This window comes from Scleropages formosus, chromosome 13 (genome assembly GCF_900964775.1).
Source record: "Scleropages formosus chromosome 13, fSclFor1.1, whole genome shotgun sequence".
Taxonomy (NCBI): Eukaryota; Metazoa; Chordata; class Actinopteri; order Osteoglossiformes; family Osteoglossidae; genus Scleropages; species Scleropages formosus.
In genome coordinates, this window is record NC_041818.1 from 26,757,971 (window position 1) to 27,045,367 (window position 287,397).

General features: G+C 49.4%; 6 protein-coding genes across 18 annotated transcripts in view; 4 read left to right on the forward strand and 2 right to left on the reverse strand.

The window, feature by feature from the left end:
• The first annotated feature begins 22,497 nt into the window (after positions 1-22,497).
• il1rapl2 (interleukin 1 receptor accessory protein-like 2) lies at positions 22,498-192,528 on the forward strand. Its single transcript, XM_029257167.1, has 11 exons — positions 22,498-22,607; positions 41,049-41,150; positions 123,901-124,174; positions 131,669-131,855; positions 132,261-132,414; positions 165,289-165,363; positions 183,513-183,642; positions 185,799-185,944; positions 188,414-188,554; positions 189,191-189,361; positions 191,221-192,528. The coding sequence occupies exons 2-11, from the start codon at positions 41,069-41,071 to the stop codon at positions 191,913-191,915; spliced, it is 2,055 nt and encodes a 684-aa protein (XP_029113000.1). The 5' UTR covers positions 22,498-22,607; positions 41,049-41,068; the 3' UTR covers positions 191,916-192,528.
• A 4,481-nt stretch (positions 192,529-197,009) lies between these two features.
• LOC108923100 (mitogen-activated protein kinase kinase kinase kinase 4) lies at positions 197,010-234,975 on the forward strand. Of its 11 annotated transcripts, XM_018733609.2 has the most exons (33): positions 197,010-197,105; positions 197,528-197,735; positions 198,266-198,331; positions 209,347-209,403; positions 210,882-211,007; positions 211,275-211,385; positions 212,367-212,457; positions 212,562-212,692; positions 212,817-212,871; positions 213,010-213,088; positions 213,862-214,037; positions 215,060-215,132; positions 215,381-215,588; positions 215,834-215,989; positions 217,907-217,975; positions 219,574-219,741; positions 219,918-220,097; positions 221,003-221,134; positions 221,588-221,655; positions 222,061-222,134; positions 222,443-222,537; positions 223,465-223,571; positions 224,043-224,124; positions 224,538-224,687; positions 225,621-225,747; positions 226,536-226,691; positions 226,799-226,942; positions 227,230-227,364; positions 227,790-227,890; positions 228,369-228,518; positions 231,048-231,207; positions 232,604-232,743; positions 233,214-234,975. In XM_018733609.2, exons 2-33 carry the CDS (start codon positions 197,679-197,681, stop codon positions 233,295-233,297), a joined length of 3,708 nt encoding a protein of 1,235 aa, XP_018589125.1. In that variant the 5' UTR covers positions 197,010-197,105; positions 197,528-197,678; the 3' UTR covers positions 233,298-234,975. The 11 variants fall into 11 exon arrangements, with proteins under 11 accessions (XP_018589125.1, XP_018589128.1, XP_018589129.1 ...); XM_018733612.2 differs by lacking the exon at positions 197,010-197,105 and having other exon boundaries at positions 197,513-197,735; positions 224,553-224,687; XM_018733613.2 differs by lacking the exon at positions 197,010-197,105 and having other exon boundaries at positions 197,513-197,735; positions 219,948-220,097.
• A 2,559-nt stretch (positions 234,976-237,534) lies between these two features.
• Positions 237,535-254,070, forward strand: myot (myotilin). Its single transcript, XM_029257692.1, is given in 18 exon segments — positions 237,535-237,662; positions 241,861-241,916; positions 242,227-242,353; positions 243,578-243,643; positions 243,884-244,025; positions 244,570-244,593; positions 244,698-244,817; positions 244,901-245,054; positions 247,739-248,195; positions 248,197-248,357; positions 248,436-248,580; positions 248,728-248,829; positions 249,816-249,853; positions 250,885-251,017; positions 251,092-251,299; positions 251,788-251,953; positions 252,239-252,372; positions 253,587-254,070. Coding segments are annotated over 17 exon segments (2,316 nt in total). The 5' UTR covers positions 237,535-237,662; positions 241,861-241,908; the 3' UTR covers positions 253,718-254,070.
• Positions 254,071-254,342: 272 nt separating this feature from the next.
• Positions 254,343-261,728, reverse strand: hdac3 (histone deacetylase 3). Its single transcript, XM_018733751.2, has 15 exons — positions 261,538-261,728; positions 260,609-260,691; positions 259,919-260,061; positions 259,503-259,584; positions 258,682-258,738; positions 258,471-258,526; positions 257,462-257,595; positions 257,192-257,272; positions 256,381-256,454; positions 256,237-256,301; positions 255,748-255,837; positions 255,436-255,494; positions 255,167-255,246; positions 254,897-255,054; positions 254,343-254,817 (listed from the first exon to the last, which is right to left on the reverse strand). The coding sequence occupies exons 1-15, from the start codon at positions 261,590-261,592 to the stop codon at positions 254,748-254,750; spliced, it is 1,287 nt and encodes a 428-aa protein (XP_018589267.1). The 5' UTR covers positions 261,593-261,728; the 3' UTR covers positions 254,343-254,747.
• An 827-nt stretch (positions 261,729-262,555) lies between these two features.
• rell2 (RELT like 2) lies at positions 262,556-272,146 on the forward strand. Its single transcript, XM_018733484.1, has 6 exons — positions 262,556-262,616; positions 267,743-267,987; positions 268,368-268,433; positions 268,858-268,921; positions 270,241-270,420; positions 270,831-272,146. The coding sequence occupies exons 2-6, from the start codon at positions 267,789-267,791 to the stop codon at positions 271,444-271,446; spliced, it is 1,125 nt and encodes a 374-aa protein (XP_018589000.1). The 5' UTR covers positions 262,556-262,616; positions 267,743-267,788; the 3' UTR covers positions 271,447-272,146.
• A 1,069-nt stretch (positions 272,147-273,215) lies between these two features.
• The window catches only part of LOC108922923 (F-BAR and double SH3 domains protein 1-like), a 25,303-nt gene continuing 11,121 nt past the window's right edge, over positions 273,216-287,397 (reverse strand). For all 3 annotated transcript variants that reach the window (XM_029257566.1, XM_029257567.1, XM_029257568.1), the window contains 13 exons: positions 284,204-284,332; positions 281,374-281,496; positions 279,654-279,749; positions 278,944-279,063; positions 278,655-278,762; positions 278,399-278,560; positions 277,263-277,388; positions 277,090-277,173; positions 276,608-276,782; positions 275,741-275,949; positions 275,177-275,363; positions 275,010-275,062; positions 273,216-274,898 (listed from right to left, as the gene is read on the reverse strand). In XM_029257566.1, the coding sequence (XP_029113399.1) occupies positions 274,848-274,898; positions 275,010-275,062; positions 275,177-275,363; positions 275,741-275,949; positions 276,608-276,782; positions 277,090-277,173; positions 277,263-277,388; positions 278,399-278,560; positions 278,655-278,762; positions 278,944-279,063; positions 279,654-279,749; positions 281,374-281,496; positions 284,204-284,332 (1,623 nt within the window). In that variant the 3' untranslated portion in view covers positions 273,216-274,847. The remainder of the gene's footprint in view (positions 274,899-275,009; positions 275,063-275,176; positions 275,364-275,740; positions 275,950-276,607; positions 276,783-277,089; positions 277,174-277,262; positions 277,389-278,398; positions 278,561-278,654; positions 278,763-278,943; positions 279,064-279,653; positions 279,750-281,373; positions 281,497-284,203; positions 284,333-287,397) is intronic.

Here is a 287,397-nt window from a genome sequence, read left to right on the forward strand (position 1 = left end):
TACACCCTATATGAGTAGTTTCAGGTACCTTATTATACAATTTGTGTTGTATCTCAAACAACACTATCACTTTAACTACTACAGATCGTAATGGAAATAAAATAATGGATTGCTATTACAGTGAAGTTGCAGTGTTGTGGAAGTGCCAATATATGTATGCATCATTTACAGACTTAGACCAGTGATTCAGTTGTGCATATAGTATCACGTGACAATTCTTTCCAAATTTCTTGGAATAATGGTGCTCTGCGGTGTTGCTCTGTAGGCTGGTCTTTCCCCATAACTTTTGAACAGCTACACTTCCTTCTCTGACTCCACTCCAGCCCACCTTTTCACCATCTTTATATATGAGCTAGAGTACAGAAAATCACTAGAGGATAGCATGGACAGCCCATTGAGTGATCCATCCACCACCATCTGCAATGTTTAAGAGAAATGTCTCTCATTTCTCCTATGGCAGTGTGTACTGTTGGGGTGCATAGCAGGTTTACAGAAGATGGAACCCCCAAGGTACTAACAGCTGAAACTTTGCTGTATTCAGGTTATAAAAAAAACACAACATTCTTGGTATCTCACATAAAATTACATTCTTAGTGAAGGTTTTTTAGAACTAATTAGCAGAACAAGGCTAACCAGATATTTTGAAATTATGGACTTGAGTAATGCTGCAGGGGTTGCTAATATAATTGACTTCTCATCATTGATATATACAGTTAAGGTTTTATTCAAGAATAAGTGTTTGTATCAGTAATGTAAATGATGTGTGAAAGCATAATTCTTTTATTCTTTCAAAGAAAACTTGTGCTTGCCGGTCTTGCCCAGTACATGTTTCTCCTTTTTCAAATTTCACTCAGGAATGCTGCCCACTGAGTCTTCATGGGCGCTCCTGCTGAAGCAGTTTTTACAATTGCTCCATTGTCATATATCATTATAGTCAGGTCGCCCATAAATTGTATTAAACATTCAGAGAAGCGTCTACACTTGAATTAGATTGGATCAGATCTGAATCTTGTATTTGTCATTTGTGAAGGGTAGGGGGGCTTGTCTGGAGGGGGGGCAGGGCAATGGCCTACGTTTTAATCCTATCAGGCAACCCAACTCCTTGCGTGGCCAGAGCTTTTATTGGGTTTGGGGCGGTGTAAGTGGGATTTAAGTGGAGCCAGCGGACTGAAGTCATGGCTATTGATGCTGAGAGATTCCTGTCCACTGATAACAGAACCAGGTTTGCGGGAGAAATTGCCATTGAGCGGGTTGAACAGACCTGAGTTCTTGAAGGCGGTTCTCTTTCATTACCCACAGTGCTGTCATCAAGAACAGCCCCCCTTTCCGCTACCTCTGTTCCGGCATTTTGCTCCTTAGGCAATCAAATGCAGACACGTAGGACACTTACTACTCTGCAAAAGAAATGCAGAGCTGGACAGGCAAAGCTGAGATGATGTCGCTGGCTGCTGTGAGGTAGGGCTTGGTTGGGGTGGGTTTGATGTGATTGTGGAGAGTCACTGTGATGATTGGGAAGCAAAGACATTCTATAAAACTCAATACAGCCCTTTTATCCTCATGCTTGTGGTCAATATTGATGGACTGCACACTTGAGTGCATAAATCAGCACAAAGCCCCCCCAGTCTCTCTTTGACAGTCCTGCTGTGTCACTTAGCTGACCTTTACACCACACACATAGGAGCTGTACAAAACCTCCAAGGAACAGTAAGTGGGGTGGCACAGCAAGTAGCGCTGCTGTCTCACAGCACCTGGGTGGTGTGAGAGGACATTGGTTTGATCCTCGCTCAGTCTGTGTGGAGTTTGCATGTTCTCCCCGTGTCTCTGGGTCTCCACCCACACACAGTCCAAAGACATGCTCTTCAGATTCACCCATAGTGTGTGAGTGACAGAGAGAGAGAGTGTGTGTTCCACTCATGTATGGATGAGCAACCCATTGTAGTGTATCTAGCAGTGTAAGTCACCTTTGTGAATAAGGTGTGTGGGTGGAAAACACTACATAGTTAATTAGAAGTCACTTTGGAGCAAAATGTCTGCTAAATAAATAAATGTAATTGGTCCAGTAATGATAGAACTGGATTTCTGACCTACTTGCTGTACTCTTGGGCAATTAAGTAACTATGTAAATTGGTTAAGTGTCACACTGAATGTTAATCTTCTAAGCAACCAAACAACTCAGTTTGCAAGTGAAAGCCCTCCAAACAAAAGATTAGGAGCAAGGTCTCTTTCAGATGGATGTGGGGGACCCTTCACCATGGTTATCGGTGAGATCACTTTGTGTTCGGGTATAAAGACAGAGCACCTCAGGTTTGACACCACTCTCCATACAAGCAAACTGAGTTCAACAGTTTCAATGCCAAGCGAAGGACATATTTCTCATGTCATACAACAGTGCCTTTGCTCTAGGAAAACCTTTTAAAAGGCTGGTCTGTTTAAGTCTCATCACTGTTAAAATAAATCTCTGTTATCTGCATTCACCTTTTATATGACAGGATCATGGACAAAATGTGAATTTAGATTAACATGTTTAATTTTTCATGTTGAGATTTTCTTCATTTTTTTCCTCTCCATTCTGGCTCCATACACAGTTTAAAAAGTAAGATGTGCTACAAACATGTTAATTTTAGTCTTTACTGACAAATGCTAATTTAGTATACTTGCATGTACCTCTGTCATGAATTGTTAAATGCAGCATGCAGCTGGCGTTCCTTGTGCTTTTTACAATGTGAAACACGTAACAAATTGGCTGTTTCAAAAAGCTTTCAGTGCCTGAAAACACTCTTGGCTTGGAACAGTTTTAATCTTGTAAATAATCAATAGCAGATTGAGACTATATGTAGTGTTTTTTCCACCCTTCCCTTAAAAGCTAAGTCACTCGTACTTTGAAAATGTTGGCTGAGCAAAGATATGAACTTTTTAAACTTTGCAAAATGTGAACTATTAATGTAAAGCAACCGAGTCTATGTACTTAACCTTTTGTAAACTAATATCCCTTTATCAGGGAGTGCTGGGCATCACAGTCCGAGAATTGTTAAAGAAATTATCTATTCAGAACCGCCGATGCAAAAACTCATTTTGAAAAAATGTGACCAAATAATGAAGATCTCCCAGAAATCCAGAATGCACGAGTATATTTAGTTTGGATAGCTGGCATGAATTAGCTTTCATTAACTCTGAAGCTAACATGCCTATGGTTGCTCATTGCATGTACATTTACATTTATTCATTTGCTCATGCCTGTAAATCCTCTGAATGTTGTCCCCACCTCCCTGTATCTTTCTGTGGGTTCGCTGAGCCATTCCTGTGGGACTCTTGGCAATGCATGATGGACTTGATTGTTCAGTGCCTGCACCGTGAATGGTCTCTCCTTCAGATACATTCTGTGTCCTGATCTGACCAGCTGTGAAATTTATTCTCTCGCTTTCCACTGCTTGACATTGTTAGTCTCTATAGGCGTTGGCCTTGTGCGAGCACACTTTGATACGGGTGCTGAATTTCACTTCACGGCTCGGGCACTGGCATTACCAATGAATAAAGGTTAGCAAATGGTGGGTGATGCAGATGAAGGAGTCTGTAAAATGCCATTTGTCAGGGACGTTCTTTCACTGACCGGTGAAGAGACCCTTTCTTTGGCTAGCGTTGCTTGGGGTTTGCCTGTTAAAGCGAAAAGGACAGAGGAGCGAGGTTCACAGCACCACAGGAACCTGTGCAGGTCCTTTTAACAGCATAGCATTCAGGACCATGACTGTTGACTGGCACTAGAACCTGCAATCCATGGAGTGAGGCTGATGGGGCTTCAATCATACTGGTCAGTGGCGTTTGCCCACAGGATCCTACTGTGTGCTTGGTAGAACTGTTGCAGATACTCTTTTACTGAGAAATTAGCATTTAAATGACCAGGCACAAACATGTCGACACATTCATCCACCACAGGCTGTTGTAAGCTGCAGTTCTTTCTCAGAGGTGTTAATACACCATTCAGGCAATGTTCCCCCATTCTCATTTAAGGGGTATTTGTGTGGTAAAGCCCGAGGATATACATGGAAGAATTAATAGACTTTTGTAAAAAAAAAAAAAAAAAAAAAATTGCTTGCAGTAAGCAGAATATTTCCACAAAATAATGAAACACATATATGCTATAGTCCAGTCAGAAATACCTAAATCTTTGGTAATTAGGGGAGCATGAATATTTAATTTTAATTTGTTTGTTCAAGCATGAACTGCCAGCAATGAAGTGTTAAATGTGCTGAGTGTTTTGGTTAAAATGTTTTAATCTTACTATATTAGCAAATAAAATATATAAAATGCGGAAAAAGAAAAAACACAAAATATTCTCCCTTAATCCTAAAATTATGTCATAATGGAATATGTATGGCATATGAGGCTGCTGTATGACTGGATAAGCAATAGTTAATTTTTCTGAATGGAAAATACAAATGTAAAAGCCATCCTTACAAAAGGTAAACAAAACCAGGAAAGAAACAGTCATACCAAACTTTTCAAATTACTCTGTTTAACCATTCATCAGAAGGAAGCAGATGATTTCAAGATCTTTTTCCTTCTGGCAGTGTTAGAAACATGGGATAAAGCCTAAAGAAATCTTTAGCACACCAGCTAAACTTTCATTTCAGAGCTTTCTACTGAAAATGTGCTTTATGTCACATAAAGTGTAAAATTCATTTACCTTGTGCTGTACCCTGTCTTGTAGTTGCGGCTCCCCCTGCCCCTCATCTGTTCTGTTGATTCTCTAATCTCTGCCACCTCCAGATTAACCACTTGCTTATCGGAATGGTTCGTACGGACCCCTTATCCAGTCCTGTTCTCACATGAGGCAGAGGGGAAGGCAGAATAATAATAATGGTGGTGATTGGTGGTGACTGTAATTGTGACAATGACAGTGGTGAGCAACTGCCGCCATCCAGAAATCCATACTTTTACTTCTATACTTCTTTCTTCCTTCTGATGAGCATCGTTCATCAGTCATTACAGCTTAAGGCTTCCCTTGTGTCCTGATAAAAAAAATGAAATTGCATGATGAGAACATAATTGACATGGTACTGGCAGGCAGCTTCTTGGCAGTACTGCCTGCCAGTGACTGGCAGAATGAAGAAAAAATGCTTCCGTTTTCTGTTGGTTTTATGTTGGTTCATGTTGTGAACATTAAGGGCAGGCCTGGGGCCAATGCCACATGTGCTTAACGCTGCACAGAGGAAGTCACATTACCCAAAAGCCCTCAAATAAATTTGGTGTAATGAGTGGGCTCTAGGCCAAGCCATCTGAGCCATCAGACCGGCAGATGTCCAAGGGCTTTCTTTGATCACTTGTTCCTGGGGATGAAGGCTTTAGTGTAACACTGGTAGAGGACACTGTTGTTGCCCCCAGTGGTAAAAATGATAGGTGGTCCATAATGTTTACACTGGAGATGATTTTCCACACTGCTGTGTGACTCTCCCATGTTTTACCTTCTCCACCTCTGTTCTCTCTTCATGCTTCACTCTCTATGCAGATATCCTCTTCAGGTACGTTCACCACATTGTCCCCACAATGCATCTTATATATTGCCATTTGAAGGTTTCATACTTTCTGATGAAAATTTCAGAATCGGCATGTGCTCCATTATTTTTACAGAGTATATGAAACTAATTAGTCTGATGTTTTAGGCAATGGCGATATCAGTGCCTTCTCATCTCTCTTCATTGGCTTTCTGTAGCTGCCGATATCAAGTTCAGGACTTTGGCTGCAGTCTGCAAGACAGCCAAAGGAACTGCATCCCTATACCTACAAGATCTGATCATTCCCTCCACCCCAGCTGGAGCGCTGCACTCCACCACCTCTGGTGGCTTGTTGGTCCAAACGCCATCGTTTCTTGGTTTTGGCTGCTATGTGGTGGAACGGGCTTCCTCTGTCCCTCAGAATTACTGAATTTCTTCCACCCTTCATGAAGGGTCTCAAAATGCATCTCTTTCAGACCCATTTCTCTCCGGATGTCTTAACTGCACCTTAAATTTGCATCACACCATCTGTCATAATCACCTTTGTATTTCCCATCAAACTCAGTTGTACAGGCAGCTACTTATGTTTTGGAAATTGTGCGTCTGCATCTCACTTTCTTCACTTGTACTGAAATGCATTTCTGTTTATTCCGAGCTGTATGTTACTTTGGAGAAAAGTGTCTGTTAAATGAACAAATGTAAATGTAATGTTCAAATGTTCAAAATGGGGACATGTCAGTTTATTTCATTTCATTACTTGCAAGTAGCTTTGACAGAGCATTCTGTCTGTACAGATATTCAGTTCTCCAAGGTAGATGTAATAGTGATTTAATTTTCCTAACTTGCCTTCACCCCTAACCTCCCCCTTGCTTGAAAGTGCTGTTTTAAATAGAATCCTTCATCTAATATTTAGTATGAAATGTAAAAAGGAAATGCACTAGTGGAGTAATAACACATTGTCAGCATTGCTGCTCCACATCCTGCGGTCAGCAGTGCTGCTAAAGTGAGGTAACGCCTTTGTTGGCACTGAGTTGTGAAATAAAACTGGACCCAGCACTGGACCTGCAAGTCAGTCTTATCTTATCTTATTCCTTCTTTTTCTTCTTCTTCTTCTTCTTCTTCTTAAGTTCCAGGATTACGTTTCACTTGATCTTTTCCAATGCCTCTGTCCTGTTCCCAGGCACAGTTCCCAAAACTAGTCCATTACTTGCTACTTTTTCCTTCCGCTTTTCATCAGCACCCTCTCTTCTTTTGCGTTTTTTCTCCTTCTGGTTTTTCCTTCTTCTTTGGACCCCAGTAAATATGACCTTTATTCCAGTTTAATTTGAGATATCTGATGGCTACAAGTCCAGAGTAGCTACTGCGGACTTGAGTTATAAAGCTGCCCTGTTTGGTTTGGAGGGAGTGGAAGCTGTGGGGTAGTTTGAAGGTTAAGGAACTGAACCTAGGATCAAAGTGTTGCGTATTCACCTCTTCATTGCACCTATGAACATATTCACGGATGTTAGCAAAGGAGCAGTAGGTTGGTATAGGGGTCAGAGCCATCAGGTTGCCCTTGAAGGACCCAGACTTGAATCGTTGTTCCTATTGTAGCACCCTTGATAAATGTATTTACTCTGAATTGATACAGTAAAAATTGCCCAGCCAATTAAATGGGTAAATCTTGTAGCAGTAGTGTACAAACTTAACATTGTCAGTTTCCTTAGACAAAGGCATCAACTAAATTATGGTTAATAATAACCTCCAGGCTTCTTTTACCTTAAATTAGACTGTCCTTCTGTTACTGGACGACTCAGTACATGAGACACATAATTATGAATAACTGAGTTTAATTTTAAAGTAATTATTTTCACTGCAGACTTTTTATATTGCACATTTGGTATTCTCAGTGAGCGGCGCCATGTGTTTAAATGCTTAACAAATCGGTGCTTTCAGAACGTGAAGTTCATGTAGAGACCATAAAACGAATTCCCAAAGGGAAGATAAGTGGCACTCTTACAAGCTCTTTATTATCTCTTAATTCTGTGGATTTATTAGCGATGTTACCGCAATATTCTTCTCAATATCCTATTTTCCAATTCAGCCCAGGACATTTTAGTAGGCTTAAATAAATCTTCCAGCTAAATTAGCGACCTGGTAAAGAATTTACAACTTATCGACGGCAATTTCCATAATGCTAATCTTTGATTTGAAACCTTGCCGTTGGGGCCACGGGTCCTGTTAATGGCTCTCATGGATGGGGCTGATTTGCAGAATTCTTTCGAAACCCTCCAATCTGGAATGGGGGCTGTTGAAAGGGTTATTTAATTAGCCATTCAAAGAGGCCCTCCCTGCCTTCTTGGACATGCGCCTAATTTGTACTCCCTGATGCAGTTTTCAAACTCTTCTGCATATCCACTTGTTAGTGTCCTGCGCAAACGCAGATGATGGCTGCAGCCCACACATCTCAAACACACACTCACACACACATCCAGCAGACCACCTGTAACCCCGGTAGTGGCGTGGGATGGAGAGGGCCGGGGGTGGGGGATTCGCAAGGCACCCGCTGGGCAAAAAGCTCTGCCAGAAAAGGGGGCTGTCGGCTTCCCAGGTGCCAGTTTCTCACCAGAGAGGCTCTTTGTCCTCCTCCATTACATTCGAGATGACAGCCAACTCCAGAAGAACCTTCTGAAGATCTGCCTCCCTTTCTTAAGAGTGACTGCAAGTGCCTCAGGAACAGAGCTCATTATCTGCTGTACCCACTGTTCTTCACCGGCAAAAAAAATACTTTCATATGTCTAAACAAGCTCTTTACGGTTAAATTAAATGTTTTTGCTTCTTTGGGAGGGTTTTTAATCGTTTTGGTGGTTATGCTCAAACTGTTTCCCTGACAACAGGCTTTGCAGAACCCTACCCACCAGGAACATCAACTTGAACCCCCCACACACACGTATTTTGGGGATTTGGGCAGCTGTGCAAGTGTGGCATCTTTAAGATCATTTGTTCCACGGGGCACTGTTTCAAAGAACAGGGGATGATTTTTCTGTAGGAAAAAAATCAAACATTCACAAGAGATTCGTAGACCTGAGCTTGTGGATGGCCTTTGGCCTTGAGCTTTGTGATGTAATAAACAAAAGTTTCCACATCCAAATGTGATACCCACAGCTTACCCCCTCCCCACCTCACCCAACGCCTCCATTGAGCAGCGCCCCCACAGACACTCACGGCGGGCGCCCACCCACGGCCTGGCAGTACGCCTGACGGGAGCATCCCGCCGGCCGCTTGCCTTTCGTCGGGAGACACATCTCTGCAGCCCACATGCTGCAGAGGAGGTCTGAGAGGCGCGAAGAAGGCAGAAACTTCCTGCTGAAGCTCACTGCCATCACTGTTCTGTTCCACGGCGGAGAAACGTTGTCCGTCTGCCGCTTTGTGGTTGGACGTCCTGACTGCCCTGGATTACTGTCCTCCAGCAGGGGGCGTGCAGGTCAAGAATGTGCACTTTTATCCAAAAGACCATTTTTAAACCTGAGGAGCCCTCCTGACACACCAATGACACACCCGGTGTTAACATAGCTGTCCATATCTTCTCTATTTCATTAACAAGTTGTTTTTCAGTTTTAAAGTCTCAGTGCTGATACCAGGATGCGACTTGAAACTTTGTGTCTAGCTTGAGAGAGGAACTGCGAGAAACACAGTGTAAAGTACTCCCAGCTTTGAATGATTTATTCTGCACAAACACTAACACTGGAGGCTCACCTGTCTGTGGCTGGTGTTCAGTCAGCGAGTAGCTCATATGCCCCGGTTAATTGTTCATTACCCTCCCCCAACCCTGAGACAGACAGAGCAGTGCCAGTACAACCTCCACCACAGTGGAACTTCCTCAGCTTTCGACACGTGACACAGCTGAGACTAGAACCCACTGTCTAAAATGGAGCACTAAGTCTACGCTCAGAAAGGGCGCTTTTATTGGATGGGCCACTCGGGAGCTGTGGATCAGCACCGCTTATGTTCAGTGAAATGCGTTTACTTATTGTAATTACTTATTCATTATGGGTTATTGTATTGCTTTTAAGCCGGGCTCAGGCGGTGGAAGTAAAGCTGCTCTCTTGCTGGTGTTATTGGCCAGCACTCTGTGGGTTGGTTGCTTCTAGTCCTTATCATTCTTGTATCAAGGGTTGGTTTTCAAACTGCTGCCAGGCAGCATCAGAGGTTCCCAGGCAATGCGCCGTACAGAACGGCTGAAGATGGACGGTAACGGGTATTGGCCGTTATTGTCTTTTGGGCGCAGAGCATCCCCCTGGCAAAAGAGGCACAGCAACCAGTCCGCACTGTTTCATGTAATTTTAACAACCCTAGGGTCCTTGGACAATGCTGTGACACCTCCTGGCATCACTCCTCCTTGTGTTTGTAGCAGGTCTGCCTTGAAGTGCGGGACAAAAAAAAGCAAACATTTTCTGAAGTGGTTTGAAGGCTGCGCAATCTCCTCTGAATACCAACTACACGTTAAATGCGGGTAAAAGGTCGGAGGAGGGAGCCGCCGGCGATGTTCTGAGGGATGAGTGATGCTCACAGGGCTGACAGTAAATTTGTGTATACATACCAAGGCAGTTACTGTAGCTATGGTCTGCTGGGTAAAATCAGACTGACTTTTTTTTTTTTTTAATTAGCTGCCAGATTGATGGGGAACTGTGTTAAAAGTGAAACGGTATCGATCGTGTCATGTTCTCACGGCGGTTTTCTATGATGGGGGGGACTGTGGGGTATACTACACTGCAACAGCAGGGCTGGTGGGGGATGGGTGGAGAGGGCTACTTTAATGTGGTGAGCCATTTTGCACCACTGAAACATTGCTCTAAATCACCAAGGCCTGCAGCTCCTCGGTAGTCCCCTTCTCCCCTCCACATCCCACGGTAAAGGATCGACGTTGGCTGGTGCACGCTGCATCTCACAAGCATTTTCAGGCAGAGAACCGGCAGAGCTGATGAAGTCATGACACTTTCTCCCAACTTGGAAAAGCAAGGTGCTAAAAGGAACATGTAATGGCATATTTTCAGTGCAATTTAAGCAGAATGATTCATGAGTTGCTCGTCTCAAAGAGCTTTCATATACAGTGCTGATGGGGAATTATATAAACATGTTCATATGTTATTCATTGAATTTTATATCTAATCACAAATTTTTTTCAATTTAATATAATTAATCACCATAGATCGAGGTGTATATATTCACGAGTTTGTATTTACACACGTGAGAATAAATGCCGTATTTAAGGGCAAAGGTAGACAGTGGTTAAAAATGTTTAAAAAATGATAATTGACAGGATGGTGTCTAGTTGTGGTATAAAGTTGCAGAACTAATTCAATAAGTAAAGCCATAAGTTGAGTAGGAATTGAGATTGGAACAGAAGTCATACGACCCAGTGCTAGGAAGTTGTGCAGAGACATGCGATTGGGTACATCACTGATGCCATTTCAACATCCAGCACACACACACACACACACACACACACACACATACACACACACACACACACACACACACACACACACACACACACACACACACCAAGTATCGCTGTTCATGAAAACGTAATGTTAGGGTTTGAATGGCACTATAAAGGTCCGAATGTCCAGATGAAAAGCCACCAGTGCTCTCCAGGCCAAATGTAACAGTTCTCACCTGTACAGTGCTCTTATCTTTGTTAGCATTTTGTGTGAAGTTATATCTACTGAAATGGGGCTGTGGGCAAGGAGTGATATTTCCTTCGCACAAGTGTTATATGCTAGATAGGTGCTGTGTAACGTGCTTAGAAATCTGATGTAAAGTACGATACAAACAGAATTTTTGTGCATTAACTACAGCAGTGAGGAAGAAACAAGATATCTCCTTTAATGGAAAACCTCTTGAGTAACTTCTTGTTTTTTTGGGTGAATCTGTCCCATTTATTCTAACTCCCATGTTTATTCGGTTTGGCTGGAAGTCGCCGTAGAAACGGCAGTCTAGGGAAAGAACATTTCGGAGATCTGAGGCATTAAAATGAGAAACATCCATCAAGCTGTGGGAAGACTCATAGGTTAGGGGAACTTTTCCATTTTCATTTTCTTCTATCAAACTATTTTGTTTGTGCTGCGAGTTCCCGTATTCATCATGTGTCATGGCATGATGATGTGGGAAGCATCTTTCTGCTTTTCTTCGGCACGAGGGGGAATCTTTGCCGCACACCAATGTTGCAGATGAACACTATTTACATCCCTGTCAAGGGGGGGGAAGTATCTCCACTGGTGGGGGGTGGGGGTGGGGTTTGTTGCTTTTCTCCGCAATCTAGAACTACAAAATGTGTTTTTTGGTTAGACTGCTTTGCCTTGCACACTCAATCATTTTTGGATGCTCTCTATCTGAGAAATGGCTCAGCACCTCGCTGCGGACTGCCGTCTCACAAAACATCACTTTATCGACAAAGTGACTACTCATCTCGCTGACATCTCCCCAAAGCAACCTGCTAGTCATCCACCTTCAAACCTTAACCGATAACTAAAACGCAGAGCTGGAGGCCCGTAGGAACATCGCACTTGAGTTCGCCTAATTGTTGTCTTGATTTGCAGTTTAACTGCCCTCACAGCCGGAGCTGATAAACATGTTGGGTTGTAGCCACTAGGACAAGCGTTCAATAGCCCTGCGCTGAACTGCCACCGGCGAGTGGCTTATTCCTGCATAAAGATAAATGTAGAATAATGAAGGAGAGCCATTGGGCAAATAGTGAAGTGATGTGGTCTGTGGTTATGGTAAAAATTAAGTGTAATTTGTCTATGTGACCTGAAACTGACCCAGGCAAGAGCAAAAATAGCTCAGGTATGTGCCCTAGGGTGACGGTAATCTCAGTCAGTGTCAATCAATGAAATCCTTTTAAGGCAATTATGACCGGAAACATAATAGTGGAGTAACAAGAATAGTAGGTGAGAAAATAGAAGTCCGAAGTAAAGGATCTGTGCCATCAATAAGAATTAGGCAGACCATAGTAGGTGCTACCATGACTGAAGGACTAATAACCAAAACAACTGAAAAAATAATAGTGGCACAGATCCAAGACGGATCTGAATTACGTAAAAAAGGGAGTGTCTGGTCAATCCGAAATTGTATAAAAAGGAACTGTCTGAGAGTTGTCTGGCAGTTGCTCTGAAGACCAACTCGGCTTTTTTACTCTGTAATAAAGTCTACTTGGATTTACAAGCGACCCGAAGAGTCTGGTGCATCTTCTCTGGAAACCACGACATGGTCTGCTTTGAAGTAGTGTGTTGAAACAACAAGGTCTGTAATTTCTTCACAATGTTGTCAGCGCAGTTTAAACAGCACTGTGTCGGGTCTACCCTGGGAGCACAGGGTGTGAGTAGGGTACATTTTGGATGGGACACACAGCAGTCACACGCACACATTCATTCATTCACAAATGCACACTCTAGGCAATTTAGGGTCTTCAATCCATCTGAAATACATGTGCCAAGAATACAAAATAGATTTAACAGGCTGCTCTTCTTTCGGGAGAGAGCAGCATGTGGTTTTGTCCACCCACACCTAGGGACCTTGCTCATCACTTAGGCACACCCCCACTTTCCTCACTCCAACCTTTCTTTTTAACCCCAATATTCCTGTCCCAGGAGATAACAAGTATGTGGGTGGGAGGGGGGAGAGAATTTACAAGCCCTGAGCCTCCTGATAATTTTGATTCTTACTCAAGATTTCTCCCACAGAGGTATTTCTGACATCAGCCCAGTCCCAGCCTTTAGCTTTTTCTTTTTAAGTGCTGTCAGGCAGACCAGCTGGGCTCAAGCATGTTGGAAGCTGAAAAAATACAGTAACTTAGCTCAGAACTTCATATTTTTGCACCATCTCAATTACAGAATTTAAATCAGAAATGAAATACGAAACTTTGAGCAGACCTTCAACTGTGTGTATCTTGAGTTAAATCTCACTGTGTATGACAATAAAACACGTCTACTATTATATTCTGGGGATGTTTGCCGATTGTGTTGGGGGGCAGAAGGGAGGGGGCTTGTGGTTGTGGACGGGGTAGTTCTCCCGGTACGCGTCAAAGCATGAGGATTAAAAACGAGAGCGTTTAAAAGCCATTTAAAAGGATTGGCTCCTAAGTGTGCCACACACCCTCCTCTGTGTATCACTGTGACATAAAAGCCCCTTTTTTCTACAGCCAAGTGTTCAGAGTGAGGCCGCTTTTCCTGGAAAATAATCCTTTTAGCACACGGCGGATGAGCCCTTCTAAGGGAGCGTTCTCGCGGTGGCTCAGGCCGGAGGGGCAGGGGGCCAGCTCCGGTGCCCTGCGATCGGCGAGATTTCCCCAGACGAAGCAAAACTGCGCACACGGCCCTGTAGCCATGCCATTTACACACCGGTGAGAGAGATGGTTACAGTGACGTGTGTCTCAGTCACGTATGGCCACCGCACGCACCTCTGGCTGTAGGCAGAGGGTTCAAACGTCACCAGAACCAGGGGAATCTGAAATGAGACCAGGGGTGCGGGCGGATTCAGAACCCTGTGTTTGCTTAATTGGTGACAGACAGAATGGCCAAAGAAGCTCAACAGTCACGCCAATTGGACGTCTCATACATATTAAAGAATGTGCCTCGATCAATATGACTATATGGAGGCCATGCAATTTTAAAGAGAGAAACTTTAAAATGTCTATAAGACTTTGGCACTCATTTAACTCAGCTGAAGTGTGACTCATAGTTGTAAAAATAGCTCAGAACGTATGTGATGCAACAGAGGAAGTGTCACATGTGATTATGGACTCGTTCTGGAATATCTCATAGACCGTCTTGGACCCTGCCTTTCCCAGGGTGAGCCGGACAGAAATATACGTAACTGAGTTTACCAAACCAGCTTCATCTCATTGCAGATTTTCATCCAGTGTTCTTCAAAAGCTCCGTGAAAAATGTGTGTGGAGTTTGCCAGAAAAATGCAATGTTACGCACACTCTATAACATTTCAATATTTATATAGTATTAAATATTACATACATTTATATTCACATTGGTTCAACTGGCATAGCATAAATATATCAGTATATTGTGTTTACTAAAGCAATTTAGATTAAAGGGTGGCATGGAGACGCAATGCCTGGCCTGTGGGTTTGGGTCTGGGTTCGTATGCAGGTCTGTCTGTGTAGGGTTTGTGTGTTCTCCAGGTGGGTTTCTTCCAGGTGCTCTGGTTTCCTCCCACAGTTGAGAGATATGCATTTCAGGTGAATTAGTGGCTCTAAACTGACTTCAGTGTATGTATATATGAGTGAATGAATGTGTGTGACTTTGGACTCTGCATCAAACAAGGAGTTATTCATAATGAATGAATGAATGAATGAATGAATTCAGATTTAATGCCTCTCTCAAGAGTTTTACAGAAATAACTCTTTCTCATCTGCACCTTTGTGCCTGCCTATTAATTCCTGCAAGACCTGTTCTTTCATTCCCACTTTTTATGTTGCTCAGAAGAAAAAATAAAATAGTTCCCTGCAATTTTATGGAGAAGAAATGGTACCTGCAGGACCTGACATCCTGCTTGTTTTCTGTCCAGGGCCAGGAGGTTAGGGCAGGGACGACTGGTGCCGCCAGGAAGAGGAATGGCGCAGGTGGCCCTTGAGCGGAGACAGTGGATGGAAGGAGACATGCGAATTGGGAGGGCTCCAGGTGAAGAGGGGCACACTGACATCATTCAGCGTTTGTGTCAAGGTGAGAGAAGCTTTTTTTTTCGGGAAAAGAAAAGCTGCCAAAAGACTAGCGAAAGGAGACTGTTTTCTTTACGCCTGCATTTCCGGCATTGTTTTACTTGTGTGTGATTGTCTCCTATCTGAGTCTGAATGACATAGCATTTTATTAACATTGCTATACTATGTTCATTGAGTACACTATTTTATCTCAGATTACGTGTGTCATAGGCGCTGCTGCTCGTATTACAGGAGTCCTTGGAGCAGTGTTAGCATCAGCTCTCGTGCGTTTCAGCTGCAGCAAGATGTGGGCATGTGCAGTATCTTGAAGGGAGGCCTGTTTATTCCTTTTCCTTTGTGCATCTCTAATTTGAGAGTGCCTGTGAAACCCGGGAAAGCCGTTAGATTTGAAACAGATGTCTGCTCTAATTAGGCAGCACCTACAAGGCTTTGCTGGGCATCCTCCGTTTTCTCTATCTTAGTCTTTCCTCATGCGCTGATGCTTCACGGGGCTTGAAAAGCCTTGAGTCTCCTTATGCCCTCTGCTCTGTGCCCTAGTATGGTGGCCTGGCATGTGCTGGGACCAGTGTGTCCCAGACAGCATTTGGTGCAGTTGTTGAAGTGCTGCGGTTTACCAGATGCCTATGGACTTGATCATACCCCTGATGAACGTTTACACATTTGCTGTTGCAAAAACACAGTAACAAATCAAAAGTGGTGTAAAGGAAATCTCTTTGTGGATAAGCACAGTTAATGCTGACTAGGTGACAGCCCAAATACAATGCCCAGAGCAATGACAGTATTTACTTTAATTACAACATGTCATACATAATGTCACAGGACCCAGTTGTTTAGACCCTTTTAATTTTGCAATGTTTAACATTACATTTTTAATTTCTGATTTTCAGCTTGTTTCTCTTGAATTCTGTGTCACCCAATGATTCACTTGTCAAAGGGTTGCTATCTAAACATCAAGTGCAGTAAGAATACCTGTGTAACCAAGTAACCCCTCTAGCACATTGCAGTGGAGATATTTGCAAAGATACAAGCGAAGGATCTGCGTTTCCTTCCTTCCTCTCACTGTGTTTGTAATTTGTATCCCGTTTGAATTATTTTTATTCCTCAGCCAAAATAATTTTTTTTGTCATTATTAATGATCAGACTGCTTTTTCAGTTTCGATTTTATTCAGACATTTACTTAGTTTTCCGACACTTTCCTGAGTTCACTGTTAGTTATTACTCCTACAATCTTGTTGAGTAAAAGACTTGCATTTTCCAGCTATATCAAATACTCCTCTAGCTCACTTGGCATTCAAAAAAAAACAGGACGCTTTATACACAGACATGTCACCGTATGCAAATACAGTAATTCAATTAAGCAAGAAGAGCATTATCAGTTTTGGAATCTGTGTGCCTTCAATGTTGGGCTGTCGAGGAGCTGGATTCGGTTCTGCTGAATAGGAAGTATGAAGACTGCCAGCAATCGTCAGCATATCTAATGGGTTTCTTTCTTTGTCTTTACACTGGGATGTTGTGCCTCATCTCACGTTTCTCCGTGGCTGGAATATCACAAGGTGATCAAAAACCGTGCTGGACACATAAAAGGAGGGATCCTTCGCAGAAATTTGCATTCGGTTCCCTCAATCAGGACTTTCCTTGGGACTTTGGTCTCCCCCATCCCCACTGTGGAGTCGAACTTTTTTCTCCCGGGGTTTTGGTGAATGCCCGTTTCATGTCTGTCTGAGGAACGGTCCTTTCGTAGACAAGCTGCTCTTCTGACAACTGGAAGGTGAAATACAGGTAAGGTCTCCGCGGACAGTGAGCGCCCGTGGGCCATACGAGAAGGTCACCTTTCTGTGTGTTTTGTAGTAAACACAAAAAATTTGCACCGTACATGTGACATGGCTGAAAGTATGATTCTTACTTGAGCTGCTCACGGTGATATCCCCTACGCTCAAGTGAACACCGACTTGCGGTACGTTTAACTATTAAATTAATGCATTAGCGAACGCTTTTATCCACAGGAACTTGTAACATTGATAGTTTATTTTTACAGCTGCATTTACTCTGCTCACATGTGCAGAAGTGAAAAGTTCAGCTCCCTAACCTCTACACCACCCCTGAATCTGGTGCAGGTAATGTGTACCTCTGGGAGAAGATGCTCATTTTTGACAAGGTACACCTGCGAATGGAGCCGACCCTCACACTTTTCCACGCCTGCATGGTGACGATGTCAACCGTGTTTTACAATCAGCAGTTTTCAATATCACATGGCAGTGTGTATCTTTCAGGTTTTGTGCAACACCGGGGTTCCAGGAAAGCCCACTGTCGCACATCCCCCAGTGAACCATGTGTATTTATGCCATTGAAACTGCAAACACTACAAACTGCTCTGTCACTGTGCACTCCCTCCCCCCCGGGTTTCTCCATCTGTTACTGGCCAGCCAGCCAGCAGAATGTCATGAATACACAGGAGCAACAGGTTACTGAGCAGTACTGACTGTCACTTCTTTTTCCTATATGACCTGATGACCTGTGAAAGTGAATTCCTTGTCCAGCCACACATTTCCCCGTGAGCCACTCACGCAGGCGTCCCCACACCCCTTTTCTTCCACCACACACACAAGCGATCTTTATCCCAATACGGATTGCTCATATGCAAATCGCGAACCATCTCAGTTTAATTCAGACAGCAAAGTTATTTTGGAACTTTTTCGACAAACAACAACAAAAGTCAAATGATAAGAGATAAACACCGGCGGCTAGCATTCATTCGTGTTATCACTACAAAATATGAGGAGCATGCTTGCCAGCAATAGGCCGCAGAGGAGATATTTAAAGCACATTGTTAAACCGGGAATGTTCGCCGGCAGCGCATTAAGTAAACAAATATATCTATCTAACGTAGCAGCAGCAGAAGTTTCATGCTGCTCCAGTCGGGATTTAACATAGGGGGTGGGAGGGAGTATGATGCTGAACTGAACTGCCTTTTCCCTTGTTTCTCAAAAATCGTGCTTTTCCTGCAGATGATGTCAGGGCGGTTTGCTGCCACAAAGGCGGTCGTGACACACATTTCAGCTTGTTCTCCCCTCACTATTCTTTGCAGAGCCCATATGTTTTTAAAGGCTTGGGGTGGGAGCGGCAGTTCTTTTTCCATGTAAATTTACTTGGGAAGTGTCGTTCTTCCGCTGGCTTCTCCATTAGTCTTATTGTATGGGACGAAGATTCGATCAGATGGGATCAAGTGGGATCAGAGATAATGTAATACCCATAAGCACAGCTCAGGGAAAATAAAGTTCTTTTTTGGATGGCAACAGCTCCTTCACAGCCATGGTTCCCGCTGCCCAGTGAAAAAGTTCCATCAGAGTTTTATCGTGCGGTTGTTGTGACAGCACATATGGGCGGTGAGGGCGATGGGGAGCTTGCAGTGCAAAATTCACAAAGTGAAGCCTAGTGATTGGTTGTGTTCACAAAGCTCCGCCCCCTTGTCATGCTGTGTCAGCGTACAAAGTGAGCGGGTGCTCACGAGTGCTGAGGGCGCCTCTCAATCACTGCCTTTTCCTTTTTCCTTTGTAGGGCTACCTCTGTGCCTTTCCGCTAGCCCTGCTTTCGCTCCTAACGGCGTTTCCCCCACAATAACGCCTGGAACACATTCTCCATGCCAGCTGCAAGGTTTTTTGGGAACACATCAAGTGGCCCTTAAATCTTGTTAGGTGCCACAGCGCCTTGTTTGGCTTCAATTGTTCTGGAATTGTGCAGCTGTGAAGTGGCGAAAAAAGCACCGGTGCATTTTCTGAGGACAGCGAAAGTCTCCGTAATGAACAATATGCTCTTAATTAGCTCCAAATAAAGGGACGTTAGGGTGCTCATTATGGGTAATAAATTAGGTGGACAGTTTTATCTAGAGGTTTTGTGACTTCTGCACATCCTTGGCTCCTTAGAGTAAAGACTAATTTGAAAAGAGTGTTTTCAGCTGACGAACTTCACCCTGGGTATTTCCTCTCTAAGAGTCCAGGGGACTTGGGCATTTAAGCCATTTTTCTATCGCAGTCACAGTGAGTCAACGACCTGCAATCCTGCTGCTTGTGTCTCGATCGAGTGAGCAGTATGCCAACACACAGCCTGTGTCAGTGTGCCCGCACACACACACCACTTTCACACGCTGTGCATCTGTTTAGCAATCGTTGTTCTATCTTCTAACCAGAGAGCCTGAAGTTCCGTTTGTCTGCGTTCCGTTTTTCTTTTTACGACCCATTTAAACAGCTGGAATTTCACAATTTGGGTTAAGAGCCGTGCTCAAGTGTACTGAAGGAGGACCTGACTTGAATCAGCAACCTTCAGGGTTTGGGTCAGAACCTGCTTTGCAGTGTTACTGAGGGTTTCGTTGCTGACAGCTACTGAACAGTAGTCAAGCATCCAAAAAAATTCCACTTGTGAATGCAGGAGAAAAAAAATGCTGTAACTAGTGTGCTTGCCAGGGACAGACGATGAGTACCAATGTACTTTTTGTATCAAACGCCCCCAACTCCCACATACTCATTTATGTGATGGAAATCTACTTTAAAGCACAAATGTTCTGTAAACTTCATTTTTATAGAGCAATGTTTATGGAAAGCATCCATTTGCAGTTTGACTTAAAATGAGACAATGGCAAAACAGTGAAATGTAGACATTTAGGTTTTTTAAAATATATTTTCCAAACTAGCAGTTCTGTCACTCACTCCGTCACTCTCTTACACTCTCTCTCTCTCTCTCTCTCTCACACACACACACACACACACACACACACACACACACACACACACACACACACACACACACACACACACACAGACAGACAGAGAGAGAGACAGAGACCAAAGATCAAAGTCACAGTGGTTTCTTTGCAGTTTCATCTCGTCTCGAGCAGATCAGCGACAAGGTTACATTATCAGGTTTCTCCGTAGCCAGCGGCTCGTCCAGTTGACTCATCCCTCTCCTATGTGGGATGACTGTTCTAGCAGCCACATGTGGAACTTCTGTCCCACGATGCAGTGTTCCCACCGTCCAAGATGAACCGTCTCTAATGCCACTCCAGAAGGCCAGTCTCTCTGGTTTGGTTTGTCCCTCTTATGTGTCATTAGATGGATCATGTTCGCCTTCTCCGTCTACGCAGCGAACGCCCAAGATCCACTTTTTTTTAGCTGTTCTGTTTTCTGCAGTCAGTAGCCTGGTAATTAATGTGGTGATGTGGTGCTTTGAGCATTTACTTGATTTGATCAATTTTTTTTAGTGATTAGTGCTGCTGCCTTACGCTGCACAGATCTACGTTTGAATCCAGCCTCCTGCTGTAGTACCACTGAGTAAGGTACTTATCCTCAGTCGCTCCAGTTTAAAAATACTCTGCTGTATAAATGTGTAAATCACTGTAAGTAGCTTAATGTTGTAAATTACTGTGGAGAAAAGGGTCTGGTAAACAAGTGAAATTTTGCCGGAAGTTTACAAGAACTCTCATCGAGCTTACCTAAGGTGTGTGTGCGTGTGTGTCAGTGTGTGTAATTTAAGCATTGCATCTCAGTGGAATTTATTTTCACTTTTCAGATTAATAGTTTAATTAAAAGGTTAACTACCAGACCACTGCTCAGAAAATGGGCTAATGGAGTTACAGAAAATGTGTACGAAGGCAAGGAGGGTAACTCTTTATAAGGTCATGTTTAAAACAAATGTGACTTATTAAGGAAAGGACACAGAGGTGATGACTGTTTGTAGGTTGTTGCATGTTTGACAGCCACATATAAAAAAGAGTTCATTTTCAATGTAAATGACTAGGATTACAGAGATTCGCAGATGTTAAAAAGGTGTTTGTAATATAAATGATTTAAAACAAATCAGGAGTGCTGTTTGAGGCTTCTTGTCAATTTCAGGTGTTTTTTGTTTGAGATGTAAAATACTACGAGAACAATGAAATGGAAATGAAGGAGGTTCGTCATTGTAGTGAAGAGAAGTTGTGCTCCTCCTCTGCTTCGCTTCTGTTCCTCTGCAGGAGGCTCCTTTGGAGCTCTTCCCTCCTACTCTGCAAACAAATTGGATCTTTACAAGAGTTGTAATCAAGTTTTAATGCTCCTTCCTCCGACTTACAGGTGAATTCTGTGCTTCGACCTCTTCTCTTGTGTTCATTTTTCACCTGCTCCACATTAGCATCGCTTCACATTTCATTATTTTTGTATTCCTCTGGGTTCATGTGAATATGGAAATACTGCACTGGTGGTGGTGGAAGAGAAAAGAAGGGCGAAATGAAAATTATTTAAAGTCTGTGAAACATATTTAAGCGCATTAAGCACTTTCCAATTACTTTAAATTATGATCGATATATATTGAATATTAACATGTGAGGACTAATGTGTGTTCAGGCATTTAGTTTCGCTAGTCCTGCTGGAATTATTATGGGATTGAACAAGGACTGATTCCGCATGTTGACGAGTAGTTTCCTGCACATTCCTTCCACAAGGAGGCGACACGTGTCACACAGTTTTCACCGATGGCCCTCAAGTCGCTCCGTTTCTTCGGCTTTGCCCGGCAAGATGCGCGTTGAGCTTTCCACACTTTTCGGCGCGCAGTGAGTGTGTGTGCGTGTTTGTCCGTGCAGTGTGTGTGTGTGTGTGTGTGTGTGTCGGCGCAGCGAGCCTGGCTGGTGCTGAAGAACAGCGCCCTTTGCTCACCTCCGGACCGCGCGCTCCCGTCCCCTCCTCCTCCTCCTCCTCCTCCTCGTCGTCGTTGGTCGACCCAACACCCCCCACCACCCCCCTCCACACCGGGAGCTCGCGGTGGCACGCGCCGCAGCGCCGCAAACCCGGTGTCAGGCAGCTTCTCTCCGTCTCGCGGCTCCGTCTGCGGGGCGAGGAAGTGCACTCAGAAAACGGGGGGGAAAGAGAACGAAAGAGTGTGTGTCCGTGCGTGTGTGTGTGTGTGTGAGAGAGAGAGAGAGAGAGAGAGAGAGAGAGAGAGAGAGAGAAGGAGGGAGAGAGTGCCATGGCATGTCCCCGCAGCGCTGGACAGTCCAGGGATCCGGGGAATGGAAGTGATCTGTGTGTAAAGTAAGAGCCCGAAACCCGGCGGGGGGAGCAGGAGACGGAAAGACCGCACAAGTTACAGAGCAAGGAGTTCATCTGCCGAGGAGCGTCTTTCACACTCAGTCATCTTCCGGGGGACTGGAGCTGAGCGCCTGGACCAGCGTGTGCGCGTGTGTGTGTGTGTGTGTGTGTGTGTGTGTGTGTGTGTGTGTGTGTGTCTGTGCGCGCGCGCGCGGTGCTGGAGAATAAGGGAACGATGAGTGGAGATGAAGACGAGTGACACGCCGGCGATGCTCATCTGAGAGACACTTGAACAAGTGGAAATAGCTGCAGGAGAAGAAGAGGAGCGGAGCGGCTCTCGTGTCGGCGAGGCAGGTGAGCGGCTCTCTGTTACATTGTATCCTTTTCCTCCGCTAAGAAGAGCAGGCCGTCCGCGATTCGCCTTCCTTCTGCCTCTGAACGCGGCCGACTAGTCGCTGCACGGGAAAAGCCGCGTGTCGCGTGTCCCCCGCTTTATAATCATCGCTTTCTCTCTACTCACTTTTATTACTTGCACTTAATGCTTCGGCAGGGGTGATACTCGAGCGCGTGGCGCTTATTAATGTCTTTCACACCCGCCTTTGAGCGCTCTTTCTTCAACATGAGTTTAAACGCTGAAACTGTGCGCGTAAAGTTTCCCAGTAGAGTCTCTCCGACATGATGGAGACAATACAGTACCGTGGTAACGTCTTCGCTCCGGGGCAGCAGCTCCCTCATGCAGTAAAGTAACTCCGCACTTGAGGTTCACATCAACTGGAGATCAACTCCAGCCACACATCTGTCACCTCCAGCGCTGTAACAGCCAGGGCTGCGGGGAGGAGGAGGGAGGCAAAAAGGGAGAAGGATAAAGCAGAAAGGAGAAGGAGGAAGGATGGAGACAAAAGAAGGAATGAAAAGGAAGCAGGATATCATAAGGAAGAAGAAAGGAAGGGAAGGTAAACAGAAGAAAGAAGGAGAAGAAATGAGAAAGAAGAAGAGAATAATGAGAAAAAAGGAAGAAAGGACAAGAAGGAAGGAGGAGATTGCAGTGAGTGGTTCACAGCAGAGGAGGTCCCACCTGGAGAGTGAGGCTTACACTCCTTACACCACCACCCCCTCCACACACCCCACTGGTCGCCCCTACAACAGAACTGTAGTTTGCTTTTATAGAGACGAGTTGAAAAAACTGCTAAATGTGTCACAGCATAGTGGAAAAGCCTGAAGTGACTTTTCATGAAATGTAAATGAGTGTGACCACCTCTTACGACTCGCTTGTTGTGCTGCTTTAGCCGATGCCTTTATTTACGGAGACGGATTTAAGAGGAACCTGAAGCCCTGGCTCATTCTGAAGCGCGCAACGATTAATTGAAATTAAGTAAAGCAACAAGGACAAGAACTGCTAAAAACATCCTTTGCTTATGAAATGAACATTACAAATTCTCCCTTAAGTCCCTATTTATGATGCACATACGTATGTGATGAAGCAACAAAAAAGTGAGTGTCTGCTGAGTGTTGACGCTTAACTGTAATATCTCCGAACCATTTTGATGTGCAACACGGCAGCAGTAAATCAGCTGCAGTTCAGGGACAAAACGCCTTGTAGGTTCATGGGGGAGTGCATTAATGCTCTCTCGAGTGTAAGAGTCCAATTTTCCCTGTAATTATTGTACTTCACAATAGCTGCAACACACTGTCTTTCTGCGATGTTAAGTGGCCAGAGCAGGTATTCTCAAAGAGATAATGTGCTGTGAGGACACTGTTTTGTGGTTTTCGTTCAATGTCCCATCAAGTAGAACGCAATGTGCTTCAGGATAGCTCCTTCCTCACGACACACTCCATTTACTGTTTTAACTTTATAGCTGCTTGTGAGAATGCTGGGCTTCGTTCCCTAGTCATCCAGCAACACTGCATCAGAATGTATATTTTTTACGTTTCCTTGTGAGCATTTGATTTGCATTCTTTAACATCTTTTTTCCAAAAACCTTAGGAGAAAACGGCATATCTGCATAAATAAAACCTATATACCTCTGCTAAATTTGATAACATAGAGCAAAACATTTTGTTACGACATTAGGCCGGACCTTGAGAGATCAAAGGACCACATTAGTGTTGTCTGGAGTACCAAGGAGTGCAGTGTCCAGTACGTACGTGAGTGCGGTCACTCAGTGTTCTGGCTGCAAGGGTATGGTATCATTAAGAAAAGGTTGTAGTCGTTTTGGCGCTAACCAAGTGTGTCGCCTTGCAGCTGACTCACTGCGAAGGTCAGGTCTGTGTGCGTGTGGGTGTGTGTGTGTTTCAGTTTTTTATGTGGTCGGGGGAAAAAAACTGCATCAAGCATATCCACACTGTAGGTTTGTGTTAAAGCAGTAGTGCTGGTGCGGTGTGGTGCCCTTGACTGAGGCGTTAACTTCCACTAGCCGCTTTCGTAAATATCACTCTGCACTTCCGTTTTGGGAGTGAACTGATGTAAAAAGGGAAAAAAAAGATCTTCAAAGATACAGATATGTTCATTACACATATACAGAGCTGCTTGAAAGTATGTGGACCCCTTGTGTCCATTAGTTTTACCATGAAATGGGTATTTAATGAGAATCAGTGTTTCTCATGTGACATAATAGGTGTGTAATGAACAATTCCATATGTTACTTTAGAGGAAATCATGTGTGTAGTAAAAACACGCAAGTAGTGTAGGTGCAAAAATAAGTGAACCCCAAGTGGCACTGGTTAAACTAAGTACGTAAGTAGAATCAGGTGTGTAAATCATAATCGTTTATTAATTTTTATGAGTTTATTTTAAGTTTTTTTTCTCTTCAAATATTTTATACAGCAATATAACTATCCCTATTTGGTTCATATACTTTTAAGCAGCACTGTATCTGATGTAATAATGAATAATGTATGACTATTCAGATGGAGTATGGTGGGACCTCAAAGAAGACACAATATATATAGTGTATTAAGGAAACAGTGTATATTCACACCCGGAACTCTTGTGCTGTGCAAGATGTGCACCGTTTTCCAACCTTTCCTGGAAATCCCACAGAAATCAATTTGGAGCCGCTGCACACAAATTAGCTGAATAGTTTATTCTTAATGTGTTTAATTTCCATCCCGTTTTCCATGCTAGATCTGCAGCACCGACTCATACGTTCAGAATCACGTGCGAAGAGCAGTAGATGGTGAACGGCATGAAGAAGTGTTCTGACCGGAAGAGGTGATAGGTTCAAATCCCAGGATGTACTCTGTTTTTGTCACCGCCACATAACAGTTTCAGCAAAGAGGTATCCACATGTGTCAAATTTCTAAGTCGCTTTGGATAAAAGAAGCTGTCAAGCAGTTGAAATAATAACTTCCACTGTACGTTCCTCTCCTGACATGTTCCAAAATACATGTTTCATCATTACTGCGCTTCTTCTCTCATCACGACGCTTCCTCCCCTGTAAATGCACTCAGCAATCTTTTGATGTCAGTCGGCAGCTATTAGAACATTCAAAATGTCCCCGTAGCCTGGTGGGAGAGGGCGGGGGTGCACCGCGGAGGTGGGGGTGCCAAGGCTGGTGGGGCAAGGGTGGGGGTGGGGGTGAGGGTCGGGAGTTGTTGCTGGAAGAAAGCTCTGTCGCCTACTTTCCCTTCGCTTCCCTGGAAACTTAGCAGGCACTCGAACGTCAGCCGCGTTGTAAACCCACAATAGTTATTTGTTCTTAGCACATGGGGGGGGGGGGGGGGGGGGGGGCAAGACCGTGTGTGTGTGTGTGTGTGTGTGTGTGTGTGTGTGTGTGTGGCTGAGGAGTCTTGAATACGGGGAGCTGATTAAATACAGTGACACGGATATTAAAAAGTGTCAGGGTGTTTGGAGGTTGAACTGCTGAAAGTCATTATTCCCTCTCCGAAAAAATGGGATTGAGAGGAAACGCAAATCTCAACCGAAACATCATGGCATGCGATGAAAATGAAAGTGGTGGTGGCTATTATTCACTAAATTACATAGCACAAAGGGAAAGTTTTACTGTAACAATAATGTGAAAATATTCAGCTTTTTTAAAATGCAGTGCAATAATGCAGATAACAATAACAATAATAATATGACCCGAATGGTGTTATGCCGTGGTCAGCCGTGACCATGTGCCCCTGAGGACTTCACTCGTGCCCATCGCGGAAGGTCTTCGCACATCATGCCGCCAGTACCAAATCCCAGCTGACCTGTTTGTAGAAGGGAGCTGATCTAATATACAGGGCCCATTGGGCCAGATCGCTCTGCGCTCATCTCACACTCTCTCCAATTAGTCTCCTCTGCAGCTAGATGGATCAGGTGCTGGCCAGTTAAAACACGCTTCTTCTTCCTCATTGAACCATGGGAAAAAAAGATAAGTAATTACAGTGTCTCTTCCTCAGCCTCAACTCGGACTTTCTGCCGATTGCTGGGTGGGGCTCTCGTGGTTACGTATCGTGGAGCCGAGCTGAAACGACAGAACATTTGTTACTCGAGGAGGGGTTTCTGGAGCGCTCTTAAGGACCACATCGAAAAAGAAATGGTGGAAGTTTACCTTGCTGGTCCCCCAGCGGAGGGGGCGGGGGTGGGGATTACCGAAGCCTAGGCCTCCGCGGGAGCTCCCTCAATACCGGCCCAAGCGGCCGCTAAATGAAAATAGATGGAGGCCCGAACGGCGCACTGGGAGCAGCCTCGCTCCCTCCGCAACCATTTATCACCGTCAACCTGTTCCCCATAAAGTCTTTACTTTTAAAGCAGGGGTCCAGAGCGGGATCCCAGCTGAAATTCCAATTTATGATGCTGAAAGGAGCTCTTTGGGTTTTATTGTTGCCATCCGAACGCCGGCTTAAATTAGTTTCCGCCCAACGCCTTTTATTGTGTGTCTCAATGGGTAACGCGGCCTGCTGCATTGGCACAGCTACCTGCCCACCTGCAGCATGTTTATATGCGTAATCATTGAAATGTAGTTGTCATTAGGAATAAGCCTTTCAGCACGAGGAAAGGACTGCAGGCTCAAGCAAGTTGGGAAGAAGTTGTTTATGTAAACATAAATCACTGGCAAAGTGCTGAGATTCTTATTTAGTTTTATTTATTTTTTTTATACCAAACGTGGTAATAGCTTTGACCACTGGCTCAATCGGTTTATTCGCATGGATATTGTAAGGAGGCATATATAATTAAGTTTTACATGTGCAAATCCAGGTTGGAAGTGTGCTCCTACGATCCCGGTGCGGAAGAATCGAAATCCACCGGGGAGCGGTTACTTAGCATTTAAATGGCTTGTGCACTGGGGGAGTCTGGGAACAGAGGAGACGTATTTCAAGGGGGCGTCACGTTATTCAGGGCCTACAGTTCCCCCCCACCCGCTTGCTCCCACGTGAGCCAAGCACAACTCTGGCTTAAATTAGAGGCATCCGGACTGCGTGTTGAGGTCGTCGAGCAAATCAGAGTTTCAGGAAGACAAAAACGAGTCAGTAGATTTCCTTAATCTAGTCTCCTGTGGCATTAGAGTGAATTAAATTTTGGTGAAGTCATCTCGTCTCAAACAAGCTCTGAAATCTGGTGCAGATTAAAGAATAAAATTCCTCTATGAACTCTGATGGACTTTGATGGAACACATTCCTAAATCCTGACCCAGAGACCCCGAGAAGCTTTTTATCCTTTTTTTTTTTTAACACCTCGCTGCCATGGAGTGTAAAACATGCTGGACTGGGTGTAAAAAAACGTTCACTAATGAAGAGCGGAATGGACTTGCTGAGGCTCAGTACGAAGATGGCGACTCTCCCCTTGTGTATTGGACGCAGTATCTGGACCGAGTTTTCTCACCTTGGTGGTTTTACAACGCTCTGACCAAAGGACCACGATGACATTCATCCACCTGGTCATCTGCAGGTTTCCAGAGCCGTTGGCAGCCGATAGTGTGGGCTGTGAGTTTGCAGCTGATTTGTGAGCTGCGTTTCTTCGGTCTTTCTGTCCACCCTGTGATTTTAAGGACATTTAATTTCTGTCAATTTCCCTTCCATCCCACAGGCCTGTAACAGAAGCAAAACATGTCCTAATGCAACTGAAATCGAACAGTAATCAGACCAATCATATCTGGGAATGTGAGCCTGATTAGTAGCCCCTAGTAATGGCCCTGGTCCTATACATTATAGATAATTATGATATATTAATATGACATATGGCTCTTCCATATGGACAACTCAGGGGTAAAAAAATTCAATGAATTCCAGGGAATATGTTGTATAGTGCATGATTTGATTGTTTTTTCTTGGCTTTCTTGAGTCCTCGTTGAGTCCAGTGCACTTTCATTGTTTGCTGTGTGCCGTTTCTTCATCACCTGGTGTCACCGAGACGTCACCTGTGTAATGGATCGAAGGGGTGGTAAACAGCGTTTTATCCACTTAAGAAATAGTTTTTCCCTGTGTCTGAAAGCATCTGTGTTTTCCACCTGTGCCAGCATCCTATTGGTTACTGCAAAGGTCACTGAGGAACTGGACCAATCAGCAACTGTTAATTTGCTTTACCTTGGTCCAGCTGGGAGGTGGACCACAGCTGGAGATCTGGTCACGAGTAATTCCATCATACATTTTTTTTAATCTGTTTACTCAGCCCTCATGTTAGTAGCAGCTTGTAAATACTTTACTATTTTGTTGACTTAAAGTTTGTTCTAATCAGTTCTAGTCACTTTTCCCCACATTAGCTATGTTCTAGGTAATTTATAGGCGTGCAATTTACACTGATTACACTGTTGCTCTTTGTGGACATGTAGTTCACCATGGCTTCCAAAAGGATTAGTTAAGGACACTGGCTTATGATGGAGCTAAACTAGTGCTGTCCAACCACCGTGCACCAGGAAGAGTCCAGTGGCAGGCCATCCTTTGTTATGCTTTGAATGCACTGCGTACAACAAGAGGTGCTCCAAATTTCCACCACAAAAGGACAAGTGAGAACAGAACGAGAGCAACGAGGTCGGCGATTGCCCTGTTTAACGCTCTGTAACAATGGTTTGGAATCAAAGCACAAAATACCAGCGTAACACGGTGTGCGTAGGAGGAACTGCACACACTTTGATACACAGCAAGCGCAAAACAATAGATAACTGCTCTCTGATCCACTCAAACATTTTGCCACACACATTGCCTGCTTTCTTCTCATTGATGTTTCCTAGCATCTTCGTTTTGCTCGCTTCCCTTCAATATGACCTTTGTCTGGGGGAGATAAATAGCCTGTTTTTTAAAGTTAGCCACACAATACTGCTTCAGTACTGGCTCAGGAGGACAAAAGCAATACCTGGAATGTGAACCTGCAACCTTGCGGCCTGAACCGAAGGTCCTCCTGTCGAAGTACGTGTTTGGCTGGATGCGATCGGATTTAGCGTAATGGAACCGGTGCCATTGTGTTGCGATGCCGTTCGTTCCTCTGTACCTCGGTCGCATCTTTTCTTTTCCTACCGCGACCTGTCCTGCGGACCTTTTCTGAAATGTCTTAAATTTCCATGTGGGTTTGCTTTTAATTTTCTAAATGTCTGTGGCAATGAAGAAGAATTTCTTTTTTAATGACTGCCAGGATTAAAAAAGCCATTGGCGTTGCAAAGTGACGAACTCTGAGAAAGGAAGCAGAAATGAATGAAGTCGTGCAGTTGGTCTCGGCCTCGGCACAGCTTGCGTTTCTTGCTCTCGCTTGGCACTTCTCGAACAAATTTCCGTTTCTGAACAATATGCCACCACGAGCGAGTCACTCCTTCCTGTGATTCTGCTGTGGCACGGCACCAAAGTCGGCCGCCGCCAGCCAGCCAGTAATCGGAGGAAGGATGACGAACGGCGAAGGCCTGCGACCCACCTGTCACATGTGCGCGGCCTGTGCTTGGGCCCAGGGAAATAGATCTCAGGAAGTACAGCGCAGTTGTCCTCACTTTCGCATCAGTACATACATACATACCTTTATGTTCATGTTCGTCTCCTAGTAGGGAATCGTCCAAGCAATATGAAAACATTGTCTTCATTTGAGCAGCACGCTTCTCCAGCTCTTGTGTGGTAGCTTGCAGCTATAGCGTTCAGCCACGGGGACCCCCGGTGTGGTCCGTCAAGTGCTCTGAACTCACCCTGACAAAATGTCTCTCTCCAGTTTGTGAAATATGTTTCAAAATTATTTTCGTAATAGGGCTTGCCAGGATGGTATTTGTTGTGAAAACTGGGAACACTTAAATAAATAAAAATAGGAACAAAGTGGATAGACTAATGTATTAACTGAGGACAATGAATTTAAGATTAAGTTAAAGAAATGAACATAATACTAAAACTGAGGTGCCTGTAATAAGTATAGAGGTACAAAAACTCATCTTAAAGTGGTTTGTTTACAGCTCTGATTCGCACAGAGCCGTGTGCCCACGGAACTGCTGAACAGAACGGGGAGGATATATGAAACGATGAAATGCAAACCCCGAAAAAGTTCATTCGAACTCAAATGTGCTGATACAGAAGAACCGAGGTGCCCATTGCTGACATTATTTGTGGGATAACTGCCAAAGATCTGACTTGGTGAAGAAGCTCACATGTGGACTGAGTGCAAAGCAGTGTAAACTGGGCGTACAGGTCAAAGGTCACACTTTCCCCATCAGTCCTGAAGAAATGTTATCATCACTTGTGGCTGATAGTGAAGTTATTAGTGGCAGGGATTCATCCATCCATTATCGATGACAACATTTCAAGTGCAGGGTTTCAGTGGTCCAGAAAATATCCTGGAAGAACGGGGTGTGCGGCAGGGTACACCAGGTCAGGTATACACACTCCCTTAGTCACGCACATTGTGGGCAGTTGAGAGTCACCAGCTCACCTGAAACACGTGTCTTTGGACTCTGGGAGGAAACGGGAGGAAACTGGAGAAACCAGAAGAAACCCACTTGAACACGGGAAGAACATGCAAACTCCAGTAGGCGGAGCCACATTTGAACCCACATCCAGAAGCACAGCTCAGGAGCTGTGAGGCACCAGCCGTCCTTCAGTTTCAGTGTCTTTTCATCCATCTCCGACCTTGAGTGTGTGAACCGCTTGTGTGCAGAAGGAGTTCCTAACGGGTCTCGGACACACAGATAGCCCGTGTCGTTGCACGCACCGATGCCCCAGGCTCTGCATGCCACTCATGTTCTGCTTGTTGTCTGCTCGTTGGCGCCCGTTCGGAACAGCGCACCAGTTGCCAACGGCGATAGCACTTCCTGTCATCCGCCATCCAGCCCTGCATTACGGATGTCGCGGGGGCGGAGGTGGCGGAGTAGGCGGAGCCCTGCCTTGGCAGTCGAGCGCTCCGATCCACACCTCCTCCCGAGCTCGCTCCGCGGGGGTCCGCTCCAGCACCCTCGGAGCAGTTGGATGTGGTGGCGGAAGGTCTGGAGAGGAGGACACGCTGTCCCGGCGAGCCGATGAAGGCTGCAGCATATGTTCGCGCTCCTCCGGCTTAGTCATCTTGTTCGGGTGGCGACTTCACCCTCTGCAGCGAGGCCTCTGTCTACGTGTCGTTTTCAAGTCCTTATCTGTGTATTCGCTCATGGTTTTCAAGACTTCAGGAGGTGTGCAGTGTAACAGGGATATGCTTTTTGAAAATTTACCGTTTATGAATCTTTGAATTGTTAGGGTTTGGGTTATGGTTAGTGCTCCTAACAAAATTGTTTTGTATTTGAGTCGTGTAAGCTTTGGAGGTCAAAGTGGGTCAGACAGCTGCAAGGCGTTGAACCGAGTACCTTTGTTTTGTTAATAGTGTCAACTAAGCAACACATTAATAACAGTCAGTATAACAAGAGTGATGGGACCAGTAATTCGTCACGTATAGATCTATGATTACTTATTACTGACGTCGGGGTTGTTTTTCGGGCCAGCAGTGCGTCATTTCTGGAAATTATGTTTCTGTCTTCCCAGTAACGCAGAATTACATGGAACGCACCAGGGGAGAAAATAAAAAACTATTTATTACCGTGAATTCTCTGCAGTTTCTCAGGATGTACGAGTAGATCAATAGGCCTGCTCCTGTGTTTCGAAGCCTCATGAATTGTTGTTAAAATGTCATCAGCTACCTGCAGCATGACCCAAAATATTGTTCGCATGGCACGAATGACTCAGCTGGCAGGCAGCGTGTTGTAGGTCAGTGCCTAGACTCACCCCCATCACCCTCAGGTGTTCGAGCAGCATATGAGGACGCCACACCGAGAGACGGTTCCTTTGCGTAGCGGGATGTTCCATGTTCCGTGAACACGTGTTTCCCTCCATTTGTGAATATGTCTCTTTTTCTGGGGGCTCCGCTAGAATGTCTCGGCCCCTCTGTCCTCACCACCGAGCTCAGTCCCATCAGGTTCAGTCTCATAGGCTCTCGCACCCCCTCACCCACACCAGAGAACTGGACATCTGCTGTCTCACCAGGTGTGGATGTCTTCCAGGCATGGTCCACAGCGGGGAGGCGATTGGAAGGCCATGAGGAGGTGATGAGTAGGCGATGGGGAAGCCTTGAACCCAACAATCAGCCCAAAGTTTACGCTCTTTGGAGGGGTGGGTGGTCCTCGCGATGCTCCGCCAGCCCTTATTTCACCAAGACAAAGGAAGGAAGACCCTGTCTGGAGATACTTTGTCCGCCGCCAGCTGAGATACATGAAAGAGCCGGGAGCCGACATTCGATTGATTGGGAATGCATTAGTGAGAGCAAGAGGTCGGGCCTTAGTATCAGCGACAAATCAGTAAACAAAAACTGTGCTGTGACCAGAATGTAAGAGGCACAATTAGCAGAACAAACAACAGGAAATGTTCTCTTACTGCTGCCACACGGCAATTTAAAGAATGTAGGAACTTGCCCACAAGTTGTCCAGTCCACCTAAATGGGGTCAAATCCCATTACAGACACCTGACTGATGCAATGGTAAGCGATTCTGTGGCTGGTACTATAATCTTCAACAGGGTAATGTATATCTGTAAACTTTATAGGTCACATGACCACCAGTACACGATATGTTCTGTGATCCCCGTGAAGTTAAGAGATTTGCTCGTCCACCAGGAAAAAGAGATGTGCTTTGCTGAAAACGCATTAGGTTCTAAACCCATCTACTGTGCCATATGGACACTTTTATTTGCACCGCGGTATTACGTGTGAAGCCTCTTATTTACAGTCTTGCTTGGAGATCGCAATCAGGATGCGTTCACTTCAGGACCATGCTGGAGAAGCTGTGCTCAGGCAGAATTTTTTCAGCAGGTCAATATTAAAGCCATCAGTCTGGACATTTTCTGTGTTACTAATTCAAAATATTTCTGAACATTTTAAGAAAACTGTGTGTAAATATTTGATGAGCCACATCAGCAGAAGTTGGAGCAAATATAAACTCTGAAGGCTCTGGTCTTGGAATTCTACCAGGACAGCAAGGAAACGAGGCTGTTAAACCTGACTTGTCAGACTGACAGTGTGGTGGGAAACTTTCTCCTTTTACCGCGATTCGCAGGTAATACACAGCCCACCTGCGTCCCAAGCTAGACCTCCTAAATGTGACAGCTGAAAAATACAGCAGGCTGCTGGAGAGGGGCCACTTTCGAAAAATATCTCATTCTATGTCTCCGTGCTTTAATTTGACTGCATTTCCTTCCCCTGGTTCTATCGGTCACTTGGTCGGCACCTTTACTGACACCTGAAGCCTGCAGGGGAATCATACAAAATAACCTCTTGACTCCATCTGATTTTCCCATAAATTTGTCTGATTTACCCGTAAAGTACATCTCGGATGACGCGCAGGGGTCTTTAGCACAACTAAGAGCATTTCCTCCTCGCTCCGCATTATTGACTTGTGCGGCTTGTTAGTGTCTCTTCGGGTTCGCGCCTCGGCATCAGAGCGCGGCGTGTGTTTCTCGGTGTGTGGCCGATGTGTTTAGAGAGCAGCTCGGCAGTGAGAAGAAGGAGGGGGCCTTTGACTCCATTAAACAGTTAATATTTATCTGTGTATGATCATAGTGGGGGGGGGGGGGGGGGGGGCGGTGGCGCAGTGACGCAGTGGGTTGCATTGGGTCCTGGTCTCCGGTGGGTCTGGGGTTCGAGTCCTGCTTGGGGTGCATCGCGACGGACCGGCGTCCCGTCCTGGGTGTGTCCCCTCCCCCTCCGGCCTTACGCCCTCCGTTGCCAGGTTGGGCTCCGGCTCCTCGCGACCCTGACTGGGACAAGCGGTTCAGACAGTGTGTGTGTGTGTGTGTGTGTGTGTGTGTGTGTGTGTGTGTGTGTGTGTGTGTGTGTGTGTGTGAGATCATAATGTACAGTGCACATTATAAGATATAATACATGTTGTGTGTGAATCTGTGTTTGTCTGTGTGTATGTTGTCAGCAGCAGCCATAGTTTACTACATGATTCCAGTTTACAAGGGATGCAGTTCTGATCTCACGTGGCTGCATGTTGTCATCCTTTGGCCCTTGAAGGGAACTGCTCTGTCTGTGTGTGTGTGTGTGTGTGTGTATGTTTCTGGTGCTGCACAATGCGTTACTCAGGCAGGCACTTCCACAGCGTAAATGTACATTCTCCCCCTCTCGGTCCGTTTTGAGTGGATCGGGATCGGTGTGTAACCTGGCAGGCCTTGAGAAATGCACCGGGATCGATCCAGCAGACCTGGAGAAGGAGCTCCGCCTCCCCGCCATTCTCACCCGGGTGTTTTACGGCTCTTTAATGGGTACCGTAATGGTGATGTGTGGCATGCAATTAGTCTCCTTGCTTCTGCCAGGTGCTGCAGAATCCATTACGATTCAGCTAACTGGAGCATCTCCCTGCTTTCTTTTGTGGGGCTGTGGGGCCATTACACACACACACACACACACACACACACACACACACACACACACACACACACACCGGGATCTTTAACCACTCACTTTTACCATGCAGCATATGCAGGCCTACGGACACCAGTTAACAGGAATGAAGAGAGCGATGGAGTCCAAACATGTCGGTGAACCGAGTCATGATCACAAAAGGTGCAGCACTTGCTAAGTGCCAGTGGCACCACGATAATGTCCTTCAACACTGTCCTGTCGCTGTGCTCAGTGCACCTTGAACCCGTGCCTCGCACGATTTTCTCTGTCTTCTTCCGGCAGCCTCCAGCTTTGCAGCTGTATTACCCACAGTTGTGGAAGGTTCGAAATGCCCTCTTTGCCTCAGTGTTGTTTAATGAAATAAGCACATGTGAAGCACACGTCCTTCTGCACACTATACTCTGTGTTCAACCTCTGCTTCAGGTGGTTGCCTGTTCTAATCCCCTCATTAGTGTGGACACACTGCCGTCTTCCAGTGCTGTCCAGCTGTCTCAGAGGAGCAGGATTCACTGCAGCGAAGAAATAATCTAACCTCGATTACCGGGGCCATGAATCACTGCGCACCCTTTGCTCAGCATCGTATAAGAGCTGCTTTGTGCAACGTGGACCACGCCACTTGCGACAGTCAGCATCCCCCGCAGTGAGTCTGCAGCAACAGGAGGACGGCCAGAGGCTCATGACGTATGAAGTCATCTCTCGCCAGATGTTACTGGTTCCAGGATGCAGTGGCCCCTCCAGAGGCCAGATGGCGAGCCGTGCAGAACATCGGTGCGTTCATCGGTGCGTTCATCGGCGCCGCGTGGCGGAGGCGCTGCCAAGCGGGCCGGCGGCTTCCCCTCGCGTGCTCACCCGTGCTCCCCGCTCTTCTCCGGGGCCTACGTGGACCATCGCGCAGGTAATGTGTCAGAATGGCCCGTGGACCCTACGCATGCCGCTTCATCTGCCTGTGCCGTTTCATTTTACGTCCACTCAGAGACGCCACGGTCAAGGACCCGGAACAGTGCTGCTCCATAAACATCCACTCCCCCATTTTCGAGGGTGTAGCATCACGGGAGTTCCGGGGCCACGGACTCTAATGCTCCGGGTGTCTCGTTTGAGAAGTGCTGCTGCTGCGTGTGGCCTTGCTTCTTGCCCATGGAACTTTGTGGACACACCACTGGACATTCTCTTCTGTCCAGGAGAAGATGCACTGGACTTTGCTGGCCCTCTAATGGCCTGTCTTTCCGAGAGAAGAGCAAAGCAGGTAAATATTTCATGCAGAGATACCTGGAAAGACTGGCCTAATGGCCACCAACTGCTCGCCGTGCGTGCGGAGCCGAATGTAAATAGCAGGTCTTTTTTCATTTACCCTAGTAAGCCTTTTAGAGAGGGTCCAGAATGGGGTTTACCAAGGAACCGACTGTGTCTGCTGAGTTCAGGTTTGATGTCTGCTCGTGCTGAACCCTGATCCTGTTTGCAAACCCTTCTTTGCGTGTGTGCGCACACACACACACACACACACACACACACACACACACACACACACACACACACACACACACACATGCACACATACACGCACGCACACTCTAACTACAGGACTTGCTGCATGTCTTGCAGTGAGATGGATCCAGGAGTCACTTTAAAGGGGATGTGCCCCCCCCCCCGCCCCTGATTTACGGTGGTCCCCTCCTGGAACATAATGTACATTTATTGATACTTACATTTATTCATTTAGCAGACACTTTTGTCCAAAGCGATGTACATCTTAGAGAAATACAATTTGTGCATTACATTAAGAGAAAGAAACATGGCTGCAGACATATGACGCAAATAAACCTAGTTTGTTACCTACCACTTGCTGTACCGAGGTTCGTCATTCAAGTAGGTGCATAAAACACAGGATAGACAAATCCTAATATCATCCCACCAATTTTTTAAAACTAATATTAAGATACACAAGCAAGCAAATACAGTGCCGGAGTAGTGGTTGATAAAAGGCTTTATCTGGTGTTGCTCATGAAGTTACAGTGCATGAATTTTTACACCATACATGAGCTGGATAGATCTTGGACGAAATGAGTCCGGAAAAGGTGGGTTTCTAGACCCTTCTTGAATCTAGACAGAGTTTCTGCAGTTCTGAGTGAGAGGGGAAGGTCATTCCACCACAACAAAGCCAGAACCGAGAACCTCCATGCTTTTCCTTTTGTGCGCGGGACCACCAAGCGAGCAGAAGTAGACAACTGAAGGGGTCTGGCTGGGGTGTAGCGGTTGATCAAGTCCTGTAAATGAGGTAGTTTTACATGCTTGTTCTGGTCAGTAACACCATGGCAGAGATTCTATAATTATGTAATATTATATAATGCTATAATTACACTGGAACTTTTTCCCATGTCTCTCCTGACGGCAGGAGCGGTCAGCTGAAAACAGCAGTGCATTTAGGGGAGTGGCTTCGGTCAAACTAGCTAATGGAAGAGCAGCGTGTGCCACCCCTAACTATTGGTGTGCTTTGCGGAGAACATATAGATCGTATACTTAAAACATTGCAGTTTTACCTGTAGGTTCTAACAGACTTTCTTGGCACTCATCAGGGCAGAGGTAACGATTTCGAAGGTCCACCAAAAATTATATAATTTTACCTTTATATAATCTTAATGTAACCTAGACACACACATTTATTTTAGCATATGGCATAGGACACATTGATGTAATATGGAAAAATCACAGATTTAAAATGCTAATAAAAATGAATCACATGTTATTTCTAATAAGTGTGAGCACATTTCCTTCACTGGGATGACTGATATAAGGGAATTGGGGATTTGAACCCCCTTCAGTCTTACAGTCACTCTTTCCTTGCTTAACTATTTAAGTTTTATTATGTTGATTTTGTTTTAACTTTTTTTTTTTTAATACGTTTTCCACTCAGGTTTGTTGGTAAATATACTTTTGACATTAGCTTGTACTATATGTCAGTTTTTAGAGAAATATTCCACACTCTTGAAAATAACTAATTTTGGCACCAGGTTCCAAGCACTGAATATTCCAGCACCTTTTAGGATTTGATGTTTTCTAGAATGTTCTGGTACGTTCTAAAATGTTGTGGTGCCTCTAGAATCTTCCAATGGCTACGTGATCATTTGTGTACATACTAGTGAGGAGACATGGTTTCGACAGTTTGAAATTTGTAATCAGTGAAGGGATCCGAAACATGACATTTTAAAAAAATCGCATTTTCGGATTACTGGACAGTAACTGTTGGTGTTGTCTACATAAGGAATATTTAATTGATGGACATGGAAAGCAGTGTTCTAAGTACACATTCCCAGCTGGACGTGATGTCCAAGGTTTCTCTAAAGGCACTTCAATAATTCACCACAGACCATAGTGACCACGCTGTTCACACCAAGAGGGGGTTTTAACTAATCCTTTGGGTACGATGAGAGGGGACCCCCTTGGCTGCACTTCAGACCACAGCGTGATGACGCAAGACGGTTTCACTGAAATGAAACGAAGAGAAAGATCTCTTACTCCGAGAGTTGTTCAGCGTATGACTGTCTCCAGGGCACCGCAGTGGGTTTTTGAACAGACCAGCAGCCGATAAGATGTCATAGGTCCACATCCGTGACCCATATTCCACCTGCTACGCGGAACTATATTCAAACGCTGCCCGTCTCACTGAAAGGGCAGTAGGGTGGGACAGCAGGTAGGTTTGAATCCGGCTTAGTGTGTGTGGCCATTGCATGTTCTCGCTGTGTTCGAGTGGGTTTCCTCCCACAGTCTAAACATGTGTTTCGGGTGGACTGGCGACCCTAAATTGTACCCTTTGTCAGTGCGTGTAAACAAATGAGGTTACGATTGCTCTGACTGCGCAAAGGCCTTTGGTCCCATCCAGGTTGCGCTCAGCGCCATGCTGTGTGTTTGTTGACCACAGCAAACATGAGCTGGGCAGGCAGTGTGTGGACGGATGGATTCAGGTTGATTTTGTTCAACGCATCGGGCTCCTCGCTCCGCCACTGGGAGAACAGGACAAGACGGATGACTCGGTCCATCAAGCACACTGGCTGATTGTGCCTCTTCTGTGCACACTCCGTCCACATCATTTCAACAAGCAAACAGCCTCGCTTCCTCTGAGGACCCTGCTGTGTTTTCCCCTTTGACAGGAAATTTGCCATGTTTTGGTGTTTCGGAGGGAAGGTGCCTCAAATTTGGCACATGTGCTTTGTGTGCGCCCCTCATTTACTTCTTTGAGGTATTCCGCTAAATATATAGCTGTTCTTTGTTACAAACTTTCGCCGATTTCTGGGAAAAAGTAACCAATGGAGTCGATAATAAAACCCAAACGTGAACAGAGGCTTGTTTATCGGCACTGCTGTCTTGTGCGCGGTGCGCCGCACATTCGCAGCTCGGAACAATGTGCCATTTGAAGAAAGTGCAGACAGTAGTAATCTTTTAACATGGCGCTGGCTTCGTGAAAGGGAACATAAGCATGGAAACGCAACATTTGAACAGATGGAAAATATTTGTAAATGCAGTAGCCGGGAAATGATGTTTATTACCCCTCGTGGCACTAGTCAATACCTTCTTTGAGCCTCCAGCCCCATGATGTGTGAGAAGAGGTGAGAACAGTGCGAGGCACAGACCGGGGAAGGCGGGGCAGGGCAGTGAGCGGGAGCGTGGTGCCATTGCTGAGCGCTGCCAGGAGGAAGCGCTAATGGAGCGGGTCCGAGCGCCATGAAGAGCTGCACGCAATTATGCACGGAAGCTAATAATCGCTAATAGTCCAAACGTCCCCCGTGTGTTTCATCGGCTGAAGGAGCGACGGAGGCATCTTGAGAGTTTGGGTTTTCTCACGCAGTACAGTTATTGGTTCATTGCCTAAGGAAAGGTGTTGTAGCCACAGGGACAGTAGCGGCTGACAGTACAGGACAGGGTAAATGCCAGGGTTTTGCTGTAGCACCTCCAACTCAGAGTCTTTCCCTACGGTACAACAGCAGTTCCAGCCCTAGGCAATTTATAGTGATTTCTTAAGTGTACAGCTGCTCGACCAGCGTTGTCATCAAAAGCCTCTTGTGACTCTGAGACAGTTTTTTTTACTCATTTTTACAGGGATCAGTGTTTTCGTGCAGCAGTTCAGCTTAAATGCCCTCCTGAAGTGTACGGCACACACACGCCTCCTGCCCAGCCCTGTTTTTAGTTGTGTGTCTTCTGCCGATTGCCTTCCAGCGTCCTGCAAAGGAGTTTACACACACTTGTGCGATCACTTAGAAACACACACACAGACCCTCACACTCATGATCACAGAAACACGGACAGACACTCAGAGTCGATGAGTCACCGGAAGACACGCAGAAACAAGCTGACACACACCGATTCTGTTGATATGTACATGGGCACTTGGGATCGTAGCGGTTAGCACTACTGCCTTCTGACCCGAAGGTCACGGGTTTGAATTCTGGCTGTAGCACCCACGAGCAAGGCACTTACCCTAAGTGGCTCCAGTAAAATTACCCAGCTGTGTAAATGAGTACATCACTGCAGGTAGACTAACACCGTAAGTCGCTTTGGATGAAGCATCAGTGAAATAAGTAAATGTATTTCTCTTACTCTCTTTCCCAACAGCAGAATTAGTTTTCGTGAAATGATTTTTTAATCATCGGTGGAGGGTGAATAACTGTATTTTTGTAAACGTAACACCAGACTTTGGACTGGTGGCACACAAATGCAGCCGCAGCTGCGCTTCTGTACCTGTCTTGTGAAGTGAGGCTACAACAACATGGCTTTGTGTTGTGCAATTTCACATCAATTTATTTTTTCAGCAAAGAAGAGAAAGACAACAAGCAGCGTGTCTTCGGAAACAAAAATAGGCCCGCCTGGGCTCCTTATTGCGCAGCATGCTGGATCCAGGTAGTTGAGATTTTCTGCAGGAGCCCAGGGTATTTATTCGCTTTTGAAAAAATCGGTCCGTGTCGAATCGCTCATAGTCATGATGCTTCTGCTTGCGTCCTCAGCCGCGGCGCACGTCTGAAACATGAAGCCTTCTGCCGTCATCTTCCTCCTCATCGGCTCAGCGGCCTGCATCAATCTCAAGTACATCTCCAAGAGGAACTCCGGTAAGTGCTTCTGTTTCTTTTCCATCTGCGAGCGCTGCAGGGTTCGATCGGCGCAGATCTTGCCCTGCGGCCGAAGACCTCCGATCCCTGCTGTCGGGATGGGTCTTGCGGGATGTGTGCCATGCACGGGCAGGGGAGGTGCCATCCATCAGTGCTGTTGTCCCTGGGTGGAGACTGTCAGGCCTGTCAACTCCAAGGGATGAGTGCCTTCTGGGGTGTTTATTTATTTCATCCAGGGTGAGGGGACTGGAGACGCCCCTGTGCCCCTGCCTTCCTGTTGCACTTGAGCCCTTTAGCTGCTTCTCTTGCTTCTGCTTTATTTTTCAGGGCTCTTCCAGGCAAATATAATCAAGTGTAGTGTCATCTGTGGGAACTCATCTCTGAACCCCCCTCCCCACCTTTTCCCTTCCACCCTTGGTATTGTGTAGCTGTTTGCGTGTGGGCGGGGGTGTGTGGTGAGCAATTATGTTATCAGCGCCAAACGGGGTTTTGCGTAGGCGGCAGAAACACGAAGGCAATCTTGTCCGTCCCCCTTTCTCGCCGAGTGGGAGATTTGAAGTGTTTGGCAGATCCTTCCCCTGCCGTACCAAATGCTCTGGCGAAACAGTGGACACTTTACAGCTCTTCACAGTTGGGTCCTCACTAATATTGTCGGTAACACTTCCTTCCATGTGGAGTCTTGTGCACAGGGAGGGTGATAATTATCTGTGGAGACAGCTTTCTCTGGAGCTATTTGTTGCTTTCTCCTCGTAGTTTCTCTTTTTTTTTGTTGGGGGGATAGTTGAATATCAAGCGGCTGCGGCTCTGAGACGTCATTCCTTACAATAAGGCTCTACGCAGAATGACAGCAGAAGCTCCTGAAAATCCATGTGCTTAACGTATTGTTTCAGTAATCCACAATTAAATATGCAATAAAAGGCTGGAAAGGTCTGCAAAGGTAACCCTTCACAATTACTGCAGTAAAATTCTGTCATCACTCTCTGTTAACATCCTTTGTCATTATGATCCAAGCAATGTTTCGGTCAAGTTAAGGTGAGTCCACTTATAAAAAGCTACGACTGCCCTTTGTTAAACTAATCAGAGGTAAAAGCTTTAAATTGCATTCTGCTCCTAGCATTTTGATGGAACCTTGAAATGATGGAGCCAGGCAGCACAGCACTGTGCTGCTGAATGGTCGTAGGAGGTCGGGGGTGTGCACACTGCGATGTACTGGCCGGCTCTTGAGCGTTTTCTTCCTGACGGAGATGATGTGTTTTTTGTTGACAGGAAGGGAAGGACCTTGAAGCTTTTGCAAGTAGCAGTATATGATGTATGTATGATATGATATACATATGATGTAGAAAGTACGGTCCTAATGGTATAACTGTCATTGTGTGTGGGCAGGGCCAGGACCTACTGTGGGTCCATGGTGACTCTTCCTTCAGAGTTGGTATGTCTCAGTGATACAGCGCCTAGGCTGCGGGTTTGAATCCAGATCAGTTTGAGACACAGGTTTCTTCCAGCAGTTCACAGGCGTGCAGGAGATGCAAAGGGTAAACATCTTCCCTTACTGTGCAAACCATGCAAGCAGTTGCCATGAGTCAACGTACCTCAACTGCACTTACTTTGCTACATTTATTCATTTAGCTGATGCTTTTCTCCAAAGCAATTCATGATGTTAAGGCACTTCCTATTATTTACACATTTATACAGGTGGGAATTTTTTGTTTTACCTTGCTCAAGGGTATTAAAGCTGGAGGTGGGAATCAAACCTGCAACCTTTGTGTCCAAATGCAGCTGTTCTCACCACTACAGTACCAGCTGCCACATACTATTCATACTACCTGCCGAGAGAACAGAAACAGCTTCTGTGTAGCCTTTGCTGACCCCCCCGAAGATGTAAGGAGCCGTTTCTGAGGGCCTTGTTTTGGGCTCTCCTGACCGTAGAGAGAAGGGTACAAACAAACAACGGTACATTCTCTACTAAATTGTGCTGGATTACGAGCGGCAGCTGTCCATGGCTGTTCATCCAGGAGGCAAAGGGTGGCCTTGCCCCAGTTTACCTTGCTCCCCCCCGCTTGTGAGCAGCACTGTGCATTGGAAGGCCTTTGTAAAACAAAGTTTACTTTCCATACCGCATGGATTAGGAGCCTGTGAAGAAAAGTCCATATTTACACAAAATTCAAAGGACCTAGAAAAACCTGGAATACATTAAATAGAAGTGCGCCACGAGCGTTATAATTTTCCAGTTTTGGTGGTGCAGATGAGAAAAATCAGACCATGGCTTATCAGACGGAAAACCTGATCTGCCACGTCCTGATAAAAGCGTTCTTATCAAAAATCCCGAGCGAAAATAATCTGATTGTTTTGTCTGGCTCTTTGAGTTAAGATCTAACCTCCCGCCGCTGACAGGGTTTGACTTTCACCTCTAGGGGGAAGGTTAACATGAGAGGCTCCTGTCCTAGGATCTCCCAGGTCCGAGGTGCTTGAACCACTGGCTGTCGCTACTCAGGAGCGCTGTCGTTCTGATTGGGAAGAGAACATTGGGAGAGCAAAGGAACAAGGAAGTGCATTTCTGCTTGTTTTCTTTAACAGAACTTCAGCACCTCCGCTGACACCCTGTGAAATGGTATAAGACGCTGCCACCGACAGTGCATCTCTATTGTTTACAAAGAAACACAGTAACAGAAAAAACAGAGTGCACTTTGGTCTTACACACCTCCAGAATCTCATTGCTTGCATTTAATTTCCTGTTTCCGCTTGTGCAAAATGCTCTTGTTGCTGCATTTTCGTGTCTCTGGTAGCCTTGAGAGTGACGGTCCGTTCCAGAAGGTGCAAGGTACCTGCCGCTGTGTGTCCCTGTGCTGGGAGGAGGGTGCGAGAACCCGTGAGCTTACGGTGTGGTGGTGGGACATCCGGTCGACTGCTTGGTTCGTTAACCATCCTGATGGGGTGTTTCCAATGATTCTGAAGTGCCCATTGGCTACATGTTGAGGAATTCAGGTTGAACGTACAAAAAAGACCGATCGAGGGTTCATATGTGAGAGGAGCGAATGTTATAACCGTAATACTGAATCAGCTCACAATTCAGATTGCAACACTACGTGATTGATAGCAATAGAAGCAAATCATGGAAAGTAAAAGTTTTTTTTCGGAACAGTACAGCAAAGACGCAGAGTTGCGTTGTTAAAGCAGTGCTCCTGTGGATGGTCGCCTTCACCGTTGAGTTCCTCTGCCTCCAGCTTCCAATCATCCGTTGGTATTGGGCAAAACTAGACGCGAGAGCGGCACCGATTGTCAGTTTCCTAATTTGGAACATACGGCTCAGTGCATGCGGCCCTGGCTGGACCGTATGTCGGCCACTCGTTCCCACGTGCGAACTGGCCATCTTCGGCGCGTGGCCCACTCGAGCGCGGCAAGCTGACGCAGCAACGCCAGCTGAAACCTGAGCAAAACGCCTTGCAGCCTGCGCTTGGAACCCCACAAGAGTCCTCGGCGCTCCGCTTCAGACGGCATGTGCCAGCCAATATGCGACTCCGCCGAGAAACAGATGGGAAATTAGGGAGAAATTCAATGGACTTAATTTTGTTGACTTTGTCCCAGGAATTCTTGCATTTTGGACCGACCTTTCTCTCTTGTTTGTGCCCATGAATGACTGGAAGAGAGAGACAGAGAGAGTTAGAGGGCGCTCGAGGGATGTGCTCTTGTTCCAAATAGATATTCAATACACATGCTAATATTTGCCCATAAAGGCTCTCCTCAATACGCTAAGTACAGAGAAGCTGCAGTTCTAATTTCTGAAAAATGAGGACGAGGCAATAACGCAATACTGGGATTGATGTTTAGATGTGAACAACAGCAATATATCACATGGACAAGGAATAACAGCAGCAGTATATAATAAGAAGGACGTGTTCAGTATGAACTCACACCCCGAGATGGACCCATCCAAGTGATGAGAATTTGACTTTACACAGAGTTTCTTTTCAATACCTCAGTTCCGCTTTACGAGACCTTTCTTTGCATTTGCGAGCAGCGAATTTCGATTTCACACACCTCCCATCAAGCTGAGCAGCGCGGGACCAGCGCCACCGTGCACTTTCTCTCACGCTTGTAGTTTGGCTCCCGCTGCATTAGGTTCTCGACCTCCATTAGCCCATGTTTGCTGCTTCTAATCTCAGCAGTGACGGCCCCATATGGACGTTCTAAACCATCTCAACTCGTTCACTGAGTGTCTGCTCATCTGCATTGTTTTCACTTCATTTCTTTTACCTTTACTCTTCTTCTTTACCTTTACACTTGAATTAATACACATACATTGAGTGTGATGTGTACATGTGCTTTGTTTTTGAGCATTTTAGCGTTCGGTACGTAACAAGCTCAAAGTGCTCAGGTAGATAGATGTACGGTATAATAGAGTACTTAATGAAGGGAAAGTGCCTTGTTATGTTCTGTGATGGCAACTAATGTCAACTACTGAAGAACATGTATCCATTTTAATGGAATTTGGTAATATTCTGCTGCAGGGGCCTCGTGTCCCACACAAGGTGTACCCTACCCTGCTAACCCTGGTGCCCAGTGATTGTGGGAGATGCTCTGGAGCGCTGCTGTAGCCCTCATAAAGACAAGCGGTTAATAAGAGTGAGCGAGTGGTGGTACTGTAAAAGCGTGTCGATTTTAGCTTCCTGATTTACCGATGGTTAAAATTAATCGTACTTATGATGCATGAGAATTCACCTTACAAAGGGTTCTTCAGGAAAAATAGGTTAGAGGAAGACCGTTGTACCGTACTTATTGTATTGTACATACCATTGTATACATACTTATTAGTAAGATTTATGACACATAATCACATAATTACTGTAACAATGTTTATTTTATGGAAATTCATGTAAATCAATACAAAAAAAATTTCAGAATGAATTTAAAATCAAGTTATCAGGCTAGAGCGAGGATTTCTTTTTCATTTTTCCCTAAATATCCATAAATAAATATTTGCAATGCCAGTTTCTTTAGTCTGTGTGAATGTTGAAGGGTTCTAGCAGTAGGTTACTGCACATTTTTTACATTTTACATTGACATTTCTAGTGCATTTACTGCCTGCCTTTATATGAAAAGCAACATCAAAATAATATATCAGTATGAGATAAATATAAAGTGCCATTTGCAGACAGTTTTTTCCCTAAACATTTGCCCGGTAAGTCTAAACATTGGTGAAATTGGCAGGCTGATCAGTTCCGTCTGAACCCAGCCTGACTATTCTCTGCAAAACAAGGCGACTCAGGAACTGCAAAGCTAATTTTACTGCACTGATGTCAGATTTTTTTAGGACTGGAGGAGTTATTTTGGCTGACAGCACAAGTTACTCAGTGCACAGTAGTCTAGTAGCTGTCACACTTTGGTTTCTTCCTCTCAGTGTTTGCCTACGGCTTTGTAGGACTTCTGAAACATATGTAACACATATACTTTGTACATATATATGTGTGTATCCTTGAGCTCTGTGCTTCGACCAGCCAGTGATATTCTGGTAAAGTCGGGGTGTCATAAGTGATCATGTATCATTTACAGCACGGTGTCATTACGTTACAGAGAAAGTTATCTCTTCAAAGTTATATCGTTTTTCTTTGTCCCGGTAATCACAGAGGGGCTTTAATTTCAATGCAAAAAATTCACAAATAAGTCTAGTCCACATTTATTGTGAATTTAGCGGGCAACACGTGCGAAAGACTCCCCTCGGCCAACTTGAGTGGCTCTTTTCCCTTCGCATGTCAAAGTGATGAGCAGGAAACCGAATTCAAGTTGTCCTCCAGCATCCTGCAGTGGTGCTGACCTCTGGACCTCATTGTATCATTGCAAAGAGTGGTCTCGGCGCATTGGGTCATTGGCCCCGCGCAAATGACACCGTGACGGAGTCCGCTGCAGCCCGAGAGTCACATGTCACCATGTAAAGACAGATCATCAGGAGTACAAAGTGCTGAGTAATTGCTCTCCCAAACTAATCAGAGAGGTGCTATCCACACCCTGCCCTCCCAGTCTCTTTCAGAACCCCACATCCACAGCAATAACAAAATAATCCCAAAAAAGTGGCCCGACTTGAGCTCCTTTCAAGGTGGCATTAATGATTTGTACCTTTTCCAGTGACACCGGAACTGACACGTTGACATGGATTTTTGACGCGGTTTCGGTTAATAGGGCCGTCCCTTCTCTGTCGTACCAGCTGTCACGATGACGGGGGGGGTAAAGACCGGAGGCTGGTGAATGGGTGCATCGCTCTCACCTCTCAAACAGCGAGTGCTCCAGGTTCAACAGGGAACTGGCACACATTCACACACGTGCCACCGGCTCGAAGGTGCTACTACAGCGACTCAAACAAAGAGGCATTGATGTGTTTTGACAATCATTCTCCAAGGGACGTCTCTGTACGTGGCTGTGCATTAATCGCCTTTTTAACACTCTTCCTCAAGAAGCAGACTTTGCTCAGTCATGTGACATTCCAGGGACGTGTCCCTCGGCCTTTGACGTTGTTTCCTTAATAATGTAATTAATCAAGAATAAAGGCATCGTCGTGTCAGCCAGCCTTCCGAGATACTTGTCACATTACCGCTGTAACTGTCTGCAATGCTGGGGAATCCAAGCCTAACAAGGCCATTTCGAGCCCTCATCACATGTACGCGTGTGTTTCTGCGTGGAGATCGGCGCGCAGAAGGCTGCAGCGGGCGATTATGGAGCTTGTGAGCAGCGTTTGGGCTTCCTTTTGTTCTCCACCACTTGTCTCTCCATTACATTTTAATAGCGTGAAATACAGCAGAGGCTGCAGTCCTCTCAGCTGAGATTTGCATTTGCAGCGGGCAGATCTATAAATGTGACGCCTTTCCCTCCCTGCCAAAACAAACGCAGCTCAGCTTATGAGTTACTGTAATGAGAAAGAAATACACACCTTTTTCCCTTTAAAGCCATCTCCATAGCAACTTTCCATCGAAGGCAAATGCCAATACAACTTTGAGTCACCGACCCCCCACCCTACATGGCTGGAATCCGCTCCTAAGCTACCTGTCACTGCCGAAGCAAATAATATCACTGAACACACACCGCTAACATTAATCTTTTTTTCATTTACTATTCTGTGTGGGCCAGGAATGAAATATAATCGAGGTAGAATTAATTACGAGAACAATTGAGTCGCGTGTGAACAGGAGGGGGGTTGTGGTTCGCTAGCTGTGCAGGACACTCATTCCAGCGGAGACGGAGCTAATAAATAACCTGATTAGGGCTCGCGCTTTGTAAATAAGCGCGGAAACAAATTAACAAAGAGCCCCTCGGCTGTATGAAGGGGAAAACACGGCCCGTGTGATTTATTCCCAGCTGCTGGCTCTAGCCTGCGGTAAATAGCAGGGGGTGGGGGCGGGGCATAATGGACACCCTTTGTAAAAGATTTTTCGGTCTGACATGGTGTTTGGGATTGCCCCGTTTCAAACACCTACACATGAAATAATTCCCGTGGAATGGGCTTCTGGACAACTCCTCCGGGAATGAACGGGAACGTGAACCCATATGCATGTGGTTCTGCAGCGAAGGTGGGGGTCCGACTGACACATCAAGATCCTTTTGAATCCGGCAATGATAACAGGAGTCGAGCCTCAGGCGATGGGAATAAAGCATTTGATCCCGGCTAATACGTATATATTTTTTTTAAAGTAAACCTTCTTTTTTTTTACTATGAGGGTCAAGCCCTATAGAAAGACTTGTTTGTAGCCTGTGTGGCGTTCGCCGCGGTCCGACTCCCGTTTGAAAACGAAAGGACTTTCAGGAAAACTGAGAGGTACAGTATTTGTCACACGGGACTGTAAGGAAATAAGACCAGAACACTCTAGTTCTAGAATAGTCTGTGCTGCTGCTCTGGTTCCCGTCGGCTCCTCGGCCACCAGCTCCTGCCTCATTCCATGGCAGATGGTTTTCCTGGTGCCTCGGGGATGTCAGAGTCATCCCCGCTTTGGCGACCGCGGCACTGCCGCGGTGCTGCTCTGCGCAGGCTGTTGCCTCCTGCCTTTACGCATGCCACAGATCGGCCCCCTGGACCCCAGAGTCCCGACCGCAACCGCGGGCCCTCGTTCTCTTACCAGCTTTGCGCAGCATGACCACACGCATTCGGTCTCATCCACGCTCCCCTTCAGTCAGTGTTTCAAACGCTTGTCTTCTAAATTGACCGGCGGTCAACAGGACCGTCCTCACGATCCCCTCACAGCCTTTCTTCTGTGTTGACAGCAAATCACGAAAAACACAAAGTGACGTCACGTCACCTTCGATTCCATCGCAAACCCATTGTGTTTATAGACAACCTTGTCGAATGGGGAGCTACAAATAATGCACTAACCCTTTGCAGCGAAGGCATTAAGTGCGTATAGCTGTACCTTTGAAGAACGGTGTGTTTTAAGAGCCCGAGGGCAGAGACATGTCTAGGGTTCACCAGCAGAGTAAAACCATCCTCCTCCTGTTCGCACCACCAGAGAATGGCAAAGGTAACATTTTCCTGTGTTTTCGCCTCCCGGAATAATGTAGTGCCACAGCTTCGTGGAGGGGCTCTCCGCGGTAAGCCCTCGTACCTTTGCCGAGGACGGGTAGGCGCGTCGCTGGTTACGCTTACAGAAGGTTTGCGATCCATGTGGCTGCACTTTCTGCTTGTACCATCAGGTCCTGGGACATGCGTACACACCGTGGCTCCTCCGAGGGTTGCGCCGAGGCGGGTGGTGAGTCACAGTCCACACACAGGTACATGTCATAGGACACACAAGTATGAGAGCCCCTGCCCCCAGAGCACATTCACCTATACACTCAAAGTTCAGAAAGCGTTTACAAGGGGGACGATCTTCAGAACGGCATCCACCTGACAGATGCGGAGACGCAGAACTTGGGACAGGTCGGTCGGTCACGCCCTTCTTCTCGCACCCACGAGGGGAAGCCATGGGCTTCCAGTGCGATCGGCCTGAATTTTACACTTGTGACCACAGCTTTCTACATAGTTCCTCGCTGATCTCCTCGCTCCCTCTTTTCCTCTTGCCCTGCTTCATCGATGTGACACGGCACTTTCGAACCGACTCCGCAGGCCTTGTGGAGCAGTAAGAGTGGATGAGCCCGAAACACAAACGATCAAGCATCGCAGAGACAATGAGCCTTCTGGAAGTCTCCCTGTGTCTTCCCTGGGATGTTAAAGAAAGCAGGAGGCATTCTGTTGATGGAAATATTCCACTAGGATGGAGAAATTACCTAAATTACATAAAAAGTATCATTTTCTGAAAGCAGAGTCAGTTGAAAACTGTTTTATTGATATTTTCCTGCAATTGTTGCTTGCCATGGTTATTCATATGTTTGGAAAGCACTCGTTCCTTCTCTTTTTAAACACAGATAAATGGAAGTTATTCATTGCAAAAATTGGTTTCTCACAATAACGGTCGTTTTTTCATGGGGACAGCAGGCACAACAGTCGCTCTGGCTCGCTGAGAAAGGAAGAACGTCAATGTTTTGCTGCCCCGAGAGCTCGTCCATTGCATCGTTTCGAGATAATTATGTACTGCAGACACATGAGTATTTTTTCATCACTTGCATGAAAATAAAGCGACCTTTTGCAAGACAGACTGAATTATTCACAATTGCCTCTTGCTAATTAGTTATACTTCCTGCAAGCTTCAACCGCCATGTTTCAATACCGTTTCGACGTCGAGCCAGTCCAGCGGAAGCACTTCGGTAGCGGCACGGTAATTACTATTTAAGGGTCGACAGGCATTTGTATGGAGATCGTAATTTTGGCCCCGATGCGCTAATCGATCTGCGATTTGCATGCCGGCACTGCCGGCCACGTGCGCGCACCGGGGTTCGGCCCCGGTGTCCAAGACAACGGGAAGCGCTGCCGCTATCGGTCCGTCTGCCAGGGCCGGAGGCGACAGTTCAGAACCTAAACAGCGTCGCTTTCCAGACAGGGAGTCATTGAGACAGATCAGGAACGGCAGCTTTTGATTCAGGTGGTCAGGTCCTTCATTGCACGTCAGCGATTTTACAAGCAGTGTGGGACCCCTCCCCCACCCTACTCTCACAGTCCTGCCCCTGGGCCATAGAGGATGTTCTGCTGAAGAACAGCAGGAGGAAGGCAGGTGCGTTTAGAGCAGGGCCGGCTGCTGACCAAGGTTAACGCACCACCCCCCCGCCTCCCGGTTCCGCACAAAACTCCAGAAGGACTTGACGGCTCAGCGCTGCTCCTCAGCTGCCAGCGGTGAACACTCAGCCCGATTCTTCCACATTGCTTGTTTCTCAAAATGCACACCTTCTGCATGACATTATTTAGATGTTCTGCTTTATTCTTTCCCCCAGATGTTCACTGAAGCGATTCTGGCTCGTGGGAACCTTCTGGAGCGTTACGGTCCACTTTTGCCGCCCCAGTCCATTTTTGCCATCAGCAGGGAGGACTCGGAGACGCTGAGATCAGGCTCCTGCTTGTCCACCAGTCATGTCTCCATACCTACCCAAGGCTCACGGCCTTCCTGCGGACCGCCCTGCTGAATTACTCGCCCTGCGTTCGCATTGCAACTTATTTTCACCCCAAACACCTACGATCCCTCCCCATTCATTTTATGGTATAAGATGGCCTTGATATAATTTACATGGCTTTATAGTTCCCATAGAAACCAAGCAGTGCCTGCAACAACTGATTACATTGTTTCAGTGAGTCATTCGCTCCAGGCGCAGGTTTGCAGGAAAGGAAGGAGAGACGCTTTAATGGCTTAAAAGAGAAATATCTGGGATCAACTGTGCACTCGCTGTCACTGTAGAAGTGGCATTGGATCTGTGCGTCGGACACGCTGCTGCAGCACCGCATCCACGGAAGGCCTAAATATAGCTCCGCGGTTAGTTAAGGAAGCGTTGCGGGCAGATGTGCTTCTGTCGGATTCTTCAGAAAGTGCTTAACCAGAAGGAAATAATCTGTCTTCCAGCTGAACTAACCGCAAGATAATTCAGGTTTTGAATTTTTTTTTAACTCTTGTTTTTTTGCAACCCAAGTCTTTGTGCAGTTTAAGGGAACAGAGAGACAGAGACAGAAAACTCCTCTTCTAGACAAGATGCTGAAAGATCCCTCCTTAACACTACCTCTCACACACAGGAACTTTGGCCCCGGATCTAAAAATCCCCCTACGTGCTACTATGAATAAACGTACGGCACGTTTAAGAAAGTACAGCCATGTGAATACACTAGAACACGTTTAAAAGTATATTAGTATCAGCATCATGTTGCAGAGGACCAGTGGAGATAGACGCAAAGATGGAAGCCCGGTGTCGTGTCTTCATCGCTAATAAATGTTTTGGGTGCCACCGTGGCCACTGAAAGCCGTCCGGCCCGAGGTGGAGCAGCACTTCGCGCAGGGACAAGGGGGTGGGGGGCTTCTCTCTCCTCCCTCACTGAGAAAGCAGGAAAATGGACATGGCGGGGAAACGGCGACATGGTCACCCTTCCGTCAGCACAAAGGAGGCCTCCGGGGCTCACGGGGCGCGGCTCTACGCGAGAACCCAGGAGGCGTGCTAGTCCTGGAACCCCAGGCAATCCGAGCGGCGCGGAGGATTTAGCCCCGTCTAAATAAAGGTGCCACATTAGACCAATAAAGTCGTTTCCATTTCAGCAGAATCTCTCTTCTGCGAAAACGGCGGCGCGTTCCATATTGGCTGTGGGCAGCTTAAGGGATTTTCAACAAGGCGTCGTGTCTCAGAGGTGGTGTGATGGAAAATTGCATTTTTTGTGCAGCTCAAAGTCTGGTATTTTCTCCGCCGGCTTATGTAGTGCTTTAAAACACGACATGATAACGGAGGGTGAGGGAAAAGAGAGAGTCTCGTGTAGTTTTAGCAAACAGCATCGGCCAGTAGGTAGCGATGCTTAAGCCGATATCAGGAGGCGTAGCAGCGTTCCTTCGCGCTTTTCTTTCTGGGGCCGCAAACACACAAATGTGCTCCTCTTCCTTCTCCAACACAACTTACACTTATTTACCCATTTATACAGCTAGGTAACTTTACAGGAGCAATTCAGGGTAAGTCCCTTGCTCAAAGGTACTACAGCTGGAGGTGGGATTCAAACCCATGACCTTTGGGTCAAAACGCAGCACCTCTAACCACTTCAGTACCAGCTGCTGTCAAACAGCATGTTCTTTTGTTGCTGGAAAACTCTACCAAACACTTGAGCGGCTTCTGAGGGGCCTTCCTAGGTGCGCGGGTCCACAGTACGCAGTTCGGCGAGTTTATCATTATATTGCGGTGCTTCGCTCGCCCACAGCGCTTTACACGGAGAGCGAGAGCCGCACAACAAAGAGGCTGCAAAACAAATTACCATCAGCAGCAGCATTTCACACAGACCGATAAGCAGTTAGCGCTGCCGATTCGGTTGCAATTAGTGTTATACGGTTTAAATGGTGCAGCCAACAAACAGAGAGCACCAGAGGAGCAGCATTTCGGAGACCTGCGCTGCGTCCGGGAGGGAAGGAAACCCTCCAAAGGCAACAGATAGCCTGAGCATGCAAGCCTTATGTGGTTTGGGGCTGTGCAGGCTTTTGAATTAAGAGTAAAAAATGCACGATGCAGTGTGTTTGTCTTGCTGAAACATTGCCACCATCCTAATGCTGGGGGGAGTCGTACCTCGCATGCCTTTTATATTCAGTTCTTCGCTCGCTTTAAGTAACCAGTGATTCCTCTGCTAATGCCGGCGCCTCGCGCAGCCCGGGCTCTGGGCTTCGAATCGCCTACATCTGTTCTCTCTCGCATTCGCGTGGGTTTCCCCAGGTGCTCTGGTTTCCTCCCACAGTCCAGAAACATGTGTTTCAGGTGAATCAGCAGCTCCGAACTGCCCCCAGTGTATGAATGTGTGTGTGAATGAGTGTGTGTGACTGGTGTGCTGTCCAGTGTGTGCCCTGCCTCCCACCACATGCTTCCAGGATAGGCTCCAGACCACTGTGACCCTGCACTGGACAAGCAGCTACAGATAAGGGACGGATGGATGATTTGATGTCTCATTGGCCCTTACCAGTACCATAGTGCAGTACAGTAGCAGCATCGTGTTGTGGTCTGCTGTAGGACCAATGTTCACTGAAAAAGCTGACAGAGAGCGACACGCCGCAGCACTGAGGGCAAATTCCATAGCAGGATTGTGTCTGGGCCACTTCATTAAATTCCTAATCTTTATCATTAAAGGTGCCTAAATAAGTAATCTTTCTTAGGTGTCATTTTGAGTGAAAGGATCAATAAGACCTTGGAGCTGGAGCCAGTTTCTCAGACTGCTAAAAAGGAAAATAAACCCGCAGCAGGGGGAGGAACTGGGTTTGGGTTGGGGTGGGGTGGGGGGTTAGTGTTTATTGCCACATTTGTACTGTGCGTTTCGTACCACGTCATTTTTTTTCCCTATGTGACAAATTAATTTAGCTGCAAGCGTGCGTGTTATTTCATGCAAATCCCAGAGACGCAGTTATTACAGAAGAGCCGCAGCTTTTGTGGACATGTGACAAGGCGGATGTGGCTTCAGATTGCGTCTCCCTGCAAGTTACGCTGAGCTCATTGACATGCCGTGTGAAACTTACTCTATCTCTTAATCCTTATTTTTCCTCAGTACGGTCAGTGTTAGAGTGCTCTAGTAAAGGCACCGTTTCCTCCCTTTCGACAAAAGTAGGTCTCTGACAGGAGAGCAGGGTTTTCAGAATCATCGGTTGTGTGCTGACATACCACGGATGCTCAATTTGTACTGGTGTAATAATAATAATAATAATAATAATAATAAGAAGAAGAAGGAATTAGTATTAAGTGCAGATTGCACCGATGGAACGAGTTTCTTTGGTCTCTAGATGAGTTCCAAATTTATCAATAACCAGTTGAAATATTTGCTGATCGGTTTGAATGTATATAATATAGCAGTAATATTCACTTCAGTGTCCTTTCCCTTGCTAATAAAGGGCGTCAGGTCATGCCACAGCAGTACTTATGACCAACATTATTGTTTTGTTAATGTTATGTGCGTGTTCATCGTAGCGCTGTGTGTGTTTCTCTCTCACACCGGTACATCCACGGCTGCCCCCTTTCCGCCAATGTTCCTCTCGTCTCTCCGTGTTCCGCACCGCTCCGCCTGCCTTGTGTCCCCAGCAGGAGGGGCTGTTCTGGTGATGGACTGTGCCACTCACACGACTGGGGGAGCTGCGGGAGTGGGGGGCGCATCCTCGGGACGCTCCTTTAATGATGCCCCTTTAATCGCATTTTAATGTACCTGAGCAGAGCAGCTGCCGCTGTGCTCTCCCACGTCGCGGATCGATTGGTGGCGGCCGGCGGGGCCAGCGCTGCGCTCCGCGGGCTGCATCCGAGCCCCCCCGGTGCTTCGTGTGTTGCATTCTGGGAAAAGGGCAGCTCATTAACGCCGTCGGCAGTGATTACGAGACTATGCAAATAGGCACGGGGCGTGGGTCAGCTTTCAAATGGACCGAGTGAGACGGCTGTCATTTACACTTTGAAGGATACATTAAATTGCAGATGAACATCACTATTTCGCCCGGAGAACACTTTTCAGCACAGGCCAAACTTACATTATATTATTATGCCACTAGATGTGGGCTTGAGAGTCGGCTGGGTTTCGCCCGGGATTTGGACTCGCCCACTTCATGCAAGTGCTTCAGCCCCGCGTCCACAGAGCCGCCTCCCGCCCGATGACGAAAAGAGGAATTTTGTTGGCCTTTCAACAAAAAGTGGTACATGAACAGCAGGCCACTGCTTTCACACGCTGCTGTTTCAAACGCAGCTCTCGGGAGGAGCGTGTCGTCCCCCCACGTCCTGCTTGGGACACATTTCCGTAGTGAAACCGGCCGCTTTCATCCAAGGGGCCATCAGCCACGTGTGGGGGAGTAGGGGGTTACAGTCGTCTCCTGCCGCTCGAGGCAGATTTACAGATTCCATTACGCCTCTATTGAACAGCCGGGCCGGGAGAGCGTGCCACATCCAGTGGGGAAAAAAGAAAATCCCGCCATCTCTTGCCTTGAGCAGCAGCACCTCCTCTGGCATAGATGGACGCCGTCACGCTCACCGATGCCGACCGAGAACAAGCCACAGCTTATTTCTACTCAATTTAGGGTCCGCTGTGTTGGCGGGTGCTCGCAGGACATTCTCGGTCTTACCGTCCTCTCATCTCCACCCTATGTAATGGGATCCGCCGGCGCTGCCGGAGGAGGATGCGGCGCTGGCTGCACGCAGTCCCAGGACAGGCCCGAGACATCAGTGTCTGAATTATCGCTTTAATTCAGCTCCGTATCCGAACCCTTCCTTCATGAGACACTCTTCTTCCAAGACACTCAAATTAATGCACAATGTAGAACATTTATAAATCCGCAAGCCGTACTTTCCTTAGGCTCATCCCCTAAACGGCGCGGGAAACGTGTACGAAGCACTTTAAAAACGATGCCACCCCTGTGTGACAGTGTGTGCGTGTGTGTATGTGTGTGAGACTGACTTCACTGGGGGAACCAGCCTCTGTCTCCAAGACATCAGGTTTCCATCCCTCTCCTCAAGACTCGGAGAGACAGCTTGCTGCATCCTGACCTCCTTCTGTTGAGATGAATAATTGATCACTTCCGTCTGTATTACACAAGTTTACGTTCCGTCCTCTTGTTGTGTGGACGCCGCTGCGCTTTTACGTGTCTCATTAACTGACCTATAACTGCAAATGTCCTTTGGCAGCACAACTCGTCCAGCGAGCTCACTCTTCATTTATTTATTTGGGTTTCGCTCCTTGCCGTAATTACATCTGCGCCAGCTCCTTTTTGTTATCCCAGAAGGTAGAGCGTCCCCCCGCCGGTGGTAGCAGCGTATAATCCGCTCTCTCGGCAGACCCCCCCCAGGTCAGGAGCTCCTTGCAGTGAGTATCCGCCGATGCCCGACACCAAATAGCTTGCCGGTCCCAGTGACTGTGGGAAAGGGTCATATTTCCCGGTCCACTTACGATCAGAGGGCTTTCTCAAAGGGTGTGTTACCACACACCTGCTTTTCAGCCCCTGCTCCCCCGCAGCAATTCTGCTGCATTACCCCAAACCAGAGCTGCGTGCTTCTGTCACGTTGGAGACCTGCCTTCTCATACTCTCCATCAACAGGACTCGACGGCGCCCGCCACAAACGGACAAACCAAGAGGGAACAGCGACTCGATGCACCACGTTCAAACTCCTGTAGGGGACATTTCAGTTCACGCTGACAGTGAACATCTGAAGGAAGTTGGCTTTGACCTTTGACCTCACACTTTCCTGACCGCGGTGATTTCGAGACGTGGTTGACTTCACTTGTGCCATTGTTTTATACATGTAGAAAAAGCCGCAGTGTGTCGAAAATTTGTTTGTAAAATCGAACGTACAAGCAAAAATGCAAAAGGGACAGTTTTTAGCCTGTTTTAATTGCAACGTAAAGACTCAGCGCCCCTGAGTGGCAGAGTACCTGGTGGCAGCAGTGTGGTGCGGTAACTGCCAGAGTTTAGGGCAGAAAGGACAAGATGCTCACTTTGAAGGGTCGTGTCACGGCTCAGCTGGCAGCGAGGAGACGTGCGCCGCACGCGAGCGCTTCAGGAATGTTTCCCGAGGGCAGTGGCTGCTCCGTTCGGCCACCCACTGGCACCGGGAGAGGGGTGACATCTTTAATTAAGAGGTATCCCACATGGAACACAGTCAACTGTCACGAGCAGCGCTCCAATTAGGGAACATTGATCGCCAGCAGAGGAGACGCAGCACCTTCTGCTACAAGAAGGAAGCGGGGGGAGCAAGCCTGCGAGGGAGGGGGGGGGGGACTAATTGAATTCATTAAAGCAGAGGTGGGAGAGGGCTTTTCCTCCCCCATTAGGGCGTCTGTTTCTAGTGCCACGGAGCCCCAGTGTGTCGCTGGAGCAGCCGGGCCACGCTGTCCCGGGCCCCGTGACGTATCGATTCCATTTTGCAGAGAGCATTCGGCTACGGGGTAATTATTCCGCACAGAACCGATGCAATTTGCGCAGTGACACATCCCCATTTGTTTGTCGCACAATTAGGCGGCGCCGCGCGGGCCATGGACGCAGCGTCGGAAATGCGACCCCGTCGTCCGCCATTACTTAGCGCTTTGCGTGCTCGCCTCCCTCCCGCGGAGGGCGCGCTCCTTTTAACCCATGCTTAACATTTGTGTTTGTCTCTTTACATGAGCAAGCAAAGGCATAAATTGTAATTAAGTCGCCCGCCGATACGTTTCGTAACAATGTGCATCTATTAAAATAATTCCGCAGCGATGTTCACACACGTCTGGCCCAATGTTCAGAACACACTTCAGAATGGTTGCCGAGTTCTTTATCTTTTGCCTCGTGGCTAGATTGCGCTTCTTATTCACGCTATTTGCAGCGGTGAACTAAAGATAATACTCATGCTGTGTGTGTTTAATTATGCCTCCTTTTCTTACAAGTTGCCTGTTTTATTTTGGTTTTGCGTAGCTCATACTTTCATCCACAGCAACTAGCGGTTTTTCCGTTGATGGGATCTAATATTTCGCTGGAATCTGTGGTTAGGAGCCACGCTCAAGGGCAGTACAGCCGGCCTCCCCAGGGACATTAACTGTCACACTTCGACTTCCCAGTCCATGTCCTTAACCGCCCTGCTCTAGCTGCCCTTGTTCGTCTCCTGACCCTCCGTGTGCAATGTACATAGCTTGTTTTGCCTCTCGTTACCGTTTAGCCAAAATTCCGAACCGTGACCTGGTTTAGCTAAGGTATAGACGAGCACGGTCGACCGGAGAGAAGGCTTATTTCGGGACGGGCCGAGCCAATCGAGAGCCGCGAAGCCAGCACACACCGGAATGCCCTTGTCTGGGACATTGTCAGCTCGAACCATCCGGGATGCAGTTCAAACACTTCCAGGGCCCCGGCCAAATTGAGTCCTGTTTGTTTACCGCGGGCTTAGGCTGCCTATCTCTTAAGCCCTGTAACACCCAGTCTCAAAGCAATCAGGTCCGAGTTGTGGGATTTCGTGTTCCGGCGCCAGCTGACCTTTCCGGATTCACTCACCAAAACGTTTGTTTAAGCTGGCAGAACGAGCCTGTTGAGGAACGTCGAGTGTGGGTCAATAGTGCTCCACTTCGAGGGAATTCAGCTGTGGTGCTATGCAGATACAGGCAAACACTGCAGAAGGCTCTGTAAAAGGAACGCGTGGAGAATTTTCCAGCAGTGATACCTGCCAGTGTAGGTACGTTCTCCTATTACTATAACTTACTTATCCCTTACCGTGCTCAGTGTTTTTCCCACAAACTGGGCTCCTTCAAGGTCTTTCTTAGCAGGACAACAAGTAAATGAAAGGCTCCAAGGCTTGGGAGTTCCAGCATGTTCCATGTGTAGCGGGGGCACCATCCCAAGGTCATCTACCCGTCAGGTAATTGAAATGGCCCTATTTAGATCCTGGAGCTGGGGATTAATGCTTTAAAAGGGTGAACTAGTAATCCGCGCACCGTCCTCCACAACAGGGAAGAGACCCGAAGTGGCTGGTCACTGTGCCCGGCCCCTATCAAGTTCCCGCACCTGGAGCCGGAGCTGGACTCGGAGATAAAGGACAGTCCTCAACTTGAGTGGGATGGCCTGCCCTTGGTCCCACACATCCCCCGCCCCCCCCAAGGTGTATGGCACCTCATGCCTGTCAGTCATCCACTTGTCAGTTCTATTACACTGTTCATATGGCCCAAAACCCATTGCCTTTAACTCCAATGTATGAAGCCCAGTTTACGTTCAAGACATTGAGTGTTTATTAAATAAAACAGTTTTTCAGTGTTTTACCAACAGGTATATCAGTCATCCTTTTTCTAAACATCTGCTCTGCAGGGGTTTTTACTGTAAGTGGGTAAAAGTCCAGAGAAGGAAAAGGCTTTTGCTCAGTCCATAAATGGTTAGGCAACATTTTTATGTTATCGACGTTGCGTCGAAAGGCCTGCAGAGACGTGCAACACACAGAGCTCTGATCCACTTGCTTTTCAAGAGCAAACTCGATGGAGACTGATGGACAGCAAACCTAACAATGCACAAGAGTAAAGTGGACAATTTCACTGGGGAACAAATAGGTGGAGTGAGAGAATTTGCTGTAGATTTCCATGCTGTGTTGTAGGGTTTGGTCCTGTGTTCAGTGGCAGTGAAAGAGATTTATATCCAGGGGCTGAAGGTCAGCAGAGACTCTAGTTATAAACCCACTCTTATAGGTATCTATGGACTCACTCCTCTCTAGAAACCCATTCTAACCTCTGTAAAGTGGGTCCTAGGCTTACGTTAACTCTGTGGTTCAATTTTTTACCTGTAATACCACTCTCCTACCTATATTCCCACTGTTACAGGTATCGACTTGCTCTTCTACCTGTGAACCCAGTCTTGCAGATAGATTCACTGTGCTTGAAAACCCATAGTGCAGTTTATATGCCTGCACTTGTACTTACACATATACTTACTTTTTTTACCTGTGTTCATTTAGCTGACACTTTTCTCCAAAGTGAAGTACAATACAAGCTACTTAGAACTATTTACCTATGTATACAGCTGGGAGATTTTTACTGAAGCAATTGAGGATAAGTACCTTGTAAGGACCTTGCTCAAGGCACTGTAATAGTAGGTAGGATTCAAACTTGGAACCTTTGGATCTGAAAACAGCAGCTCTGACCACAGTATGGCCATCCTGTCATAGTAGCTGTCGATCTATTTCTATAGCTGCAGACCTGCTGATAAAAACCTCGCAGGTCGATACAACAGCATGGCCGGAATCATCATTCTTTGATCAAGCCTGCAGGTCTTTAACTACTCTGTCTCCCGATGCCTCATAATGAGCCCTGCGGTTGTCCACCAAATTAGTGAATTCTCACAATAGTGGATTTCAATAATGATTGGTGCTTCAAAAGCCAAAAATCATTACTGTGAGAACTCATCCAATCCTAAATGATGCCAGCTGATTTATCATTGTTATGCAGCAGTGAGATGATTCAGTGAGATCAAATTTCATTAATTTATTCACCATTTCCCCTACTGAAGTGAGAAAGAAAACCTCTTGGACTGTGAATGGCAAGAAAGACCGTTCGGCTGTCTCATCTCACTGATCGCATGGGTCTTTTTTTTTGGGTTCTAATATCTAAACACGCCACTTCTTAAATACACAAATCATCTTACGCTCAGGTGAGTCAACAGGAAGTGAGTGTGGGTGTGGTCTTACCGAGTTCCTGCCAAGGTGTGTCGTGTGCGCAGTGTCAATTTGTTCATTTCCCTCATAATATTTCCCAGAGGAATTGCCACTGAAACGTTTTGCCCCGTTTTATTTTATTCCCCCGTCCTCTTCGTTTTTCACATTGCATCTGTATTTCCCCAGGGCTGGATTCTGTTTAAAGCAACTTTCTGTATTCGGGAATTACGTTTAAATGTCACCTCCATGAAACAAAACAGGTTCCTTTTATGGGTTCCATATGAAACCTTGTGAACACCGAGGATCAGGCCCCACCTTCCAGGCAGTGACGTATGGTCAGATGTGGGTATATGGGGTCCGGGGCGAGGGGTGCAGGGTGTCTTCAGCTGCAACTGTTCCACTGGGAGAAATCATGGCCAACTGAAAGCACATGACTGTTACATGTCTCGGAGTCAATGCTGTTTCATGTACCACGGTAAGGGCTAAGATTATGTAATGTACACTCCAGCGCCAGCCGAGGGCTTCTTGAAAGCTCGGTTGGAGCCGGCTGTCACGTCACAAGTTCGGGAGCGGCGGTGCAGCCCCCTACTTGTGCCACTTCTTCAAGCCATGGTGTGTACAAGGCCCGCCCTCTGCACATCTGTCGAGATGTGTGTGATCTTCTGCAGCTTTTTCCAGCCGGGAGTCAGATCGCTGGGTTGTGCTGGGTAGCCTCTCCCTAATTTGAGACCAAATGTGCAGCGTTGGCGTCCAGATCTGGCAGAGACCTTGGGAGGCAGCGAGGGACCTCGGTGTGCCTTGGATTGCAGAGGGCACTCAGGTGTGGCAAGCTGTTCTTCTTGCCACCTCTGCAGCGAGCCCTGCCTCACGACCTCACCAGTCCGAGCATCTTTAGCGGTATGAGCAAGGGCAAAGAGGCACCCGAGCTCTAGTACCAGTCCTCTCCCACGCAGAGCCCTCAAAGTCACTACAAGAAAAAAGAGAAGAAAAAGAACAGAAAGTGGATGCCAAAAAATAGCGGGAAGCCTTTTATTTATCCTAATTTCCTCTAGAGCCCCATTCTGAGTCTGTGAAGAAGGCGGCTTGGAAATTTGCAATTAAGATGATGTAGCGGTGTTTCCCTCTGCCCGATAGACATTCGTTCCCCCATCTCAAAGATTCATGCGCGCGGTGCGAGAAATCAAGATAAAAATTTGCAGTTGCGGTTCATCAGCGCTGACCTGACCAGAGGCTCCTGTTGGAAAAGCGTTGATCTGAAAGGTCAAACAGTCGCTATCGCTCTGTGCCGTTGCACCGTTGCACCGGTGCGATGAGGATGCCATTCATGGGACACCTGGTATCATAGTGGTTAGAGCTACTGCCTCTGGATCCAAAGGTCACAGATTTGAGCCTCACCTCCGGCTGTAGTACCTTTGAACAACGTACTTACCCTAAATTGCTCCAGTAAAAAATTACCCAGCTGTATAAATGGGTAAATAATTGTTAGCTTGTAATAACTGCAACCTTGACATTGTAACTCGCTTTGGAGAAAAGCGTCAGCTAAATGGGTAAATGTACATGTAACATAACCACCCCACAGTTATCGACCTGGAGTGAGAAGGTCACATTGTCACTGGCCTCAGCTTCGTCTGCACGCTTGTCCATGTACGGTGGAGGAGCTCTCGACGAGCACCCCTACTGACTGACTTCCCGTTCCAGCCCTTGAGTTACACAGGATACAGGTTTGACCTCCAGCCCCTGTACCAGCGTGCAGTTGAGACCTGTTCGAGATGAAATGCCACTTTCCACTGGACTTATGGATGCGCTAGTGGGGTCTCTCTCCCGCATTGTGGGCAAAAATCAAGCACCAGAGACACATGAGCAACACTGCTATTAACCACGATTTATACAACACTTACATAGGAAGGTTTACTTTATTTCCTTCTGTCGGAAGGCGGTGGCACTATCCACTATATTCCATGTTGCCTCACACTGCAGTTTGCACTAGACACCAGTACACATCACTCAGGGCCAATGGGTTCTGCTCCGGTGAGACCCATTTCAGCACTTTCGGTCTAAAGACTACATCCAGCACGTTCCTGCCACAGTTCTGCCGCACTGAGCCTCTCCCAAACTGCCGGGCATCCCCAGACATCTTCCGAATCGGTGCCTGTGCTCATTTCTCCACAGAGACTAGTTCGAGAAGGTGCTCTAGGGGATAAAGTGCCGTCTCCTAAAAAGTCTCACCAGCGCTTCATCGAGGTATGGAGAGCAGTGTGGACCGTCTCAGATCAGAACGCTGCCAGACACAAGTACGTTGTGTGATCTCAGGCAGAGGGCCTCCAGCTTGGCTGCCAGGCAAGTAAACTCTTTCATCCAAAGAAACTTACAGTGTTTGTCAGAGCAACATGCAGTTTTATACGGCTAGAGAGAGATCCAAATAAATTTCCAGCTCAGCATCATCCTGAAATGCAGAATGCGACACCCCGCCCTTCTCCTTAGGCTCCAAACCTGCATCCTGCTCATCACATGTTGAGGTCACCAACCACTGACCACCTGCTGCCTAGTTACTGTACCATACAAGCCCACCAGTCCTCCGTGTTTTTCTTTTACATACACTACCTTGTTTAAAGTGTCTTCCTTATTCATGTGCTTAGAAATCTCATAAGTTACTCGGGGTTCTTTATAAGTGTAATATTGCCTGAAATAAGAGACAGTAGGAAACAGAGGGTTTGCAATATTCCCTTTGTCTTATAAGCATCCTGCTGAAAGCGTCTCCTCGATGTATTCAGAATCCAATAGGAAACCATTATGTAGGCCAATTCATAAGCAGAGCCGCACATTATCGTTTATTGAATCAAAGTCATTTTTAATCTTCAACGTTTTTACAGGAGGCAATATTTCAGCTGGACGTGATGTCACCTGCTATCAAAATTCCAGTTTCTCAAAAAGCATTTAGTCACAGATTTTCCGCTCATAACTCAAGATGATGAAAAACACATTTAACAGCCTCACTCGTTCGCTATAGATCAGATCGATCAATTAAACAGATTAATTAGGTTGCTCTGGAGAGCCCAAGGACTTCCGTGAACTACATGGGTAAGAATGGCTATTTATCAACTCGGAAAAAAATCCATCTGAACAATCATTCTTCAGCGCATAATTTTCTGCTGAATATTAATGTGCTTCTGCAGAGCACGTCGCCCAGACAGTCCGCTGCTGTGCGGATGGGAGGCAGGAGGACCTTTGGGAGGGGGGGTGTACGCTGTGTGCGCGTATGTGGGGTCACGGAACACGAAGTCTCGTAGAAACACGGTACGCTCTTCGTTTCGGTTAATCGCCAACCACTGTTGACCGGTTTCTGCTGTCAGGAGGTATATGAGGAGGGAGTTAAAGGCGATTCTGGCTCTGTGCTGCAAAGTGGTAGGGGCAGGAATCGAGGGCCTGCACCACATCCCACGGTATCCGCGTGGTGCAGCGTGTCCACTGGAGGAGCAAATCTGTTTGCTTTTTATTTTTTCAGCTTTTCTTTTCCCAGATACCATGTGGAGATTAAAAAGAAGCCTCTCTTTTCTGATGCTCCCTAAATCCTGTTTAGCAGGAGAAAGAGTGAGCAGAGAGTGGGTGCGAGTTGAGCATCTGGGGTGGAATTCGTCATGGGTGAGTCTGCAGATTCCCCCTTCGGCGGTGCAGACATTGAGACACAAACACATCGGATGTGGCAAAACTAGCTGAGGATCTGCGTCGCACGGCCTCGCAACCATTTCCACCCCAGTGGGAAGTGTGGAAAAAAATAACATGCAAAACATGGCACAATATGCGCTCGCAATATGGAGGTATTACAAGTTCGAAGGGATACTTTTTTCCGCCGTACAATCTGTAACATGCCAGAGCGGAGATTTAACCATCCTCATTTAACAGGCAGAATTATACCATTATGTAATAATTTCCCCAAACACAGATATACAGCAGCTTAAGTGTGTAAAGCTTGTTTAAAAATAATAATCAGACACATGAGAGAACCACAGCAAGAAAAACAAACAGCGTGTGAAATGGTGCAAAAAACAAGCATGTCCAATAGGAAAATTGCTTTTAATATCAGTTCTGTGATGTCATGCATTGCTGTTGGATGTTTATACTTTTTAATTTACTGGTTTTCCTCCAGAACTTTATTGAACTTGATTGCGTTACTGACAATCTGTTGACTTAGTTTGCGTGTGATGACCAAGATTTTTATTGGGCCTATCTGTAAAAAATATGCCCTTTTTACTGTATGTCAGTGGCTCTTCAGTTCAGTTGTCCGTTTGGTCATTCATCACTCCAGAGCGACCAGCATGTTCAGCGTTCCTGCTACTGACCGGTTCCATCTGGACGTTTCAACCAAAGTCTCGTTTCCTAAAACCAGGCGTCACTTTGAGCCGCTTTGAGAAGCAGAGCATCCTGAACCACAGAGTTCCATCTGGAGGGCAAGGGAGGTGTCGTTTAAGCTCCTCCCACCGCGCACTTCAAGGGAGGGACCTGTGTGTCTCCCACCACCCAAATTTAAGTTTCTCCCACCGTCCACCCGGTGGAGAACGGGGTAAAAACTGTTTGTGAGCATCATCAGTGTGCATCTGCCTGAGCTCATGGGTCCTTGTACCACAATCCAAAGGCCTAAATTGGAGGGAACACCCGTTGGAAAAAAAGCTTTGAGGTTATAAAGTCTTCTATAGAGCACAGCATCAAAATGCATTGGGGACATGTTAGCGTCTCTCGCTAGAGTCCAGAGTGTAAATCGCATACTCGTATAAATGAAGGAGGCCATAATGGGCCAGCTGATGAGAGATTAGTCCCTTTCAGCACAAATCACTGTTTTCGCTCTGATAAATCACACTCACGTCGATTCACACGTCTGCCTCTTCCCCTCCAAGTTTGCCATCCTGCTCTTCAAATAGTGTCAAGGCGAAGGAAAACTCTGTACATATTTGACTTGAATCCACAGGAGAGAGTTGCCTCCTTCGCGAGGTTTCTGAACCAAACCCCGCTGCCTCTGTTCGCTTATGTGTGCTTTTGAAAGCCCAGATTGGATAAAAAGAGGAGGCGGATGAAGCGGGGAGGTGTTCTCTCTTCTCAGGGCAGCAACGGCCTCGGGTTGTTGCTGTTCCCGGCTCCTCGGCTCCCCGGCGTCCCAGCGCACGCGGCTGCAAAGGTGTTTTCGTAACCTGAGGTCGAGGTAAAGATGCTGTGGAGGAACGGGGAAGGATGAAGCAGCGGGGTTCGAGGACCCTCTGTCTCCCCGCCCACGCCTTTCACTCGCATGGGCACGCCCACGCCCACCCCCAGACCGAGGAGGTGGAATTATGGCAGAGAGCATCCCAAATTTGCCGATCTGTGTCCCTGGCACCGTGCGGCAGCTGACGCCGACAGCCCCATTTTCCCAAACTCTGTTGGAAACCAGAGCACCCGTTCTCCCCTTCCTTTCATAGCAGTAATGGCGAGTTTGAAGCCCCTTTTCTGAGATTGATTTAAAAAAAATGATTTATTGAAGGGAAGCCTGCCTCACGTTAATGTGCAATATTCATCAAAAGGCACCATTTCCAGTGTTAGTTTGATCTCACCGTCCAGGAGTGCCGTCACTAATTTTAATTGTTAATGACTGTGCAGTTTTGTTTTTGCCAACAGAAATTTTATTGGAAAGATATGAAAAAAGCTGGCGGTGCCTAAAATCTGGATTGTCAAATCAAATGAAGGACCAGCAAGTGCTCTACTGACGTGCTCTTTTGCCACTGTTGTTCTTTTCTGCAAAACACACCTTTTTACCCCATTTTTGTCCGTGCCTTCTTCCAGGGCCGTAAGTGTAATATTCTATAATATTGTGATTAACCCCATGTTGTAACATAAATAGTATCCAGCGGTAGTCATTAAGCATTTCCATAATTTCATAAACATCTCTGTGTGGTTGCAATTCATCTTTCCAACTTTGGGTTTTCCAGCACGAGATGCCCAGAGACATGCTAATCACGTGTGTAGAGCCACTTTCCTCTTTGGACATTCAGCCTTCTTTCTTCTGTGAGGTACAGTTTTATGCTGTAGTTCCTCATTCTCTGGGGAAGTGCTGAAAGAAAATATCCTATTTTCAGAGGCTCAGTGTGTTGTACCGTCTAGCTTTCATTTCAGAAATCTTGCAGTGGGTCTAGTTGACCTCCACATGTGACAGCTGACGCCCTTTCGTTGGGATGCTCCCTTCTGCACACACGCGACACACAGAGTCTGACTGCCACACGTCTCTTTGCCGGTGACTCGCTGTGCTAATGACCTCCCGGCATTCCGCACAAGGCTTATCCCACGGCTCGTCCCAGAGCGCCGCTCGCATTCTCTAATCATGTGCACTTTCCAGTAGGCGGAAGGAAAGCGGAAGGAGGAAAACAGAATCATTCCCGCTAATCAATCAGTCTGACATCATGGATGGAGAAACCCGTGTCTGGACAAAAACGCCGGCTAATGGGCACACAGCGCCGGACCTGTGTAAACTGTAAACAGCAGCAGTGAAAAGCAATTTTTAAAGCCTTTTTGTTGTTGTTGCTCTGTAAAGTCTTTTGTTATTGAACAGCAGCAACAAAGCGCTATCTTTTCTAATAGCCTCTTTTTATTCATGGCAAAATGAGCCTTCTGGTATGAATTGCATTTTTTTGCCCTCTCCTTGTTTGTCTGACACTGAGATGGCCTGATGGGGCGTCACGCTGCGTGGATCAATGGCTGAGCATTCCAGCGGATCGCACCTCCAGCTCAGCGGCAACTCTCTCCTCACACTGTCTCCAGAATATCACTGTGATGGTGCACTTCACTTTTGGGCTCCTCTCACCACCCTGTGGACAGAAGTTCTAGACCCTTACTGAGACTGTCACTGCCAGCCAAATTCTGCTGGTAAACTATCTATATTTATTCATTTAACTGATACTTTTCTCCAAAACAACATAAAGTGGCAAGGTACTTACAGATTATTTACACATATGGGTAATTTTGCTGAAGGAATTTCTAGGGTAATGACAACAAAGGGTATTACAGCCAGAGGTGGGGATCAAACCTGCAACCCTTGTGTTCAAAGGTAGTAATTCCAACCACTATGCTACCAGCTGTCCTGATCCAGGCTCTTAAGCTTTACTCCCCCCGTCATCGTCTCTCGGACAGCATCAGCCTTCGGGTCGCGGTACAGTTTCTTAACCACTGTGCCACCTGGTTGGGTTAAACGCCCAGGTAATCCATAAGAGCCACAGGCGGTAGTGTAGTCTGTGGTGTAAAATGTTTTTTATAAAGATCAAAGAAGCAGGGCAGGTCAAGAGCAGTGCTTTTTGGGGTAATGGGTTTGGATTTCAATGCAAACTCTCATAATTATAGATAATATGGAGCCACACATTAGAGGCAGGGCCGTCCTAAAATTGCAAAGTGATAATGACACAGTCCTCAGGATTCATTTGGAAGCAGATAAGGTATCGGCTCATTTTAAATTACAAGATCCACCATGTAATTACCAGGATGTCCTTGAAAATAAGATGAAAATCTTGCTGACCTTTCCTGCATTAAAAGAGGGAAAAATTGAATCACTTGGTCAGAACCTGATGTCCATGTGTCCAATACATGAAATACATTGCGGTGTGCTGTGGCTGTGAGATAAATGCTGCGAGGTCCAAAGCGTAGGTGCGAAGTACACTGGCGAACACATTTCCACACTCAGATTTGCTTGTCTGTGTTTTTGTGAGAAATACAACTGCGCGTGGAGTCAATCACAGCATACAAATTCAGGGGTAAATAATAACAGCGTGAATTAATTACACACAATGTAATCGGCCCTCCGATATGGCATCCTTTGTGGAAGTCTTGCTTCCTTGTCAATAAGATTATCTCAAATATTAGGTCTGCAAAACTGCTTTGTTGTGCTCATTGATGCCATTGTCCTCAATTGCTATTATCTCAGTAGTTTGTGGTTTCTTGCGATCCAAGTTTAACTGACAGACAACGCCTTCTCCTTGGAGAAAGGGGCATTTATTGTTTTAGGAAAATATTGCTCTTTTTTGTGGTTATTATCTTCATAATCAGAGAGGAAAAACATAAAGCAACAGAGAGCACTTGTTTTACAAAAATGTCCCACTGGTGCTCCAATTGGGCTACAAACGATCCATATCCCAGTGGCCTAGTTCACAGGCTCCTGCCACATCTAAGATAAACATATAAAGTCCTTGTTTTGTCAGCACTACAGTCCCAAAGCAGCTGCTTCTTGCTATTTTGAGACTAACAGCTCAAAACTGTTGCGTACGGTGCTGTACCGCAGATGACAACTTAAGTGAAAGGTTAATTTTTTACACCGGAGCGGCCATGTGGGGGAAGTGGAGATGCTGCCCTGTGCTGTTTTGTCTCGCGCTTCTGTAGCACATCTATGGGAAACACCTGTGAGACACGCCTGTAGGATATACCCATAGGGCACACCTGTGGGACAGACCTGTGGGGCACACCCACAGGACACACCCACAGGACACACCCACAGGACTCTCCAACTGAGCACTCAGTTTGGGACCTCAGGATGTCCTTGCCCTGTTCGGTTGCCCTTCGCCCCGCACAATGGAGGTAAACTGCCGAAAGGCTGTTGACGTGCTGGAATGAAGGTTCTACCTTCATCGCAAACAAGACATTAGCGGGGACAAGATGAGGAAAACACAGCTATACCTACTTCTCCCTAACACACTCCACAGCGATAAGAAGTGGCGCCATGTGTGATGAATTAGCTTAGCAAGACAGTTCTGGGGAGACAATATTTCTCTGTTTCTACGGTTAGTCATTAGGATAACAATATATATCACTGCTCTTCCAACTATTTATCTTTGGGTGGGTTTTCAACAGTATTAATTCCGCACAGGAATGCCATCATTTCTCACACTAATCTTGGAATGTACAGAATCAGGTTGTACTCGCATTAAGTGCTAATGATTTATATGAATTCATAGCAAAACAGTAGCCTTAATAAATGTAAACAATGTGAATTTGGTCATAATAATATGTTTGGCCACTGCTCTGCCCGTGTGTGTGTGTGTGTGTGCTCTTTAGCCGCAGGACATTGAGGTACTTGTTGAATTTACACGGGCTCCATGTAGCTGTGTTCACCTAGTGCTCACAAACATCTGTGATCTCGAGAAAAAAAGCAAATCAACACAATACTGTTATTGGTTCAGAGATGCGTTAAATGAGAAAGTGAAATTAAAAAAAAAAAGAAGGGATCTAATAGGGACTAAAATGAGTTTTTCCATAAATTTGTTGGACAGAAAAGGCACATGATGGCCATTGACTCTACATTACGAGACCAAACAAGAAAAGGTTTGTGCGAGCATTTCTACGGATCCTTGGAAGTCGTCCAAATCCCACCCCGAAATGTGGTATCACTTAAAAACATAGTATAGTCGCGTGTCCAGTTTGGGAGATTCGTTTAATATGTATCGTTACATTTGAATATGTTACGTTAAAATACATTTAAATAAATGGCTGGATTTTGTGAAGGTGTTCAGTGAGTATTGTTGTGTGTTACAGTGTCGCACTTTCTGCATTTGTCATTGGCCCAAAATGATTACGTTGAACATATTTTGTTATTTTCTTGCTCCTGTGTGTTTGAGGCTCTGCTTCTTCTTGTGCTAAAGCTTGTTAATGAAAAAGGGTTCTGCAAAATTCTGAGAACAAATATACGTAATAGAACCCCCCTCCCCGCAGCCCCACCGTGATGAGGAGCCCCTTCACAGACCTTGGAGTTTGAAGTTAATTGAGGTGTTCCCAGGATGTTGACGGGATTTGTCGCTTTCTGGGGCCGCCAGCCCTGCGAGGTCTTTGTGTCGCCTCATTATCCAGCGCTGCAGATGTGGGGTCTTAGCTCGACGCTTCCGTTAGCACCATGTTCTCCGAGTGACTTCGCAGAGCTGGAATAACAGCAGTGCTCGGAGCAGACGTGACGTGGTAATAGCGGTGCACGATAACAGCGCTTGCCCCGCAAGCGAAGAGCACATAGGGCCCGTATGACAGAGCACTCGCGCATTAGCTGCATGCTAAGATTACTTTGTGTCCTCCTGCGGGGAGCAGGCTTCGGTGCTTAATGTTTCCAAAATGTCACTGCTTTCAAGGCTATCGAGGCAATAAAACACACAAAGGGTTGCCTCAGCCTCCTCGCTTCGCCCAGGTCAACGATAATCAATCTTCTTATTTAAAGTTGTGTTGCTATCAAGCCCATTGAGCTTTAAGTTTGGAGCAGCTTGTTGCCACGACACCAGTGATTTGCTAGTTGGGCAAAGCAACGTTCTCCTCTTATTTTCATTTTGCAATTTGAAAAAAAAAGCATGCATGCATAAAAATGAATAATGCACCCACACAACGACACGGATTGTAATGGTGTTGCATGTTATTAAACTGTGATGACGAGGCCAAGTCCAGCGACAGTGGAGTGCGTTGGATGCTTGGCTACAATTGGAAACACAGGAATCATTTGTCCTTTCCTCCTGTGTCCCTACAATATTGAAGAACATTATAATATGGCACAGTGGAAATTCATGAATTGACAAATATAGATATGCATTAAAAAAACTGTCAGTGTGATGAATTATATGTCACATTTGGAGGACAGTGCACTCAATGGGACCATTACTGCTAATTGACTGTCGAGGTTCGTGGAGAACATGGTGTGTGTGGCACAATTCTGGGTAAAGTGCTCTTTCAAGTAGTGAACAGCGAAGTGACTTTCATTACTTTGGTTCCAGCCATAACTTGCTTGGCACTTTACCTTACATTGCAGCAGGGTAACCGAGATGGTTTTATGAGTTATGCAATGCTTCGCAAAAACGCATCCTGGGAGCCATGTCATTAGTATCATTTATGTGCAACATTTTTGAAGTCATTTGACCTGTAAAAATGTATGGCCGGTGTTACTGAGAAGGGTTAAAACTCGAGGAGAAGGAAGAGATCCATCCCTGCCCCCATCCCCCAGGATTCCATTGTCTGAGGTGCTCAAGGCATGAAGATTACAGGCTCTAAGTGTGAAGAGCATTTGAAACACAATGCATGGCCAGCAGCCCAGCTTCACAAAGGGGGGTCTAGAGCGGCACGGCTCATGGGCACCGACTCACGAGCACCGGCTCACGGGCGTTACTGCCATGCCGTGGCTGGAAGCCCAGGTGGATACGGCAGGAGGGCGGCGTATTCCATCAGCCCCAGCATCCCACGGTCACACCTCTCCCATGCCAGAAGTCAAGGGTCACCATCGAGCTTGAGCAGCACCGAGCAACACCTCAAGCACCATCCTGACATTTATGCTGGAGAACAAGATCAACCTTGGGAGAAAAAGAGCTTATGAGCATTTTTTGAAAGTAAACTATGTGTACCTCTCAGGCATTGAAGCGAATGTTTTATTGTGTATTAAAACACAAGAACAGCAAAATATTACAGAAGAGAGGGGGCCATTTGGATCCATGTTGTTTGTTTTGAATGTTTAATTACTTTATTTGTAGACTTTGGTACTATAAAATGTATCACTCAGCCACACTGCTGATAAGGTTTGCCCAGACCTGCACCACATCTCATGGAGAGAAACGAGTTCTGACTTCTGCTTTAATTGGCTTTTCGGCCAGGTTCCGCTTGAGGCTTGTGTTCTGGAAGTAGTGCCAACAGTAGCAGACCTTGAAGATATTGGTAGATGATGTTTGTGTTAGTCTGTGCCGTGTGGTATAAAGCCTGACCGAGGTCGCGGTCAGCATCTGCTCCATGCCGTGAACACTCCCGAGTCGTGCGCCCCAGTCTCATAGTCAGCAATCCATGTATCCCAGGATCATGGAGAACACTAGCCTTGGGGCAGAATGGAAGGCTTTCCCCAGCCGTCCACTCACATCGTGGTGCCAGATCCCTCTCGCCTCCTCATGGAATGCAGCCTTGGAGTCACTTCACTGCTACAGATGGTCTGGAAGATGAGGGCGCTTCCATTAAGAGTGAGCGTACTATGCTCTGGAGGGCCGTTGTGCTCTGGATCACAGCCTGTGTGTTTAAGGAGATGCTGAGCATGACGAGGAGAAGCTCTAAAAAGGACTATCATAACAAGCTCCATCCCGAGGTGGCCACACACCAGGGATAATGTATCCATTATCACTTTATCTTCATTTACAGATTCTCTCCTTAATGATATGGATTTATTGACTGGCCCCTTTGGGGACCTCGCATAAATTGAGGTTCTCCCCTGCACAGTGCACAGGCCCCAGGCTGCTGAGCACCTGCACGTCTCTGAGCATCGAGCGGCGCGTCCCAGAGGGGAGGCACAGGTGTGCCAGCTAACTAAGCTGTCGCCTACGCGACTCCGACGGTGGAATAATCATGTCCAGTTGTGAGGCTTTCGCTGCAGTATTGAACCAGCTCCTCTTTGACATGTAAGGGATGCTCGGGGTGGGGGTGGGGGGTTCATCCTCAGGGTAACATTCAGCCTTGTTACACACCGACATTCTGCCACATCCTTGGGGAAGGAGGCAAACGCTCTTTGCCTTTTGATTCCACTGTCTTTCTCCTGCTCTTCTTTTTTTCACACTTCTGTAACCTTTGGTCTTCAGAGGCAGGTGCTGCCAGGGGCGTGATTTTGAATGGCATCGATGCCGCGGTATCTTCATGCTCCCTGACGGCGACTGTCTCGGGCTTGAGGACACAGTGCACGCAAATTCCCACATTTGTCGAATTGCCTGCTAATGATGGCGATTTACAGGCGGACGCGTTCCTGCTCCTTCTCGTTTACTCTGCATTCCTTATCGTTTTGAGAGGAATGAAAAATAAAAATAAAAAAGGTCAGGGCACACTCAATAAAAACAGCCTTCCAAGAGTAGGGTAATGTTTAAAAATTAAATATAATAGCAGCTGGCTTGAAAGAATGTGGAGCTAAAGACTGCTGAAAAATTAAACAAGTCTGAACTTCATGTCACAGGACCAAAAGTGATGTTAAAAATTAAACGCTGTCGGTGTTTGTGGGGGTTACCGGAGCAGAGAGACCCGGCCCTATCGAACCGCCCTGCTGCTCATACCCTGGTGCACCCAGGCTCAGTGTCCTTCCCAGCATGTGCCACCAGGACCATCACCGGCAGGTCCAGGAAGAGCGGTCTGAATGCCAGCAGAAAATTCGTCCAAGCAGACGAACACAGAAAGTGCACTTGAGCACCGTGGTGGCGCCGTCCTGCACCTTCCCCGGGGTCCTCCACACCACATTGTCACGTGATCCACCTCATTAATTCCTGCCTCTTCCTTCTCCCTTGGAAAGGTCACAAAGAAATCAGCAGGGATGGAAACAAACTGGGTTTGATTTCAGCTGTGTTTATCGTAATTGCAGCTTTGGGTATCGCTTTCACCCAACAGAGAAGCTACAAGATGTCAGAATGATGCCTGTGCGAAAGGCAGCGATGCTGGATGGCGCTGCTTTGTCTTTCAATTATTCATGCAGTTACGAAATACCAAATGACACAGCCGTCGACGACGAGCGCTTGGGCGCGCATTCAGAATCTGGGCCTTAATACGTAGGCTGGCACAGGTTGACATGACATATAACATCTCTTCCAGCAGATTGCCATTTCAGACAGCCAAGAATAAGGCGATTTCGTCAGATGTTCGCTTAAAATCCGGAGCCGGAGACGAGGTGTTCCGCAGCGCACCGCAGCGGCGCAGATAAGAGGGATGGATGCCCGCCTCTGCCCTGTGCCAGGGGTTGACGTTCCACCGGCTGGCGAATCAGAAACCCCGCGCTGCTCCTGTTACAAAAAAGCATGGCTTTTTGGGAGGAGAAGACAGGCAGGCAGGCGCGGCGGGGGTCGATGAGGCGTCTCCGTGGCAGTCGCCCGCAGAGCGAGTACCGTGGGCGGAATCTCGTGCCCTGTTCGGGGCCGCTCCTCCTCATCTCGCTGCTGTTCGCTGCTCCGGTCCTAACTCACCTTCCCCCGGCCTGGACATGGGACGATGTAATCATATTCCAATTGGAAGTCACTCGCCTGGAACGACTGAGCCCCACACCAGGAATGGATTTTACATACACGCCATTACCGCCAAGGCCTATTTACTCTCAACCGTCTGGAAATGGCCGGCATTATATAGTGCGGTCAACGGCAAACGCGGTCCCCCCAGGTCTTCGCCACCGGTCTTATCTTTGTTTTTCCGAACCCCCCCTCAGCCATCCACTGGGAACGCTTAAAAGTTTCACACTCCTGGGTCAGTGAGGTCACCAGGGGGATGGATTCAGGAAAGCTCTTCCACAGCGGCTCTCCTCTCCTCTCCTATCGCATCGCTCGGGCACCGCGCCGACTCTTTTGCCCAAAATAAAAAGGATTTGGAACCGTATCGTAACCCAGTATTTTCCATCTGTTCTCGTTCTTGATCACACCTTTGAGGAGTGTGAAATCTGCAATTAGGCCCTCCATCTGTAATTTCTTTGGCAAAAAAAAGCAAAGCCACACTTCATAGTCACCCTTTGAAGGATCAATACAGTAAATAATTGACAAACTCACGGACGAAATTAAGGCAATATTACTGCGCAGTTGTATTGTGTTTGAGGTTCTGCAAAAGTCATATCGGCAAGGCTGCCTGACATTATTTGGAGATCTTTTGTTTATTGTTTACAAGGCAAAAATCAAAATAACATAGTGTAACCTTAAGAAACAGTTCAAAGAAATCAAGTGATTATTGTCGCTCACAGCATCTAAGGTGAGTTTTCTCAGGGTCCATTTAACACGGTGTGTTTTGTTGTGCGCAGAACGTCACGTTTACCATACAAGGTTGTGTTTCCCTCCATCCCAAATCACTGCACGGCATTCGAACCCATATGAAGGCCACCCTGTTTCCAATGACTCGGCCACATTTCATTACATCTTTCAGCCCTGTCCCTATGGTCTGTCTGCGGATTGTGTGCGGGCTGGATGGTGTTTTCGCTTTTGGCAAAATGTAGAGTCTTCCGTGGGAACACGGTGAGTGCAGCCTGATCCAGTTTCAGCCCAGCAACATCTCGGTCTGATCTGTTCCCTTTCCTGCGTTGCATCTTTGTTGTGCTGGAAGTGTAAGAATAACTGTAGGACAATGAGAAATAATGTTGTCGTGAAAGTGAAATATGTTCAGGATATGCATATGACTTATAAATGTGTATTTTGCACTTCCTGACTCACGACTTGTCTGAGTCAGTCCTGGAAGCTCTTGTGTCGAACACATATTCTTGAATTAATTTGCATTGTCAAATGTCGTGCAAACAAGGTGGAAACTTCACATTGCTAGTTTAGTTGCAAATTAATTAAAAGGGAACCATTTACATAATCCTAGATATTATATAACATGTTGGAAATGTGTCTGTGACCAGACATAGAAGCCTTGCAGATCTCGTTCTGCATTCGTGGATGCAAAAGCAAGATCGATTTCCTTGTGAAAGTGAAAGGGATTGTTGGTATGATGCATTAGTCTGACCTTCGCCGGGTGTGTTTGCTGAACGACGGCCTAATTCGCTATAATGCACACGCCATGGATGCAGGACTGCGTAGCGAGAGTCCTGCTACTCTAATAAAGGAGGAAGAGAAGTTAAACATGTGCAATGAACTCCGACAGGTTCCCTGCGGTCCTCTTCATCCTGCGGCAAAGTGTCACGCGCACAGTTGTAGGGCAGGGGTCAGAGGTCATGCTGGATGGCTTTCCAAGCCGACGTCACAGACTCATGCTGTGATGTTTGGAACTCCTCAAGGAGGTTTGCGCTCATGTTTCCTCCTAATTAGCTCGCATTACGTCCTTATCGATCATTTAATTAAGGGTTTATTATGCTGTGTGTAATGTGCAGCCTAATTCAGAGGGCAACATGTCCCATTTGCACAACTAATGGTAAAAAATAGCAATCGCGGTACTATTTACACAACGGATGGAGCTGGAAATCACTTTCTGTGTAGTAGGAATGTTTATCTGAAATCGTTGTGTATAGTACCTCGATGGTAGTACTTGTTTCCCTTTTTAGAAGTTTACAAATAAGCGCAAGACACTGAATAATTTAAATGTATCAGATCAAACACACACACACACACACACACACATTTTCAGAACCGCTTGTCCCATACAGGGTCGCGGGGAACCGGAGCCTACCTGGTAACACAGGGCGTAAGGCCGGAGGGGGAGGGGACACACCCAGGACGGGACGCCAGTCCATCGCAAGGCACCCCCAGCGGGACTCAAACCCCAGACCCACCGGAGAGCAGGACTGTGGTCCAACCCACTGCGCCACCGCACCCCCATCTCAGATCAAACACTGAATGAAATTTTCTGATTAGTGTCTAGTCCAAGGATGACAAGCTGAACATGGATCAATCAATAAAAAGGGAGAAGCTGAAGGTGTGGAAAAGGAAGTTGAGGAAGAGAGACATATGGCCTGGGGGAAGTAACATATGGGTGATGTGAGAGATTGAGCAATCGCGTAAATTGAGGCCGCACAGAGCAGCGGCGCGATAAGCTTCATGTGTGCTGGGGTGCCTCATTTCGCCCTGTATATCTAAATGTCACCGCAGGAGACGTGTCTCGATGAGAATCAGGCGCTGTGGATTCCGGAGAAGCTCCTAGGCTGTCTCCTCCTGCTATGACTCAACTTCTTCACCTTCTCCGGTCAGACTGAGAAACACACAGAATTGCAGCCTGTGGAGCTGGGTGCTGCGGAACTTCGGAGAGCGTGTCTATTATGGTTCGGACAAGGACTCTCCGTTCCCAACTGCTTAGTGCATTTTGCAGCTCCGATAGAGGAAAACGAGGGGGAAAAAACAGCAGACACTCAAGGGAAGAAAATTCCAGTTTTTTTGACTTAGGAGAGACTTTTTGCGGTTTTATAGACCTGCAGTGCAGCCAGTGGAGTCACTAGTGAGAAGCAGGGACAGGAATAGAAAGGATGGCTTGCGAAAGAGAATTAGAGAAATCACAGTAAAATATTAATTGAGCTTGGACAAGAGGGCATATGCAGTACAAAGAAAGCAGTGCATTCTGGGAGCTGTTATACGGAAAGAATAAGCCAGGGCTCAAGAAGACAGCAGACGTTACGATGGCAGGAAGTACCAGAGAAAAAGGGAGTCCTGTGAAAAAACAGATGTGTGTTCTGTCTCCTTTAAACCCGCTGCATATTTTTGTGCTCGAGAAGACAAAAAATGATTTTGTGAGATTGATGGTCATCTTGGGTCGACGCATCGGGTGTTTTCGGTCGTCAGACCTCAGCAGCAATAAACTGTCGAGACGACCCATTGACAGAATAATCAGATCTGTCAAAACAACGATTAACGGAGGTTTAAACGGTGACACAGTCCAATAAATCCCAGTTGCATCGGTCATTGGATATTTGAACAAGGCGACTTGCTGACAGAGTGAGCAGCTTATAAGCGCTGGTGTACGCAGAACGCAGTGGAACCGCCTCCACGTTCGTGACGCCAAACACGCGGGTCGGGGTGGGTAGCAGCCGATACAATGCATCCACATCCTCTCTGTATTGAAATGCATCCTAGTATATTTCAGGATCAAGATCTTGGCATCATGAGGCTGCGCACCTGAGGAGGTGTTTTTCTGAAAGCAATTCCAGCAGAGCTGTTAAACCCTGCTGACGTCTCCTCCATAATTCAGAGTCCCGCGGCTGAGCGCTGCAGAAGCCCCGGCTCCGTCCTGAATGTCCCCGTCGCAGCGCTCCGTCCTTTTGTCCTCCTTCGGCTGTGGCGTCACCCGCATGGTGTTCCGTTCAGCGACGCTCCCCTTTGTCGGCGTCGGCTGTTACATAACCTGCGTTCTGCTGTCAGCCTCAAATACGCCCATATTCTCAAATGTATGTCAGGGTTTGTTCAGAATGTCTCTGAACTGTTGTGACCCTGAATTTGGAAAATGGTCACGAATGAATGAATGAATGAATGAATGAATGAATGAATGAATGAATGAAAGGACCAGTCTGAGTTCTACGAGCTGTGCTATATTGGGAACTGCCATGATGATCCTGGACAGGGTCATTTATCCATGACTTGAGGCAACCGCCGCCTTGGGGAAGTGGCACAACACATTTCTCCTATCAATGTGTTGCCTGCTGTGTATTTATGCGTTGTAGGGGCAGCAAGGAAGGGACACTGTTTTTTTAGTCCAGGTTTGTCGGCTATTGGCACCATCGTGGTTCATTCAAACCAATTGAGCATAAGTCTAAAAACTGTACTTCCAGAGTATCAGTTGAGGTCCTCTTTCAAAGTGAAATCCAGCATGAAAGGAGCTGTAACTTTGGAGCGAACTGGTCTGCAGGGACTTGGTCCGGGTGCTCTTTCTGTCACTGGCCACACCGCTGTTTCTTTTCTGCTCTCACGGTCCATCCTTTTTCCTTTTCCCGTTGTCTCGACCTCCTGTGCTACTTCCTCTCAGTCTTTCGGAGCCCCCAGCTCCCCGCTGATGTCAGCGAATCGTTAGTTGCCCCTTAGTCTTCTAGCTGAGAAGGACCAGTCAGCTGATCATAGCGGGCTGGAGTCGGGGGACCAGACGGCCCAGCTTGACCCCCCCCCCGGAAGCTACATGCAGGCTTTAGGATCCTTATCTTTCTAACAGTGTCCATCCTCTGAACATTTGTCTCTGCTGCACCCCCCCCCGCCAGTGTTCTATCAGAAATGGAATCTCTTATGAATTTGTTTTGTTGAGCTGTTAACAAAAAGCAGCACCAAAGTTTCCTTTTCACGGTCCCCTCAGATCTGGAGGTGGGGGGTAAACAGAGTGCTTTCAACGGCAGAGAGAGCGATGTGCGGTGTATGTAGCGCGTGACGCTGTGCTCTTTGTTTGGCAGCCGCTGAATAGAAATGTAAGGATTCACACTTATTCTCCCGTGTATCTGGAAAACCTTCCTTTGAAATGTTTAAGTGGTAGACAAGACCTCCCCCAAGGCAAAGCTTAGTGAGATATGAATTCCCTGTCACCTACGCTTTGAATTCCACCGTTTGGTTCGCTGGGGCAAAAGGGGACAGCCAATCGGATCCTTTCTTCATCGCTCCATGACTGCCTTTCATGACTCACCACCATCATCAAGTGAGAAACATGAGCACGCAGCATCCTTTGGGTATCCATTTACATAATAATGCCACTTGAAAACAGACATTTTTTTATTTCTGGTATCTGTAGATTAAATCGCAGCCTCTTCCTTCCTCTTGCTTACATGGGTGGAAGTTATTTCTGTCTCTCCGAAACTTTTCTTTTTTTTTCTTTTTTTGAAAAGTTTTTTGTTGCATCACAGTGTCCGTCAGAGCGGTGGATCTGCAGGGGCTCTGAAAGCTGAGGACGAGGCCCTGACCTCTGCTCCCGGGGGCACATATCACAACATGGAACATGCAATTTGCAGATACACTGCTCCTGAGCTGCTCTTTACAGCATGGAGGCTTCACGTTTGTAATTTTATTTGAGCAAAATCAAATGTTAATTTAAATTTAAAAAAAAAACATATTTCCAGTCTGTAGCTGACTTACTTGTGACTGCTTGCGATACACCCTGACAACTCGGGTCAGATGCTCTACTCTTTTGAATAACAAAAGTAAGTACAGTAAATATAGGCTGTTTTATTCAAACTGTTAAACTGCCGTAGAAGTTTTTTTTACAAATAACTATAAATGGCACATCTCAACGGCTGTGTCTCTCCTGTGATGAACTGAAGTCATGACTTGGAGCAGAATTGTTTTCTTTAATGGCGCAGGTACTCGGTCACATGACCTTCGCTGTGTTTTTGGTGTGATCGTGGCACTACGTCTAGTGTCCTTGTGGCAGGGAAGTGCATTGTGGACCAGGTGAGCTGTGGGTTAGATCACGTGGCCATGTGGGCAGGATCCCATTGGTCCACAGGACAGTTGTATCACCTTCTACTTGGGCACCAGAGGACGGGAAGTGGCGACTGATCTGTGGAAGAGTCCCCGTCACGGGGGCACTTGGGTTTGTCCTGCCGTGACCCCAGACTCGCATCCGCCCCTGGTAAACCACTACCCCAGGGCAACCCAGGAACGCTCCCTGGAGCCTGGCGCTGTTTATGCGCGAGGTGGGAGCCAGCGGCCGGCGTTCTCAGGGCCTGTGCCACAGAGCCACATGGGCCCATTTGCAAAAATAAATGTTGCACATGAGCTGCACTCAACAGGAGGCTGGAATCTAATTAAGTGTCATTGGGGATTAGAGCCTTGGAGCGGCGCGCGGTTTATTGCCATCCTTTAATAAGAGTACAGCTGCTGCCTCGTGGCGCCCTCCGTGCGCTCTCTCGCCGCTCGCGCTCCATCTGACGTTCATGCGCGTGGTTTCAGGTGCAATTTGTGCCGCGGAGTTGCGATCTGTTTGGGGAGAGAAGTCCCCTCAATGTCGGTACAGGCCTGCAGCATAGCAGGAGGTGGGTGGACCAGCGAAGGGGCTGGCGGGGTTTGTACACGGGGGGACGGGACATTGCGCTTGGGCAGGAGCAAGTGCCTCTCCCCACCTTTCACTGTTACCCGTTAAACTGTGTGTGTGTGTGTGTGTGTGTGTGTGTGTGTGTGTGTGTGTGTGTGTGCGTGCGTATGTGTGTGTGTTTGTCCCTGTTTGCTCTTGGACTTTGGGTTCTGTAAAGCCGTTCTCATTAAGTGGTGGGATGTAGCAGAGGGAGACGTAGATAGGTGGGAGGATGGGCACGTCATCCCGCAGCAGCCCCCCCTCAAAAAAAACCACCGACCCGCCATGAAAGAGCAGGGCTCTCAGAGTTTGTGTCCAGGCTGTCGTGGCCACTCAGCGCCTCCCGCATCAAGACTCGGCTCCCATCAGGGCGGGGGAATTGATGGCTGTCAGCACTCCGCTGAGGCGGCAGTTCCCTCCGCCGCCCCCACCCCCCAGCGCCAAGGTTAGGCCGCTGACGTCGGCCCAGCTCCTTCTCGCGTCGCCCGCTTGTTTTTTTGTAATACAGCATTGTTGCTCAATTGCTTGGTTTCTCAAGGTCCAGCTGAAGGAAGATGTTTCTCCTTTGACCAAAGCTGAATCTCCCACTTTTCTCTCTCTCTCTCTGGTTTGTCTGGGCTCGTCGGCTTCAGACACACTCCTCCCGTTAGGTCAGCGAGGTCCCCTATGAATACACACTAAAGTGCCATCGGTCAACCTGTCAGTCATCCTCAGCGCCGTATCAGAGCGCTGTGGGCCCCCCTGCAGCCCTATCCCTGAGGATGGCGAGGAGCGCCCCCGCACGGCTGCGGCCATCGTGGTTGGTGGCGGCTGTTCACTCGTTCCCTCCCTCCCTTTTCAGAGGAAGTCCCCGACTGGAGGGGCCCGACGACTCGGCCCCCAGCACCGCTCGCTCCAGCGCTCCTTCGGCCCCTCGCGTGTGTGAGTGCGTGAGTAGAGGGGCCTCTGGGGCCCTGTGTGTCTCAGCTGCAGAGGGCAGGCCATCCTGACAGGGCTCCCCAGAGGCACCAGGGCTGGGTGGGGGGGCATGTGCGTGTACAGGCGATGCCAGCCAGCAGTGGGAGGAGGGACTCTGCTGACCCCCCAGGGACTGGACAGACTGCTGTGATTATGCACCGTTTGAGCTGAAGAGGCTCTGCTGAGCCCTGATGTTATGGGATGGAGAGAAAAAAAACACACACACACCCACACGAAAAATAAAACAATTCAGGCCATGCTGGGTCTGGGACTTTCCTTTCAGAGAGATGCAGATTCTGAGGTCGACTCTGCGATCGCCGCTTTTCAGAAGAAAGGGCTTGGAAAGAAGGTCCCACTGCGTCGTGGCTCCACACCGGGACACACACCTCTTTTCCGGGCATCGTGGTGACAGTGTGACTGTGTGACTGTGTGGCAGCCCTGCAGTCTCGCAACCCCGCAATGCCTCAGTCCCGCAGTGGATGTCGACAGGGTCCAGGCTGGGGAAGATGACCTCATCCTCGGTGACAGCAAACACTGTCTTCCCCACGGGGCTCCAAGCTCACTGTGACTTCAGACAGGTCCTGGAGGAAAAACCGTCTCCCTCCTGCGCTTTGGGAAGGGCTGCTGTGGTCGAGAAGAATTTCCGAAGGAGCCGTGTTTGCTTAAAAACCACCTCTCAGGAGGAGCGTTGCCTTTGCTCGCGCGGAAACGTGGCCTGGATAGGGAAGTGCTAAATGGGGAATCAGACGGGGGGTCCGAGAGAACGGATACCCAAGGTTCCTCCTTAAACATCGGCCTCTGCTGAAGTGTGAGACACACGTTTACGTACTGACAATAAAGGGAGATGCAATGTTCTTTATGTCGCTCGTGTTCATCAGAAAGCCGTCTACCAGTGCTAATAAAAATTCTGATCTATATTAAAGGCACTTGTCTGCCCCCCAGCACTGGAAAAGGGGAGCACAAAAGCTCGCTGCTGCTCTAGCTGCTTTAAAGCGCTCATCGGGGACCGGGTCTTCAGCAGGCACATTTCACAGCGGTCCCAGGGAGTCTTGGATGGCTGCTGCTAAAAATATTCCCGAAAACGTGTCCTTTGTTTGATGCTAACGTGCTTTAAATAGCGTCTGCCGCACTGGACCGGCGAGGAGCCTCGTCTCTCGCAGGCGGCCTTTGTTTACCTTGTCCTGCGGTGTTTGGGAATAACACTGGGTCCGCCCTCGACACCGTCCTCTCCCAAAGTGTTTGCGGCGGTCGCGCACTGGCCCTGGACATCACAAAGTGGACGTATGATAAACATCGTGTTCCCACAGTGCCGTTATCCGCCACTTCCCTGCTAATGTGAGCGATTATAACAGCGCTTCCTGCTCCAAGGCTCATTATCCCGCCCGTGCGCCTGTCAAGGCACGTCCTGAGGACGGTTGGCTCTCACACCGGCGTGGGAGTCCCTTTCGTTTGGCACAAACAACTTTGCACTAAAAGCATCTTTCTTGGCCGTTTCCAGCTCTTACGTAAGCGGTGGACGCACGTGGACGCACGAGCTGGTTGCCACTGCCCTGTGAACTAGGACGCATTCTGTTGACACACACACACACGGACACGGACACACACACAAGCATGCACGGTCAGGCATCGCACTCGGTTCCACGCATGCGCTCACTGGGTACCAGGAAGAAAGTCCCAGTCGCTATACAGCCACCCCACCCCTGACGGGTTCACGCTGTACGAGGTTTCATCTCATTTCCGCACGCTGTCAATATTTGCTTAATTGGGAGCTGTGAGGGACCAGCGCTACCCGCTGTGCCGCCACGCCGCCCAACACAAAACAAACACCTTTTATTTTGGCCCATGACTGGTTAGCTATGATTTCAATAGAGAGGGGAAAAAAATCTGAATTTCAGATTTGAAAACAGAGATTTCTGTTGATATTTTTTCTCTTGTTACCCAGGCGACCTGACTGGATTATTGCACAGGTTCCAGAACCTGAAGCTCAATGATGTGCTTCTGCTGTTCCTTGTACGTGCCACAGGTTTTATATTTAATTTAAAAAAACCCCCGTCTCACCGTGGCATGTGCCGGTTATGCAAACTCATTTCCTATCCATTCTAGGGCTGGTTCTGTTCCAAGCAAAGTCACCTTAATATTTTAACTTTCCAAAAAAACACTTTCCTTTTGAGTGAACCCCATGAAAATTGCATCTTGCTCTGTGCTTTTATGACGTTAAACCACCAAACCATTAAGCCCATTCACCTTTTTTGTGTGTTTTCTGAACGGAGGCAGCCTTTGAGGCGTTAACAAGATCCAGTAAAAGCAGCACTTTGTGTCATCAACATGTGTGAACCCCTGTGAGTTTGTGCCGATGCAGCATGTCGTGTGTTTTGTGTCTCTTTATCTGTTCTTTTCACGGATCTAAAGCCTTTATCCTGGGTACAGCTGCGCTGATGGCCCTCAGGTCCTGGACGAGTGGGAGTGGTGGCTGGTTGGATGTAAGATGAGCCGGTTGTTCACGCCTCACCGTGGTCCTGTTGAGTTACCGGTGTTGGACCCTGGGGTCCCTTCGTGGTTAAGAACCGCACAGGGACTTTGGGACATGTGGACCAAGTGCTTTATGTAGTATGGAGGAACACTGCCTTGCAGTTCTGCTCGGCACGGTTCGTGCTCCGACAAAGCTCCTTATGTCTCCTTCTCATGTGTGACGGAGGATTTGCTCCGGAATTTGTCAAAGAATAGGCCGCTGTCCACTGGGGGCTTTGATGTGGACGCCGTCGAACAACAGGCATCCTCAGAGGCGTTCTTACCTGAGTTCCGAGCTCCTGACTTCTTTAGGGACAGGGAGCTGCTGAGTCGTGAGCCACCACGAGAGCCACCTTTGAGCCGTTCCGATGGCGGCGCCGTAGCGGGGGGCAGCTCACGCCTCAGTGCTGTCCGGTGGGTCCAAGCGGTTGCATTCAGCAGACCTCAAGGAAGGCAGCTAGCCTCCGTGCGGTCGTCTTGTGTGTCCCCTGTGGAGCATCGCTCCATTACGTGCTCCTCGCACGCCGGACTCTGGAGCCGTTCGTCTCATGGGGAAAAGGGAGTTGTACCCTCAACCCAGATACTTGCCCGGAGTTCAGATGCAGAGAATTCACGATGCAGACCTCACTCCCCATCGAGCACACTTTCCACCCTTCCCTCTTGTCTGCCCTCTCTCCTTCAATATATAAGGTATTTGTGATGAAGGTGCCTGAAAGTCTCTTATGCTTAGTGTTTCGTGAGGCCGAAAATGAACAAAGGTGTCGGACGGCCTTGAGATTGCCGGGAGGTACATCCCTCCACCTTCGCCATGCGTGCAAGGTGGCATTTTGGTTCAAGACTCTGCAGGATCATTCGTTCCGCGCAGTTTTGCCTGTTTTTGAAGTGCGTCAGTTTCATGGGGAGGAGGATTCTATTTGTGGTCTGTCTCTGTTTAGGTGGGAAGATCAGGAGCCTTTTGCTCGGTGTAATTAAACTTTAAAAGCAATAAAGCAGGAAACTATGCAATTACAATCAAACGACTATCACTGTGACCTATCTACCTAAATGGGAGCCGCCATCATCAGTGTTTGTTTTTTGGTTATAGTGTAAATGTCACCTCTAATACTGGGTGCATAAATAAGGAATCATGGCCGCAGGAAATCTAGACAGCAGTCAGGTTTCAAGCACACTGTTGTGTCTTGTGACACAAAAGGAAGTAGGATGTCTGGGCTTGTAATGTTACGTTCGGTTTATCCTCCTCCACAGGCATCCAGAGCGCTGAAAGTTGAGCTTTGTAAAGTTATATCGCTACACAGTGTTGCATTTCACTTCTCGCTTTCCATTTTGGAAAAAAATATCTGCTAGATGAATAAATGGCAGTTCATAGTCACCCCTCAGTCTGAAACATGTCTTTGGACTGTGAGAGGAAACCAGAGCACTTGGAGAGGAGGAGGACGAGTCCTGAGGTACCGACGTCACCGAGGCATCGTGCCGCTCATGTTGTCGCTATTTGCATCATGAGCTTCCTGAAAGTTACTGGACCTCACAGGCAGCTGTATAAATGAGTAAAACATGTAAATGACTCTGAATTGAAGTGTAAAGTAGTAAAAAAGAGATTACCAACAACACTGCTAACTTTTGCCGTGGTAAAGAATATAGCGTTTAATCCGTAGTTCCGGTAATTTCTTTGGTTCATAGGGTTGTGGTGATGTTGTCAGCAATGAGGTCAGTTTTCAGGAGGACAGCGCTAAGAACTCAGCAGATGGGTCTGACGTCTGTACACGTACTCTCCCTGGTCCTTGTGCTTTGCTGTTTGTTGTTAACCGTCCTCGAGGGCCCCGGTCATCATCACCAGACTGCTCTTCCCCCCGGGGCACTGACGAAGACCACCTCTGACCGGGCTCGACCCCCGTTTCCCTCGTTCGCCACGTCGGCGACGAATTGCTATGGAAACGGGCAAGCGGTGGCACTTCTTCACGCGAGAGGAAAGCACAGCGCTCGTTCTCCGGCTCCATTCCCGCCCGCGGCCATAGCCCCGATGCTTAACCGCGTTTGGATTCGGAGCTGTGAGTTCAGACCTGGCTGAACCCGTTTCTTTCGTGAGCTGTTGCAATAACAGACTGTGAAGGACAAGCTACCGCACCCAGACAAAAGTAATTACACCAGGGGCTCGAGCAAATTGAATATTACCCACTTATTAAATATCTACTGATTACTGCAGGATATTTGGTTGCTAGTAATGGCGCCGCTGAAGCGTAGAGGTTCCCCGTAGAATACACAACAAGTTAAAGCCATTCGACATCTCCGAGGGCCTCCTTCGTACCCGAGACACCCTCTCCCGTCAGACAAAGGGTGCGGAATCCGAACGGGTCGCCGACCAATCTGATTACCGCGATTACCGTGTCGAATATCCGGCGAAATCTCATCAGGCGCAGCAGCTGGCGCGCAACTTCCGGCAACGTTTCGAGTGGCACTTTTTGGGAACGCCAGAGATGCTTGGCGGCAGAGATCATTCTAGAATAAACCTCTCTGCTGTTTGTCCTTGCGCTTAATATTCCAGTGTCCGTTTTGTTCCCTTTTCATTTTGTTAAACACATTGATGCGGCTCTCGTGGCTCCGCGACACAAAAGCAATAATGAGGAGCGAAAATGACTCACATTAAGAGTGTGTCTGAAGGAAAGCGACATGGGGCGAGGCTGTCGCGCCATCATTTCCTCTCCCGGCCGCTCTGTCCGATACGCCTTGGAAGTCTACTTCAGAGCTGGCCGCACTCATCTGTGTGTCCTCCAGCACACTCTCCCCCATCACTTTGACACGCGGAGCGTGTCGGAACTTGCCGAAAGTTTGGGCTCGGTAAGCCGAACGTCATTATGAGTACGGTTGTTGTGTCGCGCGGAACGACTTCTGTGGGCCTTTCGGCGCCAATGTATTCTACTGTACTCTGTTTTGGAGTAAATGCAAATGTATTTCTTGTTAACAAACGCGCTTACGGATTCCACTGATCTGCAGCCTCTGACACCAGCGAAAAGGGCCTCTTTCGTCTGAGTGACTAGACAAAGCTTTCATCCAAAGTGACTTTTGAAGAGCAGTTTTCGAGTATGAATTTTTCTTATCCTGCCGCAGTAGTTCTGCACCGTGTAATTCTGGGGCTGCTTCTCGAATTTTTGCACACAGCTTTTAGGTAACGGTTTCAGTGCCTTAACCACGTTTCCATCTTCCCTTGCTCTGCCATGTGATGTTGCTTTGCTCTTTCCAGAGTAAACGTTTCTGGTTTTGTATTTAAGGAAGCTCAGTAAACACAGCCTTTTTTTTGCAAAATTGTTGAGTGATGTCACTGTACCATGAAGTCCTTTCTGAACTTGCGAGTGTGAAGTGTAGCGAAATCCCAGAATGCTGAGTCGTGTCATCATCGCCACTTACTGGAGCATCGGTCTCACCGGCAGCTTGTCAAAGAGCAGCACATGAGGGGAAAGTTCTCGAGCCAGGGTTTCACAGCATTGCCTCTCTGAAGGAAAGCGCTTCACCTTACTCTGATTTTACCTTATTTGGTGCTTGTGTTGACGTACCTGTTTGCGTTGGCGAAAGCAAATATGAAGTACAGTGTGAAAGAGAATCTCAAAGTACTTAATTTATATATAAAGCACTAAATCCGTATTTCTTTCAATCAGTTTTTCATATCAGCAGTTTAATAACAGGAATAAAGTTTACAGTAAAAGCAGGTGATGTAGTGAGTGCACTCTGAGGTCATCTGCTTTATTCATAAGAAATGCTAAGAAAACAAAGATGCCTTTTGTTTGAAATAGATATGTTTGTAATTCATCACCATCACCATTATTATTATTATTATTATTGTTGTTGTTGTCACACTGTTGTCTAAACCAAATATTTGCTCTGTCAAATATTTGCCAAATATTTGCTCTGTCTGTTGTTCTGATTCTGATTCATATTTTCTGTGATGGACTGGTGTCCCCTCCAGGCTCTACTGTGCCTTATATTGTGTTCTTCTGGAATAGGCTACAGACCACCGCAGCTCAACACTGGACGTAAGGTTTCTGACAATGAATGAATGAATGAATATCGATACCTTTCTCCAGGATACTCATGACAGGATCTTTCCTGAGATTTGAACTCAGTTTTACTCTACCTGTCTATATCCTTTAACCATGTGCGCGACCACTGTCTCCTTCTTTCACTCAAGATGAAGATACCTAAGAAAACTCAACAAGTTGCAGCCTTCGGAGAACCTCTGCACACGTAATGTTCCATAAATTTATACCTTCCCGCAATTGTACCTGGGAGACCCGAGGTGTTGCCCAATTTCAGCGCTCGACATTCAGTGCTTCCCTTCCCAAGATGCTCTCACGCTCCTCATGGATGGTAATTTCCTCATTTCCAATCTTTTGTTCTCCAACATTACAGTTTCACTGGATCTGGAATAACAGGATCAAATCCAAGATGTAGGCTGCTGATACTAAAAATATATCCGAGTGGGTGGGACAGTTATTGACAGAAGAAAACAAGATTTCCTTCGGATTTGAAGAATTTCTAATTAGCAACAAAATTGCTGGTGGCTCTTACAGAAGCAGCGGCACTGCCGATGTGCCACGTTTGCGGGAGAAAAACGGAAAATCTGCCTTTTACATACGGGGCGGGGCGGGGTGAGGGGGACAGAAAACAAAAGCCAATGATGAGAACAACTATCAAAAGCAATATGACTAAGCCCGTGAAATGACGTTGGAGAAAGCACGGAGAAACATCAGAACCTTCATCGCTGGCATTTGAGGCCTTAAAAGCAGCGCTTTGTGCAGAAATTCAAACCATCATAATTATGTCACTAGTGCTCCATTAAACCTTAAGAGACATTTGGGCACCACTGGCTTTGATGTTTCTAAACGGTGGGATGCACAGCAAGGGCTTCGAGTTAATTCCCGCGCAAAGGCAGATTGTTCTTCCACTTGACTTCTACCAGCAATGCATAACGTCTTTCTTAATGGGCTTCTCCACCGACACCGGGAGGCACCGGAGCAGGGGTGCTCCCGTCGCAGCCGTCACTCCAGAATCCGGGTTGCTCCTCGCCTTTCCCACGGATGAAAGGAGCCTCGAAAGCGGAGGATTAGGGTCGACGTAATTGAAAAAGGATCAGAGTGGAACTGCTCTCTGCTGCAGCCGTGCGCCTGGTGCGGATACGAGCGGCTCAGCACAGCACGTCTCGGCACAGCTAATAGAAGGGGCAAAGGTGGGGATCGTTGGAACGCCGGTGTCCTGCCATCACTCTGTCCTGTAACCCAGAGAAATGCGAGGTCTGTTTTTTTGAGACATATTTTTCGTGGAAATTGCAGGCCTTCCGATTGCTGTTGGTTGCAAAAATAGGAGAAAACTCGGGATAATAAAAAGAGTATAAGGTGTCTTTTTTATTTGTCTCAAAATAACGTCTGGTGTTAAACTATAGTCATTTACCCATTTATACAGCTGTATCAATTCAGGGTAAGTACCATGTTCAAGGGCACTACAGCAGTACGGATCTTGCAGTCCAAGGGCAGTGGCTCAAACCACTACGCCCCCTGCTGTTCGTTTTCTTGGCTGCCAGGGCCCTCTGTTGTCTTGTGCTCTTCGGTCAGATCAGCCTGCGAAGGCTCAGCAACAGCAATTCAGCGTTTTCTCAAGTCTTCATGTAGACAAGAAGTTGGCGGCTATGTTAAAGTCCCCCCCTTCCCCTTCCCATTCATCTCCACACATTATTGATGCAGGAGATAAAACTGATGTGCACGGTCCACGAAGGCAGCATTCCAAGATATATAATAAGCCATAAATGCCGTTTCATCCCACGCCGTTTGGTCACTCATCGGAGAGGCCGCTTTATACCCATTCTGAACTTGCAGCCATTGTTCTCCTGGCTTTGACGTTCAGTGTGTGATTGTACAGTACATCATGGCAATGACTTGACCCATTATTCCCTTTACCTTCTTCCCTTAAGTTTTATTTACCATCTGCTCATGTAAAACAGTAAAATGCTGTGCTGCCGTGAGAGCTCATGAGCTGCACTCTTGCTCCTCCGTCAAAGTTGGTGAGACTAGAGTGATGCACCAACCGCCAAAGCACACACACAGACACATGTTTTCGGCCCCGTCCAGGGCAAGGAAGTGACTGAATTCATCATTTCTGGACCTGTGATGTGGAGACCCAAGCGAAACACTCAGTCCCATCCCAAAGGTGCGCTGGGTATCCGAAAGTGGCGTAGACCCAAGGCGTAGGCCTTCGCGGCCTGTGGGCTGGGGTTCTGGGAGCCCCTGCCCCACTTTGCTGTCCCCCCGCGGGATGACGACGGCTCGCACCCAAATCCAGGAGGACGAATGACGCTCTTCGCTTTGAATGCGGTTTTGTCGATGACAGCAGGTGTCTTGAAAGCGCAGCCAGTGGGAACACGATGGCGCCGCACTTGCAGACGGCTTGCTGAGAGAGCGCTTTCGTACCTTTTAATTGCCTAAAGTGACTGTCTGATCTGCGGCTCTTCAAAGACACATCTTAGCGAGAGAGGAAGGTACAATAACTGCTACTACATTTTCATTTATTCATCCAGCAGATGCTCTTCTCAGAAAGGACATAAAATGATTACTATGCTGTATGTAGCTGACAGCTTTATGGAGGGTGACTTACAAACGCTGGACACACTGCGCTCAAATCCATCCCTTCACTGACCTGTTTGTCCGCAGGAACGCTGGGACTCACCACAGCTTTCAGAGCGACCGCTTTACCTGAAACATGCCTTTGGACCCAAAGGTGGTAGGTTCGATTCCCGCCTTCAGCTGTAGTACCCTTGAGCTCCAGTAAATTTACCCAGATGTGTACATGGGTAAATAATAGTAATACTCTCAACATTGTATGTCACTTTGTAGAAATGTCTCATGTAAATGTAAATGGGAGGAAAGAGATGCAGACTGAGCATGGACTGAACCTGCATCCAGCTGGGACCTTAGTTCTGACAGTTGCAACACAGTGTTGCCCTACTAAAAGAGAACATTTTTCCCAAAATGGAAAGGAACTTTGAAAGCTGACTCGTTGTAAATTTTGTAAGAAAAATACAGTATTGTGGAAACCTTTCCGGAAAGGAACACACCCAGTACCCTGCTCACAATTCCGTGTTGCGCTCCTCGTGGATGTGGGTCACGACCCATTTGTTTGGGTACATCGCAGAGGATGAGAACATTGCTTGACTATGTTTCATGGCAGATCTTTCAGGTCACCACCCAGTGGTAGGAGGAAGGAAGCGGTTAAAGAAATAATAAAAAAACAGCGAAGTTGGAAGTGGACTGATGGAAAAACAAGCACTAATTGCGCGTTGCACATGGCTTGATCTTCATCTTGAGCAGCGTATAACATGTCACTGTTCTGGATTGAACAAGTCTTCCTACCCCCACCGTCACGTTGAAGGAAAATGTCCTCTTTCTGGTCCTCTTATCAAACTCTCCACGATGATGGCTCCTCCTGAACGCACTGTCACACACCGCAGACCGGGCCTGTAATTTTGTTGTCCAACGATCCATCATTTCCCCCGTAACGAAGAACGCGACCCGAAGTCACAAACAGTCATAATGAGGAGGTGACATTTTAAACGCACAGCCTTTGTGCATGTAGCCGCAAATATCTAAATTGGCGCCCTTCCATGTTAATGAGGGCGGCGTTCATTATTCCTTCGCTCCCTCCGCTTGCCCTTCGTCTGTCTGACGCCTTGGTACAAACAACTGTCTTGCCGCTGATGGCGTGGGGACAAACATTTAATGCACAGCAGGTGTAGCTATGTTATAATTACGTGTCTTTGTTAACGCTGTAGGTGCACACGTTGAGCAGCGAGCGACAGGGAGGGATGGCAGAAAATCGCCGTGTTCCGTCCTCTAAACACATCATCCGTGAACATGCCCTCGTACAGTGTACGTATACTGTATACGTAAGCTTCGATACATGGCATCAAGGCGTGTTTATGGATGCGCACACACAAATTCAGTGCATTCATAAAGTATTCAGACTCTTTCACGTTTTTTTTTTTTGCAAAAATTTCTAAAATCTTGTTTTCACTTTCTCATTATGGGGTGTTGAGTGTAGCATGATGAGGGAAAAAAGAATTTTAAACGATTTTAGCTTATGGCCGAAACGGAAAAATGTGCAAAAAGTGAAGGGGTCTGAATACTTTCTGAATCCACTGTATGTAAGCATGTCTGCACAGACATATTGCACTAGGAAATAATTATGGTTTAATTGCAAATGTGCCTTCGGTGACTTCTGGCCGATAGTAAAGTTGGGATAAATAGTATAATGGCTTTTGTGGGTGTAAAAAAAAAAAAAAATCACAAATAATGTTCTGAATTTTTCATTGCTAAGCCTTTTTTGACAGAATAGACCATTTAAATTTTTGTTTGCGCAATTAACTTCACGCACCTTCAGATTCTGCTTCTTGCATAACATCTAGTGAATGGTAAAAACGTTCACAGTATTTGCAGTAAATAGCGAGACGTGACTTTGGAACCCAGTCCGTTTCACTGCCTTCACTTGTGTTCTTTGTTTTGGTCGCAGGGAGAAAGATGTGCTATTGTTTGTTGGCAGTTTTCTGGGTTATTGTGATCTTAGATATCTGGCTTCCCTGAGGTGGAAGGCACACTTTATTAAATCTTCATGCCTCTGCACACTCCGAATTAGCAGGAACAAAAATAATTTCCTACAAGATGTCACCTTGTCCACCGACTGCCTGGGAGGAAGATGTCCGTGTTTTGGGGCCGCTTTTCCGTGATGCCACCTTTTTAACACACATTGTTTGAGACGATTATGCAGGGAGCTCATTACGCGGGATTATTACGCGTCCCGGAGAACAGAGCGCTGATTGACGGGGGAAGAAAAGGTTTTAGTGTCATTGCTCAGACGTCTTTCAGGAACATCACCGTTTATATGCTGGTGATTGACAGCGCAGAAAGGTTGACGGTGCACATTTACTCTGGAGGCTACAAATCTGTTAGGCGACATGGTAAGCAGTGATCTTGTTTCAACTCTGTATAAACATGAACTGCTTCCCTCCAATGGCAACATTAATATTAATTAAGTGAAATAAATACTGTCTGAGAAGAAGTGCTTTCGTTCGGCGCGTACCTGTTATCTGCCATCTCAGTGATTCCGAGAGAGATTTAAAAATGTCATATAAAATGCCAAGGACTTACAGAGTGACATTTTTGAAAATCACATCCCGAAAGTTATTCCACCTCTATGCATTCCATCGCTATGCTCAGATTTCATTTGCTTGTTCCGTTTGACCCGAAGCAAACAGGTCGGCAGGCAAAGCTAAGAACAACACGTTTGTTTCCTGGTCAGGCTTTAAAAATCTCAGAAACAGCTGTAATAGAGAAAACACACGGCATGACTACAGTTTAATAATTTTACCCTCTAACAAATGTAACTTGACTACAAACAAAAACAAAGCGTCTCGACAAACTCCTGTTCGGTATCAGTTGGTGACTGACTCATCCCATAAAGATGTGCAGCGTTCCTCATCTTACTGTCAGTCATGAGCACTCAGGACACGAGCTATAGACACTGTGGAAGCCTGTTGACTTAAGGCGGTGCCAGACCCCTCGTTTGGTTGCTCTGCACTGCCCTCGGTCGCCTTGGAGGGTAAACACAGGTCACGTTTGCTCAGAAAGAAAGAAGTCACGGAATGCATCTGTGAAGGAAATGCAATGAATAAGACCGTAAATGAACAAACTGGGAAAGCGTTCGTGTGTTTGGAAATTGGTAACTCGAAGGAGAGGGCGTACGTCGGAAAAACATGGCTGAGGTGCTCTACATGCACATCCTCAAAACTCTTTGAATGTTGACGGCAAAAATATTGCTGACTTTGCCCGAACGCGTCGTTCCTGTCCTGTCTTACAGCTGAAAGGAGTGCAGGGGAGCTGGGTTCGAGAGCTAGCGAGCCCTGGTCCTACCCACCCATTGACTGCTCCCTCAGACAGTTGCTCTCTGTTTGTGCCACACTTTTCATTCCCATCAGCACTTTGTGTGAATGGAATGTGTTTCATAAGCCATCGGAGTGAATAAGAGAAATCAATAAGCAATCTGGGTGATAATTAATTAGGGGGCCAGGAATGAATGAGTGTTCCCTCGTCCCCAGATGCGGGTCGGCGTGGCGCTCGGCTCCCTTTCGCCCCGACAGCGCGCTCACTGTTTCTCGTGTGAGCGGAATGAGCGATGTGCCAGCAGAAGAATCGCGGTATTGTTGGGGGGCCACGGCAGCGACGTGATCAATGTTTGAGGCTTGCGCGCATGCGTGTGTGTGTGTGTGTGTGTGTGTGTGTGTGTGTGTGTGTGTGTGTGTGTGGGGGGGGAGGAGGCTGTCAACAGGGCTCCCCCATTTCCTTTGGTCAGCCCGCCGGCAGGGTGGCCACACGTCCCCGTCTGACACGCCTGCGTTCCCTTCCTACAGTCCTCTGATGGCAGCACAGCCCGTGGCTCAAGTTCATCATCGTCGACATCTCATCTCTTCCACAGGCCAAATCTATCAGTGCTGCGGCTCCATAACATCTGCTGACAGACGACAGCACCAGAAATGACAAATAATTGATTTGTTTGCTTTTTTCTTCGACTGTGCGTTTGCACAAGCCTTCATCTGCGTCGTCATGAGCCGCGGAGAGAAAGACGTGCTCATTTCCCCCTTAAAGGGCTGTTATGTGATTTAAAGAAGAGGCGCCTGCGCTCTCGCTACTGACAATTGATACAGTTTGCTATCATCGAGCGGCCGCGTCGCCTCGTCGATATGGATTTTCGGCATCTTACCTGATGTCAGCGGACAACTTCTCGCTTCGGAGGCAATTACGCACGTAGATGGAATCTCTCGGCCGCGAGCGATGCGCTTGGCTTTGCGCACTAATCAATGTTTCCATCATCAGCCGGCCTATTAAGCCCCGTTTATTATTTCTGAAATGCGCTTTGTAAGGAGGACGCCGTTGCCCGGTGTAAAAAATGTGCGCTTTGCTTCGCCAACACTTGGATGTTTTTTGCTGTGAGCGGATTTCGCCGAGTTCACGCTGGGATGCGATGCTCTTTAACGGGAGCCGAATAAACACAGTTTAAGTGCCTGCATTTCCTCACGATTCTCCGGAGACGACAGCGGCCATAAAAAAGCTCGTTTGTCCTCATTAAGACACCAACTTCAAATATTGGGAACGTTTCGGTTCTTAGATCCAAGGAGATGGATTTGCGGCGTGTCGGAACACATTCGGCGCAGGCGACAGTTTTCGATGCTGCATGAAGTGTAACGGGTCGCCACTGCTGGAGGAGGACGAAAAGCTTCCAGGACGGCCTTCAGCGGCTGTGCCAAAGCGCCGCGGAAAAGTGCCGTGGATGAATGGCGGTGCGGTTCTGCAACGCCAGTTCGATGCCATTCCTTCGGGGTTCTCGTTCTGATTCTGGGAGGAAATCCATTAAAAACATGACTTTGGACCTAGGGAATACGGCAAATACGGCAAGAGACACTACGGGGTAAGCTCGCCATGCGCACAAAGCGGACAGCACCGCGTGCGCCGTGCGGAAGGGAGGAGGCCAACGGACAGCGGGTGGACCCGAGCGCATCGCCTCATCCGCCGCAATGCTGTCACTTGCCATACGCAGTTCCGTAGCCAGTGTGCCATTCTTATAGCAGAGAGCTCTTATGAAGATGTATGCGGGCAGCAGCTTCCGAGTTTATCATTTAATTGAACGCACATATTTAGGTTCGCAAGAGCCCCAGTCGTGCGGGATTACAAAACTGCGTGGCGGTACAAAGGGCCTCAGTTGAGACGCATAGAAACAGCTCGGCACCTTTGGCTCAGGGAGGAGCACCGCCCTTCGCTGGAAGTGCCCTGGTGACCGCGACCGCGGGGTCACCGCAGACTGTTTGTTTGAGCTCCGCAACAGATACACTCCCTCTGTCACTCATTCCGGGAACGGGACACGTGGGGCCTGCTAAATATTCATAACATCACATTTGTGTTCAAACTAAAGAACCTTCCAGTCGCTGAATATTTAATTTCTTTGGATTGCTGGGATTTTGAAATTCGCTCATTCGTCAATAATGAATTTGTTTGACCTCAGTGGGTCAGCGGTAAACAAAGTATCACCAACCCCTTTCCCTTTCCGCCGCAGGGGCCACGCGCCCCGCTGAAGCGTCCTGTTCGCTTATCAGCCATATAAAGCGTGTTAATTCCGTTCAAGTGTTTAATACGAGTGTTTCCATCGCAGGTAGCAGTGAAATGGGCCGATTGAGCAGCCGGAGAACTACTTTCTACCGTCCCTTTGGGAAATGACGTGTTCCACAGCCTGGCTGAGGTCATGAACGGGAATGCTGTGCAAATGATTTTTTTTCATATAACTAGTTCTTCAAACTTGTGTCACACATAGGAAATGACAATCGCTGCGATCATTTGTGAACCAAAATAGAAGGGACTGCGGAAGTTAATCTCTGATAAAGTAATTACTGCATATGGTAGTTTATATGGACGTCTGTGCACTTTTTATAAAGTTGAACCATAATTAAACCTTAATTTAAAAAACGTGCTTTTTTATTGTTCGCGCCTCGCTGTCGAGTTAATGCTCCCGTTGGGAAGCCGTTACGAGGAGAAAGGACTGAACGCAATTAAATTCTCTTCCTCCTGTTGATATTTAAGGCCGACTGAAACATATGCGATGAAGCACGCGCCTTCTGCAGTATTTTGTACAATAATACAAAATCTATATTTTATACATTTATTAATGTGGCATCTTGGACATTTTCGTCCGACCGGCAGTTACATGCAACGGAGTTCTCTCAGTCTAAATGTGTATTTACAGAAGAAAGGAAAACAAAACATAGTATTTCGGAACTCTATAAAGTGGCAGGTCAATATTTGTCTCATAGCAGTTCTCAGTGTCCGAGTGTGTCAATTACCCATGAATCCGTGCACTTCCTGCTGCATGTCGTCCACACAGCGCTGTGCCGAGGTCCAAATGAGCTCTCTGACAGTGACGGGAGAGGATAGGAGATACCCTCACTGCTCCACTTACATCATCCTGCTCTCTTAGACTTTCCCCGACATGACACTGGACGAGGCCCCAGGCCTTGAGAGGGGGAGTTTGGCCACTTGCAGGACATTAGTCAAGTTCCGGCCTCCCAGGCAGCCAGACTAATTGGCCGGGGGGCTGATGGCTGACGTGGGGCAGAGGAGCTCTGCTCGGTCATTGATCGGATGCCTAGTTAAGGCTGTGGTGCGGCCTGTCGATCCCCTTTCCCTCCGGGCCACATGGACCTTCAGGTGCCGCGACTCTTCCCTCCCGGTACACCTTCCACCGAGGCCACTCCCTCGCTTTCCTACATGTCCAACATCGGCCTCGGCGCTGTTCCTCTCCTTGCCTTCTTCTTCTCGGGACTGATGCTTTGTGTGCCGCAACTCTCTGTGTGTGAGGAGCAGTCCAGCCGAAGCCTCAAATCACCTATCGACGTTGAAGTTTTTACCGAAAACAGAAAAGCACGCTTTTGGAGGATCGCTAACTACCGCAGCCTTTTGCGTGGCTCGTTACTGTTTGGTGCAAGAGGTTTTTTGCTCTCTCTCAGCACCAGGCTGCGAGACCTTGTAACTCGTGTATCCAGGCTCACCGCTGGGGCTCATCCCTCTTTGTGCTCCGGAACAATCGCTGCTCCGGTAAAACCGGCGCGGGCGAAGTCACGTGCGGCCTCGTTCGCAAGCATGAAATTCTGCCCGCAGCCCCGTATCCATCGCACACAATTACGAGCCTTCGGAGGGAACGCGGAGCACGGTTCTGATTGGTCCACCCCCGGGATCCCTGCACACGGCTGCACAACACCGGCTTGTCTCCCAGAATTAGGGACAGCTGAGTGTAAGAGATTGAAGGCTGACGCACGTCTCAGTACAAACATGTTTCTGAGCTGCGCTGCCGTGGTTGCCGTGGGCGGTGGGGGGGGAGAAACGGCTATTTTATGTTTTTAAACCCAGTAGTAAACAGCAAGAGATTCGGTTCAAAGGTACGGGGGGGGGGCTTCTCAGGAATTTGTTTCCCTTCAGGCACTTTATCTCCAGCTTATTCCTCCCGTCTCTGGTTTGGGCTCGAGGAGGAGGCGTTGCGGTTTAGATTCCTGTGTCGCGCTGCAGTGCGGGGACCGCGATTCCTACGGCACCCTTTGTAAGTCCACCGGAGAAATCTCCAGCCGGACTCCTTTTCACATAAAAAGTGGTCAATAACAAATCGGTGCCCATTAGTCAATAGATCAACGAAGCACAACCAAACAGAGATGGATCGCTGCTGCCCCACAACCTCACCATGTGGGGGAAGACGGTCGAGCCGTCTGGGGTCCGCAGAACCGCACATCGCACCAGAGCGGCTTTGAGGATTGACCGCAATAATCACCCGTCTAGCTGTCAGTCCCAGCCGCCACGTCTTGGGTTAATGAAGGCTTCTGGAGTTTTCTCACACCGCTTGGAGAGGGAGGAAGGACCGCGATTAGACTCCGTATGCGATAGAACCCGGGGCCAAAGCAAAATGGCCTCCAGCTTTTACTGTGAAGTGTGTTTCTCAGCGTGTTAAATGAGGCTTCGTTCTGTGTTCCTTGTGCTTGATGCCGACACGCACCGCCGGAGCGCCTTTTTCACCACCGCTCTTCACTATACCGCGTCGAGCAGCATCTGACAACGGTGCTTGGAACGCAGTGCCTGATCTGTACTTTCTGTTGCTTAGCAGTGGCGGAGAATCTGGTGTCACGCGTGGATGCACACGCGGAGCACACGGATACCGCAGAAGTGCCAATAGAACTATTATCGGATGTGTCACCATCAAATTAATAATATCAGGGTTCGTGCGAGCATGTGTTCGCGCCGCCGTGCGACATTCCGCAGTAAATATTTTAAGTCGCGTCAGAGCGTTGCAGCCAGTTATGAGACGAGAGCGCCTTTGCAATCGTGTTTTTCCCTCGCACTGTGAAATTGGACGTGAGAATGAATTCTGTGCGTGAAGCTGCTGCATCTCCGACGCCGTGCCACGTCCACTCGAGATGACCGACGTCCTCGGAACTCGTCCTTTCTTGAACAGACCTAGTGTGCATCACCGCTCTCTGGTGGACCAGAACCCGAGCCAGAGCCCGTGACCCAAGCGGAGCAAGAGAGCGCCCCGATGTGTTCGGCACGGCTCGGGCAAGCTCTCGCTCCTGGACGTCGTCCCCGTAGAGCACCGGTGCCACCGGAATTGGCCTCTTCCGCAAACCCGTACTTTTTTGGTCACTTCTAATCATAGGACTGTCTGGACCTAATTTGCCATAATGTGCTGAAGGAGGACCACCTCCAGGGCTCACTTTGCAGGAGACAGGCAATTTACCCTGGAAATCATGCAGTTAGGCAAATAAATGAGCTGATTTGTGTCACAATGGAGCGGAGCGGGACGAGGGCGCCTTGCTTTTCCTCTTTCGCGAGGTGAGCGCCACAGAGGGCCACGTGGCGCTACAAGCTGTGCGCAAATCAGCCAAAACGCAGCCCAGCCCGAGTCGCCGCCAAAGCAAAAGTGGGTCAGATGATCCTCCGCATCGCGAGACAGCTCGGCCAAACGCGATCCACCGTACCATCCCTGTCCAAAGGAGCCGCGCGCCTCAAAGGGAAGAGGAACCACGAGATCTCTCCAGAATGCCAGCCTCATTCCTCTGGACTAATTCGGGATCGTTCCAAGCGCGCATTCAAGCCCAGCAGTTCTCCAGAACTCTAATTCTGGGCCCGTTCAGAGTGTGCATCTACAACGAGATTATTTTAGCATGTTAATTGTCTCTTCTTTAATTGGAATACAAATGAGCGCAGGCAGCTCCACAAGATGCACATGCCAGATTTGTAATAATTACCGTTTCCTTGTGTTTTCCAGCAGAACATCTGCCGGGCTCACACTCGGATATCTTAACAATTAAACCATGAAGGAGCGCCGTGTGCCGAACACTCTTTAGGCTGTGCACGGCACCTAAATATTTAAGGAGAAATTGATTTTTCTTTTTAAAGGCGTGCTCAGAAAGCTGCAACCGAGACGGCTTAGCGGAGCCGCATTTATTAAGCAGATGTCGAGTCACGCCGTCAGGTTTGCAGCGTGGCAGATGATGGGCAGTCCGTGTCGAACCGTGGGATCGGCGGGGGGGGGCGCGATAGGGGTCCGAGTGAGGGGACACAGCAGGGTCACCTGGCAGGGCAACTGAAGACAGCAGCGTGTCTCTCAACTTTCACCCTGCTTGGTAATACCCTTGTGACACCTTTTACCTCTATTTACACCAGTAATTGAGGAATTATGCTTTACATTTGTTTTAAAATGTGAAATGAAAAGGTGCTAAAGCCACTTTCATATGTGTCCTCTTGCGGGGAGAAGATTCCACTCCACCGAGGGTACCTTTGTGGATCCAGAACATTCCTGCGTTCTTTCAGGGGACACGATCAGTCACTGTGCCGTAAAAGTGGATGAGCTAGTCCTCTGGATAAGAACTCATGGATCTAATCCTGCTCTTTAGCCTCAGCCTTATTATGATCGTTTATTCTTCAATCTGACACTTTTCTCCAAAGTCACTAGTAATGTAAGCTTCATGCACTAAGCTACTTACAGCGGTTTACCCAATTATACACCTGGGTGCTTTTTACTGTATCAGTTCAGGCTTAGTACCTTGATCAAGGGTGCTACAGGTGGAAGTGGGGCTCAAATCCTTGTCCTTTGTGCAAACTGCTGGCTATAACCACTCCGCCACCTGCTGGGTAACCTCAGCTTCAGACCACTGCTGCATATGTGGAGGTGGAAGCCTGTGGGTCCAGCATCACATGACCACGGAGATCCTCGCACACAGAGACACATCACCTTTATCAATCAGTGCAACAAGGTCACTAAACTAGACAGTAGATTACATACATTTATTTGTTTAGCAGATGCTTTTTTCCAAAGCAACTTCTAATGGACTCTATGTAGTGTTATGAGCCCACACACCTTATTCACCAAGGTGATTTACACTGCTAGATACACTACTTACAATGGGTCACTCATCCATACATCAATGGAACACACACACACTCTATCTGTCACTCATATACACACACACACACACACACACACACACACACACACACACACACACACACACACACATTTTCAGAACCGCTTGTCCCATACGGGGTCACGGGGAACCGGAGCCTACCCGGCAACACAGGGCGTAAGGCCGGAGGGGGAGGGGACACACCCAGGACAGGACGCCAGTCCGTCGCAAGGCACCCCAAGTGGGACTCGAACCCCAGACCCACCAGACAGCAGGACTGCGGCCCAACCCACTGCGCCACCGCACCCCCATCCTGAAGCCGGGTGGCCCAGCCCCCCCCGCCTCGCGGTTGATTCCGCCACCGGGCGCTAGCCGGAGACTTTCCGGAAAGCGTCACTCATACACTATGGGGGAATCTGAACAGCATGTCTTTGGACTGTGGGAGGAAACCAGAGCACCCAGCGCAAACCCATGCAGACACAGGGAAAACATGCAAACTCCACACAGACTGAGCAGGGGTTGAACCCACATCCTATCACACCATCCAGGTGCTGTGAGACAGCAGCGCTACTCGCTGTGCCACCATGCCGCAGTAAAACATGGGCCTCTCCCCATGGTGGGGTCCAGTTCGACCCCAGATTCGTTACCAGTACAGTGGGGACACATGAGTCTTTAAATTGTCATGGGAGGGCAGAGCCTCGATGCCCAAGTAAGTGTATCGAGGTACCGTGGTATTCATTGTCGCAGTAGATCTGCAATTCGATCGTCCTGCACAAGGGCCTGCTGGTATCGTAGTGCTTACAGCCACTGCCTTTAGAACCAAAGGTCACAAGTTTGCATCCCACCTCCATCTGTAGTACCCTTGAGAAAGGTACTTACCCGAAGTTGCTCCAGTGAAATTACCCAGCTGTATAAATGGGTAAACAGTTGTAAGTAGCTTTGGAGAAAAGCCTCAGCTAAATGAGTAAATGTATGTCGAAAGGCCTTCGATGCGCATGATTAGGAGATGTAACGTTGCTGTTTATTTGGTACTATGGTATGTACTGTAAGCCAGGACTGATCCCAACAGCATAATTCAACAAGGGCTTTACATGGAAAACTCCGTCGTGGCCATAATATTTGCTCTGTTAATGTTTGGGAATGTTTGTTTCGGGGGCTAAGCTACTCTTAATCTGCAGCAAATCCTGCTCTTATCTGCTTGCCTCGTCATGTTTGCCGTGGGCTAATTATCGAATGTAATTACGAGCTGCTTCGAACGGCGCCGGTGGGGGGGTCGACCGCGTACGAACAGCCCGGATGGAGGGCCGGAGCGTTCGCTGCGTTGCGCTGCGTCGCGTCGCTCTACCTTTGCCGCCCTCGACCTCGGTAACCTGGGCTACCGTTGGCGATGGAAATAAGGAGCCTTGAAGGAAAGGGCTGCTGGTCTCTCCCCACCTGAGGGGTGTGACGTCCCCCCAGGAGCCCCGGTTCCACACTCCGGCGCTTCGCTGGAAATGACTGATCAACAGATCACTCCATCTTTCTCATTGAAACCCATTGTAGTTGTTTTTTTCTTCTCAGACGGTTTTGTGTTTGCTCAGTGATTCAGGTGCTCTGCGCGCTCGTCTGTGTGTGTGTGTGTGTGTGTGTGTGTGTGTGTTTTTCTCTCTCCTGTGCAGCTTTGGTTTGCTCCGTTGGCTAAATACATATATATTTATGAGTCAAAGAAATTACTTTTCATCTTGCGTTCAGGTTGCGACGCATTTGCATCCATCGCCCTCAGTCACACTCGAGCGAGCGACGTGTAATTGGAGAACAGTCTGCTGCTGTAATCTCAGCCTTCTGAGGGGCGGCCGGATCAACACAAACAACGCGATAATGAAAAGAATTACGCACACGAAACCGGGCCTCCTGGGTCAATGCTCTCGGCACGCGAGCCATCTGTCTGAGGAGAAGCTCTCCGATCCTCCGCGCCTCTCGACCTGGCTGCACGTTGAACTCGGGTTCCAAACGGGTCGAGGCGCTTCGGAGAGGGTCTTGTCTCACCGTGGCCCCCCTTCCTCGTTCGAACAAAGTGATTATCCTCACAAAGTGACGCCACCCGTCTCCAAAGCACGTGCTTCCATACCGCACCGGCACCTGTTTCACAGCACCTGCACCTGAACACGCAACACAATCATACAGATCATACAACACACGTCACACTGGTATCTTCATGTGGCTTCACTGCCAAAAACTACAATACCACCTGCAGCTCTGTGTCTACATACTGTACAGCGTGTTTATGAATCCACATCGCTGCACGTGTATTTTCTTCTAATGGATTCTGAATCTCTGCAATTATAGTATTATCATTATTATTATTATTATCGTCATCATCCATTTTAATGTAACCGCTCGGCTCGTAAGGCTTTATGAACTGACGTTCATGGAAAATATTACCCTTTATTATCTCTTGAGCAGACCTGAAATAAATCAAAGACAGTCCCAATGCCTTTTATTACCGCACCAGTGATAACCCTGTAAAAGATACGGTGTGCTGTGCCGTCCTCGGGGTCCTCACACGACCCCCCGTGATGCTGGAAAGCACTTCACACTGAAAGCCCTTGAACCAGGCTGGTGTGTATGTATGTGTGTGTGTGTGTGTGTGTGTGTGTGTGTGTGTGTGTGTGTGTGTGTGTGTGTGTGTGTCTGTGAGACAAGGAGGAGGTCAAAGTGAACCGTGAATCTTCCTCCTACTTGGAGACATTCAGTGTCTCTCGTGGATGTGGACCTGGGTGCGAAAGACAGACCCGAGCAGTGAAAGGCATTCTAAATCACGGTGCTAGCGCTCATGCCAGTGCTCACACTAGGGCCGTGTGTGTGCAGGAGAAAAGCTCCAACCAAGGGGCCGGTGGAAGGGTTCGGAGAGCTCGGCTGCGTCTAGTCCCCCCTTTGACGTCGACGGGGATGAGACAAAATGGTCTGCAGTTTGAACGGTGAATTCAAGCTCTTTTATTCCAGAAGGTTCCTCACTGCTAGAGAGTGTAAATGTACCATGTTTTCTCAGCAGACCTCCGGGCCCTACAGTAAACCCCACAGTCAAGGAAGGCACAGTGCAAGTAAGATGATCCTTCTAGAAGCACTGAGCCAGGGGCCGGGACTCATTTGACCTCCCCTCCCCCCTCCTACTTGTCCCGAGACCCACGGAAGCAGAGCAGTTGAACCTCTGGCATCCTGTCAGCAGGCAAAGCCTACAACTCATGTGGAAACGGACACATCAGTGCCTGGAGCTTTGTGGCGTCCAGTTGGCATCCTGCTGCCGTAAACAAACATGGCTACATGACTCCCCTTGCCAAGCCCCCTAACCACGATGCGGCGTGCGCTGCGAGAAACCTTACAAATCACCGTAATGGCTCTCCACGTCCGCACTCCGCAAGTTTCCCAGGACCTTGCTTTCCTGACTGCCGTTTGCCTCCGTGGGGGCATTTAAATCTCATCGGCTTCACGACTCCTAACGACGGATCCCCATACGTTTCGGTCCCCGGGCCTCGTCTCCGTTGCCGTGGCGCCGCCTCGTTGCGCATTTATCCCAACGTGTCATCGCAGGAATGTCATCAGCTGTCTTCCCCTCATTCCCTGCAGGCACAGCCAAGTTGCATGTTTCAGGGAATCAAAGGTTGAACCGAGCCAAGGCCATAAGTAGTAAGAAGGATTTCTCGCCCTTCCTTTACCACATTGTCTTTGTGAATAAACAGCTGAGCACAGTAATTTACTACAAATTAGTTCATGTTCACTTTCAGGGAACACGCTATGGTTGAGTGTCACTCGCTACACAACTGCGCTGCTGTGCTGCTGAGATTCTGCTTCATGTGGTTCAAGTCTGTATTGTGAGCTCATGTGGGAGTGTTTGTGAAAACACACACAATACAGAAAAACACACAGCAGTGCACTGCTCTTCCATCGCTTCTTGGCTCTATATAATATTCATGCTCCAGTATGGAACTTTTTAAGATTAAATGTCTTACATTTTAATGCAAACCCACATTATAAACCCAAAGGGCCTTTGCCATCTGTCACCCAAAATCAGAACCAGTGACATTTTAATACAAAAAGTCCATCTGAAAACGGTCAAAGAAGGTTGTTTATTCTAATGGCTGACATGCTGCTCATTTACAGAGGGATATGTAATACAAGTGTGATCTTTCGCAGAATGAAACGCACCAGGACATCTATTAGTTAAAAATAAATTGCTTCATTTTACTTATTGGTGTGTTTACTTTCTCAGTCATAGGATACACTTTGTATTGCTGGAGCACACACCCACGTATATGTACACATATACTTAGACACAGGTGTTTGAATGAGTTTAAAAAGACTGCAGTGTCTCTCTACTGTAGTGTGTGTGTGTGTGTGTGTGTGTGTGTGTGTGTGTGTGTGTGTGTGTACCCTACATAACAGTGTGCTGCAACAATCCAAAGTGTTTAAAAGTAAAATTAAGGAAATGAAGTGTCTAGCATAAAAAAAATTAAAGTTACCGCCCACATCTGTTCACAATGAGCTCTGTGAATGCGGCAGACGGCTCTGATGGCTGTGGCTGGCTGAGAGACGAACCCGAGCTCATTAGGTCACCCCAGGACGTCCGATGTGCTCCTGCACACCCCTCCTGCGGACCGCCGTCGCGGCCTGCACCTCCCGTCACGCAGACCCAGACTCGGGACAGCAGAGAGACGGCGCTCACGGTCAGAGCAGCTTTCGCTCCTCAGATCGCCCCCCGACGTGCTTCGGGTCTGCAGTAACACACTGAACACACATCACATTATAGCTCCTGGTTTTTACTGTAAATATGTTCTTCCCTTTTTAGCAGCTCAGGAGTTTTACAGCACTATTCAGGAGTTTGACACCCGTGCTGTGTCCTTTTTGAATCTTTCCATCACGGTCAGGGGCCTGCCGTAGCCCCTCTGCTGGGGAATCCACGTCCCGAGGGTCTTGACCTTCCAGCTGGATGTTAGTGTGTCGCACGGGCTGTCAGTGAGTCTGTGGGCTGGGAGACAGGAGTACCCTCTCTGAAAGTGACACAGTGACACTCCCTGTAGACCCTTTGACTGTCTGGGGCATCATTAGGTACCGGCGGTGCAGAGCACTGCTCTCACACTGCTTCGCACAAGTGTGAGCTGTGCACGAGCGTAACGCGGCCGGGGGGTCCCGCGGGAGCGGCAGCCATTGTTCCCATCACACGCTGCCATTGTGTTGCGGCGGACCGAGTCCCGCTGCAGCCTGCGAGAGTGGCTCTTCTGACATTCAAGCAGGTCTGGCGCTCAAAGGGACGACAAAAGGAAAAGGTTGACTTGCGCACGGCTCGCACTCTCGGCAATGTGCCCCACATCTGCACCCCCGCGTGCTTTTATATAACCCTCTCTTTTATAGGCCTTCCAGGGGATGAAATACTGAATTAGATCAGGCACCCCAAAGGCTTTCCGGCACACTTTCTGGGGTCCGGCGGATTTGCAGCGGCACCGTGCCCATGGGAGGGGCGGGGCGGCCCTCGGCGTCCTCTCTCCTTTGTTTTCGGGCAGCAGCGTTTCAGAGAAGAGCTCAGCGTGGCGCCTTGCATTCATATAACAGGTGTTGAGCAGAAGCCGGACGCACGCTGCGCTCACCCCCGGCATGACACCTATCCATCAACAGGCCGAGCGGGCAGCCGAGGGGTCCGCCGAAAGGCCCTTGCGCCAGAGACCATGGCGTTGCTAGGAGTAACCAGCCTCAGCGGGGCTGACACCATCCAGCTCTTTATGATCAGCTTTTCCCCTTTAAGAGACCAAATAAAGGGAAATAAATAAACTAGTATGTGTTTACTGCAGGTGAGCTATTTGCTTAATTAATAGAGGTGTCAGACTGAGGATCTGAGTGAGGTGAGCTGTTCAGTCCCGGAGATGGTAGGGAGGACTTGGGCTCAGGCTCTTTGGGCAGTTGTGATGCTATTATTATTACATTTTTCAGAACCGCTTATCCCATACGGGGTCGCGGGGAACCGGAGCCTACCCGGCAACACAGGGCGTAAGGCCGGAGGGGGAGGGGACACACCCAGGACGGGACGCCAGTCCGTCGCAAGACACCCCAAGCGGGACTCGAACCCCAGACCCACTGGAGAGCAGGACCCGGTCCAACCCACTGCACCACCGCGCCCCCCCTATTATTATTATTATTATTATTATTATTATTATTATTATTATTATTATTATTATTATCATTACCTAAAATAACTTAGGTTCGGTTTCTGCTCTTGCGTCACATTGCAGTAGTTTAATGTACAGCTGGTCTTTTACTGGTACTGTGTCTCTGATCCTTTGTTCAGCTCTGTCTGTCTCTGTGTGTGCGAAGAGCTCTCTATGAAAATAAATTCAAGTGAATAAGGTACTTACACCGATTTACACATTTATACACCTGGGTGATTTTTGCAGTACCAGTTAACGGTAAGTACCATGATCAAGCAGGACATGGGATTGGAGCCCCGGTCCTTCGAGTGCATGGTGACGGCGCTAACCAGTACAGCACTTGCTGCCCCAGGCTGTGCTTAAATGGACTCGTAGGCAGAGAGGGTTACCCGGTCAAGTCCACGAAGCGAACATGGTGCCGTGCCCTTGAGAAAGCAGCGTCCTTGTTCCTGGAGAGCTTCTGCATGAACACCTGTGGATGATTTGGAGAAGCGTAACCTACATAGAGCCCTTACATAAGATAACATCTTCCGCTAAGCACCTGTAATAATCATCATTGTTGTTGCTTAGCGGAAGATAGCGACTTATGTAGGTTACAATTGACTGATCTCTCAGCTTCGCCGGGCAAAAAAAGTCATTAGGAATTGTGTTGTGCGTGCCGTCACGTTCGAGAGCAAAGACAGAACGCGGCGGGATTAATGTGAGGTTTCCGACGTGCCGAGATTCCGTAGATGGCGCTGCAGACTGGTGCCTGCTGCATTATTGATGCCACTTTGTCGTTACTTGGCTCTCAGCGTTCGTATGACAAGCAACGGCGGAAGATTCGCCGGCGGCTCCGCTGGCTCTGAGCTGTGCCACAAAATGCCAACGCTGACCCAGTTTACGCTGGAGGAAGCTCTGTTTTCATCCCCAAATGGAGACCGATCCGATCGCACGGCGCCACCGGTGATGATAGCGTCACTCGTTCTGGAAGGCGCTGTTGCGTAACCCGTGTTCCGTAGGGCGGCTCGCCCGCTCCAGTTGTGCCGTAACGTGTTCGGAACCCCCACGCTTAATTATTCACACTTTAATGTGCGCCGATGCTCTGTTGCTGGGATTTTTACCCACAGAGCGCCGCGTTTCCCTCCATTTCCACTGAGCCGCCATTTGGTTTCCGGTGTGGCACTCTGGTGGACAGGTGCACCTCGCAGCGTGACTCCCTGTCCTCGGCCGCTTCTCGAGTCGACCCCCCCGCCCCGGAAGCAGCAAGGGAGAAAAAGTCATTTAACATTCTTTAACCCCCCCCCCCCACTGCAACCCCCTGGGAGGATTAAATTGCAGCAGAAGGAGACTATCAGCACATGGAAACTCTCCTGTCTCAGGTCCGTCTTAGTCCATCTTTCTTCCAGCTGTCTTCATCTTCCAAATCTGATGTGTGCTTTCGGTGTTCTTTTGAGACAAATCATTGCAGTTAGTAGCCCTCCCCCCACCCCCACCCCGGAGATGTAATATGGAGGCTGTTTGGTCATTTCATTGAATGAGAATGACACCCCAACCAAAGCTGAAGCTAAAAGAATCAAGACAAATGCTGAATGTTCATCAAACGTCCTTCTCTCTCCTTGGAGATCTTGCCTCCACTCATTGGTACAATGTCCTCGTAAATGCTGAATGAGGGTGTCACTACAAGCCAACTCAGGTCCCGGCTACCCAGAGGCTCCCTGGGTCCCTGTCCGAGCTCCCCTAGCTGAGGTGCCCCGTCTGGCTGTGGTGGGTGCTATTTGCAGAAAGGAAACATGCTGGGTCCTCATGGTGCCGACATCCATCTATCCATCCATTGTCAACAGCCGCAAGGCCGAAGGGGGAGGGGACACACCCAGGACGGGATGCCGGTCCGTCACAAGGCACCCCAGGCAACATCCAGGTTATCAATTTTTCAAGATACAAACATTTTAAATTTTATTTCAGTGGAATTTTCTTGTCTATTTTCCACACCCAGACAGCAACCAACTTGCATAGGAATGTGGGTGCACAATAGCTGAACTCTTTCTGCGGTGTTTACAGCTCCTGTGTGGAGTTCCTGAGTTCCCACGATCAGTAATAAGGTGAGCAGAGCTGAATATTTCTATGGAGCGAATCAGTCAAGAGTCGAGGTTGTGGACATCCTGTATTTTTTATTTCCAGTCATTTTAAAGTAGACTTTAATATTTGGGTAGTTGCTCTTAAGCAGATCAAACCTTCTTAAGGCTACAGTGCGAGGTTCTCTTCTTGGACTTGAACCAACAGCCTCCCGTTCACAGATGCTGTACCGATGGCATCGGTGACAAAAGGATGTGAGAAACAATCCCGACTGCCTGTCTCTTTCACAAGCTTCTCGCCATTTTGTTTGTGGAACGCCAGTGTTTTCATATCTGTGTTTAATTGCACTGCTTTAACGTGTCTGGGTCAGTGGACGGGCGCCGAACACACTCCGAGCTGGGGCCACATGTGAACCGTTAGACACAAACAGCGGCGCGTTTGTGCCACTTCAGCTGCAGCACAATAAGCGAGAAGGAGACGCACGGCGGTGGTTCGGCGCTTCCACGCACCACTGTTAATGAACAGCAGCGTCCCGCTGCCCCAATAAAAGGCCGTTTCCTCCGTTTCTGTTCACGGAAGCGAACAAAACCTTTCTGCCCCTCAGCTCCGAAAGCTGTTAGCGGAGGTGAGCTGGGAGGTGCGCTTCCAGCAGGCCGCCGCTGCTCTCCGTTAGCGTCCGGTTAGCATCTCGCTCAGTGCGGAGTGACATTTGCGTTATCTGAGCTTTCCCGATGCGTTGTGCTCGAGGGGCGACCTGGTCTTTCGCCGTAATAATGGTCAGAAGCTGGACTGAGTGTAATTTCAGCGCAAAGTGACCTTACGCAGCATGTTTCCAATTTTAATCACCGTTTGATTTACCGCAGGAAGAGCAGCGCTCAAACACGGGAGCTGAGTGTGTGGGAGCGGCAGCAGTTAAGTTGCCCTGTGTTATGTTGTGTGTGCAGCGTACGTGTGTGTTATATTTATGTGACGCGCAACACCGGGTTTATGGGTTTGCCGTTAGGACACCAGAGTGGATCTGCTTCCTTTCTACAGCAGTCTTCAGAGTTCTTCGTTGTTTTTTATCACTTCTCACTTGTTTTGTGTGATGTTGAGTGATGTTGAGTTTGCGTGACGTTCTAACCGTGTTTGTGTGGGTTTCCTCCCACAGCCCAACAGCTGTGTTTCCGGTGGCTATTGGCGACTCCAAATTTCCCACTGTGTATGTGTATGTGTGTGTGTGTGTGTGTGTGTGTGTGTGTGTGTGTGTGTGTGTGTGTGTGTGTGTGCAGTTGCCCTGTGGTGGTGTTCCTCATACCCTGTGCTCTCAGGATAGGTTCCAGACCATCACAACCTTGCATTAGACCAGTCGTCATTTAAAGTAGCAACTTATGGAGCAAGGAGTGGTTCCTGAGAACAAGCGTCCACTGTGCACCAGAGGTCCGGTGGAACAATGGTCGACTGGAAAGCTTCTCCAGCAGGAACTGCCTCCAATATCTCTTCTTTTCCAACTTCTCCAGAAGATCCAGGTTCCCCTTTCTCCAACTAGACATGGAGGAGGAAGGTTTGGAAGAACGAACATCTAGGGACAGTTCCAAAATTCTGCTTTCCAGGCTGTTTCCGCACTTGGACTGTGGTTATGCTAAGTAAGCAGTGTCCCAGGCGCCTGTAAAAGGCATTAGACTCCCTATGTGTATGAATACTTTATAAACTCGGTATTACTGGTTATAAAGTATTAGCCACCAAAGCAGAGAGACCCTAAGAACTTTGACTCTTTTGTGGCTGGATTCCAGAATGTGGCTTCCCAGATCCCTGAGGTCTGCCTGTTGAGCCCTCTCACTTGTCCCAAATGGCCTTTACCACATAATTTACCCGCTGCCTCTCAAACACAGCCCTATCAAGGTGGAACAGCTTCCATCCTTCCTTCCATCACAGTTTGCAGAATAAAGACATGGGAGACGATTTCCATACGGGTTTGAAATTAATTCAAATAATTAAACGAGTTCAAAGTAGATACCTTGCTGTTATAGTACTCGCTACTGTACCGTACTCCTGTACTTGCTGTCACACCAGTGCCGACTTCCTCTCTGTCCATTTGTTTCTTCGCTTAACGGCACACTTTCCTGTGTTGCTGCACTGGTGTTGTATACCGGTCTTCCACCTTGTGGCCACCTTTCCGGGAGTCCGGCGCACCCCTTCAGGCCAGACATGGACTGGCCATAATTGAAAAGTGGCATTCAGCAGCAGCGAGATGAACATCTCTTATCTTTTCCGATGTTTTCTGGGACCCTCGGACCACTGCGGACCGGCGGGGGGCGGAGCAAAGAGAGGGGAGAGGTGTAATTGCACCATGCAGCTTGGCTAAGGCAGGCGTCTCCCCAGATCCCCAGGCTGATTCCATAGCTGCTCGGAGCTCACAGACCGTCACTGGCCGGGCTCTGCTGTCTGCGCATCGGGCTCCCTGGGACTCGGTGCCAGTCGAGATGGATGGTCTGGTTTGGTTTGGGTCCCAAGTGTCCCACCCCTCACCCCCTCCCACTGCGCGCTGTGCCGTCCGGCCGGGTGGAGCGGCGGAGCGAAGCGGTGCCCACAGGCTGTTGTTACTGCTGCGACGCCCTAGAAATCTCTGCGGTGCGGATGCGGTAGAGCATGCCCCCCTCCCTCGCTCCGGACCCCCAACATGGCGTCCGTCAGCTTGTATGGCTTTGTTGTTGCTTTTAGGCCCTTTGGGTTTCGATGGCATGGATGCGGTGGATCACAGCACCACACTTTGGTGTCCGCAGGAATGGAGAGGAGGACAGTTTTGGTGTTTGGGACGTGGCACCATTGAGCCATCTGCAGCATGTGTAAGCGAGAGTCACTGGGTGTATGTCGGAGTCGGCACCCTGCGGGAGCGTCTGGACTCCTCCTCAATGTGCCCGAGTGTGTGCAGCATCCCATGTGGGAGAAGCGAAGTCCGGTGTCGTGCCGCACGTTGCCCATCTCACCGCGCCTCCCCGAAGGCAGGACAGTGGCGGGATTTTGTTTACAGCGAGAGTGCAGCGGGAGCGGCCTTATCTGACACCAGGGAATGTTCTAGCAGACAAAACCTTAATGGATGAGGACTCCCGGGGGATGGCAGCAAACAGTGTGATGTCTGGTGCATTCCACCTGAAATTAAGACCACGCTATTTTTAGAGCTTGTATCTGTGTGTGCGTGGATGCGTGTGTGGATGCGCGTGTGTGTTTGCGCACCACATTTCTTCTCCTGTCTATCCAAACGTGCTGTCCTTCAAAAAGGGGGCAAGATCTCTTCATATTTACACTGTTGACCCCCGTCTCAAAATATTACTGCTGACCGTGTGACGCACACACACATACACACACACACAGACGTACACAAAGACTAGCAGAAGTGCCACAGGGGCCTTTTTCCTTGTCCAGGCAAAGAGGACGGCCAACGCAGCTTGTGTCTGGTGTCTGTTGTTACGGCGATAGCAGCGGTCATTGCTGGCACATCGGGGCAAGGCAGGGAGCAGAGGACGAACGTGTCCATCCCTTTACCCTCAACAAAACCTGGTGAGACCGGTATCTCTGTGTGTCTGCGTCCTTCCCGTCTCCGGCTGCTCGGCTGCGCAGTGGGCCGTGTGAGGCGCACGCCACCGACCGGCTCCGTGGCCTTTCATTCATAAAGGTGCCCTGCTCTCCTCTTTATTGATTTCCTCATGTTTCCGTTAACTGTCCACCTCAAGTGTCCTCAGGGATCGTGCCATTCTCTTCCAGCTTGCACCATTAGCAGTGGACCAATATAAGCAGTGTAAACACTGTGGTCCCTGTAGACTTACCACGGTGTTCTGTTACAACAGCTGTTATAGGTCACCTTCATCATAAGTAGAAAACCCCCTTATATAAACCACAAGGATATATTAACACACACAACTGATATGTTGTATAATATTGTATTTTGACTGAGACCCAAACGGTCAGAAATATGGTCCCTTATGGCAGCACAACCTGGATGTTACTGCACAGCAGAAGGGGGTGGTTGGCGTTAGAGGTTGCGACCGGCCTTGAGGGCGATCGTTGTAAGTCCGGGCGGTTTTAAGTTTGGAAGCCACGGTAGAAAGAAAGTGTTTCCACGCAAATGGACCAGGGGCTTCGGAGGTGCGTGAGCGGGATCGCCTCGTCTGAGCCGTGTCTAAACGTGCCGGTCGACTGCTGCACCCCTTCTCAGTGTTGTCGGTAAACGGTTCAAATGCGTCGATGTGTGCAGTGTGAACTGCCTGCAAAGTGTTTCCCACCAAGAGTGCGAGGTGTTGAAATAATCCCCAAATTGCCTTTTCACCTTTGTCAACTCGTACGCACTTTCTTAGCGCGCCATGTAATTTGCCCGCCTCGTTTGCATACCGTCTCAGTGGCAGGGAAACAGGTGCACGGATTTGTGAACGGCGGTCCCCCACCGAACAGGACCGTACGATCGCTGCACCGGGGCAGAGCCGAGTGCCGTTCGGCAGCCGCCATGAACAGCTCTCTATTCCCATCAGCTTCGTCGGCTACAGATGGTAGTTAAGCCTTTACTGGGACTAGTTAACCAAACCGTTTCGTCACAGTCACTCCAAAGCCTTTTTGGGCCTGGTAAGGAAGCAGATGATGAGCTGTCACTCTCGCACGGTGCATCTCTCTCCGCCTAGAATGTCTTGGTATGCCGGACTCAGAGTTTGACCCGTGCTAGCGGTTCTGTTTGCCGGTCTGTGGCTGGTCAAGGTGAGTTGGTTCGCGCTTTGGCAGAGAGCTGCAGCGGGACGGCGGTTCGATCCTGCCGGAGCCGAGTTAAATCGTCCTTGAATCGGGAGGGCTGGCCGCGAATGAAAGGGTCCTCGGCGAGGGGTCCCTGGCACCGGCGCTGGCGATGCTTCCAACAGAAAAAATCAAACGGACTTCGGGAGCGACAGAACTGCTAATGAGGATGTCGGGTTAGTGGGGCCAGCGGAGCTGCTCCTGCCATTGTCTTCCCAAGAAACACACACCGTCTGCCGCCTGTGCGGCAGGTGCTGCGTGCTTTTTACCGTACTGCGCTGAGAGTGTGTACACTTGGGCCTTCAATCATTTACATTCACTATAGGATAAATATTTTTAACTTAATGGAGCAGCACTGCAGCGTACGAGCAAAAATAAACAGGTCCACATATATGTGTATACATTATGTATTATTTATTTATTGTATTTATTTATTTATTTATTTATTTATTTTCTATGTTTATATGTGTATATAATTTTTTGAAAATTTACTGGCAGTTCTTAATACAGAGAACAGAATATGATAATAAATGGAAGGTCCACCTGCACTAAAGATGCAGGAAGGCCTACAGGACACAGACCGGAGCCCCGCTGTGTCCACAACGACCTGTCTTCCGTGACCTCGGACGGCCGGCTGCGGCTCGACGAGCCCGTCGGTGGGTGAGGGAGCGGAGCAGCAGCTACCGAGGTGACCCGCCCCCCGCGCTCCGCTCCCCCGAGACGCCGGGACTCGGACCGCACGCCGAGCGCTAATTCCGACACGCGTCGGCGAAGCGAGGGGCTGAAACCGCAGCCGACTTCAGGCCGCCTCCATCTCCAAATGAGCCGCGTGCGAGCCGAGCACCTGGGACAGCTTCGCTGCCGCAATCTATTATTCCAAGTGTCAAATTCTTAAAGGATTTATGACATTAATCTGTTTTATTAGAGCGCGGTGGCCCTTAAATAGAGCTTACTTTATGAAGGCTCCAGGCGTGCCCGACACCCTGCCACCTTCGCTCGTGCCGTCATTAGGTGACGCCTCCGTCTGCGGGACCAGCGGCTCCACCGGGCCGCCTCTAAACACTCCTCATAAATAATCGCACTATTGATTGCATGTTGGCGCCTTGTCATTTATCATAAGCAAATAGCAAGAGCGGCAGCTAACGTGACGCGTTCTCCTCTCCTCGCTAAGCGACACCTTTGAGGGCCGCGTGCTCCAGGTGACGTCAGCGCGGGTCGCAGCGAGCGCATCGAGCGGCAACAAACGTTAATCCCTGGTTATCTTTCAAACGGCAACTTTATCGACATAGTGTCAGAAGGATTTCGGATAGATTAAGATATTTGCGTAGCCATCATGTCCGATATTGATTCCGGTTACCTTTTTTGCTTGTGTTAAGCATTTTTAAAGTAAGGTTACAGTTCTCCTCAGGTCTCGCGCTTTACACCAGAGTGAACCGTGCTGTTTGTGTTGCTCACACACCTGTGGTTCCCCCGTCGTTTTCCCTGCATGTTCGAGAAAGAAGTGAGAACTACTCCAGTACCTGACTGTACCTGGGATGTACGAGTGTGGGCTAACAGAGTGCTGGAACGGGTCCCCCAGTTCAGCAGTGCACTGTCGATGTTTGCACTTGGACCCAGGTTCGAATCCCTTCTCCTGCCGAAGGTCCCTTGAGGCTTTCATCTGAACTGTAGGAATGACCCATTTGAATATCTTTGTAAATCATTTCGAACTTGATTATATAACAGTGAATCGAGGATAATTGGGAAGCATAGTGTTTGGGAACATTCGTTTGTAATTATAGGACCCGGGTTCGGATCCCACCTTCTGCTGGCTGCAGCACTCCCTGAACTGATACAGTGAAAGTTACCCTGCTGTATAAATGGATAAATCAGTGTATGTAGCTTAGAGCACAAACGTCACTTTAGGGTAAAGTGTTAGACAAATGAATAAATAATAATACTAATAATAAGAGTGGTGTAGTGGAACGGGTCACAGAGCAGAGTGGTGTAAAAGGGTCCCTTTACACGCTGGCGAGAGCGGGTGTCATTAGGGGAGGTGCTCCGCTGGCGCCGTCTGTCAGGAGCGAACGCTCCCGAAGCCGAGGACACGTCAGCGGCCGACAGGAAGCAGCAGCGCGGTGCACAGCGCCCTGACAGTCCGGCCAGAGACAGTTCATTAAGGGCAGCGCATCTCCACCGGGCCGTCTGGGCTGCTGCCTATGGGTGGGGGGATGGGGGGAGGGCTGTCACAGGTACGGCCACCTCTCTGTGTTAATGACAGTCTGGGCGAAGCGGAGCTGGAACAGGGCCGCCAGGAGGGACGGGGTCCGGGGTGGCAGGGGGTGTTGGGGGGGCGTTGGGGGGGCACTGCCGACAGACTGCACTGTTAAAACCACAGGGGTAAGAAGGAACCCCAGTGGACACCCAGCCCACAGACAGCAGCAAGGCTGGTTACTCGCACTCCTGCCCCAGAGCACGGCCTTCTGGGAAAGCACGTCTCACTGTCCACCGGCTGCGGGGTTGAGTGCTATGTGTTTGCGCCAGCACCAGCTCCTTCCACACCCGGTGACCCGGGACCTCCTCGCGTCGTCCCACAGGCCGAGTCAGTTCCGTGAGCACGTTGAGTGCGGTACAGACCAGCCGCAGCACCGGGTGGGGGACAGCAGGGCGTTGTCTCCTGCTTCTCAGCAGCGTGAGTCGAGCTGGACCGCTGTGCATTAGTATCTCCAGAAATTATGGTAATACTTTTTTATTAACTCATATATTTGCCAAAGTCTATGAAAAACACACACACTCTCTGAAACCGTTTGTCCCGAGTGGGGTCACAGCGAACCGGAGCCTAACCCGGCAACACAGGGCGCAAGGCCGGAGGGGGGACCCACCCAGCACGAGACGCCAGTCCATCGCAAGGCACCCCAAGCGGGACTCAAACCCCAGATCCACCACACAGCAGGATCCGGCCAAACGGACTGCGCCACCGCATCCCCTCTGTATGAAACACACAGACCTTATTTATCATTATATTAATGATTGTATTATTATTTAATGTCCCTTAACCGCTACTGCTAGACCAGTGCGTCCCTCATCTTGTCTAGGAGAGAGTGAATGAGACCTGAGTGCCACCGTGAAGCCCCCCCCATGAACTGCCGAGGAGGTCTATGGCAGGGACGACTCATCACAACACAGCACGTTAAACCAGCAGCCTCCTCCTGTCTGTCTCCTCAAAAAAGCGACGAGTTACAGACTGAAATGAAACAACAACATGTTGTGGAACACAATGCGCATCTATTCCTGCGAGCAGAGATCGACTTCAGGCAATTACTGTCCTTTGTGAGGACTTGATTGCAGCAGCACTTTGGATCGGCCTCGGCTTCAGCTGCCGGTTACACACGCGTTCATCGGTTGTCTCGCGCTCATTTAAATTCCCGTCTCTTTACCTCCGTGGAGCGAGCGAACGTTCAAAGACGCGAACGGACGAGCGGATCTTTTGCCGACCACCTGAGGCAGGGCTCGCGCCATCCCGTCGTGCCGTCCTCTCGCTTCAAATGACACCTCGTGCTAAGGCAGCTTCAGCATCATTAACGATTGTGCCGTTGGCTTTTGACAGTGGGAAGGTGATCTGCTCCGGGCGCTGTTCATTTGTTCGCTCGTTTGTTTGTTCATTCGTTCTCAATAACAGCTTAGCCAGTGCGAGGTCACACTGGTCCAGAGCCTATCCCAGAAGCACCACACACGTATCGCATGCACATACACACCGTACTGGTGGTTTTGACTGTGTGAGGAAACCAGAGCGCCTGGAGGAGGCCCGCGTGAACACGGGTGAGCAGGCAAATTCCTGAGAGTGTTAAGCAGGCTGGGAAGGCTGGCTGTAGGTGTAGGTCCTAGAGGAAGCAGGGACCTCGGACCAAGAGCGTTATTTCCCTGGTGCTGGTGTTCTAATGAATCATTCATAATGAACGCTGCTTCTACGTCCCTCTTTGCCCCATCCAACCCCACGGCACTGCGTGCCGCGATACTTTTATTAACGTTGAACTGTGTAAAAGTGACAATAATTTAAAATTACCAGAAATAAAAATTAATGGTTTCTATAAACTCCTGTTGAGCGATGACCAGTTCATGTCAAAAGCATGTGCAGCCTGCACACATTGTCCAGTGTCGCTCTTACCTCCCCTTTTGTCTCTCTTACTGGAGCTGTTGGAATCTCTGACTGCAGGGACATGAAACACAGGCTGTAAACACTGTGGAAGCGAGTTGAACGAGGGAGGTCCTCACTGCTACTCTCTTCAGGTGTGCTTTACTGACACTTGCCAGTTTGCTGCCTGCAGTAATTCAAAGGACAGTGAACCTGCGCAGTGACCCTTTTTTCGGAGCCTCGTCTCAAGGTCCATACTTCTCTCTTAGATCAGAGTCCCCCAGTGTGGACGGGACGAGTCCAGGACAGAGTAAAGAGTGTAAAAACACTGCCGGATCTCACATCTTGAACATCTCCCGATGGACCCCGGAGATCCAATCAGCTCAGGATCACTGGCCGCCGCTGCCTTAAGTGCACGTCATGTCTGTGGAATCACCTTTAGATGGACCCCCGGGGGGTAGGAGTGGGGGATGGGGGGATGGCTTTCCATCATTTCATCCCACACCTTGTTGCTTTTAAAAGTTCATAACAGAGCTCTGCAGTGGAGAGACTCCTTCCCAGAGCTGAGCTCCATAAACTCCAGGCCTGTGTCAAAGCATATACACACGCGTACACACACGCAAGTGCATGTGCACGGTCAAGTCAAACTGTGATCGTGGAAATGTCGAGACTGTGTGTATTTGCTGTCATCTCACCTGACGGACACACGGCGAATGTGCTGCTCCTCTGTCAGGACACATCAGTCCTCCCACATGTGCGCTTCGTCCTGGCTGCACTTCCAAAAGTCCAAGTGCCGTCAAGGTGTAATCGTTAAGGGGTCATCGTCAAAGGGTCGTCAACTGGGACTCATGATTTGATCTCGGAAGGTGGAAGCAGGGGCAGCTGGTACTGCAGTGGTTGGAGCTGCTGCCTTTGGGCCAGAACGTTGCAGGTTTCAATCTCATCTATTCCTGTAATACCCTTGAGCAAGGTAATTGACCTGCTGTAGAGCAGTGATTTATAATCTCATCCTGGAGTATTTTAATAACTTGCAAATGACATTTCTGTTGGCAGTGAGCACTGATACATATCTTTGTTGCAGTTAAACTGTTCAATTTACTGTGTTCTTAATATTTTGTCTATTACTCTGACACTTTTCTCTATGACTTGCAGTGCTGATTGACCTACAGTTATTTACCCGTTTGTACAGCAGGGTGATTTTTACTGGAGCAATTTGCACTGCTACAGTTAAAGGTGGGATTCAAACCTGCACTATTTGGGTCTAAAGGCAGCAGCTGTAACCGATACACTATCAACTGTATCGACTGACGAATCATCTAGAGTTGCACAGATGACCTTTCTTCACTTTGCTGGAACTCACATTTATTGAATTACCATGTTCTTCTAGAGTAAAGCAGGAGCCTTCAGAGGTTCTTTCACAAGTCCAGTTTCTTTAAGAATGTCTCACATGATGGGAAGTAGGACACAGTAAAAATGGCTGTTCTATAAAAAGAGGGTGAGAGGAAGCTCCCCCCGACATACACACACAGGTACAAAAACATTCAAACACACTTTTTACACCTGGACCATTGGACAGGGTTCACTGCTTTGCCTGCTGCTTTACCGCACTCTGGGTGCTCTTCAGCTCACATCGGTGCACCGTTGCCTGTGGCCAAAAAGTTCTGAGCTGTTGACTCTGAAGCGATGCTGAGATGATGCTGAGATGATTCTGAGGCTGTGGGGACTCTGGTACCAGAGCGCATCGTGGGCTTCGTTCGCTTGGCTTGGACCTTGGGCCACGGCGCAGGAGGGACTCAAGGATTCCCAGTTGGGCCACAGCTCAGGCATGTCGCCGAGAGCTGGTTTACCTCGTTCGCCGTGTCCATATTCAAATTGTGGGGGGGGTGGGAACGAACGCCCCATCAAATATTTACTATATTAACGATGCGCCACAGAAATACACATCCCTTCTACGGTCAGGAAGGGTTCCGGTAGTCCAGCCCGTTCGTTGAGAGTCCCTCCCCCCAGCACCCCCCCACAATGGAACACTGATAAAGTGGCTCTTTCTCTGCAGCTCAGAGTGGGGGTGGGCAGTTCTCCATTTTTACTCCCCTGTGGTTTACATTTACATTTACATTTATTCACTTAGCAGACACTTTTCTCCAAAGCGACTTCCAATGAACTCTATGTAGTGTTATCCGCCCACACACCTTATTCACCGCAGTGACTTACACTGCTAGATGCACTACTTACAATGGGTCACTCGTCCATCCCTCAGTGGAACACACATACTTTATGTGTCACTCACATACTAAGGGGTTCCGGTCGCACCTGAGACCACGGGGCCCTTTTGCACCTGCGGAGGGACGTAGCCACAGAAAGGCCCCCCTCCCCGTCTCCCATTAAATAGTCAACAGCCTGTTGAGTGCAAGTGGCCACTGAAATTGTGTTTTGAGAGGGGCAGCTCTGACACTGCCTCCTTTTTCCTGCCCCACCCCCCCATGGCACGCTGCCACGACTAAAAGTGCTGCGCTGCTTCTTTATGGCACCCATGTAGTGTGGGCCTGCGCTTTAGAGCTGGGTCAGTTACCATGGTATTACTGCAGTGAGGGTCCAGTCCCACACTGGCCTCTACAGGGCTTTGTCCTTTTCACTGTGTGTGTGTGGACAGGCACTGCTGGCAGCCACAATGGCTTCATTGCACGTCATTATGAATGACAATGGCAGGAGACGCACAGACCCGCCCCCCCCCCCCCCCCCCCCCCCCCCCCCCCCCCCCGTCTGCACCATGGGAACAGTGACCCCCTTGGAGTGACTTGTTGGCTTGGTGATGGGGCTGCAGGGGGGAGATTTGCCAAAACCATGGATGACACCGCACCGAAGAGGGCAATGAATGAATGAATGAATCATGCTGAGAAAACTGCGTGTCTGTGATCCCCCCCCACTGGGCCGTGCTGCTCCACGTGCCTGTTTACGTAACTGCTAACCAGCACTCCAGCCACGAGCCTGGCTCGCCTTGCTAATGCCGCCAACGGGGGTTTGTGTGTGTCCGCGCACAGTGGCTCCAGGCCCATGGTCACATGCCAGCGGTGCTTCGCGTTGCCCCTCCCCCAGATTTGGCCAAAATTAATGCACAATTAGTGTGACACCAGGTCACGGGAACTGAGTATAGCACAAGTACAGTGTAAATTTGTTTCAGCGACAGTCTGTAGCACAAATCCCAGCGGACAGATTGAGGATGTAAAATTTATTTATGTGACAGCGAGCAGAGAGATGAATTACCTCTTGCTCACAATCCTGTAATTGCTCATAAATTATTATGGTTCATGGTGATATGCACTTGGATTTCTTAAGGCCAGCGAGCTCCCTGGAAGAGGAAAAAAAATGAGCCGCGCATTTTGCAAAGTGAACCGTTGGATGAGAGCCAAAAATTGGCAAAGTGGCGACTAGCAGCGCGGCTCCTGGGACCAGGAGCCCAGTCTGACTGCTCCTCACGAGACACCAGAGGAATGTGCTAGAACTTGTGTGTGCTTCCTTACGCTTTCAGAACTGGTAGAGTAGCAGTCAGGGAAACGCGCTCAGAAAGTCCGCTCTTAATGGGCTCTGCTTCCGCAAACTGCTTTAGGTGAGAGAGTCGTTATTATTATTGTTGTTGTTGTTGTTGCGTACGCATACATGCTGTACATACCTCTGTGGCTTACAACCTACTATAAAAATTGTGCAGTTAATCTACCGGAAGGTTATGGAAGGAATACGAGGTATCACTGGTGTCTCACAGCTTCTGGGCTGCGGGTCTGAATCAGGGCTCAGTCCGTGTGGCATTTGTATGTTCCTCATGTGTTTGCATGTTTCCTCTGGGTGCTCTTGTTTCCTCACACGGTCTAAAGACCTGTTTCAGGTGAATCGGTGGCTCTGAATTGCTCTTAGAATGTGTGTGTGTGTGTGTGTGTGTGTGTTCCCTCTCCCACAGCCTGTGTTTCCAGGATAGGCTCCGGACCACAGTAACCCCGAACATGACAAGCTGTTCTATATAATGTGAGGGGTGAAGAGCGCATGTGTTTTGTGCCTCCATCCAGCCAATTTTTGGCTCTGGGGAAACAGATGTTTCCAGAACTGAACTTTGGTGTCTCTGGGCCTCCGTGTCCTTCCTTCTTCAGTCAATTCCCCGTCCGTCTGGACGACTAGAGCTGCGCCGCCAATCTGTCTCTGCTTGGTCCCGTACGCTGCTGTCTCACCACGTGTTTTGTTTGCGAAGTCGCACTTTAATTATGCGTTCATTAGGAGCGAGAGCTTTTCGAGGGGTGGGGGTTCTTCTAGAGAGGGTAAATGCGGTCGGGCGGGCCTGGCAGCGAGATGGCACCTCTAGACTCCAGCGAACACACATGAGACAAGCGAATTGCTGAGCAGAATTCAGTATGCCTTTGAAGCTCTGAAAACACCTATCTGAGGATGCAAATATAGCCGTAACAGAGGGGGGCTGGGGGGTGCATTAATGCGACGTAGTAGCGTAACGCTCCACTTACCCGTAACCCCTGCACCAGCTGACCGGCCTCGTACCCACACGCACTGTGAAACACACTCGAGTAACGCTCTCTTCCTCCTTCCCCGCAGTGGACGGCTGCATCGACTGGTCCGTGGACCTGAAGAAATACCGCGTGCTGGCGGGCGAACCGGTCAGGGTCAAGTGCGCCCTCTTCTACAGCTACATCCGCACCAACTACAGCATGGCCCAGAACGCCAAGCTGAGGCTCATCTGGTACAAGAACAAGGGCGACTCGGAGGAGCCCATCATCTTCTCGGGCCACCGGCTCAGCAAGGAGGAGGACTCCATCTGGTTTCGCTCGGCCGAGCTGGAGGACAACGGCTTCTACACCTGCGTCCTCAGGTGAGTCCCTCACGCCCCCCCCCCCCCCCCCCCCCCCCCGACTCACCAACCCCATCTGGTCTCAGCAAGGAGTCCCGGTTTCCATCCCCGGGAAAGGAGTCACGAGTGGCGATGCTGCCGGAACTCCAGAGGAGGACCGTGCGCCATGTTTCGCCCCGAGAGAGAGCCACCGCACGGAAGAATTAGCCTCATTACAGAAGCGCGTTGGCACCGCGGCCCGGTGTTTCGGTTGTTTCCTGTTCCTCTGTCAGGTGCCGCTCTCCCATCCCGCTGATGGCACGGCGAGGGAACAGTTGCATCACTCGACTGACCCCCTTTTCCAGATTTACCGCTGGAGCCCGTGTCAGCGGCGCCGAGGCGCTCGCCTCCTCTCCGCCTCGTCCTCGGCTCTCGCAGGGCAGGAGCGCCGCGTTCCGCTGACAGTCCTGACGCTTTTCCTGGCCTGTAATAAGGCTCCTTAATAAGCAGCGCTCCGCATTGCCCTCACGCTACGCTGACAGTCTAATTAGGAGCAAGTTCCTGTCAGTTTCTGCGCTGCTCTTATTATACTTACTTTCCCACTCGGTTGGACACGGGTACACGCGCACACACACGCGCGCACACACACACACACACACACACACACACACACACACACACACACACACACACACACACACACACACACACACACACATATGCGCTCGGCCGGTGCATTCAGCGCGGTCCTGGATGGCCATCAAGCTGATTTTTTTTTTTTCTTTCCCCAACCGAACGAGTGCAGAGACAGATAGCGCTATGTGGGAGGATACAAGGCTCCGATGGCTGTCTGCGCTCCGTTCACCTCGTTTTTTTCTCCCCACTCGTGTTTTTATTGCTGGCGCTCAGCCGTACACATGTACCGGAGAGAAGAGCCTCAGCACGTGGTGAGCGACGCACGGCAACGAGGCCACGTGCCCACGGCGGTACCAAAGGGCTGCCCTTGCGTCCTGGCTTCTTGTCTGGCTCTGTAGTGACCCTACGGTGGAGATCAATGACTGTGATACATGAGATCGAATCCCCAAGGAGCAAGTAGCTGAATGAAGCCAGCTTGCAGATGTCCTTCCCCGAAGAGCCACTGGCTGGTTGGTGAAGGCTGCTGCTCACTCTAGACACAGGGTCGCTGCCCAAAGAGCAGCACCGAAGGCTGTCGAGCCTGTAGTGACAATAATGGGGGTAGGAAGGGTTGTTTTTCCCTTGTGTGTAACACAGCCTTCTGTCGGTCTCTTGTTAGAAGCTAAGCAGCATCAGGCCTGAGTTGTCCTTGGATGGGGGACCAGTGGAGATACAGCTACTGTGGTACTCAGAGTTGTTGCAGGTTCAGATAGTCATTCCTGCTGCGGTATCTGCGAGCAAGATACTTACCTTGAATTCCTCCAGTAAAAGTGATTCAGCTTCATACTGGAGAAAAGCAGCAGCTCAGTGAGTAAACATAAGACCTCTTATTTCTTCCTTCCTGTGTGAGATGAGGCTTCCAGATGCTGTTTCTTAGGAGAAGCTCCACCGTTTTGGTCGCGTGCCGTGTCGCCTCGAGGCCGCGCCCGTCGGCCCCCTTTACGACGGTCCACTCCTCTCGGGCCGTGGCGGCGAACAGCATCACCAGGCCCCTTTCCGTGGTTGCCTGCGAGAGCCGCTCCTTCTCAGAAGTCAATTTCATGGTGCTCGGCTAACGTGGCACCACTGTGACAGAGTCGCTCTGCAGCACGAATCGATTTGGATGGGGGGGGTGGCGAGAGGAGGGGAGGGGAGCGGAGCGGGATGCGCCCTGCAGGCCCCCACGTTCAGACATGCTAATCCCCTGCGCTCCCGAGGGGGCTAAACAAGTAGCGCGCGATGAGGCGGTGAGACGCTGGGCTTCGCGGCGAACGCGTTGCCAGGATTCCCGCACGTTGGCCTTTAATGGAGGCGAAGGGTCGCGCTGCTGCTGATGCTGAGCTCAAGTCGTGCTTTTGAGATGAAAGGCAAATGTCAAAAATGCAGAAGATGGGTGATTCCACGCATTGCACTTTTCCGCGTTCTGCGACCTCTGTGACCGTCAGCTGTCGGAGGAAAGAAAATAGCCGTGCTTGTAATATTAAAGATCATTTACTCCATCTCATAATTAACGTGCTGTCTTCTCCAGAATTTAACTGATTTATATTTATCTGGTGCTTTTCTTCAAAGACACTTACAGTATTTAGTTACCTACAATCATTTACCTGTTTATACAGCTGGGTAACTTTTTACTGGGGCAATTTAGGGTTCGTACGTTGCTTAAGGGTACAGCAGCTGGAGGTGGGATTCAAATCTGTGACATTTGGGTCCAGTGCAGCAGCACCAAATACTATGCTACCAACTGTCCCAGCAATTTAAAGCTTTAGACTGAGAAACTGACAAGGCTGTTGTTTAAAAAAACCATCATCAACAACAAGAAGAAAAACAACAACAACAACAACAACAACAATAATAATAATGATAATAATAATAAAAGGGGGCATGGTGGCGCAGCAGGTTTGGCCAGGGCCTACTCTCTGGTGGGTCTGGGGTTCGAGTCCTGCTTGGGGTACCTTCCAAAAGATTGGCGTCCCGTCCCGTCCTGGGTGTGTCCCCTCCCCCTTCAGTCTTTCGCCCTGTGTTGCCGGATTAGGCTCTGGGTCACTGTGACCCTGCTTGGGACAAGCGGTTTCAAACAATATGTGTGGGTCTGTGTGTGTGTGAATGTGATAATAATGAATGTGAACAAGTGGCTACTGATAGCAAATACCTTTGAGCCCTGGAATACCTTTTCATACAAAAGCGCTTCTAAATTGAGAATTCAGGCTGAACGCACAGCATTTCACCTTTTATTTCACATGAAATCTGTTTCACGTGTCTGTGAAAAACAAGCAAATATCAGTACAGAGTCAGGGCTTCGTTTGCAAGAATTGCACTGTGTTACATTATTTACTGGGTTTGCTGATGCCTTTATCCGTGGCGGCTAACATCCATTATTATGTATGTGGATTTTTGTAATACACATAAGCTCCCGGTTTCATTTCGCCCTTTAACACGGCTGGACATCGACTCGAGCGATTGACCTTTTCGAGGACAGCTCACGTATCTGCATGATGGCCTTGCAGGGACTGCAGGTGGTGCAGTGGAGAAAGTTACGGCCTCATCACCTCAAACCTCACAGTTCCGCTCCCGTGAGGACGTTGGGTTGGAGCGGTATAATCATTATTTTTATTAAAATGAAGAGGTGCTTGTCATACCTAGTGCTTAAAATTGATGGAAATTCAAATTTCTCTCATTCATCTTCCGCACATGGATATTAAAATGACTCTTGGCTGTGTTTGGCCAGATGGGTAATCGCACTTTTTAAAAGCCGACCGACGCGACGTGAAGGTTTGCTTTGAAACTTGAACGGTCCAGATCGGACGCAGGGAGGGACTTGAGGCTCACCTGGCAAAAAGGTGTGTATTCCTGTGCATGTGACTACGCACTTCAACACGGAATACCGTCCTCTCCTTCCATGAAGTGGTCAGTCGGGAGGAGGACTCAGGCAGGGGGAACGGTCAGCTTGGTGGTGCGAGGAGGAGGGTGCGGGTGGGTCATCGTTGGTGCTGAAAGGTCTGCTGGGAGCGCAAACACCTGTTCCATCAGGCCCCCTGGTATCTCCTTCTTTGGTATCTCCACAGCGTGAAGCCCCAAAAATGCAGGACTCAATCTGCCCCCCCCCGCCACACACACACACACACACACACACACACACGATTCCATTTAACGGCTAGCCAAACAGTGTAAAAGAACCTGCAGAGTAAGCAGCTTCGAGCCTTGATAGCCCGGCCTCTTTCATTTGCTCTCCTCATTGTCGGGCTGAAGGAACCGCGGGGCCCATTAACCTGCACACCTCTCCGACCTTGGACATCGCAAGTAGCCGCTGATCTACAGGGAGCACCCGAAGCCTTTCTCTTCTGGACGACTTTTCGGCACGACGTGAACATTTGGCCCGGCGGCGTGTCGACACGTACCGCGACGACCGACTCGCCCTTTCTCCATTTACACACCGATGTGTGCCGGTGGCCAAGCGAAGCCCGTGTCAATATTTAAAGGACGGCTGGGGTGGGGGGAGGGGCTGTCTCGCGCCGAAAGAGCCGTATCCTCGCCGAGATCTCAGGATAAGCTATTAAAATTTATGTAATGTCCTCATCAGTATGGCTAGCTGCTTGCCGCTGCAGAAGTGCACGTTTCTCATGTGTCGCCCTTTCCAGCGCCCGGAGCCTCGGCCCGACTCGTGCCTGGAGGCCGCGCGTCCTACGGATCCTCGAGGAAAGAGCCGCGCACCTCATTACCGAGGGCTGCACTTGAAATTAAAGGTGCAAGAGAGCAAAGAGTGTACTGGAGCGCATTTCCTCGCTGCTGAGATAGAGTAAGTGACAAGCTGCCTAAGCGAAAGAGCGCGGGACCATCCGTCCCGAGAGACGCTCTTCATTCAGCTTTAATGTGTTTCGCCCGCTCTGCCCACTTAACATCTCTGCGAGTGCATGAGAGATACTAGAGGAACCTTACCGCCTCGGACACTTTTTGCCCCTTTTCCTGACCCCGCTCCCCCACCCCCACCGAGGTGCCCGTGCGAGACTTTGGGTAATAAAGGAGGAATAAAGTTTCGCAGGAATGCGGTAAGTGCTGACGCTTCCTCGGCGACTCGGAGATGAGGCTTTGTTGACGCTCCCCAGCGAGCCGGAGATCACATTTGGTGAAGCCCCCCCAGGGAGCGGGGGCTCACATGAGCACGGCTGCGCGCTCGCAGGATTTCAGAGCCACATCTGAAATGGCGTTCTCCCGTGAAAAGCTGCTTTTTGTGATGCCCAAATGGATAAATACAGCAGCACGTTGACGATAATTGGACTTTGGGTGTTGCATGTGATCATCTGGGATTTTCTTTTAATTATTAGTACATTTCTTCAGAGACGTGTGTCTCCGAGTCGCTGAGCGTCAGACGCACTCCCCTTGAAAGGCATAAGGTAGTAAACGTTCAACTGCATCTTTTTTTATTGCTTTTAAACTTCCGAAGGAATGCATTTGACCAAACAATAAATCACAGGGAAAAAGTGTGGAAATAATATTTTTCTTTCTATTTTGATCAGTGAAATTGGCCTAGATTTTGGTTCAAATCGCTGAATGTTAAAACTTCCTCTTCGGAAATCCATCTTTATTAAGCTCCTTTATTAAGTTCAAGGAGCATACGACGTCATTTTTCAAACTCGTGAGCAGTCGGGTCGGAAAGATTGCCTCGGATTGGATTCCCTGCAGAAAGTTTGGCTTTAAAGTTCACTTTGGAAGCCGGGCCTTGGGCGCAAGGAGCCTCCGAGCACCCGCTCGTCCTCGTCAGCATCCCCCCGGGAGCGTTGCGCCCGCTATCAGGAACGGACTGTGCGTCGATGTAAACGTGCGTTCAGCATCCATTTGTAGCCCAGCAGCGGAAATTGGCCTCATTGAACACGACGTGTGATGTACCAGCGCTCTCGTTTCATGGCGCCTTCATCATTTTGCACCCAGCAAAATTACCTTCCTCCACATATCGTCATAGCATATGATGTAAACCACTGACATGCCTTCCAGCACTTACTGGGAGCAGACGCTGGCAACGTCACGGCACCATCGGCTTGTGACCCTTGAATGACCTTCGCTGAAGTTTGACTTTAGCCCACAGTCAAGTGTTCAGATTTTGGATACATATACTGTAGTTCCAGTGGGGGTGTTGGCAAACAGAAAGAGTTTGGCTCAGAAATGGGTTTTTTCTCCAGACTTTTCCCCAGACGGGCTTTTCCCTGGTGCTGGAGCCTCACCCGGGAAGCTGATCCACTTGGCGAACTCCGCAAATTCTACGGCGCTCTCTAATAGCGATGAAACAGTGAAAAACTTGAGTTGGATCACAATTTGTGGTGTAAGCTCATCCTCTCGGAATCCTCTCCAGCTCCTTTGCCCGCACTAGAGAGCACGCGAAATGCAGCAGAAGAGACTCTTCAGGATCCTCTTTTATGCATTTTAGAAACACGCCAGTGAAATAAATGGCAAATGAGCATTGCTTTGAGGGAAATATGTAGCTAAAGGCATCTGGCTGAGAGCGTGCGGGTTGTGGAGAGTTACGCCAAGGGTTCTCACAAAGCCAGGAGAACGCCATTAAGATTCATAGGGATACCGCAGTAAACATGGCTTGCTTTTGTACATCGCCATTTAAGGCTTTGTTAAACTAGTGTGAAAATGAACTGGAGCACATGGAAATCTCCTTTTATTAAGCATATAATTTAATCATAGAGGTGTTGCTCGGGTTTGTCATTTGAGGATAATTGCACAGGAGAATCAATGAATCATTAATGAGGTGAACATAAATCACAATTGCACAACACTCAAACGCTGCGCTTACTGCTCCTATTTGTCTCCACAGGTCATTGAAAATATCCTGCTCATTCATCCTAAATGACTGCAACATCTGTCCACTCTGTGTTGTTTTTGTAACAAAACAAAAAAAAAGAAACGCGAATGCTGAACAAAACAAAGGCGTAGTTCTATGCTGTTCATCAGGATCCTTAAACCTCCCCTCCTGGCCGCTTGGTGGTCCCACTCAAAAGGGGTCAGAAACTTAAAGTCTGTTTTTTCTCAGTTTTGTCCCCATTGTGGTGGAATGAGCTCCTTCGAATCTAAGTTCCATAAGTAGACTTGGGAGAGCTCCCTCTGCCCCTCAGGGCTGCTGAATCCCTCCCATCAACACCATCTACTATGATTATCTTTGTATTTTCCATATGAATGTCACTTCTATTAGGAGAAACCTGGAGGGTGTGAACCAGCAACATGGTGGTGTTACCTTGATAGTGGAACCAATCCACCAAAGGAAGGCGAAACAGCACAGTGCATCTCTTTCAGCGTAAGCGATGCAAGCCATGGCGACTGAACCATCTGAACTTGTTAGCCGAGGTTCATCGCTTAGAGGGTGAGGGATGGTGTAAGCAGTCAGGAGAGCGAGAGGGTCACTTGCTTCTTGCCATTGCTGACCTGGAAGGATAGTGATGCAGTCAGTACAGCAGACATGCAGAGATGCTCATAGAAGGTGATTTGGAAAATCAGGCCAACCTCTATCAGCCTCCCTCTGTATCACATGAGGGTCCCACATGTCCATTACTTCTCCTATTATTTGAATGAAATGCTCAGATCAGCACTGGCCTGGATCTCCGTTCCACAGCTTTGTTTAAAGAGGAAAGGAAAAACGCGCAGAAGAAACATCTGCAGGCTCTCTGTTTAAGTAAATGCTGTGTTCGTTTGGAGATGACTCCTGTGGAGCACAAAAAAAAGTGGAGAAAAGAGTGAAAGTGAGAGAGGGAGAGCGTGCAGGAGGGAAGGAGGGAGGGCATGCGGGAGGGTGGGAGGGAGCGAGAGAAAATCAATATTTGCTTTGTGCGCAATGCTGGCAGGCAGAGGTGAGCTTCGAGCCACGGGTCCTTCCTCTTCCCGCGTTTCCAGGAACTCCACTTACTGCATGAAGGTGTCTATGTCCTTGACCGTCGAGGAGAGCGAGGAGGGCCTGTGCTTCAACAGCAGAATCCGCCACGTGGAGAAGGCCGAGATCACCAAGAGCAAGATGATCACCTGCCCGGATATTGAGGATTACCTGGCGCCGTACAAGCAACCCAAAATGTCCTGGTACAAGGTAATCCACTTTGGGACACCATGCGAGATTTCGAAGGGGCCTTACAGTAGACAGAGAAGGACCATGTTGATCCCTCGGGCTTCATCTCTTTACTCTTCAAATACTGTGGCTACAAATGCATTAATCCAAAAATTCAAATCCAAAAATATGGCCCGACTTTATTGGATCCATTGAAGGACATTCGGCACCCCCCCCCCAGTGCCCTCCTCCCACTTTATATGTTGAAGGCATATTTAAGAATTTCACACCTTTACACATGTTTACACTGGAGTATAAAGCAGATAGTACATCATTTTCTGAATCATTCCCAAGGGTACAGCTGCTGAGCCCCTCCTGGGTCTAGAACCTGCAACCCTTTGGCCACTTTGCTTGCCCTCATTTGATACGTTGGCTCTCTGGTCACAGGAGTGTCAGAAGACAACATGGAGGAGCTCTATTGTGGTGAACGCCACCCATGTGTGGATTCCTGAGGTGGAGGAGGAAGACGGCGGGAACTATACCTGTGAGCTGCAATACGGCAGCAGGGTGGTGAGGAGGACCACGGAGCTCAAAGTCACAGGTAGGGCACTGTGTGTGTGTGTGTGTGTGTGTGTGTGTGTGTGTGTGTGTGTGTGTGTGTGTGCGCGTGTGTGTGCTTGTCATCCTGCTCACCTGGGGTTAGTCAGATGGAAATGACAGGTGAGCAGGACCTGGGGCTGCAGCTCACCTTCTGGAGAACATCCCTTATCGACTGGCACGCCGGAGACTCCAGGAGACATTTCTCCATAGATTAGATCATTATATCTGCTGTGTAGCTGTTGGCAGCACTGTGTCCCAGATCCTGGGCTGTGGGTTTGTACGCGGGTTCGAATCTGATGAGGTCAGCTCGGAGTGTGCATGTTCTCCCTCAGTCCAAAGATGTGTTTCACGTGAACTGGTGACTCAGAATTTCCTTTAGTATGTGTGTGTGTGTGTGTGTGTGTGTGTGTCAGTGAGCGAAGGAGTGTGCGTCTGCGACCGAACCATGGTGAACCCACATCCTGCCCAGGGTGTATTACGCCTCACACCCTGTGCTTCCAGGGCAGACTCTGGAGCTCCGCAGGCCCGCCCTGGACAAGCTTTTATTAATTAAGGGTGGGTGAATGAATACGCAGCAGATTTGGAAGCAACACTTAAAAGTGTGACGTTTGGAGTAAGATTCCAGAGGTGTGACTGCGACAGTACGAACTCCCGAGTGGCGTAAAGAGCCGACATACAGGCGCACCTTCCTCCCAGCATCACCGGCACACACACGTCACCGCAGCCTCACCGAGAGCCGATTCACAGCAGTCCTCCTGCACCGCGCTCCTCTCCCCGCCTTCTTTTCAGCGTCCTGAAGGCGTGGGGGGACCGGGGCCAGCGACGGGGGGGTTAGGGTCAGCCATTATGCGGGGGGACAGGCCTTCCAGCACACTCTGAGCCAGAGATGATTTACATTCTTCAAGAAACACATTAGCATTATCCGGAAATTTCTGCCCGCTGATTATATTTTTGGATGCCTGGCAATGATGACAAGTGAGTAAGATGTTGCCGAGCGCAGCGCCGTCCTGCTGTGACATGTGAGTGCAGCAGGATGTCAGTGTGTGTCGGCGCAGGGTACAGTGCCAGCGCTGCCGTCCACTGACATGCCAGGGGGATTTTTTTCACTCGCGCTCTACGCTGTTTTTTTGGGCTCGAGCTTCATCAGCGGACCCCCTGCCTCCCCCACCCGTGCAGCACGGTAGGAATCGAGGCCAACGTGACTGACCCTGGGGGTGCGCGCCGAGCTCCAACTGCAGGGGGAGCAGCTGCCAAGTGCAGTGCGAAACGCATTCCTCGGCTCGCGGAGGCCAACCCGGTCAACAGCGAGAGAGGCGCGGATAGCGGCGCTGATGCCACGCGAGGCCGTTCCACAGCGCACAGCACCGCACACGCGCCGCGCTGTCGAACAAACACAGGCACCGAACGAATCGCATCGCTGACACCATCGAGGTTTGGCCGGAGTTGAATATCAGTTCAGCTCTGTTACGAGTTTAAAACGAGTTCGAGATGTGTCCCCCCCCCCCCGACCCTGCAGCAGCCGATGCAGAGGCATTTCCTGCAGAAAGGAACGTCACCGTCGGGCGTTAAATTCAGACCCGCTGAGAAAACAAGTTGCACCGCGACCGCTTCTTGCTCTTCCTCATGTCGCCTCACCTCCCCAACCCCCCCCCCCCCCCCGCCGCTACTCATATGTCACACCCTGATGAGAGGCTGTTACGGGCCACCCGTAGCCCCAGAGGAACATGCAGAAACTCGGGCGACTGGTGCCAAAATGGCTACAAGCGGAGAAAACGAGCCGAGGCCTTCTCTCCCGGCGAGAGCAGGCCGATAAATATTTCACATGTGTTCCGCGGCAAAATGTCCCTTGTGAAAAAAACATTGCGTTGCGGCTAAATTTACCGGCAATTCCAGACGCGGCGAGAGGTGAGGTGCCGGATCATCAGCTCTGCCGGAATGCTGTGACACCTCTCTGCTTTCCAATCAGCCGGCATCGCAGCGGGCGAGAGATGCGTTTACCCCCCGCTTAGCAGGGCCATCGGTGCGATCCTCCCCGGGAGCCCCTCGAAGGCTGCCCCCTCCGCGGCCCATAATGCATCACTGTGCACAAGGCCTTTGAGGGCCCCGGGGCTGCTTCGGGAGCGCGCCGAAGCTCGAGGATCTCGGAGACAAGGCGCCATGATAAAACAGCTGGCCTCGCATCGGGTGCTTAACCTTAATTGTCTCAATAAATATTTAGCCCAACAAATGGACAAAGGTGTATAAAGTTGTCAGCCATGTAATGCGCTTTATACGACCGTGTGCTCAGCAGGCGCTGAGATGCAACGTGATATTTAAAAGTGCTTTTTCAAGTCTTATCCCAGCCGTTAAATAGGGAAGCCTGTAAACGTGTCGATTTGCTGTGTTTGTCTGAATCCCGTAATCCAGGGCACAGGAAGTCGTGGCTTAATTATTTGATCGGTGTCCCACCGCTAGACCTGATGTCTGCAAATGGCCTGTAGATAAAGCAAGATAAATAGCCCCGGATGCACCATCTGTAAACCCCGTGGACCGTTCCATCTGGACAATCCGTGAGGTAGGCCAAGGTGTACAGACATTATCTGTGAATATCTACCCACTCGAGCAAGACAGCTGAGAACCACCTGCCTCACCTTAGCCATCTTTTAAGTTTGCGAAAATGGGCGAGTCTAACAGCCCCTCCCTCCCCCTGTTGTTTTGATTTTTTCATATCTGCGTTTGTTGGCTTTTCTTCCGGGCTCATCGGTCTTGCGACATGGATTATTTCCCCGGTTCGAAAATCAATGGAAACCCGATCCCGTGGACTTGGAGACGGATACGGTGTTATTGCCGAGGGAAATTCCATTAGGTAAAACCCGCTAAGAGCAAGAATGGCCTTAGACTTAGATGCAGCGAATGTGCAGATTGGGGACCGTGGTTATTGCATCCTCTCCGCTTTGCTCGCTGAATCCGGGCGACGTCTCAATTTGCGAGGCCTCGACTGCGGGCCCCTAAGCCTCGGGACGAACCACGCTTCCTGTCATGCGGCTGCGCTGAGCCCCGTGAGCAGCCGCCACGTCCGGACATCTGTTCATCCGCAACAAGCCTGGCACACGGCCCGTGTCTCTGTGAAGGATTTCAGTCCAAATGCAGGTGGAGCGTTTAGGGCTCAGACCGAGGCTCAGGCTGGGGGTATGAATTTTGGTGTTTTGGGAGCCAAGGTGGCCAAACTCCTCTTTGGAGGAGCTCAGTTAGTCAGGGGTCACTTGACCGCCTCTATCAGACGAGGGTATCTTGACCAGCAGCGGCACAGCTGTCTCTCCGGCAAGCGTCTGCAGTCGGGCGGTCGCGGCACGAGAAGCACCGTGCTGTAGGAAACCGTGCAGCTCATCATATAACGTGGTGCCACTGGCTGACGGGAGTGTGTTAGCAGTGTGAGAGTGGTGTTTGATGCTTCCTGGCACAGACAGAGGGGTGCTGTTGAAGACCGGCGAGTAAAGGATGATTTAAGACAACTAAAGTGGTGTGAAAAGCACAGGTCACGCGGAATCAAGTCACGCACACATTCGACACATTTGCCTCTTCTAATGCACAGTGACGTCACGACACGGGCGATCGCAGGGGACCACGGGCCCCTCAGCGACTTGCATGCGCCACGTCCAGCAGGAGGAAGGCAAGCGCACGGTGCCAGGCTGGAAGGAGACGGGAGGATGCGTGCTCTGTCGGCAGTGCTCAGCGTGTCCGGTTTCTGACCAACCGCAACACCGTGACAAAAACATCAACTTCGCAGATGAGCACTATGGAAGCATACCTCCGTGGGGGGCTGCCTCTCCTGCAGACTCACAGTGCGGAGAGCAAGACCCTAGGAAACGGGCTGAGGGAGGGAACCCCTTTCACATCATTCGCCTGCTTTTCGTCTGCTCGTTGCGCCCTGGCAGGAAGCAGTACTGTGTCTGTAGGAACGTGTGCCGCAGCTCATCACCTGAGCAGCAGAATGGCACAGCCTCACTCCTCTTCGCTGTTGCCCCTTTCCTAACATGGTCAGCTTCCTTTTCCTGCTCTGTTTCGTTTTCTGGCACCTCCCGCTCAGGCATCTCTTCAGTTTTTCCACCAGAGTGTACAAATTAAGACGTTGGATTTTTTGGTGCCGCCTGTCATTTCCGCCACTGCGTTACTGTGACATCCGTGGAATGAGCAAATGCGGTAAAACTTGGACATCATGCAAAGCGTGTAACACTTGTCGACGACAAGAGGAGTTTTTGGCAGGGTGGAGAGACCTGGCTTGCTCTTGTTTTTCCTTATCTCTGCTTTTCTTGTCGTTATAATTCACAGCATGCAGAGATAAGCCAGGACCAATTCCGTGTGCCGTTGCCACTGTGGGCACAGTTAATAAAAAGGAGAACCCCAGAAACCTATTGATGAATAGTCTAATGATGAAATAAGCAATAGAAGATCACTACCATTATTCATTGCGGTCTCCTCGTAAGTAATTGGTTGATCAATGCATCCTAATTATGGAGCGGGCGGCGTCGGGCTCGCAGTGCCATCAACCTGGGCTGTCTAAACTGCTCAGACAGTCTTGGAATTGATTTTAAGTCTTTGTGGCTTACAGTGACGGGGCGGAGAATTACTACGGTGTCATCATCCTTGCTCTTCTTGCTGTTGTCATGGTACCGAGGAAACTCCCCGGGCCATTTGATATCCACGACCTGCATCGCAATCCGGCGTGTGACCTGGGTCAGGCGTTGGCTCCTTACCTCCGGTACTGGTCTTCCTACAATTCCCCGTGCTCATGGCCTCTTTGACATAAACACCTATCCCAAGAACAGGGGTGGAGGTGGGTCACAGCCCACTTTGGCTTTAAACCGTTGCTTTGTGAATGGTTTTCATGGCAGCAGGTTACCCCCCCCCCCCGGAGTCCATTCTAGTGCCACAGGGCTATTTTTCACAATGCCTTCAGAGAGGTACTTTATCTTAGTTTCTTCCAGGAGTATGAGAATGTGCAGAAGTGAAGATCATTCTCAAAATTACGTTTGAAGATATAAATGTGCTCCGCGTCCTGAAATCGATGGCTTATTGGCTGTAAGCTCATCATATTCATATTCATATTCGTGCAGACATGGAGATCTCCTGCAGCACCTTGTCAGGGAACAAGCGAAAGAGGACGACTCAAGCAGCCATGCAAGAGCTCTGCGCGCACAAATCGGGGTGGAGCGTGGTGTAAATTTCACCATATCCCACTAGCGTTGGAGCTGTGCAGTGAGTCACTGGAATCTACATAGGATGGGGAATGGAAAGAGCTCTATGCCAAGCGGGGAGACAAATACCGACCACGACACACTGACACGTTGGTGCGTTCATTATCCCCGCAGTGTGTTGACTCACCAGGTCTCCGGACAGTGGCACACGCACGCTTACATGGCAGAACCCAGACTGTACCATTACCTCGGCGTTGCGGTAACCTGTCCTGCTGTAGGTACCACACACAGTTTGCTCTTTACGGTCTGTTTATTTCCTGTCTCCTTCATGGTTTTTAGGGGAGGGGCTACCACTGGTTCAAGGTGCTAATATGAATAAATTTGTTTGCCTTGTAACCCTGTGATGCCAACACGTTGATCTAAATAATGATGAAACACCAGGGGCCACACGGAGTGTGTGACTTACTGATCATTTAAATCTGAAGAAGAAAACGGGTTTTCAGGTTATGATTTCGGGAGGGTTTCTTGGAATTGCTGCTGAAGTGCAGAAAAAACTTATTGGTAACCATTTATCACAATATTTCCCATTGCTCATGAAAAATCAGGCCACTTTGCTTTTGCAAAACAGAGTTTGGATGTTTATTAAGAACCTGAAAATGAATAACACATTCTAGTACGTTAATTTAAAAATGTTCTTTTCACTATCACTGCTTTCATCTCATAATTATTATCCCCTTTAATAGTTACAATTAAGACATCGCAAAATAAATGTATTCTCCCTTTCTTGCTCCGTGACATTTTGAAAAAATGTCTTATGATAGAACTTTTTCAAATTGACTTGCCTGCATAATTACAGTTGTGAACACAGAAAACATTAATGAACGCAAAGGACTGGCAAATATTTTATAGTTAACTGATAGCAGTTGAAGTACAGTGAGACTGTACTCGTGAGCAAAGCACGAGTTCATTAGCACGCTACTTCCTCAGCACAAATAATACTGAAATAACGAGTATTTACAATAATTTTGTTAATTTTGAGAATTATTTGAGAAGTATCACGTCTCCGAATTTCCCATTTTTTCTACTGTTGCTTCAACTCTTGTAGTCAGACTTCAGTAGTTCTCTTGACTTTATAAGAAATATAACTAGTGTGGCCTGGGGGTGTTTTCTGAAATACATTAACAGATTCCAAAATAAAGTTTTTTTTTTCTCTCTCTCTTATTCATTCTTGCTGCATTTCACATAAACTGTTCTGAAAAAGATAGTTAACTCACTGGCGGGAAAACTCTTAAGTCGGGCAAAGAGCGGAGAGGGGCCAGAAGAGAGCAACTGTGATTTAAGTTTTTGAGAAGCTGGAATGAGCCTGCACTGCATTTTTTTCACTCTTGAAGCGATGATGTGGCAGTCTGGGCTTTGTAGTTTATTCACATATTGTGAGTAATGAGTACCAAATGGTCATTGCTTCTCCCATTCTTCTTTGCTGCAAAGTCTTTTATTCAGTCCTTATCTCAAGTCAAATAAATTGTTAAGGCCATGTTTTCAAAAATTCCATAAAACTTGCTACTAATTTGATATGTATTGGCTTGTATTAGCAATAACTCAATAATACATATGAGCTGGTTCATTAGTTCTGCTGAAATTGGCATCTGATTATACAGGCTGTTTATATTGATCAGTAACAAATGGTCACATTACATCTTAAATCAAGAGCAGACCGGAGAGGCAGGGGCCAGTCGTGTTCCACCATGTTTTTGTGCAAACAAAAGCACCAGGGTATCTTGCTCCTTTTTGTTTTTTTTTGTCTCCTGGAGTTTGTTGACCAAGCGCTTCCTTTGGTTCGCTGACATGACTTCACACATGTCTTTCAGGCAGCAGTTCCCTCGCCGTGACAGCTGTCAGCCCCTCATCGCCGCTTTTCCTTCGTTCATTTCACATTATTAGCGAATGCCTTCCTCCGAGGCAACTGAGCGTATACAGCTCAGCAGTTGATCCGTGTTGAGGCGGGTGGACGTGGACACAAGAGCAGATCAAATAAGCACAATAAATCACAATAAAGTGAGAGGTTTTTTTAACAATAGCCAGAACAAAATAGGGACACAGCCTTTTTAAAGCGTAACAGAAATTGCAAACAAACAAAATGGGTAGAACACATAACATGACATAAAACGATCATCTCAAGACCACACCTTGGCCGATTACTGGAAGCCCTCCTGCTGCTCCGTTGCTCTCCACAGGTGTTTCTCGATCCTTAGGCCAGCTGCCCAGAACAGTCCCCTTGATTGTCCTTTAGCTGTCAGCAGCTGTCCTCCGTCACCCAAAGCTGGCGTTGGTGGGCAGGAGGCAATTGTGTGTAGAGGCCATCCCCACCCCGTGCCACAGCCCCAGATCTCTCCACCTCACACCGGCCATGTGCTCCAGAGATGTGTGAGACAGACATGATCTAGCAGACCCGGCACTAACTCCATCTGTAGAACCACCTTTATAATTGGCATTTTTTATAAGAAATGTTATTTATTCTTAAATTTCACAGCAGTAAATCCATTGCAGGGAAAGAGTGAGCCATTAGTCTGTGCAGAAGCCACGGGGGGCGGAGGTGGTTGGCTTTCCAAGGAGCCGTTCAGGCACAGTGTTGAGCGGCGCTCGTTTGTCACGGTAATGGATGCAGCAAGGCCGTCCCTGCTGCGGAGGGGAAGCGGCGCCGCGTGGGAGTTGGTGCGGACACCACCTTCTTACAGACACCCCAGTAACTGCTTCGCCCCTCCTGATGCCTCTCCTCATTCTTCCCCAAGAAGGACAATAACTGCAGAGGGGTTTCGAAATCCAGAAAGATGCCATTTGGGTTTGAAGGTGCACCTCGCCCGAAGCACAGAGTTTTTATCAAATTTTAACATTACCACCATATTATCTACAGTTAAAGTTATATTTTAACAACCCACAGCTGGAACAGTAGATATAATGCAATATTTGCATTATCATTTTTTGAGAACAAGAGTTGATGAGATGAAAATACGACTTTTATGTTGTATTTTAATGTCTAGTATTTTGACGCAGAAATTACGTTGTTCACGTTAGACATGTTGCCTCAGTCCCTCCATTGGAGTGTTTTCCTGGTGGGGTCGCAAACTGGGGGCCAAAATTGTGGTGTTACCAGATATGTACCTTTCGTTTCGTTGTACCTTTTTAGTTCCGCTGGGGGTGAAGTGGACACTCTTGTCTACTGGCCTGTGACTTCTCCTAAATATCTGTGCAGTTTATTAGCTTATCTCAATGTTTTCCAGGCCAATAACCAACCACATATTATTGTTTTAACTGGGTGTCTCCCAGTCCTCAGCTCAGACAGTTCTCAGTCTAGTCATCTGACTCTAACCCATTTCTGAGCTTCTTTATACAGTGACCTCATAGTGCATTTAGTACTGGATGGTGGAGTCACTGTGGCAGTGTACAATGATGATCATGGGATCAAAACATAACCTTTTTGAAAAGACACTAAAATTGCTGAAATCTGTCTTTTTCTGCATTCAAAAATATACCATCAGAATGAGTTTTGTGAACTGAGAAGCTGAGTCTGGAGTATTACATGTCACAAGTGAGAATATCACAGTAATTTTTTTATACAGAAAAATACATTTTCTCAGGACAATGAGCAGACAAATACTTATTGGTAAAGGATATAACAAGGAAATACATCTGGCACAAGAGTTTTACATTTTGCCAGAAAAAACAAGAATTTGCCCAGACGGAACAGGCTGGTGCAGACAGAGCCAAAACATTAGGTAATGGAAATGAAACTGAACAATTAAAAAAATGATCACTAATGTCTTTTAATGTCCTTCTATACATTCCTGTTTTAATGATTATGTAGGTACCAGGGATATTATTGTTGTTTATTATTGTTTACCCTGCAGTGGACAGGCATCCCGTCCAGGGTGTACCCCCCAGCCTTCTGCCCAGTGATTCTGGGATAGGCTCTGAACCACCATAACCCTGAGCAGGAGTAAGTGGTTAGCGCAAGTGAGTGAGAGTGATGATGATGATTATTACTGTTATTAGTGTTAATATTATTTATTTTTTGTTATGTAAATAGTAATGATGATAAAGAAATAAAATGCAGTTTCTTATAAATACACACACACACACACACACACACACACACACACACACACACACACACCTCCAGAACCGCTTGTCCTATACGGGGTCACAGGGAACCGGAGCCTACCCGGTAACACAGGGCGTAAGGCCGGAGGGGGAGGGGACACACCTAGGACGGGACGCCAGTCCGTCGCAAGACACCCCAAGCGGGACTCGAACCCCAGACCCACTGGAGAGCAGGACCTGGTCCAACCCACTGTGCCACTGCACCCCCTTCTTATAAATATAAAAAATAAAACAAAAAACACATTATAAAACATTTTTTTAAACCAAAGCTCATCTGGGGGAATAGCAAAGTAGCACAAGGATATAAAAGCACAAAACAGAGCTTCCTAAAAATACCAAGAGAACATTAATTCCTTCAAATGAATGACTAACCCTTTAAACAAAAGTAATATTTATAAATAGTAATACAGAAGGGCCCGTCTTTAATACGCTTTATTGTTGCTCTGGACCAAATATAAATTTTAAACCTAAATGTTCTGGAAGGGGTATCTACAGCTGAGAAAAATTCGGAATAAAACATTTCTGTCAAGGTGATATTGTTAGCAGCTACTGAGATTATTGAAGTTAATCTTAAACTCTGAAGCTTTGCGGGATTAATGTGTGGAAACGCTTAATCTACCCAGAGACGGGCAAATCCAGAAAGTGCGAGAGAGCTCAGGTTCTGCAAGGACACGATGGCCCGCTGTCCCTCTGTGATTCAGCCGCTCATCCAGGGGGTCTGTATCTCCACATGCAGACAATGTCCTATTAGGCACCCCCATCGGCACCGCGGGAGGATGCCGCATCTCATTTTGGCGGTTAGATGTTAGATGATGGAGTTAGTTGAGAAAAGTTCAGCCATTTTAGCCAGACGCGGTTGGACCGCTGCGGTTAGATAAGTGCTGAACGTGGAGAACGTGGAAAACCTGGAGAACGTGGAGAACGTTCACATCTCTCGCACTTGGTATCAAACAAGCCCTAAGTGGCCCGAGGGAAGAGGGAGGAGGGCTCACCGACAGCACTTTGGCTGGCCTGGGAAGCTAATAAGTCGCTCCCGATATGAGTTTCCAGCACCGCTGCTTTTGGCTTAAACATTTCATTAAAACCTCAGCCCCCCTCCAGGACGGCGCCAGTGCAGGGATGACAGTTTTAGAGGAAGTGTAATTACTCAGGGGACGCTCCGCCGGGGCGTTATCTTCCATACAAACCGGCGCACACGGTGCCTGCGGAGCCCAGGCAGCCGGCACAAGACTGGCTTCCTTCCAGGAGCCTTGGGGGGGGGCACAGGGTGTTGTGGGGGGGCCGGCTGTTTGGCGACGGCGAGGGCCAGATGCACTCCGCTGGCGGGTCGTGGATCCGGGCGGAGCAGAGCGGGGCGGGGCGAATGGAGCAAGCAGAGAATGAGGCCATTATGCTGCAGTGTCATTGCCAATGTCACTGCGGTAACACTTCAGCAGTTCTCTAAATGGGGGCCAGTCGCCGGCGCGCTGATTGATACACACTGATGTGCGGCGACAGCGTGATTTATCGCCGGAACCCTCCGTCCTCCGACCCCCCCCACCGATCGCCGGCCGCGCACATGTGGGATCACCCCAGATGAGTCAGCGATTCCTGCCCCTCCTCTCCGCACACACATGCATGCACACGCACACACACACACACACACACACACACACAGTGGCACTGACTGTGCTCACTCTACAACACACACAAACTACACAAATACTTGAACCACTTAATGCAGGTCGTTCTTTTTTACCAGTGTTTCTTCCTCTTATTAATGTTCATCTTCTTACGTCTTTAACATTTCCATCTCAACGCTGCCTTACCCTGTAAAAATATCGTTATTTTTTAGCAAAGTAAATTAAATTTGGTGTTTCTCCAGGATGATATTGAGGCTTGTAAACCCAACTCCACATCTGCTTCTGGAAGAAATATTGCATGCAAGGATTTACATAAATTTTCCTTTCTTACATATACCCACTGGAAATTGATTGGTTTTATTTTACTAGGCCGGAATAGTTTCAAAATATCGAATTTGTATGTTTACCGCATCTGCGGTAAATATGAACTGGAAGCCACGACTTTCTGCAGCGCCGGGCCTGTTTAATGGGACGTTTACCACATGTGCGCTTGATTAACTATTTGTTTGACACTGTTTTTGTGTAAACCGCATGTTCGGAGAATGTGCACAAATTATGATGAAATTTCTTTGAAAATGTGTTTCTATTCAATTCAAATTTAATTCAAAATTCAAAATAAAAGTGAAGTCTGGGGGACCAATTATAACAGATACATTTTATACGGTACAGATTAAGTTACCGTAACATGAAAGGGCGAGCGAGGATTTTCACACTAAGTCAACACAAATACGATCAGCCAGAAATGTCAGAACCTGCAGCTTTGGAGCTTCGCGATCCAGCAGCCGGGAGCGAGTGTGTCCGATTGGTGCTCGCCTTCCCACTGGCAGCGGTCCGCAAGTTCCGAACACATTTCTTGCGTAAAACATGATTGAATTAAGACACCGGCCCAGCGAGTGACAATGACAAAGTCAAACATCCTGCCCCCGCAATTGCCACATCCTCTCTGCACGCACGTCTCCATGCGCCGCAGTCTGGTGGTCCTGCGACGCCCGTAGCGATGCCTCCCGGCCGCCTTCGTTTAAACTTTCACTCACCTCCTCCCTTGTCAACCCTCGTGTTCGTCTCCCTTCTTCAGACCGCTCAAAAACGCCGATACATCAAACGCTCGGTCTACGAGCGCATGCAGCTCATCCTTGGCCCGTTCTGTCAAGGACATGTCTGCCACTAGCTTTTACTGTGTCTGTTCTCACGTGTTGACCATGTTAATTTGCTCCTTTTATGAACATATCATGTTTGGCGCCAAGACGCGCAAAGTATCTGCTTCTGCCAGGGCTTTTTATCAACAACGAAACAGGTGGGTTGACAGCGTTAGCTCTGTGTGTGTGTGTGTGTGTGTGTGAGACAGCCGATCCCTGACCTTCTGCAGCACTGTAATGGTGTGTGAGGGCATCACCAACCGCTGCTCCACCACCAAGCATCACCATCTCTGTCACCATCCCCTGGTCCACAGGCCCCAGCTGCTCCCCCCACATCAACCCCAATTCCAAATACTCCACCAGGCCAACCATACCGCCTCCTTCGACTCCTACACCAGCACCTCTGCAGATTCCTACTCCAGTCATTCCGTCAAACGCTGTTCCACCCGCCGCACCCCTTCCCCCCATCCACGGCGTATTTCGGCCGGAACATTATCCTTGAAAAGTTCAAGAGCTGGACAAAGCCGAGAAGCATTAAAGATTCCCTTTCGCCTTCTTAGTGGGATATGGAGATGATACCAGGAGCATGAAAGCGCCCGTCTTCGTGCGGGAGCCTGGAGGAGGGCCCCGCTTCCCTGCCGGAGCTCCTAAAAGCTGTTTGTGTCGGGAGAGTTCACGCTCCCTTTTTCTGATGCCGGGTTCTCTCCGAACAGTCTGTAGGTGAAAGTGCCGCTCTCCACCCCTTTCCAGCTCTCTTTGAAAGCGAGCGTGTGGACCAGGCTGCTTGTTTTTATTTGCGCCCTAACACGGGGTGTGTAAGAGCACACGCAAATGGATGACCATAGCCGGGGTGGGGTGGCAGAATTGATACGGAGATGGAGGGTGATACCCCCACAGTACGGCACAGAGGGAGGTGTGTGCTGAAGGCTTCGCCTCCTACCGTCTCCATCCCCCTACGCAGATGGGGCTACCTGCAGTCCCTTCAGAGGTGCTGCATTTGTTCTCATTTTCCGTCGATAGCGGGACCTCGGGGACTCAAGAAGAGCAGGGAAGATTTTGGGAGCCCGAGGAAATGGTGCAGTTTTCTCTCGCTGTACTTCCCAGACCTGTATCATCCGCCTGTTGAGGGCAGAGAATCGAGATGAAGCGGCCCCCCCCAAAAAAGCAAAAAAGAAAGAAAAACATTGACATAAGTGTTTATAGGTCTTCTCCACTTTCGTGGCAACGCGCACCCCTCACCTTAAAGAAGATGCTCAGAAAATTGCTTTGCAGGACGAGGTCGAGGGGCATTACAGTTTGAGTTCAGAGAGAGAGCGAGACATGGGGGGGTGGTTGAATGGCAGAGAGATACATGTGGAGCGTGAGGGGGGAGGGGGGGCGCAGCCGGCCCCGTCTCCGCTGGCGAGGACCTGGAAGACGCAAAGCGACTCGGCCTCCCTTCTCAAATAATGGGATAGTAAATTGGAGCTGAGGCTTAATCACTGCACTGAGGACTTTATAAATAAGTGGATTATTAAAGCAGCAATCACCTGCTAATTCTGATATAAAATGACTTTCATCATAAAAGAGTTGTTTTTTTCTTTTTTCAAATTCACTCTGAGCCACGGATTACCGAGGTAATAGCATTACTCACAGTGGGGGTGGCGGGGGGGCTGTTAGCATGATGCTATGGGCAGATCTCAGCGTACAAATTGACAATCAGAACTTGCTGCAATGCAATGCAGTGACAGGCTGTCTAATGAAATCAGGGGCCCCAGGAGCCCTTGCTGGCCTATCGTATCTGCTGTGATGGTCTCAGGATAAAAACAGATTTATTCTTTGCTGGTAATGAACTAGATAATTAATAATGCTGACATCCATCATGCTTCCAACAAGCCCATTGTCTTGGAAATTGCTCCACGAATTTGTTCCCACCATTGAAGCAGGTAGAAAATGTGAATTGACGACAGAAGTAATGAAGTGTGGGATTGTTCAAGCATGGTGCATTAACAGGAGCAAACAGTTCCTCTCTTTTTAATTTGGCGCACAATAAAATTAACAGTACGCCCGCTCTCCAACTGTCGAGATACAGCTCCTGTGAACCTGGCACCCAGGAGCCAGGAGCTCTGAACAGTCGATTCAGAGAATCGGCACACATGCGGTTATATTTCGTGCCCGGACAAGGCTTGTGCTCCATGCGGAAAGGCGCTCAGCAACCAGCCCACTTGTCTTCCAGCTTGACAGCCCAGAAAGATGATGATGGTTGGCTGTAGCGACATCTCACCAATGCACAGATCTACCGAGACAACTGTGTGTCCCAGTGACTCGCAGCGGCGTCAAGTCCGTTAGCTCTCGGTCCCTCAGCCTGCCTGCCGTTGACCTTGACCCCTTTGAGAATTATGTATGTGTAGCTCACAACATGCAAACTCCACTGATTGGCCCATTTGAGAACATATTCCAACATATTCCAAGTGCTGAGAAGAATGTAGATCAGTTGAATATTTTGATGTTGAGTTGGTTGTTGTGTTGAGATCACTCTGCTGAAGCAGAGTCGACTTTTACCATTGACATGACTCATGGTATTGAGTTGACTGCTACTGGTCAGCTGACTGACTGTGTTGAGTTTACCGCTGAGTTGAGTCTTTCTGGTGAGTTCAATAGTGGTGGTGATGTGGCTCTTGGTGTTCAACAGGTGGTTCGTGGTAAGCTGACTCAAACTTGAGTTGAATTTGTGGCGAGTTGACACGTCTGGTGATGTGTTGACCTTACTGATTGTGATTTCACTCTGTTGGTGCTACTTTCACAAGGTCAGTGGTCGACAGACAGGTAAATTGCCAGGTGTCCTTTATTGAGGCACCCGTGTGAGTAAAGGACTGTGAGTGGCCATGTTATACCCTGCTTAAGGTCTGGTTGATGATGAATTACTGTTATCACTCTTACTGGATAAATTCGCACTGAAGATGACTTCATCGGCTGATCTCTGCATGAATGAGTGAATGGGTTCCTCTTCTTTGTAGTCATACCCAGTTTTCCCATATTCAAGGCTCAGCTACTCCATATGGACTTGAACCTGTTAGTTTGGTCACGACCTGAGAAACACACAGCTTGGATCTGAACCGCAGTCAGGGCTACACGAGGTATGCAGTTCTCTGACAAGCTGTGTCCGACCAAGTCTCCCAAAATGGGCCTTTAGAGCAACAATCTGATACCCGTTCGATACAAAAAGCTCTATTGATCCCAAAGGAAATTGAACAAAAATATGGAATGCCTCATGAATTTGTGTGTCCTAACACACTGTTCATGTTACTGGGAGTCTGGCCTAGGTGCTGAACATCTGCCGTCCAAACACCTGTCATTTTCACTTTTCATTTAGGTAAACCAAAAGAAAAATCTGAAAGCTACTTTAAACTGATTCACTTTAGAAATAATCTTAATTATATGACTTAATGCACAAAACATGTCCAAATGTAAAAAAAAATCAACCTTAGACTTTCCAACTGTCTTCACAGCGCACACAAAACTGTAAGATTTAGATATACTTCTGTGATCCCACAACCTTTTATTTCGGAGGTTGTCTCAAAGCAGGCATTGTGTTGTCTTTGGTTTAAGTATAAAGGCTTAAGTACAACCAGCGCTGTCCACTATGATCTCTTGCTGGGATAAAAATGTGAACAAAGTCCACAAGCTGTGTTTTTCAGCTGTTGGGCAGTCGTTGTTGGTTCCTGTTCATCAGTCTGATCAGTTGCAGAATGAGTCTATGGATGGAGTTCTCCTTTCAGCTCTTTCTGTTTCAGTGCTAATCCGTGAGGGGAAGGTCTCCGGTGACTGAGCCGTGACCTGTGCACACAGCTTGAGGATCATAGCCTGAAAACAGGAATTAAAGGCAGGAATTGAAAATGATGCAACATCAGAAAGTGAGAGCGGCAGAGCTTGAATGTTTTTCTCAATATGAAGAGACGCATATGTATCACGTGTACATATGTGTAATATTGACAGTAATTCATGAATCAAGAATAAAATTGTCCCGAAGTGACCCGTAATTCAATGTCCTTTTGTATACGTGTGAAATAAACATGAAGTGTCTCAGCTGGCGTCACTGACAGAAGCTCGCTGTCCCTGTCTTTTAGGAAATAAACAGTGAATAAATACATCTGTTATCTCTGCCATGGCGCATTAACTACAATATACATTGCAATTATGATAAGAATCTTCTCCCGCCCACAAGTCCCACCACTCTGGGTCTTATTTATTTATTTATTTTTTCAAACGGCGACTCTCCACTCCAGTGATGCTGATCACATCCCTGCAATGCAGAGCCAGCGATTTAGTAAAAAATCAAGTGGGGGACAAATGGAGAGATGCTGAAAATGGACAAAGAGTGTCCCGAGAGCGCTCGTGTCACGTCTCCGCGCGGCAAAGAGTGTCTTCGCAAAGCTTTGTGTGTGGCTGCGGCGGATGGTGCGCAGTGTCTCACTTCAGAGGCCTCGCTCCGTGAAGACTGCTCTTTCACAATGAGTAAAACACGGTGAAGAAAGACAAAGACCAGGCTCTGTAGACCGGACTGAGCGGCGGCCGTGTGCAGTGGGACTCTAATGAAGGACTCGGAACCACTAAAGCCTTTGATTTGTACTCCCACAATGGACTTGTTGCGGAGGAAGAGAAGGTAATAATAAAAACCTTTCATTTACGCAAATTGATTTTTTTTATGTCGACGCTTTTGTAAGAGGCTCCATTCACTTTCTCTGGTGGGTCATTTAAGAATTGTACATTCATTAGGCCACATTGCCATTTTCACATTAGACTTTAATGAGGTAAAAGATTACTCTGTTAACCACCGAACCGCAGCTCGTGCTCGGATTCCGTCCCGTCGCTCCCCAGGGCCGAGAGTCGAAAGACAGAAAAGAGTCACTTTTTTACTGAAAAATATCGAGGAAAGGGCCATTTGAAAAGCGCTCCGTTGCCATGGTCACACAGTGTGGCGGGAACAAGCACCGTGTTCAGCGGAGGAGAGCTCAACATCCCCGGTCACTTCCGGTGAAGGAGCGAGTCGCTGCGCGGGGGTGAGGAGTCCGCCCCCCCACAGCCTCCTCCGGCATCCGCAAACAGCAGGAGCAGCACGTCTCCTGCAGGAGGAGAAAGCCCCCCTCCCCCCTCAGGCATGCTGGCACCGCCTATGAACTACATTTCTCCGAAAAATACACGGCAGCACGCGTCCTTTCAGCGTCCGCACGTGAGCCGCTCTTTCTGTCCAGGCTTTGACATCACGTTGTGCACTAAGTGTTTATTCCAGGCATAAAATTATCAAGAGCCTCTGGACTTTGGTCGCACTCTGCGTAGTAAAACCTGCTGACTGAAAAATTATTTGAAATTAAGAAATAAATTAATGAAGAGGTGCCCATTTCTGTCGTAAGGCACTCATGCTTATTCTTCTGCTTCAAAGAGGGAACGTGCGGCACCTTTGATTTCGATGTCATCCTTGCCCTCGGTAAATATCGAGGCCCTTTTAGTTTAATTTGTGCGAATATTCGGTCAGAGATCGCGGACTGGATCGGTACCTTGTTCGCCGATGCAAACTGGGGGTGAGGGGCAGGGGGCGGCCCACCGTTCCTCGGTTAATGAGAGGTATCCTGAAGCGAAGCCCTCCTCGTGGCCGAGCCACCGACTCACTCGCTCCCCGCTCTTAGCGCCCAGCTCTGGTTAAAAATGCTGGCATCTGCTCTGGGCCGTGCGTTCGGGGACAGAGGCGTGTGGTCGCCGTCCAGTTCCTCGTACCCGCCACCCAAAACGGATTACGGAGACGGGCGCAGATGGGCCTCTTTCTGATGGGCCGCTCGCAGGGAGGGATCGCAGTCAATTAGACACCTTTCACAAGCAATTACTGCCTTTATACATAATCGGACGGAACTCATTAGACATGACAGTGCGTGAAGCCAGCAGCCTCTGCCAGAAATTACACTTTTGCCACTTGGTTCATTTGAGCATCTGAAGGAACGGGAGAGACGGTTCCGGAAGCGTCCGCAGGTTCCGCACTTTGCTGGCGTCACGTGTTCGTCTGCGGCCCGCAGACCAGCTGTCCGTCAGGGGCAAACGTGCGAGGGGTCGGTGTCCGTCAGCTGCCAGCCCCGGCAGTGTGTGAGCGGGGCCTTTCTCACACACGCTGGCGCCGTAGGAAGCGGTGTTAGTTAGCGCCACCCTTAGCGTGTTCCCGCAGAGTGACGCCGGAATCCGCTTTCCTGCCCAAGTCGCAGCGCTCTTTGGCCCTTTTTATCTCTTCATTTACACAATTATTGGAATTATTATTACTTAATTACTGCTTTTAACCTCAGCTCGGTATCGCCAGGAAAGGAATTATCCACACAAGTAAAGTAAAGTGACCTCCATTAAAGAGTTCTAATGGCTTCTGTAATGTGCAGCAGGAGTCCTTCCGTCTCCGGAGACGGTTGCAGGAGCTACATTGGAGCGTATGCTTGTGTGTGTGTGCGCGTGTGTGTGTGCGTGGGTGCGCGTGCGTGTGTGCGTGTGTCCGAGAGAGAGAACGAGAGAGAGAGCACAGCTGTCTGCTATGTGTTCGCGAAAACAAATTTCTGGTCTCGGTGATGAAAGTTGTCCTCTCCATCTCCCGCTTCATCTCAAGCGCACACTTAATGTCGGACCTCCCAGGTCTTCTTGCGCTTTTTCCAGCATCTGGATTTTTCTTCTCTTTCCTCTCTGTTCTTCTGGCTCTTCCTGGACGTCATTTTTGCTCGTTCTGATGCTGTCTGTCCATTTTTTTTTTTTATGTAGCGCGCTTTATTAGAAGGATATGTTGTATATGTGTACATTACCAAACACACACACACACACACACATTTTCAGATCCGCTCGTCCCTCACGGGGTCACGGGGAACCGGAGCCTACCCGGCAACACAGGGCGTAAGGCCGGAGGGGGAAGGGGACACACCCAGGACGGGACGCCAGTCCGTCGCAAGGCACCCCAAGCAGGACTCGAACCCCAGACCCACCGGAGAGCAGGACTGTGGTCCAACCCACTGCGCCACCGCACCCCCTCCATTACCAAACAATTTTATGAAAAATATTTTGTAATGGGGGGGCGCGGTGGCGCAGTGGGTTGGACCAGGTCCTGCTCTCTAGTGGGTCTGGGGTTCCAGTCCCGCTTAGGGTGCCTTGCGACGGACTGGCATCCCATCCTGAGTGTGTCCCCTCCCCCTCCAGCCTTGCACCCTGCGTTACCGGGTTAGGCTCCGGTTCGCCACAACCCCGCTTGGGACAAGACAATGTGTGTGTGTGTGTGTATAAATAAATTATTACATTAAAAAAAATCAAAATTGAACAAGTTAATACCTGAACTGGTATCCACAACAGCAAAAACAGTGTTATAGCTAATAAGAACTGCTTCTTGCACTGATCTTAACCCCTTCAAGGAAACGAAAGGAGCAGAACTAAATTGACTGCAGTTTCCCTGTGGTTCTCGCCTGTTTCTGTGTTTGGATCAAGTGCCACAGAGGTCAGGTGACAACCCCTGTCCTTGCCCTCCCGACGAAGCTGCACACGCTCCGTCAGTGGGATTGGATCCACCAAAGTGTCCATTATTAATGAGGCGGATTGGGGGCGTCATTAGTGTATTTTAGGAAAAATACAAAGGCCGAAGGGGCACAATTGGTCCCCAACCGAGGGTCGCTCTGCCCCGCTTTTATTTCCCTGCTTATGTGTGCAGCACTTGCGATTGGATGACAGGGTGCAGAAAATTAGTGGCTGTTGCCCTTTGTGGCTTGGAACTGAAGTATCTCCTGTGGTTCCGCAAGGTACACGGGTTTGTGAAACGTGCTTCGCTGCGACGCATGAGCCATAAGTGTGAGTCAGACACCTTTGTATGAAGCAATAGCTGGTACCCTGCTGACTGACTGGGACCTAGAAAATATGTGTGTTTCTGTGTGTGTGAGCACCTTGGAACTGCTGCTTTCCTGTACCTGTGTTTAGGATGCCAGTGTACCGCATCGAGGTCCAATCTGTTGGGGTGACCTGCATCAGCCAGGTGCAGGATGCCATATGTCTCTCTCATTGAAAGGGCGAAGGGCTTCGCACCCCTGACACCCCCTGCGTTCTCCGCTCGCTCTCCTTCACCAGGAACGCTTTGGAGTGTCACAAGATATTCAGAATTTCCCTGAGTGAGGAGACTCTCTGAGACTCCCGGAGAATCGGTGACACCCCGACGTCCGAAAATGACCGACATACACACACAGGTACTGGAGAGAAGGTAGATAACGCACCAGCCACCAGTTAGACCAGATAAATCTTTTCTAGCTCTTTGGCATGGAGCCTCAGGAGAAGAGCATGGTCCTGGCCATCTGGACAAGTTCTTGACCCCATAGTTCAATATCATGAGCGGGACACGGAGAGGCGGAGGTGGTGGAGCTGTAGCTCTGTATAGGTGAGAAAAGTGAACATTAAGGAAGCAGGACAGGAAAAACATGGACTCCTTTGAACTGTGGTACTGGACGAGCCTTTTAAGGACATCGTGGACAGCCAAGAAGAACAGATGGATCTTGGATGAAAGCAGGACAGAAGTGTCATTGGAGGTACAAGTGATGTCGCTTGGGTTTACCACACTTTGGACACATCACGAGAAGATCAGCTTCTCCAGAAAAGGTGAGGATGGTTGGGAAATTTGTAGGAAGAAGAAGAAGAAGAAGAAGAAGAGGAGGAGCAGGAACCAGATGGATGGACTCAATGACAGTGACAGAACCCTCTGGAAGACTCGGTGTATGTGGTCCCCAAGATACAAGGTCAAGTCAGTGGCCCTTAACGGCAGCGCAGCGACACACGATCCCGTCTCTCAGCTCAGCAGCTCATTCCTTTGACCTCATAGGTTGACTTTTGCTCTGATACTCATTGTCAACTGTGGGACCTTATATGGACAGGTGTGTCTTTCCAGTCATGTCCAGTCCGTTGAATTTACCACAGGGGGACTGCAAACAAGGTGTAGAAGCATCTCAAAGATGATCAGTGGAACTGGGATGCGCCTCAGCTACATTTCAAGTGTCGTAGCAAACGGTCTGAATACTTATATCAATGTCATGTTTCAGTTTTGTATTTTTATTTGTCTTTGCAAAAATTTATAGAACACTCCTTTTACTTTGTCATTATGGGGTATTGAGTGTAGATTAATGAGGGAAAAAATTCATTTAAATGATTTTAGCTTAAGGCAGCATCGTAAAAAAAGTGAAAGGAGTGAAGGGGTCTGAATACTTTCGGAATGCGCCGTACGTCCCGCACACACCTGGGAAAAGAAGCAGCACTCGGCATCTTTCAGTTTTGAAAAGTAGGAAATCCTCATGGGGACTTCATCGCATGCTGACAGACTACCTGCTTTATTTTCGGTACGGACTCCTCCAGCTCCACGTGAGCGTTTCCGCGTTCTGTTCCCTGTCCCCGCTCCTCCCGCCTCCCGTTCGGCTCCGGCACATTGCAGCTCCCTTTCTTTACCGCTGTAAATTACCCTGCGTTCCTTGTCACCGGGAATGGGAGGTTACCGCGCTCGGCCCTTATTCTTATACCGTGCTTGGGGCTGGAATATATGGGGCTCTTTGTTTGCCTCCTTCCCGTACAGTGTTGCAACAAAGACCAATTTTCACAACAGCTCAAGGTTTACCGGAAATAACGCACATGAACACACACATTCAACACACACACGGTTCCCTTTAATCGCCCGTGTCTTCATTTCCCTTCGAAATGCCGCGTTCTGCGTGACGGTGCTATAGCGCTGATTGGGTGAATCATTCCAGAGCTGGTCGGTGCGTTGCACCGATCTCACTCCGCACCGTGCTGAAAAGGTGTGTGTTTGTGCTCTGCTCTTTTGCAGCTACAAGGAGCAGCGGCCGTCATCACTGTGCGTCAAGGTGGGCTGCAGCTCACAGCAGCGCTGTAGATGTGTTCTTATTCTCTTATTATTGTTATTAGTAATGTTTTTACAGCTTGTCAATAACGTATGTAGCTGTACGTCCTCGTACATATTGTGTCGTTGTATAAATAGCGCCGTGTGTGTTCAGCACGTTGTGAGTCACACACAACACCCGAGATTTGTATTTGCAGGGTGTCTGAAAGATCATTTTGAGGCCGCACCCCCAGCATGTTCTGGGTGTAGAAAGACCCCCCCCCAGTCTGGCTGTACACAAACACCTCTAGTGCATTATGGGTATTGTGGATAGGCCCGGAGCTCGCAGGGAAGATTTACGGCAGAGGAGAGAGCCGGGCGGGAATCATTCCTGCGCCGTGATGACAGGTCTATAAAAATGTCGTCTGCGGGCGGCTCCCTCAATATAGCCATTGAAATTCTTGGGGTTTGTGGATGGAGCTCATCACACGTTCTGCCTTCAAAGGTACCGGAACACAAAGAGTCCAGCTTCCGGAGCAAAGGTGGAGCGAGGGCTTCCTGTTCCGCCGCTTGTGCTCCCGGGTTGGCCTTGGTTCCCAGGAAGACTCGGGTGCGGCCAAAGGAAGCTGTGGACAAGATCTCCGTTCGCAGTCCCTCCTCCCTGTCACCCCTGGACACCGCTATTGGTGGTGCGGAGTCTCCCGCCCGCTAACAGTTAAAGTTCTCCTGGCAGTCAGCGGTGACGTCAGACCCACGCTCACGACTGCTGCCTTCGATATGTGTAACGGATGCGTGTCCGAGTCCCGCCCGTGATCGTGGAAGAACTCGTTCACGTGCGAACGCCTGGAAGAGCTGCGGTTCAAGTGGTCGACATGGTCTAACCGCCACGCCGCTTGTCCTTGAAAAGTTTCGCGCTTGGAGCCCCGCTCTAACCCAGGGCCCTGCCCTGCCCCTGTTCCGCCCGCGTTCGCGCTGAGCTGAGCGCAGCACCTTGTCCTACATGGAACTTCGATCGAAGAGGCAGAGCACCGCGACTCGTAACTGGACCGCGGCGATAACGCCCAGCTAATGGCCACGAGCCCGTCTCATTTCTCACTCGCTGGCACACGGAAACGAGGTATTAATCTTCAATCATTTGCCTTCTAATTTTCCCATTAAGGAAGGAGGGCTCCTCTGCTGGGGGGGACCAGCCTGAAACACCCACCCCCTGTCTGCAGCAGTGTGTGTGTGCGTGCGTGTGTGTGCGTGCGCAAGCGGTCTCGCTTGCCTCGGGCCTCCGCGGGGGGTCATTACTCCCAAGTTGCAGCTCGTCAGAAGTGCCGTCGCTTTCGTGGGAATGAAAAGGATTTTGGGAACTGTGTTGAGAGAGAAAGTTAAGAGAAAGTGGTGGCAGATGGCGAAGCGGGAGAAGCAGCTGCTATCGTACCCGAGTCGCGGTGCTCAGCTTTCATGTGGCCCATTGATAGAATGAACCTCGGTGACATTAATACTCTCCGCGTCGCAGGAACCGGCGCTAGAAGTTCATCCTCCAGGTCTTTTTCACCGTGAAAACCCTGCGTTGTTATTATTGTTTTCCGGTACATTCCAGTCAGCTAGTTAAAAATCCTTCTTTCGTTAAAAACTCAAATCCCCTTTTAATAAAATTCAAAGCTCGTTCTGTCGGCTGCAAACGATCAGCTAAATGCCACTTTTATTTCGCTCTCAGAACCATGCTCTTTTCTCCTCCGCTGGCTTGGCGGCCAGTTAAGGGCTTTTCCTCGCGCATGATATTTAATAAACTTTTAACCAAATTAAAGGTTCATCCTGCTGGTTGCGAACGATGCGCTAAATACCACTTTTATTTCACTCTCAGAATGCAGCTTTTGTCAGCGGCGCCTTGGCAGCTACTTAGAAGTCTTTCTTTATATAAAATTGTGTAAACAACAGCTGTTATGGAGCAATGACAGTATATTATAGGATGATGATAATGTATCGCCCCCCCCCCACCCCCTTACCATATTTTTTAGCATGAAGATCTAAGGCCTTAATCCTGTCAGCTGTTGAGCAAAAGCTTTGTTGGCAATTAGAAACGGCGGGACTTTTTTAGGGCCCGTTTGGGTTCGGGGCACAAACATGTTGTTAAGCAAGAGCAGATAAAATCCTCTCAGCGATGCGTTATGAATAGGCAAATAAATCAGACGCATGCACTTCGCACACACTTTGTACATTATTGATGCGCTCTGCTTAATCTAACGTGCTCTGCCGGTCGGCGAACACCGCCGAGCCGAATGACGGATCGGGACAGGTCTCGGCGAGCGCACAGCCAAAGCGCCCGAGAAACGGGGTTCTGCCCGTTATTACACTATGATTTCTGCACCGTCTTATTCACGTAAAACTGTTGGTGTAAATTAACTCTTCTGCTCGTGTCGTTATTGCTGCTGTAAAATTATTTAATGGAAAATAATTCATTTTTCATTGTCTTTTTGCACATGAAGTTGTTACACTGCTGTTTCGCCCTATTTAGTTGGGTGGCTGGTAGGGTAGTGGTTAAAGCTGCTGCTTTTGGAACCAGAAGTCACAGGTTCAATTCCCATCTTCAGCTGTGGTACCCTTGAGCAAGGTACTTACCCTCAATGTCTCACAGTGCCTGGGTGGTGTGGGAGAATGTGGGTTTGATCCCCACTCAGTGTGTGTGTGTGTGTGTGTGTGTGTGTGTGTGTGTGTGTGTGTGTGAAGTTTACATGGGTTTTCATTGAGTGCTCTGGTTTCCTCTCACAGTCCAAAGACATGCTGTTCTGGTGTGTGTGTGTGTGTTTCACTGATGTGTAAATGAGTGACCCAGTGTAAGTAGTGTATCTAGCACTATAAGTCACTGTGGTCAGTAAGGTGTGTTGACTGATAACACTACATAGAGTTCATTGGAAGTTGCTTTGGAGAAAAGTGTCTGATAATTAAATAAATGTAAAATGACCCAGCTGTATAAATGGGTAAATAATTAGAAGTAGTTTGACACTGTGAGTCACATTGGAGAAAAGTGTCAGGTAAATGTAAAAATCCATGATCTTATGTATTTGTTCTCACACACATTTTCTGAAACTGCTTGTCCCATTTGGGGGTCATGGGAAGCCGGAGCCTAACCCGGCAACACAGGGCGTAAGGCCGGAGGGGGAGGAGACACACCCGGGGCGGGATGCCAGTCCATCGCAAGGCACCCCAAGCGGGACTCGAACCCCAGACCAACCGGAGAGCAGGCACAGGCCAAACCCGCTGCACTACTGCGCCCCCGTCATATTTGTTCATAATAAAGTGAAAATTATTAACAGTTTATTTACGTGTCTGAGAGCTGGTGGCTGTTTATCATAATCGTGATAACCTGCGCCCTGATTTCCTCGCACGTTCATGGGAAAGTGGGGATTTGGAGCAAAAGAAAGTGGGACCCTCTCTTTATTAATACAAATATCATTTTAAAGTGAATGTGATGATGAAGATACAATGACGCGATTCAGACAGAAGAAACTCCCCGGTGACGACGCTCAGGACGCTGTTTCCATGGAGTATCTTCAGGTGTGTGAGACACCTGGCGGTTAAAGGCCCTGGAGCTTCGTGGGGGGGTCCCTGTTGACCGCGGTGTCCCGCCAATGTGCTGCGTGTGCCTCGAACCTGTGCTCTCACCGCAATCGTCCTCCTGGGTGCTGCATCTGCACTCCATTATTTCAACGGCGAAGGTGCCGGAGGAGCAGAGGGCGGCACGGAGACAGCAGCACGGTGGCGCCGCGCACCAACAACCGCGCCGAAGGACAGGAAGTGTCTCGCTGGAAGAACGTAGGGGCACTGCGGTTCAAAGCCTCCCAGCTGCATTACGCGTCCAGGAGGACGGGGAGAGGAAATGTGGACCGAAGAGCCGTCACACGTCCCCACCGAGCGCGATCAACATCGCACTCATACCCTAGATTCTCCCGCACCCGTCGAACTGTCTGGCGCCGCCGCACCGCGATTTCTATCGCACCTCATTATGGGTCTCCAGATGGAGGGGAACAGCGAGGAAATTTGGGCCCGCAGGCAGTACCTGCTTTCCCTGAGCACACTTGGGGGGGGCGGTGGGAACATGTGGCCGGGACCGTGCCCATATTAGCCCCTTGGTGGCCCCCGCACCACGGTGCATATAATGGCGGCACCAGTGTGACGCACAGGTCTTTCACAGGCTCCTCGCTCCTAGCCACACGCTTATTACGCACCGAGTCCTGCAGTCGTGGTCGCTATGGCTATAAGCAGCTCGCCCTGCCAACATCCGCCTTCATCCTGGCGGCACACGTCTGCGATCAGGCGACCGTGTCCCTCACTCCGTTTTACTCTGGTCACCCGGGCCGGCTGCATTACGCGTCAGGGGGTTGAGTCACTAGGAGGTCCTGCCAGCATGGCTAAAACTTGACCGGTCTGTCGTCGTCTCCGGGGCACCTTTTCGCCGTCAGGTCCCCTCCCGCGGCGTTCGACACCCGCCCCCCCCCATCCACCACGGCCACGGTGCCGCTCCGCTGAGAAGCAGCTGTAGTGTTTTGAAAAAAATACATTGATTTCACTCCACACTAATTACGTCGCGAATCGGGGCTTTGCTGCATTTTGCAAACACTTTATCATTTTTCCCAGGATGCATTTTTTCCTACTAGGCTCCAGATGAGGACAAAGATTGTGATTTTTTTTTTTCGTACATTAAGCAGGTTTGAGAAAGATGGGGATTCTGGGGCCATTTCGGTGACACGGCGGCACTCGGGCGGCACGCATGTGGACCTCAGCGTCGTTCGCCTGTTATCAGGCCGCCGCGCAGATGAATGCGTACGGCCGCCATCGCACGGCCGCTCCGGCGCCACCTGGGACCTTCTATCCGCGGCTGAGCCGTGCGGCGCGTCCTCCCGATAAGACGTCCCGCGGCGGCCTGCGGCTCCGCGTGCAAAGCGGCTTCCTGCCCGGCTGCTCATCACAGCGTCTGAGTCATCAGCAAACCCCGAGCGGAAGAGCATTCCTCCACAAACACCCTTTTAGTGCCTTAGTGCCTCTCGCACCCTGGCTTCACCTCGGTTTCCGGCCTCCGTTCAGGAGCAGCTCTTGTTCGCGCCAGCTTGGACAAAATAATGGAAACAGATCGGGAAGGCCCGCCGGCACCGCACGCGCGGCCCACGGTCGTCATCGGACACGTGACGCGACAGTCTTCGTCGCTGATGGAGAGATGATTCAATGTGGTGTAATTCGCTGCAGTTTTGTATCTCCAGAATTTGCTTTCGTGCTCATTTGTGCTGCTCACCGCTCATCGGCCCGAAAACGGTGTGGCACAGAAGCCGGAGAGCAGAAGTGTTCTTTGTGCGCTTTGAGAGATATACCGGCGTGACCACAGCCATCACCTTCTGATGAGGAGGAGCTCAGAAAGTGTCCCCATTCTCGTCGTCTCGAGGCGATTGCGGGAGAACGCGGTGTGTGTGTGTGTGTGTGTGTGTGTGTGTGTGTGTGTGTGTGTGTGTGTGCGCGCGCGCACGTGTGCGTTCACTTCCCGGTTACACTCCGCTTTACTGATCGCAGGCTTTATTCTGCATAACCCGGTGTTCCTGCTCCTGCCCCACGGTTGTATCAGATTTGCTCAGTGCCTCACCAGGAAATTCCCCTTGAAATACTGAAATAGTCTGTTTTTTTTTTTTAAACTGATGTTATACATTTTTTTGAGTATTTTTTATGAAAACTGTTTGCTTCTGAATGGTTTTTTACCGCGCCCCTCCTTTCGATCAAACCGAGCCACTTTTCCGCAGCCCGTTTGCTGAACAGGTCATTTCGCTGGGTGATTCAACCTGCAAATTACAAGTGGAAAACAGCCACGAGAGCACTACCCCCCCCCCCCCCCCCACCCCAGCGGAGGCCCCTCCCAGAAAGAGTCGCTTTGCTCTCTCTCTCTCTCAGGTGTTCAGAGTCTTCAAACCGTAACCCGTGGGAGCAAAGACTAAATCCACTAAACATTTCCCGCCTATTTAGAAACGTCGGGAGCGCATTGGGATCCGCGCGGCGGGGTAACGGGCGCCTCCGTTTCCATGGCAACGTGAAGCGGTGGGGATCTCGACGGGCCGCAAATGAAACGTGACCGTGGCGTGTCTCGAGGGGGCCTGTCACACGGTGCTGTATTTTCTCTGTCTATAATTATGCCGTTAAAAATGACCCCCCACCCACTGCGAAGCCGAGGCCTCTGTGAGTCTGTCGACCGTAATCGGTTCGTTAAAGAGAGGCTTCGGTCACAGGAGCCCTTCCCTCACATGAAGCGCTTTCTCTGCTCATCCCAGACAGTTTCCCAGTTTGATTTAAAAACTAAAAGACACAGAGGTCACATGGCAAGGCCAGGCGCCGAACGACAGCGCGGCTCCTTCGTTCCCGTCGAACCCTCGGCTCTGCGATCGGCGCTGGGTGCGGCTGAGCGATGAGCTCCGTCATCGGGCAGGTCCGGTCCGGTCCGGTCGGCTTGTTCGCTTTGGCCCTGGAAGAGAAAGCAGCGGCCGAGAAGCAAATTGAGGCCCGACCCACATGAGAGACGCCATCTGCCGCACGCGTCCCGTCGCGCTCTCTAAACGCACGCATCCGAGCGCCGGCGTGTCGCTCTTCGCTTTAATTAACAGAATAAATGAGGGCCCTGGTTTCTGTGCAGATGGAGGAGGACGAGGAGGAGGCGGAGGAGGAGCGGCGCCTTTAGGAGCGCGTTTTCTTCACGTCCACATCGTCTGCGCAGCTCCGAATTCCGTTTACTTACGCTGAGGCGCTTCAGAGGCGCTGCGGCCCGTCCCTGGACTCGTCCCTGGTCCCATCCTTCATCCCGTCCCTGGTCCTTTCCCTATTCCCGTCCCTAGTCCTGTCCCTCATCCCTTCATTGGTCCCATCCCTCATCCCATCCCTGCTCCCTTTCCTGGTGAAGTACCTGGTCCCGTCCTTGGTCCCATCCCTGGTCCTGTCCCTCGTTCCTTCCCTTGTCCCCTCCCTGCTCCCTTTCCTCGTCCCCTGTCGTTTACCTTCTCTGGCAGCTACTCAGTGCCCCGTTATGCAATAATTATCTGGCATCGCAAACCTTCCACGAAGGGGGTGCCCCATCCAGGGGGTCTGATTGATGGGTCCACCTGTTGACTGCGTCCGGCTCTTTGCCTGAAGTGACCTCATTAGCACTCGAACCCCCGCCCTTGGCCCACACGCCGTCCAACGGGAGTCCGGGGCTCTCTTTTACAATGTAAATGAAGTAATTATCCGGATAACTTTGGGCTTTCGAAAATCAGACCATTTCAGTCTCATTTCGCCACCGATAAGAGGTTTATCGCCATGGCAACTAGTTACAGCTCATCAGTCGTTCCCTACAGCAGGTTAACTCTCGGTGTCCGCAGTACCGCGGTGACTCCCGCGCTCTCGCTGTTTGGAAAAGCCGGGAGGAACATCGAGCTGCGGGCACTCGCCCGTCTCGCCTTCCCACGAGCCTTCGGGTGTTCGGTGCACTCTCACAGCAACGCGTGCGCGGCCCTCCCGGCAGTGTGAGAAGAGTGTATTTCATAAATCCAACAATGCAAAGTGTCACCCCCCCAACCCGCGTTGCCATCACAGTGATGCCTGTTCACACCGTGCTACTCACCGAGCAAACACATACACTCTCATCCTGATATGACATTCACTTGTGCAGATAATGTGCGCAGCGCTTGTGAATGGGGCGCGGGTTCGACTCGTTGCGCCTGGTCCCGGTCCTGATCCCCGGCCGACCGGGATCCATCAGACGACGGGTCTGGGCTGGTGGCCTTTGTTCGCTGGGCTGCGCGTCCGTCAGTAGTCGCGCTCGATCACTGGGACGATGCCGGGGGGGCGGTGGGGGTCCATCGGAGCGCCCGGAATAGCAAGTGCGACGCCGGCATTTTCCAGCCTGAAGAACTTGTCACCGCAACGGTGTCACGGTGTGTTTGGTGTGTTTGTTCTCTGTACGGAACTCTGTCGGTGAGGGATGACAGGCTGCGTAGCTCCTCACGGATGTACCGCGGCTACCCAGGGTGCATTTGCCCTGAGGAACCCGACCGGGGAAAGGGGCTCTTTTAGGTGGGCAGCGCGGAGGCGGCGCGTGGCTACAGCCTCTCGGCGATTCACCGGGGTCATGACCTCCGTCACAAGTCACTACGCAGGGGGTCCCCAGCGCCGGCTGGTCGAAGCCACTCCTCCCTCACCCGTGACACACTTAGGTCACGGCTCCCGCTACGTTAGCACGTTCGCAGAGCAACTCGATTTACCTCGATTTACTGGGATTCTCAGACCTCCGTTTCCAGCCCCGGTCTGAGTTGTTAATGTGGCACTTTCACAGCGCTTTACCACAATAAAACCAGGTGTTCGTACTTTATAATAAGCTAAAATGCCAGCGCTTGATTCAGTGGCCAGCCGTGGTGCCATTCATCACCAACTGACAGTGAAATATTTTCACATCAGCCAAGCAGGAATGTGGCAGTCTATCAGTCAAATTTAACGCGGTATAACACCCTTGACAGCGGCGTGGTTCTCGCGATGATGCATCAGTGTTTCCTTTGAAAAGGGAAAGTAACGCACCTGTGGCTCGTCGTCGAGGGAAGGACAGTTCGAAAAGCGGAAAACGCAGGATGTTTGACGGCGGTGCGTAGGGAGGTCCCGCTGCGGACGAGTGCCGACGGACCGAGGCCACGCCCCCTTCAGGTGTACGGATGCGAGAGAGAACAATCCAGTCTGAGTGTGGTAAAGTGTGGTGAAGTGTGGTGAAGAGCGCACAAGGTCGGTGTTTACAGAGTGAAAACAGTAAAACTAACTGAACGCTGAAATAATAAATAAAAAGAGTGATCCCTCCGTGTTTGACATTTTATGACTGTTTTTGTGTGGAAACACGCACTGGAAGAGCTGTGTGTTCGTGGTCTCTGGTGCGGCGTTTGTCCACTGTCGATAACCGCTCGTCCAGCACGGGGCCATGGTGGTCCGGAACCTATCCTGCGAAAGTATGGTGAGAGGTTGAGTACCCCTCCGGTGGGACACCAACACATACGCACACACACACACACTCGATGGGCAATTCAGAGTCACCAGTTCACTTGGGACACACATCTTTGGACAGTGGGAGGAAACCAGAGTGCCTGCAGTAGAACCACGATTCTTATACGCAGACTGAGCCGGATCTGGACCCGTAATCGAACCCGCAATGCAGGAGCTGTGAAGCACCGGTGTTAACGGCTGCGACAGGTGTGACAGCAGGGGGCAAATAATTAAAGTGACCACCTGAGCCCCCCCCCCAACCCCACGGGCCCCAAATCTCGCAGCAAAGCGATGCAGTTCAGGGACATAGACTGTCCAGCGGTCAGGGGGGTTGGGCGACTTCCTGGGCGCCGTGTCACACGACCGCAGACCTACTTTGGTTCTGTGCTGACAAGAATGATAGCTTTAATTTGCATGCAGGAGCCCCCCCACACACACATCCTGTGATGGATGGGGGTCCTGGCTCCATCCCTCAGATGGGCACACGGGCGTCACTCCGCTCACACGGGTCCAGAGACAGAATTAAGCAAAGGGGGGTTGGGGGGGTGGAAGAGAAGAGTTTCCGTAAGGCTTCGCACCCGCGCTCTCCTTGAACTGAAGGTGAGGTGGGGGGTCCGACCCCCCCCCAGCTGCGGCCTGGGGACGGTGCACAGCTGCTGGGAGCACACAGGTCACACTCCGTTTGGGTCACAAATGGCCGGTGGCTTTAATGGCCTTTTCTAGCACCACGTTCCTCATCTCGGTATAAAAAGCCCCCCGCTGCCCCCCAGTGGTGCACCAATCCCCCCCACCAACCCCCCATGCGAGCTCCTGTTTGCCGTTAAGATGCTGAAGACGGGAGAAATGGGAGAAAAGCGTACGTTCTTCGCAGCCGGTCGCTGGAGGTGGGCAGGGTCCGTTCCGGAAAGTGCTCCGGCGTGTGGGCCGGTAGGTGGCGGGATCGCAGCCGTCGCCACTCTACCGGGGACGATTTGGAGGCGCGCGCCGCTCATAGCGCTTGGAGATCAAAGGCGAGCAGAACACACTCGGCGCCGCACTCTGCAGCGTGTGACCCGGCGCTGCATCTTTTATGTAACGAAACCTCACGGTGCCTGAGTCCCGTCCCACGCTTTCTCAACAGGACTGTTAATGGTACACTCCTCAGCATGCCAGTGTGTGTGTGTGTGTGTATGTGTGTGGGGTGCTCCTGCTCCCATGTGCCCATGCAGCAGCAGGTGGTGCAGTGGTTAACGCTGCTGTTGCTTCACACTCGAAGGTCCGAGGTTAAAATCCCACTTCCCTCTGTAGTACCCTAATGGAAGTACACACCCTGAATTAATATAGTAAAAGTCTCCATGCTGGACGAACAGGTAAATCAGTGCAAGTCACTTTGGAAAAAAGAGTCCCCTCAACAAATGGATGCGAAAACCTAGAGTGAGCAGGACGGGGCTTTAAGCGCAGCCTGGATGTTTGTCTGTTATGAAATTAAGTCGTAAATAGGCGGTCAGTCAGTCCACTGGTGTGAACAGCAGTAGAGTAAAACCAGGGTGAATGTAGAGTAAAACCAGAGTAACACCGGAACTGTGCAGTAAACTCACTGAGTGTGACTCTGTCTGGTGCTTCAGCTTAGACATTTAGATCATGTGTGAGTAGCTCCTCTGGCAGGAGTCCTGTGTCCACCTGTACCCTGTGTGTGTGTGTGTGTGTGTGTGTGTGTGTGTGTGTTATACACACAGCTTATTAGGGAGTGACTTTCCCAGAGAACGTGGCGCCATAATGAGCTCCTCTAATGCATTTTCAATGACTGGAGCTCCATTGACTTTGCTCAGGGGGAAAGATGGAAGTAAACACCAGCGAGAGGATGTGGTGAACCTCACACACACACACACGCACGCACGCACACAGAGCCTGAGCTTCTCACATTTGGCTGTTCTCTTCCAGCTCTCCTCACCACGAGACCCCCGAAGGTGCTGTTCCCCATCGAGCGACAGGCCAGCGTCATCGACGTCCAGCTGGGTGAGTGACCTCAGGCGCCCGATGAGGACGGACGGACGGTCAGTGTGGTCCACGGTCCGGCACCTGGACAAAGACACGCACCTTTCATTAGGGTAACGTTTACACCCACAGCAAGGTAAAATCATAGTGCTGTCCTGGTACAGCACTATGTCGACTGTGTTCTCACACTTCTTCCCATAAGCCTCCAGGCTCACTGACACACCACGGTACTAATTGTTAGCTTCCTTGCAGCGTTCGGCATTTGCGACGAGACGTTTTCTGTTCTTCTAGACAAAAAAGCATTTGGAGTTTTTTGTCGACCACGTGATTCTCTCCCGGTAGCGGTGCTCTTTAAATGTGACTCTCTGTTTAGGGCAGTTGACAATAACGAAACCATTGAAAGGAACGCATATTTAAGCTGTCTGCTCCCACAAAATTACAGGCCATTACTCCACGCGCACGCACACACACACCACGAGGAGACAGCTGAAGAGATGGAGTTTCCGAGCCCCTGCGGCGTCGCCGACATGTCTCTCTCCTCACCGTTTTGTGCTCAAACGGCTCCCCGCCTGTGGCAGCTGGTCGCCATGGCGCTCCCGGGACGCGCTCCTCTCTCTCTCTCTCTCTCTCTCTCTCTCTCTCTCTCTCTCTCTCTCTCTCTCTCTCTCTCGTCTCGTCTCTTGTCTGCGACGTCTCCCCCAGAACACAGAGCACACACTCCCTCCCGGCGTGTGGCTCTGATGTTTTTTACCGCGGTCCATCCTGGTTGAACACAGGTGGATGGGAGAAGAGAGACCTGGGTGAGATATGAGCACAGGAAGAGAGGTGTGTGAACGGGACGGTAGAGCTGCGGTCTTGTTCTTGCTCCTGGGGGACTGAGGTTCAAGTCCCACATCCTGCTGTAGTGTCTTTTATCAAGGTACCTACCCTAAACTGATACAGTAAAAATTACTCTGCTATATAAATGAGTGAATTGGGCAGCAGACCCCTCTTCAGTGTCGCCATCAGAGCTCTCAGGTGGACCACTGCGTGTGTGTGTGTGTGTGTGTGTGGAGCGGAGTGGCCGAGAGCAGCATTGTACGTTTTTTCCTGGAAGAAGGCTGTCACCCCCCACCCCAGGTGTGTCCGTTCGCTACATCTACGCACAACTCCCACTCCGCACACAGTCGGCCCTGGGTTCGACTGCAGCGGATGAAATCGAAGGGCTTAAGCAGGGCCGGTGGTGTAACGCAGGGGTGTGTGTGTGTGTGTGTGTGTGTGTGTGAGAAACACACTGACAGAAACATACACAACAGTGAGATCAGATCCTTTTTCACACACATTCAGAGGAAATTTTATTAGACATCATTATACAGGGGCCGCAGGGGCGCAGCGGCGCAGCAGGTTTGGTCGGGTCCTGCTCTCCGGTGGGTCTGGGGTTCGAGGCCCGCTTGAGGTGCCTTGTGACAGACTGGTGTCCCATCCTGGGTGTGTCCCCTCCCCCTCCAGCCTTGCGCCCCGTGTTGCCGGGTTAGGCTCTGGTTTACAGCAAACCCCTTTGGGACAAGTGGCTTCAGACAGTGTGTGTGTGTGTGTGTGTGTGTGTGTGTGTGTGTCTGCACATGGATGTACATCATTATACCATGACACTCTGAACACTGGAAAACTGTCCATTGAAGGGTCCAAAAAGGCTCCTGTTTTTACCGTGGTGGTGCGGGTGTATCTACCGCGTTCCATCCGACAGGGGAGGCGAGAAACCATCTGTATAACGGTCAGTTTGTTGGGGTGTCACTTCTAGCAAAATCAATGTCGATATCAAAATGTGAGTTCTGAAGGCCCGATGGGAAGATTCTCGTGGTTATTATAGTCGTTCGACAGCGATGAAGATGCTGATATAACGGGCATCGGGGGTCATCGAAGGGTTCGAGGAGTCGAGTTCCTCTCTTTCTGTGCGCGGCAAAGGCAGAAAACGGTAATTAGACTTTGGAGGTGTAAGAGTACCTGTCTATTGAGGTATATATTAAAGTTGAAGCCCCACAATAGGAAAGGCGGTAAAAAAGATGATAAATGCTGTAATTTCCTGAAGAAGAACCGTACGGCAGAGATGAGCTCCGGCGGCGACGCCGTGAACCGCACGCCATTTATATTCAGGGCTCCGTGTGGCGTGGAGAGGCTGCGCATTATATTTTCAGACTATTTCATCATGCCCGGTCCAATCATCTTCTCACTCTTGGCACCGGAGGTCTTCCCGCACACCCAAGACACGGTGCCGGACGCCATGCGAGTCGCTTCCGGAACGTTCTTCCGTTTCCCGCCGAAGCGCTCCGCGTGAGCGATGGAGACGAGCGAAGCGGCGTCGCCGTTTCGCCGCAGGAGCGGGAGCCTTGGGCCGCACCGCCGCAATCGCTCGCCCGAGGGCTCGTTTCCCAGTCGCACCCGGGTCCTTCGCGCAGAACGCCACGATAAAAAGATGTGATGTATTTTCAGATTGACGACACGCCGAAGTCACCCGTGACGGAGGAGGCTTATAAACGTCTCGTTCGCCTCGGCCTTGAAAAAAGGGCCGTTTGGGCCGCTGGCTGCTTCATCGACGGCGCCGTTTATGTCCGCGTCTCCGTGAATAAACAAGGGGGGTGGGGGGCGCTCAGCTCGCCCAAACGCACTGCAACACACTCAAACGCACTTTTCCGCCGTGTTCCGTCAAAGGGTCGCTGGCGCCGCTTGTTGCCGGAGGTCCTCCGGCTCGGCGTCTGCCCCATCACGGGCCCCTTCCCGGGAACCCGCGGCCCCACAAAACTGGTAATTAATTGTTGCGCGAAGCTGGCGGGAGCTCGGGGGGGGTCGGGGGGGGGGGCACATTCCACCGCAGCTGTCAGTGTTTATTAGCCGCTCGGACGCCAAGCGCACCCAACGATCAATGGCTCCGAGAAAATCAGCTCCCCTTAACCTTTACACGAGAAGGACCTATTATTAGCCGGGGGGGGGATCCTGCCGCTTTCTTTCCCTACGAGAGGTCCGATTAGCGGTAGCCGGCACCGCCGCCGAGGATGTGGCACTCAGGGCCCAGGTGTGTGTGGCAGGTGCCTTTCAAAACATCCAGAAGGAATCTATGGGGGGTGGGGGGTGGGGGGGGGCGCGTATGAAGGGCATTGCGGGACAGCCGTCCTGCGGGGAGCCGCCGTTCTCCACGTGCGCGGCCCGTGGCGGGGAGCTCTCCCTCCCCCCGTCCGCGAAGTCGCCGATCGCTCCGCCCCGCAGACGACAGCTTGTTTTATCTTTTTTTCTCCTGCTTTGTCCTCTGTTTCCCGAAGCCGAAAACACGGACTTTCCATCAACGTCCGCGGCGTTTACGTCGCGATAAATACGCGCGGAGTGACAGGAAACAGAGCCGCTGGCTCATCCGGGAGCGCCGAGACGGGCCGGTGTCACGGCGACAGAGTAATAACGGGGGAATGGAGTCGTGAACCGAGCCGCCGCTCCCTCTTTCTCTCATTTGTCATCGCGGGCGTTCGAAGGTCTCGTTTACCCCGTTCTCGCAGCCCTCGTCACGGTTAGGGCCGAGAGCAGAGATACCGGGAGATCGCGCCCCGCGCCGGAACGTGGCGTGGGAACAGTGCCGACGTGGCGCTTTCGCGGCACGGGCTGACGGAGGGATGCGGATGGACGCGGATGGACGGCTTTCGGCGACACCGATCGGACGAGAGAGAGAAAAATCGACAGCTTTCGCAATGCCGATTGGACGCGGCACACGATGGTAAACTGTTCTCACAAGGATGATTGGAGGAAGGGCAGTGAGAAAGAGCTTCTAATATTCTGATTCGAGGAGGGGAAGCGAACAGCAGTTTCTAATATTCTGACTGGAGAAGATAAAGACTTTCCACAGATCTGATTGGCTGTGCGTAGACAAGTTATTAGGATTCGGTGTGTAACTCCGTCATCCTTCTAATGAGGTTTTCATGTTGAGTTTCGATTGTAAATTTACCGAGGAGAATTTGCTTCTGTGGAGAAACAAAAAAATGAATGAATGAATTTCACCTCTTCATTTAAGCTGTTTCCTGTTGAACGGTTGGTGCATCAGCATAGTACACTGTTGATATCGTGTGTCCAATCCTCCAATGCGCACACACGCAGAAAGCTCTGTCTCAGGGACCGATTTGCGGTCAGCGGGTGGGTGCCCTTCCGCGTCCCGTGTGTCACCGGGGGTTTACTCAAAGGACACGGCAGCTGTGACCAAAGACACACAGTGTTAGCGGTGCGAGGCTAACGGGGGAGGGGCACGTATGACGGGAGGGAGCGGCGCGTCTCGACCGTGTCCGGGAGCGGATGGGAGCTCGCGGAACGGTCCGAGTGCCCGGAGAACGGGCCTCCGGGCCGCGAAGGACTGTGACTCGGTCTGACGAGTCGTCCTTCTGCATGTTCTTGGCAAATAAACGCACGCACGCACACACACTGAGCCCCCGAGTGCCTCGTTCCAGCTGATAAAGGTTCTGGAGGCTCCATAATGGTGCGGAACACATTTGGTGGTGTGACCCGGGTCGGCCTCTCCATCAGGGGGCGGAGTTAATGGAGCGCAGTGATCTGCCTTTCTGAGAAATCCTTTGCATCCCATAATGCACTGTTTCTGCCGCCACCGGGAGGGAGAACGGTCCGGCATGTTGGCTATGGCTACTGCTGCAGAAGCACGGGGACACGATTACTCCGTCCTCCATCACGGTCCCAGGTTCGAGACCTGGTCCGGGGCCTTTCTCTAGGCCTGTCCGCTGACCCCAAAAAGCTACATGTGGACAAGAGAGAGACTGGTGCCTTGTGACCACTGGGGTAACACTGCGAGTGTCCGCCGTACAACACTGCAGGGTGTCCACACCTTGGACAAACGTACCATTTACATTAACAGTAATAACCGATATCTTTACCTCCATTCGCTCAACCACAGAAGCTTTGCCAGAGCCGCTCTTGAATGTTCTTGCGCACGAGGGTGCAGTTGGACAGTCCACAAACGTCTAGAAATTTCCGTCAGCAAAAGTAGAGGGACGCCGTTTCACAACACAACTCCGTATTCAGGTGCGGTGAAACTCGGACAGGTAATATATCGAAAAAAAAAAGCGCTGGGCGGAGCTGCACCGTCCCCGTGGGATCTCTCATGAAATATCTGGACGCCAGCTGCTCCCGGTGTCCCGTCGACCTCCAGTCATCACTGTCTCACACCTGTCCAACTGTTCGCTTGCCCTGCGCCGTCTTCATTGCTGTGCATCCTGTCTCTGTGTGCTCTGCTCTGGTCTTTCTCCTTCAGGAGTTCAGCTGGGGCTTTAGAAGCTTTGATTTCAAGCCCTTTGTCAAAGAGTCTCGACCCAAATGTGCCAGTCGTCCCGGTAACCGACCCGGGGCTAATTTCCGAAACCCAGCGTAGCACCGCGGTCGCAGGTGCTCTGAACTCAGAGATGCTTCCGGAAAACTGACCACAGGGGCATCATTCGTTGTTAGTACCAGCTTGTCCGGTGCAGGGCCACGGTGGTCCGGAGCCTATCCAGACACGCAGGACATGAGACGGGGGACACCCTGGAGGGGACATCAGTCCATCACAGGGCAAAATGCTGAAATACTTCATCATTATTTCATTTTGCTGACAGTTTCCTTAAAGGTGACTTGGAATGTCATCATGGTTAAGTTAGTTCACTAGTTATGGTAAGTAAGTACAGTAAACTACTTAACGAAACATTACAGATGGGTTATTTTCACTGCACAGGAGGGGGAGCAGGGTTCGAACCCAGGTCCTTCGATTACAAGGTAGGGCAGTAACCCCTACACCTCCAGCCGATTACCATCCGCTGAGGACGCAGGTAATAGGTTCCATAATCCGTATCCGTGTGTTTTTGTGAGATACATTTTACGTATACCACAGTATATTTCTGAGCGTCCCTCTGGGGTATTTAGTAATGCTGGGACAACATGATCTGATCGGACTCCAGTTTGATTCACGGTCAAACCAAACGGTCGACGTCAGCGCGATAATTTCCATTAATCCCGAAGACGAGGCGACGCAGCCTCGACGGAGGTCTCGTCCCGCAGCACCGGCCACACTTTGAGTCGAACCCTCGACGATACGAAAAGGATGCTGCGGCGCTCCGAAGCCGCTCTCAACAGTGACCGCAACGGAGTCCAAACGTCTCCTGAGCTCCTGTTTGTGCAGCGGGATGCTGGGAATCGCCGGGGGGATAAATCACTGTGTCATTTTAATTGCTCAGTGAGTTTCTAAATGGAGTGCTCCCCCCGACCCCATCATAATTAAACATGTCTCACGTCTAATAAGGAAGTACAGGCCTCACAACCGTGTCTTTATGCACCACCTCCAACATTGCTGGAATACACCGCTTTTACAGCACAGCAGGGTAAAAATGTTTTTTTTCCCCAAAATAATTACTCTCCCTCTGGATGGATGTTACTGGCAGGTCTTACTGAGATCAGGCCTCCAAGACAGTCGGTGACCGTCGTTTCCGCGAGTCTCGCAGACTCGGCCCCTCGACAGGCGGTCGCTTTTTTAATCGCATGACCCCAGTGGACAATTAAGACACAGAGGACACCTGGAGAGGTGGGCAGCACAGCAGTTTGTCTGCTCTGTCTTCCCAGGCCTCTGGGTCTTCCCACTTGGGGCGAGACCCCTTCCGCATCTCCCAGTGCGCCCCGGGGGGTCCCATCCCCTCTCGAGGCAACGCGGCCACGGGGCCGTCCAAAGTCAAGCTGCGTCACCCGTCGTCGTCCTCCAGCGCTGCGGAAAATCGTCGAAGAACTGGCAGGCGTCCGGCAATCCGCCATGAAATGAGCACAGGAAATATAATGGAATTAAATTACCAGTGACACCCACCGGGGGGCACGATCCACTTCTGTTTGGGCGGACTGCCAGGGAGCGGCTATTAAATACACTGACGGCTGCTGGGGGAGAGACCGGGGGTCCCGGAGGTCAGAAGGGGAGCCATTACCACATTGTCCAGCACAAGCTGCCGGGAGCTGGACGACACGGCGCTGGATCGCGGGACCCGATTTTGGAGCCGGAACACGTTTCCTTGGCACGGATTGGGTTGGTGGCGTGGGGGGCGGAACAAAGTACGGACCAGTCTCAGGGCTCCTTCCACAGTTGGAGAGGGGGGTGGCTTGAGTCTGCTTTAGGAGCGACTGAATTCACCCTCGTCTTTTCCGTCCGAATCGACGCGCTGCTTGTGCCCTGACAGAGCAGGGTAAATTTTCCTGTATTAATCCAGAGCACCGTGTTCAAGGGCATTACAGCAGGAGTGGGATTTGAACCGAGGATGTTCAGGTTGCAAGGTGACGACTCTAAGCTGCTTTCCCTTCACGTTAACTCTCCCTCGCCGTGTTGTGTCCATGTTGAAGCTGCTGACCGTTGCGACCGCGCTTCAGCGCAGTGGACCGGAGACTCAGAGGAGGAACCTTCATTTCTGGCAGCCGAACCAAGAAATGCAGCCAAGGCCTTTTACTGGGTTTTTGGACTAGGGCACAGCACAGCACAGCACAGCACAGCACAGTACTCAGTACTCTTTACGATCCGCCCCGCGTTTGACCGCACTGGTACCGCGCTGTAACACCACCCAGAAACAGAGCACCGAAACTGTGCCCAGCAGTAGACTATCCAGCCGGGGACGTCTTTTGGGGGGGCGGCGGATAAAAAGGGTGACAAATGACACGAAGCGAGTGGCGGCTGAGCAGCAGCACCTCCCCGTATACTGCGATATATATATATGTCTAACATCGCAGTTATATAGCGGTATATATCTCCACTTTTTTCATACTTCTTCTTGCGTCCGCGGCCTCCATCGATTTTACTGTAAAGCCCTTTGCCTCCGCAAGTAAATCAGTCAAAGCTAGCAGAGTAAAACAGTGTAAAACACTGTCTGTAAAGGCCAACATGCGCAACGTTTGTGTTGTACGTCTTGTTGAGCCGGTTTATTCGTTTCTTTACCATGTTTTGCGAGAAGACTGTAAATGGGGGGCATTGCAGGAAGTGCCACAGTTGGTCTGCATTTAAAAACAAATAAAAATACATTTAAAAAATATATAAAATAGAAGTAAATAAAAATAATATACATATAATACACACACACATTTTCAGAACCGCTCGTCCCATACGGGGTCACGGAGCCAACCCGGTAACACAGGGCGTAAGGCCGGAGGGGGAAGGGACACACCCAGGACGGGACGCCAGTCCATCACAAGGCACCCCAAGTGGGACTCGAACCCCAGACCCACCGGAGAGCAGGACTGCGGTCCAACCCACTGCGCGACCGCACCCCCTATACATACAATAAGTAAATAAAAAGAAAAGAGTGTGAAAGTGAAACAAGGCTTAGTTCGCCCCATAGGAACTTATTTCCACTCTTTGTGCTGCTTCCTTTGCCTCTCATTTTATTTTTTATCCCGTCCTAGAAGGCCGTGAGCGCGGTATTTCTGGAGGTAAAGCGCTGGCGACGCTCACTGCTGACATATGACAGAGCGAAGGACTCGTCCTAAACCCGTCCCAAAGTGGACCGCAAACGAGTCTGAGTCACGCGCCTGGACTTCACCTAAATCACCACCTGCTTTGGAGCTCACTGCCAAAGCCTGTTCCTAAGAATACCTCGATTTACTCGTCATTTTGGACAGAAAAGTGTATATTTCAGGAGAGGGGTGCGCAGCGGCGCTTTAGGGTCCAAAAGGAGGCGAGTCTCAGCTCCTTTCAGCAGGTGACCTCTTACCGGTGTAAACCAGCCCAGCTACAACACTGTGTGTGGAACTCAAACGTGTGTGTGCACGTGTGTGTCTTACCATGGTACGCATGGCCTGCTTCAGGGAACGTTCTCCGCTCCTTAACAGGAGGCTCAGTTCTGGGGAAGACGATCACTAATTGATGCCGTTTACATGACCTAACAAAGTATCGTAACGTGACGCGTTTCACACGTGTCACCGAGTCGAACCATCAGCCGCCCTGCGCTTGTCCCAGCACCCAGCGCACTCACACAAGGAGAGAAAGTGCCGGAACCTCCAGATCGCTCGTTGGACAGACACACGGGCTGGTGGTTCGAACATTTGCGGTCGTGTCGCCGTGCACTTCAAGGAGCCGGGTTCGAACCCCACCCCCTGCCGTAGTGCCCTTGATCGTGGTACTTACCCTGAGTTACACCGGTGAAAGTAACCATCTGTATGAAGGGGTAAATTGCTGTGAGTAGCACATAAATCACATGGAGAAAAGTGTTGGATAAATAATAATTTGAATAAAATTAGGGAAAAGCAGCCAGACAATATATGAAAAGTATTTGGAAATGCTGTCAGGAAACACGTTCTTAAGCGGTAACAAAGGAGCCACATGGCTCTCTGTGCCCCCATCCCTCCCATCCCTGCCCATTTGCAATATTTCTCCACTTTTGACCACTAAGAACTTAAAATAGCAGCAGGGTCCAAAGGCCCATCCCAGTTAATAACCTAAAGCCACATCAATCTGGCCCCAAACCAAAGACTCGTGAGGGAAATTGGATTTTTATTAGTGCTAAAGCCCTGGGCGAGCACTGGGGAGGGGGGGGTTCACGTCCCATTCTGGGGGGATTATGGTCTGTATGGTGTCAGGCTTTGACCCACTTCTTCTTAAGTCCTTGGCCCGGCACCACGCGAGCGTCACCTCTGAACTTGAGAGCATCGCCGAGCAGCGACGAGCCCTTAATTCCAGATTGCCGGCGGGGGTTTGATCGAGAGCCTTTCTCAGCGAGGTCGAGCCGCTTAGGTCAGGAGGTTAATTCATACATGGGCCGCGTCGCACCCGCCGGTGTCCGTGTGACAGCTGGGGAGGGGGTCGCTGCCGGGGTCGCTTTCGGTCGAGGGTTTTCCTGCTCTCGGCCGAACGGCGCGCGCGAGCCGCCCATTTTTTCGCACCTTCGGTCGGCCGGGCTTCGCGGTGGACGCAGGAGCAAAGGTGGCTGGACGTCATGGACGTGGGCGGAACTCTCACTCAGCCCGGACATCTCGGAGCACGTGCTGCTTTCCGGGAAAGAACCTCTTACTGACCAGGTCACTTTCAGGGGCTCTTCTTGAAGATGGTGCTTCTACGCGCTTTGTCAACACGGTGAGAGGGCGTGGCGGTCTGACACCCCAGCTGGAGGATTTGGGTGTGCGTTTCACACCACAGGCTTCAACGCTGCGCTTTAGGTCAAGCTACAAGCGCCTGGTTAAAGTAAAATGACCCCAGTTAAAGTGACAGACTCTCAATTCACATGACACACCCCCACTTAAAGTGGCAGAACATCCATTCAAGTGACACGCCCCCAGTTAAAGTGACAGAATCTTCATTCAAGTGACACGCCCCCAGTTAAAGTGACAGAATCCCAATTCAGGTGACACGCCCCCAGTTAAAGTGACAGACTCTCAATTCAAGTGACACGCCCCCAGTTAAAGTGACAGAATCCCAATTCAAGTGACACACCCCCACTTAAAGTGGCAGAACCTCCATTCAAGTGACACGTCCCCAGTTAAAGTGACAGAAGCCCAATTCAAGTGACACACCCCCACTTAAAGTGGCAGAACCTCCATTCAAGTGACACGTCCCCAGTTAAAGTGACAGAATCCCAATTCAGGTGACACGCCCCCAGTTAAAGTGACAGACTCTCAATTCAAGTGACACGCCCCCAGTTAAAGTGACAGAATCCCAATTCAAGTGACACACCCCCACTTAAAGTGGCAGAACCTCCATTCAAGTGACACGCCCCCAGTTAAAGTGACAGAATCCCAATTCAAGTGACACACCCCCACTTAAAGTGGCAGAATCTTCATTCAAGTGACACGTCCCCAGTTAAAGTGACAGACTTCTAGCTGAAGTGACCATCAATTAAAGTGAACATTTCGGTGTGATTCACCCCAGGCTACTCATGCCTTGCTCAAACCTTTGCGGCTCAGTTTCTGGAATCTACAGAAAACGCACTGCCTGTTGATAAAATGGAGCGCCTTCTGACACTTATGTGGAAGACTTTTAATTTCTTTAATTTTTCTGGTCTATGTGCAGGCAAGACAATCCCTAAAGTGTGACAAAGCAATTAACCTGCGCACATTGTTGAGAAAAATAGAGGCTGTTTTTTCTTAATTCTGGTCGAGATCTGCCGACCTGAAGGTTATCCATACAGAATGTGTTAATTAGATTTCTATCAAGATTATGGGAACTTATAGATCAGCTGCAAATAGATGCCACTTTTACTTTTTACATTCTCACTCTTGGAAGTTTATACTTTTTTCTTTTATGATCAGTGGCCTCCTCACAGGGAACTGGGTTTCCTCCTATATAGAAATAATTACTACTTACTATTTTATTGAAATGCTTCTCGGGGCTCTTTATGCGAGAAAATTTACATAGCTCAATAGTTTATCCAAGTAAACAGCAGGATATTTTTGGCAGCAATTTCAATCCAGTGCCTTCCTCAAGAGTACAACAGAGAGGCCTTCGATCTCTTTTATTAAAAGAGAAACTGTGAATTAACTTTAAATAGCGTTTCCTAGCACAAGAACGTATTTTACATCACAGATTTTATACCCCCTTTATATTACACTGGTACTTTAAAGGTGCTGTATAATATGTCTTATTGAACATCATTTCAGATTTATCCTGAAAACATTAGTGATTTTTTCTGGGAAGTGCCTCCCTACTAACTGTTCTTTAACTGTTATTTTGACTAATTGTGATCTGGAGTCATTTCTGAGTTCTGCTAATAACACACTGAGATTCCATGTTCCCAGTGCGTCCCGTCGAAACATCCGCGTCGAGTCGTTCGGTCGCCCTCGGTCAAGGGAAAGCGGTGAGAGAGTGTGTCTAACGCAAAGGCACACACATGTTAAATTAGTGTGTGGTCCCAGGAAAGAGGCTGCATCCAAGAGGCATGGCGTGTGTGTGTGTGTGTGTGTGTGTGTGTCGTGATCACTCTCAACACAGAAAATAATAGTTTGGCCATTATTAGAACCATCTGGAGTTGAAATAGGTTCCAGAGCACATTGTGGCCTTTGTACATGATGAACAGCAGTACATCAGTGTGGGCTCTTTTGGTGGGGGGGTCACAGGTAGAGGACACCAGGTCACCATGGATGGTCTCCGAGCCCAGGAGATGCTGCGGTTTGACAAAGGCATGCAAATGACGGTGTCATGGGGAGGGGTGTTCTTGATGAGTACATGTGACATTCACGCAGTACTCCAATAAAAATTACTCTAGTGCATAAATGGATAAATCCCGGTAAGTGGCTTAACACTGTAAGTCGCTTTGGAGAAAAGTGTCGAATAAATAAAAGTGCGTCGGTGTGATGGAGACATCGAAACACCTTTTGCAGCGGAAACCGAACATTTTGAATTACATGGTAGAATTTTTTTATGCTCTTATAATGAATGAAATCATGGAATTCCTACAACGTCTTGGAGACGTAGTGCTGCCCTCGTGTCCCTGCCACCAGACTCCAGGAGCCTGAAATTATTTCTGTTTCTTCATTTTGCTGCTGCTTTTCTCCACAGGGACTGAGAGTGAGGGTTTTGTACACTAAGCTACTTACACTGATTTACCCGTTTATACAGCAGGGTATTTACTGTGTTATTGCAGGGTAAATACCTCAATTAAGGGCACTGCAACAGGACCACAGTATTAAACCTGGCTCTTTCCGTAAGAAGGCAGTGGCTCTAACCATTACGCCACCTGCTGAGCCAAGGCAATACAGCGGCGGGCCAACCGCGTTACAGGAACACACTCACACTGGTCCTGAAACACCTTCTTGCGGAGCTACGTCTGCTCTCTCACTTGTGTGTTTCATGCCGATCCGTGTTTCTCGGGTACTTCCTGCGCTCTGGAGTTGTACTCTCTTGTACTCTGCTGTACATTGTTGTACTCCGTTGTACGCTGTTGTCGCAGACAGTTGCTTTGCGAGTTCTGCTCTTTTTTTTTCTCAGCGTCACCGTAGGAAATGGGCGTGTGATTTATGGCCGGTCGCTTTGGCCGACCCCCCCGTCACATCCGTCATGTCCCACTAACCGCGTTGCCTTTGACGGGCAGCACTGGGCTTTCGTGCACTTTGTCGGTCGGTGCCCTCAGGTTCACGAGGACTTCCCACATTCGCCGAAAAACGATGGAACTGCCAGCGCTGCATTTGTATCTCAGGTGTAACGGTGAGATTCATGGTAAGAGCGTAGTAATACAGTGTGTGTGTGTGTGTGTCTGTGTGTGTGTGTGTGTGTGTGTGTGTGTGTGTGTGTGTGTGTGTGTGTGTGTGTGTGTGTGCGAGAGAGAGAGACAACAGTCTCTTTCAGTGTGTATGGGTGGTGTGCTGACGAGGAGCTCTTTCTGACGGCAGTTAAAGCCGACGCCACGTGGAGGGACCGCTAAGGACCCCAGGGGGCGTCACTGAGAAGGGACCGTTTTTGATGATAAACCACAAGGTGCCGAGGCTGATGGACCGCAGTCCCTCCTCGTCCTTGTAGACAGCGACCGCCTTCACCTGAAGCTCTAGTGTTGCCCTCTGTGATTCAGGAGGGTTGTGCTCAGAATCCATCGTGTGCTTTAACCGCGTTGCAGAATCCTTCACACGTGGCTGTGCTGCATCCTGCATCTCCACGGTCTCTTTGGGTTTCGGAGCCGCGAGGACCGTGACGTCACGGGATGCCGAGAGCGCAATGTCTTCTCAGACGTTTCACGGCGCGGGCATCAGGTCCGAGACTTGGTCCACCTCTCAGGGCAGCTTGAGACAGCTCAGTCTGTGTGGAGGTTGCATGCTCTTCCTCCAGTTGCTCTGGTTTCCTCCCACAGTGTAAAGATGTGTTTGAGATGAGCTTCACAGGGCAGATTTTCTGGCCAAGCTGAATGAAAAAAACACTGAATATACACACACCCCCCCCCCCTTACTGGGGTCCGAACCCCAGCGAGATCCGACTGTTGACTCTGCTGATTGATGCGGAGATACACACTTGTGTCATTACCCATGATTACTGGGGTAATTAGAGCTCAATGATCCTCTCAGTATTCCCATATGTCGCACGTCACATCCTCAGCGCAGGAGAGGGGGATGCCTGCCCCCCCACCCCGAACACACACACCCACAAGGTCCCCTCCTTAGGACCACCTCTCCACTAAAACACTAATTTCGGCAGGAAATAATTAAGAAGTTTCGAGTTTATCAGCCAATTGCCTCGACAAACAGCTAATAAATACCCCAGAGGTGCTAAATTTAATTAGTGACTCAGTCATATTTGGGCTCGAGTTTCTCAAAATATTTTCATTTTTTTGCTTTTAATTTTGCTAATGAGGAATTCTGGATGGTTTCATAAATGACTGCTTTTGGAACGCACTCCTCCAGCGCTACTCACGTACTGTGCGCAGGTGGCTGTTTACAGCATGTTCAGGTATTTGGAGTGATTCCTGAATCAGGGTACAATGGTAGTTCTCCAGCGGGGATTTAAACCTGCAGCATCCTGGTTACATGTGTATGTGTTGCTGGACCTCGTTCATCCCTGGTCTTAGAGTTCGTCGTAGGTGTTGGGTTGAAGGTGTGGCCATTTGTGCTTTCAGCTGATGGCAACCCCCCCCCCACAAATCTCATCAGTCATCACCCCTCCCTGTTCACGAAGTCTTGCGTGGCTGATGGTGATCGTTCTGGAACGAGCACTTATGGCGTAGGAGTGCGTGGGGCTGCAGTACCAACATCCCACCCCCAGGGGCCACACAGCCCTGCAGGTGACCCATTGTTCAGAGCGTCACTTCGCACTCAGCAGACCTGGGTTTGAGTCCCACCTCCTGCTCTGGCACTGTTCATTAAGGTACTTACCCAAAACTGACACAGTAAATATTACCCTGCTTTATGAAAGGTAGGCCATTGCAAGCAGCTGAGTACTGTGAGTTTGTAGAAAAGTGTGAAATGAAGGAATAAATAAAAAGCGCTACTGTGACGACGTCTCCTTTTTTCCTCTGTCACATGTATCTGATGAGGCCTGTTATCCTGGGGAAATGATGTGCAGTTTCGTTATATATGGAAGTGCAGAAGACATCCAGGTCTCAGTGCTGAGGATCTGATCTTCTCTTCCTGCTTTCCGCTGGCAAAACTGGAGTCTCTTCTCTTGGACGTTTTTTATTGCTTTATCACTCTTCCGGTCCAAGAAGGTTTCAGGGATGGGAAGAGTTTTGTCAAACAGCAGATGTGTGCGCTGTCAGCATTCTGTCACTCAACAGTGACTCCCGAAAGAGACCAAGTCAACAATATTCTCTCAAGGAGACAGTCAACAGTGAGTCCCGAGAGAGACCAAGTCAACAATGTCCTCTCAATGAGACAGAGTCAACAGGGAGTCCTGAAAGAGACCAAGTCAACAATGTCCTCTCAATGAGACAGAGTCAACAGGGAGTCCCGAAAGAGACCAAGTCAACAATGTCCTCTCAATGAGACAGAGTCAATAGTGAGTCCCAAAAGAGACCAAGTCAACAATGTCCTCTCAATGAGACAGAGTCAATAGTGAGTCCCAAAAGAGACCAAGTCAACAATGTCCTCTCAATGAGACAGAGTCAACAGTGAGTCCCGAAAGAGACCAAGTCAACAATGTCCTCTCAATGGGACAGAGTATACAGTGACTCCTCAGGAAGACAGACTTGCTGAAATACCTTGCAAGCATCTTAAAGAGTACAAAGTCCGCCTCCTGTTCACACTTCACTCCACCAATCCGTGTCCACCAGGGATCCATCCCATCCTTACTCTGTGTGTTTATTTGGAAAAATGACTCCATGTTCCATGGCCTTCTGGTGCCACCTCATTACATCCTCTGTGTGGCTAAACACTCAGATGATAAGCACCTCTTGGCTGCGTGTGAGAACCCCACTGTCCAGCTCCTTCAGACAGAGTGGCTGCTAGGAGTCTGTCTGAGAAACGGTAACACTCACCTCCTGGAAACGAAGCAGTTTGACGCCACATTTCAAGTTCACTGCGCTGGGCAGCTCAGTCATTTCATCAATCAGATCCCTTCTCCGCCCGACAGACGAGTCGTGAACGAAGGCAGTCCTGGATGCTGATGGGTGCCAAGCTCTGCGGCTGTAGAGATGTCTCGCTTATAGACAGAGGAGGTGCACAGTCACGTCCTGGCATCCTACCGCTGTGGACAGTTAATTAACTAAGTAACAGTCATTTTCCATTAGCCCACAGAACCCATGTGAATGACATGAGAGCAGGAGAGACGGCAGCCTAGTTGTCTCGACAGCCCAAAGAGTCTTCTTCTGCCCATGAACCATGCGAATGGGCTCTTGACTCGACCTTGTCTGTCCGTCACATGGTACCACCCACTTGATGCTATGACACCTAAGCCACACTCACTGTAAGCAGTGTCCCATGAGTCTCAACCTCCTTCACTTCCATCGTGATGTAATCCTAGAACATGATGTCCTTCACCTGATGTCACCACCATGACGGACAAGGCCTCAGGCCCATGGGCTCAATTTGAGGGGTTCCATGAGTAGTAAGGGACAGGTCGTAGGAGGGTCCTCCAGCTTCCACAGCAGTAGGCTTCACCTGAGACCTTCACGAAGCAGAGATGGGATTTCCTGCATTACACATTTGGCCCGGAGCTTCCAGGCTCAGCCTGAAGGTACCTGACAACTGCTGTGTTTTCGGGCAGCATCTCCAGTCTCGCATTCTCTGAACGAGCCCAGTACGGTCGGACATCTAACGGGGCTTCGGGACACGACGACTTGTTGGGGTCGTGTCGCTCAGGAGGCACCTGAGCAGGGTCGCTTGCGTAGGGACGCGTTAAGCACAGCCGAGCCGCTCGCACGGCGATGTGCGCACACACACACTCTGCAGATCTTTCATAAGCGCGGTAAATTCCCTCGCCGAGGCCTTGCGCTGGAGGGGATCGCAAGCAGTAAAGATGATTACAGTTTAATGTCTGTTAGCGCTGTTGTTCGCGCGCCGTTATTATACCCTCAGCAACGATCACATCTCATGTTGCTGCCAACACCTTATATTAACAAGACATCTAATATGCGCCCTTTTCATTAGGAAGCGCCTCGAAATCGCATTTGAGACGCGATAGAGAGTTTTACATGTAATGCCTCCTATGAGCACTTACACTGTCAAAATAATAGGAACGCGTGAATCTCGATTAAGCTGCGTTTTCGCTCCTCTCTCCGCACGAAGCGGTGAGCACCAGCAGGTGACCGCGAAACACACCGTTAAATACACAAATACTGGCAGGGATACATGATAAAATGAGACAAAATATTTTCCCCGATACACGACCTGCGCCACTCGGTGCGGATGAACAAACCGCGAATGAGGTCACATGACCACAGATGACGCCAAATCGGGTTCGAGCTCCTGAAATCGTGCGGAACACAATATCGAGAAATGTGGTATTTGAGCGATGGCACGACGTCGGATGTATCTTCTCTCCAGGGCTGAGATGGGGCCTCTCGCTCGGTTTCTGAAGTAGCAGGAAAGAGCATCCAGCAGGAGGTTGCAGGTTCAAATCCCAGCGCTGTGGGACCGTTGGGAGAAGTAGCTGGTTTGTGGGTAAAGTGTGAAAGTGTGACAGATGGTGAGAAGCTGATAAGTAGCTGGCAGTTGTTCTGAATCATTATCACCGTCACTTGTGGGGAGCTGTGGCTGTGTGTACCGCAGTAACGCACCGTGGTACCACTGCGATTCCATTCCAATGACAACAGCAGCAGATGGTGCGACGCGAAGGTCCAGCCTCGTGAGGACACTCAGGAAAACAGACCAAAGTGACGGTGTTTCGTGGACCCTGACCGTGTCCATGTGCGGCACCGGGGGGGGGTCGGGGTCGCCAGCCCCACCCGGAACAGCCATTATGCGCCTTCCCCAGCTTCGGCAGAAAGCGCATCGAGGTGCCCTGAACTCTGCAGTACATCCAATGAACGCTGAACGGGCCTTTCTCTGGGTTCGTTCCAGAGTCTGAGAACAGCGCTGGGCTCCACTGTACCGCGGTATTCACTCTGGTGTATGAGTACAGCTAACAGAACTTTGTAAGAACCAAAGGGGATGCTGAGAGTCCCTTTCTCTGTCCCTGTAGGAGGGGAGACCCAGAGCAATGGCCTGTCCTGCATCACCGCATGACCACATGAGCGTTCTGAAGTCTCCACATGAGAGGCCCCCTGGTTCTGACCTTTGACCTTTGCCCTCTCCCCCCCCCCACTGTCCTACAGGAATGCCCCTCAGTCTGAACTGCAGAGCCTTCTTTGGCTACAGCGGCGAGTCGAAACCCATCATCTACTGGATGAAGGGGGAGAAGTTTGTGGAGGAGCTGGAAGGTCACATCAAGGAGAGCGAAGTCAGGTACCTGTAGTGCCCCCGTGTGTGTGTGTGTGTGTGTGTGTGTGTGTGTGCGTGTGTGTGTGCGTGTGTGTGCGTGTGTGTGTGTGGAAGCTGCGAGTGGGGAGGTCTTGCTCTGGCAGCTCTCTGTAGGACACAGATAACATTGTATCGCTACCACTGCTGCCCAACTGAAGCTCCACGGCAGAGAGACACAATAACACCTTTAATTACTTTTTATTACTAATTTCATATACACTTTAAACAATAAAACAAATGCTAATTAGCAACACACACTCTTTGATGAGTGGAATATGGCCTGTCCACACACAGCGTCCACAGTTACCGTGACCTGACATTCAGCTCATTGGTGTTTAACTGCGGGGGTGGGGGGGTATCGGTGCCCACCACAGTACATTTACACTTCCCTCTAAAATGACTCTTAACTAGCATTTAGTGCTATTAATTGGTATTTAGCTCACTCTTTTAACCCAGTGATTTACTGTGTTATATAAACTACCCTAAATTCCCTACATTCACCCATCTATACAATGTAGCACACACACACACACACACACACACACACACACACACACACACACACACACACACACACACACACACACACACTACATCAAATAAAATAGTTATTACAATCAATACATACATCAGTAACTGTTATCAATAGCTGCTTATGCTCCACAGGGGCCACGGTGGTGCAGAGCCTATCCCACAAATACAGTATCAGGTACAAGGCATCACACACACACACACACACACACACACACTTTGGATCGTTTAGAGTCACCAATTCACATGAAACACATCTCTGGACTGTGGAGGACGCAAACGCAAACATATATAGAGCAGGAAAAGAAACGATAAAGAGAAAAGGTAAAAGCAATGGAATTTACCCCATTTGTACCATACAGCTGTAGCGTGGTATAAGTGTGTGTAGCCCTGGTAAAAGGTGCAGTATGGCTCCTCCCAGCTGCCCGGCGTAAATCTGGACCCGCTAGCTGTCGGATCAACAGGGGCGCAAAGTCGGGCACAGCGCCCCCTACTGAGCGGAGAGTCACTCTCCAGCCTGGGGAGATGGGACTCTTATTCACAAGGAGCTCTGAAGGGCTTTGAGACGCTGCTCGGGGCCACGTGGTATTCCCGTTTCCTTGATGCTCCGCTGTGATTGCAGGGCGAATCCATGAGGGGGGTTGGCTTTTTCAGAAGGAGACCTGCTTTAAAATTCAAACGAGGATGGCCAGGTCAGGGTACCGCGGTACAGCGCCGCGACCCAGTTTCCCAGCACCGCACACCAGGATCAGGCAGCCGGACGGGCTGTGGAACTGAGGGAGGGTCTGCTTGTCGGACATATGCGAGGGGCCCGTGCAGATGATCGCTCTCAATACCTTCTCCCCGCTCTTGTCTGAAGGAGGTGAACTGAACAGAGTATTACCGCACCGCGATGGGGCTGCAGAAAGCCGCTCGCTCGCTCGCTCGCCCGCTCGGTTGGGGGAGCCTCCTCCGCGCCGCCAACACTCTCCGCTGCGCTTTTGTTCTCCTCCATCCGAGCGAAGGTCCCCTCGGCCCGGCTTACGCTGCGGCTAATTACCCGTGGCTCACGGGCAAACCGCATGTGACAAAATGGAGACGTTTGCGGTCGGATTTGGGGGCTGTAGACCGCTACACCCCCCCCCAAACCCTCCTCCGCTGCCCTCCCCACCCGTGACCACTCTATGTACAATAAATCCCAGTCCTCCTCCGCACACGGTCAGACCCATCAATCTGTTGCCATGGCAACGGCTGGTCGCATATCCCACCAATCGGGCCCTGTGGCCCCCCAAGTTCACTGGAGGTGGGGCTGATAAGATTACTGTGATCCCCCCATCCACATCTGCGCATACCCATGAGAAGAGGGCATCTCGACACATTACACAGGTTCGCCACCTACCGCAGAACCACTCTGGGGAATCTTGGGAGGACTGAGCGCGTTGGCGGGGGGGGGGGTAGGTCGCAGGTTCGAGGCTGCGTGGCTGTCCTTGATTAATTAAGATGACCCCCCCATGAACCCTTGTTAGCTGTTGTGTGAAAAACAATCCAGCTCCCTGAAAACAAGACCTGCGTGCCCCCTGCCCGACCCCTTCAGGCCTCACCGTGCTGCTCCTCTCTCCTTCACCTCATAGGGTCCTCAAGGAGTTCCTGGGCGAGAAGGAGGTGGAGCTCTCGCTCACCTTTGACGCCGTCGAGGAGACCGACATGGGCAACTACACGTGCTACGTGGAGAACCACATCGGGCGGCGACACGCCAGCGCCATCCTGCACAAGAGAGGTAAGAGCGGCTGTGGAACACGGTAACTGCAGCGTGCCGCTCCGAGCGTGGCGAAGCTGCTGTCAAGGAGAGAGGAGGGGCCCCCCGCTCCTGTCACGAAATGCCAGGCGTGCAGGGTCGCGCTGCCGGTCCAGGGGAGGGGGGGGCCCGCACGTGGGGGCCCTGTGACTAAAGCAGAGAGGACAGCCACTGAGTCACTTGCCGCTTAGCGCTCGTCCGCTCCGACGTGGCCGGCTCTCCGCCTGTACGGGGACCTGGGGGGGCCGGGGGGCCGTGGCCGCTGGGCCCCGGCAGGGACCCGACAGCTGATTGGATGGGTTTTACCATCCGGTATCAAATTAGTCCGCTAAGGAAGTGTCTCTTCCGTTTAGTGTGAGCAGGCGGTGCTCCGTGCAGCGGTGGGATGGGGGGGGGGCACAACGGTGCCAAGGGCCTCAGGTTAGAAAAGAGATGCTGCCCACAGAGTCATGAGGGACGGCGTTTATTAATGGAGGAGACTGTGAGAAAGGCTCTCATCCGCCTCCCCCACACCCCCCGTCTCAATGATGATGCCGCTTTCGAACCCGGTGCTCCCGGTCAGTCTGGACACGGTCGAGAGCGCGACTCGGCCGTTAAAAGTCCGGGGAGTCAAGTGTCACAGCACGTGACACAACACAGAAAATGGTCGAGTTGCTTTTCGGAAACAAATGTGTGAAACGGGGGACCGTGGGGCCCTGGACCTCCGGCCTGAGGTGCGAATTGACCGCTGGGGTCATTGCGGGGCTCTTTGCTCTCCTTCGGGGCCCCGTGACGCTCAACGAGGGCAGTGGCTCCTGTCTCCGAGGCACAGAGGATCTCGTATTTTCTGCGGTCACCCGAGTCGCTACAGGGATGACGTGTAAAATTATGGTAGGGGACACTGGTAAAAATGTGTGCAATTACACAATTACTTAATTATACAGTTAGGAGCCATTGTGATTTGAAAGCAGTTAGATGAGGATGATCAGAAGTCCTGAATTTATGTGGTGTGTGTGTGTGTGTGTGTGTGTGTGTGTGCGTGCGTGTGTGTGTGTCGCCGACAAGCGGCGCGATTTAAATAATGTGCGTTTTTATTGCAAGTCTTGTTGCTGGAAGCGGAACAGGGGAGAGCGCAGCTGCTGATCACTTTAAATGTTTCTCTCGATGAATTCTGACATTTCAATTGCCATTCATTACTGCACCTCGTGTAGGAATGTACAGGAAGTTCCTCCTCTGGGGCCCTGGGGGGGCGGGCGCCTTCCCCCGCCACCGCCGCCGTGTTTTACAGGCAGCGGGGTCTGCCAGTAGCGTCAGGAGGACCTCTACTGGTCAGTGGCTGCATTGCTTCCCGCACAGGAGGTGTGGACATGCTGCGTCCTGGAGCGCCGGACACCGTGTTCGAAAGGGATAGATTTATTGCGTGTTTCTTTACAAAGTGGACATTAGGACCTGTCTATCTATCTGCCTGCCTGCCCACCTGCCCGTCCATCTAGCTGTCTGTCTCTCTGCTAGCCCGTCTGTCTGTCTATGAGTGCTGCATGTTTCCTCAGACAAAGTCATCAGCTAAATTGTCATCATTATTATTAGTAGTAGTAGTAGTAGTAGTAAAAAATACACTATTAGTAAGGGGGGCGCAGCAGTGTGGTGGACTTGGCTGGGTCCTGCTGTCTGGTGGGTCTGGGGTTCGAGTCCCACTTGGGGTGCCTTGTGACAAACTGGCGTCCCGTCCTGAGTGTGTCTCCTCCCCCTCCAGCCTTGTGCCCCGTGTTGCCAGGTTAGGCTCTGGCTCCCTGCGACCCTGCTGGGGACAAGCGGTTTCAGACTGTGTGTGTGTGTGTATTATTATTAATGTTAACTTTTACATTTTTCATTTAGCAGGCAGATAGATTTCAAGACAGTTATTTTTTCTGATCCTGCTGTTTTTTACCACTGACACACATCAGGCAAGTTGCTGCAGTTGTAATATAGAGGTGATGGTGACAGTGGTGTCATGGAAATATATTGAGCAGTCAGGAGATCAGGAGAGAAGTGGCTCTCAAAGGGATGGGTTTGAGACCCTTCTTCATTGTGGCAGGGATTCAGCAGCTCTGAGAGACACAGGGTGCTCAATCCCCCACGTGAGAGGCAGAACAGAAATAAATATATGAATATATAACGTAATGCTACACTAAAATAGTTAAGATAACCAAACTACATCTGACTGCCTCCACATTCCAGGATGTGGTTTTACCAGGAACACCATTCCTCTTATACCCTGAAATGAACAGAGCAGCTGCTGCGAAGGTGGACTTTGTCAGGGATGACAGTGACCCTACACAGCAGGGATGACGGGATGATTTACGGCCCGTGTCTGCGGGTTGCAAAGGGCTGGACATGAGCTATTATTGCCATTTCTGTGTGTGTCTGTGTGTGTGCGTGTGTGTGTTTGGCGGGGGACGCAGGCCCTGCTCAGCCCTCGCTCTCTCTCCTCAGACGCCTACAGGTTGGAGCTCGCTGCCGGTCTGGGTGCCATCCTGCTGCTGCTCGGTCTGCTCACTGCCATCTACAAGTGCTACAGCGTGGAGATCATGCTCTGCTACCGGCGTCATTTTGGCAGCGACGAGACGGAGGATGGTGGGTAGAGTGGCTACCAGGGTGGTGATGTACCAGGTTAAGGCTTAAGGGTTAGGAGTTGGGGAATGAACTACAAAGATTTCAAGCAATCAGGAGAGAAATGCTTCTGAAAGAGATGGTTTGAGATTCTTCTTGAATGTGGGAGGGATTCAGCACCTCTGAGGGACAGAGGGAGCTCATTGCGCCACATCTGGAGAGAAACCGAGAAGCAGGACCGCGAACTTTGTAAGCTGTGTCAACTTGATCAGCTGCACAGCACACTGCTACCTGACTGCTCACTTTCAGACACCCACTTCAACAAAGACAGTGATACACAGTAAAAAAACAAGATTAACAATTTAGTAATTTTCCCATAAGCAGAGGTCAACAGAAGACTATCCATAACCCAAGGGAGGTCCTCACCAGGGGGTTACTGGGGTACTGTTCTCTGTCCAGTCAGACATTAACTTCTCTTTGCTCTTTAGCCTCTCAAGGACTACCATCTTATGTGAAGATATGAAGTGAATAAATGATTTCATAAAGGACATGCAGTAATATGTATTTGAACATGTAGCTCTAGCACCTAATCCCTAAATACAGACTTTTGTTCATATAGCGACGCTTGCGGTCAAGTGGCTTCTCTGTCGCCCCCTGCAGACAACAAGGAGTACGACGCCTGCCTGTCCTACAGCACGGTGGACCAGGACTCTCTGGGGCGCTCCATGAGCGAGGAGGAGCAGTTCGCCCTCGAGGTCCTTCCCGACGTTCTGGAGAAGCACTACGGCTACAAGCTGTTCATCCCCGACCGCGACCTCATCCCCAGCAGCAGTGAGTGATGCCGCCGCCCCCACCCTGGAAGCCCCGCCCTGCCCCGCGTGAGATCGACTGCAGCATCGAGTCAAAGGCCACGCTGAGTCCGAGCGGCTGGAAGGGGGTCGTATGGCGTTCTGGGACGCGGCCATTCATTGCCGTCCAGCCTAGAGCGCAAAGGATTTTGAGCTGTTCTCTGCCACACCGTACATGTTAGAGTGATGAGTGCTAGTGCGTTTATATAGAACACCGTCTGCTTTAAATTACGCCCCACGTGTGGGGTTGGGGGAGGGGCTTGGACAGCTGCCTAGAAAGCCGAGAAAAATGTCCGAAAATCTTTCTTAGGCACAAGGTTGTTGTGCTGTTTGCCTGCGATGCTAACCCTAACCCTAACCCTAACCCTAACCTAACCCTACCTACTATCCCTAAGTCTAATTACTAATCCTAACCCTAAACTTAACAACTAACCCTAATAACTAACCCCCTTCAAACGACTCTGCTGTGGTTTTTCCCCATTTCAGATGTACTGTACAGAAGCCCAGCGTTCTCTCTTTGCACTACTAGGGCTGCGATCATGTAGAACGTTCCGGAAAGCGTTCCGGCCGCATCGCTCGACGCTCACAATAGGAGCCCCACGCAGTTAGTGTGCCAGCGCGGTGTGGGGTTCACTGGGGTGTGTGCAGGGGCAGTAGGAGTGCAGTGGGGAGACGGGGTGGAGGAGCACAGCGCGCAACACAACGCACAGCGCGCAGCCAGGGCAGCAGCGATCCATTTGTGTAAAGAGCTCATCTGAATAAAGACGGTTCGCCGCCACTTCCTGCTATTAATTGATTTCCATAATCAGAAACGTTTATAAAAAGAGGGAGAATCTGCACAGTTTGCCGGCGCCGCTTCTGCAAATTGTGTTATTTATGCACTGCAAATTGACCATGAAATTGCAGTGTGTCGTTGCTCTTCCATCATTAAATTTGTCAGGAGCCGGAGAGGGACGGCGGCGCGGGACGACGAGCTCGCCGAGCGGACGCGGAAAGGGGGGCCTTTCGAAATATTTTACTGTACGCCACGACTGTACGGGATGTCAGCATGTCCCCGCGGTTGTGTTTCACCTCCTGCGTGACGCTGTTCCTCAGAGGCGTGCGCACCTCGCAAAACACGTCCCGTCGCTAGGCTCCTACTGGGCCACCCCCTCGCAGCCAACTAGCGGCCAGGTCACGCTGGGCAGCCCTGGGATGCTGAGTGCACCTTTATTCCGTGCCCTGTGTCCATGCTGTGTGCGTTCGTTCGAAAACACCCTCCACGAATAACGGCAGAGCGGCCATGCGCCACGCAGGGAGGGGCGAGTTGGATCTCCGCCACCAGGGCCCTGCTCCCGATCCCCGGCCCTCCCACCGCACCGAGCCCTCTATAACGGGAGGTCGAGCGGCACTGTGGGGAGGAAGGTGTTCCGTCAGCACTCAGGACACACGGCCGCTGTCCTCAAATAGGCTCCGCCCACCGCTCGGAGTCACACCCCCAGAGACCACGCGTCTCCCGTCCACCTGCAGCTCCGAGGGTCTCGCCTGTAGTGTCCGCTTAACAGCAGCTGTTTGCTCCCATGGCAACGGCCCTCATGGGGTGCGAGGAGAAAGAGGGCATTTCGGCGCCTCCGTCTCTCTGAAAATTCACAGTGGCTCTATTTGCATGACAAGCGGATTCCGCGTCGCTAATTTAGACGCAGAAAAGTACCGTGAGGTTTTGGGGGGGGGAGTAAGCGTCACAGATGTATTTCCTGTGTGTCACTGTGTGTTATTGGTGTTGAAAGCGAACGCCATCTCTCACCTCCTGCCCCATCCCTTGTCCCCATCCCTTGTCCCCATCCCTTGTCCCCCCTGCCCCAGTCTACATGGAGGACATGGCCCGGGGGCTGGAGCAGAGCCGCAGGCTCATCATCGTCCTCACGCCCGAGTTCGTGGCCAAGCGTGGCTGGAGCATCTTCCAGCTAGAGTCTCGACTCCACAGCATGCTGGTGATGGGCGAGATCAAGGTGATCCTCATCGAGTGCGCCGACCTGCGCGGCGTCATCAACTACCAGGAGGTGGAGGCGCTCAAGCACACCATCAAGCTGCTCTCCGTGGTCAAGTGGAAGGGCCCCAAGAGCAACCAGCTGCAGTCGCGCTTCTGGAAGCAGGTGCAGTACGAGATGCCCGTGCGGAGGAAGGAGACGCTGTCCCGGCGCCAGGTGCTCGACTCGGGCGAGCAGGGCCTCTTCGGCGACCTGCAGACCGTCTCCACCATCGCCATGACGACCACCTCCGCCTCGCTGGCGCCCGCCCACGCCGAGATCCCGGACTTCAACCAGGCGAGCCACCCGCAGATGAGACACTTCTGCCGCAGCTACGAGTACCAGCTGCCGTCGTCGCCGGTGCAGATCGGCACGCTGGGCGGGCGCCGCGTCTACTGCAGCATCCCCATGACGCTGCTCAACGGCCAGGCGTCGCAGAACAGCACCGGCGCCAAAGGCAAGGGCGAGCTGCACTTGAACAGCACCTTCGTGCCGCTGTCCGGCCGGGAGCTCACCAGTGACATCTGGTAGACGTGCGTGCGTGCGTGGCCACCCGCCGCTCGCCGTCGCCATGGAAACCTTTTCTTATTTGCATGAAGACTCGTTTAACAAATAAATTAAAAAAAAAACACATACACAAGGAATACTTTTAAAAGATACAGAAGCGCAGGATCTGCCCCGGACTTTTTCCATTCGCTGTTCGATGTTTCGGGATTTTATTTATTTCTCTCACTTTTCTTTACTCTCGTTTTGTCTCCGTCGCCAGTAAAATGAGGGTCACAGCAGGTAGAATTTTCCTACTTGAATTTCTCCTTTTCGGAGATGCTAAATATACGACCTTGTTTTTTAAAGTCCAAGGTGTCGTTCCTATGTACAGCTCTCCTGTCCTCCAGAAACACGCGAAGCAGCCTGCCTGAGGTTTTTGGAGGTGTGCGAGTGTGCGTGTGTGCGTGTGTGCGTGTGCGTGTGCGTGTGCGTGTGCGTGTGTGTGTGTTGCCACTTTCATTGCTTCCTGGTCAGGTTTACGTCATGGCAGCACAAATCTGTAATGAGGGACTGAACACATTCTTTGTGAGCTTTAAAATATATTATTATATTTAAGCAAAAGTACCATGTTTGAATTTACACACGGTATTGTCATAGTTTGAAGCCAATTAAATATGAATATTTGAAATATTTCATACAATTTATAGTTTGATTTGTTTCTCTGTGACTCACTGAAGCGCAGCCTCCTAGTTTCTGAGTCTCAGCCTGTGAGGCCTTCGAGGGGGTCAAATCGGCCCTCGGGGCAGGGGGGGGGGACAGAGAGGAGTTTCGATGAGAAGTGGAGGCACGCGCACAGCCAGCCGGGCCTCAAACTGCTCTGGGTCCGAGGGAGAGATGCCACGTAGTCCTGTGTTTGAAGGAACCGTCTTGCAGAGAAACTGAGGACAGCGGGACTCTGGTCCACCCAACACACACACACGGCAGAAAGAATGGACGCTGTCGGGTGTTTCGTCCTTCACAACCAGGTGTTCAGCAGTGCTGGTACAGCTTCACCCCTTGGTTCACGTGTGACCTGGACCCAGATGTTCCTCTCGGCATCGCAGACCCTCTTCGTACCTTGAGCCGCTCCTTTCTTCCTCACTGATGTCCTTCTGGACCAGAACCTGAGGTCAGACCCTCCCTTCAGGGCACTAAGACATTCAACTGGGTGCAACAAGCTTCACCTGGAATGGTCCACACCCGTAGAGCAGGTGACCAGGTGTTCGGCTTGTGCTCTCCACGGCCAGAGGTTCGAAAGGAGGCGCTTACATCATCGGACGGCCTGAACTGGTGAACAAATGGTACAAAGTATCAACTTATACATAAACAGAGACCCATAATTCATAAAGAACTCAGCAGAAGCGCAGCTGAAAGGGTGAAGCGCTTCCACTGGGCACCAGTAGATGTCAATATTGAGCTCTGGCTGAAGGGTCTTAATGGTTCCTGTCCTTAAAAGAGCCAGCTGGTGCTAGTGGGGAGGGATCCACTGACCCAGAGAGACCCCAGAGGACTTCAGGGGGCACCTATTGGTCCCAAGGACCAGGTCAAGGGTCACCATCAGGTTCAGGCCTTCAGGTCAAAGGTCGAGACAAGGAAAGGAGGAAACTACGAAGAGGGGGATGAAGGAACAAGGAGGTCGTGATGGATGGATGGATGGAAGAGATGCAAGTGGAAGCCGTTGTGCTACTTGAGCTGAGCTGCCTCTCACATGTGCCGCATGTGGAACTGTGAGTTTTGTTCTTTGCCCGTTTCTTGTTCTTCACAGCAAAGTTCTTCACGTGAACATTCCGACCCAGAATGAATCCAGACGCCACGTCTGAGGTGACAACAAGAAGCCCGAAAGTCTCCAGTGCGAGGCGAGCCACTTCGATCAGAGGCAATATTTACATGTCTCTTTACAGAAATAAACGGCATCGTGCAAAGGGTCAGAGCCGTTTTACCCCGTCATCGAGGCCCCGCGTACGTCTTTCAGAGTAGATTTTGTCCCAACTGCTGATCCATTTGACCAAAACGAAAACCAAAAAAACAACGTTTGTTTGAAAGGATGTTGAATTATGTCAAAAATGTTTTCCGCACCTCTGCGACTTCCCACACTCACTAGCGCCCCCGGTGGTCGTGACGAGTCGCTGACAGTGCGAGGCCCCGGTGCCCCATCAAGGATTAATGTGCTCCTGTGCTTCGTGGTGTGCGATCAGTAGCGCCGCCTGAAGGAAGTGGAAGTGCGGTGACACGAGAAGCACCAGAGATGTCAAGCGCAAGGGAAGAGCGATGGTTTGCGCCACGTGAAACCGAGCGCGGGGAGGATCCGAGCCGCTCGCCACAGGCTATAAAAAGCACCGCTGGGCTGAAGGGCTGCGATTCGTTTTTGTTTTCGGCGGGTAAGTGAGGAAGCTGCTCTATGTCGCTCCGACGCTCCAGCACTCGCTGGAGGAACCGCCGAGCATCTCAGCCCTGAGGAGCTGGACGTGCGACGAAGCCTCCTGACGAGCGCTTCACCCACATTCCCAAACGTGACCGCAGTCCTGAGCCGGGGATTTCAACGTGTTCTGTGGGAGCGGTGCTGTTGGACTCTACCGTACCACACGTGGCCCCCGGTAGTGCTCTCGGCGCACGCCAAAGTGCGACTCCCCCTTCGCCCCGCCTTATGGTGTTGCCTACACCTCCCAGGGCTTCTAATCAATACAGCTGTGGTTTATGTCTCGATGTGGGTTCAGCCTCGGCGAGCGCGACTTGTCAGAGTACGGAATGTCCTGGTGGATTCCGTCCTGCCGTCCTCGCGGAGCCTCAATGGCTGAGCTTTTGGTCACTTCCCAGAGCCCCAATCCTGTCTCCCGTTGACTGGATGACTCATCCCACCGGGGTACATTTGACCGCCTGTCAGCAACCCCAGTCCAGCTCAGAGTGGGACTTGAACCCCCACAAGTAGGTGGGGGTCACCAGCCTCCTCTCTCCTTTCATTTGTGCTCTTTGTTGGAGGAGTGTGAGCAGGGTAAATCACCTCATTGCCTGGGCTGGACCCGGTACAACTAACAAGGTGAATCACTGCCAGAGAGGAGCCCTCAAATATGAATAAATTAAAAAAGCCTCCATCCATCCATGATCAATAACTGCCTGTCCAGTGCAGGGTCACGGTGGTCCAGAGCCAATCCTGGAAGCACAGGGTGTGAGACAGGGACAGCTTGGACAGGACATCCGTCCATCACAGGTCAATCACACAACCACAACAAATAAAACTGTTTCATTTATTTTTCTGAACTCTTTGATGAGTGGCAGCTTGATTTGCATATTTGCGTCACTGATGGTCTGAGTCTCAGTCTCGGTCTTCCGTCCTGATTTATTCCTGCCTTTCGGAAGGACATCATGTGTGAAGAAAGTCAGTTCTAAGAGTGCCGTGGGTTTTTTATTTGAGAGTTTTATTTCAATTTGGTACTATCCTCTCGGAATTATGGGTCCCCGGGGGGTCGGTCCGTGAGCCGCCTCGAAAAACGTGAGAATGACACTTGTGTTTTATTTGTCATAAAAAATGTAGGAAGTGAAAGGTTTGCCTTGTAAAAAGTGAAGTGTTTCCTTAATTTAATCTTCATAAAGTGTTCATTTCTTCAATAAAGTGCACAGCATTCTTTTGATGTTTCTTTAGGTCATCCATGTTTTCCTTGCAGAATCAAAAATTATTTCTAAGGGGGACCAGAGAAAGGACAGAGAAGGTGTGTGCTGCGAGGTGTGAGGAGAACCTTGTTCTTGAGCCTGGTTATTATATTTTAATATATTAATATTATTAGTAATTATTATTAATATTGTTGCAAAGTGCACATGGGAATATAAATTATGTGTGTTTATGACTACTTCCCGGAGTCCTTCCGCGAGCTCGGTTCACTACGTGTGTTTACACGTGTTTTGGTTCTTTCGTCACAAGATGAACAAGCGTTGCTGAAAAAGAAAATTAAATGTGTCCTTTATGAAAAAAATAAAATAACACCATGACATATATAGCAGATGGCAGTTAAACATCCGTTTCCCAGCCGAAGGCCCGTTTGCTACAAGCAGCATGCCTTGCAGGACCTTTATTTTATTCCTTCGTGTTTTGCTCACGGGTTCCACGACCAAAAGGCGACAGTAAAACCCTACTTGACTGATGAGGCGCCGTGCAGCGACTGGGAAAACCAATTAAACCGGGTGGTGTTTTCCTAACTGTTATTTCACAATAATGTATTTACACTGGCAAATGTTGTTTAAATGCAAATTGTACCACAGCACCAGCCAATAAAGTCTGTGCATGAAACGGGAGCGGCGTCATTCACCTTTCTGCGTGCGTCGGGCCCCTGAAACATGGCGCGTTGCCTTGACTTCATCTCCAGTCCAGTGAAACCCTGCCTCCGCCCACCCCGCCCTGCCCCGCCCCGCCCCGGCCCCGCCCACCCTGGCTAACGTACCCCGCCGGCTTGTCGAAGCTTCCACATCTGTGGAGCGCGGCCTTGAGAGGCGCCCTCTACGAAAGTCCACACAGCTGCACGACTAGCTCTGCCCACAGCGGATGGGTTGGGGGGGTCCGGCACCTCGCTCGGTCCGAGGGGGTTCGCAGTCCCTACAGGAACGTTCCGGGAGCTCCTGCCCAGCCCTGCCATCCCAGAACCTCCCCCCAAGGATCTCAGCGCACTGCTGCTTTCCAGCAGGTGGCGTAGCAGTTAGCGGCACCGCCTGGTAGTTGGAAGGTTACTGGTTCAAAGCCCGCTCCTGTTGCAGCGCCCTCGATGAAGGTGCTTACCCTGAAATAGCACAGTAAAAGTGACCCTGCTCAGGAGGTGGGTAAATCAGTGGAGGAGGATGGCAGCTAAATGAATCACAGCAATAACAGTAATAATGATAACAATAATGATGAATAAATCCCAGCATGCCGAGCGCTGGCTGTGGAGAGCCCAAGAGCACATGACCCGGGTGGTGCTGTCAAGTCCCGGCGCTCCACATAAGAACATCATTATGTGACACGGCAGAAGGGCTCTTTGCGAATTCGTCGTCCCGCAGCATTGTTTGCCCCCCCCCGACTCACCCACCACCGGCACGGAGAAAGGGCCCAGTGTGGCCGCGCACAGTGGCCCTCTTCACCGGTCAGCTGCCTCGAACCCGCGCACCACTGGGCCCCGCTGCGAAGAAAGGGCCCGAAGCACAAAGGCTCCTCCAATGGGACGCGTCCTTGAGCGAGTGAGTCACCGGGGCACCGCCAGACACGGCCGCGTGGCCCCCGGGGGCCCCGGTACCCTGCTGGAGCTCGGAGAGGGGCCCCTCCCCCTTTGTTTGTTTATTTGTCCCACTTTGTTTGTTTGGAAGTAGGGTCTTGATTTAGAATACTGGGGACTCCATTGGTGTGGCCCTCTGCTCCCTCTCTCTGTGTGTGTGTGTGTGTGTGTCTCCGCTGAGCACTTGAGTGTTGTCTCCAGTAGCTGTGTGTAGTGTCTGTACAGTTCTTCTCTATCATGTGTGTGCGCCCCCCCCCTTCGAGGATGTTGTTTTCCTCACTCGAGGGTGGGGGCTGTGCGCGCGGGACATGGGGGGGGGGAGGTAGACGCGCGCGCACACACACGCACACACTCTCTCTCTCGCTTTTCCGGGTTTCTCTGGATCAGAAGTTTCCTGTGCTCGTCGCGCGGCTATGGGGCGACACGCGTCGTGAGAACCTCTGCGTCGCCGCGAGCTCGAGCGCGTGCTGCTGCAAGCGGCGCGCTGCGGACACGTTGTGCGAGCGGTGCGCGGACGCCGCGAGGCGCGAGCGGAGCCATGGCGCGAGACGGCGCGACCAGGAGCCTGGAGAGCATCGAGTTGTCCTCCCTCAGGGTGAGCGCGGACCGCCGCCGGGAGAGACTCTGTGTGTCTGTGTCGGAGTCTCTGTGTGTGGAGTGTGTCGCTGAAGTTCCAGTACTCTCCGACGACAGAGTCTGTCGCTCACTTATAAAAAGGTGACACTAGTAAAACGGTGGTAAAGAAGTGCCTCAGCCGCGGACGCCCGCCCGGCCGGTGCGGTACCGGTTCGACGTCGCCGCCGCCGCCGAGTCGAGTGTCCAGCGTGTCTAGTGTGGTGGAAAGAGCTGGAAGCCCCTCAGCCTGGTGTCCGAGCAGAAAAACGCGTCAGAAAAAAGGAAAAAAAAAACCGACTGGAGCCGCTTCGCTTGTGTGTCTCTCTGTCGCATTTAACTTGACTTGTTAAGTTGTTTACTTCTGATGTATTTACTCATATAAACTGTGTGCATACAACAGAACAACAACAACAAGGAGAGAATATTTCAGCCGCGCTGTTGTTGTGCGACTTTCTCGAGCATCTTCACTCTTTCTCTCTCACACACACTGACGCGCTGTCGCTCTTCCAGGATCCGGCCGGGATCTTCGAGCTCGTGGAGGTGGTGGGCAACGGCACCTACGGACAGGTGTACAAGGTCAGTGCGCGCGCCTCTGACGTCAGCAGCAGCGCAGCTTCACCGTTGAGACCGCAGTCGTTCGACACACGGCCTGAGTGTGCTGAGCGGGGGGAGCCTCTTCTTCCCGACACCTGTTCTCTTCTCTCAGCTTCCTGGCGGGTAGAGCTCTCCCTGTCCTGGGTTCGAATCCCCCTTGTTGCTGTAGTACCCTTGGCTGAACTAGTGACCCCCTCAAGGAGGCTCAAGTGTGACAGCTGATACTAGTATAGTGGTTAGTGCTGCTGCCTGTGGTTCTAAAAGTCATTGGTTCAGTTTACACTTGAGCAAGTTACCCTAAAATTGCTCCAGTAGAAAAATTATACCCAGCTGTGTCAATTATAAGTATCTTAACATTGTAAGCTGCTTTGGAAAAAAAAAGCATCAGCTGAATGAATCGATACAGTACAAATTGGTAAATTTAAGTTTATTATGTAACATGGTAAGCTTCCTTGGACAAAGATGTCAGTGACTTATAGTACACACACACACACACACATTTTCAGAACTGCGACTTATAGTAGATTCACAAATTTGTGTTGACTGAGGAAGTGTAACACCACAAACATTCAGGTGATCACAAGAAGATTGAGGAACCGTTGAGTTTAAGTTTCAGTTAGTTTGCATTGTGATCATCCTGAAAAACGGTTCTCGGAGCGTAGCTGTGTGTGCGTGCGTCTCTGTCTCTGTGTGTGTGTGTCTGTTTTCAAGCGTGTGAGCCGTGTTCACGCCGACTTCCAGTCAAATGTAAGCATCTTAACACCCTTGGGTGGAGTCCACTTCCTTATCGGCTCTGACATCACCCACCGTTGCACATGGTTTGCGGTACTTTAAAAAGAGGGGGGAAAAACAGGGCGTTGTGAATTGTTTCCCCAAAGCTGCAGCCAGCGCTCTCTCTGCAGCATTAACCGCATTCTCAGAAAGGGCTGGTAGGGTTTGATGTGGGGAAGCCTCTGGGCGGACACCTTCAATCGGCTGTCACCACCTGACCTTTGATTTATTTCACCAGAGACAAATTTGAAGACGAGGCGTTGGCGTGTATGTGTGTATTCTTATACATTTCCTGTGCAAACACACTTGCTGGGTGAACAAAATATTAGAAATGTACACAACAGGTACTGTAGCTGGTAGCATAGTGGTTAGAGCTACTGCCTTTGAACCAGAAAGTCACAGGTTCAGTTGACACCTCCAGCTCTCCTTGAGCAAAGTTCTTAGCCTAAATTGCTCCAGCAAAATTGCCCAGCTGTATCAATGGGTAAATAACTCTAAGTTGGAGGAAAGCATCCACTAAAGGAATTAATATAAATGTTGAGGAGTCCAACACAGGATAACCAAATTACACCTACAATGGGAGATGTGTTAAGATCAGTAAGAATCACTGGTATGTGTCTGCTGTAGGTGAGGACTGATTCTGTTGTGTGTGTTTCTAGGGCAATGTGGGACAGCTAAAAGAGTGTGAACATGACCAAATAGTCAGGGCTTGAACTGCAATTAGAATGGCTTCAAAAATCTGCTAAACAATATAAAAACTCATGGCATTGAATCCCAAAGACTATTTAAAACTGGATTGAAAAAGAATGGTGTTTTAACTGAAAGATCTCTTACAGGGACAGACAGGGCAGCTGCTTAAAACCACAGAATGATAGCCTTGAAAACCACCAGAGGCCTGAATTAACACCTGTGGCCCAGTCTCAACAAAACCTGTACGTTGTGAGATCCACGGCGCTTGTTTTTATATCAGGGCTGCTCTTTGAACACCGCTGGTGTCAGAGGCTGAGAAACAGCAACAAATGCACAATATGGTCGAAGGGGCACAAAGCTTTGACCGCAGGTCTGTGTGAAAAGTTATATGTCTGATGAGTTATCTTTTGCTCTTTTTTTCAACATCCGGATGGATTTATGTTTGGAGGAAGCCTTCAGCCCAGCAGCTGAACATGGCACTGGATCTGTAATCGTGTGGGCAGCCATCTCGTAGGCCCCAGGGAGCGGATGTGGAGCGGGTCCTAAATCAGACCACCAGCCTGTTTCATAGGGCATCTCATAGGTTCACCTCCAGATCCAGGAGACTTTCAAGGGGAGAACTTCCATTCCCTGCATGTGACATCAGTAACAGGGTCATCGGCTGTACCCTGCACCCCCCTGGGGCCCCATGTAAGCAGAACCACAAATAGCACTCTTGAGTTGGTGTTCTTAAAGCTCTGGCCCTCGCTCTACTGCTTCCTTCAAGGACTGCAAGTGCGTGGGTCACAGCGGAAAACCATTTCTATGTTCTGTGTATCGTGTGGTTCTGCTTCTGGCTGGATTTGGTTCACCGGGTAGAAGGTGTCTACAGCACTAGAACACTAGAATGACTTACAATGACAAGCTGGCTCCTTATTTACCCATTTATACAGCTGGGTAATCTTTACTGGAACAACTGAGGGTAAATAAGTTACTCAAGGGTACTACAGCTGGAGGTGGGATTCAAACCTGTAACCTGGGGGGTCCAAAGGCAGCAGCTCTTACCACTACACTATTACGTGCCCCTTTATAGAAGTTATGTTATGATATTTACGCTCAGAAGAGTGTAGAAGTCCATCAGTTCTTGGTTTTGTCTCTGCTGTGGTGGAATGAGCTCCGTTTGCCCCCTCAGAGCTGCTGAGTCCCTCCCAGTACTCAAGAAGGGTCTCAAACCTTCGCTTTGCGATCCACTTCTCTCCTAAGAGCTCCATGAGCCTAACACCATTGCCTATGATGATCTATGTATTTTCTATTTTAATCTAAGTTAAATAGGTAGATTCAAATGAGCTCCCTCTACGCCTCAGACCTGCTGAATCCCTCCCATCAACAGCATCTGCTATGATTATGTATTTATTTGCTATTTGAATGTCATTTCTATAGAGCTACTTGAAGGGTGTGAATCAGCAATGTGGTGGTATCAGACACACAAGCTGTGCTTCAGTAATCTATCTGAAGCTCTTTTTCTGTTGTTGATGCACTTTTGTTTACCTTGAGTTCCATGTTGCTTGCGAAAAAAGCATGTATGAAATGCATAGATGCAAATGTTTTGTCATAGATAGACAGCAGGTAGGTTAAGGTACAGCTGAACACTTTGGCTTGAAGTGAGATCAGAGCACCAGATGGAGAAGTGTGTCTCGCATTAGCACTTTGACAAACACACATGCTCAACTTTTAAATGTATTTCTGACCTTGGAGATGGGTGTTGAGGCCAGTGCTGTAAAGACGCACTGAATCACCGCAGATGTCGAAAACATCATGCAGTGAAGTTACGCTGTAGGGGAAAAATACCGCATTCCACAATCGGCGTGCTGGCAGAGTGGTGTCGCCGTGAGAAACACCAAAGGGGTGTGTCCCTTCTCTGTAAGTAATTAGCAGAGCCAGCGGCAGCTGTTTCTGCAGCATTGGCATGTGAAGTTCGCAGTGGCCTCAGGTGAAGCTCAAATGGTCGCAGTGAACAGGAAATCCTGTTTTTTTTTTTTTTTTGAAGCTTGTCATTACGGTTGATGCACCGCAGAGAGTACACAGCTCGCAAAACTCGCTTCATCCCTCCCGTAGCATCAGGGCCGAAAACACAGTATCATAGCGCGAGCTCATTTCTCCAGTGCATTCATCTGAAGACTCTTTGAGGTTCTTGCCACTCAACCGAGGCTCGCGCTGCTGCTGCTCAAAGAGAGCGTCGGCCCCTTACCGCTCTTCTCTAACACCAGTCTATCGATCACACCAGTCATTTTGGGCCATGCTGAATTCCCAATTAAGGCTTTCCAAAAGGTGCCCCCCCCCCGACATCAAAAAGTTAATTCACACTCTCTGAGCAGTCTTTTGGTGTGGCCTCAGCTCTTGTCTTATTCAATTAACAGTTCCTCTGTTGCCTCTGATCAGGTGGGTGGAGCTTCACTCAAGCCCATGTGTGAACCAGATCATCACTTTTCGCGAAGTGTTTCACTCCATCGTGACCTTTGCATTTTCAGGTGGTTGTGTATTCCTCTTCCATACCCTATTTTCTGCTGTAGTTCACTGCTGCGATTGGGGGAGGGGTTGAATCACACACCCTCAGCCCCTGGACTGTCAGCTGTATTTAGGTGGGAAATGAGCACCAGGTGTGGCTTGTGAAGCCCTTGCATTTATAACAGATTTTGGGAAGGAACTTGTTGTCCTGGACTGTAGATTTACTGTGTGTGTAATTTTAAATTATAGCAGTCTCTGTGTTTCGTTTGTTTTTTTTTTGGGGGGGGGTGCATTTTCTTTGGGGCAGCTGGTAGTATCGTGGTTAGCACTGCTGCCTTTGGACCCAGAGGTTGCACGTTCAAATCTTACCTCCAGCTGTAGTACCCTGGAGCAAGATATTTACCCTAAATTGATCCAGTAAAAATTACCCTCTTGTAGAAATGGGTAAATAATTGTAAGGAGCTTAACATTGTAAGTCACTCTGGAGAAAAGCTAAAGGAATAAATGTTACCAGCTCAACCGGTGGCACCGTTCTTTCAAGAATAAATAAATCTGCTTAAGTCTGCCCTCTGCTTCCTCGCTCCTGGTGGCTCCTCTGACCAGAGGCGCATCGGTCCGTCAAACACAGCTGTTGCGAAACGGCTCGCTGTTGTTCAGCACCGTGCTGTGCGCGGCACATTTAGTGCTGTGCTCCTACGTCCTCGAGAGCCGTACAAATCGAACACTCCGGAAAAGCATGAGATGATGTGGGACGTCTCTCCGAGGGCTCTCGTGGTTTGCGCTGCGCAGCGCTCGTGTCACAGAGCCGCATTCTGCTCGGGAGTCGAGGGGCGGTCGGCCCCGTGAAGATGTTCTCCTACAGGCCTCTCTTTTCACAGTATCGGCTTTGGGAGAAGTCAGCTTTTATTAATTACCATGCAGTTCTCAGTTCCAGGCCTGTGGCAAGCGGCTCTTTTCAGATCGCCAAACTCCCACCATTCCTTGCTGCTGTTAGGGGAATAAAAGTCATGCTCTTGATACGCTCTTCCTCACTGTTTTAAATATTTACTCTGTTTTGCTTTACCTAAATTTCATCATCAGTTTTTTTGTTTTTTAAACTAGTTTTTAACCACTTTTTTTGTGCGTTGATGATGGGACGCAGAGCGCTTGCGGGCAGCATGGTAAACTTCAGCCCTTTCTCAGGAGCTTTGCCGGCTGGGATGCTGTGAAGAGCTGGGGACGGGGGACTTCACCAGAAGGGTGGAACCAACGTTGTTCACCTCCAGTTCCACAGCAACGAACCGAGGTGTCAAAATCACAGTAGCACTAAGCAGTTGGTGTTTTCCCTGGTGCTGACTTCCTGTTGGGCATTTCCTGGACATCAGCCACTTCCAATAAACTGGATTTCATACCACGGTGATGAATTAACTTGGGATTAAGTCATCAGTTAATTGTAAGTTTATATGAATTGTTTTTGCTGTGGTTTTCAGGGCCTGTGTGACTAGTTACTGTGGCCCCACCCTTCGAATTGTGCGTTTGATGTGAGTTTGTGTGACTCAGACGTTCTCTTGGCATTCTCCTCGAGGACTTGGCACTGTTGCCACGCTATTGTTTCCAGTTCCACTTCGGCCGACGGGCTATTTTTGAGTTTGTCCGGCTTTGCTCTTCTCACATTGTTTTCATCTTGTCGTGAAGACCTGCAGGACCCCATCTGTATTCCGAAACGGCCCCCAAGATTGTCGCTGTCGCAGTGAATTCATCGAGGCGTCCGCTCTTTGGGCGGTGCAGATCCTGCTGGTCTCCAGAGAACTCACTGTCTGTGGCTGGAGAGCTTATGATACATATCCCACCCCCCACCCCTACCCTCAACACACACACACACACACACACACACACACACACACACACACACACACACACACAACCCTGGCGCCATTCTCCTAAAGTTCTGGCACATCCCAGAGGGCCTTGTGAAGCGGCTCATTGGCACAGGGAGTCCCTGCTGTGGGTGTAGTCGTGACCCAAGGGGGAGCAGGTCATGTGAATTTCCAGATTGGCGCTCGGGGGATCGGGAGGTGGACGGGTTGGGGCGTCCCGTGATGTCAAAACTCTCGTGCCCCGAGGTGACGCTGCTTGTGATGTGTGATGGCGCATGGGTCTTCGTAATGAATGGAGCAGAGAGCTACCTCATTAGGGCCTATCAGACCACCCGGCCTCCTGCAGTTCTGGTTAAAAACGCCCATTAAAATGCGTGGTGACAGCAGTTCTGGTTAAAAACTCCCTTCACGCTGCCGTTTCTTTTTCTGAGGCGTCGTCCGTGTCTCATGTCGAAAATCCACGTTGACATTGTGAGTCGCTCTGCTTGTGCTCCTTTTGCCCGACTGTACGTGGAGCTGCTGAGCACCATGATTTTTTTTTACTGCCCTGTGTAAACGTGTCCAGGTGCTCGCGCAGGTCACCACTGAGATTTCCTTGAGTGGCTTTTCAGTCCTGGGTTGCAGCATCACTTGCAAAGCTACGGCAAAGTGACACAAGACCATGGCTGTTTTTCCAGTGTCCAGGAAGTGGCAGTCATACGCACCTCATGGCTGAATCAGACACCTCTGAGTTGGGCCTCTGTGTGTGTGCGCGCGCATGCAGCCCGCTATGAGAACTGCACAAGTCCCACATTGTGAAAGCCCTGGCCCAGGAATCTCGCAGGAGGTTCGCACGTGGCTGCTGCAGGAAACCGATTTCTCAACAGCCACTTCCTGCCGTCCGTCGTTCAAACACCCGGCCCCCCCAGGAGGACCATGACGTCACACCGAAAGGGCCTGGTGTGAACAAGGTCCCGGTGTTGAAATGCGCCCTTTCTGCATGTGCTGAGAGGAACCGTGGCAGCGAAGCGATAACCTGCCGAAAGCCCCCACAGATTGTATCAAAGGAGGGGGTCATTCGCTCCGAAGGATATTTCTGTCAAAAGGGAATTTCCTCATATTCGTCCCGCCACCCTCAGTCTCCTGAACACATTGTGTGCAATGACAGGAGGCAAAACAGGAAGTCCCTGCAAAAAGGTTTCCATTGCAAGAAAGTCCATTTGAACCAAATAGCAGAGCCACAATGAAGTGTCTTTCCTTGTGGGGGGTTGCTGGGGGGGGGGGGGTTAACATGTAAACGTGGTCTCTTATTAGGGGCCTGGGAGAGAGGACAGGGGGTTGGGGGACTTTTCCTTCACTTTCAGCTTTCTGGAGATGGGTCCTACGATACACGTCATCTCCACCACCTCGGTGGCTCGGTGTTGCAGGGGAAACAAACCGTCCGTGATGACAGTGACGACTGCCACGACTGTGAGTTGAGAAACCAGCCGGTCCTGGGGCCATGTTGTTGCTGAGGTTGGACAGGATCATCCAGGGCCCTTCACTTATATTTTTTGCTCTATTTCATCGATAAAAAGAACATGACTATGTCAGGAAAATCAACCCTCGTCACTGACAGTCAGTCCTTCGTTTCTTAGACATGAGAATGGAGTCTGTGAACGCAGGATGATATAGATGAAGATGACTTGTGTGTCAGAACTGTGATCTGAGTGTGAGACTCTGAGCAATAGTGCAGGCTGAACACGGAACACACACCTTCGATTGATCCATTAATCCATGATCAATATCTTCTTCTCCAGGTAACCCTGCAGGGCTGCAGTGGTCCACAGCCTATTCTAGAAAAGTAGGGCGTGAGGTAGGATACACCCTGGATGGGACTTCAGTACAAGGCAAGGCAGTCATACACAGTCATTCACACACACACACACACACACACACATATACTGAGGGCAATTTAGAGTCACCAGTCATGTTGAAATGTGGGCCTTTGGACTGTGAGAGGAAACCAGAGCACCTGGAGGAAACATGCAAACACAGAGAGAACATGCAAGTTGCATAGAGGTTGAAGTGCTTTTAAAGCCACATCGAAAGCCATGGTCCAGGAGCAGTAAAACACAAGTGCTACCCACTGCACCATTGTGCTGCCTTACCTTACATTGATTTCCAGTCAAAATAGCTGTGCCATGGAAGATACTTTTATTTTTTTGATGACACTTGTGCACAGTGCAGCATGACGTTTTGGGCACGTGTACAGCTGTATGTGTTACTGCTTTTAAATCAGTAACCTTCACGTGGCGCCTTTGTTCATAACAGCTACATCTCAAGGTTACATGAAGCCGATGCGCTTCACAAGCTGTGAAGTGTGAGAGGACAACAGGGCCTGGTGCTGTGCGGTGTGTGTTTGCGGAAGGAACCACCGTCTGTGTAGTTTTCTTCAACCTTTGGTCCCCGCTGACAATGAAAGGAAACGGGACTTTCGTTTCGTCTGGCGCTCCTGGCACAGGGCCTCCTTCTGCTTTTGTTCCTCCACCAGAGCTGCTCTGAGTGTTGCGTTTCGCCTTGCTTGTGGTCGCGGTCGGTTGCAGCCTGCCAAGGGGTGACTTCACTGCCGAGTTCTCCGTCGAGAGGTTCAACGGGAGATTCCCGACACTGCAGCCTGACCTTTGCTTTTAGTTTGTTAGTTCCTTGTTCAAAAGCTTGGCCCGTCAACCGGGTCCTCTGGTGTCCCTCCGGCATGGGATTGAAGCGCCACCGACCACACTGCAAATCTCCTGTTTACAGAAGCAGGTGGCGAAGGACCAATATGGGGACGGTGCTCAGAGATAACATCAGTTCTGTCACTGTGACCAAAAATATGCAGAACAGCCCTGAACACACACACATACACACACACACACACACACACACACACACACACACACATCCCTTCTGCTGCTGTAGTGCCACCTTGAGCGAGGTACTTGCCCTAAATTGCTCCTGTGAAAATTACCCTACTGAATAAGTGGTTAAATTAGTGTAAGTAGCTTAGCAGTGCAAGTCGCCTTGGAGGGATGTATCACCTGTGAAGTAAATGAAAAAGGTGAATTGTCGCACCAGTACGTCTTAGTTGCTCTTTGTGCATTGTTCCGTCTGATGTGACCGCAGTAAATCAGAATGAACCCCAAAACTGTCTCAGCACACGGCTCCTGCTTCTTTTGTTCCCCCAGTAGGCCTCAGACCTGAGGTTGCATAAAGTCAAACCTATAAATGAGACCTGTGTCAGACAATGTCCACTTAACTACACTGACCTGTGTTTGTCCCGTGTCACACTGTCACCCCCCCTCACAGGATTCCTCCTGTGGTCACCCCACACAATAGCCTGGATGTACGAGTGCTGATAGGAAGTGAATTTCGTCTACGAAAAAATGGTGATTCATGATGGAGAAGCCGTGGTCCGCTGCAGACCAGCACGCCGTGACCTTGAGAGCCGCAGTGGGCGGAGTCCAGGGCGAAAAGAGGCCATTGATTACACATTTGCTGCTCAGGGCTTGTCTTTACTGGTTATGTTGCACTATGGATTAGGAAACGGAACGTGTTCACGCTCTGAAGGAAATCTGTGCTGAGTTGAGAAACCAGCCCCCCGAGGCGATGTTGCCACACGGCGCTTTCCCAAGATGCTCACTTTCACGTGTTCTCGGAATTGGATTTGATATTTCATCAGCAGCGTCTTCGTCCACTTGGCCTCATGCAGCAGTACAGAGCCAGTTTTAAACAAGCGCTCTGGAGAGATGGGCTTCGCACCAACTGGTGTCGGGTTCAAGTCCCATAGTGACCCTCCTGTTGTACTGCTGGGGAAGGCAGTTAACTCGAATTGTTTTGGTAAAATATCAAAAACCGTAGGCTTCTGCGGTTAGAGTCAACTGACTGGAGGTTTTGTTCTTCTGGATTAAACCACGTATGGGACATAAACATACATTTGGAACATAGATTTTGGTAAAACGTTGCACTCATCAAACCACAATCACAAGTTCGATAAAAAAATACACTCATTTCCTTTACTTCAAAAGATGGGGTGAGATAAGTGCTGTTGAACTTCTTTGAATACGGTAGTTGAGGTTATTAGTACTTATCTCACACCTTTGTCCCAGGCAACTCACAATGAGAGGTTTGTACACTACTAACAGTCATCTACCCATTTATACAGCTGGGTAATTTTTTGTAGCAGTTTAGTACCTTAACTAGGGTTACTACACTCGGGATGCAGTTTAAACCCAGGACCTTCTGATTGCAGGGCAGGAGCTCTAACCGATACACCACCTACTGCCCCTGGTAAGTGTTGGTGTTCAGCTTTGTGTTCAGAGCTGGATTTCAGGCCTCCCTCACCAGCTGCTATACTGGGGGCGTGTTTGGTGTAGCCGCAGTGTGGGACGCGCTCCGGGTTCCACTGGGGAAGAGAAAGAGGCTCCGTTTTGGAGAAGCACACGCTGTGCTTTGCTTCCCCACTCCTTTCTCACATCTGCACCTCTCACAGCGCCTCCCCTGACTGGGGCTTTTCTTCTGCACCATTCTTCACGGTCAGTTTGTGCGTGATGTGGTCTGCGCACACGATTCGAGCAGGCTGCTCTGCCCCCATGAAGAGTGTGTTATGTGGTCTGTCAGTGTGACACATCTGCTCTCATTCCTGTGCTGCTTTTAGTCACCACACTTGTGTAGTGTTTCCCACCTCTGCACATCCTCATAGCACCGACCTTTAATAGCCTCATCTGAAATCGTAACATTGAACCAAAAAAAACCGTGTCCACGATGCTGCTGATCTGGCCGTCTGAAGGAGAAGGTTTTTGCATAGTGATTAAATGGCAGTTCTTGTGGCTGCGATGACTGTTGGCCGCCATGACTGCCATAATGGTCTTTGCTATGGTTATGGATCAAGGCGATTACTGTGATGGCTATCAGTTTTGGTGACTAGTGATTGTTGCAGTGACTCTGATGACTGTGATTCCTGACCACTGTTTGTGATGACTGATTGTGACTGTGGAGAGTTATGGTGGTAATTACTGAGGTGAGTGTAATGGCTACCGTGACGGTGAAAAACCGATGACTGTGACAGCTGTGATGACAATGATCACTGATACCGTGATGCTGTGATTTTTATGATGACCATATTTACTGATGACTGCAGTTAATTTGGTGATTATGGATACTGTGGATGTGCTCTGACTGTGTGTGTGTGTTTCCTAGGGGAGGCATGTGAAGACGGGACAGCTTGCTGCCATCAAGGTCATGGATGTGACCGAGGTGAGACCCCTCCTCCCTCCTCTCACCTTGGCATCCTTGTCCCCCTGTCCTACTGCACAGCAAACCAAACATGATGCCGGAGAGTCACCTGAGCTCACCCCTTTCTGCACATTTTTTAAAATATTCAGATGAGTATGTAAATTCGTAGCAGCAGAAGTGGCCCAATGTGGTAAAGCTTATAGGTTCCCTCCCTTGTCCGTCTGTGGCAGCGGTCATGTTGCTCTGCGGCACCGGTGCCCACAGCTGGCAACAAGATGAGGCTTGGGTGGCCCCGCTGCTGCAACGCCGTTATCACTTTGATTAGACCTGATCTACTAGGAGATGCGCTCCTGCCCCCAACTGGTGCGTGATGAACAGAAGCAGGTTCCGCAGGACCCCATTTGAGGCACCCAGGCGCTCCTGGGCTGTCCTCCACAGACCGGGGTCCAAAAATTGGTACGGTTCACAAGGCATCAAAACACATATTGCATACGGATATTGTTTCCACGTTTGAGCTGTAATATATTTTTAATAACCCTCCTTCCTGTTGACAGATGGTATTTATGAATACATATTATACATATTATTAAGGTTTGAATGTAATATCCATCCCAATGTTAATAACAGATATGTTGTGCGTGTCTTCTGGCTCATAAGTGAAAGCAGGGGATGGGCTCGAGCAGCTCGGGTCCCTTGCTACCCCACCCCCCCAGTGCGCACACACACACACACACGTCTTCCTGTTTCCTGTTCAGTGCTAGACTGTCTCTCTGCCTCTGCGTGGTAGCAGCGGGAGGTTTCCCGTCTATTCGCCCCTGCCCCTCCCCCACAGCAATCTGTCGCTTCCTTAGCCACAGCTGATCACCTTGGTCACATACCATGCCCCAACCACTCCGTGGGCCATCACCAAGCGTGGCGCTGACGCCACCGACGTCCCTCAGGGACCAACATGGTGTTGTCTTAAAGAGCAGCTGGCCTGGCCCCACCAAAGAGGACCCTCCCCCCTTCCACGACAGGGCCGGCTTAAAGGCAAAGGAGCACATCAGTGATCAGGAATCGAGGTTCAGTGATGTTTGGCTGTGTCGTTTATAACAGCAGAAATGGTTCTCCTCCAGCTCATGACTCAGGTTTTTATTAATATCACTTTAAACTGGCCTAGACTCCATTTCATCGGTGTCCTTTCTTGCCGGAGTCCCACCTCAGCGCGACGGCCTCTGCCGCGAAACCTTTCGGTCGGAGATGGAGATGGATTGATGGTGGTTTGGAACAGCCCACTGTGGCAGTCGATGGTGACTGACCCCACTGTTCTGTATTCGGATTACTCCGCCTCCATGGGTACTCCAGTACATGATAAGTACATGGTACATGAGTGCGTAAAGTGGCTCTGGATCGTTAAAGCAGCTCTCTTCAGCTTTCAGTAGTCTTTCCATAATATCAATAGAGAGCGTCTACTGGCAAAAACGGCAACGGCTGTAACCTGTGTCTCTGTGCGTGGGCAGGAGGAAGAGGACGAGATCAAGCTGGAGATCAACATGCTGAAGACGTATTCTCACCACAGGAACATCGCCACCTACTATGGTGCCTTTGTGAAGAAGAGCCCTGCGGGGCAGGATGACCAGCTATGGGTAGGCATCTCTTTGCTTCCTGTTTGACTGCAGGAGGACAGCATGACATGGTAATGCCTGGTGGGGGTAGGCTCATCTCAGGTCTTTGAGGGGCTCAGGGGGTTTCAGCCAGTTCACTGAGACACACCTAAGTGACACATAGCTGTATAGATAAAGGCCTCACAGTAAGTCACCTACAGTGGTGTGAACTATTAGGATGCAGGGTTCAGGTGGTGTGGTCTGTGTTGTCTGTCCGTAACCCTCCCTCCCCACCTCCATATCCCCCAGCTGGTGATGGAGTACTGCGGGGCGGGCTCAGTGACCGACCTGGTGAAGAAGACCAAGAGCAACTGCCTAAAGGAGGACTGGATCGCCTACATCTGCAGAGAGGTCCTGCGGGTGAGTGGCACCCACTTGTGCCCTGTCCTGCATCCCATCTCCTGAGTCTCATACCCCACCTATAGGCTTTCTCCTGAGCTCCATATTCAACCAGCAGCTCCTCCCATGAGACCCAAGTACCACCTTCTAGCCCCTCCCTTAATATCGGGGTCCCACCTTCAGCCCCTTCTTTGAGCCGCATGGTCTACCTACAGACTCTCCTCCCTGCCCCCCCACCCTATGGCCAACTGAAAGCTGCCCCCCAAAGACAGAGATGCAATCAGCAGCCCTTTCCCTGAACTCCAAACCTCACCTACAGCACCTTCCCTGAGCTCCATGCTAAACCAACTGTCTCTCCGTTGAGACCCAGGTCTGACCTGCAGCCCCCCCCGCGCCCCACTTGGATTCTTGCTGAGAGGACACGTTACGTGTTATTCTCCACATTTGTGTTATGCCTAATTATTATGATTTATGATTTGTGGTCCCCGAGTTGTATTTCACGGTCTCGGCTTGACCGACACAGTGTTTGCATTTATTCATTTAGCAGACGATTTTCTCAAAAAGCAACGCACATCTCTTATAGAAAAGGTTTAAGGGCGTACGCTGCCCACTCAGAAATGATGTCACTCAAACACTCTTTTCCCATGCTTTCCTACTGCTGCTCTGATGCTGCGGTTGCCTCCCAGGACAGGCTGCGATCACGTGAGCCATCAGCTGCTTTGTCTTTGCTGCTTTCTGTATTGTGGTGAACTCTGGCAACCACAACAGTTAGCTCTGAGAGTGTGTATGTGTGACTGAGCGTGTAAGAGTGTGAAAGGTGCATGTTCGTGTGTCTCTGTGTTTACTGATGGGACCCAGTTTGTTTGTAGCGCAATGCTGCTGTTTTTCTCTCTGTGTTCTGTGTCTAGCTGATCCACACTGATAAGGTTACCTCTGTGTGTGTGTGTGTGTGTGTGTGTCCTCCACCCATAACACCTCCTGTCTTCTCATTCCTCTGCTCAGGGCCTCTCGCACCTTCACTCCCACCATGTCATCCACCGGGACATCAAGGGACAGAATGTGCTGTTGACTGAAAACGCCGAGGTCAAGCTGGGTGGGTGTCGGTCCAGGGAACGAGCGCTCGTGCACATACATGATAAAACTAATTCTTTGTCAAGGGTTGCTAACCCATTCCTGCCCCTCAACCTCCATCCCCAGTGGACTTTGGGGTCAGTGCCCAGCTGGACCGCACCATCGGCCGTAGGAACACCTTCATTGGCACCCCCTACTGGATGGCCCCTGAGGTCATCGCCTGTGACGAGAACCAGGATGCCACCTATGACTACAGGGTGAGTGAGTAGTGCTGTTGTGCTCACCGTCCCCCTGTTGACAGTTCTGGTTGATGCACACTCCTGGCTGTGTTTCGTTGACACTCACCACTCACCTCGACTGTGGTCCTACCCCCTGTTTCAGAGCGACTTGTGGTCCCTAGGAATCACTGCCCTGGAGATGGCTGAAGGAGCCCCGCGTAAGTACCCCCAAACACTGCCAATGCGAGGCCCATGGAATGATGGGTTCTCCGCGATGTGATATCATCTGATTTTATATGCCCTGCCATGCTGGTGTCATTGGTAACTGGAATATGACCCCCCCCATGTACCCTCAGCCCTCTGCGACATGCACCCTATGAGAGCCCTCTTCCTTATCCCGCGAAACCCGCCCCCCAGGCTCAAGTCCAGGAAATGGTAAGGGTCCCTCTCTGCTGCAGAGCATCATGGGAGCTTGAAATGATGAGGAGGAGAGTGGGCAGGTTTTAGTGATGCTAATATTAGCAGTGTTTTTTCTACCGAATTGTAACATCAGTCTGTCTTTGTGTGAAAGAATCTGCAGAGGAACTCTCATGTCATCCCATTCCCGCTCCTCCGTTTATTTTTAGTGTGACTGGGCAGGGTTGCAGACAGACACAAAGTTAATTTCAGTATGTCGAAATGTTCTCACGAGCAGCGTTTCTTAACGGAAATAAGATTGACTTTTAACTCATTAAAGGCCTTGATTGTACAATAATAGACCGTCTCTCTGCTACACATTTACATTTATTAGTTTGGATACTTTTCTTCAAAGATGCATACTACTCAGACTAAACAGATTGCATTGTGATGGACAGAGAGCTTAAGACACACACAGGACTATGGACACACAGCTTGTGTGTCTGACACCAGCATGTCTCTGGTTCACATCTCTCAAGTAGCTCCTATAGATGTGACATTTAACCCTAACCCTACAGAAGCTTTTGATGGGATGTAGGGACTGACCACGTGCTGTAGATATCAGGATGCAGGTCCTTTAACCTTCTTGTGAACAGAGTCTTGAAATTGTTTCAGGCATCAACGGGAAGGCAGTGGAGTGATGTGCCTGACACTGGTTAAATCCAGCTGTACAGCATTCTTCCAACAGCAGATTCCATGGTGCAGACGGCTGATGCCTGACCGCCAACATCTCCTGTGCTGTTAATTTGAAGGTCAAAGAAGTTCCAGACATTCGTGGAGAGCTGCTTGGTGAAGAATCATCAACATCGGCCGACCACAGAGACGCTGTTGCGTCACTCCTTCATCAAAGATCTGCCCAATGAGCGCCAGGTGCGCATCACGCTGAAGGACCACCTCGACCGAACTCGCAAGAAGAAGGGGGACAAAGGTGGGCTAACGTCACTGCTACCGAGTTTTCTGCAGCAGACTGTCAGGCTGTGTAAATGCGTGTACCTTCTTCGATCTTGAACTCACAACCTTCTGATCGAGGTCCCTGAAATGCATGGCGTCAGCGGTCGTGTGAATTCTCCTCAGAAACTGTCAAGACGTTACTGCAACATGGCACTTTGTAACAAGTTGTGTTTGAGCAACGTTCCTGGGAAGTTCCTGTACAGTGAAACGTGGAACAGGGAAGCCAGGTCACGTTGTGCTGACTCTGCAGTCAGGAGTGGCTCCCAGAGGGGCCCGCGGGGAGGAGACGCTGCGGAGCAGCCGCAGGAGATGCTGCCTGCGGTTACGTTCAGCCTCCGAGTGCAGGGCTGCTTGGGGGGGGCTTTTCAAACAGAGAGTCGAGGTGAAGCCGCTCCGCCCACCTTCTTCCTGCCCGTGCCACATAATAACAGCCCTGCAGGGGCGCACAGGGTCCCCTGGCTTTGTGGACATTCTCACAGCCCAGAGCACGGCTGTCGGCGTGTCCTTGTGTGTGCAGCCAACAGGCAGCACCCGGCGACCTCGCCTCGCTACCCAGTTTTCACTATGCCGAAGCCTTGGGCTCCCAATTAAGACCAGATGTTTTGGCCACATGGCTGTCAACACCCCGCCCTTTCTCTCCCCATGTGCAGTGGTTTTATTTGTTTTATTGTTTGTGTGTCTGACACTTTTCTCCACTGTCCTTACAATTCTAGGTTTGTACACTAAACTGCTAACAGTGATCTACCCGCTTGTGCTTAGAAAGCAGGAAGTTGACTTTTGGTCAAATTTTGTCTTCATTAAAATGACGCAAAGTTCTCTGTAGCTGAGCAGAGATTCGTCACTCAGCTGACAGGAGATACACATACAGCTGAGACCCTCTGGGGAGGTTTGTTTGCGTGGCCCATTGACCCACAGGCCACAGTGGGACACGTATTCCCCGCCTGCTCTGTGTAGGTCCACACAGGCTGTATGTGATGTCCCCTCTTTCCTCCCGAGCAGAAGAGACGGAGTACGAGTACAGCGGAAGCGAAGATGAAGAGGGAGAGATGAATGAAGATGAAGGAGAGCCCAGGTGTGTCCTTAACAGCATACTGGCACACACTTGCACACATACATGTGAGTGAATCACAACCTCAGTGTGTGAGCCTGTCAGAACGCTCTTGTGTGAGTGGATCAGTGTTTTCATGTCAGCAGCTGTTCTTCCTTCTGTGGACCTCCGCCTGGCATATGGCAGAGATTGACAACTCTGTTGTGTGTGTGTGTGTGTGTGTGTGTGTGTGTGTGTGTGTGTGTGTGTGTGTGTGTGTGTGTGTGTGGCAGCTCCATCGTGAACCTGCCCGGCGAGTCCACACTTAGAAGGGAGTTTCTGCGGCTGCAACAGGAGAACAGGAGCCGCTCAGAGGCGCAGCGCCAGCAACAGGTCCTCCAGCAGCAGCTACGTGACCAAGAGCGCTACAAAAAGCAGCTGCTGGCCGAGCGGCAGAAACGCATCGAGCAGCAGCAGGAGCAGCGCAGGAGGCTGGAGGATGTACGCCGACAATCTCATTCACTGCTGACCTCTCTCACTGCTGATCTTTTTATTTGCCGATCCCTCTCAGTGCCATTCACTGTCACTGCTGGTCTTTTAGCTGCTGACATCACTGGGGACCAGTCTCAGCTGAGCTGAATGAAATAAGCATTGTTGCTATGAGGTCATGCAGGGGCTCACAGACGAGACGAGCGTGAGGTACTACAGACAGTGATGTGTCCTGTATCGCGTGTCCTGGTGTCCAGCAGCAAAGACGACAGCAGCTGGAGGCAGGATTTCAGTGGCCAGAGCTGCAGGAGATGCTGTGGAGAGAGGAAGCGGAGGAGGCGGAGGTGGGCAGGAAGAGCAGTCAGGAGGAGAGCCGCAAGCTGTCCGAGGGGCAGAGGAGCGACAGGAAACAGGTAGCGACCCTCAGACAGCATTAGCACTGCGTTTTGTGTAACAGAACGCTTATTTCACTCTGCTTGGCAGACGCAGGTCACACAGAGTAGCTTTTACTGCATTGTTACAGCCAGAAAACAGCATCAGACCTATTTACTGTAAGTTACTTTTGAAGAGCTCAGAGCTGTAAAGAACAACCCAGCTACACAAAGCTGTGGGAAACGGTTTGAGAGCAGGAAGTGCATCTCCGAACTGTACCGCTCATGGTCAGTTTAATTGGACCGGAAATGCATCTCTTGTATCATCCAGCTGTGATCATTTACCTTCATTATACAGATTAACTACTGCTTTCTCCCACTTACTTTTTCACGAGGGTCAGATTACTGTTATTTTTTAGGAAGAAATGATGTGGTCATGGAACCGCAAATCAATACCAGAAAATCACTGAACAAGATAATAAGATCATTTCACGCAATAAAATGCCCACAACAGCATATTTCATCGTATTTGTGACAATAAGTACAGTACTTATTTGCATATGAACTTTGAGTTCTGTTCATAAAGTCAGCAGCACTCAAGTTGCTTCTTAGTGTTTCTAAAATAGACTTTGTATAAGACTTTTAATATTTTAATTTTAGTCTGCATTTAAATTTTCATTCATTTACAAATTACGGCATCTCCGCAAACTCCTATTTAATGCTGAAGAGAATTAATAAATGTGTATCTTGCACATCTTGTATTGAGCACCCAGATCCAGGAACACCAGACGTGAGCTGTAAACACTGAGGAAGTGAATTGAATAAGGTGGTCCTGCAGTCTCTGGGCTCAGAGGGAGAATACAGGTCGCAATCAGTTGCCTGCAAACAAATTTTAGAAAATGAGCAAGCAAAGAACATGCAAATGCGTATGAAGATACTGCATTATATGTGTTTGAAAATGTGTTAACTCGGCCGTTTGTACCATGGGGAGCCAGGGCACTGCTATTGCTTCACCCCCCCTTCTGTGGGTATTGGATCTACTGACCCCAGCTACGTAACAGCTGTCAGCTGAGCTGATGCTTGCTACTCTGAAAAATACCCTCTGACAGGGCAGATGCATCATTAATGACAGCTGCAGTTAACTTGTCGCATTCACGCTTAGGTAGCTGCATGTCTGACGCAGCAGTTCAGTTCTTGCGAAACTTCACGAGGAAAGTTAAAGATTCGATCTCAGAGTCCAGGCTGTCTGGCACACAGACTCTTCAAAAGTTGGTTGTGAACTACCTGTTTTTAATGAGGAGAGGCTGTCTGCTGGTGTGAGGCATCGCTGACAGCGCTGACGTCTCCTTCAGTTGCACGCAGTCTGAGCAGCACATGTCTTTAATTAATCGACCGCGAAGCCGTGTTCGGGTAAAACCGTGAGGCTTGACGCAGCCGGGGCTTCCCCCTGAGGTCCGATGGGGTTGTTTCCGGCAGAGTAGTTTGTACGCCGTGCCGTGTCCAGCACAGGAGTGGGCCAGGACACATCCGTTCCTCCCCTCTTGCACCGCAGCAGCCACTCAGCAGCTCTAATGAGTTTTGACAGGAACCCGGAGAGCTGTCTGGCAAATAATTATTTACAGATGGTCAGCGTGTTTCCTGTCCCATTCAAGTTGGTCGCCTTAGCTGCGCGGCGCATGTGCCGTCCTCATCCTAAACGGCAACTCGTCTCACAGGTACATGAGGCAGGACGCGCTGCATCTGTGCTGTACACAGAGATGTGTCCAGCCAGCTTTAACGTGACCCAAGTCACAGAAGAAAAACAGTTTCCCTTTTTAATTGCTCTGCCGATCCGGATTAACCCTCTCAAATAAATATTTAAAGAGGCGAGTCTTATGCAAGGCGGCGGGCGCTGAATATTTTACATTTTTTTAGTGAGTTCAGCCCATGGTTGTGAACACTGCCTGATTTCTTCTGGAGACACAGGCAGACGAGAGGAGACTGAAGATGGAGGCAGGCGGTAGGCCCGTGGGCGCCCCAGACGAGCAGGTATGAGTGAACCGTCCTCCTTTTGATGCCTTCAGGGTGTGTGTGTGTGTGTGTGTGTGTGTGTGTGTGTGTGTGTGTGTGTGTGTGTGTGTGTGAGTGAGTGAGTGAGCATGACATCGTTGCCACCCTTCGCTTAACTCAGCTGTTACTTTGATCAGGACAGGTGTGATCCTTTGGTTAGGGGTGAACATCCCCTGTAGTCATATCAGGGGTCTGATGCCCCCTCATTATTAGTATCCAAACATGGCCAGCAGGGTGTCTTCCAGCTGACGCAACAGACTGACTCAAAGGTTCAGCATTCAGCTCTCATGTGGATCCCTGAATTTGTACCCTTGGCCAAGCTGTATAGCCTGAAATTATCCAGTAAAGATCTGCTCTTCTAGAACAATGAAGTGTACAGTTCATATACCCAAGTTCCGCTGTGTAAAACTTTAAGAATAATAACAAATGTTGCTGTTATTCGTTATCCTATATAATCAGCTGTACTATGACTTAACTGTTTATATAGCTGGGTAACTTTACTGTAATTGTACTGTATCAGTTCAGTGTAAGTGTCTGTCAAGAATACTACAGCGGAAAAGGGATTCAAACCCAAGGCCTTCTTGTCCAAGGCAGCCCTAACCACTATGCCACTTGCTGCTGTTTGGAAGATGAGAGACTGTGAGAAGCTGTTAAAGGCATCGGCATGGAAAGACAGGGAAGCAAACACACTGAGATCAGAGATCAGGAGCCGCAGGGGTTCCGGTGTTTGATGGTTGGTCTGGTTCCCAGCTCACAGCCTATGAAGGACCCTTCCCAGATGACCTGGACCAGTCAATTTAAATACTTTTACCAGACACACTGAGTGCAAATGTTACCGATGGAGTTCTGTGGCCCTGGGACGAAGTGTTCCCGTGATGTGTGTGACAAGGTGGGAGATGGGGGGAGGGGGCTTTCAACTGATAAGCCGATTGTGTTTTCCTTGTTAATCTGACCTGAAAATGGTGTAAAACAGGGAAAATAGCTGCAGTCCTCGTACCTGCTGCAGTCCTCCCCTCTGTAACAGCTCCCTCAGAAGACAGAACAGGCAACACATGGGAGAGCTGGTAGCATAGTGGTTAGAACAACTGCCTTTGGACCCAAAGGTCACCAGTTTAAGTCTTACCTCTGGCTGTAGTACCCTTGAGCGAGGTACTTACTCTGAATTGTTCTATTAAAAATTACCCAGCTGTATAAATGGGTAAATAATTGTAAGCTTAATATTGTAAGTTGCTTTGGAGAAAAGTGTCAGCTAAATGAATAAATGGAAGTGTAAACACGGTGACAGAAGGAGCTGAATGATCTCATGATGGATAGGGGCTTTGCTCTGTGGGGGAGGGAGCAGTAGGGGGCTGCCTGTGAGAGGGAGCCCAGAAGATGTTGTTCTGTAGGGATGTAGTGGGGGAGCCTGCTCAGTTTGAGTTAGAGCATGTGGGAGGCGTCTGCTTTTTATGTGTCCGTTCGTTGGGTCTCGTAGTGGGCTGCTTGTCCGCAATGCACCTCCACTCTTCCCCACCCTGTCCCGTTCAGTCCCGTCCCCGCAACGCTGAGGCCCTCCTGTGTTTTGTGTCATTGTGCAGAGGGTGGCTGTGCCCCCCCAGCAGCAGGGCAGGAAGCTGCACCGCACACTGCCCAAAGACCAGACACAGCTGCTTTCGCTTCAGCACGACCACAGGCACCGACAGCGGGAGCCGCCCCCGGCCACTAGGGCCATGCCTGGCCGCCCCACGGATAGCCAGCGCAAAGCGGTAATGCCCCACGGCCCCTTCCTCCTGTGTCCTCTCTGCCCTCTTGCCCCTGTCTGTGTGAGGTCTCTGTCGCTTCGCTCCCAGTTACTACTGCCGCTGCCAGCTGCACAATGTAGAATGAAGGGACACGCCATAGTGGGTTCTAGGTTCTTAGAGCCCCGTTCCATTGCCCCCAGCTGCTGAATTCTCTCGTCCCTGTGGTCCAGAGTGAGGAAAGGCACTTCCCACCCAACGGTCCCCAAGGAAACTTGAATCGTGCTGCAGTGGGGCTCCCCGTCCACATCCAGCCCCGCCTGAGCTCTGGGACGAACTCGAGTCCTTGCACGCCCGCCATGCAGAGGGCCGCTATCTCCCAGGTAAGCCCCGCCCTCTACGGCATCTCATTTGCTGCACTTTGACTCTTTTCTTCATCCAGACCGGCAGCCTGCACTCTTGTCAACCTTTGAGAAAATGTTACAGCAGTATGTACTAATGAATAAATTAGACTGAGTTCAGCTGCTCACGTGCAGAAGTGTGTCACGCCGCAGTGATTTCTCCAGAGACATTTGCTCTGTGGCCGAGCGTGTGATTAGTGTTGTGTTCAGTGTGGTCTTCCTTCACTCAGCATGAGACACTCAGAAGGTCGTACCCACAGCCTTTGAGGAAGTGGGTCTGTCTGCACACACACAGTTAAGGCAACAGGATGTTTTTTTTTTTTTTTTTTTTTGCACGACTCAAGGATTTTGTTTCGCCATTATCTCTGTCGTGCAGTTGTCAGGGTCTGATGGGGTCCGATAAGGCAGTCCTCTTGCTGCCTTGTACACGTTCCCACCATGATTCCATCTGTGTAGTTGAACATTGCACTGAAGATGCCAGTGATCCACAGTCCAATAGCAGGGCCTTGACTCTTGCTGGTGTGAACCCAGCGCCCCTGGCAGGCAGTTCACTTCCTCAGTTATGGTGCCCTGCTGCGCATGAGTCACTCAGGGTGCCTTCATTTGGCCGCAGTGCTGCGGATGTTTCTCCACCCTCTGATGGAGGCTGAGAGTGCCCACGTGCCCTGGAGAGGGCGCAGGTCACACTCCTTTTTTCCGGAAACCACCCTTTCCACACACGACACACCCAAAGCCGCAGCTCTGCATGGGTTGCCTGCTGTGTTTACAACAGAACAGTTGGTCAGCATTTATAGCGACACAAAAAGACACTTTATCCTGAAAACACTTCTAATGTGTGTGTGTGTGTGTGTGTGTGTGTGTGTGTGTGTGTTTTTGCAATGATGTAGAATGCCAACTTACGCTCCAGCCGAGAAGCCTCACACAGTAGTTCCATGTCGGACATGGTGACCACACCTGTGTCCCCAGGCCTGGATGATGTCTTCTGGGACTTTCCCACTTCAGAAGAGCGCCCCCCGAAGGTGGGTGTTGTGTTGGTGGGAAACACTGTGTGGGAAGCTGTATGAGCTGTGTTGTCATCCCAGTTGCAGCACAAGTGTGTCCTGCGCACAAAGTCACAGCTCACAAGGTGTCAGGAAACTTAGGGAGGTGTGTCTGTGTGTGCGTGTCTGCGAGTATTGCCAATCCTGCCAAGCGCTCTCACACCCCTGCCTGTATTACAACCACATTCTGTAATGTGTTTTCAACATCTTTCACGAGGCCAAGTTCCCAAACTACCCCAGTAAACATCCCCCAGGACCTGCAGGACAGAGTAACCCCCCCTTCCCCCGGGACGGGTGACAGGTTCACGTGCTCCATGTTCTCCTCGCCCCGTCCCCTATGACACACACTCAAACATTCAAAACGATGAAGCAGGTACAAAAAAGGGCATGCGGTCGAGAATCAGACTGCTGAACTGAACTTGTGTTCTAAAGGTCCCGGAGCGCACCACATCCAAACTGTATTGTAAGGAGCTGCTGGGTCATCACAGGACCGCCTCCAGGTATGTCTGGAAACACACACACGTGCAAGTGAAAAGTGTGTCCGTGCAGCAGTGTCTGTCTGGGTGTGAAGTGTGTTTCTGTGATGCTCTGGCCAGTGTTGTCATCAGTGTTGGAGCAGGAGTTCTAAGAATCCACAGTCACACAGCTGTCTGTTCCCAGGGTCAGCATGAGGTCTAGTGGTTAGGGCTGTCTCTCTGTAGCCTGGAGGTTGTTTGTTCAAATCTGTACTACTGCTGATGCAGGTACTTACCCTGAACTGATGGAGTAAAATTTTCCCTGCTGAATAAATGGGTAAATCGCTGTAAGGTGCCAGCTAAGTAAAGGTTCACTTTCAAGTGAATAATAACACCTAAGGGACGTGCTGCCTGTCCTGTAACTGTGCTTGTTTCCTGCTTCCACTGCAGTGGGTTTTCTCCTCCTCCGCCAGACAGGGGCATGAAGTCGACACACAGCAGCTCCACCAACAGCCCCCAGTCAGGTACACCTCCCCCATCCAAAATGTGACCAACCCCCACAGCTTCCCTCTGTGTACCACAATTTCATAAATGCCAATTAGCTTGGGCTCCTGCAGTAGTGTGTATGCATGTGTGTGTGTGCACATGCATCTGGAACTGTGCATTGAACCACTTGTGGTTGGATGGGTGTGTACACAGCTCAATCGGTGCAGCAGCCCTGCAAACAGCTACAAGTATAGGGTAAAGGCCTTCACCATCCTCACTCCCCCTCCTGCCCCCCTCCCCTTTCCGCCCTTAGTGATGTGATGCCTGCGGATGCCCTCTCTTTCAGGCTTCTCCAGGACAGACAGCCCCCTCCTGCATGCCCGACTCCAGCAGTACCAGAAGAGCCAGGACGGCCCAAATGGGGGCCAAGGGCAGCTCCAGGTGTGTTTGTCCTCCATCGTAGGTTCCTTATTTATTATTATTATTATTATTATTATTATTATTGAATTTGACCTAGTGAAACACCTGGTTTTTCATTTTTACTGTGTTGGTCCAGGGTAAGCACCTTGCACAGTGGTGCTACAGTAGAAGTGTACTGAACCAGCAACCTACTCTTACAGGTCCATATCCTTAACCGCCACGCTGTCCACTGCTCAGTTATGAACTCATTTGTGAGTGGTACTGATAACAGGACAGAAGGACCTGTGTCTCTGGGCTTCGAACCTTCCGTCCCAATTATTAACTGATTCATCCCATAAATGTGTGCCATGTTCCTCATCTTGTTATTGATCAGCAGTGAGGAACGAAATGAATGAAGCCCCTGCAGTGTCAGACAAATGAACTCAGCATCGTCTGCTCGTCCCCCCTGTGGACTCCTCAATTTCTTTGTACCTCGCAGTCTAAATGGCTGCAGATGGATTTCTAATTGCTCTGATATAGTGGGCCTGATTTGTTTTTTTGATAGGTGTGTGTGAGATTTTGTGCTGTGTGTGTTTTCCTCCATTTTAGCTGTGTAGTAGACAGAAAACACTGTATGTGTGTGCAGTTTTTCATGTTATTTCTTATGAAATCGATGTTCTTAGCGACAGCTTTCATTTCTATTCCATCACAATATAGAGTCTGTTCTCCCTGGACTGGACCTTGGGTTCAGACCCAAGGGTGTTTTGTTCCAGGAATGGGTTTGAGATGTGCCTGCTGATGGGGTGTCCATGTCCTTGTGGGCATAGCAAGCGTCATGTCCTGGTCTGACCCACATCATGTGTGAATGCTATCGTGATGTAGGGCTCTACACAGTCTTTGGTGGAGGCATTTGGGGGGGGGGCATCAATCACTCACAGCTGCTGACCTCCCGTCCCCTCCATCCTACAGGGGTTGCCATCCTGCCCCAAGGCCAGTGTGAGCCCATTCACCAAGGCCACAGCATATTCATCCTCCAGCGATGAGGTGGGGAGCAGCGATGAGGACGAGGCATCCCGGTGGGTACTGCAGCCTGGCACCCCCCCTTCCTTGTACCCTTCATTGGCTCTCTGCTGTCCTTGCATAGGCTAGAACTCAGAGTAAACACTGCTCAACTGGATCTCCGCAGTGGGGTGCCATAGCAAGGATAAACCAGCAGACAGCAGTCTATCTCCTTAGATCTCTCTCTCTCTCTCTCTCCTCTCTCTCCTCTCTCCTTCCTCTCTCTCATCATCGATCTCTCTCTCTCTCATTATGTATTCTTAGAGATCAGGAGAGAAGTGGCTCTGAAGGAGATGGGTTTAAGTCCCTGGGAGGGATTCAGCAGCTCTGAGGGACATAGGGACGGGAAAGCCTTTTTTAACTGAGGTGTTGCGTGTGATACAGCCATAACTTCAGGATTCCAACCGCTCAGTCCATCATTTCCAGGCAGGTGTATGGTACAATGATGTGCGAGAACTGATCACATCCCTTGTGACTCCTCCCACCAGGCCCAGGCAAATTAATGGGAAGAGGAGGTTTGCCCCTGATGGGGTCATCTTGCAGCCCCACTGCAACCTGAACCAACAGCAGGTAATGAACTTGGTCCCACCCCCCCCGTCACATCACTGTAATCCTAGAACCACTGGGAGATCCCTCACACCTGTGGCTGTGGTGCAAGTCCTTCGGGAATGGTGTAAGAGGAGCCCAGCTGCATCACGTCACAGGCCTCTCCTGTGCCTGTTTCCTTGGCAAACCATGGCAATACACACAACTGTCGATAGGTGGAGCCAGAGGTGCTCATACGTGGTCTGCCTTTATTAGTGTTATTATTTTGTTGCTTCTTTACACTCTGATTTCCAGTTTCAGTCAGTTAAACTAGTGGATGTTTTACTGGAACAATTCTGGTTAGTACCGTATTCTAGGGTCCAACAGCAGAACATAAGACACAGCTCAGTGTCCCTGATGAGTGTCCTGCCCACTCTATCCTGAGTGACTCTGCCCAGTATCGCCCCCTGCAGGTGCACCACCTGCAGAGGCCTTTGGGAGTGGAGTGCAACCAGAACTACCTCCTCCCCGACCTCCTGCAGAAGAGCCCCACCCCCGAAACAGGCGGGCGGTTCCCCCCGGATGCCCTGCAGTCTCCCCCCAGCCGCGTAAGTGCAGGGTAGTGGGGGGTTTAGTGCGTTAATCAGTTTATGGGGGGGGGTGAGTTCCATGTGTTATGAAACAGTATCTGCACTTAGAGATGCTTTTTTAAGCCTCCCCGCAGCACGTAAATTTTTAACACATTAGGCTTGTTTGCTGTTCAAGATGAATGGCTTCGGATGATTCTGCGCTTGGGGGAGGTAGCTAAGAGCAGGACGCTCACACACCAGTTATCTGCAACTCATTTGTTTTTTCGAGGCCGTCCTTCAGGAGGCGCATTAAACTCTTTGGTAGAATATACCATCCACAGGGGGCCGGCACTTCACGTCAATAAAGAGGACAGATGCTGAGCGTTAAACGCAGTTAAACCATTTAGTCGGTGCTGTTCAGATGGGGCTGCAGTTACCTTGCAGCTGAAAGGTCCAGGGTTGTGGATTTGAACCCAACCTCAGCTCCCTCTCTGTAGGGTTCAGAACTTCTACTTCTGTCTGTGACCTGTTTGGGCAGAGTGCCCCTTGTGCTGCCATCGCTGTAGCCCCTCCAGACCACCGGGGCCTGAACCAAACACACAATAGGTGGACATCAAATCAGACATCAGTGACATTGCTTTGTCTCTCCACGAGAGGGCGCTAGTGAACTGTAGGATTGAATGATTATGACAAAAGGAGCCGCTCCGTAATTACAGCTTCTTCTTATTCCCTCTCCTCATTTGGTTATCAGTTAGTAAAATGAAGGGTGAACTAATCTTCTAACATCGCTTTGTAGTTCTGTACTCTAGTGGTTCTGAAAGATGTTGATTTCAAACTCCTGTAAATATGCACGTCTTGGTTGTATTCTCTCTCCCCCGTCATGAGGTGCATACACACATACACACACATACACACACTGGAGGTATTGTTGTAGAGCCTGGGATCCAATTTGTCTGTCTCTGTTTGTTACAGATACCTGGGAGTGGCCTGCAGGGGAAGAGCACCTCCTCCTCTTCTTCCTGCTCATCCTTCACCCCCTTCATTGACCCCCGGCTCATGCAGATCTCCCCCCCGCAGAGTCCAGTGGGCCATAGTCCCAGTGAGTACTTCACACAGCACACAGCTCCCAGCATGCCTCACATTACACACTGCTAGCGCCCAGCATGCTGAGGCTGTGAAAAAACACTACTCTACTATCTACTCTACATACACCCTTATTACAAACTGTCAAAAATTGTTTCAGTATTTTTATATTCAGTTGTATTTTCTTATTTACTTAAGATTTCAATTTGTTGCTGAGGGAATGTGACCTGTGATTACCCTCCAAGCCAATAGGTGGCAGTAAAGGGCAGCCGAACAGAAAAGGAGTGTGGCATCTTAATTCGGCTCACTTCCACAGTGTTGACAGCTTGTGGTCTGCTGTTCCTGATTGTCAGTGATTAAAAATATGACATGCTGTGTAAGATACTATAATAATATGACGGGCTGCACATGTTTTTAGGATGAGCAGTCGGCCTTGAATAGTAGTTTGTAAAGGCAACACATTTTATTTCCAAACATTTTAGGGTAGTTTTAATTTCATTGTAGTTCACATTTTGTAAAAATATCAAAATAAAAACAGTTATTACAGTATTTTTTGCTATGGCCATGTGCAAAATGTTTATATAGTGGAACCAGTGAATAAATTAATGGATGTCTGCGGTACTAAGCTTTTAACGATTGTGCCTTAGTCGTAGCTTTGGAGTTTGGAACAAAAAGGTTTATGAACGCCTACCAGGCCCAGTCATGTTCATAACCTGAGCAGCCAGTGTGTGTGTTTGAGCTGTTTGCTTGCCATCAGCTAATGTCTGCATGTTTACACCCATTTACCCCTCTATGCTCGTCCAGCGAGCGGTAAAGCCGAGCCCTTCCGGAGGGAGAACCACAGGAAAGGCTCCGTGGTGAATGTGAACCCCACCAACATCCGGCCGCAGAGCGACACACCAGAGATCCGCAAGTACAAGAAGAAGTTCAACGCAGAGATCCTGTGTGCAGGCCTCTGGGGTGAGCAATGTGGAGTTTGTCCTGGATGTCCTTTTCTGCTCTGCCCCCTGGGGACAGCTGGGGTGTATAGCGGTCACCTGTCATACTTAGTGCGCTGTGTCCCGCAGGCGTGAATCTGCTGGTGGGCACCGAGAACGGCTTGTGGCTGCTGGACCGCAGCGGTCAGGGGAAGGTCTACTCTCTCATCACCCGCAGACGCTTCCAGCAGATGGACGTCCTGGAGGGCCTCAACGTGCTCATAACCATCTCCGGTACATACAGGGGAGCTATTCGCACTGCTTACTGCATCACGTGGACACAGGGGGGCGCTATGTACAATCCATACTACCCCAGGTGAATGCAAGTGGGTCTGTTTGCAGTCCTTAGTATCCTGAGGGAATACAGGGGGCGCTATTCTTCGCAGTGCTTACTATCCCAGGGGATCATTGGGGAAAGTAAACATAGCCCCCCTCGTTCTCAGGTGAATGCAAACTGCACAAATCACAGGTTAAAAAAAAATAAGCTGTGTTGAACCCGTGTCCCCCTGCTGATGTTTCAGGTAAGAAGAACAAGCTGCGACTCTACTACCTGTCATGGCTCCGAAACAAGATCTTGCGCAACGACCCCGAGGTGGAGAAGCGGCAGGGATGGACATCTGTGGGGGACCTGGAGGGCTGTGTGCACTACAAAGTGGGTGAGTATCCTGGTGGGGTGACCCGCTTCTCATTGCAAGTCCCTCTGGATATGAGCTGCTGAAGGTGCAGAGCACCGTATTTAAGAGTCATACAATATATGTAAGAACGTGGCCGCCAGGAAAATATAGTTGTGTCACTGAAGATTTTTATTGAAGAGCGAATGAGGTTGTTAGTTCGCGAGAGATCGTTAAGTGTGTAAAATGTGTCTTCGACAGGAGCGGTGACTTGTTGGTTCGCGGTACCCTTGCATTAACGAACGGTCAAGTTCTGGTTTTTTCGAATCGTCGGTGTCTGTGATAAATCCAGGATGGAAAGTGGAGCAATGAGTCGCTCTTTCCATATTGTTCGCTCGATGAGTGGAGAAGTGCAGCTTTCTGTCTTCCTTTCACTTCCCTCACCCATCCTCCTACACCTCCCCCCGCAGTGCGGTACGAGAAGATCAAGTTCCTGGTGATCGCCTTGAAGAATGCCGTGGAGGTCTACGCTTGGGCCCCCAAACCGTACCACAAGTTCATGGCATTTAAGGTGAGCTCCTGTTTAAAGCTCCTTCTGGTTACTAGCGCTTACAGCAGTTGGATGTGTCCTCTGACCCCCTCGTGGTCCCGTTATCTACCAGGGCCCTGTTACCTCCCACGGTCCCGTCCTCATGTCCTTGAACACGTATGATGTCATGCCGTGCTGTAATGAGGTCACCTTTCAGGCTCTGCTCTCATTTTGGGACTTCCTGGGGGACTTGTTCCACTTTTCATGGTTTACTCTCCGCACCACGTAAGATTTGACTCTGCCACAGTACGGTGAGCCTGGAAGTGCATTAGCACACTGTGAGTGTGGGTTCGACTCCCAAGGCGTAAGACCCTTGAGCAAAGGACCAGGTGTGATTTGTCCCAGTTAGTCCCCCGAGCCGTATGTCACTGCATCTGCTGTGACTCTTGTGCTGCTTTGCATTGTGGGTGTTGCTATTCCTCGCCTGAAACCTCACATTTCCCTCTCTTTCTCGGCTCAGTCCTTCACCGGGTTGCCGCAGAAGCCGCTCTCGGTGGACCTCACCGTGGAGGACGGCCAGCGGCTAAAGGTCATTTATGGCTCCGTGTCCGGCTTTCACGCCATCGACGTCGACTCGGGAACGCCCTACGACCTGTACCTGCCCACACACGTGAGTGCCCCCCCCAGCCAATGGGTCTGTGTGTGTGTGTGTGTGTGTGTGTGTGTGTGTGTGTGTGTGTGTGTGTGTGGAAAGGACCCTGTCCACCTGTGTGGTTGGGCCTCGGCTCTCAACTTCCCTGTGTGTACTCCACTATGTTTTCGGGGGGGGTGGTGAATGGCATTATTTATTTATGGCTCTTTAAGAGATGGACTTTAACCACCTCCCCAGTAAACATCACTCCAGCTGAGCATTTGGAGCCAGACCTGTGAAAAATGGCTCTGGGTTCGATGAAATGTCCTGCGCTCTAGTTGGGAACACACACACACACACACCTAATACACGGTCTGTAATCCTCCACATGTGTGAAGCTGTGATCACAGCACCAGGTAGCAGGTGCCAGGTAACCGGTATGAGATGGTCTTATAGGTGACCTGCCAGCACAAGTGTGTTTGTACTTTGTGGACGGCGCATGTGTATGTCTATCTCCCCCCACAAGCTCGATGTGTCAGTGCGCTTGTGTATCAGGTCGAGTCTGACTGCATTAACAAGAATCCCACCCACACGCTGGAGGTGCGAAGCTGCCTCGGGAGCCGTTCAGAGAACACTCACAAGCAAAAACATACACACATACACAAACTTGCAACGACACAGTGCAGGAAAGTGGCACCCTGGCACACACACACATCTAGAAATGTACAGAAATGCCAAGTCCAGAGAAATCTGCCCCCAACACACACACACATCACACATCTTTCTGAAATACACACCTCAACGAACTGTCGCATTCGCAACGCAGTGAACCTTATTTCTAACACACACCCAACGCAGAAGAGAGTCCCACCCTTGCCGACATCCAGGCTGCAGAAGTGTCTTTGTTGCACACAGAGTGAAGTGAAACATCTCTGTGACATACACATACACACACATGCACAGACACACACAGAAATCAGCACTGCTCCCACGATGGCGCTGTCCCCATCCCAGCTCTCCAGACGAGGTGCTCCACAAAGCCTCCATTGGCTGCAGAGACCTGCATCTCCCTTCTCCGTGTGCCACTTTTCTCTGTAGTGCGCTAAAAATACCGGCCCCGGGTGCGAGGCGCGCGGCTGCTTGCTGCCTGACCCGCCGTCCCGCCTCTTCTCTTTTTTTCCTCTCCTACATATAAATATATTTTGTGTCGAGCTGTACATCTATTACTCCACATGTTGGGCTGCGCGACGGCAGCTCCCGCTCTCAGCTCCCGCACGCCGTTCTCCGTCCGCTTGTCCGCGTGCTCTTTCACTTTCTCTCTCACTCTGGAGCGCCTGCTTGCCGGCCCGCGGCCTCTGGCGGCCCCTCCCCTGGGGGCCCCGCGGCAGCGGATGAAGATCGCGCTACGGCTCTGGATGCCCGTGCTCATGCTGAGGATCGTGGTGGCCCGGCAGGAGGAGGGCACCGGCGGAGACGGGGCAAGTACAGTGGACCCTCACCTGCCGCCACACACACATACACAAACACACAGCCATGTGTGTGTGGTGGTCGGTAACCATCCAGTGCCTGGAGGTTATGTGTTCTCTTTGAACTTTTCTTGGTTCTGGCTCTGGAAACTAGCTGATATTTCAGCTCTGGGGAGACGAGAGTGCTCCTTACCCATCGACGCCTGGAGAAGCTTCTCCTTGGAACTCAGGGCCGAGAAGGGCACCGGAAGGCGCTATCGAGTCAAACCAGTCAGCTCAAGGGCCACCTAGCAGCATGGTGGCACGCAGGTCTGTCTCAGAGAACCGCTTTAAACCGCTCGACCGCATGCAGCCCGGCCCAATCTCCCGTCACAGGAATGAAGCCCCAGCAAGCTGAGATGATTAACAGATATTTTAGCAGGCAGTTAAAACACCCGTCCGATCCGTGTGATATGCCATGGTCACCTATGGTAAGCCAGGCCGGTCCCGCTGTCGTCCTGCCGCATGCTGCACCTGTCCAGTGGTGCTCATTTTGTGACCGCTTGTGTCCCGCTCTTCCTTTTTACCTGAGACCAAGCAGCCTCTCGCTCTCAACCTTTTGGATGAGCCCGAACTCCAGCAGACATGAAGTGGAGCTTGATTCCCCTTCTTCAGCTCTGCGTAGCTGCTGTCGCCTGCTTGGGTTATGGGTCGTGGGTTTGTGTAAATTTTACACACGCAGGGAGTGTTTGTGGTTTGTGGGGTTCATCTTGAAAGGGCTTCGTGCCTCTCATAGGCAGCTGCTGTGTGTGTGTGCTGGGCTTCACTTGGTGTTTGGGACCCAGTGTGTGTTTGTGCACAGTGACACACTGTGTATATGTACTGGCAGCTGGTCTGTATGTGACAAAGAGCTAGTATCTTTTGCACAGCGTGTGCGTGTCAGTGTCAATTTTTAATGCTTTTTTAGTGTCAAGTGTGTGATATTTTGTGTGTGACTGTGGTGTGTCATGTGATTCATTGTGCACTCTGTGTTTGTGCGTCTCTGCATTAACATCTTGTAAATCACTATTTGGTCTCCTCAGAAATCTTTTGTGTGACAGTGTGTATCTGTGTGCTCTTTCAGATCCAAGGCGTCATCCGTCCCCACGCCATCATCGTGCTGCCGAACAGCAATGGCATGGAGGTGCTTGTCTGCTACGAGGATGAGGGGGTCTACATTGACACCTACGGCCGCATCACCAAGGAGACGGTGCTGCAGTGGGGCGAGATGCCCACCTCCGTCGGTGTGTGCACGTTTCTGCCTCTCTAACCTCGTTACATCTCGACGGGTCGTCCATCATTGAGCTGCTCGCCCATGTTGTCATCAATATCATGCGCAATGGGACACAGAGCGTTCGTTCTGTCAGCAGCAGGGCTGTGTTCCAGGAAGATGGAAGTTATTATCCTTGGTCAACGGCACTACAACGGGAGCAGGGTGTCAAAGCCATATTGCAAAGCAGTCTAACCGCTACGCCACACTTTTCTTACGAGACGGCTTCCTAAGAATTTCCTACATGGAGATCGTTCGTGTAAATGATAGGAACTCCACGCCAGGCAGCCAGTAGCTGGAGTGGGCCCTGACACATTCGTGCCGTGAGGTCTAAAAATACCACAACGCGATGCAAGAGGCATGCTTCACTGCATCTACTGGCTGGGCCGTTAATCAGAAGGATGACTCATGGAGGGGAATTGACTCAGAAATGTTCCCCTCTTTTAAGTGATGTGTAAATAAACCACTGTTACAAAATGGATTCGGTGTGGAAAAGTGGTTGCAAGGCACGGTCCTTTTTTTGTGTGTGTTCAGATGGACCTCATGTTATGTTTATAGTGCAGTCTTGAAGCCTGTCTACTTGTGCTGTTGAGAAACCTGTAATTGCTTCAGCAGATGCTTTCATCCACTGACCTACATTGCTTGCATGGCTGCATGTCTTCAGCCATTTATACGGGAGAATACACCTGCTCCTTGTATTACGGATGGCTGAGTCATGATTTCTTTGAATGAGCATTTCTCAATTTGTTAATTTATTTTCAGTGACATTTTCTGTTTTATGAAATTTGTTTTTTGCACAGTGAAAGTGACTTGCATTTGTCCTCCAAGCCAATACATGGCAATAAGGAGCACCCACATGGAACAAGAACATTGAATCACCTTAATTTGTCTTCTCCAGTGTCTACATTAGTGTGCTTGGTGTTCTTCACTGTTGATCAATAACAAGATGAGGAACATGGCACACATTTATGGGATGAATCAGTTAATAATCGGGACTGAATACATATTACGGAGACAACATATTTATCAGTGACTGTTATCCATTATTCATCTTTCATTTGTGTAGCTTGAAAGTAATCAATTTTTCAAACATGTTGAAAGTATCTTTTATTATAACTATATCTGAACATAACCAGCAGATAAACCAATTAATGTGACTTAGCAGTAAAAAGTGAGTTTGGAACTACAAGCACAACAACCTACAAACAGACTTTCAGTCCCAACTGTTTTTAATTAGTTAAGGAGTCTGTGTGCTTTTCAAACTGCTTATGGTTAAGTTCTGGTATAGTAGATGTGGCAGATTCCTTCCTATAGCCCTAAAATCATAACCTCAATTAGTTACGAGCATTTTCTGTTGATCGTTCCCACAGCGTACCTGCAGTCCAACCAAGTGATGGGCTGGGGGGATAAAGCCATTGAGCTGCGGTCCGCCAACACAGGCAACCTGGAGGGGGTCTTCATGCACAAGAAGGCTCAAAGACTCAAGTTCCTGTGTGAGAGGAATGACAAAGTGAGTTTCTACCCCCCCTTCCTTGCTTCACCCCCCATAATATTGCTGCACCAACACACAGAACACAATGGCCTTCACATTTACTGGCAGCTTTGATGGTCTCTGACAACATAAAGTTATGTACAGTGACAACGAGATGATCTGGTAGAGGAGGTCCAGCTGCCTCGTTTTCTTTGTATGTGTTAGAAACAGGAGACAGCTGGTTGTTGGCTCTGTATCAGTTCATTATGTCACTAAACTTTAATAGAGAAAGAGGCAAATAAAAATGCAGATGTAAGAACGACTGTAATAATTAAACTAGAGTGGAAGTTGGAGAAAATCCTGTTTGCATATAGCCTTCTGGATATTATCTTATCCGGCTAATACAGAAGTTTATTACTTTTAATTTTTTGCCTTTATCAAAAGCGTTTGGTAGTATTTCATAGATTTATTCACCTGAGTACTGAAACCCACTTGTGTCTCTTTGGAAGGTCTTTTTTGCCTCTGTTCAGTCGGGTGGCAGCAGCCAGATCTATTTCATGACGCTGGGCCACAACTCCCTGTTCAGCTGGTGATGCTGCAATCTTGACTGGAGACGTCCTGCCCCAGCGAGCTGTACGCCCAGTCGGCTCACCCTCCGCCCGCTGGCACCTGTCAACCATTCCCAAAGCCTCACTGCAGGATCACATGGATTTTTGAGAAGCACAAGCATATCTGACCTTATGTATAATGCCTAGCATTTCCAGGATGTAGAGATGAGTCAGTCCAATTTAGGGGGGGGGGGGGGGAACTTGATTGTGTTGTCAATGGCAACTGTTAGCAATTTTACTGTAAGTGCATAGGTTCAATAACATTCAGTATTATTTTGCAGCCATTGGCTTCTTCAGTTGTGCAATACGTATAGTATAGTATTTTCAGCTAGATATATACCTCAGAACATCTAGTTAGTTGGCTAATTGAAGCAGAAAAAATAATTTGTGTAAATGCAGAACGGATGGGCTGTGAAAATGGGATGGAAGGACACCAATAGACAGAACTGTCCAAAACCTTACGTACACAACTGAACAACTGTCACGCATCTTTTCTAGCAGAACCTGAATGATGAGAAAAGATCAATATCTGGACAGTTAATTTACCATAAATTAATTACAGAATAATTCACAGTTTCATCCATTCATCTTGTAGCATTTCATGTTGTTCGGTTGCATTATAGGAGTGCCGCGTGGACTCGCAGCCCACATCCGTACACCCACAGGTGAAAGCTTCTTATTGACTGACGCTGACGAAGCCGAGGTGCTCTTTGGCTGACGCTGAGGTGGAATTGTGGGAAGGCCTTCTGAGCCTGTGAACAGTGTCACACATTCCAGTTAGAACTTGAAATGTTCCATACCATCACGTTACCGCGCTCATTTACTCAAATGAGAAGGGTTATTTATGTTGATGATCTCTGCGTTTCCCAGAGTTCCTCTCCACCTCTGACCAGTAACCTGTTAAGCTGCAGGTCTCTGTCAGTCATGTGTGAGCACAGCCTCTTATTCCGTACATCCGTGACCCCCCGGTGCCCGCTTTGTGGAAAATCCTGCTCTGAAACGCGTTGCGTCTGCCAGAGATGGTCCCGTGGTGAGGTCAGCACACTCCTGCACACAGCAGCGAGCGAGAAAAGCAACATTTGTTCTCGCTGACTCTCACCTGCTGCAGTAGGTCTCTTTGTACATTGATGGATGTACATATTATTTGCACTGTTTCATAGATATTTTGCATCTGGTCATCTGCGTGTACAGTAAAGGGGATTTTTTTTCCTGCCCTATTATATATTTAATCCTTTGCACTATCTTAGTTCAGTGTAAAACATCTGAAAGAAATGCTTTTAAAACTGATGCTCCTTTACACCTATTCAGTATTATGAGAAATGGTTGAAATATTTAGAGGAATATTGGAGAAGGAAGCAATTCCACGGAGGACTTGTTCCAGACACTGAGCTCATCTTGCTGAGAGATGCGACCCAGTATCTCTAACAGTAGGAGACTCGGAGACAGTTCAGCTCGACTTTAATACACCAGACGTGTTATGTAATATGACCGTGGAACAAACTTGTCATGAGTTTGTATGAATCGTATTCCACGGCCGCAGCCGGAAACGATGAGTAGTACACGTTTCTTAGGGGGGGAAAGTGCAATGAGCCACTGATGTGTAGGAGCCTGTCTGGGACAATACCGCATTTGGGTTTGAATTAAAATGTGAATCCGCACATGTGAAGGATGCTGATGTCAAGTTTCTTGTACACATTCCAGAATGTCTTTTTGTTTGATCTTTCACTTGAGATGTTTACTTAAGCATGCGATTTTCACAGTTCTGAAGAAAAAAATTTTTTTCTTCTTCTTTTTCTTTATCTTCAGCTGAGAATGCAGTATTTTTGCCCCAAACCCCAAACATTTCCTGCCATGCTTATGTGGACCACAAGGTGGTGTTATGTATCGGCGTTACAGAAAAGTAGCGAGAAATTTTGTTACGTGCATGACGACATTGCAGCTGGTTCTGTGAGAATATTTAAAACTGACAAAAATTAACGATAGCTTTACTCTGTTTTTCGTACAGCATCAGTATCCATGGCCTGTATTTTATTTTGCTGTAGCTACATAGACAGAAGTGGTCGAAGATCGAAACAATCAGGAATTTTAACAGTTCAGAACGCAATGAGGTACTTCAAGAGCCACATTTCAGATGCTTTGCAATAACCTGAAAGTGTCTCTGAAGATTTTTGTCTCATTGATGCTACGAGCTTTCAGCTATTCTACTTTAGTACTGTACTACTATTACTGAAGTTCAAAATGAGGAATAACGCATAAAACGTGACTTAAGTACTAATTAAATGTACAAATAATGAGAAATTTAAAAAGAATTAAATGAAAAACAGTGAACATCGGTTATGTTGGTGAAGCGCTAAATAAGTAAAGATGACAAGTTGGCCAACTGTTGTTTGTCCAGTTTTCTGATGACTCTCGGCGTTAAAGGGGTTTCGGCAGAGTGGTCTTAGTCTGCGAGTTACAGCGAACTGGAACCTGAATGGTGGCATTTATGCTGTGTGACTGGCAGAGCTTCTCAAGTACAACGAAATAAACGAAATACACTGGCTCCTCGGTTTATCGATACAATTAGAACTGGAAATCTGTAGCTTGTTTTCTTTTTTTTAAAAAAAGAAAAATATCTCCAGTATCATTTTTACCACTAAATTGACATCGTCGATAAAAGGTTAATAATGCAGAAGAACTTCAATTTATTCACTGGTTTGGTTCTGTAAAAGTCTTGGATGTAGCTGTAGTAAATAATGTTTTAAAAAAAACACTTTAAGCCCTTCCCATAAATACGCGCACAGTCGATTACCTTGTTATTGATTAGCCCACACTCAGGAACACGTGACAGGAGCTGTAAACACTGTGGAAGTGAGTTGAATTGAAGTGAGGTGCTCTTCACTACCGCCTGTGATTTGGCTCAATAAATTGAAGTTGTTCGTTCTGCTACAAGGCATTGAGATAACAGATCTTCGAAAACAATGTTAAAGAAATGGGAAATTGTATCTTCAAAAATACGTGACTAGGATTTTGTAACGTGAGGAGCCGGTGTATTTGCGAAAGGAATGCCCAGTGTGAAGGAACGGTCCGGTGGCCAACACGGGCCGCCGGAGGAACGTGTGGAAGGAATGTGGAAGTGGCGGCGTCTGGTGGCAATCGGGCGTGCGTGTGTGCGCGTGTGTGTGCGTGTGCGTGTGCGTGCGTGTGAGGCGGTGGAGTGGCGTCTCACCGACCTTAGAAAAGCTGGTGACTCTGTGTGAGGATCCCTACAGGTCCGTGGTGCTTAGAGAATCACCGTAGAAGTGTATTAATATATTAATTGAACGTTGACTAGGAACGACAAAGATTATTCGTACCGTTTTCCAAAGATGAGCCGAGCTACGCGTTTTGTTTCTGTCGTTGCTCTTAAAAGAAAATGAGACGTACACGCATTGCCCTTTAACTGTGTTTGTGAAACAGTTTCTTCTGTTTTGTTTCTGGAATTCTCTCTTACAGAGTGAAGGATGATCACAGCAACTCTCTCATGTTCTTCTCTCATCATCCTCTTAAAATACAATCATTGTGTTTTGCGCACTGGATTTTACAAACATTCTGCGTTTTTTTTCCGCATGTACTGTATATCACCGCGGTGTTTGACTCCATAAACCCCCCACTGGTTTAACACTAATTACAGTGTTACTGTCATGTACAAATAATGTCAAATAAGAATAAAGTTCTGTTTTTCAGTAAATGTTGTGCTGCAAATGTTGTTTCTTTTCCTCAACTGCTCGTTAAGTGAGACTGCGGTTCTGCTCTATTTCTGAGGTCCCAGACCAAGGGCTACAGGGTTTGGGATGGAGGCGACGGTGGACAGACACGCATGCACGCAGACATCAAGGACTGCTCATCCCACGTACTCGCTTCCTGTCTGCGGCTCAGGGAACGACCGTAAATTAGGCGTCCGGTCCGAGCTAAAGAGTCGGCCTCGGCCTTCAACGCGGAGTTCTGGGGAGCTGAAGGTTCGAGGGCTGGTGGGGGGGACAGCTGGTGCGTGACGGTAAGGGCCAAGAGGAACTTCTCAGGTCATTCGGACGCCTTCCCTCCGAGGAAGCGGCGCCTCCACATGTTTTTCTCATCTGCTATATTGAGCCCCGAGTGTTGCTGCTGCCCTAAGTGCGGAGCGAGCCGAGTCGAGGCGGGCTGAGCGGGGGGGCGGAAACCCGAGACGGGCCTGAGCTCACTTCCTCGCGCCCCCCTCCCTCTGTCCCTCCCTCTCTTCGTCCTCCCACGGCCCTGCGCTCAGAGGATTGCCCGTCGGCGAGCCGAGAGCTGAGGCTATAACCCCCCGTCGTGCCGCTGCCCGCTCTCCGGCCCCCGGGAGGAACCCTCGAGGTAAGGAACCTCATTTCTCTAAGAGCCCCGCAGGTCCCCACTCAGAAGGGTGGGGGACTGCACCCTGGGGTGGGGGACATGTGGACGGGGTGGGGGTGACAATTGGGGTTTAAAAGTCTCGGAGCTGTTCTCTGTTGCAGGGAAGCTGTAAGTCGATTGCGGGTAAAACGCGGTTAAGAGGGAATTTCAAGCCGCTTCGGAACGTGTTTGAGGTACGCGGATCCCCAGTTACCGCCGGGGAGCGCCGGGGGGGGGGGGGGGCGCACCGCCATGTGAGAACCTGCTGCTTCCATGGGGTGGCAACACCAATGCAAAGTGAGAAGCGGGACTGGCTCAGTGACCTGGGGGGTGGGTGCCTGGAGGCGGGGCTCACTTACTAAGTGAGAATTGTGATCTGTCCACCGGGATCACATGACCTCACGTCCAACCGGACCGGTTCTGACACACTGGATGCCCGGGGGCCTTTCCACTGTGTGTGTGTGTGCGCGTCTCCCGTGACCTGGACGGGGTAGACAGTACCCCCCCCAAGTCAGAGCTGTGGACCACACCCACCCACCCACAGCTATGAGCTGTTGCAGACCACAGACGACCGTCTTCGATGGACCAGGGAACAAACTTGAACCGAACACATGGGAGTTGAGATGAGGAGGGAGAGTCGTCGTCACCGGGTGGTGTTGGGGTCTTTCATCATTACTGTGCTCGCACCTCGTGGCTGAACCTCGCAGGTGACGTCCCTCACGGTCTGCACGGGAGGGATCAGCTGGGGCGACTCCCAGCTCCCCCGACATCGCTGAGAAGCGGAAAACAAAGCTACCGCCGGTCGCCCTTAGTGATCGTGTGCGGCACCGGCTCGCACCCGAGCCCACAGCTGGATTTCTCATCCTGAAATGCTTTTCGGGGGATGTGATGACATCTGTCCCGTGATTTCAGAGCTGAGGAATCAGCGCCGCTGTTTTCGCTCTCGCGGAGAACGATCATGAATTCAGTGTGAACAGGAAGCCAGAGCTGCGTATCGCCCACAGTGACTGCATATGACCCATAGCGACAGCTCACTGTCAACGGCGATCGCGTATCGACCGCAGTGACCGCGTATCGCTGACAGTGACCGGATATCGCCCGTGATGACCACATATTGCTCGTAGCGACCGCACATCACCCGTAGCGACTGCCTAGCGCGCACGTGTCTTGTCCTCTGGGTGTTTGAGGACACTGTCCAGCACAAGTTGACCAGTTACACGGCGGTCGTCACACTCTGCTGTACCAGAAAGACCCCCAGCCCGCCAACCCCCCCACCGGCCCTCCTCGCATTCCCTGCACATTCCCGCCGCTTTACCGCACCAGCAGGTCCTCTAAGGGCTTGAGGAACGACACCGGTGACCAGAAGGTGGCCGGTTTAAATCCCAGCAGGGGGGCCACTGTTATTCCACCCAACCAAAGGGCTCAAACAGGATGGCGGAAATTGGGGGTGCGGTTAAAACTCCAAGGTGTGCGGCTCTTCAGGACGGTAGACGCTCAATGGTTGGGGCTCTCTGTCCGCTGAAAGATTTATCCGCTGCCATTTGTTGCTAAATCCAACACGGGGGAGGGGGGAACCAAATTAGAAATGCGGCGCAGATCAGGTTTCCAACCCCCCCGAACCCATCCCCCCAGAATAAGGAGCCCATGTGGGGTCCAGGCCCGAGAAACACAGCTAAACTGAACGACGAGCAGCAAAGGTGTTTCCTCCGTGATGGACAAGGACCCCGGGGGACGTCCATAGCTGCAGCCGAGTCCTTCGTTAAAACACATACAGAGACGTGATTTATGATATTAATGTTTCTGTCGCCGTGACCCACTTCCAGACACTGTGTCAGACTCCGACGTGCTTTTTACCGTATCACTTTTCACACTCGCAGTGTGTGTATCAACAGATGAGACACATGGATCCCGTGGCTCTCGTCCCAGAACTCTGCCTGAGGACAGAGAAGCCATTTAGCCGGTAATTATTTCATAATTATTAGTAACTCGTTAATGTGCCGCCGACACTTTTCTCCACTACTTACCTTGATTTACCCATTGATACACACACAGTGTCTGAAACCACTCGTCCCATACAGGGTCGTGGGGAGCCAGAGCATAACCCAGCAACACAGGGCACAAGGCTGGAGGGGAAGAGGACAGACCTAGGACGGGACGCCGGTCCATCACAAAGCACCCCGAACGGGGCTTGAACCCCAGACCCACCAGAAAGCAGGACCTGGCCAAACCCGCTGTGCCACTACACCTCCTGTACCCATTGATAAAGCGGGGTAATTTTTACCAGGGCAGTTATAGGGTAACTCCTTTGATCGGGGGGACTTGAACCTAGAAAGCCAAAGGCAGCGGTTCGAACCGCTACGCCACCTGCTGCCTTGACTTCAGGAGGTTGGATCCCGCCCCCCCCCCCAACTGGTCCCCCACTGGCAGGGGGGTGTCAGCTTTCCTTCGAGCGCCGCAGTCCTCCAGCTCCGTCCTTCTTATTGTTGTTGTTTTCACACTCGGCACGTTGAGGTGTCGCGTTTCCTCCCCGGTCGAACCTTCAGAGACTCCATTCTAATTCTGTCGCGATGGCAAAAGGTCTAAAGGGAGGGGTGGGGGGTAAACTGAGCAGTACAAGCAGTAAAAGAAACCATAGCAAATGGTGTTGTTGGGGGTGTATCCTGAAACTGCCCCTGTCCTTCCGCAACGGCCACCACACGCACACACACACACACACACACACACACACACACACACACGGAAAATTGTACCCAGATTGTTCCGATTCCGACTCCTGAAGACACATCCGGAGCGTCTCCAGAAGGTTCTGTGCTCCACTTGTGTCCTCGCTGTTCAAAGGGTTGTGTCCACGGTCACTGTGACCGAGTCCATCCACCTGGTTCCTCTTCTTCATCCCCCTGCAACTTTCTCGCTGTCTTTTCGAGAGAATCCGACCTTCTCGGGACTTGTCAAAAGTGTGACAACCTGTCTCATTGTTTGAGCTTCCGGCGGAAGTTCTAGTTTGATTTAATCCGTTTGTTTTCCTGCCCGTCCACAGTGTCCTTAAATGTGTCCTCCAGCACCGCAATCAAGACCGAGTCCATCTTCTTCCCGTCCTGCTTCCTTGACGTCCACCTTTAACACCCAAGAAGTCATTGAAAATATCGTTGGTTGAACAGTTGTAGCCTTTGTTCTTGAGGTTCCTTCAGCACATTTGAGAACCTTCTCCACATCTTTCATTACATTGATTAGAAGAGCCACGGATCTCCTTGGTTCTTCTCACATCTCCCAGAGGTGTTACGTCGACTGTTGTTCTGGGTGCCGCGCTGCGGACTGACGCTGAAGTTCTCACCTCACCATATGTCCCCGTGTCACGTCTTAGCTGTCCATCCCATGTGTCAGTGCAAGTTAGGTGTGCTCCACCGACACGGAGATGAACGTTCCACCTTCGCTCCTCATTGCTTGAGGTACAAATAAGGGGAAAACATGGTTTACTGCAGGTCTGAAAAGTCTCGAAGGAAAGAGAAGGTATCGAGGACAAAGGAAGGCACACAAGGAAGACCCGCGCCCCAGGTGTTCCGCGTTGGCTTGGCGGCGGAGGCGTGGCAGACATAGTGGAGTAAAAACAGAAGACATGAATGAATAACATTTTGAGAATAATGTAATAGGTGAGGAGAGAATAATTCAGAGTAAATCTTAAGGATAGACCAGAGTAAATGATGAAACTGTAAAAAAGTAAGTTCGCCAACGAGTTCTTAAGACTCCATTCATTCTCATTGAGTTGAGAACATCTGAGGTCCATTGTGAAAAACATCTCTCTGCCAACTTGTGAGAGACCAGGTGCACCTCCGTCCACAAATTTAATATCCACATTCCTGGAATCTTCCCACTTCCCGATGTGCCGGTAGCTGAAGCGGTTGGACGTGATCCCGCATCCGCCTGAACCTGCTGTATATTGTGGTCAAGGTCTCAGACGTGTTCCTGCTGTGAGCTTCACGGGTGGCCCCACACCCTTCCACTTAGCAAGACTGGGCTCCATCTCCTCCAGAGCAGTGAGGCCCAGCACACCCAGTTAGAAGCTGGTAGTGGAGATGACGGACAACCCCTGGTGATGCTCAGAGGTCCTTCGCAAAGTGGACTGATTGTAGCGGGAGCGAATCGGCGCTCGACTCACCGTGTTCTCTCTTCTCCCCGACACCAGGGACTGACGCCATCCAGAGAAGGAGCCGCATCGGGACACTCCTGGACCATGGCTCAGTAAGTGAGGGGTTCGCCAACATCGCGCCACCTTGTGGAGCTCAACGCTGCTCTGCTGAGTCCAAGTGCTTTGCTGAGAAGTTCAGCATCAGCTCCTCCAGCGAGGTTGGACTCAGCAAGGTGGTCTCCACGGGACAAGGTCCTCGGTGCTGCCGTGAACTAGACCAGCATCACGCCGGATGCACAGCAGAGCCCAGCCGGAGGTCCTCCGGCACACTGCTCTGCGGGCATCTCCTAGGACACGCGGCGGCCGACGACAGCCATTAACGACTGTCACAGCTATGACCGAGACTCCGCTTTTCCACCCCAGGGTTCAGAAGAAGACCACCACCATGTCCCTGACCATCTCCTCCTGCTCCAGGGAGTCGTCCTCCGGCACCGTTGTCCATCCGCAACGGTCCAGTCTGGTGCAGCCGCTCCCGATCAGCTCACAGAGGGTACGTGCTTCCACTGCCAGGCCACCTGCCCAGTACCACTTTATAGCATCACCGAACCCATGACCAACACCATTGCCAACACCACCAAACCCATGACCAACCCCATTACCAACATTTCCACCAAATGCAACACCAAAACAAACAAACATCACCACACGGATCCAGCTCTACAGCAAAGGCATAAAAATATATCAATGTGTAAATGGACCGTTAACGTGGTGGTCAAAGAGCACGGTGGTGGTTCCTCACCGGTACAACGTCTGTTCCACTCCTGAACTCCCAAGTTTCTTGGTCCAGAGTTTTCACATCATGCCCATTTTGACTAAAATTTCTACACCCTTTTAACTTCACTTCTACTTTACGTCACTGGTGTTTCTTACAAGAACGTCTTAAAGGTGCCCAGTGACCGTACGTCACGTGGTCGTATTGACCGAAGAGGATTTTTTTTTTTCTCAGGAAGTATCAATAGGTTCTGTTGTAGTGAAGGAAACATAAATCTTAACAGATAAACAGGATGGAAACACCGTTGTCTTGGAAACAAACACTGGAAGCAGCACCAGGCAAAGGATCCACGTTGGCGTCTAAATATTTTTTCTCATAATTTTCCCACTTCTTTGCTGTAACGTGATGTGGATCCACCCGGAACGTTCTGGGGCCTCCGGACCAAGTCAACAAAATGCGTTACGCTCTCCAACCTGTCATTTTTACCCTTCCTTACCTCCATGTAGTACCAAACAGACCATTCTGTGAGCGGCTTGCAATGTTGTCTGAATTAAATGAGGAAATATGGCTTATAATAATAATAATAATAATAATAATGGTGATGATAGTGATGATGATGATGATGAAGGATGGTCTGGAATAACTTATTGGATGCTGCACCTCGGATATGTAATAATTAGAACAGTCTTGGTGCCAGTGTGTCCTCTGATTAAATCGGGGTGGGGGGGGTTAATCGGTGGCTGAGCAGCCCCCCGGGACCGAGTCGGACCCCTTGTTTACCGCGGGGCCCCTTCGTCTTACACCGTCTGCCGAGACGGGCAAATCTGGGCACTAAAACCCTTTTAGAGCGTGAGTCATGAAGACGAGTCACATGGCGAGGACGGCTTTTTAAAGACACACCGACGTTTCTCTTCTTTGTGTCCTTCCGCGCGTCCACTGCACGCTTAACCCTTAGAGGCGCCCTGAGCTCCTTAACCAGCCGAGTGCTCTTGTCCCCCGCAGACGCAGAGCCCCTCCTGCGCCCAACATTATTCGGGGAACGGAGGAGTGGCGCCGGAGTTCGTCAAGGTACCGCTTCTCTAGCATTGTGCCACTTTGCCATTGCGCCACCTGCTGGAGAAGCGCGTAACTGCAGCCCAGCGCTTCGCCCCATTTAGCTCCCGCTGCGCCGACGGCTGCGTTCCGTCCAAGCCGAGCGAAGCGGCGCGGTCAAAGAATGCTTTTGCTGCGTTAAACTCTGAGCGTGAGAGGAGCTGCGACGCCCCGCTCCCCTCCTGGCTGCGCTCTCACCCGCTCTGCCCCTCCCAGTGTCTCCACGACGTGAGCACGGTGAAGGGCCAGCTGGTGGTCCTCGAGTGTCGCACCCGGGGCACTCCGCCGCTCCGGGTCTTCTGGTACCGCGAGGAAGAGCAGATCAGGGACTCGGCAGACTTCCGCATCCTCAGGAAGAGTAAGTGGGACCGCAGTAAATGGGTGTATTCTTAGAGGCGCCGAGTCCACGCCAAAGTCCACTAAGGTCACCGTGTGTCGCAGATGGCGAGGGAGGCGTGTAACGCGGTAAAGGTTTTACCTCCCGGCATTCACATTGAACACAGTCCAGTGGCGAGATGTACTTCTCGCTCCTCAGAATTCATGTGCAGTGAGGTCCACAGGACAAAGTCTAAAACTGAGGTCTGTAGGACGCAGTCCAACACGAGGTCCAAAGGACAAAGTCCAACACCGAGGTCCACAGGACAAAATCCAACACCAAGGTGAATAGGACAAAGTCCAACACTAAGGTCCACAGGACGCAGTCCAACACTGAGGTCCATAGGACACAGTCCAACACGAGGTCCACAGAACACAGTCCAACACCGAGGTCCACAGGACGCAGTCCAACACCGAGGTCCATAGGACCCAATCCACTCCACAGAGGAAAAACTGTTCTGTTTCTGCAATGAAGCCAAACAAACAGATTAAGTTGCTGAAAAAAAATCTCTTTCTCTACTTTCCAGAGGCCACTTCAGCGTCCGTCCCTGGTGAGTGGACTTTACTCCTCACTCAAATGAGACACCGACTGCAGCGTCAAGCATGTGAAATTTACTGTGCTTTGACGTTTCCTTCTGCTCCCCTCGCACTGCAGAAGAGCTGTGCACCCTGGTCATCACCGAGGCGTACCCAGAGGATTCTGGGATTTTTAAATGTGTAGCGCGTAACCAGTTTGGCTCCGCGTCCTGCAGCGCCCTCCTGGAGGTGTACTCAGGTAGGGCGTGTCCATGCCAACCGCGGTGAGTGTGTCCAGCATCGCAGCGAGTCTCCAGCGCTGACTCCCGGGGTCCTCGACAGGCCTCGACGAGGTGCTGGCTGAAGAGGAGACCTCGGGAGGGACCGCCGGGCTGGAACCCGACGACTTCCCCTCGTTCCTGCTGGACGCAGCGGAAATCCCTCCGCCGGAGTGGCCGGACAGTTCCGAGGAGGAGGCCGCGCCCCCGCTGGATGAGTAAGTCCCGCCCCCAGGGTCAGGGAGGAAAATCTCTGCTTAGCGGACTGTCTTGAAATCACAGCACCTGCACACATGCAGAGCCCACTGGTGACAGACGAGGAACCCGGAAAGTATCTGTGAGTCCGGATCCTGAGGCCCGCGGCGCCACTCTGGTCAGAGAGAGAGGGTTCGAACCTGAGTCGTAGCGTCTTGTGAAAGGATGTACTTTTCCATCACGTCGGCAAGCTGGATACAATAATAATTGCAAAAATAGTAACAACTGTGGAAAACAAGTATCCAGGCACTAACAGTATTGTTTATATATATGATATATACTTATAGGAGGGGGGTGCGGTGGCGCAGTGGGTTGGACCGCAGTCCTGCTCTCCGGTGGGTCTGGGGTTCGAGTCCCGCTTGGGGTGCCTTGCGATGGACTGGCGTCCCGTCCTGGGTGCGTCCCCTCTCCCTCCGGCCTTATGCCCTGTGTTGCCGGGTTAGGCTCCGGTTCCCCGCGACCCCGTATGGGACAAGCGGTTCAGAAAGTGTGTGTGTGTGTGTGTGTGTGTGTGTGTGTGTGTGTGTGTGTGCGCGCGCACGCGCACGCGGGCGCATTTACACCGCATTTGCACTTCCGGAAGGGCGCCACGAGGGGGCGCTGTGACACCAACCATTATACCGTGGTGTACTGTACTGTTACTCTACTCCGCGGCACCGTTTGCTGAAGCGCTGAGCGGTAAGCTGTGTACATTCGCTACAGGACACTACTTTACCACAGTAAAGGCGCGTGTACAGCAGTTAGATGCGATTCAAAAATCATCATGACGCTCGAATCGCGAGATTCTATTGTTTCAAACAACAAACTCGGACATCAAGGTTTCCTTAAACTTTTTTTCAGCAACAATAAAAGTTTGTGCTGCACTAGCGACAAAATGAAGAAATAATAATGAATGAATGAGTGAGTGAAAATGACGAAGCCGTCGTCAGTCAGTCGCGCGTCGCTTTCGAGAAGCTTCCCGTCCAAGGAATACAAGTGAAACGTCATTTCAGTTTCCGAAAGAGGCGACGGACGAACGGCAGTAAATCGCTGTAAAACTCCGACGGAAACGGAGAAATTAAGAGAAACCACAAAGATGAAAAGTAATTAAACAATAAAGTGGGGGGGTGGGGGGGGGAATGAATGAATGGAGTTTTAAAAAGGCGGAGACTAGAGCCCAGGGGGCGTGTCCCACTCCGCGTGTGTATGTATGCGCATGCGCGCCGCCCCGCCCCGCCCCGCCCCGCCCCTCGACCGGCTGCCGCTTCTCCGCGTTCACTTTTCGCTCTTCGCTCGCGCTCGCCGAGCAGCGGGAGGATCGAGTTGATCGGCGCTCGTCGCGGTGCGAAGCGGAGCGGCTTTTCCAGGTGAGTCGAGACACTTTATTCATCGGTGGCTCTTCTGGGCCTCCTTTCAATTAGTAGTTCGTTCGTTCGTTCAGTCTCTTTGAAGTCTTTTGCCTCTCGTCTCGTCGATTTAATAAGTGTTTTCGTTTCGTTTCTTCTCCGCGGTGAAGAAGCGCTTCAAGTTTACTGTGTTTTACTCGGTTTTTTCACCCGGCTCTTCACTTTCCCGGCAGCGCTGACGCGGGACTTTCGAGCGCTTTTACCGGCTGCCTGCGCTCAGGTGAATTGATCTCGATTTACTCATCCATTGGCTGGAAGTTGTGCTGCGTTTCCCCCACATGATCCGCGCGCATCTGGGTCCGCACTGTGTTTTTACCATCCGAAGGGTAAAACGCAGCTCGAGGGCTGCTGTGTACCCCGCCCGCAGGCTGATGGTCCAATCCTTGTGTCCCCTTGGATGGCGCTTTAAAGTTTAACTCGGTCCTTCAAAAAAAATGGGGGGCACACAGCTCTTTGACACATGGTATAAAGTACCAAAGTACCCCCCCACCCGGTGTCCACTCCGCTGTGGGGGGGATGAATTTCTCCTCAGCAGAGTACCCCCCCCAACGCCTTTCAATGGGCTCAGTGTCGTCCTCGTGCCCCTTCAGCTTTCCCAGCACCCCTTCTCTTTCCTTACGTAATCGACTGAGCCAAGGGGGGGGGTGCAAATTACAGCAGACCTTGGCACGTTTGTACAGTTGAGTCCCTGGGCATCTGAGAGTGGGGACACTGTGGTGGGGGTCTTTTTTGGGACACTGGTATGGCTGGGGCTGGGGGTGGCACTGCTTGTTGTCATTTGTTCATCCCTCGTCACCATGGTGACGAAATACCATCCATCAAGTTGAGGTTAAGAAATGACACCAGGGACGGTGTTCAGTCACCTGGGTGTGGACGCGGTGCGTTCGGTGGCCCTTGTCTTTCCACCTACGGTCACACGCGCTGCACGTGTAGCCGTTACCCATAATGCCTTTGGGAAGGAGGACACTGAAGGGGCAGCGCAGAGCCCCACCTGCTCAGTCTCGTCACACCGGGGGGCGTCGCTGTGGAAAATCTGTCACCGTCCAGTGGCTCCACTTGCATGTTTCCTCTCTCACGTGTTTATTTTAGTTGGTGTGTTTTTTCGGGTGGGGGGGGGGGGGGCGGTGACGCAGGACTCCGAGGAGCGTGCTCACAATAGCGCTGACCTCTGCCCCCCACGGGGACTCAACCGAAGTCAGAAGTGTCCGAGTTCAGCAGTCGTCGTCTGACGGATAACCGTGTTTCTGTGCCCTCCCTCGCAGGTACTCGGACCCGCAGCCGCCGAGTAAGAGCACGGTGGATCCCTACAGCCCTGTGGGCGAGAGCACCTACAGCTCGCTGTCCCGCAGCCCCACCCCTCCGCCGGCCAAGGAGCAGCGGTCCGGCGGCACCATGAACGCGGTCGACCTGCCGTCGTTCTCGCCGAGCCTCTACCCGCCGAGCGCGTTCAACTACGAGCGACCGCGTCACTTCATCCAGGCGCAGCCGCGCTTCCAGGCCCCCCCCTACGAGAGCCTGCAGTCCAACGGGAGCGACAGGGCGGCAGCGTCGCCGTCCTCCTCAACCCTCAGCTCGCCGGCATCCACTCCCGCCCCGCCCACCTCGCCGACACGGCCCCCCATGCGCTCCAGCGTGACGCTCGTCCCCAAAGTGTCCGGCGGTCCCCCGCAGCGCACCTCCCCCGTGGCCTTCCTGTGCTCGGTCCTGCCCTCGCGCTCGTCCCCCCAGCCCAAGGCCTCGGCCGCCCCGCCCCCTCAGCTCTCGACCAATCGCGCACCTCCGTCGCCGGTCCCGACGACCGCGTCCCGCTCCGAGCCGAAGACGGCGACCCCCCCCGTCCTGCGTGTCACTGCCGGCCAGCTACCGGGGGACCTCCAACAGGTGGGCTGCGGGTCGCAGGTGCGTTAGCTTAGCGTATCGTAGCGCGGCGCGTCACTAACCGCTCCCTCGGTCCCGCAGCGCCCCCAAGCCCATCCTCAAGAAGACGGCCCCCCGCCCCGTGTCGCGGTCCACCGACGAGGAGATCCAGGGCTCCAAGGACGCCCTCATCCAGGACCTGGAGAAGCAGCTGCGCAACAAGGAGGCGCGTCGGAGGAACAGCCAGGTGCCTCTTTTCAGAGCGTGTCGCCCTCGCGCCCGGTCGGTCTGCGGTTCGACGCCGTGAGCCGCGTTCTTCCGCGGCGTCGCTAAAGCTGCGTTTCTCTGTGGCGTCGCTAAAGCTGCGTTTCTCTGTGGCGCTTTGGCTTGGCAGAAGCTGTCGTACGAGGAGCGTATGGCGCGCAGGCTGCTGGGTCCCGACAACGCCGCCTCGGTCTTCGACCTGCACAACCAGCCGGACGTCCAGCCTGACCAGGTGCGGTTCTTGCTTAGCTCCTGGTTAGTTGTTCTCCAAAGGTTCTTACTGACTTAGCCATTGATACAGCAGGGTAATTTTTACTGTATCAGTTCAGGCAAAGGGCCTTCATCACGAGAAGTACGGCAGTGGATGGGACTCGAACCCAGCTCCTTTGCGTGAAAGGCGGCAGTAACTGCGGTAACCATTAGGTCGCTTTCTGCTCGACCTGGTTGAGCCTCGGTCTGAACGTCAAAGGTGCTGCAGCATCGCGAAGTTAAACACTGGTTCAGGGTGATTGGAGGATTTTCATGGTTTACCGCGTTACTGTGTTTCCAGCACACATCGGTGTGTTAACGGTCATAACGGTGACGCTGTGGTCTCTTTCCGGTAACGGGACTCGTCACGGCGTGGCGATGGAATGTCCTTAAGGGACCTTGTGCGTGCCTGGTTAAGAGAACGTCACACCAGGAAGCTTGTCAGCCCGGCGGGGTCCCCTTGGACCGCTGCGTTGCGGTCGCCCGGCGAGAATGGCCGGAGGCAGATGGAGACCGGACAGAAATAGCTGGTGTGAAGGGCTGCGGTCACTTTGTGAGGGCACCTCCCCCCCTCCCCCGCCTTCCCCCAGGGGCCACCATTGTTGATCACTGCTCGCCGTTGACCGCGTGACTTTGGAAACCGAAAGTGAACAGTTTCGATCGCCGGGATGCGCTGAAGCAGCGGGTGAAGGTCCGCGTCGGAGGGTCACGTCACCGGTTCGCATGACCGTGTGCTCAGCTGCAAAGCCGTGTACCGTGATGTCACCGGAGGTTTGTTTAGGGGCAGCGGGGGGTGTAGTGGTGAAAACAATCTCCTTCCAGCTGAACAGGTGCAGTAAAAATGACCCTGCAGGGTGAAAGAATGTAACTACACGGTAAATGCCCTATGAGGGAGCTGCCGGCCGTGTGTGTGTGAGTGAAGAAACGGTGTTTGCTCCTCCACTCATGTTGTTTTTCTTGCTTTCGCAGCCTGACTCGCCAGAGGGGCGACACTCTGGAGGAATATGGTAGGTGGTCGACCGTCCTGCACCACCCTTCGGGCGGTCATCTCTGGTAGCTTCTGCTCATCTCTGGTCTGGGTGCCCTGCGGTTCCAGAATACGGGTTTTTTCATTATTTTTTTAATAATTCTATCAAGTACATTGAGACGTCATTAAGTTCCAAAGGGTATCGACCCAATAAGTGAATTCAGAACGACTGACTGTGGTCCAAACTCGACCGCTGTCAACTCACTGTAGCTCCACGTGGACTCAGTCCTCTGAGCTATGTCGGTGGGGGGGGTTGATCTGGTTTCTTGGCGCCTGTGGGGGGGGAACACATCAGAGCAGTACATGCTGTAATGGGTACAGTTATGTATCCTGACCTCAGATGACCTTTGGCTGGGCCCTCCCGCACTCACATCTGTCCCAGTGTGGTGGGGCTCCAGTCCCACTGGGGGGTGTTGTGGCCACGTGTCACTCCTCTCTTGTGAGGGAGAGTCCCCGTGGTCACCACGCCATGCGATCCTTCGGCCAGACCATTTGAAGCATGGTAAAATTACCTTAAAGCTCTGGTCCAATGGACCGGTTCCCAACCTTCTTACGGTCACAAATGGACCAGAAATCAGTTCATCATTCCAGCCTTGTTTTTAAGTCACTGTGAAAGTGGCTTAATACAGGTGTTTATTCACAGATAGGGTTGTATGTATCTATAATAAAAAAGAAACGTATTTATTGCAGTAATAAATGTTTAAGGGTAAAAATTGAGGCTCTGCATGACCTCCGGTTTAACGTTCTTCGTCTCGTTGATCACTGGAGCTCAGGAAAAGCAAGAAGAAGCTGTAAACACCGTGGAAGCGAGTTGAACGAAGGGGGTCCCTCAGTGCTCTTTACTGCCCTCTGTTGGCTTGGAGGGTAAATGCAGGTCTCCCTGAGTTTGTAACCCGAGGAGCCCCGGTGCGCGTGAGGTGACGGCCGCCTTCTCGGTCCTGTTTTGGTGCCGGGCCGGAAGGGGGCGGGGTTACTCCCGTTCTGATGCTGCTCTCTGGGTCCCGTGTTCAGGAGCAAACACCACTCGGGGATGGACGCCAACGAGGGTTCGACCATCCAGGAGAAGTGCTACGCTCCCCGTTTCCTGCAGGTGCCACAGGACCTCACGGTGGAGGAGGGCCGCTTCTGCAGGATTGACTTCAAGGTGCGTGCGTGCGTGCGCGGCATCCCCCCTCGCCCTTCCATCCCGTTCCATGTGGCTCAAACGTGTCCCTGCAGGTCGGGGGTCTCCCCACCCCTGACATCACCTGGTACCTGGACGGGAAGGTGATCCGACCTGACGACTACCACAAAATGCTCGTGTGCGAGAAGGGCGTCCACTCATTCATCATCGAGGTCGTGACTGTGCACCACGCCGGCGTCTATGAGTGCGTTGCCAAGAACCGCGCCGGAGAGAGCAGCTTCTCCCTGCGGCTGGATGTCATCGGTAAGTACCGCACGCATACTTTGGATGTGAAGGTCATGGGTTCAAATCCCACCTGCTGTTGTGTAAATAGGGTTAATCGGTGTAAGTTTTTTATAAACAAAACTTTAGAAGAAGCCGAGTGTGGACCGTACCAGTGAGCGGTTGGTACGGTCCCCACCCGTCCCGGATGTTCCCTGAGGTTCAGATCAGACTTTGCTCCACATAGTTAAACTTTAAAGCTGTGACTGGGGGAGTCTTCGGGGAAACGGCTGTACCGCGGTCTCGTCTCCAGCGCACCACACACCGCAGTCAATGGGCCCGTGTTCAGTGCGGTTGATCTGTACAAAGACCTCTTCGACCCGGCGTCCTCGCAATAATTTGTTTGCAAGTGCAGATAAGTGACCTCCTGAGCCGGGTGGAGTCGCGACGGTGGCCAGCAGAACGCTCCGATCAGGATGCGGCGCTTTACCGCACTTTGATCATACTCTTTCTGTACCCCCACACCTCAGCCCAGGAGCTGCTGCGTCCCCCCACCTTCCTGCAGAAGATGAGGAACTCCCGTGCCTTGGAGGGCGACGCCGTGCGTCTCGAGTGCAGAGTCTCCGCGGCTCCGTCCCCGCAGATCTACTGGAAGAAGGACAAGGAGATGCTGAGGGTCGACCCCGGCAGGATGAGGTGGGCAGGGCCTTGACCCCTTGTCCGTCCATCCACCCTCATTGCTTCTCGCTTCTGTTCCAGAACCTCAGCAGTAAAAGCAAACCAAACTCCTCCTCCTTTGTTTTCTTAATTTCGCCCATGAACCCTGACCACGATTTACCACATTACAAGGTCCCCCACTCGCATTTCACGGCGTCTTAGATGCGAATCAGCAGCAGTTGAATACAGAGCTGACTTGCAGCCTTCCTATTTTAACCGGTGCACCCCCTGTTGGTCACTGTGCACACCACCGCTCTCCTGCAGCCTTTTCCAGGACGCGACGGGCCAGCTGTGTCTGCTCATTGACCGGGTGGAGAAGGGCGATGCGGGGTGGTACACGGTGTCCGCCATCAACGAGGCCGGCATGTCCTCCTGCAACGTCAGACTTGACGTGGGAAGTAAGTGACCAGGAAGGCACCTTTGAGTATCCACGTGCTCCCCTACCCCCCCCCCTTCCGGAACCATCCGTGCTCTGGGGCTGCTAATCCGCCTTTCAAAGAGCCCATTTGTTGGGTTGTGTGCGGCGCCGGCGCTCTTCTTGTGCTTTCCTGCTGACCTCTGTGCTAATAATACAAAGGTAGTTTGTGCTCCACTATCAGTTTACATCTGAAGGGCAGGGGGTCACTTCCAGAACACCCCTTTTCATCACTGTCATCTTTCCCACAAGCCTCTGGGGCGTTCCCCTAATGCACAGTTCAGGACTGTGCTTGTTTGGGTTTCTGAGATTGACACCCCGTTCCTGGTTCCTCCCTTTCGTGGGGGGGGGGGGTCACAGTGAGAAGAGCAGTTACCTCCCGGATCCCCGTGACCCCTACAAGTTGTTCCTTAACTGTCGGGTGGGAGGTCCAGATGTGTTGTGGCCGCTGATTGTTGTTTCTCCTGGGTTACTGTGCCCCCCTGCATTTAAGGTGTGGGTCTATTCTTGTTTTGTTTTAATTTTATTACTAGCATGACAGTTTTTAGGATTTCTTTAAATTTCTTAAAAATTTATTGGTGGGCTGCTAATCCATTCTGCTCCGTAGAAAAGTGTGTTTTCACCTTGCTGTGGAACACAACGCCACCCCATCCCCCTCTTCTTGCTGCTGTTTCGATGTTGTACTCAGGACTCAAAGGGGGGATCATCTTTCCTTCCCCAGTGTGTGTGAGAGAGAGTGAGCAAGTGAGCGACATGAAACTGGATCTGACTGGCGACGCTGGTTCGGATAGCTGCGCTCCCTCACCCAGGAGGGTTAATTCTAGATATTTCCCCCTGTGGAATCACTGTATGGACATGAAGATTATTCCCATGACCATGTTTTGTGTATCACCCCAGGGGGTCCACACAGGTTGTCTTTACAAACAGCCTGACTCGCAACAACCATATCACGGACTTTGTCATACGAGTCCTGATGCCTGAGGAGGAGCATCAGTCTGTGCTACATCAACAAGGGTTGTTTGGGTGTCGAACCCGACTGCATTTTAGTCACATGTCCCTTTAATTTGATATGGTGACAAGTATTCTGTTCATATTCTGTATGCTTTGTATGTCCGCGTTGTTCGCACAAGGGGATGCAATCTGAGGCCCAGCTTGCGCTCTTGTTCACACCTTTTTTTTCCTACAACTCTTCCACAGCTCGCCTGCCCAAGGCTGCCCCTGCAGGCCAGCATGTGAAAGTGCGTCCTGCGCTGAGCCAGTTCTCCCCCCTGAGCACCCACGCTACATCGCAACATGCGGCCCCCCTCTACGAGAGCGATGAGCTGTGAAGCGGGTCGTTTCCGAAGCTGCCGCCACCAGCCCAGGTGGGAAGAGAGTTTGAGACCTGGACTTGAAGTATGGACCCCCCACCCCCCCACTTCAGCATCAGAGCCCTGCAGTGATGAGATGCACTTTAGATTTGGGTTTTTGTTCCGAATGACTGTTCACTAAACTCTTCCTGCTGGAACTTGGTCCTGCTTGTTGTAGCAGTTAGAGGACCGTTGCGTTACGGTGACAGGTGAGCTTTGGGTACGGTACATCCAGTAGAGACCTTTTAATGAGCTATTTATTAGAGTGCAAGTTCCTCAGCGGCTCCGCAGCGCCATGCTGCTCCTGCCTGTGTTTTTGTGTATGTTGTGGAAATGAGTGTAAAAATATAATAAAGGTTCTTACTTTGATTTGCGTTCTGAATCTTATTACCAGTGGGAGGGGAGGGTTTTGCCCACACCAGTAATTGCTTGGCCAAAGCAGGGTCATGGCAGTGGGAGCCACATGCCAAGATGTCCCATAAAATGAGCAGAGGTGCTGAAACTTTAGGGGAGACATGTCCTAGATCATTTTCTGCGATGTTTGGAAAATAGCACTCAGTGCTGAAGCTATAAATGCTTACTGCATCATCACTGTTCTCTGGTTTCATACATTTTAATTTGATATAAAACAGATCAATTAAAAAACACACAGACATGGTCAAAACAATGTAACTTGATGCTTGTGGGGTCAAGGGCTGGAAAAAGGTCCAACAACAACTTGGTAACTGAGGGAAATGTGGGATGAACCAAAGCCCCTCCTCACTAAACAATGTTCCTCTCCCCCACCTGACGGAAGTGCTCGACCGAGAAAAGCAGAACCCTCTAAGACAGACGGTGAAAACAAAGTCCTGATGGCAGAAGGTGCTGCTTGCTTCCTTCTTTCCTTATTCCTCCGCAACCTCGGGAGAACAGACCTGCTTCTGACTGGAGGAGGCTGCAGTCCTCCAAACTCAGCTGCGGTCAAAGGCAACGCCCACTGGAAACCATCCCCTTGCCGGCGCCGGACTGGTCAAATCTCTACGTCGCTCTCTTTGTCGTTGTCATGGTCGCCGTCATAGAACTCGTTCACTGCCTCTGGCCTGCACACAGGAATGTTTCAACTAAAAGCAACTTAACACCTGGAAAAATGTGCAGAAGTCTCAAGTCGCTGAGGCACACCTGGAATAGTTGTCCTCAGAGCCGCGCTCGTCCGGGTCCGCCTCATCTGTGCGCTCGTAGTTGAGCAGGTCAGAGGGCACGTCGTGGATCTGCACGCTAGGGGCGTGGTTCAGCATCTTCAGGTTCTCAAACACGGTCTGCCGGATCTGCTCGAGGTACTGCGGTCGAACAAGGGAGGGACAACTTGTGCGGGTTTCTGTTACAATACTCTCCAAAATATGCTCTAATCGCGAGGAGGTGAATCGGGGGGGAACGAGAGCCTCTCCTCACCTGTCTGGAGTTCTGGTTCTCGATCCTGGTGCTGACATCTGGGTGTAACGTGAAGTCTGGGGCGAAATACTCAAAATACTCTGGGGGAGGGGAGAGGAGACAAGAAGATAAAGTCCAACAATGTCCAAGTCAACCCAAGAACCAGGCGTCTCCTCCTACACACACTGCAGCACAGCTCTGGGGAGCCTTCAGCGCTACATCTGCAGGAACACGCTGTAAAGTGACCCAGAAACGTCAGCATCCACCACTAATGGATCGCACACACTCACCGCTGTACGGCAGCTCGTCACTGATGGACTCCTCCACCAAGAGAGACGTCTCGTAGGTCCTGAAACAGAAGACAATTGCCCATGTGAAGTGGAGCTCTGAGCTCTCATGCAGTAAGAGATCTCTTCCACCGGCTGGGCTCAGTAACAATGAGCTCCTTCAAAAACACCCTTTCAGCAAATTCTGCTCAATCCTTTAACAGCCAGCTGTGCTGTCACTGACGACTTTTGTTATCATTGCAACATGTTCTCATCATAATGGAGCACTATTTATAACACTAACACACACACCACAGTTGTCCATCTGAAACCCACCAGCAGCGGGCCACATTGCGGACGGTGTATCCTCCCCCTCCCAGCACCAGCAAGGGGATCTTGAAGCTCTTCACGAACTCCACACATTCCCTGTTCGCAGTGAACGAGACTCGTGAGTGTGACATAACGGAGCCGTTATCCGCTATGTGATAATCTGCAGTTACTCAATAACAGTGCAGGGCCAAAATCCAGCTCTGTTTTCCGTTTTTAAATCATTAACCCTCCCACCCAAAGTGGGGCTAAACAGGCTAAAAAATGCTTCAGTTAGGAACAATCTTAAAAAATCATCGCCTTTTTGGAAACTGTGGAAACGGGATCCTGTGCTCCAGATTAACAGTATTGCTTCACTCATGTAAAGCTGATCTTTCCCTTCGTCTCCAGCAGGGGGCAGCACAATCTTGCAAAGCTAAGAGAACCTTAGGCACTGCTCTAATTATTATTATTATTATTATTATTATTTTATGAAGAGGACATGAGGCTAATACTAACCCGTGACCCCTAATGCTGAGGTTAAAGCAGCCCAGCCGATCGCAGCCCAATGAGTCGGCTCCACACTGGAGGAGAACAAAGAACACAACCATGACGTCGCCACCTAGTGGACAAGCACCCCCAGCAGGCCCCTCAACCCCTTACCTGTAGTACAATGCATGTGGGCTGGTAGTAGTCCACCACCTGTTTGATCACTGGCTGAAACAGCTGCCTGTAGCCTATAGATTTGGGCAGCACAGTGGTTAGAGTGGTCACCTCGCACTTGGAGGACCCAGGTTTACATCCCATTCCTGCTGCGGTACCCAAAGGCCTTACTCTAAAATTGCTACAGTAAAAAGTAGTCATCTGAATAAATGGCTAAGTCAGATAATCTTATTCAATATGGCTCTGAAAGGTCATTAGTTCCTTCTGGAGGCAGCAAGTGTTCAAAGAAATTGAGCTATGATACTGTACTACGGTGTCCGAAGGGTAACTATGCCTTGTTCACTGTAAGCGTGTGACATATTTATAGGCTATGAAAGTGACGTTTCTTGAGAGATCACCCTTGATCATCCTCACACAGGCTGAATTTTAACACATGGAATCAGAAGATTTATAAATTAATTCTCTGTTCTGATCAAAATACATCACTTCAGTTGATTTTTCAATTTACACAGAAGGGGGGGGGGGGGGGGGGTGTCCATCTATGCTCAATATGCCAAAAAGAAAAAAGGGGACGAAACTGGCAGAGTCACTGTTCACAAATATCTGCAGAAAACAACGGCCACAGTAACAGAAATGTCATCCTGTTTTCGTGACCAGTTTTGAGGAGATGCAGCAATTCTTTCAGATGTTCAAAACTCCAGCTGACCCATCAGCCCTTGCTGACCGCCCCCCTCCAACCCCACAGCCTTGACCCCTGAAGATCAAGGTGATCTGAGGAGTTTGCATGGAGTCTACAGATCTGTGCACTTACTCTGGTCATCGATGCCGTCACGTAGCGGCACGTTCAGGCAGTAGTAGCGGCCACTCTCGGCCCCCACCTCGTACATGTCTCCTGGAGAACACGAAAGAGGACCATCAGGATTAGCGCCATACAATCTGAAGGTCACCGGCTGATCAGAAAATCGATACACGGTCAATCCCATGCTCAAGAAACACTGACATGGCACGTAGCTACTTCGGGAACTGTAAATATGATGCTGGGGGAGGGAAGACTATTGCTTGTGTGTATGAACTGCCTCACCTGTTCCTGGGAAAAAGTAGTTCCCGTACTTGTGGAAGGATACAGTCATGACTCGATCAGTCAGGTAGAAGGCCTCTTGCACACCGTCGCCATGGTGAATGTCGATATCAATGTACAGCACACGGGGGTGGTACCTGGGGAAAGAGCAGCGCCAATCAGAGACCTGCCTGTCAAAATCACACCTTTCACAACAGACAGAACCCATTAGCTTTCAACAGAATGACAAAAATCAAACTATAAAAAAAAAAACAACCAGTCCCTTTTTTCCACCTGAGGCTCTGTCCCCGTAAAAATGAAACAAACACGCACCCGTCCAATCATTTGTGATGCCATGCAGAAATATGTGGAATAGAAACAGAATGGACAGTTTGGTCAATAATTCTGCAACTGCTGTCCCATTTCCAGCTGGGCTCACTGCCTGCGAGGCCCCAAGGCCTTCTAAACACAGAGCTGCCATCCTCAATTTTGAGAAGCAAGCAGAAGAGCTAAAAAAGTGCTAGAGACATCAAGACAGTAACAGACTAAAGAACTGCCATAACAAGGCAAAAGCTCTTCGAGAAAAAGAAGCACACGCTGAAGAATGCATTACAGGTAAAGTCTCCCCTTGCCAACATACTTGTGACTTGAAAGAAAATGGCACATTCAAATAATAATTACGTAAATGTCTACAGGACTTGTAAACATTATTTTCTTGGTTGTTTTCATCAGAAAATCCTAGCTTGTTCAGGCATCCGAGGACAAATACCACAGCATGTAGTGCTGATCTCTACACAATCTTCAACAAAAAAGACAATTCTGAAAATGATCCAGTAACAGAAACATGAGCGTTTCAATCCATCCTTCGGGGGTGAGCTTTGGGTTTAATGGGGCTATTATTATTGAAGATACGAATCAATGCAAACCAACTCATTTGCAGATACAGCAAAACATATGAAATAATGCTTTTTCAGTGGAGTAGCATTTCAAATATGGATGAGGTTCATCCCACAGAGAAGTCTTTCACCCTTACTTTAACAATTCCAGTATGCTGATGACAATGTCGTTCACGTAGCAAAATCCAGAAGCCTGTGTAGACAAGAATTATGGAAATAGACATTTTTGAAAAATGAAACTGCACTGAGAAGACTGCAGGGTTAGTGACACAAACCTGCTGAACTGCATCATGAACAATATAAAGTGATAAAATGATGTGTGTCAAGCGACTATATAAGAAAGAGTACCTCAAATTTTTTGGCATGATGGAGACCACCAGCCCAGTTGATGGCAATGTCACATATCTGTTAAGAAAAACACAATAATCAATACAGCCTACTGAAGCTCACTAAAAGTATAAAGATAATTCGTATGACTGTTAAGTAGATATTAGATTTTAGAGCGCAATGCAGTTTAACAGTACAGTACAGTACTATTTCCACTGTTTAACAACATGTGACACCAAAGAAATTCACTGCGGACGCACAAGTCCTCTGTTTTCAAATGTACAATACAATGTTCAAGGCTCAAATACCACTCAAGGCAACCAGTTCAACCTAAGAGGTGATTTTTGTCACATGAGCAGAACGTAGCGCAGCAGTTAAGGACATGAACTTCTAACCTGATGGTTGTTAACCGATTGCTGCTACTGATTTAGCAGGCTTGGCCAAGGTACTGTCCCTGAACCGCTCTAGCTGTCAAATACAATAAGCTGCTTCGGATAAAAGCATCACCTAAGCCGTAAAAAAATTATTAACAATGACAGTTATTGTCTAAGCCAGAGCATATAGTCTATGCTGTACAACAGCAATGCTGAAAGATCAGAAGAACAAAAATCAACCTCTGAAGTAGGGAATACTGAAAAATCCAATCATCAGGTTAGAAGGGCAGCAGGTGGCATAGTGACTTGAGCTGCCCCTTGAACTCAAAAGACCTCAGCTGGAATCAAGGTACTTATCCTGAACTGATTAAAATTACCATGCTGTACGAATTGGTCGGTAATCATAAGAAGCTTAGTGTGTGTGAACTTAACAGTGGAAGTCACTTCAGAGTAACATCAGAAGGTTACCTTATGATTTAACTGTGTGGCTCCCTGCAGTGAGGCTCCTGTGTATCTGGAACAGAACTCAAAGAGGCCTGGGAACACGGGACTGCGAGAAAACCACCACATTAATACATTAGGCAGACGATTACAACCAGCCTACATGCAAATTCATAAAACTGACGGATGGTTTTGATTTTTTAAACAGGATTTTATTTCGTAATGGTCTGGTAAAGAGAGAACCAGCTGAGGAAATAAAAAAAAACATGAGTCATAACTGGCCAGCATGAAACTATGCACTGCAACAAAACTGTCTAAGTCTAAATTAGCCTGAACTGAGTGCTGTCATCAACAAGAGTCAAGGCAGTGCTCTGATTGTTAGTTCCTCCCCTTATGTGGATCAAACGAATTTCTAGGGCATAAAAAAGAGCATCAATTCTTACCAGTCGTCGCCCACATTAAAGGTGTTCAGACTCTTGGTGAAGCCCTGCATATTGTTGGGGCTGACTTTCTGCAGGAAGTCAATGTAATCCTCCGAGTGGAAGCGACACATGTCGTGCTGGGACGCCTTGTAGGGCTTGAAGACCTGACACCATCAAATGCACAGAGAAACGACATTTAGCAATCCAGCATTCTGACAAAAAATTACACCAAGAGGCTTTCCCAGATAAATCAAGCACAGAAAAGGCTCCGCTCTTTAGAATTGCTGACAGCATGCGACTGTATGAAATGAAAATGCACTCAGAAACTGATAATTCATGATAATTCAGTCATGTACTATTCACATATGTTGATTATAAGCAGTAGTACATTAAAGGCAGAAGTAATAAATGTGTGAATACAAAATACTTTCACAAATATAGCATGTAAACACCCTATAAAATATTTAACTAGAACTAGCACAGGTAATGGTGCAGCATGTGGTATAGCGATTAGAGTTAGCGCCATACAATCTGAAGGTCACCGGTTGATCAAGGTAGTTAACTTGAATCAATTCAGAAAATCGATACAGTAAATTTTACCAAGCTGTATAAAACAGTGTAAAGCTGATTATTTAATTTAAGCTGCCTTAGATAAAAGTGCCAGCAAAATAAAGAATAATGATTACAGCAAAAAAGCAACAATGGCCATACCATCATCTTCTTGTAGAGCCCATAATGCAGAACAAGGCTGTGCGTGAGAGAGAGCCGGTGAGGTTTCATGGGGTGTCCAGCACCTAATGGAAATCAGGGAACAAGAACAGGTCACAAAACAAAAACATGACAATGTAACAACCCCAGTTTTCACAAGCACCACTGGGCAGCACAGTGGTTTAGTCAGTAGTGCTGCTATCTCACAGCGCCTGGGTGGCGCGAGAGGATGTGGGTTTGATCCCAACTTAGTCTGTGTGAAGCTTGCATGTTTTTGCTGTGTCTGGGTGCTCTGGTTTCCTCCCACAGTCCAAAGCCATGCTGTTCAGGTTCACCCATAGTGTGTGAGTGACAGAGAGAGTGAGAGTGTGTGTATATTCCACTGATGTATGGATGAGTGACTCAGTGTAAGTAGTCTATCTAGCAGTGTAAGTCACTGTGGTGAATAAGGTGTGTGGGCTGACAACACTACATAGAGTTCACTGGAAGTTCCTTTAGAGAAAAGTGTCTGCTAAATAAATGTAAAGCATCTGTCTGCGATGCAGAAAAGAGGATTAATAGTTATCAACATTATTTAGGCCCAGTAAAAGTCCAATGGAAAATCTTAGGAGAAATATTGTCTTCTGACAGATGGCGGATTGGAGGTTTCACCTTTATAACTGTTGAATATGTCGAGTTTTCAGTCGGTAAACAGACACAGAGCTGATGATGGGCAGTACTGACAGACAACAGGTAATCTAGTTTAACTTAAGTGCTAGCCTTAGCATAGGCACGCAGCTCGTTAAAAAGAAAATATTATGTTTTCAACTTAAAAAGTCTGTTTTGGAAAATGGGTTCGATATTAAAGGTGAATCAATGTTGTATCTTCACAGGTAGCATTAGCATGTTAGCATCCGGCTGACTGCACAACCGGCCACCCCACTCTCTCTCACCATAATGAAAGTTCCCCACGTCCGGGTCGTAAAAATACGCCGTTTTATTCGTCATTGCAGCCCAAGTGCCAATATCAGCCCTCCGACAATGTCAATACTGCTTTAAAAAGTTTCCCTAGAAAATAACCAGAAATTTAAATTCAAGTGTAGCCAAGATTTTCTCCCTCAGTCAGTTCGCCGCCATTGTAAACACGTAGTGAAGCGTCTGACGTCACAAGACGTACCGCCAACGTGTGCGTAACGGCTGAACGAAATAGTTGGGGGGGGGGGCGTTAAACGGCCAGTGTACCAATTTAGGACCAACAAACTGGTGCTTGTTTTGTAGGTGTCAAATTCCAAGAGAAAATATGTTATACTGAAACAGACAAGCATTACAGCTACTCACACTGAGTTATAGGGTTCCCAAAATTTAAAATATTTTAGATTTGAAGGTCAGCATATTCAGTTGTTTCAATTTGACTTTTCTGTCATGAGTTATTGTACAGTACTTTTATATGATAATAATAATAATAATAATAATAATACATGTGCGAACTTGTTTGAATTGTAACTGAAAAAAGACACATTTTAAGATACTACATTTCTAAGCACTCTTTGAAGCGCTGCGAGTTTCCATCCCGAGCCTTGATTCGAGTTTTACTCCGTTTTGGCGCTTTTCGTCAGGCGGTTCTTTAATATCAGGAGTCAGTGGGCAAATCGTTCTGGCAATTTCGCTGCGGTTCATGATTTGAAAGTAAATGATGACACACCTCGCACCGGAACCGTTGCTACAGATGAATGTGTATATATATATGTGTGTGTGTGTGTGTGTGTGTGTGTGTAAGTGTGAGTGTGAGTGTGAGAAGAGCCGAACCCCGTTTTCCCTTTAAATAACTAACCTGCGGCTGTGAGCGCTCCTCCTCCTGCTCCTCCCCCCCCCCGTCACCGTCGTCTAGCGCTCGCGCATCGGGCTGCCCCCCCCCCCCCACTCCCCTCCCCTCCCCTCCCCTCCCCACAGCTTCCCCGCTGCCATCAGCAGTCCACTCGGAGCCCTGGTCCCCCCGCATCCCGCACCGCGCATCTGCGGCATCCCGGTCCCGGTGAGTCCGAGCTGCGCTCCATCCATCCATCCATCCATCCATGATCGCCTCTCCGTCTCTGTGTCTCTGCGTTACTGCCTGGGGAGCCGGAGTCCCGGCGGGTGGGAATGAATGGATGTCACTCAGTGGACGGGAATGTACCCCGCATGGTGTACCATCCTGTACTGTATGTAACGTGTGTGTCTGTGTGTGTGGGGGGGCGAAACCGCATCATGTTCGCTTGTGCCGCAGCGCGCGTCGCCCCTCCCGTGTTTATTAGTAAACAGAGCCGTGACAGCAACGTATCGTCCAACACAACAGCCGCGGCTCCTTCGCAGGAAAAAAAAAAACACAAAAGACACAAAAAACAAAAGAGAGTTGCGGTGCGACCTAACGGTTTTGTGCACGCGCTGCAGCCGATTTGTTGATGATTAATTGGTGATGCGGCTGTTTATGATGATGTGCGTTCAAATTAATTCCATCGGGACCCCCCCCCCGTGCAATTTTGTGCAAATTTTAGTATTGCAATATTTAGTGCCGTTTCACATTGCTTACATGCATGGTCCAGTTGTGCATGGATACAGCAGTGACCACACTCTGTGTATGACCATGGACCGTGGTGCAAAATACAGGTGCCTTCGCTTCAGCTGCAGGGTAGATGCCAAGGGCAGAGGTGTCATGGACAGCAGCGACCGTGCATTGCTTGACCGTGGACCGTGATGCAGCAAACAGGTCCCTCCGGGTTGACAAGGGCAGCTGTGTCATGGGATCCGGCGGCCCCACCGAGACAGGGGACGGGTCGGGAGCCCCGGTCTACTTGAGAGATGCAGTGTTTTGTTTTTTTTTTTTGTTTTTTCATAATTCTCCCCCGAGGGACTCTCTTTGTGACACTGACAGCATTTCATTTTTTCCTTTATTTCACTGGAGAATCAGTGTGCGACACGCGCGTGCCGTTCAGAGAGCGCCCTTGGGGTCAATCGCTTTAGAAACGTGTCAGCTGATGTCACAGCATATTACATCTGCATCGTGGGGACACAAGAAAGAGGGAGGCGGAAAGGGTATTTTTTAAACAGAATAATCATCATTGCACCTAATGACAGTAATGGTAATAAGTGTCATTATTTTTACTGCGTTGGCGGTACCGGCGAGGCCTGCGGTTCTTGCTGCTGGTGCAAGCAGGAAACAGAACGGTATAACTTACCATGTAGAGGACAAGTACGTGGAAAATTCCCAGCAGAACAGCTAGAAGGACAGCTTAAATGATTAACTGGAGCCACAAGGACCACCGTGGTGAAGAAACGCTCGGCCGCTTTGTTCCCCACATTCCGGCACCTTTCTGCAGCGCGACGTCTTTCGAAGGTCTGATATGTGTAACTGAGGCTTTTTTCTTCTCCAAAGCAAATTACAGAGTAAAGCTCCTTGCGCTGATTTACACCCAGCTGGGTGATTTTTACTTGAGCAGTATAGGGTAAGAACCTAGCAGGAGGTGGGATTCAAACCTAGGACCTTCTGGTGCAAGGTTCACTTCTATCCAAGTTGACTTATCGTGTGAGGTTTGTACACTAAGTTATGATGCAAATTCACCCGTGACTGGTGTCCCGCCCTTCCACCATGCACCCAATGATTCTGGGATAGGGCCCGGCTCACCGTGACCCTGACGAGAACGAGCGGCTGCTGAGCTGGATGGATGGATGAACGATTTACCCATTTATACAGCAGGGACATTTTTACTGTATCACTTCAGAGAAGTACTTGAATCAGAGGTACTACAGCAGGGTTTTGAACACATGACCTTCTGGTTGCAAGGTCACAGCACTAAGCACCACGTTACCTGTATGTGCTACACAATATCCATCCAAAAAGCAGCACAATTACAGTTTAAGGGAAGTGTCTCGGTGACAGGGAAAAATAACACTGTCCTGTAAATTTAAATATGTGACAAGATTGGTTATGAATATAAATATGAAGATGTGTGCAGGTTGGCCCAAAGCAGCTCTGACAGTAAGCGCAATAGAATGTGTGAATTTGTTACATAAACGCACAGAATTGCTCTGTAAGGAGAAGCTATTGGGGACGGAGCAGCCGAGCCAAGGTCAGCCTATGTCAGCGTTCATAATTCATTCGCGTGTGTGTGTGTGTGTGTGTGTGTGTGTGTGTGTGTGTGTGTGTGTGTGTGTGTGAGAGAGATCAGCCAGCCAGCAAATCATCGGTGCAGAGGCCACCCAGCATCGCCCAGGACACGCTGCATCTTTCCTGACATCAAGATGCTCGCAGGAGCTCATGGAGAGTTTTTAAAATGTTTATGCGAACATTAACATGTATGTCATAACACCGCTATGCTGTCTGGTTCAATGTACCCTTTTTATTGTTTTTTTATTATGCACTTTTTATTATATTTATTCACATATCCTGTTTGTTCATAGTGAAGACACTATTTGTAGAAACAATTTTTTACTCAATTATAAAAACTCAGTCGTCTCCGACGTAAAGGAATCAGTTCATTTTGTCACGAAAGCTGTTGAATGCGGTTTAAATCATTTTCCATTTGCACAAAGTCCTAAAATGTCTTGCACGCCTCTAAAATAGGCCTGGAGCTTGTAAAACCCGAAACAGCTGAGGAGGTGTTGATCCTTTCCTGAATTATGGATGACTTTTTGACAGCGAACTCACTGTAATGTCAGGGGCACCAATTAGTAATTTATTAATAATGACCAATTCTCAAGTGGTGACCATTGAAATGAATGAGTGTGTATAATAATCTGTGACTGCTGTATGGGACAACCCACCCTGTCCCCGGCAAAGTGCCCTTTCCGTTCACATTGTGCGTTACCCTCACAGGACAGGTGACAGAAACCCAATGTAAACGACACACACTCCTGCTGTTTGCATTTATTTATTATCAGACACTTTTTTCCAAAGTGACTTCCAACGAACTCTATGTAGTGTTATGAGCCCACACACCTTATTCACCACGGTGACTTATGCTGCTAGATACACTACTTACACTGGGTCACTCATCCATACATCAGTGGAACACACACACTCTCTCTGTCACTCACACACTATGGGGGACCTGACCAGCATGTCTTTGGAGTGTGGGAGGAAACCAGAGCACCTGGCAGAAACCCACGCAGAGATGGAGAGAACATGCAAACTCCACACAGACTGAGGGGGGATCGAACCCATGTCTTCTCGCACCACCCAGGCACTGTGAGACAGCAGCGCTACGTGCTCTGCCGCCCTAAAACAAAGATATCATATAAACAATAACCGAATAAAGACGTGACAGCGAAAGCCCATCTGTCCCCGGAGGACAGGATCACTGCCGTTACCATGCTGAGTCATGTCACAGATCCTGCGCCGACCTCTGTGATCTCTGCGACCATCTCACTGCTTTACTGTCCCGTCGCGCTGTTTTGGAAAGACGTCAAATTGTTCCACAAAGTTCCATCTTCATTATACTCAGTAGAAATGATTGATTGATTGATTGATTGATTGATTGATTGATTACGTGTGTCTAAAAGCACCAAAAGGTCCTTCTGAACAAAGGTGGCGTTCGCTCGGCCCTGCGCATGCTGCATGTCCCCAAGACAAAGGGCTCCATCATTCCCCAGGTCCACAGGGGTACAACGACAGACATTTACCTGACACTTTTTTCCAGATCAGCCTTTAATGTGGAGCTGCTTACTCATTTATACAGTTGGGTAATTTTACTGGAGTAATTTAGGGTAAGAACCTTGCTCAAGGGCGCTATAGCCAAGGGTGGAATTCGAACCCTTGACCTTGGCATCCAAAAGCAGCAGTCCTGACCACTGGGGTACCAGCTGTCCCTGAGAGGGCACCAGTGGGTGCAAAGCCACCGCTGTTTGCTTAACCGCGCTCCTCCTACACTGTTTCTCATGTGTGTTTTCGTGTTTCCCACGGAGGAGATGTTGTGCGGCTCTTTCTGAAGGAGACGTCCCGCAAAGAGACTGACCCACGGGGGACCGTCCCCCCTCCCCACCCCACCCTAAGAAAACAGACGAGGGCATCGGTCACGTCCATGTGTCCAGCATTCTAAGGCCATGTGATGAAGCGGATCATTTTTGCAAAAAAAAAAAAAAAGAAGAAAAAAATAAAAACAAACGCAAGTGGCTCCTCGGGAAGCTAAACAGCAGTTTATAACATCATGAGCTGAGATTTGGAAAAACAAGCTGTGAGTTTATTTTGCAAGTGTGATATTCACACAAAAGTATAGAGATTTTGGAAGGCTCCGATATGAATCATTATATCCTGCTGTATAAATGGGTAAATAACAACACGAGAATAATAACAATAATAAGATAAATGCATAAATAATAACTTTCGATTGTCTCGTGCCGGTCTCACTTGAAAGAGAGCGTTTAATCTCAGCGTAAATGTAAATTACCCTGCTGTCAAATATCCTTTTACTGACGCCATGGCAACCGTGAGCTTCCATTTGCGTGATGCACCGAGACGTCCTCTTTACTCCGCTCTTTACTCTGCTTCATTTCCTCGACTTTCCAGCCCGATAGCTGTATCTCGAAGTTTCGCGTTTTAAATAACCACAATAAATAATTTACCAGGCCCCCGTGCCATCAATACCGCACCACGGTACCCAGCGCATGTAGCCGCTGGACTTCACAACTCCTTTTTATCCCTGTGGGTGAATTTAACCTTTAATAAGTAACTACGAAAATTTTCCTCGCTGCTGTTCTATTTTTAGCGACAGCTTTTCGAATTCTGCACCGCATGGCTCGTGCTGATAAAGAGAGACGTGTAATCAGCCGAGGCCTTCTGGCTGTATATATATATATATATATATAATATATTACGTATGGCGTGGTTATTGTACTCTGCAGCTGCTCTCCTGGCTACGATCCTCAGCGATCTGCTTCTAGAAACTTCTGGCATGCGTGCGCTATCGGACGTTTATCTAGCCCCCCAGCTGAGGGCGTGCGCCCAGATGGGCCTGCACCTCCAGATAAAGGGTTAGGGTTAGCGCGCCGCGGATACGTGCTAGCCCGGGCAGCTGCTATCGAGGCGCTTCAGATGATCGACGGCAGTTCCAGCGAAACAGAGCTGCTCCGTCTCTCTCTCTCTCACACGCGCTGTGACGCAGCTCCCCCGCGCTGTCGTCTGCCCAGGTCTCCCCTCCAGCGAGCGCGAGGACCAGGACGGCGAGAGGACGACATGACGGACCAGGAGACCACGGCCGTGGGTGAATCCACTCCCCAGTACATGATCTTCCTCCTGGTCTTCTTCTTCTTCCTCACCGGCCTCCTGGGCTTCCTCATCTGCCACATGCTGAAGAAGAAGGGCTACCGGTGTCGCACCGGGGAGCTGGACGATGAGGAGGAGGGCGAGGCCAAGGTGGCGACCAGCAATGACGGTGGGTAGCGCTCAGAAACCCGGGACGGGCAGATGTTTCAGTGTCCTTCATCTTATAGATCATCTCACCAATCATAGGGAGATGGTCGACTCATCGATGATAGGGGAGGTGCCCTGATGATGAGACCAACCCGGTCCTCAAAGCTATCTGCTCCGAGGCAGTAGATCGCAGCAATGAACTGCATCCCAGTCCCAGCATGTTCCTCTGAGCGCATCTCAGTGGCCTTAGCAGAAGTTCCGCATAGTCTGTAGACCTTCATTGAGAAAATTACCTTGGAGCTCTGAGGCGCTTCATGGGCAGCCTTCCGAAAATAGCAGCAAATGGAATTGCGTGCAAATAAACGCCCGATGGTTCATTCACGCTCCTTTTGAATCCCTTAGAAGATGGACCTGAAGAGAATCAGGACACAGTGGAGCAGATACTGAAGTGCATCATCGAGAACGAAGGTACGGAGCCAGCGGGTCCCTCTCTCTCTGCCTGTGTGTGTGTGTGAGAGACCTAGGTGTGAAGGTCCCTCTGTGTGTGTGTGTGTGTGTGATCCAGGTGCCCAAGCAGGACTTGAATCCTAGACCCACCAGAGAGCGGGACCCAGCCAAGCCCGCTGCACCACCATGCCCCGCTTATTAACAATCATCATTACCATAATTCATATACTTTATTCCCATCCACCTGTGATTACAACTCTGGGGGCAAAAGCACATTTTTAACGTTGTGCTGCAGAAATTTTTGATATGGTTTTTGGTTTGCTTTTGTGGAGTCACTGCGATGATCTGCTGTTTTATCCTACAGCTCAGCTCTTATGTTTGATTCTCTCATAAACCAGGAGCGAATGCAATTTTTCAGCTTCTTTCCTATTATTATTTTATCCAGCAAACATAGAAGCCTTCAAAGAAATGCTGGGGACCCAGAACACATGTGAACACGTTGACCCCAGGTAGGTACACTGCACCTCTTATTACCGATTATTATTATTTATTTAGATTATCTGACAGCTTTATCCAAGGTGACTTACAATGTGAAGCTTGTACACTAAGCGCCACTTACCCATCTATACAGCAGGGTAAATTTACTGGAGTAATTCAGGGTAAGTACCTTGACGGTGGTCTTCCAATCCAGGCCTTTCAATTGAAACACATAAGTTGTAGCTGCTTCGCCGTCCAGTTGCAGGAGTGTGTGTGCTGCCCAGTGGCACGGGCCCCTCCCTGCAGGTACATAACCAGCGTAATGACCGTAAGCAACCTGGCAGGGTGACCGCTGACGGTCTGCTTACGTGCGATATGCGAGACGCTGCGCTCGAGCGCCTTACGCGCCGCTCGTGGAGCCGTTAAGCTGCTTCAAAACCGAAAAGAATGACTTTCACGCATCGCCGTTAATCTGGTCGGCGTTGTTCCAGGGTTCGAGAAGTCCTTCGGCAGCGGTCGTTCCTCGTTGGTTCAGAGCCCACATGAAATGGGCCTCATTGGTGCGCTGCTATAATACAACCCCATGGTTCCAGCAAGAGGGATTTGGACCCGGGATCATGGAATTAATGAGGAGGGTTCAGGCATGGAGGGGTCTGCTGATAAAGGCTCCGTGTGTGTGTGTGTGTGTGTGTGTGTGTGTGTGTGTGTGTGTGTGTAGAGCAATATGACAGAAAACAGTGTAAAAAGCTCCGCTAAACTCAACATTGCAATGTTACAGCTGAGCAAAGAAAGGGTTAAAACCACAAGAAATTCATCGGTTCCTCATCGAACAATAACTGCACCACAACGCTGGAAAAACTTCTTAAACTTCAAAGAACTGACCACTAAAAACACCACGGTGACCCTCCTCTAAGCCTTTGGCTCCATTTCACAGGTTTTTATGCCCATTATGTCAATGATACCATTATCAGTATATTATATTACTGTCATATTATATCATATTATTTCCACCGAGGTGCCCAAGTCGAGTTGCTCGGCAGGCCGCTGTTCCGCTACGGTAACGCCGTTCTGGGTGTAAATCGTACTCCATGTGTTCTGCTGCTGTGACTAATAAATGTACCTAGAAGCTGAAATATATTCCCTGCCCCAGTACTGCAGTCGGGCTCTTTTCACACCTGATCCAGTGAATTAATGTCCACATCAGCACTGCCTCCCCCCACCCCAGTCGGGGTGACTTCCCAGAACCCAGTGGGCCCGTGAGGTGGGGGAACCCCTATCTGGGACCTGCTGGTCTCTTCGGGATGGAACCGATTGGCCTCCTTCAGCGTTTGTGACTGCCCCCCCCCCTCAGGCTGGTCCGTAAGGAGAGCGTCGGGGGAATCCCCCCCCACCACCACACGGTCCACTCTGGCATCGACCGCAACACCTGCCACCTGTGCGTGCAGAGCCGGTCCAAGAAGGCACGGCGCCGGAGCCGGGTGGTGCGGTTCAAAGCTCGACCCGGGGAGCAGACCGTATTCTCTGTGGGCAGGTGAGTCCTATGGTAAACCACCACGGTAAACAGTATGATTATTGCAACAGCGCAGTGGAAAATGTGGTTTAGCAGTAAGTTCTTCTGGACTTTATGTAGTATGAGTGTATTTGCTCTGGAACCTTCTTCCCTTTGTTCTTATGTATTTGGTCCCTTTACAAGGCGTAAAGGGGTAAAACACAGTAAGTGGAAGGGGGACATATACAGTGTAGAGATGAACCCCTAATCCTGCCAGCAACCCTCGACATGCATAAACTAACAAAAAGCAAGTAGATAGACATGAAAGTAAATAATAATGATAATAATAATAATAATAATAAAGATGATTAGACAAATAAATTGGCTAAAAAAATAAAAATAAGGAGGCTAAGTGTTCTAAGACCCACCTTCCCTATTGGACCAATCTGCAGGTTCCGAGTGACACACATCGAGAAGAAGAACAGCATCCAGGAGTCGCCTAACATGCCCATGGCTGCGTCCGGCGAGCTGCTCGAGTGCAGGGACACCGACACTGGAGGACAGGAGGGTCCCAAGGAGACCTACAACCTGCAGAACATGTTCAAGGACGTTAGTCCAGAAGTGTCCAGTGTGTCCAATGGGATCATTCCCTTGTCTGAGTTGCAGCAGACGCCCCCGCGGAGGAGCAGCGACCCGGCGGGGGTTAGGGTGGGCCGGGCGACGGCGGAGGACGGTCCCGTCTGTGGTGCCGTGTCCCAGCAGGCCGAGAGTCCCAGCAATCAGGAGGACGACACGGACATTCCAACGGACCCCGAGATGAGTCCAGACAAGGCGTCGCCCAACGTGGGGGACATTCGGGGCTCCAGGGCGGGTCCAGAGAGGACAGGGGAAGTCTTGGTGGGACACGGGGGGGAGCTGCTGGATGAGGGGGCGCGCAGCGAGGAGGGGAGGGACGACATGGTGGAGATGGAGGACATCAGGGACTGCCGGGTGAGCCAGAGCGAGGAGGCGGTGGTCCCGACGCGGGACGAGAAGCGCAGGTCCGTGCACGTGCAGCACAAGTGGTAGGAGGGCCGCGGGGGGGGCTGGGCGAGGACCAGGATGCGGGATGCAACGTCCTGCCGGAGGATGGAGGGAACCACGGAGCACCACGGCATTTGACAGCGAGCCTCGGCTGTGGTCGGACTGCCCGGGCAAGGGGTCGTACAGGTCTCGCTGGATCTGGACCACTTGAACCGAGAGCCATGGAGCTCGGCCTGTGCAACCGGTATCGTACACCGGTATCGTACAGATTGGTGGATGTTGGTTTGCGGTCAGGTTCAGGGTCAGGACTATTGGTGGGTGCGGATATGAAAAAGGAAGGGGGGCCACTGAGGTAATGGATGGAAAAAGGGACCTGTGTGCCCCGTCTCCTGCCTTACACACGTTATTCTCCACGTTAAACGCGCGACAGAGACGATGCACCGTGGTTTTCCCTGGAGAAGCCGGAACAGGACTTAATTAGTGACCTTCACTCTGATCAGGGGCCTTGACCACATGACTACAAATAAGAATGGCTGTCGCCTCTTAAACATCTTGAACCATCAAATGTGGCTTTGCGAGAAGAGAAAGTGTTCAGTTGGATTCTCCTGAGGTGCTGTCATACAGCATCTGAAGAACACCAGCTTCTGAGACACCGGCCACACTGGTTTCCGGATGTTTCCTGTCACATTTATTCATTTTCTGACACTTTTCTCCAAAGAAAACTACTGCGCTGAGCTTCTTACACTGATTTACCCACTTATACAACATGGTCATTCTTACTGGAGCAGTTTAGGGTAAGTACCTTGCTCAAGGGCATTACAGCAGCAGGTGGGATTTGAACCTTCAACCTTCAGACCAAAAGGCAGCAAGTGTAATCACTATGCTACCTGCCGGCCCTGCTGGAAGTGGTTCAAGCCCCGCCCTCAAATAGATGGTATTTAAATGTATAGACTATCCATTAGGTTAATTGTAGCATGTAAAGTCTGGGAGACGCCCTCAAAAACATTTGTCCTCTAGAGAGGACAAAAATGAATGGCTGGGACTCAGGAGGACAAGAGGAAAGTTCATCGCCTGTTTATCGATGTCACGTGGCTCACTCGCCGCAGTGACTACTGGTCCGAATGCTGATCCTATTTAGCTGGGGGGGGGGGGGGGGGGGGGTGATGCTGGGAAGCAGATGCCCCCAGTGGACAGTGTGCTGCCCTGCACACACGCAGTCACGACACAGTGGAGTTGGGGGATGATGTACGTACGGTCATTGTGAGCTCTGCCTCTCTGGCTCACCCCCCTCGAACCGACGGCGCCGTTATCTGCAGGCAGCGTGGGGGGAAAGAAAGTCCCCAGGTGTGTGTGACGTTTGGCCTGTCTGTTTCTGTCATATTTCTGCACTTCTTGTGTCCGTCCTGCAGTGATTCGCTTCGAGGACTTTCATCCCTGCCATTTGCACAGAGGGTACGCTCCTCATCGCTACACCCAGGACACAAAGCAGTTTATGTGTGTGTGTACACATGGGGGTGGGGGGATTCTGACATTTGTTGCACTTGAGCACGGAGAAAGTTCTGGACTCACCTTTTACATTCAGACTTCCGTTCTCCAGAACGGACGCGACCGCTGTGGACCTTGTTCGCTTCTCAGCCCTTCTGTGCAAAGCAATACAAGTGTACACAACCCTAATCCTAACCACGTATGCACGCACGCACGCACGCACACAGTCTGAAACTGCTTGCCCCAAGCAGGGTCATGACAAACCGGAGCCTAACCCGGCAACACAGGGCGCGAGGGTGGAGGGGACACACCCAGGACGGGACATCAGTCATTCACAAAGCACCCCAAGCGGGACTCGAACCCCAGACCTACCTGAGAGTGGGACCCGGCCAAACCCGCTGTGCCACCGCACCCCCTCATCAACCAGACACAACCGGACACAAAGGAGAACAATCAGTGACACCAGTTATAGACCTTCAGAAATGTATTGACTTCATTCCTAGGACGTCACACAGCAGAACGTCAGTGAATGTAGAGACACAAAGCATGTGACTCATTACATATAACAACAATAACAATAATAGCGATGGCCTTCATGCATAAATGAGAGTTTATTTTTAGAAGGACTCTTTTAAGCTGAACAATGTCCAGGAATCAGCCCGTCCACCAGCGCGTCCCACCAGCAAACGCCATGTCCATGTACATGTATGTGTGTTGTTCTCAGACCACAAGCAGAGCTGACATGAAGACGAGCACACACACACACACACACACACACACACACACGCATCCCATGATGCAATTCACCAGTTACGACCAGCCAGCTGCCACATGTAGTGACCCCACTGCTGTACCCATCTACATCTTCAGTGTGACTCTGTATGAATGTGTGTGTGTGTGTGTGTCTGTGCAGTGGCCTTAACAGGCATACAGTGCATGCGTGGACACGGACACGCTCGAGCCGGACATGCGTGGACAGCGCCTGCGACGAGTGCTAAACGCACATTTCTGTCTATATAATATTTATTATCGACGCCTAGATGACGCACAGCTGTACATTCATCTGTCCTCTATCCTTTGGAAGGGCACAATAAATAAAGCTATGCATTTTTACCACGTCTCCGCTCATCTGTCCTTGTCGGAAGGTGTTTCTGTTGCCCCCCTGCATTCTGCACACTTCCTGTGGGCACCTTCACTACGTGCGCCACTTCCTGCTCGCGACACCCTTTTCCTTTTTTTTGGAAGGGGGCCTTTGAAGTGCCCTGTGAGTCTCCTCCTCATCCAGGAGGGTTTAGGGTTCAAGATAAACTCTGGGGGAAAAAACTGAGATAATGTGCCCTGTGATGAGTCCCAGTGTAAAATAGTGAACTTATGATCGGTATTTAGTTCATGGTTGTTATGCAAATGAAGCTTCAGGAACAGCGAAGTAGGGTTTCAATAAGTCACTGTAAGAGCATTTTAATTTCTGGCTTATAAAGCACAACCAACACACAAAGACACACATATGAGGCAGGTCTTGAGTGGCGAACACTTTTCATAAAACGCGGGACACGTCTTCCGGTCCCAGTCAGAGTGAGGTGAAACCACACAGCTGTGGTATGCAAGTCTAAATACTGCAATAAATACAGAGCGGCGTTTAGCACAACCCCCCCCCCAAACAGCAGGATAACCTTTTTAAAACTGTAGCTCATGGGACGGTCAAGGCTTTGAACGGTTAGTCTGCAACCGCTAGCAATGCCACAACACAGCGGTCGAGACAGCCGTCAGTCAGGCTGCCACACCCGGGCTGCCCATGAAATTATCTGTTATTACTACAGATTCATACAGACAGGGAACACTCTTCCTTGACCACCAGCCCTGCGTGTGTGGTCCACTCAGGAGCACGACCTGATCTCACAGGCTACAGGAGGACGGAGGTGCTGCGGTGAGTGAGGTGATGTGGTCACGGTCGCAGGGGGTCTTCAGGGCCCAGGAGGCTGCCCGTAGGATGGGGGTGGTGGGGGTGCGCGGACCTGGGGATGACACACACACACACACACACACACACGTCTGGTTACATTGCTGAGCGCAGACACACCCCCAACCCCAGAGCGGGAACACAGAGCCAAAGGGAGCAAACTCACCGGCCGCAACTTGTTCGCAGAGAAGTCAGGTGAGCTGAGGATGCTGCCGCCATCTGCAGATGGGTGGGAACAAGGGGGTGCAGGCAAGAGGTCGAGGGTCAGAGAACCGCCGCCTTCTTGATCAGAATGTGTCCCCGCTGACTCATGGACCAGAATGAGCCACTTACCTGCTCCGCTCTCCGACAGTCTCAGGAAATCCTGCGGAACCAGCTGCAGTTTGTCCTCCACATCCCTAGGTGGCGCACTGAGTTCCGACCATGAGCCCAGGCCAGGCGATGGGCAGTGCTGACCAAAGGGGCTCCCCACGGCAGGGGCCGGTGGGGAAAAAGGGGGTGGTGACGGGGTGCGTGGACACTGCAGAATTACAAGCAGAATCACATCTGACTCCATATCAGATTAACAAGACAACACTTCCATTTACCATGGTACAACTACACAGCTAATCAGACTTCAATCTCCATTAACAACAATGTAATGGAACTCAATCAAAGAACTGAAGACATTATTTCATTCTTCCAAGACATTACTTCAAATTTAACCTTTACCCTAACTCTAATCCAAACCCTAACCCTAACTGTAAATTTAACCTTTACCCTTAACCCTGATGCTAATCCAAACCCTGATGTTTTTAAAAGTCTACACTGTCCTGCACAAGTGCACATTTCATGGTTTTTGCCCATAAATGCTTGAACATGAGAACAAACACCATCACGTCAGACCAAAGCACTCACCTCCTCCTCTGGGGCCTCCTCCTCAGTTTCCCCCAGCAGCTCCACCACCAGTGAGGGGAAGACGCCAATGCGCCCGTCTAGCTCGCCCTCCCAGAAGCCGTCGTCCACCAGGCCTTGGCGGCAGCGGCGCAGTCGGATCAGAGCCCCCTCCGGGAAGGACAGCTCTTCCGCGCTCTGGCCCTGGTATTCATAGAGTGCCCTCACCAGTCCTGCACAGGGGCAACAGGTCAGTCCCACTGTTGGGTACTTAGCCCCACCCCTACAGGACAGCTGCCCAATTAACAGACAGATGGGAGGGGTCATCTACCTTTCACTGCAGCACAGCATGATGATCGAGTAAATGAAACCGCCTGCAGGGGGCGCCCACTGAGTGTGTGACCACTATCTCTGGACAGAGACCATCACTTACTGAACAATGTTCTGTTATAGCTTCAGGACACAAAATTGAGTGGCGCAGTTGGCAGATTGTGGGTGTGGCCAACAAATGTCCCTGTGTGTGCAAGCTCCTGCTGGAGGGAGCTTGGCACATCGAACTCTGACACATGGCTGTGGACCAGAAAACTGGTTGTCGATGGCCCAGTAGAGGGCGTCTTCAACGTGGCTCTGTGGGAGCTAAAAGGAGTGCTGTCCCTTTAAATTTCAAGTTTTCCTTTAAGTTTCCCTTTAATCACAGTAAACATGGGATTTCGAGAGCCTTTGCTGTACACATCTCTATGCAGCTACCTAGCAGGCGCTGGATCTGTACTCAGATCACTTTGGTTCTATACTGTGCATACTGTGTCCTCCAGGACTTAAACTAGCAATGTTCTGTTAACAAGTTATCAGTTCTTAACAACTGCTCCCCCTGCTGGGGACAGGGGAACTGACCTGCGGAGCGTGACACGTGTTCTGGATCGCTTCCCTGGGGACCCGGGAAAGACGCAGAGCTGCTGAACGATGAGCTCAGCTGGGGTTTCTCAGATACCTGGCCCTCTGGTGGCCACGGCAGGAACTGTAGGTAGCGCTCAGGCACGTAGCCCTCGCGCCCAGCGCCGTTGCGTGCCTGCATGGAAGTTGAGCGCAAAGGAAGTGCTAACCACAGGGCCCAGAAGCTCTCAGCGGACGACTAAGGTGCTGCCATTACCACAGAGTTGCAAGTTTGGCGCCCAGTATTGGAAGACAATCAAAATCCAGATGAGCCTCTTACGTTTAACCACAACCTGCCAGGTGTTTAAGAGCTGTCCCACAAATTCATGCTGGTAAAATGGGCTTGTTTGGTGGCACGGGTTCCAAACAAGAGCTGCAGCATTTGTGACTCACTCAGGGATGCTGGTGAACCACAGTAACGCTGAGCAGGGCCCATCGCTCACCTTCAGCCAGTCCTCCATGTCTCCATCCTCGATCACCTGTAGCTCCTCCCCCTCCGTGATTGACAGCTCATCGGCATGGCAAGCCTGCATCGCAAAATTTAGAGGTCAAAGCGCTTGCCTTCTGCTTGGCTGCCACGAAGGGGCGCTGTTGCTGGCTGAGGTCCATCTCCCACCTGGTAGCTGTAGAGGACCCTGCAGGGGACGGGGTATCTGCAGGGACGAGGGCCGGCGGTGGACTCGGCAAATGCATCACCGCTCTCCTCAAAGTCCTCAAAGTCGGTGAAGTCAAACTCGTCATCCTGTGAAAGTGTGCACAGGGTCACAGCCCATTCAGGGACTCTTATCGCACGTTCCTCTTTCACGCAAAGCATCAGACAGCAGTTCCAGCTCTCGACGCATGCGGAGCATTTTTCCGAAGCAGAGCAGGAAACGTGAAAATACTTTCCTTTCCTCCAATGACTCAGCAGGACCGTTGGGGACCGAGAATCTCGACAACAAATCACGCTGATGTATGGATTATTGGACAACTTGAGTGTGAAATTTGCTTAACAACACTTTTCAGGTTCTGCAGCTGGCAATTTTGCACATTCGTCCACTCAGTAGCGCTGCTGTCTCACAGCGCCTGGGCGGTGTGAGAGGACGTGGTTCAATCCCCACTCACTCTGTGTGGCGTTTGAATGTTCTCCCTGTGTCTGTGTGGGTTTCCTCCTGGTGCTCTGGTTTCCTCCCACAGTCCAAAGACATGATGTTCAGGTTCACCCATAGTGTGTGAGTGACAAAGAGAGTGTGTGTTCCACTGATATATGGATGAGTGACCCAGTCTTATCTAGCAGTGTAAGTCACCGCGGTGAATAAGGTGTGTGGGCTGATAACACTACAGAGAGTTCATTGGAAGTCACTTTGGAGAAAAACATCTGCTGAATAAATAAATTTAAATGTCATGGAGTTTAGTGTTTATTACTGCAATTATCTGACACTTTTCTCCAAAGCTACGTACAATGTTACTCTACCTACAATTATTTACCCATTGATACAGCGATAATTTTTACTAGAGCAATTTAGGGTAAGTGCCTTGCTCAAGGATACTACAGCAGGAGTAGGATTTGAACCCAAGACCTCTGATTGAAATGGCTCGACCTGGTGACCACCTACTGAACGTTAGCTAAAACTATGTAATTTTGTCCTGTTTCTTCACTTTTCTTAAAGCTACAGCAGCTGATGCCTTTGTGACCCTGGACATCATAACCTCACCCCCAAGCTCCCCCCCCCGCGGTGTGAACTACCCCGGTGGATTGTGGGGGATTCCTACTGAAGCGGCAGTGTCTCCGTTGGACATGCGGGCTTCGCTGAGCCGCCTCTCATTCTCAAGCTCCACATCCGCCTGGCTCATTGCGCTCTTCACACAAGGCTCCACGTCCACGCCGGCCTCGGCAAGCAGGGCCAGCCGGGACTCCGCCCTCGCTCGGCTCACCTGGGCGGGGCACACACTCGCGTCACAGTCCCGCCCCCAATTCCCAGAGCCCAACTGGAGAGGCGTGTTCTTCCTGGTCCTTCCTGAGCCTTACCTGCGCCTTCCTCACGGTCTCCTTCACCTCCTCCACCTTCCGTTCCAGCCCTGCCCCTGGTTCTTCCGCCCTCACCAGTGTCCGGCGCCTCTCCAGAGTCTGCAGGGCCTGCGAGACATACATCAGTCATGCTCTTGCTCCAATCCAAAACAACAATAATAATAGATGTCATACTAATAATAATTTTGTAAAAAATAATTATACATACCAAGTTCCAGTCAGTGATGCCCCACCCCCAATATAACCCCTCCCCCTAGGAGGGTGGAGCCAAACTGAGCCCTTAACCCACCCTCTCTCCATGAGTGATGATCTTGTAGTCCTTGGCGGACTTGGTGGCCCACTTGCGCACCTCCTTGAGCAGGCAGCTCTCACCATCAGGGACAGAGCTCTGGTGCTGCAGGCTGCACACCTGCAAAAGACACCACCTTCAAACACCTGTCCTCAGACAAACTCCTACAACATTCTGGTGCAGTTTCGGCTCTGAGATCTCTCCTGCCATGGCGACCACTGCTGAAGAACGCCAATACCAGGTGCGAAATTCAAAGTCTGCCGAATCTCAGATGGCCCTGCTGTGGTGGAATGAGCGCCCTCCACTCCTCAGAGCTGCTGAAACCCTCTCACATTCAAGGAGGGTCTCGAACTCATCTCTTTGAGAGCCACTTCTCTCCTGATCTCCTCACAGGTCCATAAATAGGTCCAACACCATCTGCTATGATTATCTACGTCTTTGCTATTTGAACGTCACTTCTACAGGAGCCACTGGAGGGATGTGAACCAGCAACATGGTGGCGTCAGACACACAAGCTGTGTGTCCATCATCCTGTGGCTGTGTCTAAAGCACTTTGTCTGTTGCTGATGCATTTTTGTTGTACATCACTGGAGAAAAGTGTTGAACAAATATATAAAGGGAAATGTAAATGAAACCTCATGAAGATCAAGGGTAATGGGGGTTCACAAACAGCCCCTGAGTCCCCGCGTTAAACAGTCAGTGAGGGGAACCTTGTCGTTGGACGCCGTTTGGAAGAGGAACTCTGAGCTCTGGGTGAAGGTTGGAGTCTCCCTCAGGAAGAGCTGGAGGTCCTGCTCTCTGGTCACCTATCAAGCAGGAGATGAAAATCACTGAGTTTCCTGAAGAAACACCACAGTGAGGAATTTCACACCTAGGAGAGAACTGCACCGCAGATCTGCTCCACACAGAGCACTAAACAGCAAGCAGTTAAAGAACTGGACACGCCATCTACACGTTACCCTATGAGGAACGGGAGGGACTCTGGTATCGGGCTCTTAGGAAAAGAAGTCAGAGCTGCAGTTACATTTAAATTCACTCATTGATTTTTGGGCTGTGTAGGGGTTCAGCCAAAGGTTCTTGGTTCAAGTCCCACTCCAGCTGGGGTACCCTTGATCAAGGTACTAACCCTGAACTGAAACTGAAAGAATACTCAGCTGTATCAATGAATATTTAATTGTACAACACAGTGTAAAAAAATATATTTTCTAATATTTTTTTGGGGGCAGCAAGTGCTGCAGTGGTTTGAATCTATATTTAAATGCTATATAAATGGGGCAAATTACTATAAATAGCTCCATACTGTAAAAGACAAGCAAAAACTAGGATATAAATGAATACATGCAAATATATTTCGCTGACACTTTTCTCCAAGACATCCTGCAAACAATGCTAATAAACTGACAAAGATTTTTAAAATTTCTTTAAGCTCTATGAGATTTTGACAGAATGTAATCATCAAATAAACTGTAAAACATTTGTATAATTAGCCTTAAATTGGCCATAAGTTAGCAGTAAAAGTGACATCTAAATCACTTAAATATGTTGACTGAAGTTACTACAGCAGCAGGTGGGTCGTGATAGTGTGTGGAAATTTTGGATACTAAAATATTATTATATATCAAAATATAATAAATATTATTATCCATATTTTAAATGGGAAAAAATAGTAATGCATTCCCAACCCATCCAAAAATCCAAAACAAAATTTCCCAAATATTAAAACACTGTAAAACATCTAATTCACTATGAACCCATGATTTCAGCATAATATGAAACATATTTACATGCTTACTGCTCCAGGGTATTTTCCACTTTTCATTTCAAGTGATCAGTTCTCCAAAAGATGAGCGATAAACCAAGGAGGGATCCATTGTCCACACTGTGTTCATTGTGAGCAACTTTATAAACCTGCGCACTGCTGCTAAAATGCGCACACACACACACCCAAAAAACCATCAGGTAAACGTTTCCTGCTAATAGCTCTACTGTCTCCGCAATAATTCAAAGAACACACTTCTGTGAGGCCAACAGTCACTCCAGCGGAATGTCATACACTTCCCATAATGCTCCACTGTCTTAAAACAACACTCACACTGACAGACTAACAACACACCGACAGAGAGTGAGATCTGGATGCAGATACTCCAGGTACAGCACACTACTGCACTGTCACTTCACTCGTGCAACGCACGATTTTCAAAATTTGGATGTGCTTTAGATACATTTTATTATGCAGATTTTTTTGTTCCATAAATTCAGAATTGGGAATCAAAGGCCAAGAGTCGTTAAACCGAAATACCGAATGATGAGTCGTAAATTGAGGGATGCCTGTGAAGATTTTTCGGTAAAAGTGTCTGCCTGGCTAATGCACTGACAGTACATATCTAGCAAACATGAAGGGTCTGAGGTGCAGAAGCTCGAGGATCTCACCTGACTCGAATCGCTCTGGATGCGGGCAAACTCACTCTGTGCCAACTGACAGGCGTCGATCTCGGCACAACACAGCAGGGTGAAGTGCCCCCTGAGCTGGTCGTACAAGTCGCCATCGATGTCCTACGATGAATTGAGATTTCACAAGATGCCATTGCTTGAGGCCCTGGAGCTCTCCACAGTGACCCCAGGAGGCCTCCAGCTTACCCCCAGCCAACCCTTCCCCCTTCACCCCGCCACACCAAAACCACAAAAGTGCAGAATCACGGTGTGTGAGCGAATGCAGATGAGTCATTTCTCAATGCAAACTAGACGTGTGAAAAGTGCAGTCATTTTAAACATCCGTAAAAAACTGCATATGCTGAACATGAGTTAAAGCGATTCCAGTACCATCCGGTGGTTTGTGGGAAATAACCGTTATCATTTACACTCATCCCCCATTATCTCCCGATATACGGATTTTCCACTTATTTGCTCTGTGCTTATTAATACCAGTTACTGTTAGTCAGTCTGTATTTTCACTTATCAGTATCTGTGATATTTGATATATTTATTCATTTAATTTGTGTGGATTTTATCTGTAAAGTATCTTATTCACAGATTTTAGTAGTCTTGTTTTATTAGGTTTGTGCAGTTTAACTCATTCTTTTAATTCGTGTGGTTTTTATCTGTATAGCATTTTATTCACAGATTTTAGTGGCCTTGTTTTATTAAGTTATTTTGTGCACTTCTAACCTTTTTATATTCATGACTAATTTATTATGTGTATGTCTGCTTTGTATTTATTTGTCTGATTTTAGGATTTAGGGGGTATGGTAAAGTTTTATACTGTAATTTAGAAGTATTTTATGTGTTTTGGAGGATGCATGTATGCGATGCGATGACTCAGATTGAGCTGCTATTGGGGAGCAGAGTCCTTTCATGGGTACATTGGTGTGGGGAAGACGTGGGTCAGTTATATTTTGAAGCCAGGAAGGGGGGACAGTTACGGGAAAGACTTTGTTACTGTCTTGACAATGCATTTTATGTAATGGCTTTTAGTAAGCTTTCTTGACCAACTATAGGAAATGTGGTTTAGGATTTGTTTGATTGTAAATTTGTTGTTTGTTTTTGATTGTGTATTGTATTGATAAGTTTATTTACACACACACACACACACACACACACACACAGATTTCCTGAACCGCTTGTCCCATACGGGGTCGCGGGGAACTGGAGCCTACCCGGCAACACAGGGCGTAAGGCCGGAGGGGGAGGGGACACACCCAGGACGGGACGCCAGTCCGTCGCAAGGCACCCCAAGCGGGACTCGAACCCCAGACCCACTGGAGAGCAGGACCCGGTCCAACCCACTGCGCCACCGCGCCCCCCTAAACTTTATTTAATAAAGTTTAATGAAAATTCAAATCTGTGATATTTGAGACACATTTGAAAATTGGACCCAGCAGCTGTGTGACACAGAGAGAGTGAAATACACTGTCTATACTGTGGGAACGGGGTACCCACGCCCTCAGCACCCAGCATTGCACGGCTTCGCTTGCTGGTTGGCTTCATGTGTTTGTGTTCGCATCCTCTGCTTTATACCACTGTGATTCCATTGTCTTATAATTCATTTATTCATATGATGCATACAGTATAGTTTTTGTCTTCCTCAACCCAGTCTAGACATACTATCACTGAGGGTTTATAAAATCATGATAAAAAAAAAAAAAAATTACACATATCATGTTATTAGTTATTAATTACATTTTAATGTTACTCAACTTTTTCTTTATGATATCAGGCCTCACTTGCGGTGATTCTGGTTAGAATTTGGGATGGATCTGGAACAAATTGGATTTTTTCGCCCATAAGTAATAATTTAATGTGTAATTTCACTGTCCAGTTTTCTGATATTTGGTCCATTTCTGAACAAATTACTATATTTTCCCAAACTTTATTAAGCATTAATGAAGTACTTAAAATGCATCAAATATTAAATACCACTGACACCTAAAACTCAAACAACAAATTCCATTACAATGACAGAAATTAAAATAAAAAATTTTAATTTTAAATTTAAAAATAAACTCCATTATAAATGAACATTAAACAATTCATAGATCAAAAAAATCAAAACACAACACAAAACGCTAAAATTACTGTTAAATATCAATTATTAAAATCTATTAAAGTCAACCGTTAACTTTTTCAGACAAAAATTCCTCTCCACCCGAGCCCCCAGGCAGGACCCTGCACTAGATCCTGAAAAACTAACCCTAGGATGGGGAATTAAAATTCATATTTGGTATTTTTTTCCACTTATTTTCCTTAACAACTTATAAGCACTACATGGAGCTCACTGGAAGTTGCTTTGGACAAAAGTGTCTGCTAAATAAATAAATATAAATAAAAGACATGGCAGGTTGGCTCTGCTGGGGTGAGAGCGCGCCCCCTACAGTGCGGGTGGCACCTTGCGGAGAAGTTCACGCTCATGCACTGACTTGCTGTGTGCCAATTCTGCCAGACAAAATGCAAATTAAAAAGCTCAGATCTGGCTGTGAAGGGGGGAGTGCCACTCCTCATTGTTTCCCTTTGTCAGCATTGCGAGAAAACAGAAAAGCAGAGCACATGTTTCTGAGACCCTGGTTCTCTCCTCGGGCCCTTCCACACTCTTTTTTCGGCCAACTCGCTCGCCACCCACTCATTCTGTCACCCTGAGGTTCACCTGCTCTTCTCCGCCGTGCAGCGGAAATTCGGAAACGCACAACGCACACAGCCACCTGCAAGGGAACCTACTGGCAGGTGGTGGAGTGGAAACCACATGAATGAAGGCGCTCTTAAATCGTACCTCCATGATGGCAGGCAGGTCCACGGCCTGGTAGTGCCGCTGGTGGGCGTTGATGGCCGCCAATGTGAGCAGGTACTCGTTGCGAGCTTCCGTGAGCCGCCGGTCGCACTCGGCTAGTCTTGCGTTCAGCTGTGCGTAACCACGGCAACGGAGTTGCGAAAAGAGACGTGTGTTATGAAGACGATTTAACCACAGGGCAGTGACATTGGGCACAAAAAAAAAAAACACAACTATTCAATAGATGATCTTTGAAGGGAGGGGGATTTCATTCATAAAATGATTTGGATCATGTGCTGGCAGCTGGAACCGAACAGCGTTTCTCAAAGACATAATAGAAATAAAAAACATTAACAGGATCACTATGAAAATTTTATAGGATATGTTTCCAAAACACTGAACAGAAAAAAGTACATTTATGAATGGCCAAGTTATGACATTTTATTCACTTCCTTTTAACTGCATTTCCTTAACTTATTTGATTTTCAAAGTTTCTGTTTGCCGCCAAGCAAAAGAACATGATGGCAGATGGCCCCAGACCACTAGAGATTGCCTTCATTAAAGCTGATACCACAGGATTTACAGCTGCGGTGAATCAGTCAACAACTGGCATTAAACAAGAGTTTGTGGCAAGAATATATATATTCTTGCAGACAGCCAGCAGTGTTGTGGTTAGAGCAACTATCTCTAGATCCAAAGGTTGTAGGTTTGATCCCCACTACCAGCTGCAGTACCCTTGAGCAATGTACTTATTCAAAAATTGCTCCAATAAAATCACCCAGCTGTAGAAATGGATAAATAATTGCAACCTTAACACTGTAAGTTGCTTTAGAGAAAAGCACGAATAAAGGTAAATATACACACATGCAGGCAGTCCCCGGATTACGAACGAGTTCTGTTCCTAATTCTATCTTTAAGTCAGATAATTGCAAATTTCATTGGGACAGAGCCTTTTACATGCGCCATTATTTTCACTTTGTCTTTTAAAATTGTCCTGAACATTGACCGACTGTATCCTAACGATTTTCCAGTGTTCGTTGGCGTTTCACCTTTTTTCTGATCACTTCATTATTTCTATTTTAGTTTCAGTCGTGATCATTTTCCTTTTCTTTGATGCATCACCATCACTTGCATCACATTTACACTTTGATGCCATGGTTAGGATGATAAAAACAAAAGAATTAAAGCCAAATACAGTAACACACAAGACACTGTTAATAACAACGTGGTGTGACTGAAAAGAAGGAAGTGTATAGGTGGTGAAAATCTTAGGTGCGTTCTCCGCAGCTGTTTGATATGAGCTACAGATATACAGACCACAAAAAAGTACACAATATACACAATAAAGGCCTGTACAGTACATACAGAATCTACAATATTCACATAATAAAATAGTAGCCGGTTCACTTAGTTTTTCAGCGAGTAGAGTGTCTTGGAAGGAGCACATTTCTTAGTATGAAGGGACACCATTGTTGTGTGTGTGTGTGTGTGTGTGTGTGTGTGTGTGTGGGGGTGGGGGCACATTTTGCAACAATCACTTCTAAATTTGCTGTTCCCAGTATTTGATCTTCCAGTGATAATTTACTAAAAACCTGTCATGACCAAAAAAAGCCCGAAAAACCAAACATTCTGCAACAGCATAAAACGGTTTTGCTGGGGAATTTCAGAGCTGAGCTTCCTAGTGGTTGGAAAAGGACGAAGGCCCGAATCAAAGCAGCGATCCACTCTTGAGCGAAGCACAAAACGCACAGTGAGTAAGATGTCACTCTGGGGATGAATCAGCCTTCCACGTTTCTCACATGTCTTTGTTTCCACTGAACTGATTAAATCACACGTGGACCCATTTATCAAAGCAGAAGAAAACTATTGCGCGTTTCGACACAGGCTGACACCAGTGACATGCAAAATATCTTTCATATCAATTTCAATATCCACAGGCAGTCGCTGAAATTGACAATCATCGCAAACTCATCGCATTTCAGAGGTTACACTTTTACACTTGACCTGACAGAATTAGCTTGCATTACCAGTGTATTTAATGAACGTCTTCGTGAAGTGAATTCTCGCAAAACAAACTCTTCGCTGTCATTGGTTTACACGAGAAGAACAAACAGAAAGCATCCTGGAGCCAAATAAGCTTCACCGATTTCTTCCACCAAACATGCAAAATTCCTGCCATATCGTTTAAACACAGAGAAAATACAGCTGAACCCAAGTCCAGAACATGAGAATATGAGAAGTGCTCGAGACACTTAAATCGAGGTTTAGAGCCACATGTTCAAACAGCTTTAACAGAACACTTTGAGTGCTCATGTTTTTCTACCTTGAAATTGCCCTCTGTGTGGGTGCGCGTAACTGTGTGTGTGTGTGTGTGTGATGTCCCTGTGCTTCAGGGGTAGACTCTGGACCACCACGGTCCTGCACGAGAGAAGCTGTTATTGATGAGGAAGGGATTCTGCACTTCCTAGATTACTGTATTTTTTTTAACATTTTACATAAAATATGTAAATATAATTTCTGATATTTATTTTAAAAATTTGCTTTACAGTTGTAATGTGAGTTGTAAATGTTACAGCTGTAAAGTGCTTTGAGGAGCTACTTATAAAAGTGCTACATAAAATAATGATTTATTATTATTATTATTATCATCATCATCATCATCATCAATCTCCTGGAAAAGTTATAACTAGCAGTTTGGTTGAGTTATTTGTGATGTATTATTTGCATGAAAACAATATTACATGAAATCATGCAACCAAAGTAGGAGGTAATGTCAGTGTCATTTAAGAGAATTCAATGTGTTTCCTCACTTGAAGATCAATCCTGATAGGTGAGGCTTTCCTTTGCCGTTTAACTTTTATTATCTTTTAGAAACTTCTCTTTAAGGCTCATCACAAGGAGAGATGCTGGTTTTACACTGTGATAGAAAGTCAGAAAATTTCTGAGAGATGCTTGTGTGTGTGATCATTTTTAAGAAATTCAATATTAAGTTTTGGTTCCACACACTGCTGTGGCACGACTGAGGTCTACAGGAGAAGACAGACCTGCATGGGGAGTCACCAAGGCTTGGATTTTTAACAGAAATTTTTGTTCTTAGAAGGAGTTTTCATGAGTCGATAGCTCGTTATGCAAATTTTAGGATGTAAATGAAAGGTCTGTATTCTCATAAAAAGAAAATGTATTATGTGGGGGAGGCC

Coding starts and splice junctions, on each gene's coding strand:
- hdac3 (XM_018733751.2), bottom strand. CDS start 261,592: ATGACGAATAAAACGGCGTATTTTTACGACCCGGACGTGGGGAACTTT. Junction 258,739..259,502: donor CCACACAGTTAAATCATAAG/GTAACCTTCTGA, acceptor TTTTCTTAACAG/ATATGTGACATTGCCATCAA. Junction 257,273..257,461: donor CTACTTTTTCCCAGGAACAG/GTGAGGCAGTTC, acceptor CGTGTTCTCCAG/GAGACATGTACGAGGTGGGG.
- LOC108923100 (XM_018733609.2), top strand. CDS start 197,679: ATGGCGCGAGACGGCGCGACCAGGAGCCTGGAGAGCATCGAGTTGTCC. Junction 220,098..221,002: donor AGAGGGCCGCTATCTCCCAG/GTAAGCCCCGCC, acceptor GCAATGATGTAG/AATGCCAACTTACGCTCCAG. Junction 224,688..225,620: donor TGCAGTCTCCCCCCAGCCGC/GTAAGTGCAGGG, acceptor TGTTTGTTACAG/ATACCTGGGAGTGGCCTGCA.
- rell2 (XM_018733484.1), top strand. CDS start 267,789: ATGACGGACCAGGAGACCACGGCCGTGGGTGAATCCACTCCCCAGTAC. Junction 268,434..268,857: donor GTGCATCATCGAGAACGAAG/GTACGGAGCCAG, acceptor TATTTTATCCAG/CAAACATAGAAGCCTTCAAA. Junction 268,922..270,240: donor TGTGAACACGTTGACCCCAG/GTAGGTACACTG, acceptor CCCCCCCCTCAG/GCTGGTCCGTAAGGAGAGCG.
- il1rapl2 (XM_029257167.1), top strand. CDS start 41,069: ATGAAGCCTTCTGCCGTCATCTTCCTCCTCATCGGCTCAGCGGCCTGC. Junction 124,175..131,668: donor TTCTACACCTGCGTCCTCAG/GTGAGTCCCTCA, acceptor CCGCGTTTCCAG/GAACTCCACTTACTGCATGA. Junction 132,415..165,288: donor CACGGAGCTCAAAGTCACAG/GTAGGGCACTGT, acceptor GTTCTCTTCCAG/CTCTCCTCACCACGAGACCC.